Source organism: Typopeltis vanoorti, chromosome 5 (assembly GCF_054136105.1).
Source record: "Typopeltis vanoorti isolate ZY-2024b chromosome 5, IOZ_Tvanoo_1.0, whole genome shotgun sequence".
NCBI lineage: Eukaryota > Metazoa > Arthropoda > Arachnida > Uropygi > Thelyphonidae > Typopeltis > Typopeltis vanoorti.
In genome coordinates this window covers 43711590-43955382 of record NC_143553.1, presented here as the reverse complement: position 1 = coordinate 43955382, position 243793 = coordinate 43711590, and the positions used below count along the sequence as shown (strand labels likewise).

The following is a 243793-nucleotide window of genomic DNA, read 5'->3' as shown; positions in this document are numbered from 1 at the left end:
GTCATCCAAGAATAAATTGTTTTGCAACAAGAAATCTGCCACTATCAAATCTGATGAAAAAGCAGGGATTCTTCATGTTCACCTTGGTAGGACTAAGGCTATTCTGAAAGCTCACAGTGGTTCAACAAACTAGGCACTCAACTTCTGGTATACTCTATGGAGGAAAAGAATTCTCATACTAACTTTGTAATTTAATTCTTCCTTAAGAAAATAAAATATAGTAATCCCTTCAGGTTTCCCAGAATTTTGGGTTCTTAAAAATTCTGAATGCACTTGGTTAAGTGGTAAAATAGCAAAGCAACCCCAACGATTCTTCTAGAATTTAACTAGTTTGAATCATTGTCTTACAGGCAAATTGTACTATAAATTTATGAATGTCCAAAGGTCAGTTCAGTTCTGTTTCTATAATTTAAGAACTTATTTTCAATAAGGAAAGGATTTCTTACAATATGAGCTGTATAATTTTTCTAAGAAGCAAATATACAATTTAGATTTCAGATTTTAGATTGTACACTATCATCTTACTTATTGGAGTATGTTGGTGTTAAAGTGCTTTGGGAAAAAAGTACCAAGTTTGTTCCCAAAAGTAGGATTTCTTGATTATGTAACCCCTTAATGCATCCAAAGTATTTAAGTACGATAGGTTTACAACTTTCTATGGTTTATATTCACATATAAAAATAAACTCATTTGTTCTAATCAAGGGCCCATTTCTGCACTGGTGGCACTGTTGAGATTACTTGTTAAGTTTTTCACTTCCAAGGATCAGGACCAGTCTTGCAGGGGGGGGGAGGGGATATGACTACCAAGCAGAATTCTTTTATGTAAATCCTACATGCAAAAAACTGTAAACTTATGGTGCATTTAGTACTGCAGTGGGAGAAGGGTTAGATGATACAGAAACCTTGGTTTCAAGACCAAACATGGAACTTTTTTTCCAGCAAATGCAGTGTCCTCCAATTCATTGCCTAAAGTGCTTTTATTTTGTAGAAACTCTTTCATTGGTAATTTCGTAGAATTAAAAATGCCAAATTTCCAAAAACTTTTAATCATAACCATATAGCAGATCTGTTAAAATTTGAGCATAGATATTTGACTTCATTAAAAAATTATACATTCTTTTCAAATCTGCTAACAATGTCAGATAGTAAGAATAATGAAAAACAATATGTAGAGCTTATCTCTCTTTCAGAGTATAGTCCAGACCCGGCACAATCTGATTACTGATTAATCCACTTATTTTATCAATGGAGAGAAGAAGTTAAAACTCCAAGGACCAGAAGTCATATATATATATATATATATATACTGTAAAATTCGATGTAGCTTGGAATTTTACAAGTGCTTTACATAGACTTTTATAGAGGTCCCATCTCAAAAGATTGTGTTGTAAAAAATAACCTTTGTATAAAGAATGTATATAGTCCAATGGGAAATTTACCTGCTCAAATGTAGTAAACAAAGAATGTCCAAAATTAGTAACAACAAGAGTAAATGCTGTGTCACTGTAAACTGTATGTTATTGTTCTAACAAAGGAGCATGGGGAACCTTTGTTTAAAGCTCTGTGTATGCCAAACTTCAAGGTCATTCTTAAAAGGGTCAGCGCAGATCAGACACGGCTCCGCTGTCCAACAAATTGGATTTTGAAGTGTGCTTGAGATAACAAAGAAATGGTCAGCTTTAAGATCAGATCAGATCAAGGAGTCGTGCTGAATTCTTTGGGCGGGGGGGGGGGGTCTCAACCCTGCGTGAAAGGTCCTGGAGACAGAAATAAAAATGCGTTGAGGAGACATCGAGATTGGCAGTCGAAAATAGAGGACACGACTATACGGCTAGGGCACGTGAGAAGTCGGAGAGAGGCAGAGAAGAATGGGATGCCGGTACACTAGGCTGTCTAGATCTTGGACATTGCTGTGGAAATTACCGGAAGCTATACCCGAGGAGTGAACTTCAGCCCAGAGAAGAATGCAAGGCCATCTGAACAAGACTGCATAAGCTCCACACGTTGGACCCCTCGAGTCCCGGAAATAAGCGTTCCAAAACCCTGCCAACACCTTGATGAGACGACGGTGAAGCAAGATACTGTAGAAAGAAATCTAAGGCCCGAGACAGAAGAAAAGTCTGAGAACTCTGGAGCAAAACCTTGAATGAGTGCACGACCCAGATGACAGAGCCTATGTGAGTTTATTTCATTTTATGTTCTATGTTTCTTTTATGTAATCTAGGAGAAATAATTTAGATGAACTGATAAGATATAAGGTACTAGGAATAAGCAGTGTCTATAAGCAAACCTTTTGGTTTGTTAGTAATTGGAATACAATTGTGAGATGACTTGGCATGACAAGTTAATTTCTTTATGAATAGATTAGAATTGTTTTCTTTATAAGCAGAGAAGTAAAATGAATATTTATGCTGTGTAGTTTGTTTAGAATTGCAAAGGGAAGTTTTTAACGCTAAATTTTAACAGATAGGTTGAGAAAATGACCTCCCTATCATTTAATTGATGTACTTTTGTATTAGTGTAAATAAATGTGTTTTGATTATACGTCAACAGTGGCACCTGATCTTTTGATTTACAATGCACTGTTCCTAAATAAACTCGGACCTGAGAGCAAAAAACAAATACGGTATTAGAAGCATGAGATAAGTGCCTATGGACTATGACTGTTTATGCTATTTTAATTAAAGGAATTTATGCTAGAGAGAGAGATCAGCTGGCCGTATTACTGAGTCTTATGCCGAGAAAGGAATACTGGTAGGCAGTCTAAACAAACAAATTTTCCAGTACTCTTAGGCATATGACAAGTAGTGCGAAAGGTGGGTAAATATTGTATGAAAGAGTAAGTCACTAAGGAGACACAGGGTAGATAAAAAATTTACTAAAGATAGAGAATAAATAAGATATTACAAAGATTAAAGCAGAATAAAGCATAAAGATTAAAGATAGTAAATAACAATAGAGAATAATCAAGAGTTTACAATGGCGCAACAGCCGACAGAGTTTATAATAGATAAAAAGAGCCACATTTTACAATACAGCCTTTTTCCATGTATAAGACGAACCATACTTTTTCGAACCCAAAATTAAGAAATCAATATTTTAAGCATAAAACAGAACACGTTTGATATTTTTTTTTAAATATTCAAAGTATATTTAGTAATTAGTTAATTTTTTAAGATACATACAAAGATGCATTTCCTAGGCTAACTTGGTTCGTGTTCTCATGGCCATCTCTTTTCACCTCATGAAGTTAAAGCACCATTTTGCCTTTCCTATGAAATCACCAATGTTCATTTCTCATGCAAACCTTTTTGTGTCATATTGAATAAGCTTGATCGACACACGTATCCCACTCTGGTGCTGCTCCATAATCCAAGTCATAAGCCTCTGCTGCAAGTTTGGATATTTTGCTGGTTTTCCTCTTAAGGTCCTCTTCTTTTTTGGCATCTTGAGTAGTTGTTCTTCCTGTTTTCTCCACTGTCTAATCATACTCAGTGGGAGGAGGAGGTCCAAACTGTCTCTCTGAAACTTTATTTCCATGTTCTTTTGCATAATTGATGACTTTTAACTTGAATTTTGAAGAATATGACAATCGTTTTTTATTTTCGGTCATTTTTATGGTCTAGTACTCAAAATATTGTTAACGCATTAACTTACCCCGCTAACAAGTTGCAGATGTATGAATGCTTTCAAGAGTTTTGATTGGTTTATTCAGAAAGCCGTTAATGACGTCGATTGACAGAGTTAACAAAGACTAGTGATTGGCAGAAGCCAGTTTGCAGAGACAAGGTACCAGCAGTTTCACTTTTGCCATGGCAATTGCAGGTCTCTCAACTGGTTACTCCCTCCCTTATTTATGACTGGATGACTTGTATATAGAGGCTAATGACTTGACATTAATTGCCTTAGTATCCCACATAATGTAATGCACATATCCTTATGGACTGTGCATTACATTATGTAATGCACATTCGGGGAAGGGCCACTACCCAGGTCTGTTTCGACCTTTATTGAGGTCTCATCAGTAGGAGCCAGACCCAGAAGTGATACCAAGACTGAAGTAATACAGAAGTCACATTTCCATATACAATTAGTCAAAAGGTGTCACATCTTATTACAAAAATACTCTGGATTAGAGACAGATGTTGAAAGTTTTATTCACTTGGTTATAATATAAATTAAGGCAATGATGTAAGTCATTAGCCTCTATATACAAGTAGCCCAGTTCTGAAGTTATTTCATGTGCAAACTCTGTTTGGATAAAGGATGAAATTTGGCTAATTTCTCTCTTATTCGATATACATTTATTACAACTGGCTACCCACCATACCAGCTTTGCTTATCTGTTGTCTATTTCCAGATTTATCCTGCCTTCTTCACTAAAAACTGTACCTAAATATCTGAAATATTTTATTTGTTTTATAGGGTCTCCATTCAGAATGCAGCTCCTGCCTATTTTCATAGTTTTGGTCCTTGTATTGCTGATTTTCATGTCAAATTTGTTACAGCTGTTATTCAGTTTAGTTAGAGAATCCTGAAGAAACTAGCACTAGATGTCCTTAGGAGTACATCATCTCCAATTCTAAACCAGGGTGCCCAACAATATGCACCGTTGGTCTGCACATCTGATTTAACATCACACCATCTTCGTGTACCTACTTCAATTCTAACCTGACTGACAATTTAATACAGACTGCATATTGCTCTATATAATGTTCCATTCACCCCACATAATTGTAGTTTTTTGAAAAGATTTTCTCTGGGCATCTTGTCGTATGCCTTTTCCAAATCTACAAAACTAAGCACAGATTCTTGTCATATTCCCATGATTTCTGAACTATTTCTCATCATCATCAAATTCCTGACATGTACCCTTATGGGGATGTACAGGATATGATAGTACTACATGAAAAATTTACATCATTACTAACTTCCTATCTACAATTTTCCTCCGAATCAGTCTGTTACTCGTCAAGACTCCAACATTATCAGATCTTATATTTCTATCGTCTAAGGCCGTATTAATCCACCTATATCTTATCTTCCTCTGCGTCGTTTTCCTGCCAACATGGCAGAGAACACTTGTTTCGCTAATCTTTCCTCGCCCATTCTGTTTAAGTGACCATACCACCTGAGATTAGCTCTGGTAACGCATTCATGGATGATGACAATGTCACGTTCTTTCCTAATATCCTCGTTTTTAATACGATATTGCCATCTGTTCACGCCTCCTCTCACGACTCTCATATCTGCAGTCTCTAGTCTTTGGTCAAATGATTTACTTCTGACCCAGCTCTCAGATCCATAATTTAAAACTGGTTTGAACACTGTCTTGAATACAGCTAATTTAGTGTTCTGACTAATTTCTCTCTTATTCCATATGAATTTATTCAATCGACTTATTGCCTGAATATAACATTTTGTATTTATTGCTCAGAAAGACTAGTTTTTGTCTTTTTTGTTTCAGTCACCCCTATTATGTCAATCTGGTACTTATTCAATTCCTCAACTAGCTCCATTTCTTTGCCATTCAGGCTTCTTACATTGATGGTACCGATCTTTAACTCTGGTGATGTTGAGTTGGGGTGTGTTTTCAGATTTGTTGTAGTAGCTGACTTTTCACTGTTCGCCCTGGTTCGCTGGTGAAAACAACCGGGGCCTTGTTTAACTGGGTGATGCCCCAGCCGGCATTAAATTTTGTCATGTTGTACCATCATTTTGTATTTTGGTTTAACAAATAAGAATACAATTTGGTCGGCTAAATCCCGAATTGCCAGCCCATCCTCATTTGTTCAGTATCCAGGTATATGATACCCAACAGGGTGCACCACGAGAAGGTGAGGATTGGACATTAGGTCAGAAGCCCTGGTTGGTTCTCCGCATTCCTCTCAAGGCTATGTGGAAGTCTCCTCTCAGTTATACAGCTTTGATCCTTAAGCACCCCGAACTATTTGTCTTAAAGTGAAAATCTGATCTTGACATTCTCTATTTGGCCTGAACCCCGATTGTTCTTCTCCAAGTTTCTCTTCAACAATCTTTCTTTACCGCTTTTCAAGTTTGCTTGCATAAATCTTACCTTGAATGCTTAGTAGAGAAATTCCTCTGTAATTCTCACATTCAGTTTTATTCTCTTTTTTTTTTATAGATGGGTACTATGAGAGCTCTACTGCAATCATTGGGAATTCAACCTTCTGACCAAGGCCTCTGAATTATGCAATGTAGCCACTGCAAAACCTTTATACCTCCATACTTAAGTATTTCTAGTTGAATATAATCTACTCTAACTGCCTTTCCACATTTAAAGTTTTTTAGGGAATAGTTTTATTATCCCATATAAATTTATTCAGCTGATTCTTTATCCATACCAATTGTGTTACATGAAAATTAGCAATAAAAAAGAAAAGGACCATGAAAATAGGTAGGAACAAGAAAACCATCAGTTGCATCCTGAATGGGAAACCAATAGAACAAGTAAAACATTTTTGCTATTTAGAGGCACAATTTTTTAGTGAAGTTGGCAAATTAAGTATGGAAATAAACAACACAATGAGCAAAGTTGTTATGGTGCAGAATTATATGTTAAAAAAAAAAAGAAAAAGAAAAGAAAAAATTGCAAGTTTCTCAGAGCAAGAATGGAACTATTGAGTTTCAAGTATATAATATTCCTTAGAATAAAAAATAAATAAAAAAAACAAAAGGTGAGTTGATAATTCTTTTCAAATAATATATATACATTTTAAATATTAATGGAAATAATTTTTTTTTAAAACATGCATATTCACGAACTAAATATATATACACACACATTCCATAAAGTATTAACTTTGTGTAGTTCTAAGAACAATCTTTTCTAAGATTAAAAAAGATTCTATTGTATATATATTACATTTATACAGATATCTGTATACATTCAATGTGGCTCAATGAAGTATTATTTAAGTTTCTCATTAAAACTGATAAATTAGCTTATTATTAATCCTTACTATAGCAGCTTTTTAATAAGCTTTTAAAGCAAGAGACAGATTTTAAAGGCATAAATGTTTAACAAAATGGATATGAATTTACAAGAAATAAGAGTGCAAGAACCTCTTTTTTTTCCTTTATTAATATTTTAATGGTAAACATCACACACACACACACACACACACACACACACACACACACACACACACACACACACACACACACACACACACACACACACACGATGGCTACATTGAATTACAAATATATGTATTAAAAAAAATTCTAACCCTTAGCAAATTTTAATTGCAAGTGAATATAATCAAAATTCCAATGGAAATAGCCATACCATGCTCTTTTATTGTCTTCAAAGTTTGATATATAACTAATAATTTTCTCCTAAGTTGTGCAACTTATTAACAAAATAGTAGCATAGCATATCACATGCACTTTGACATTAATACATGTGGAATATTGCAATTTTTTTTCTTACCTAGGCTCAAAGTGTTCTTTTTGTTTTCAATTAGAGTAAAAACAATAATTTGAAAGGCAGACATTATTGAAATGAATGCAGCAAGATAACAAATTTTTTGTGTGATCATGAGAAATATTCCTGATTATTAGTGATTACAGAGTTTGGTAATGTACACTTCCAGGCAAATTTTTAATTTCAAGAAAATAAGTTACTGGATTAAAATTCACCACTCAATGATGTCAGTATAAGAAATTGCCTATATAAAAATGAACTCTTGGGAAGACCAACATATTACTTAAAAGCATGGTACAAATTAGTTCATAGTTTATTTTTCTTTTTTTTAATATATAAAAAGTGTATAAAGTCTGTGACAGAAATAATTCTTCAGCTTTTATCACAATACTTTATACTAGTTTTTTAGCTTGGAAGAAGCTCTTCAGGTGTTTCATTTGCCAAAAACCCATTAAAAGAAGAATTGCAGTTTGAACAATAGACCACCAAAGCACTCGTTGGTTTGTACTTTCGCTAGTTTGACGAAATCGCTCCTCTCGGTACTACAATAAAAAAAATTATCATGTTAAGTATATTTTATCTCATAAAAAACATTTAGAGGTCTACAGAAGACAAGTATTCTATTAAAACAGTACACAAAACAACTAACAAAATACAGTGCAATGCTGCAATCCATTTATTAACAGTCACAGTAGTGACTGTTATGCCAAGTCTTCAAGAGCTGAAGACTTGGCATAAATCTAGTACACTAATCTGTTTCAATCTAGGTGAATATTAATCTGCCAGATTTGAAGATGTTTTATTTATACAATAAATAAAACATCTTCAGCACTAATGAAGAGGCTTTAAAAAAAAGTCTCAAAAAGTGTTTTGATTCTCCACCTCCTGAGAAACTTCTACAAGTTGCACTGTTTAACTAATTTCATCCAAATCTGGAATCTAGTTGTTTTTTATGTTGCTTAAAGTTTCCCAAAGAAATGAAACCTGACTGAAATGGAGTCTTATGGCACTTGCAGACATCTCTTAAGGTTGCATTGTCGAACTGATTTTAACCACGTCTGAAGTAGCAGTTTAATTCATCCATAATGCTTAGCATAATATACACCCACAAGGATGTGCTTTATATTATGGGATACTAAGGAAATTAAAGTGAAGTCATTGGCCTCTATATACATGTCGCCTAGTTGTGAAGATACTTCATGCAAACTTTGTTTGCTTACACTTGATTAAAGATTAAACAAGAATATCATTGCTTGGCATCTTCAAATATTCATCAAGCCAAATGTTATTTGGCTTGATGAATATTTGTTCAAATGATACAGTTCTTGAAACTGAGCTCAGGGACCTCCACAACACCTTTTTAGCCAATGGCTACAGTCCATACAAAACAGATAAAATATTACATGCACTCCTATCTTTTCGACACACGGGATCACAGCAAAACTATCCATATCCCATATGTTCAAGGTACATCAGAAAAAAAAAATCTTCTCTGCAAATACGATCTCCATGACCACTTTCAAACCTTTCATTCAGCTAGCTACCTTCATCCATCCTCCTAAAAATCAACTTCATCCTCTTGCACACCCTGCAGCGTATAAAGTTCCTTGCATCTGCAGTTTAGCCTACCTTGGACAGACTGGTGGATCAGTTAATATCTACCTTGAAGAACACAAGCATTACATCTGCAATCATCTGTATGGCAAGTCAAGATTGGCAGGCCATGCTGTGGATGCTCCTTCACATAGAATTAGATGGAAGAAATCGATACTGCATTGAAGTCGTTATAGGCTAATGGACTATTTTTAGAATCTGCATCATGAAGCACTCTCCCAACATCAAAAAAGTATGACTCTATTAATTTGCAAAGATCTGGGAGACTGTCATTTGAGACCTGATAGCCTGACTTCTCCAAATTAATGTTATAGTTATCCAATCCCATAGAGGGCACACGTATGGACATTACTTCTGTTTCACTTACAATTTCAATTGTTTTCCACAATTGAAAAGTTATTTAGTTCAGTGCTGTGTGCCTGTCACAGTTATAATTGCACTCTGAAGATGTTGGGTAGAAAACCACCAAAATATTAGCAAATTTAATACATGTATTTTTTTCAATTCTCTCTCAGTGTTGTTTATATTGTGAAATGCTATTATGAATGATCAATAGACTAATGAATAGTATAAAGCACAAGCACGAAGGCAGTCAAACCAAGTAAAATCAGATAAAAAAGTATTAGGAGGCCAAAGAAAATCCCAAGGAAAGGGAAGCTTGGTGAAGAACAAATTGGATTCGAGCCAATAGAGGCTGTCAGGATGAGATTTTCACTTTACGACAAATAGTTAAGAAATCATGGGAATATAACAAAGATCTGTATTTAAATTTTATAGATCCTGAGCAGAAATCAGAGGCATATGAAAAGGTGTCAAGAGAAAAGTGATCCAAAAATAATCTCAGTGAATGCTGAAAGTAAGGCAGTTAGAGAAGTAGAAGAAATAACTAAATTACTAATTTCATTTCAAAGGTGTGTCATCCAGGAGAAGACAATGCAGTGAGTGATGTGATAAGGATTGATATAAGAGTAGATAAATGAAGATGTTTCAGATGTTAAGTCAATGTGAATACAGTCATGGAAATGGCTATCAGATCGTGTATTTACAGGAAGGTGCAAAGAGAAATGGCAGTGTTCCTAACTAGGGTGTTTAATTTAAATCTCAGCAATGGCAGAATTTCAAGGGAGTGAAGATATTCTGTTTATATCAATAAGGTAAATGAGTCTATAATCTGCTATATTTCGATGAGATATATAGCAAATTACGGATCCATTAATATATCAAGGAGTGGTGGTTAAGGTATTGTAAGGCTGGTTAGGTCAGGATCAAGGAATTGATGTATAGGAATATGATACGTGATGGGAATTGTCTTGTCTTAGTAATTTACTCACTTTCTACAATAAAGTGTTCAAATATGAAGTGATAAATTTTTCTTTATCCAACTAAGAGGCAGATAAAGGAAAAGGCCACAACATGATACTGCTAAACAACTTTTCAAAGATATTTGACAGAATGTTGCACTTTGTCCATCTTCAGATGGAAATAGACATGAAACTGGTGTGCTTAGTTCACCTATGGTGCTAATGTAATATGGTTTGCATTTACAATCTTTCATGAATGGAAGTCACATAAAGATATTTTCCCTGAAATCATTTCCGGTATCATTAACTACCAAACTGGCCTTGACATGTACAAGTCAAGTCAAGATTGAAATGAATGTGAAGTGCCCATTAAAACTGCAATGCCATTTATGTTCAATTGAAATAATATGGACACAAAGTTTAACACAATTGATATATTTCATCCACATGGTTGATTTGATAGAAAATATTCAGTTTTATTTATTTTTTTAAATGTAACTATCTCCCATGAAAGGTAAACCTATGTACATTAGTACTGTGACTGAGCTAAGGATTTTTTTTAATCACTATTTCTATTAATGTTCTTTATTTTGGATATTTTTAGTTATTTTTCACACAATCCAGAAAAACCCTGCTCTATATAAAAAACAGGGAACTCTCTCACAGCACTGCAGGATTCCAATAAATGTAGAGATAATTCATCATCATCATCATCATCAAATTCCTGCCATGTACCCTCAAGGGGTGTACAGGATATGACAGTACTACATGAAAAAATTACATCATTACTAATTTCCTATCTACAATTTTCCTCCAAATCAGTCTGTTACTTGTCAAGACTCCAACATTATCAGATCTTATATTTCTATCGTCTAAGGCACTTTGTACCGTATCAATCCACCTATATCTTGGTCTTCCTCTGGGTCGTTTTCCTGCCAACCTGGCAGAGAACACTTGTTTTGCTAATCTTTCCTCTCCCATTCTATTTAAGTGACCATACCATCTGAGATTAGTTCTGCTAACGCATTCCTGGATGCTGACAATGTCAAGTTCTTTCCTAATGTCCTCATTTTTAATATGATATTGCCATTGATGCCATCTGTTCACGCCTCTAATCTTTCTCAGGACTCTCATATCTGCGGTTTCTAGTCTTTGGTCAAGTGTTTTACTTCTGACCCAGCTCTCAGATCCATAAGTTAAAATTGGTTTGAACACAGTCTTGTATACAGCTAATTTAGTGTTCCGACTAATTTCTTTCTTATTCCATATGAATTTATTCAATTGACTTCCCACGATACCAGCTTTGCTGATTCTGTTGTCTATTTCTATATTTAGTTTACCATCTTCAGTAAAAATTGTGCCTAAGTAGCTGAAAAGTTTTACTTGTTCCACAGGTTCTCCATTCACAACACAGTTGACATTTTCAATGATTCTGCCTATTTTCATTGTCTTTGTCTTTTTATTGCTGACCTTCATACCATATCTATTACAACAGCTATTCAATTTAGTCAGAGAATCTTGCAGACTTGTAGCGGATTTATTTAGAAGTATAACATCATCCGCATAAAGCAAAGAGCTGACATTAACATCTCCAATTTTGATATCAGGTTTAATACCACATTCCTTCATAATGTGATCCATATAGATAATGAATAACAGAGGGGATAATGTACATCCTTGTCTCACACCAGATTTAACATTAAACCATCTTCCTGTACTTCCTTCAATTCTAACTGCTGACTCACAACTCAAATAAAGACTAAGTATTGCTTGATATAATGCCCCATTGACACCATATAACTGCAGCGTATTGAATAGCTTCTCTCTTGGCACCTTGTCATATGCCTTTTCCAAATCGACAAAACTTAAATACAGATCTTTGTTATATTCCCATGCTTTCTCGACTATTTGTCGTAAAGTGAAGATCTGATCCTGACAGCCTCTATTTGGCCTGAATCCAGCTTGTTCTTCACCAAGCTTTTCTTCCACAATTCTTCTCAACCGTTTCTCAAGTATACTTGCATAGATCTTGCCAGGAACACTCAGTAGGGAAATACCTCTGTAATTCTCACATTCAGTTTTATTTCCCTTTTTATATATGGGTACTATGAGAGCTCTACTCCAATCATCGGGAATTCGTCCCTCTGTCCAGGCTTTCTGAACTATGCAGTGCAGCCACTGTAAGACTCTTATACCACCATACTTCAGCATTTCTGGCCGAATATCATCTACTCCTGCTGCCTTTCCACATTTCAAGCCTTTGATGGCTTTTTCTACTTCAAGTATGGATATGTATTCCTGACTGCATGCCTGGTCAGTGTTTTTTATCACTGTGCTGTCATCACTGCTTGTTTCATTTAGCAGTTTTTCAAAGTAATTACTCCATACTTCAAGGATATCTTTTTCTCCTGTTTTCATTTCACCTTTATCATCTCTAATTCCTTTTACAGCACTCTTTCCTCCATTCCTAAGCGTCTTCAACAACCTCCAGAATATTTTGCCACCTTCTTGATATTTATTTTCTATATTCTTGCCAAAGTCCTCCCATGACTTTTGTTTAGCTAGTTTTACACACTGTTTAGCTTTCTTACATTTGTCTCTGTATTCTGTAAGAGTAAAAGCTGACTTATTTGCCAGGAACTTTTGATATGCTTTCTTCTTTTCCTTCACTGCCTCTTTAACTTCCTGTGTCCACCAGGGAGTTCTGATTTTTTTATCTTTGCACACAACCTCACCACATGCCTCTCTGGCAGAATCAATCAATGTTTCCTTCAGAGTTTACCACTGAATCTCCAAGGTTTGATTCCTGTTCTCAAACTCTTTCATTTTCTTTTCAATAATATTTCTGTATTTTAGTCTACAGTTTACATCTGAGAGCTGCTCAACTTTTATTCGCTTTAAAACTTTCTTACATGTTATTCTTTTCAATATGAAATTCAATTTTATCCTGCTCAAGACTAAATAGTGATCACTTCCAATTTCAAATCCTCTGTACACTCTGGTGTCCTGCACCAGGGAGAAAACATCACTATCAACAATAACATAGTCAATGAGACTTTTCTTATTCCTAGCCTCTTCTCTCCATGTGAATTTGTGCACATTTTTATGTTGGAACATGGTGTTAGTAATAACCAGTCCATGTCCTGAGCAGAAATCCAACAGATATTTGCCATTATTATTAGCTTTGCTCTTTTCTCCAAATTTTCCCAAAATATTTTTGTACGTCTCACAATCATTTCCTACTCTGCTATTTAGATCCCCAACAAGGACCAACTTTTCCTTTTTCATTGTGTCAGTTGCTTTTTCTAAAGCCTCAAAAAATTCCTCCACTTCTACCTTAGTAGAACCTTCTGTGGGACCATAGGCACAAATAAGTCTCATTGTCCAGTTCCCCATTCTCATATTTGCCCACATTACTCTACTTGAGACTGACTGCCATTCAAGAAGATTAGCCTCGTATTTTGTGTTGAATACTATGGCTACTCCTTCTATTCCTTGATTGTTATTGCCTGAATATAACATTTTGTATTTATTGCTCAGAAAGATCTCACCAGTTTTGGTCTTTTTTGTTTCAGTCACCCCTATTATGTCGATCTGGTACTTATCTAATTCCTCAGCTAGCTCCATTTCTTTGCCATTCAGGCTTCTTACGTTGATAGTACCGATCTTTAACTCTGGTGATGTTGAGTTGGGGTTTGTTTTCAGATTTGTTCCAGTAGCTGACTTTTCGCTGTTCGCCCTGGTTCCCTGGCGAAAACAACGGGGGCCTTGTTTAACCGGGCGACGCCCCAGCCGGCATGAAATTTTGTCATGTTGTACCATCATTCTATATTTTGGTTTAACCAATAAGAATACAATTTGGTCGGCTAAATCCCAAATTGCCAGCCCATCCTCGTTCGTTCAGTATCAAAGTAGATACCCAACAGGGTGCACCACGAGAAGGTGAGGATTGGACATTAGGTCAGAAGCCCTGGTCGGTTCTCCGCATTCCTTTAAAGGCTATGTGGAGGTCTCCTCTCAGTTATACAGCTTTGACCCTTAAGCACCCCGTAGAGATAATTTAGACTCTCAAATAAAAAGAGAATCATTATGGTTTTATTTTAATAACAGTAATACACAATGGAATGAAGAGGTGGCATCTGGGTGCAAAGAGAATGAATTTGAGTTTTTGAGAGACCTTAAGCAGTATGTAATAGTGGGCACAAGAGGATTAAGGATCTTGGATTTAATAATTTAATCAGAAGATATTGTAAATGGAGTATCAAATCTTCCTGTAAAAGAACAAAATTACATGAAAACCACAGTAATAAACTTTATTCAAAGTACAAATATTTTGTAATGAAAATAACAATACATCAGTGTATGGAAACAAGCAAATGAAAGAACAGAAATGCAAGGTACATACAAAAATCAGTTGCGGCATGCTAGAAATTAATATTAAAACTATTTTTGATATTTAAAATAAGAATCTCCCAACAATTTGGAAGGGGGAGAGAGAGAGAGAGAGAGAGAGTCATTCGGATTCAGGTAAGCTGATGTAAAAGGGTTTCAATACTTTCTTTGAAAAGGCATTCATGTTTAAATTGGAAAGGGTCCAAATACCATTGACTAAGGTGGCTTCTGGTCACTGGAATGTTGAGTTGAAGGCAGAGTTTTCATAAAATGGGGAGGGGAGGGAAAGAACAATAGGCTATCTCTGGAAGCTGTATAAGAAAGGTGAGAAGGGTGTAGGCAGGGTGGGTTAGGTTTTTTCACATGGAGTGGTATAGGTGATTTGAATGCATTTGAGAAGATTGTGCATGCATGAGTGAGTGATACTGGGACCTCTCATGATGAGTACTGACTATGGAGATCTGATAATAAAATAAATGAGACAGTGGTTTCACACCAGGTGATGAAATCATTTCTTTTCTAAAGACAATTACAAACATCCATGTCCAAACACAGGATTCAAACCCACAGCAGAGCAGATATGCTTACCACCTAGCCAGCAGGGCTGGTGATTATGCTAAATGAGAAGGGCAACAGCTAATAAAGATGGTGTAGAAAAGTTGCAAGCTGTTTATTATATTAATGAGATTGCACTACATGAAACTGACTACAGGACTACTGTACACAGATTTGAAGATTTTAGAGAGGTTGGTTAGGATTAGCATTCAAATAGGAGGTTGACAGACAATCTCTACTTTGCAATGAACAGTATGGGTTTACTAAGAGGTCATGTTTTAGCAACTTGCTCACATTATGTTACCACTGAGTTAGACAAGGGGAATGTATACACTATGATACTTTTGGATTTTGCTAAGCTTTTGACAGAATATAGCATGGAATACTGTTGCATAAATTTAAGAATATGGGATTGGATTATGAACTATTGACATGGATACATCTGCAAGATACAAGGTAACCAGTGGTGTGCCTCAAGGATCAGTCCTTGGTCTGTACATAAATAACATTAGGAAGGATTGACATGTGACATACAGCTATTTGTTGATTATGCAAAGATAGGAAGGGTAATCAAGAGTGGTGCTGATATGCAGTACTTGCAGAACAATTTGAATAAGCTGGAATTGTGGGTATGTGAAGTCATGCAATTTGGCATGATTATGTTCGAAAAAATTGATGAGGCTAGCTGGGGAACTTGAAGTTGCAGTAGACAGGAACTTGAAGTTCAAGGATCACATAGCAAAAATTGTGAACACAATCAGAGAATAATGGCAGTACTAAAACGAACTCTGACATGTAAAGATAAGAAGTAATTTTGCCTCTTTACAAGGACTTGATAAGACTTCACTTGGACTACTGCACAGAGGTCTGGTCTCCTGGTTTCTGTGGTGAATCTGATACAGTTGAGAGTGTGCAAAAGAGTGTCAAAAATGATATCAGGATTGTGGAATACAGATTATGAAGACAGATTGAGAGTTTGTTGGCCGCAGACACTAGCAAACAGGAGAAAAAAGTGTGATAGGATTGAGACTTACAAACTTCTGAAAGGATTATACAGAATTTCAGTAGATGGAATTTTTCATTTTATGGAGGGTGGAGAAAGGATGTGATGGCATCCATGGAAGTTGAGAATGCTGTCAAGGGAGTTAGGGCTAGATTTTTCTCTCCTAGAGTAGTTGTGTGAGCAAGTAGCATGAATGAATTCAAGAACAGGTATGACAACTGATGCAAATAGTATAGCCTCCCTCGATGAGTTCCTGACTCCCTGGACGTCTCTCTTAATAATAATAATAAATTGTTCAACACATGACTGGATGAGAGAGAATGGAGGGGGGGGGTCATACTCAGAGGTGTAAAGGTATAGTTAGCAAGGGTATAAGGACTAGATTTTTGGCAAGGAGGGTTGTGAATGAGTAGAATGGGTTGCTAGTGCTGTCAGCAAAATTATTTTTACTGACTGAATAAATTTTACTGACAGAGTAAAAATGACATCTTCCTAAAACAGCAATTTTAAGAAGATGTTACACATTTAGCTAATTTTATTGGTTCTAAATGTTACACATTTAGAACCAATAAAATTCATTATTTTCATATTCTGTGCATCTATTCACTGTATATACAATGCTTTGTTTCCAAACAATGAATGGTGAGTCTCTATAAAGAGGTATAATGGGCAATGCCATGATATGACACATTTAGCTAGCAATGAATAGTGAACCAATAAAATTCATTATTTTCATATTCTGTGCATCTATTCACTGTATATACAATGCTATGTTACCAAACAATGAATGGTGAGTCTCTATAAAGAGGTATAATGGGCAATGCCATGATATGATGCAGTTCATTCACAAGTGCAGCAAATGAAAAATAACACCTATACAAATACTTGACTTTTTGTATTAATGACATTAAAATTGAAAACAAATTACATATGTCAAGTGAGTTTTAAAAAAACAATTAATAGCAAAACAAGTAAATGATAATTAGGTAATGATATTAATTGGTCACTTCTTTCAAAATGTATTTATAGCACTGTACAGTTTTAACTTACCCTTTGATAATTCTGTTCTTTTGTGATCTGTTCCACTTGATCTAAAAGCTGTCTGACTCGGAGCTGCAGTTCAGTTAATTTCTCTTTCTGTGCAACGTTGCCATAATCAACTGCATGTTCTCCTACTTGAATATCAAGATGAACACGCTGCACAAATAAAAGAAAATATTTTATTTTTCCATGTTCAATATTCTTATCAAGAATATTCAAGAATTATCAAGAATAAAGGAATTTTTTTTTTCTAACCAGTCTTGATTCTAATCAAGACTGGTTAGAATAAAAAAATTATAATTAAGATTCTCCAGGCCAAGTTAATAGCTGATGAGTTTAGCAGAAGGTTGTTGCATAGAGCTTCTGGCATGTCACTAAGAGAAAATACCTGTATTATTATCTTTGTTAGTGATATGTGCTAGAATAAGATAACAAACATCATTATAACACAGAAGTTAAATATGGAGTACTAAAAAATGAGTTTGAACTTTCTTACAGCAGCTTGTGAAGCCATTAAACAATCTGCAAATTACAAGTAAATCAATACTGTGGCAAAGGCTATGAGGTAAATGCATCTTGTCTCCTTTTATGCCTAATACTATTTGATAAAATAGAATCAGGACTTGGACTCCTTGGAGATGGCACGTAGTAATAATAATAATAAAAGCCCATTACAGAATAGATTTAAGAATAAAGCACTCAAAAGTGACAAGCAGACTGGAAGAAAGATGCTGAAAAGTGGAGAAACATTACCTGAAGGATCAATGATATAGAGATGACTCAAGTGTCACAGAATTAGAAGACTCAGTAGAGAACACATAGTAAAGAGGGTGTGTATTGAAACAGATATTTTAAGGAAAGAGAGAGCCAGAAAAGATGTGAATTTAGACGAGTATCAAAAAATATTGTAAAGGATGGAAAGAAGGAATAAACAGCTTTGAATTTACTTTAAACACCCCTTTCATCTTTTACATTCATTTGTCACATGTTCCTTATTAATTCAGATGCTTCCTATATTTCACTTCCCTTAAAGTAAGGACTGGTTGGCCTAGGATTAGTATATCTGCTTTCCAACCAATACACAAAGAGTTCAAATCCTGCCATGGGCACAGATATTTGTGATCATTCTTAGGTGAGAGATGAATTTCACTGCCCTGTGTGAGACCACAGTTACACTTATGGGAGCCTGAAGTGGCATGTTTGGAATCTAAAGAAGGAATGTTTTAAAAAAAAAGGCACATAAATCTGTCACAGCATTTCCTCTTTACTATCCTTTCTCTACTAGAACCTTCTAATTCTACATCAAAGTCCACTACATACTGCTGTGCCTTCTTATCACCACATACTATAATAGTTTTCAACTTTTCACAAGATGCCCATGAAGAATCATCAACTTTCTAATCTACTGGTGAGCCACTTTTCCAATGTTTCATTCTTAATACTGTAATTTTTTGCAAAAGTGCAGAAAATTAGAATTAAAATTAGGGAGGGTACAAAGCTCTATTTATCATAGGCTTTGCCAATATATTTAGTAATAAAATGGAGTAATGCAATCTGAATGTACAGATCATCACTATATATTAAAAATAAAACCAATCAATAATATTCAGTTTAAATATTCATTAGCATATTTAAAATGAATGGAGATAATTCTTTATATGATTGCGACTTATAAAAGGAAAATAAACGGAAAGAAAAAAAAAGATGGCATAAGACTAGAACAAACCACTTAAGTAGAGAAAAGTTGACAATGGGGTAAGTGACTAAATGCAGACTTGAAAAAGGAAAAAAAAAAGTTATAAACCAAACCAAAACCATCATCTATACCACAGGTTCTTAAACATTTTTTTAACCATAGCCCCTTTTCATAAGATGAAATTATTAGTGAGTCTTGGCAGTAGTACTGGTTAAGTTAGCTTTTTACTTTTACACATACAGTTATATTTGATATTACATAATTAAATTTTATAGTTTACAAACATTGCATATACAAATAAAAATAAAAAATAAATTAGGAAAGGTAGAATGAAAGGTTGTAGTGTATAACAATTTCAATAGTTCTATAATAAATATTTAATTTACTCATGTTTGTCTTTATTTGCTTCAACCCCCAGAATCTTTTTCATGATGGCACCAGGTGTCGTGACCCACAGTTTAAATACTACTTATCTATACTTTGGTGTCGGAATGCCTTATGTAATTGTATTTCAGTTACTACAATCTTATGTATGAACAAATGTGTTTGTCACCATGCTCACCAAAATTCATTCTTGATTTATGCCATAAGTTCATTGTACAATCAACGAACTAAAGACAATCAATTTGGCCAGGGCTATGTCTGTTAGTTGTGCATTCTCCAGCAGTCTGTTCTGCAGAGGAATAAACAAATTTTCAGTAAGAAAACCTTGCCAATGCCATACAAGACTGGCGTTGGCAAGGTTTGGCAGAATGGTGCCTTTCTGCCAAGATGAATGGAATTTATTGCAGTTTGAGAAAAGATGACCATCAAAGTAATATCTTTGTTTATTTGCAGTTGTAAAAGCTACGACAAAACTCAGAAATTTGCAACTATCTCTAAGTAAAACACACATGATGAACAATGACATTTTTAACTGTGTGTATATATGAAGTGATGAAGTATTACAGAAGTAGCGAAATAGACTGATATCAGGATATGATGTAAGGGAATAAAGAAGAGCATTCTCGACATTGCCAAGCAATAATTGCTTCAAATGGCATCACTATAAGTTATTTGTCTCCAAACTGGGATGCAGACCTTGGTTCTATATTTAACAGAAGTCTCCCTTGTCATCAGTTCCAACTTTTAATATAAGCAGACATGTGGTATCAGAATGGGCTTGGTTCTGCCTATGATTCTAATAACAAATTATTCCAACTAACCCACCTCGAATGGAACTGAAAGGGTACAAAAATCTTGTTACTCAACAGGATGAAAATATCAGAAGCAATTACACTAGTATATATCAACTATGACCTCTCATGGAATGGTTGGCTTTTTTTTTTTTTTTTGTATCAATCTTTGGCTTTGTAGTTCTACATCTCGTCTTGCCCTGGGAGGTTGCTAAACATGAGGAGTTCTCATAGTCACTTTCCCTGATCAGAGGTAGTGGCTACCTTGGTTATGAATACATCTGATACTATTATCAGATCCGTTGCTCTCAAATCCTGAGACACCCAAAAAAAAAAGTAGTTCCAAAAAATCATTCCTTAATAACATAAATTTCATTTCCATTTCGCCATGTGCTATTTCTTCTTTAATCAGTGTCCCATAGCTGAACCCCTCCATAACAATTGTTTGGTCTGCACCCATTGTGTTAATCTTCTTTAATCAGTGTCCCATAGCTGAAGCCCTCCACAACAATTGTTTGGTCTGCACCCATTGTGTTAATCTGCTAATGCTAATGCCTCAGGTAGCAAGGGTGTCATCTGCCATGACACCCTTGCTACCTGAGGTTTACAGGGTGTCATGTACTGAAAAAAAATTTTGCCATCAATCCTAATCAACTGCTTTGATAACATTTCTATTATATCCCTCTTTCCTACCTATTAACTAAACTTCATAATCCACACCTTCAACTTATACCATCTTAGAACATTCCACAGACAAGTATCTATATGAATCCTTTCCACTATGAATCCAATATGAATCCTTTCCATTAGGGATGCACAGAATATTTGATTTTATCCAAATCAATAGAAATATTCAATATATTCGACTGGCTGAAGCAGAGAATTCCTACTTAATGTATTATAACAAGTGCAGCAAATCAGGAAAAAACTTCCCTTTCTCTTGTGAGAGACTACATATTGGCTCATGGCTCATTGCATTTGTTTTGGGTACATTTTTCTGGTGTATAGTTTATATTATGTCAGTTTATATGCAGTCTTAAAATATTAAAAAAGAACACAGTTTTGGCCATGAACAGCAAAAAGAGTTTGTAGAAATATAGGCCATTTTGACCATTCATCTGCATTGCTCAAAATTAAGTATTTTAACCAAATTTAATGACAGACATAAAATTAGTTCAAAATGCACCTGCTACACAATGAATACAAAATACATCTTTGTAATCAACAACAATTTAAAAATTTATTGGAGCCTTTTGAGGAAATGACCAAAACTGTGCATTCAAATGTTCTAATTTCAAAAGTGCTCCCAGCTGATACCATTCTGAGAATGTAGTTATTTACCGGACTGGTTAGTGTATCCGCTCTCCAGCCAAAAGGCTGCGGATTCAAATCCCACCATGGGCATGTATGTTTGTGATTGTCGGTGAAAGTACTAGTGGTGGTGGGAGGTAGATGGCATTGGTGTAGTTGGCGGATTGAGTGGCGAAGACAGAGTTGTAGAGTAAGCCCTCCTTCAATGAGTTTCTGGACACTCCACTTAATAATAATAATAACACTTCTTTTGATATAGGAACAATGGAAAAATTTCTCTGAAAAAAATTAGCAGAAGACTTGAATACTTTATTCAAAAATAAACATACTATTTCTTCAATATCAGATGCAAGATGGGGTGCTTGAGAGTTAAAGCTGGATAACTGGGAGGAGAACTCCACATCAACTTTTAAGGAATGCAGAGAACTGACCAGGGTTTCCAACTTAATGTCCGATCCTCACCTACTCATGGCGCACCCCATTAGCAGGTATCTACCTGAACACCAAGTGAATGAGGATGGGCTGGCAATTTGGGATTTAGCTCACCAAACTATACTCTTATGGAAATAAACTAAAATCCAAAATGATGGCACAATATAAAAGAATTTCATACCAGCTGGGGCATTATTCGATTAAAGAAAAAAAAACAATGTTTTTATTAGGGAACCAGGGCAAACAGCAAAAAGTCAATTATTGGAATAAATCCAAACTCAACATCAGTAGAGTTCAAGCCACTGCCATCAACATAAGAAGCATCAATGGAAAAGAAATGGAACTAGTAGAAGAATTAGATAAGTATACCAGATCGACATAATAACCATTACTGAAACAAAGAAAACAAACAGGTGAGATTTTTACAAATTGATTAGCAACTTTTTTCAGCGTGAACTTTCAAAATCAGACATTCTATTGAGAATTCACCACTTCTTCACGTAGTGAACCACTGAAGCAATGCTTCATTGATATTTGTAAGATCACACTTTCTAAATTTTTTGTTTGTTTCATTTATGTTTTCCAGTGGCAACACGTAAGCATCTTTATTCTTTTCAGTGTTGATGCTGTTGAAGAGGACAATGAAAGCTTTTTACACACTTTTGACATTTTTTGCACCAGGTTCTAATTCACAAATAATTCTGACTTTTTCATGAAATGACAGACACTTTCTTTTAGTAGACATGTTTCTGATGGAAGGGTTTGTTTTTAACCGATTTTACAGTCATGACAGGATCGGGGTAAAGTGGGGGGGAAGCACTTGGCACCAAAGAAGTAGGTAGTGGGGGGGGGGGTCCCTAAGGAGAAGATTAGGTCATAAACTGACTCATAATTCAATACAGGTGGTCATAAAAGCTAAGTTACTACTTTCAGAATTACCTGAGCAATTAAGAATGTTTGTGTAGTTACCAAAATTTTTATAGTATATCCATGTAGTATGCTCCTTATTAAAAGTGAGGGATTCTATAAGAATATGCATAAATTAAAATCATTATGGCTTTTTGCTCATTACAGCTGTGATCTCTTTATTCCCGTGCATGTTACATCATAGTTCGACTGTATTTTGTTATTTAAAGAAATAAGTAGTTTTTTTCTCCTTATTTTTTTTGCTGTATTCTTTTATTTTTAATAAACATTCCTTGTAAATGACTTATATTTATGGAAAGTAAAATTTTGCTATTTGTATTTTCACATTGTTGCATTAGATGAAGTATCATTACATTTTTTAATCTTTTTTCCATCTTTTATAAAATCAATTTTAATAAGTTTCTTTTTTTGTTGTTGTTGTTCAAAATATTTTTTGAAAAGTTTAATCTGCTTACGATACTTATGTGTTCTTCAAGATCCAAGTGATCCATTGAGCTATACTGTCCATTTCTGCAATATGCAAATATCAATTTCTAGTATTCCAGTTCTATTATCAGTGTAATATACATCTTCATAACTTATTTTACAATATTAAAAGTGCCAAGTGAATATATATGTATATATATAAAGTTTATTAACTGGCTTATATTTTCACTCGATTTCAAACCAACTTCTTCAGAGCACAAAACAGTGTGTTATAGTTTACACATAACAATGAGTAAGTGAAACAATTCAAATGTAACAGACAAAAGATTTAAAGTCCTAATTTGGCACTCTCTAATGTTGTAAATGAAGTATTACAGCTATTCAGGAGTTGACCTAAAGATAACAGCATCTCAAATTTTTGGCAAATTTTCCTAACCTGAACAACATATTTGTTCAGGTTAGGAGAATTCTTCATAGTTATGGCTGACTCTAAAATAATCTTTCTGACCTGTAACAACTTCTAAATAGCATATTAACTATGGCTTGAAGCTTATCCTTAGGAGAGCAGATTAGAGCTGCCAATTTAACATGTAGTTTAAATGTGGTGTGTAGGCCATGTTTTATTAGTACTTTGGCTATGCTTTCTGATGTAGGGGAATAGTGATGTTTTGTTCTTATGTTTTAGAGGAGGGAGAAGTAATGGGGGCTACAGTATTTTATCTATTTTGTATGAACTGTATCAAATGACCATGAAAGTATGGTGCAGATATTTAAGTTCTGTGGAAAGAGCTGTATCATTAGAACAAAATGCTCTGGCTCTATGTGCAAGTGTTTTTAGAATGCCACAGGTCACCTCTGTAACTGATCAATTTTGATTTGCTTTAAAGCTTTCTTACACATTCTTCTTTTCAATGTGAAATTTAATTTTATCCTGCTCAAAACTAAATTGTGATTACTTCCAATTTCAAATCCTCTATATACTCTTATTATCTGAAGCAGTAGAAAAACACTGCCATTAATAATAATACTCAATGACAATTTTGATTTATGTTAGATCATGAATGGGAAACTTTATTCACAAAAGAGTCACCCATACAGGATCTAACAGGATGTGCTTAACTGGATGAACATACTTGCCCTTCTAGCAGTCAAACTTAAAGTTATCAAGAAAACAATATCATGTTGACATGGAAAGAATAAGATAAAAGACAAAGTATTAAGTCTGAGGTTTTATGCAATCCAAAATGATGTAATAGAAATAATGTATTTTGAATATATGTGAAAACTTAATTGTTAGAATTAAAACTGTGCATGCAAGAAGGTTAACACACTGCCAATGAAAGGTCAAAGGTTGCAGAAATACCACAGCTATGACGCAACAACCAAGGCTGAAGAATTCGTGGAAGACGTTCGGGGGCAAGCGTTCCTGAAAATACAAGACTCCATAAGGTGGCAGAATGACGTCACCCAATCAGAACTAATAGGGAGGCTCCCATGGGCGAGATTCGAAGTCAAAAAGAGGGTGCTGAGAAATGAAATAAATATGGCAGCGTAGGTATGAATAGCCCCCCCCATCCCCGGTTTATTTCTCTGTTCCGGTTTTCTTATCGTGCTAAGACGGTGATGTCGAGTCTCTACGTTCCCGTAGCTGACTAGCGCAAGCCCCGGCAAGGCGATGCACCAGACAACGGCAGATCCAAATCGTGGGCCATCGGCGGGAGCAAGCCGATGTTAGATAGCAAAGACGAGTGTGACGATACGAATACGTTTCATGCACGTGAACCATGACACAATACGTTTCACTAAAACAACAGTGAAATTCCACTAGAAGCGACAGACGAAAAGGTCTCAAAGCGGACCGTGCGGTGTAGATAAGTACTGTGAATTTCTTATTACATTGTTTAGATATTTGTGAATGGAAGAAATTTAGATCCTTTCTGAAGGGAAGTGAACTTTGATGACTTAATATAGTCAGGGACACTCGAAAATCTCATTGGACTGTTTGTCTGAGAATCCTAGTATTGTGTGATTGCAGCAGTTATTGTAATGGAACTGATATTAGAACTTATATGAGCTTAGAACCCGAATAATGTTTAGTGCCAAATACGCACCAGATAATATGTGATAAATGTAGTATTTGCTTAAACGATTCTTTAATGTAACAATGATTTGTATATCTAAAGTGAGAGAGTTGTGCATGAAATTCTAAACAATTCTTTATCCTAGTACTGCCATTAACATCGTGCTTTTCTTTGTAATCTTTAGTTGTAAAATAAAAATGTTTTTTAATTTATGCATATGTGTGTCCTGAGCATGTTGACTTCACCACTCATAAAAATATCAAGCCTATGCATGTGGAGAATATCCAAAGAAAATTAAGAGTAAAAGGGCTACAACTGCAAAGCTAAGGTATCCACAGCTCCCTGATCTAATTTAATATTATTGGTGATACTTAATCTCTGTGAACTTTCCCTAGGATGAGATATTCTATCCTTAGACTTAGGCTGGTGCAGCAATTAATCAAACAAATTTGCCTGAGTTAAAAGGGGGACGTCTCACAAGAATCAAGTTAGTAAATAACCTTTGAGGCCCTATAGGGTGAATAAAATAGATAAATTACAGAAAGTGAAGATGTAATACTTATTTCTTACATCTTCTCTCCATGTGAATTTTGTATGCATTTTTATGTTGAAACAGGGTGTTAATAATAACAATTTGTGCATGTCCAAAAATTGTCTAGCAGGTACTTACCATTATTCTTACTTTTCTCCCTCAAAACATTTCTATATGTCTAGCAATTATTTCCAACTCTGCTGTTTAGATCTCCAACAGGGAGAAATTTTTCATTTCTTGTTGTGTCAGCTGTCTTCTTTAATGCCTTCTGTGATACCATAAGCAGAAATAAGTCTCACTGTCCAGTTCCCATTCTATTGCCTACATAACTCTACTTGATGCTGCTGAACAATCTCTTATATGAAGTGTGGCATCCATCTTGCACAAAGTTTTTTCATTTGCAATTCTTCATGCAAAATATATCCTACAGGTTCTTTTGAAATGCCTATAGTCTCAGCAATTTCACACATTTTAACTCGCCGGTCATCCAATACCATATGGTGCACTTGATCAATGATTTCTGGTGTTGTTACACTTTTTGGACGTCCTTCATGTGGATCATCTTCAAGTTGGTACAACCACACTTAAACTCAGCAGCCCATTTCTTAATTGTCAAAAACGAAGCAGAAGAGTGCCCATAAACTTTTATGAATTTTTAATGAATTTCTTTGAGGTGCTTAAGGGTCAAAGCTGTATAACTGAGAGGAGACCTCCACATAGCCTTTAAAGGAATGCGGAGAACCGACCAGGGCTTCTGACCCAATGTCCAATCCTCACCTTTTTGTGGTGCACCCTGTTGGGTATCTACTTGGATACTGAATGGATGAGGATGGGCTGGCAATTTGGGATTTAGCCGACCAAATTGTATTCTTATTGGTTAAACCAAAATATTGAATGATGGTACAACATGACAAAATTTCATGCCGGCTGGGGCGTCACCCGTTAAACAAGGCTCCCGTTGTTTTCGTCAGGGAACCAGGGCAAACAGCGAAAAGTCAGCTACTGGAACAAAAATGAAAATAAACCCCAACTCAACATCACCAGAGTTAAAGATCGGTACTATCAACGTAAGAAGCCTGAATGGCAAAGAAATGGAGCTAGCTGAGGAATTAGATAAGTACCAGATCGACATAATAGGGGTGACTGAAACAAAAAAGACAAAAACTGGTGATCTTTCTGAGCAATAAATACAAAATGTTATATTCAGGCAATGACAATCAAGGAAAAGAAGGAGTAGCCATAGTATTCAACACAAAATACGAGGCTAATCTTCTTGAATGGCAGTCAGTCTCAAGTAGAGTAATTTGGGCAAATATGAAAATGGGGAACTGGACAATGAGACTTATTTGTGCCTATGGTTCCACAGAAGGTTCTACTAAGGTAGAAGTGGAGGGTTTTTTTTTTGCTTTAGAAAAAGCAACTGACACAATGAAAAAGGAAAAGTTGGTCCTTGTTGGGGATCTAAATAGCAGAGTAGGAAATGATTGTGAGACATACAAAAATATTTTGGGAAAATTTGGAGAAAAGAGCAAAGCTAATAAAAATGGCAAATATCTGTTGGATTTCTGCTCAGGACATGGACTGGTTATTATTAACACCATGTTCCAACATAAAAATGTGCACAAATTCACATGGAGAGAAGAGGCTAGGAATAAGAAAAGTCTCATTGACTATGTTATTGTTGATAGTGATGTTTTCTCCCTGGTGCAGGACACCAGAGTGTACAGAGGATTTGAAATTGGAAGTGATCACTATTTAGTCTTGAGCAGGATAAAATTTAATTTCATATTGAAAAGAATAACATGTAAGAAAGTTTTAAAGCGAATAAAGTTGAGCAGCTCTCAGATGTGAGCTGTAGACTAAAATACACAAAGATTATTGAAGAAAAAATGAAAGAGTTTGAGAACATGAATCAAACCTTGGAGATTCAGTGGCAAACTCTGAAGAAAACATTGATTGATTCTGCAAGAGAGGTGTGGTGAGGTTGTCTGTAAGGATAAAAAAAAATCAGAACTCCCTGGTGGACACAGGAAGTTAAAGAGGCAGTGAAGGAAAAGAAGAAAGCATACCAAAAGTTCCTGTCAAATAAGTCAGCTTGTCCTCTTAGAGAATATAGAGACAAATGCAAGATTGCTAAGCACTGTGTAAAACTAGCTAAACAAAAGTCATGGGAGGACTGTGGCAAGAATATAGAAAATAAATATCAAGAAAGTGGCAAAATATTCTGGAGGTTGTTGAAGAAGCTTAAGAATGGAGGAAAGAGTGCTGTAAAAGGAATTAGAGATGATAAAGGTGACATGAAAACGGGAGAAAAGGATATCCTTGAAGTATGGAGTAATTACTTTGAAAAACTGCTAAATGAAACAAGCAGTGATGACAGCACAGTGGTAAAAAGCACTGACCAGGCATGCAGTCAGGAATACATATCCATACTTGAAGTAGAAAAAGCCACCAAAAGCTTGAAATGTGGAAAGGCAGCAGGAGTAGATGATATTCGACCAGAAATGCTGAAGTATGGTGGTATGAAAGTCTTACAGTGGCTGCACTGCATAGTTCAGAAAACCTGGACAGAGGGACGAATTTCCGATGATTGGAGTAGAGCTCTCATAGTACCCATATATAAAAAGGGAAATAAAACTGAATGTGAGAATTACAGAGGTATTTCCCTACTGAGTGTTTTCCTGGCAAGATCTATGCAAGTATACTTGAGAAACGGTTGAGAAGAATTGTGGAAGAAAATCTTGGTGAAGAACAAGCTGGATTCAGGCCAAATAGAGGCTGTCAGGATCAGATCTTCACTTTACGACAAATAGTCGAGAAAGCATGGGAATATAACAAAGATCTGTATTTTAGTTTTGTCGATCTGGAAAAGGCATATGACAAGGTGCCAAGAGAGAAGCTATTCAATACGCTGCAGTTATATGGTGTCAATGGGGCATTATATCAAGCAATACAGTCTTTATTTGAGTTGTAAGTCAGCTGTTAGAATTGAAGGAAGTACAGGAAGATGGTTTAATGTTAAATCTGGTGTGAGACAAGGATGTACATTATCCCCTCTGTTATTCATTATCTATATGGATCACATTATGAAGGAAAGTGGTATTAAACATGATATCAAAATTGGAGATGTTAATGTCAGTTCTTTGCTTTATGCGGATGATGTTATAGATCTAAATAAATCCGCTACAAGTCTGCAAGATTCTCTGACTAAATTGAATAGCTGTTGTAATAGATATGGTATGAAGGTCAGCAATAAAAAGACAAAGACAATGAAAATCGGCAGAATCATTAAAAATGTCAACTGTGTTGTGAATGTTTTACCTGTGGAACAAGTAAAACATTTCAGCTATTTAGGCACGATTTTTACTGAAGATGGTAAATTAAATATAGAAATAGACAACAGAATCAGCAAAGCTGGTATGGTGGGAAGTCAATTGAATAAATTCATATGGAATAAGAAAGAAATTAGTCAGAACACTAAATTAGCTGTATACAAGACAGTGTTCAAACCAGTTTTAACTTATGGATCTGAGAGCTGGGTCAGAAGTAAAACACTTGACCAAAGACTAGAGACCACAGATATGAGAGTCCTGAGAAAGATTATAGGCGTGAACAGATGGCATCAATGGCAATATCATATTAAAAATGAGGATATTAGGAAAGAACTTGACATTGTCAGCATCCAGGAATGCGTTAGCAGAGCTAATCTCAGGTGGTATGGTCACTTAAACAGAATGGGCGAGGAAAGATTAGCAAAACAAGTGTTCTCTGCTAGGTTGGCAGCAAAACGACCCAGAGGAAGACCATGATATAGGTGGATTGATTCGGTACAAAGTGCTTTAGACGATAGAAATATAAGATCTGATAATGTTGGAGTGTTGACAAGTAACAGACTGATTTGGAGGAAAATTGTAGATAGGAAATTAATAATGATGTAATTTTTTTCATGTAATACTATCATATCCTGTACACCACTTGAGGGCACATGGCAGGAATTTGATGATGATAATGATGAATTTCTTTTGGCGTTAAACCATCTTTTACAAAGAATTTTATAACTGCACGATACTCCATTTTATCGATTTCAAGGGATACAGACAACACTTTTGCTTCAGATAGCTGTATAAAACAAACTTCTTGATCGAATGACTTGCAATTTCACATGGATGCTTATGACAGATGTACCAACTTAGCAAAAAAAAAAAAAAAAAAAAAAAAAATTGCGGATAGTGTTGCCATCTAGCGTCGAGGCCGAGAACTTTTCAGACCACCCTTGTAATTAATCCACATAAATAGGATGCCAAGTCTGTCAACTGTATGTTGGTCCTTCAAAAATCTGTTTCAGCAGAACAAAGATAAGTACCAGAAGGGAAACTATCTCCTTTTATCAAGTTACACATTCGGTTAAAATCCTTTTCATAAAAAGTTCCTCTGAATATTTCAAGCCAAATCTATCCAAAAAACCCTCCATGCACACAAAGTTAAAATTATACAGAAAGCAGACAATATAGTCATAAAACTTTTACTTACCAACTGACTTCCACTAAACCATTTTGTAGAATTTGAATATAGGCAAATAACATGTTCTCCTGGTGTGTCAGAAGTAAATGTAAACTTGCCTTCTGAACTATATACCTTAGACAACATGATCTTGTCATCAGGATCTCTAATTTCCACGTGCATGCCAATGCCAGGACTTGAAGGCATGAATCCTCCAGTTTTAGGGTCATAGAGCTCACATTTATAATTTCCTTTGAAATAAACAAGTAATTAGGTGGCTTAATCTTCAACAAGTAAGATATATAACAATAATACATAAAAACCAGACAGTCTAAATTATAAGGAGACCTTACCACAATGTAAATTTCGTTTGACAAATATTATAAGACATTTAAATATTTTTTCCCATTATTGAATAATCAGAAATAATTATAAGTTTTAAGCAAATAATATGCGATAGGTTTAGTACATGAATTTTGTATGAAATTTCTCTTATTTTATTCTCCACTACACAAGAGCTACACAATTTTGGTCTGAGTGAATCTACCAGTTTTTATAATGAACTTTCTGTCCGACCATATACCCAAGAGGAGGGAGTCCCGCAAGGTTCAGCTTTAAGTGTCACACTTTTTGCAATCAAGGTTAATCTCCAGAACAACTTCCTCCAGCAGTAAAGTCATCCAGATAGAGGGCATTACTGCTGGAGGAAGTTGTTCTGGAGTTAACCTTGATTGCAAAAAGTGTGACACTTAAAGCTGAACATTGTGGGACTCCCTCCTCTTGGGTATATGGTCAGCCAGAAAGTTCCTCATAAAAACAGATAGATTCACTCAGACCAAAATTGTGTAGCTCTTTCAATATTCCAAATCGCCAAGTAGTGTCATATGCTTTTCTATATGTGTGTATATATATATATAAAAAATAAAGATCTGAATATTTCAACCCAAATCATGGTCCAAGATGCTCACATTTAGGAAGGCATCTCTAATGGCTCCAGCCAGACTAGATGATCATAGTAGAATGATATTTTTGTTAGCCAGATTGAATGCCAGAAAAAAAAGCTTCTTTCTCTCTAGAAACCATAAAAAAAAATGACAACACACACAGTGTGTGTGTGATGCACATGTTTATTTGTTTTCCAGAATTGTGAACAAGCAGCTGGTCATAGCAATTTGATGGTATTTATTTGGGAATTTCAGAGATTTTGGATCCTCTCCCTAGTTTAGGGAAAGGCAATAAATAACTGTCTTTTGCAAAATATACCCTCACAGATAATTCTGTTGTGAAAGTGCAGCAGTTGATCTATGGATGATGGCAACAGATGCCTTACCATCATGTAATGGATATTATCTGGTCCAACAATAGTTGGACAGTATTTAAAATAAACAGCTTTCATTTCCTCTTTAGTTGTATTCTTCAGTGCTCTTTGAGAAAAGAGAATTTGATGTTTTTCTGCTTTGTTTTGTGGGCAAGAGACTCGGGGAGGGGGGGGGGATAAGAGGACATTGCTGATGTTTCAGCAAAAGTCTCTCCAAAAGTGTTGGCAACTGCTCTTAGATCAGCAACTGTGCATCCACTGTATTCAACAATAGAGTGCTGGTGGAAGATATATATTTCATTTTTTTTCTCCAGACTTGTTTACCATTGGTTGTGTTTGGTATGGAAGATGTGCATGGGATCCAGAATTCCTTTTGACTCTGATGCCAGATGAGTCTTACTCGAGCACATTTGAAATCAACAAGGTTTGTTGTGTGATATTGTCAGAAAATATCTCAAGCTTTCTTCTGAACTTCTTTGGCTGCTATGCAACTGTCATTCCACCATGGTTTAGGGAAATGTGAAAACCAAATGGAGGATTTGTTAACTGTAGATATGGCTGCTTCTGTAATACAATGTCACACAATTCACTGCATTACTGATGATTAGGAGCTAATCATCACATAATCAAATTCTGCTAATGATGAGAAGGTGGGTCAGTCATCTTGCTCCATTTTCCATCATGATATCTGTGATGGAGTGAACGGTTAACCATGCAGAAACGTGGATATCATGAGAAAGTGATCACTCCCAAATAAGCTCTCATCAGTTTCTCACTTAAAGAGTGTGAAAAGAGAGACTGAGCAGATAGTTAAGTCAATGAATGCTCAGGTAAGCAAATGGAAGAAGGTGCTACTTTCTGTGTTTAGGATGGAGTGATTGTTGTTGTTGATAAATCCCCCATTAAAAGGGGGAAAATAACTGTAATATCACATCAAGGTCATCTTGAGAAATATCTGCAGCAGTATCACTGGCTTCCAATGCTGTGAGATTTTATTTTCATTAGTGATGGATTTTTTCTTTTTTGAAAATTGTGGATGACTAGTATCCGTCATTTCTTTTTCTGAAAAAATATCCAGACATTGTCAAATCCCACTCCCTATAGGACACTCGGTATACTGACTGTTTTTATCTTCCTGGGGGAAGGGAAGCAGAGATCCATGCTATCTGTTGACAGGTCATCTATCAAAGGGTCTAGAGCAGTGTTTCTCAAAGTGTGGTACGTGGACCCCGGGGGGGGGTCCACGAAAGTAATTGAGATCATAAAACGTTCCTATTGTATCACTGAATAAGGTACAAGACATCTGTACCTTATTCAACAAATAGTGCAATTAGAAACAACTGGGTAAAAATGGAACTAATGAATTACATGACCCCTCCCACATAAAATGCTGTATAGTAGACAATCAAAACCATATGGTGCACCAGCAACATATGGTTTTGTTTGAGTGAACGTGTTAAAACTAAGAAATATATAGTGAATGTGTTTCAGATATTATATAAGGAATTTGGTTGAAGAGAATTAGCATTTCAACTGAACTGTCGGCTTGCTTTTGTCAATTAGTAGCGCGATCTTTTGTTAATACCGCACCAATCATATGGACGTCTTCATGGCTGCTTTATCTCTACTGGCCTACCATTGCTGTCTGTTTCGAGTTCTGCTTTCACTAGCCATTTGTTGAAGGTCTGTTCATTAAATACGGTATTTTTTTTTAGCTTTCAAATTCTTAAGTATGGATCACTGGTTAAAGACTGGATTTTTAAAATGCGCAAAAGAGAGGAACATAGTAGATACAGGTAGCTGTCAGCAACAAGAAAATGTTCATATTGTATCTGGATCAAGTGAAATTGATAAGTGTGTGTCGTTTGACATCTCTAAAGAACCAACTAGGAAGAAGATGAGAAAACTTCGTAAGTACGATATAAATTACTTGAAATGTGGATTTTCATGGATGGGAAATTAAGAGGAACCTATTCCATTATGTGTAATTTGCAGTGAAACTTTAAAAAATGAAAGTACGAAACCATGTAATTTAAATCGCCATTCTGAATCGAAACAATGAATGCAAGGACAAACCTGTCGAATTTTTTCAAAATAAACTAAAAAATTTTAAAAATCTCAAAAAGTGATGTCGATCATGTCAAGAGGTGAAAACATGAAGGCTTTAGAAGCTTCATATCGTGTGTTGCTATTAATAGCAAAAAGTGGTACAGCAGAAACGATTGGTGAAACTTTGGTCAAGCTTGCAGCAAAAATAATAGCAGAAATTATGATCGGAGATCATGCAAAAAGATCTTTTGATAGGATTTGTCTTTCAAATAGTACCATTCATCGAAGAATCACTGAAATGGCTGAAAATATAAAACAAACATTGTTATCCGATATACGTAAGAGTCGTTATTATGCACTGCAGGTAGTGAATCCACCGACATTACAAATTTTGCAAATCTTCTAGTGTTCGTTAGGTACGAAAAAATCAAAAAATTCATGACGATGTTTTATATTGCCAACCCTTGCCAGAACATACAACAGGAGAAGATATATTCAACAACATAAATACCTTTATGCATCAAAACAAGCTTGATTGGAAAAGTTGTGTTGGAATAAGCACAGACGGAGCAAAATCCATGGTCGGATCTAAACAAGGGCTTGTTTCAAGGATTCAAGCTATTGCACCAAATGCAAAGTCGACACACTGCTGCATACACACGGAGGCTTTGGCTGCACATACGATGTCTACAGACCTAAGAAAAGTTCTTGATGAAGTTGTAAAAATCATAAATTATATTAAAGGCCATCCTCTAAATGCCAGACTTTTCTCTCAACTTTGCAAAGAAATGGGAAGCAACTATACACAACTTCTTTTCCATACCGATATTCGTTGGCTTTCTCATGGAAAAGTTCTTACTCGTTTATTTGAACTTTGGAATGAACTACAAGTTTTTCTTGATGAAAAGTTTGAATTGAAAAAAGTATTTACATAATTGGAAATGGTTCAGTCAATTAGCATACCTGGCAGATATATTTACTGTATTAAATAGTCTTAATTTATCTTTACAAGGCAAGGAAATTTCTATATTTCATGTCCAAGATAAAGTGAACACCACGTTGGCAAAAATGAAGGTATGGCAAAAGCAGGTTAGTAATGGAGAATTTGATGCGTTTCCATCACTTCATGAACTGCTCGCAAGTTCAAATGAACAAATTGATGATGATGTGAAAATTACTATCATGCAGCATTTAAAAAGCTTACAAATGAATCTAGAAAAGTATTTCCCTGAATTGGACATTAATATCGAGTGGATAAGATACCCTTTCAATAAAAACAAATTTATGCCAAAGGGTCTATCGTCAATAGAAGAAGAACAACTTTTAGAACTAGCTTCTGATGGTTTCCTAAAAAATAAATACAGTGAGAATACGTTATCATCATTTTGCTACAAATACAGAATGAATTTCCTAAATTAACAGATAAAGCTCTAAGGTTCATTTTTTTTATTTCCAAGTTCATATCTGTGCGAAGTTGGATTTTCGGCCCTTGTAGATATTAAGACGAAGAAGAGGAATTGCATTATAGATGTCGAACTGCATCTGAGATTGAAATTAACAACTATAGAGCCAAATTTTGCTGAAATTTTATCTCACCATAAGCAATTTCACTTCTCTCATTGATGATAAATTATTTCAAGTAAGTAAAACTTTATAGTATCTTTATAAAGTTTGTTCTATTAAAAATAAATCATATTTTTTGTTTACATGAACATATAAATTCAAAAAAAAAAAGATATTTAATTTTTTAATATTTTAAATTAATTTATTTTTAATTAATTAATTAGGGGTACTTGGTAATAATGAAAATTTAAGACGGGGTCCGCGGATATCTGAAGTATGAGAAACACTGGTCTAGAGGCATGTCTTGGATCCTCTGTGGTGCATGTTCAATTATTTTTTAATAAGAGGATTTTCATGCAGAAAGACCATTTTTGGTAGATCCTTCAGGAGTCCGCTTGATTTTTCTCTTTAATTCACTCTAAAGTAATAGTGAGCAAATATCTTTCAAGTGTTGTAGTTGTGAGAAGGCAGGACTGCCATATATATATCAACATCTTCACTGACACTTCCTTAACAGTAATGTTCTCGTTGTAAGTGGGTTTAGCAGATGTGGTATATTGCCTCTTTACCTCCTGATAGGCAATACAGTAAAACTCCGAAGTTAAGCGGTAGGTGAGACCAAAACAAAAAGCATGCAAGTCGAATTCGCATAACTTGGGGTATAATTTTGCATGTAATTTATATATACAAACACACAAAATATTAGTTAAGTGGGACCAAAGGTTTGCAAAAACACCTATTTTTTTAAGAAATACTGTATAATCATAATTGTAGTTTTTCGTACATAAAAAAAAAAGAAAGTTATTTCGATGTCGATGGTTTCATAAAATCTAATAGATTCGTCTGACGGCCAGGGCTGGATTTACCGACGGTGCAACACGTGCATTTGCACAGGGTGACAAGCTTTTGGGAGCAGCAAAATCGGCCTAAAGTATACGAAAAATAAATCATAAAAAAAGTCATTTATTTCTTCTCTGTTGAAACCAGACTTCAGGAAGTCATTAGTTAAATTTTTATATAATAAAACTTCATTGTACTGCATATTTTTTTAAAAAAATCATAATCATAATAATGTAGTATTATGTTGCGTTTAATATTGCACTGTCGGTGTTAATATCAGACGACGTGACTATAGTAGAACAACTATTTTGCATTTATTTCTGATTCCATTGTTGGCCGTGAGTTGACCTTGACTGAGGGTAAATCTCATTTAACCAATGAGACCAAACAATCAATGAGATAATTGGTTAAGAGTAAACCAGTTAAAGAAATAAGAATCAAAACACAAACACATAAATACAAACTGTATTTATGTATTTTGATAATACAGTTGTGCAGTGATTGTTAATAATACTTTTTGATACGGTTATTAGGATTTGGCTTTGAAAATAATTTTAACATTCCAATATGTCTGATAAAATTCAGTATAAATTTTTTTAATTCATACTGAAGAGATCCTTTGATTAAAAAAAAAAACTATCAGGCGCAGAACATCGCAAACGAAAATCGGAAAAAGAACTCGATATTCAGAAACAAAGCGGGGCTTTGCATAAATATCTAAAAGCAAAACTGAAACAGCTAATGTAGTACAAGAGAAAATAAGCGAAAGGACCGAAAACAAAAATTCTGAGCTCATGGCAAGTAGTACTTGCCAAGTACTTCTCATCCCAGTAATGTTGATATTAGTAGCAATTGATTTTAATTATCCATGCAGATGCACATTTTCAGAACAAAATTCCATCGTTAAAGTTAATTATCTCTCTCTTTCTGTAAAGAAACATAGTTTATAATAATTTTTCATTAACTTAAGAATTTTCATTAGCTAATGTTACTATTTAGAATTTATGATCAGGCATGTTGAAGCCTAGCTTAACTTCGTGGCTTTTAAGATGTCATTAAAAGAGTTTTTTTAGGGGAAAGGGGCGGCAAAATTCCTAGGGCCGGCACTGCTGATATCATAATCTCTTTTTCTTGTCACGCAAAATCTCTTCATAGCAAGCCAATGATTTTTTTATTCCTTGCCTTGTGGCTACAATTCGTTCCTCGTTAGAATCTATGCCCTCCAAAATCTGTAAACCTTTCTTAATTAACCTGAGACCTTCTGTTAATTTTGCAATTGTCATGTGCTTTTCTGGTAGAACTGGATCTGAGGTTTCAGTCTCTTCAGTAGTGCTTTGCTCACGCATCTCTATGAGCTCGTCAACTGTAAGCTTCTTGTTATGCGAGTCTAACAACTCACTGACATCTTCACTGTCGACTTCTAAATATAATTGCTTGGCAAGGTTGACAATTTCTTCTATTGCCTCAGCAACTTGATCAGTTTCTGGCAACATTTCCATTTCGCATTTAAAAATGGATGGACAAAGTTTTTTCCAGACACCATTCAAGGTTTTTTGGGAAATTTCACCCCAAGAATCTCCGATAATCCTTACAGCATCTAAAACATTAAACTGTTTCCAAAACTCTTTAACAGAGCTCATTTTGCCTCATAGCTTCAGACTTGCAAACGAACGCTGTGTGTAGTATGCTTTGAATGTTTTGATAACTCCTTGGTCCATCGGATGAAGTAAGCTGGTTGTATTTGGAGGCAAGAAAACAACTTTTACATGTGGATCAAAATCAATTAAAGTTGCAGGAGGGTTACCAGGTGCATTATCAATAATGAGCACAACTTTAAACGGAATTTTTTTAAACTGACAATAATCTTCAACTTCAGGTATGAAGTGGAGACCAAACCAGTCTTCAAACATACAAGCTGTCACCCAAGCTTTAGAATTTGACTTCCAAATCACTGGCAAGCCAGTTTTAGATTTTTTTTTCCAGAGCTCTTGGATTTTCGGAGCGCTAAATTAAGAGAGGTTTAAACTTGCTGCTTCTCGACCAAGCATTACTGTCAACCGGTCTTTGGAAGCCTTAAAGCCAGGAAACATTTTTTCTTCACGTGCGATGAAAGTTCTCTTAGGCATCTTTTTCAGAACAAGCTGGTCTCGTCTACGTTAAATATAGTTTGACTGCTATAGCTACCTTCCTCGATGATAGCCTTAAGTGTCTCAGGAAAAGAAGACAGCCTCTTTATCAGTGCTTGCAGCCTCTCCACTCTCTGTGATGCTGTGCCAGTTACAGCGATTCTTAAATCGGTTGAACCAACCATTACTGGCCACGAAAGTTGATTCTTCTTTGGCCACTTCTCCAGCTTCTACTTTTAGCCTCTCAAAAATCAGCTTGGCTACATATTGTTGTTTGATCAATTGGACAATTTTTTACTCTCACTTGATTATCACACCATAATTTAAGCATCGTTTCCCTCTCACCAATAATCCCATGATGTTTACGAATTATGCTTTAATTCAATGACTGGGCATTTTTCACAGCAGAGAGAATTCTTCTTTATCTTTTATGATTGTTCGTACTGTGGATTCCTGTAGATCGAACTTCTTTGCTAGCTCACAAACTTTCATTCGGCTTTCAAAATCCTTAATAATGTTGAGTTTTGTTTCCAAAGTCACAAAGGTTTTCTTTTCTTGCTAGCTGTAGAAGAATGGACTTGCTTCTTTTGGACAATATTATTAATTTTTATGTGATAAAATTTTTATCAAGAACATAACATTAAACAATCGCAAGGTTTGTAGACTATAAAAATCATGTATGAATGGAGACTGTGCAAAACATATCAGTGCTTGTTCACAGCACGTGCGACACTGCTGGCGAATGCGGCCAGCACTGGAAAGATACGACTAGTGGTGAGGCGTGAAGTGGGATGGGAATACATACATATAAGAAACCACGTAACTCCGGATTCATGTAAGTTGGGGTATTACTGTACATTGCTCATTTTTTAATTTTTATATCTCCTTTCACCTTTGATGTGCCCAATGTAGCAGTAAAGATTGCAATCTTTAGTGGTACATTGGGCACAGATGGCAGAGCAGCCATGACAGACAGTTTAAGAATAATCATATTTCTGGCATTTAAAGCAGCATATGTTGAATGCTGGATATAGAGCCTTAGAGGACAGCTGAGATAACCAGTTTTACCATGACAGATAGTGGTGGTTTTGGTTTACTGATGGGAATCAAATGCCCATCCCTACACATGAAAATTCTTATGGCTCTCACTCCTTGTTCCTGTTCCTTGAGTTCAGTGCAGATCTGATATGAAATTAAGGACGGTCCTCTCTGATATTATGTCTCTAGAAAAGTGTGAAGTTTTGTGTGTGCACGTGCATGTGTGTGGTAACGAGTAATTGGTACAAAGCCTCAGAATTCCACTCCAGTATATTAATGGAATTTCTGAACATACTGCTAAAGTTCTAAAACCTCCTAATATTTGCAGTATCCTTTCATCACCTAAAAACAAGTTTTCTCCACGCAGCCTTCCAGGTATCTACCAGATATGCAGTCATCTGTCTGGAAAAACAAATCTTATATCCAGTATCTCAAACCTGAGCAGTCTGGCCTAGTAGAATGTGCCATCTCAACTAAGGAGTGATGTGAAACCCCTTTCTACACCAAACAAACTTCGAACTTCAGTTATCCCATTGACAGGGAATATGATCATATCATTTTTGAAAATTATAGAGACAACTACCATGATTGAATAAAAACTTTAGTTTAATATAATTAAAATCTACATTCGATGTTTAGACCTTTATGTCAAGGTCATCTTCTAGAGCATACAACTATATACAGACAACAAGCTACACTACAATCAAACTGATTTGTTAAAGTTACTGACCAACAGCTACAACAATTGTTGGCCTGACCTCTGGTGGAAAAAATAAAAAATAAAAAAATAAAGATGTTTCTGCTCCTTTCACAAATGTCCCCATCAATGACACAATTCTCCTACTACAGAACAAATTTCCGCCCGACATTATGGCCCTCTTTGCCCATGTACTACAGTCCGGTTACTTTGTGTGGCAAAACAAATTTTACCTACAAAAAGAAGGTACAGCCATGGATTCACTACTATTCCCCCCAATCGCTAACTTCTACATGGAAACCTTTGAGCAAAGGGCTCTTGATTCTGCCACGCTAAGACCGACAGTCTTAGCATGGCAGAAGCATGCCAGATTCGCGATCTGGCTGCACAGGCGACAAATGTTAAACACATTCCTTAGCCACCTGAACAAACAACATGAACGCATACAATTTACCATCGAAATCGAAAATCAAAACTCGCTCTCGTTCCTAGACACACATCTTCCTTCAGGCAGTCTATCCTTCACAGTCTACCGAAAACCGACACACACGGGCCAATACATACATGCTAATTCATACCACTACCCATGACAAAAATATGGAGTCATTAACATCCTTAAAAACAGAGCTACAACAATTTGCTCTAACCAGCAAGCCCCGAAACGAGAACTAAAAATCATCAGCGACACATTCATAAATAATGGCATTAACAAAAATACTATTAATAAAATACTCCATAAAACAACAACAAAAACGAATCTAGATTACAGTAAAACCATAACCATCCCATACATTAAAGGGTTATCAGAAAAATAAACAGAATCCTACAACATTATAACCTCAATGCCCTTTCAACCACCCACTAAACTTAAAACCATATTCAACTCCTCTAAGGATCCTCTCCTCCCATTAGCACATCCCGGAGTCTATTGCATCCGTTGCACCTGTAACTTGCCGTACATTGGTGAAAAAAAAACAGGACGGACAATCCCTATATGTAAGAAAGAACACATTAGACACATTAAATATAACCATTATGGTGAAGCAGGCCTCTCAGATCACGCGCTCAACACCTTACACCAAATCAACTGGAAAAGTACCCTCTCTTTACACCATACAAAAACCTGGTATGAAAGAAAATTTAAGGAAGCCTGTGAAATCCTGATAAACCACCCAAATATCCATAACAAAGATGGCATGAAAATTCCAAAGATTTGGATGGCACACATTCAGCCTACCTAATATATGAGATCCAGCATAAGTCAGGACTCTAGCCAATCTTCAGCTAGTATTAGAAACCATTCCATACCAACTGGCTGGAATGTACATTTATAATCATGATGTTAATATATATATATATAGATAGATACATAAACTTGTTGCACCCAATGTATTTCTACAACCAAACAGATACCACTAATAATGACTCTAGCATTGATGTATATTTTTTTTTTCTTCCACCAGAGGTCAGGCCAACAATTGTTGTAGCAGTCGGTCAGTAACTTTAACAAACCAGTTTGATTGTAGTGTAGCTTGCTGTCTGTGTATAGTTGTATGCTCCAGAAGATGACCTTGACATAAAGGTCAAAATGTCAAATGTAGATTTTAGTTATATTAAACTAAAGTTTTTATTCAAACACGGTAGTTGTCTCCATAATTTTCAAAAATATATGATTATATCAGTTTTATGCACATTCCTGATTATTATCTTACTGTGTGTGTACTTTAATAATTGGGAATTAACTAACTACTGGCCATCTGTTGTCCTACTGATGATGTAATGGTGCTTTTTGAAACTGACAATTTTATTGTAATTTATTTTGTGTTCCACTGTTACTGTACTGAAGAGGCCTATGATACTTAGGCGAAAATTTTACAGTTAAGAAATTTATTTCATGTAATTTTAAGTTTCCATCTTTAATTTTTCAAAATATGTCAAGCTTGCTATCAAATAATTATCTTCCACATACTATTAATCTCTGACTTCCTTTTTGCTAGTCAAGTAAGAAAGTTGGCATCCTGTTCATAATATTGGATGCTATAATCAAACTAATATAAAGGATAAATAAAGAATGATCTCTCAAGATCAAGAAATTCTGATGTTATCGTTTACAAGAGAAAGTATGTCAGGGGATAATAAATTTATTTACTTTATAAAAATAAGTAAATCTGCTAATGCCTTTAATCCCAAAAGGCAGTATGTGGGGCTGTTTTTTAGCCATATCTAACTGCTGGAGAGTGGAGTGTCAGTCTCCACCTTTAAGCCAATATTTTGTCTTAGTCACCAAGGCATCTTCATGAGCACAAAGACATACTCTACCCATGCACACAGATCCACCTGTAGGAAAACAAAGACAGTGTAAAAGATGAGATCTTGAAATCCTAGCTGGTGCCTTCTATTGACAGTGATGGAATCTTGCTCATTCCAATGATGTTTTCAAAATGACTTTTCTGTATTTTGGAGATGAGGCAGTCATATTTGTTTTGGTTTGGAGAATTTGGTTGTGCTGTAGGAGATTCTAGAAAAAGATTTGCATTTGTTTCAAAATCTGGCAGTTGATCATTTTGAACCTTCAGCAGAATGATCAAATCCCATCACCATGCCCACAGAAGGTACCAGCTAGAACGTTAGGATCCTGCCTTTTTACATACATACTCTTTATAAAGAGTATGTATAAAGAGTATGTTAGGATCCTGCCTTTTTACATACTCTTTATTTGGCTGCATACATGAAGAATTCTAGAAGTCTACTATGCTTAAATGAATTGCTAAACTCACATGAAAAATAAAAAAAAAGTCTACCACTGAAGAACTTACTGAAATGGCCCAGCAAGAAACCATTGAAAAAGAAAATATTAATGAATATTCCATTCTTAATTTTACATTAAAAAGACTAAACAGAGGCTTTTGAAAAAAATTGACTCGTCAAATTGTTTAGAAAATGATCCAAATGTGAACAGTCATAACGACAGTCAAGATTACTTTCTTATACTAAAGAGCTTATCAAGAAAAGAAAAAGCTTCTTAGTTCAGAAGAAAGAAACTACATGTACCATAAGTTTCTACTTTAAGAAGTCCTAAACAGTAAATCCTGTGATATTTCACTTTTGCATAATTAATAAATGCATTTATCACATATCATATCATTATTTAAGTGCCATATTATAGTTTATTGGCAATTTCAGTGCAATGTCATAGCTCAAACTGTACTTCCAGGAATGTAACTTCATTCGTGACAGTGAGCTTAGACTTGATGTTTAAAGGAAAGGGTTCAATTTATAACTGCCTGCTTAACGATGGGTTTTCATGAACCAAATAGGTTGGAAAAGAGGAAGAGGGGATCTACTGCACTTATATCAAAAAACCAACTGCAGTGAATTGTATACTGTTGAATAAGCAGTGAAAGCCAAAGAAATTTCAAAAAGAACTACTATGGCTCCTTTCTTGATATTAGTAATTGATCCATTTAGAAGAACCAGTGTAAGCAAAAGATTATAAACAAATACACCTGAATTCTAAATACTGCATTTGGTTGTATGAGGCTTATCATAATTATTATTTAATACAATCAACTAATGTATATGGCAGAATGATTTTAAGGAATGCCGATGGAGGGAGGGTAACTGAATCAGTCGAAATAGTAGAATTACTAAGTGAACACTTTGCAAGAGTACATCATCCAGGTGGTGATATTGCAGGACTAATGGCTTATACGGGAACTGAGGTGAATGAAACGGAGGTGAATAGCATATTACAGAACCATAATATGAATACATCTGTGGGATTGGATGGTATACCAGCCAGAGTTTTATGTGAAGTGGCAAAGGAATTCAGTGCTCTTGACCAAATTGTTTAATCTAAGTCTTAGTTCTTGGTTAGTCCTTTGGGGGGGGGGGGATAGTTCCATTACATAACAGAAGCTTCAAGACTGATGTAGCAAATTACTGACTGATCATCAGGAGTCGTCAAAAGTATTGGAGAAGTTGGTCAAAAGCAAAATGCAGGAATGGATAGATGGAAATGGGATACTGTATGGGGGCATGGTTTTGTGAAGTGTAGGTCATGCCTTAATAACTTGCTCACGTTTTGTAATCCAGCTGAGTTAGATAAAGATAATGGGTTTACAGTGATACTGCTAGACTTTACAAAAGCCTTTGACAGGATACAACATGGAATTCTAATCATTAAACTGCAGCACGTGGGGATGGATATAGGGTTGGTGAAAGGGTATCAGAGAATAGTTTATTCAAATTCAAGAGTAGAGTCTAAAAGAAGGCCTGTGACTAAGGGCATGCTACAGGGTTCTGTTCTTGGACTGCTACTGTTTAATTTGTTCATTAATGATATAGGAAAGTATCTGAGAAGAACTGTTCAGTTATTTGCCGATGATGCAAAGTTGGGTAGAGCAATAAATAATAGAGATGATGTTGAAATTTTGCAGGATGATTCAGATAGATTGGCAAGACTGGGCAAAGGAGAATGGATATCCGTTTAATGTGGCAAAGTGTAAGGCTATGCATTTTGGGGTGAAAAGATTAAGCAGTATACCACAATGGTAGAACCATACTCCAGGAAACTGACGAATCCAGAGATGGATAGAGAGTTAAAGTTTAGGTGGCACATAGCAAAAGTGGCTGAAGCAGCTCTTCAGATCACTTAGCTACTGAAGAATACTTTGATGAGCAGAGACATTGTTCCTCTTTATGGAGCTTTGATAAAACCCCAGCTTGACTACTGTGTGCCAGGGTTTCTTGGTGATGGAGAGGAGGGTGAGTGACCAAGATGGTAGCAGGTCAATGGAATGAATCTTACAAGAACATGTTGAAGATTTGTGGGTTGTAGAAACTGGTTGATAGGCAGAAAAGGGGTGATATGATTGAGGGTTTTTTACAAGATTAATTCATAGGAAAGAGTGTAGTTAGCAAGAGTGTTAAACTAGGTTTTTTACTTGGAGAGGGCGAATGAGTGGGATAAGCGACCAGTCTGTTATGGGTGCCATGACTGTGAATGAGGTCAAAGCAAAGTATGATAGACACTGTGCAAATGCTGAATAGTTCTTGACATGATGTTTAGGGCCTCCCTTGATGAGTCTAAGGACTCCTTGGAGTTGCCCATAATAATAATAATAACTACTAGAATGAAAATACACTTCAAACGAAATACACATGAACAATTTTTCAATAAGTATGTGATAAATGTCGCCATAAAAGTTGAGCATTTATGACAAAACATGTGATACAGATTGTCATCAGGCATGATAGTTAGATCAATATTACAAACATTATTTACACTGCCACAGGAAAGAGTCAAGTGAAAGCAGAAAGGGCTCAGATTATTATTAACATTTGACCTCCATGGAGTCAGAGACTCATCGTGAAAGGTACACACTATTGCACACAGTGCAATAGTGTGTACCTTTCATCCAACTGTGCTTTAACCTGATTTAATTCATTTAACTAATTAAACTTTAACTAATTCATCCAACTGTGCTTTAACCTGATTCAATGTGTCTATACCCACAACACACACACTCAGGCAATGCATTCCACTCACCAACCATCTCCATGCAAAGAACCTACTCCTCACTTCTCTGCTCATACCCTCCTTATACAGTTTCCAGCGATGGCCTCTTGTTCTATCCCCTCTCCAATTCTATGAAAAATCTCTTCCATGTTGACCCCTAACTAGCTTGTATGTCTCAATCATATCCCCCCCCCCACACACACACAGTCTTTCTCCTATCTCCAACATATTCTTCATCACCATGAAACCCAACAACCAAATCTGTGCATAATAATCCTAAGGCCTGATCAAGGACTTATACAATGGCATCATAACTTCCCAATTTCTGCATGTCAGGGTCCTCCGCATCATTGCAATTATCCGATGTGACGTCTTCACAACTTGTGAACTGTAGCCCCTGAATTTCAGGTCCCTATCCACCATCACTCCTAGATATCTCATCTCCTCTACTTCCCCACCAAGTGTATACTTTGCATCCCATCATTGCTTACCAAATCTCAAAACCTTACACTTTGCAACATTGAACTGACAGTTCCACTTATCTGCCTATTCATGCAATCTATTCAAGTCCTCTTGTAAGGCCATAACATCTGCTTAACTCTGCATTGCTCTCCCCAGTTTTGCATCACCTGCATATCACTAGTTAAACCCATCCCAATATCATTAACATACAAACTGAACAACAATGGCCCCAAAATTGACCCCTGTGGCACACCACTACTGACCTTTCTCTTTTGGGATACCCCCCCCATACACAACTTTCTGATACTTATCCAACAGCCAGTCACTGATCCAACTCAAAAGTCTGTTATTCAATCCCACCAATCCCATTGGTTTCAATTAATTTAACAGTATGTCATATGCCAGCCTTTGCAAAATCAAGTACACCACTAAGTACATGCATTTCCCCTGTCCAAGGTATTTGTCACCTTGCTATAGTACATAATTAAGTTAGTGAAACATGATCTCCCCTTGACAAACCCATGCTAACCACAGAGAATACTGCTGTTATCAACCCATTTCTGTATCCTACTTCAAGCCAATCACTCCAGTATCTTCATCCCAGATATACAGACCAACCTATAATTTGAAGCTACAGCTTTATCACCACCTTTATGCAGTGGAACAATTTTACCCTCCTTCCACTCCTTGGCACCTGTGCTGTTGTAAGCTTTTATTAAACAGGCATACTAATGCTAATGCCAATTCCCTGGAATATTCCCTTAAGATGCATGGTGATATGTCATCAAATCCTATCGCCTTATTGACATCAAGGTTATTTATTTCCTCAAATACCTCTTGCTCATTCACAATTAAGTATCTTCTCCTATATCCTCTACACTTAATTTCCTCATGATTTCACCCTGATCAGAATGCAACACCCATATAAATTGATCACTGAATATCAACAATGTCTTCTGCAGCAGTTACCATTCTACCACTTTCATCCATTAACTTCATCTTACCATGATCATTCTTCCTTCTACTTGTCACATATCTGAAAAACTCTCTAGGGTTTTCTTTGCCTGATTTGCCAATTTCTTCTCATACTCTACTTTTGTTTTCCTTACTAACAGAATCACTCTCTTGGCTTGTTCTTTATACTTTTCATGTGACTGAATAATCAAGTACTTTCCACATATATCCTTTTCTCACTAAAGTCTGCATATGACTAGCCACAACAAAGGTGATTACTTCATGATCACTTTCACCAACTGAAGGAAAGGGTGAAACCCCTCTCACAATTACATCCTCTGATGAAACTATCAGATCTAGAACTCATGATCCTCACATGCCCTCCTGGAAAAAAGGAATGGATTCGTAGAGTGCGATAGAGAGATTTGATGATTCAGGATGTGCAGGAAAGAGGAGTGCTTCACTGGAGGAACAACAGTGTGGTGATAACAATGAAGCAAGGCAGGATAGTGAAGATTGGTACAAATGACTTAAGTAGTGTGAATCATGTAGTGAAAGATTTGGGACGGATTTTAAGGGCATACATAAAAAAAAGGGGTGGGGGGGGCATGTTGCCTTAGCATGGTAATGCAGAGTGGATGAGAAGAACAGCAATAATAAATGAGATGACAGTGAGGTGTAGGAAGAGTTTGAGAATACATGAATGCTCAGAGCGTATCTAATGACAGACAAGAGCAGTATGCAAGAGATGGATAGTATTTGAACAATATGAATTTAATTTTATCCTGCTCAAAACTAAATGATTACTTCCAATTTCAAATCTTCTGTATACTCTTGCCCAGAACAAATCGGAAAAATCAATATCAACCATAACATAGTCAACATGCGTTTTCTTATTTCTTGCATCTTCTCTCTGTAAATTTGTGCACATTTTTATTTTGGAACATGGTTAAGTCGGCCAGCCTGGTTAATCCACTCTCCAGCCTGCGGGTTCAAATCACGAACGCGGGCATGGATGTTCCTGATTGTCTGTGAAAATACAAGATGATGCCACCAATGGTATCATCTACACCAATCATGCCATTGGTGTAGATGATGAAAGTAATTAGTGGATTGAGTGATGGAGACAGAGAGCTGTGGAGTAGGTACCCTCCCTAAATGAGTCTTTGGACTCCCTGGAGGTGTCATGTAATAATAATAATAATAAGTAACTAGTTCACATCCAGAATGGAAATCTAGCAGGGACTACAGTTTATTTTATTTCAGAGCAGAATCTGTAGAGGATGATGATGTACTGGTATTTCTACATAAAAATGCCAGAATCAAGAATAAAGGAAATGAATCTGTGGCACTGATAGCATTGAACTGTCCAAAGACAGATATTATCAGCAAAGACTAGGTTGACAAAGAATGATGTGACAGGGATAGAAACTGATATGTGTGACATATTTTAGCAGGAAAGTGGAGCATGCAAGGGGGGGGGGGGGGGTTCTGGAAAGTTCTGATAAATACCTAGAACAAAATTATATTAAAGCAACTGATATAACCAGTGGTGAGCTATAAGGGGCTCGCATGAGCCCTTTGTTAAATTTTTCTCAAATTTGCGAGCCCCTTGTTCTTTTAGTTTAATAATCTTGTAGAACTAGAAATACCACCGTGGAATGTATACATGCTACTATAATTGCTACGTTAAATTCATATGGAGGGGTGCTTAAGGGTCAAAGCTGTATAACTGAGAGAAGACCTCCACATAGCCTTTAAAGGAATGCAGAGAACCGACCAGGGCTTCTGACCTAATGTCCAATCCTCACCTTCTCGTGGTGCACCCTGTTGGGTATCTACTTGGATACTGAACGGACGAGGATGGGCTGGCAATTTGGGATTTAGCCGACCAAATTGTATTCTTATTGGTTAAACCAAAATATAGAATGATGGTACAACATGACAAAATTTCATGCCAGCTGGGGCGTTGCCCGGTTAAACAAGACCCCCGTTGTTTTCGCCAGGGAACCAGGGCGAACAGCGAAAAGTCAGCTACTGGAACAAATCTGAAAATAAACCCCAACTCAACATCACCAGAGTTAAAGATCGGTACTATCAACGTAACAAGCCTGAATGGCAAAGAAATGGAGCTAGCTGAGGAATTAGATAAGTACCAGATCGACATAATACGGGTGACTGAAACAAAAAAGACAAAAACCGGTGAGATCTTTCTGAGCAATAAATACAAAATGTTATATTCAGGCAATGACAATCAAGGAAAAGAAGGAGTAGCCATAGTATTCAAAACAAAATACAAGGCTAATCTTCTTGAATGGCAGTCAGTCTCAAGTAGAGTAATGTGATCAAATATGACAATTGGGAACTGGAAAATGAGACTTATTTGTGCCTATGGTCCCACAGAAGGTTCTACTAAGGTAGAAGTGGAGGAATTTTTTGAAGCTTTAGAAAAAGCAACTGACACAATGAAAAATGAAAAGTTGGTCCTTGTTGGGGATCTAAATAGCAGAGTAGGAAATGATTGTGAGACATACAAAAATATTTTGGGAAAATTTGGAGAAAAGAGCAAAGCTAATAATAATGGCAAATATCTGTTCAAGACATGGACCGGTTATTACTAACACCATATTCCAACATAAAAATGTGCACAAATTCACATGGAGAGAAGAGGCTAGGAATAAGAAAAGTCTCATTGACTATGCTATTGTTGATAGTGAATTTTTCTCCCTGGTGCAGGACACCAGAGTGTACAGAGGATTTGAAATTGGAAGTGATCACTATTTAGTCTTGAGCAGGATAAAATTAAATTTCATATTGAAAAGAATAACATTTAAGAAAGTTTTAAAGCGAATAAAATTTGAGCAGCTCTCAGATGTGAGCTGTAGACAAAAATACACAAAGATTATTGAAGAAAAAATGAAAAGTTTGAGAACAGGAATCAAACCTTGGATATTCAGTGGCAAACTCTGAAGAAAACATTGATTCTGCCAGAGAGGCATGTGGTGAGGTTGTCTGTAAGGAGAAAAAAAAATCAGAACTCCCTGGTGGACACAGGAAGTTAAAGAGGCAGTGAAGGAAAAGAAGAAAGCATACCAAAAGTTCCTGTCAAATAAGTCAGCTTGTCCTCTTAGAGAATATAGAGACAAATGCAAGAATGCTAAGCACTGTGTAAAACTAGCTAAACAAAAGTCATGGGAGGACTTTGGCAAGAATATAGAAAATAAATATCAAGAAAGTGGCAAAATATTCTGGAGGTTGTTGAAGAAGCTTAAGAATGGAGGAAAGAGTGCTGTAAAAGGAATTAGAGATGATAAAGGTGACATGAAAACGGGAGAAAAGGATATCCTTGAAGTATGGAGTAATTACTTTGAAAAACTGCTAAATGAAACAAGCAGTGATGACAGCACAGTGGTAAAAAGCACTGACCAGGCATGCAGTCAGGAATACATATCCATACTTGAAGTAGAAAAAGCCACCAAAAGCTTGAAATGTGGAAAGGCAGCAGGAGTAGATGATATTCGACCAGAAATGCTGAAGTATGGTGGTATGAAAGTCTTACAGTGGCTGCACTGCATAGTTCAGAAAACCTGGACAGAGGGACGAATTTCCGATGATTGGAGTAGAGCTCTCATAGCACCCATATATAAAAAGGGAAATAAAACTGCATGAGAGAATTACAGAGGTGTTTCCCTACTGGGTGTTCCTGGCAAGATCTATGCAAGTATACTTGAGAAATGGTTGAGAAGAATTGTGGAAGAAAAGCTTGGTGAAGAACTTGAGAAATGGTTGAGAAGAATTGTGGAAGAAAAGCTTGGTGAAGAACAAGCTGGATACAGGCCAAATAGAGGCTGTCAAGATCAGATCTTCACTTTACGACAAATAGTCGAGAAAGCATGGGAATATAACAAAGATCTGTATTTAAGTTTTGTCGATCTGGAAAAGGCATATGACAAGGTGCCAAGAGAGAAGCTATTCAATACGCTGCAGTTATATGGTGTCAATGGGGCATTATATCAAGCAATACAGAGTCTTTATTTGAGTTGTAAGTCAGCAGTTAGAATTGAAGGAAGTACAGGAAGATGGTTTAATGTTAAATCTGGTGTGAGACAAGGATGTACATTATCCCCTCTGTTATTCATTATCTATATGGATCACATTATGAAGGAAAGTGGTATTAAACATGATATCAAAATTGGAGATGTTAATGTCAGCTCTTTGCTTTATGCGGATGATGTCATACTTCTAAATAAATCCGCTACAAGTCTGCAAGATTCTCTGACTAAATTGAATAGCTGTTGTAATAGATATGGTATGAAGGTCAGCAATAAAAAGACAAAGACAACGAAAATAGGCAGAATCACTGAAAATGCCAACTGTGTTGTGAATGGAGAACCTGTGGAACAACTAAAACATATCAGCTATTTAGGCACGATTTTTACTGAAGATGGTAAATTAAATATAGAAATAGACGACAGAATCAGCGAAGCTGGTATGGTGGGAAGTCAATTGAATAAATTCATATGGAATAAGAAAGAAATTAGTCGGAACACTAAATTAGCTGTATACAGGACAGTGTTCAAACCAGTTTTAACTTATGGATCTGAGAGCTGGGTCAGAAGTAAAACACTTGACCAAAGACTAGAGACCGCTGATATGAGAGTCCTGAGAAAGATTATAGGCATGAACAGATGGCATCAATGGCAGTATCATATTAAAAACGAGGATATTAGGAAAGAACTTGACATTGTCAGCATCCAGGAATGCGTTAGCAGAGCTAATCTCAGGTGGTATGGTCACTTAAACAGAATGGGCGAGGAAAGATTAGCAAAACAAGTGTTCTCTGCCAGGTTGGCAGCAAAACGACCCAGAGGAAGACCAAGATATAGGTGGATTGATATGGTACAAATGCTTTAGATGATAGAAATATAAGATCTGAAAATGTTGGAGTCTTGATAAGTAACAGACTGATTTGGAGGAAAATTGTAGATAGGAAATTAATAATGATGTAATTTTTTTCATGTATTACTATCATATTCTGTACACCCCTTGAGCGTACATGGCAGGAATTTGATGATGATGATGATGAATTCATATGGATTTTCTGATAACTATATAAAAAATCATTTCATTGCATTTTGTTCTGATGGAACTAGTATAATGTTAGAAAACAAAGCAGGTGTTGCAATCAAACTTCTACAAAAATTTTCCAACGTTGTGATTTGGCATTATGCTCATCGTTTACACTTAGCATTTGACGATTCGATAAAAAACATTAAAGAAATAAATCATTTTGAAATATTTATGGAATATTTATGGTAACATACATTTCTCAGTTTATAGAAAGAAGACTCATACAGGCCATTATATCCATGCGGAATCTCATCACCATCCCAGTCAAAAGGCAGGAACTATTAAAACACTGGTTCATCGGGCCCACTCCTTTTGTTCTACAGACGATCTTTTACAGAAAGAAATACGATATATAACTTCTTCCTTTCTATCTAATGGCTATAAGAATTGCTTCATTAAAAGAACTTTGAGTAGATTTAATATGTCTCCCTCTTCAAACACAGAGGAAATAACGCGCATTACCATCCCTTATATACAAGGCATCAGTGAACGTATAGCAAAAATTTTAAAACCACTGAATATTTTTGTTGCCTTTCGACCGTTTAGAAAAATCTCCACCTTTCTCGCTTCTCCAAAGGACAAGCTTCCACATCTTAATCATCCAGGTGTCTACCAGATTCCGTGCTCATGTGGATTATGTTATTTCGGACAAACGGGAAGATCTGCCTCCATTCGGCTAGAAGAACACCAATCTTATATTGAATACTTTTAAACCTGAAAAGTCTGGACTTGCAGAACATGCCATCTTCACTAGACACAGAGTTCATTGGAGAAAGACAAGAGTTCTTCACAAAAGTCAGTTTCTTATGGAACGCCTTTATAAAGAAGCATGTGAAATTCTACTTCATTCTCCTAACTTAAACAGATCCGACGGCTTACGTCTATCCCCTTTATGGGAGATAGTACTTTACAAATCAGCTAATCTTTCCTAACTTTTTATTGTATTAAATTTTTTTTTTTTTAGGAAAGTTATTGACCTTTTTAGTTATCTTACACCAGCTACTTAGGTGGCGCTTTTTGGAATTGTCAGTTAGTTTAATTTTTGTGCCTAATTGTACTGAAGATGCCTGTGACACACAGGCGAAAATTATACTATTAAATAATATTTCTACGTGAGTTTTTCCGTTATTTATTATGTATAGTTATGTCTACTCACGGTTTACCTCTTTTAAAAGGAATTATCATATCTGTCAGAAGCTCTACAAAGTTGTAATATAAGTATTATAAAGGCTAAGTTATGTTCTTTTTTTGCTCGACAATGCGAGCCCTTTGTTAAAATTTCCATAGCTCACCACTGGATATAACCACAAGAAAGAACATACCAGTAGCAGAGTTATGAAGATAACTTATGTTCTTATATTCTGTGCTTTCTTGTGGACATATCAGTTGCTTTAATATCATTTTTATTCTAGGTGTTTATCACAACTTTCCAGACCCACCTCATACATGGGATGCTGGAGTCTTATACAATGGTAAGTGATGATATGAGCCTTCTTGGGGTACAGAATAAAAGGGAAATGGCACTGCTGGCTTTGAGAGTATATGGTGTGAGGCAGAGATGGGCAAAATAGGATATTTTGTGGTGTTATGGGTCAGGAAATACACAAGATGTTTCAAAATTATGTATACATACTTTTTTAAAAAATTTATATTTTGAAACAATATGAATAATTTTAATATTTTGTATTTTAAAGCTAAAATAATCCTTTACATTAACAGATACCAACCAAAAGGATGGAAAACTCAGTTTTCTCCTGAATTTTCTGAACAACTGACAAGTCACAGAGGGAGTGCTTTTTGAATATCCTCTAAGGGCATTGGACCTTGCACCTCTGATTTTTTGTTTTTTTTGCAACAGGATACTTGAAAAATCAAGTTTACAGTTACAAACCATAAACATTCAAGAAAACACAGAGGGCAGTAGAACAAGAGGTAGAAAACATTTTTATCAGCCTTGTGCCTTACAGTTTGCAGAACAGCTAAAGAGACATGTTGCTCCTGTTGAAGTTGGACAGCTTGAGCATCTCTACTAAATTTGTTTTACTACAGAAAACCATGTTTTAGCTTTAAAATACAAAAAACATGCATATTTGAAGTGCACCATAAAGGTGAGTAATGAGTTAGAAATAGTTAGGGGTTTCAGTTTGTGAACCTATGTAATCAATTTCAAGATAAGGCTGAATGAATTAAGGTTGATGGATTGCATTTGAAGCTTTGGTGTTGGGCATTTAAAGAAGCTATTGTTTGCTGAGAAGATGCAGAATCAAGAAGTTGTATAGCTAATGATCAAAGAGTGACTGCAGCAGGATAAGGTGATGGAATGAATACAGGTGGGATTGAGATATATGAATGGCAGGATCAGGGAAATGGGAGTGGTCAGACAGAAGAAAAGCGTGTTAGAACAGCTAGAGCAGAGAATGTTGGTGAGATGGCCTCAAAGACAGAAGGATTGTTTAGTTTGTATACACATGTAAAGAATATTCAAAATAAGAGAGCTGAGTTTGTTGCATTGATTGAGTCAGTAATGCCTAAACATAACTGGTATAAGTGACACTTGGTTGTGTGATGATGTACTGTTTAAAATTGAAATAGAAAGCTGTAAGATTTTCCAGACAGATAAGAAAGTGAAAAGAGATGGGAGGGTAATGTTAATGATTGCAATGGAATTGTATCCACAAAGAGTAAAAGTTGAAATATATAGTTCATGTAAAAATTTTGAATCTATGTGGTGTGAAGTTGAAATTAACAGACTAGTACATCTAAGGAAAATGCTGTTAGGTCAGGGAATGTAGAGAATACTGAAGAATACTGACCATGAAATGTTTAGACAAATTAATTAGTGATGTAAAAATAATAATGGGAGACCTCAATTACAGGAATGTAGATTAGGAAGAGGAGGAGATAATGTAAGGAAACAGAGTATTTGTTGAATTTCTGAATGATAACTATCTGAAGCAGTGTGTGAGTGACACAACTAGAGGTTTTAGAATGTTGAATTTGATATGTTCATAAGATGCGGTTGTTAATAAGGTATTAACAATGCTACCAATTGGTGAGAGTGAACATGAAGAACTTATTTAAGAAGTGGTGAAACAAGAAAAGGTTACTAAAAAAAAAAGATATATGGGGAATTATAAGGTAGTTGATTATGGGAAGCTCTGTAGTCAACTAGCATTAATACACTGGGTACATGAATAGATGAACTGTACAGTAGAGGTTGACAGCGCATGGGAATTCATAAGCCAGTATCTGACATAAGCAATGTATAACTGCATTCCAAGAGTTAAGTGAAATGGATGAACAGTGAAATCAAATGAACCATGTTGAAAAAGAAAATGTTATGGAAGAGTACAAGATAGTAACATTCAGATGCATGAGAAGTATAAGTACAGGCTAGGAAGGTGACAAGAGTGGTAAATAAAGAAAAGAAAATAGAGGAAGAATGTAAAATAGTTAAAATTAACATCTACTAACGCAGTGATGTAAAAAAAATTGTATGTGAAGGCACATCTTATAACCCGCTTACTGCTAATCAAATTTTGACAGAAGGTTCGGCGATCACCAGTATTTTACTAACTAGTTGAGAGATAGAAAATATCATTAAGAGCCTAATTTTTTCTTTAAACTTAATTAAATGAAAAATAAATATAAGCAGAACAGTGCGATCTCTTACTAACCTACAACAAGAGTTTCATCTGGGATTTCTTCGATGAAACATTTTCTTTCTGTTTCTGAAATATGGAAATACAGTCCGCAAACATAAGAAATCATATAAAACCAACAAATCAACAAAGATATCCAAAACGAACACCAAGTAGCAAAGGGAACCATTTTAAATATATGCAAATAAATATACGATATTTTACGGAAAAAGACGCACTATCCACGTCACGTCCACTCGTTAAATAAACTAAACCATAAAATGCACAAGAACAAACTGTCGTGCCACCTAACAAATAAATTCCATTCGTCGTTAAAAATGATAAAATTACACATCTTTTAAATCAAATAGGTACGCTAAACTTCGTACTATAAACTTCAAAAGATGCTTAAAAAAATAATCAGTAATTTACGAAACTTGCACAGATTTCAGCATGAGACTCAGATAGCACTACTTGAAAAACATTAAGAGGGGGAGCAGAGAGACTCGCTTGACTCCGCTTTCTTTCTTCTTAATGTGATGTCTCCATAGGTAGCCTTCACACACCATTAACATCAGGAGAAAGATGAACCTTTTTGTTAATTATATCAGATATTTTTAGTCCATTTATTTGCGTTGTGGATAATTGAAGAGTGGACTGTCTCGGGGTAAAGGGTCGCTTCACCAAATGAACAAAGGAAAGTTATTATTATTATTATTATTATTATTTGACACCTCCAGGGAGTCCAAGGACTCATCGAGGGAGGACACCTGTTCTACAACTCCATCTCCACGTCATCTATCGCAGACCATCACCACTAGTATTTCCACAGACAATCACAAACATCCCTGCCCACGGCGGGATTCGAACCCACAGCCTTTTGGCTGGAGAGCGGTCACGCTATCCACACGGCCAGACAGGCCAGCAATTATTGCATCCGTCAAATTTTAAATCGAAAACAAAGCTTTTCACTTGCAACAAAAGGAGTTTACTTTCATTTTAATAAATGTTGCACACTTCCACTACTTTCATTCAGCCCATTAGGAGACTAATCATACACATTGCCACAAAGAGTGAATCACTCGCTACACCCTTCTAGAATCAGAAACAGAACTTTCTTTGCTTCTTAGAATACTTGGTTTAGGAGTCTTTTGTTGATAGTATGCGTTTTAAATGAGGTCATTTTCAGCTAAAAAAACTGGGACTTTTTGTATATTCAGGATCGTTGTCAGGGATATGCTCCCCTAGGCAAGCAGTATTTTGCCTCCCCTAAATTCAAGAAAATATGCAAAATTAAAACCAAACCAAAACAACAAAAAAAGAGCGGTGTCTTTATGTTTGAGATAGTTTTCTCGGTGTTGTTGCCTTCCTAACTTGCCGATCCTGGCCATTGACTTAGTTGCTTACTAGGTTTCGACGGCATATGTGTGTGTATGTTTGATTTAACAAATAATTAAAAATTTCCCAACGTTAAAATAATTAATATAAGAAAATATCAGGATTCCGGAATGTTGACTATGGAGAGAGATTGCAGGAGTGTGAATTTCAGAGTTTGGTGGATAGGATGGAAAGAGGCGATATGATAGAGACGTTTAAGTTAGTGAGGAGATCTCATCGGATTAATCCATATGTGATTATAAAAAGAGTAGAGAGCAACAGGAGAAGAACATGAGACCATCCCTGAAAGTTACGAAAATGTGTGATAAAGAAACGTATGAGGAGTAGTTTTTTTTTTTTTTACATGGATAATTGTGAGTGAATGGAACGCATTACTGGAAGGATTTTAAAATCAGCACGATAAATATGTTGTCAATTGAACGAACCTCCCACGATGAGTCTGCCGACACCATGAAGGTGTAATAATAATAATAATTTATCAAGCTAAAAATTCATTCGGAGTATTTACATATGCATAAGCACGGTTGTGCATACAATTATATATATACCTTATATAGTCACCGACAGCAGGAACTTTTATCTAAGCCTTTATCGACCGCTTCCCGTGTCAGTCGAATTCTGGCATGGGGAGACGGTTTTTTGTCGAGATAATCGACCATAGAAATCAGATTATTTCACGCTTGTCTTATTTCATAATATATCTGCTTATTACAGCTGAACCGTAAGTACGAATGCGTTAATACTGAGAGTGATGTTAATAAAAGAGAATGACAGAAGTAAATATGTGCATGGAATAAATAGTGCAGAAATAGATACACACATATTGCTGAGTGATATACTAAAGAATGTGAGAGAGGTTCAGGAACAAAAACAAGCATCAGTGGGAGTAAACGATGTCAAGTTAAGAAGAAGCAAAAAAGATGTTGTGCTGTATGGGAATTCTATAATTAAGGGTGTGAAGGATGGTAGAGTATTTAAAGCGTGTTACCCAGGGTCAAAGATTAAGGATATAACTAGGGCTGTGAAATTGCAGAAAGATAGAGTGAGTGAGATTATTGCAGTTATAGGGACGAATGATCTTCGTAGCGAAAGATTTTCTGTAAGACGGGATTTGAAGAATTTAATGATTGCAATGAATGCAAAGAGTGAGAGTGGAAAGATCATGAGTGTGCTACCACGATTTGATTGTGATGAAATGAACAGAAGAGCAATTATAGTAAATGGAATGGTGTCCAGATTGTGTAAAAGGTTTTGCAAAGAAATGAAACTGAATATTCATTTTATGAATGTCTGGGATGAGTTTGATAAAAGGAAGGAGTATTTTAAGAGAGATGGTTTGCACTTAAATGGATTAGGAGCTTGGCATTTAGAACATTTATTGATAAAGGACAGAGTAAAGGGTCATAAACAGGGAAATGGGATTTGCTAGGGAGGCAGGTGATAGAGTTAGCTGTAAATAGTACTAAGGTCATTAATCGTTGTGAAACTGGGATTAATTGTTCGCAGAATGTTAACAGTAGACAGAGTGGGGTAATTCGCACACAGGGATATTATGGGAGGAAGGGTGTATTGCAGTTTATGTATACCAATGCTCGAAGTATTAGGAATAAGTGTGAAGAATTTTTGTCATTACTGAGTACAACATGGCCAAAAATTATAGGAATTAGCGAAACTTGGTTAACCAAAAATGATATAGTTATTGGGATTGAATGTAAGGGGTACAGTATTTTCAGGCAGGACAGAGATGACAGAATGGGGGGAGGGGTTTTATTAATGATAGATGAAACATTAAAGCCAAAAAAGATAGAAGTACCTCACTGTGACAGGTATGTAGAGGGCAGTTCATTAGAGGCTGTTTGGTGTGAGATAGAGATTAACAAGGCGAAATTTGTAATTGGTTGTTGCTATAATCCAAGGGGAATAAGGGAGAATGTACATAGCATGTATTGGCAAATTAGCACGATGAGTAAAGGTCAAGTAATTATTATGGGGGATTTTAACTTTGGGGACATAGATTGGGGGAAGGAATGGTCACAAGGAACAACGGAAATGGAGTTTATACATTTGTTAAGAGATAATTACCTGAGACAGCATGTGATGGAAGGGACAAGAGATTCTAGAGTGTTAGATCTGGTCATAACATCGGAGAACATATCAATAAGTAATTTAGTTACAATGTCTCCACTTGGGGAAAGCGATCATGTGGTCTTGACCTGGGAGATTGAAAGACGTACTGAATATTCTAATAAGAATGGGTATATGTGGAATTACAAGGCTGGTGATTATGGCAAGCTGAGAAGTCAGCTTTCAGCTGTATTATGGCATGAGAAATTCAAGGGGAGAGATGTTGATGGTGCGTGGGAGATTCTCAAGGAGTATTTGAAGAAAGCTGTATCAGACTGTATTCCCAGAGTCAGAAGGAGAAATCAAGTAGGAGTAAAATGGATGACTAATACTATTAAACAAGAGTTGCAGATAAAGAAAAGGTTGTGGAAGACATATAAAGAAAAAGGTGATGAGCGTTCCAATGAGCAATATAAGGTACAGGCAAAGAGTGTAACCTGTATGGTAAGGAAAGCCAAAGCTAATTATGAGAGGAAACTAGCTGATGAATCCAAAAGAAACCCTAAAGAGTTCTTTCGCTATGTGGCTAGTAAAAGGAAGAATATCCATGGAAAGATTACTTTAAAAAGTGTTGATGGTAGGGAAATTACTGAAGCTAATCAAATAGTTGAGTTGCTTAGTGATCATTTCGCAAAAGTGTACCATCTTCGTAGTGATAGTGCAGTGTCAGATGTGCCATTGACAGATGAGAGTATAGAGATAGATGAAATTGAGGTGCTTAATATATTAAAGAACCTTAATGCTAACACTGCCATTGGGTTAGATGGCATATCGGCCCATGTGTTACGAGAATGTGCAAGAGAATTAGCAACTCCTCTAACCAGGATGTTTAATTTAAGCCTCAGTTCTGGTAAAGTGCCAATAGAGTGGAAAGAGGGGAAAATAGTTCCATTGCACAAGGGAGGCTCTAAGACTGATGTTGCAAATTATAGACCAATCAATATATCTGGAGTGGTGGTTAAGATTTTGGAGAAATTAGTTAAAATTAGAATTCAGGACTGGGTGGACAGCAATATGATACTTTATAAGGGGCAACATGGTTTTGTGAAAGGTAGGTCTTGCCTAAGTAATTTGCTTACGTTCTATAATAAAGTAACAGTGGAGTTGGATAAAGGAAATCCTTACTCAGTGATACTGCTTGACTTTGCAAAGGCTTTTGACAGGATTCCACATGGAACTCTGTTACATAAATTAGAGCAAATGGGTTTGGATCCGAAGATGGTGATTTGGATTAAAGGATGGCTGGCGCACAGATATCAAAGAGTGGTTTACGGAGGAGCTGAGTCCAGGAAAAGGCAAGTGACTAGTGGTGTACCTCAGGGCTCAGTTCTTGGTCCTCTATTGTTTAATTTGTACATCAATGATATTGGAAATACCTTGAATGGAAATATCCACTTGTTTGCTGATGATGCAAAATTGGGAAGAGCGATAATCAATTCAAATGATGTGGATATTTTACAGGATGACTTAAATAGGCTGACGCTATGGACTGAGGTAAATGGCTGTCAGTTCAACGTGGCTAAGTGTAAGGTGATGCACTTCGGGAGGATGACATCGCATGCTGTTTACTATATTAACGGAACTGAACTGCAGGAAGTTGATGAGATAAGAGACTTGGGAGTTATTGTGGACAGAGAACTTAAGTTTAAAGGGCATATTGCTAAGATTGCCAAAACATCACATCAAATTACATGGTTGTTGAGGAACACACTAACAAGCAGGGATAGGGAAGTTATTATTCCACTCTATAAGGCATTAATAAGGCCGCATTTGGACTATTGTGCACAGATCTGGTCGCCAGGATTTCTTGGTGATGCGGAAGTGGTAGAAAGGATTCAGAGGAGGGTTACAAAGATTGTTGCAGGTCTGTGGGATGTTCCCTATGAGGATAGATTGATGATCTGTGGGCTCCAAAAACTAGCTGATAGACGTAGGAGAGGAGATATGATAGAGGTATTTAAATTGTTAAAGGGATTTTACAGGATTGATACTGATGATATTCTTAAGACCAATGCAGGATGTGAGAGAACGAGGGGTCATCCCTGGAGATTGTGTAAGAGTGTGGTTAACAAGGGTGTTAGGACTAGATTTTTTACTTGGAGGGTTGTGAATGGGTGGAATGCTTTGCCAGAACTGGTTGTGAATGCTTCAACTGTGAATGAATTTAAGGAGAGGTATGACAGGTATTGTGTAAATAATGGTTAGTGTGTCAATGTCGGGTCTCCCGCGATGAGTCTTTTAACTCCATGGAGACACCGTTAAAATAATAATAATAATACTAATACTAATAATAATAATAATAATAATTTGTTCATAAACTTCCTATTTACTTCGCTGTATACATGTAAACATCCTTGGCATATATTCGTATTCCCATTCTGAATCCCCTACAGTTTTTTAAATAATTCAAACAAACTAGTGAAAATCTATCCTGATGAGATGTATGTGTGTGTCTCTATCTTTGTATCTTCCAAGAAGAACAATTGGCGTCTTGAGGTTGGGGAAGGGCTCATTGTTGACACTATGTCGTGTTGACGTTGCGCCTGTGCTATTTATTATCTACAATCAGGACGGCGTAACACGGTAAGCAGACAATGCGTTGCATCGGGACGCCTTCTTCAAGGGACGCTGAAGTGAGTAGAAAAATAAAATTTTATTTTAATATTTATTTTTATACATTTTAATATTAGCGTTTATTAAATGTGGATATTCACTAAATATATTGTGGCGAATACTGCGAGTTTTAATAACACTTAGCAAAAACTGCAAGTTGTTTTTCGCAAGTTTGGTAGAGGGCTGTCAGAAGCACTAAACGAGCCGGGCATTCCTCCGGGGCGTCATGTTACAGGGGCGGCTTCCATTATCGACTTTCGATACAAAATTAATAACGGAAAATTTGTATCGATATGTCTACTCACGGTATACCTCTTTTAAAACTTATTATCGACTTTCTTTTTTACATGCAGCGCATTCGTCAGTTAGGACGTGAGGCGCACACGTTTATTCAGGTTAACCTCTATTACGAAGTGACATTTGGGCATTTTTTGTGGAATAGACCTCACGCGTTGTTTGTAAATAAATCATCGAACTTTTGATTGCTGAACATAGTGAATGTATAGCTACTTCATACTGCAGTAAGTAGATTCCAAATCATACCTAAGCCTGTACAAATCCGCAAAAAATTTATGTTTTTCTTTAAGCATTTATTTTCATTTTTTAACATTTAATTTTTATGTCTTACCGAATTTTTTTTTTGAATAGATTTTTTTATTTCAGAATATCTCTAGGCATAATGGAGACGAAAAAATAATTATCCGGAGCTGCAAATAAAAAAATAAAAGCGGCAAAAGAACTTGAAAAAGATGTACAGAAAGGGCAGCTTACTAAATTTCTCAAAAAGTCTGAGAGTTTTTCCACGTATCTCTTAGAGAAATTAAAAGATTTAAATTTAGATATTAAAAAATTTGCGGAGAGAAGGATACATTTACGGAACGAACATGCGAGGAAAGAGGAAAACAGCGGCGTTCGGAAACACTGTCCCGTGTACTGCACGCACGCACGCACGCACGCATACACACACACAATTAAATTTGGTGATCGCGCTGATCCTGCTCAAATTAATACTGAAACATTGAATTTTTTAGCGCTATACAAGGAATTTATAATTTCTTTAGGACTCAATGATGGGATGGACTGAAAAAGTACACTAAAATTGCACTTAAAATTTTATCGGATACTAGATGGAGCTTAGATAAACACTGGAGAAGTTTTAGATTATTTTGTGGAAATTTATGATAATATTCAAGTTAACTACAATCGCACAAAATGTGAAGCAAAAACATTACTTTTGAAAATTAAAGGTTATGGATTTGGTGTTCACCTATAATCTGATATGACTTTTGTGCAGGATCAATGTAGTGAGTAAAATGCTTCAAAATCCAAACACAAATTTAAGTGAATCTATAAACGCCCTAAATAATCTAATCGACTTTACTGAAGAATTTAGATGGGATGAAGATTTTAATGCTATACTTGAATCGGCAAAAGGGTTAGATTTAGAAATGTCTCCTGAGTTCAAAAGCAATATATTATGCAGACGTAAGAAAAGATTGTTCTGTTATAAATGTTCGGATTAAGCGCCAGTTGATCCGCAATATACCTTTAAAAGTAGATTTTTTTCTTCCAGTTGTGGACACTATTATTAATTCTTTGAATGAAAGGTTTGATCCCTTGTCAAGTCACTTTAAAAGAATATTTGTGCCACAGAATTATATAATGGGATACAAATTCTAAAGGATATCATACAGGATAGTGACAGCTTACACCCACTGAAAATATTGCAAATAATTTAGATAGCATCTTTTTTAATTTAACAATTTCGCTTCGAATATTTTTGACACTTCCAGTTTCACTGGGAAGTGGCGAACGATTATTTTCAAGATTGAAGCTAATTAAGACATATCTGAGATCTAATATTTCACAAGATAGACTGGTTTGACTGTCAATGATAGCAATATCAGGTGATATCTGCGAGAAACTAGAAACAAGTGAAATTTTGTATCATTTGCTTCCATAAAAATCAAGAAAAGTAAACCTTTAAATAATTTAATTTTTCATAGATTTCTATTTCCATTAAAAATTAAATTATTCTTATCATTGTGCAATTTTTCTGGTTTGTACATCTCTAGTTATAATAGCTTATAGCCCAGTAATCGGCAAGCATATGTATTTGTAATTCTGTCTGCATTTTTTTATGTTTTGCGATTTTTGCTGTATTTTTGATATATGTATTTTTCAAAGTACACGACTTTACATAAAAATATGTGTTTTGAGCTTTCAACCTTTAAATTTTAACTACATTTTTTTAAAAAAAGTAAAGGACGCTCAAATTAAATTTGCACCTGGGCGCCAGAACCCATAGAGCCGGCACAGTCTACAATGGATTCTTATATCCAATGACATTAGACTTCGTTTGTCGAAGATGATGAAATTCTTCGTTTTTCAGATCACTGTCAAACATTTTAAGTTAGATGGCAGCACCAGTATTACTGTCTTTGCTATATAGTGGAAAATATGAAGTTTTTGGTGTTGCATTTCGTTTTTCAAGGAATAATTTTAAGTATTTTATGTTTGACAGGTAAGTTTAAATCATAAATTAGGAATAAAAAGTAAATTAAATTTGATTGTTGTGCATTTATTATACAAAAGCCTTACCTCTAACTTGTGTATGTTAGTATTTGTGTTCACAGTTTACAGTTCCACCCAATATATGTTTGGAGAGTTCTGTATCCGAATATACGTACTGGATTTTCTATGTCCAGAAATTTGTATTGCGGATAAGAATTCTGTTAACTCTTGGGAAATTTTTATGTGGTGTCAGGCAAGTTCCAGTCGTTTGCATTACTCTTCCGTATAAAATTAGTGGTCCGTTAACTATATAACAAGTTTTGGAGTTGAACGCGAATTCTATTATTATTGTTATTACTACCGCTACAAGAGACCACCAATGAGATATGGACTTGTCGAGCGAGGCTACATATCGCGCCCCGTTTTACGTTCTCTTGAACTCATTCACAGTGTCTGCATCCACTACCTCCAAAGGCAAGCCATTCCAATTACACACCACACTATGAGAGAGAAAATCTATCTCCCAACCTTTTTCTGCCTTATCTCCACCTTCCATAAAATTCCATCTACTGGTATCCTTGTATGACCCTTTGAGAAGTTCGTAGGGTCTCTCATATCACTGCTCTGGTTGGTTGCATTTCTAATTGCCCTACCTCTCCTTGCATTATGAGCAAATAGCTGTATGTCCTCTGTGTCATTAATGTAAACATTGAACAACAATGGACCAAGTACTGATCCTTGGGTACTTGGACTGTACCCATATCTGCAGCAGTTCTCCAAGGTGAACAGCCTCTAGTCAATAGAACAGTGTAGGTAAGGGAAGTCGGCAAGACAGATCATATAACCTTGGGACAAGATTGGCTCTGAGGACAGGACCGGTCTGGTTGGGGTACGAAGCATGAATGGCACTGCACCAGGACTGAGAGAAACTGTCTAGTGATGGAACAGTTGCACCCAGACCAGCATCGGTGCCTTTTCATGGAATGCCTCAGCTGCGCAGTGTGCCTGATGGCCCATCTGGCATGGACCAGGGGAATCCGACCGTCTAAAACAAAGTAATTTGCTTGAGAGGTGTTGCCTCCAATGTGTTTTCTGGCATAAATGTTTAAGTGAAAGAATATCAATCAAGTCTGCTGGTAATTGGTGGGAGTAAACATTACTCTCCTTGAGATAGATGTGGTGGATTGAGCCCTGGTTCCATCAGTTCTTAAGCCTGCATTTGAAAATCCTGTGGAAGACCAGGTCTGGGACGGCCTTAAGGGGACAATCGTACAGAGAATGCCGATGCTACTCTTTGAAACATGGAGTTGGTTGCCTGCCCTGGTCTACCTGTGTGCCCATCACAGGAAATTTTAAGACCAATGATGACGACATTGCTGTGTCTGGAAGAGGTGGGAGTGCCCTTAAAGAATCTCATTGTGCCTCTATGCATGCACACTGTAGGGAGATTCGTTTCTGACTCTCGGGGAATAATGTTCTCGTTGGATTTGGTTTGGTAGGCTTAATGGGATGAACCTGCAACTAATGAATTACTCTGTGAGATGAATCAAAATGTATACTTGAAGTTCCCAAATAAGGAGAGTCGGGAATATAGCTACTAGATGTAAGGTAGATTAAGTTAGACTTAAGGTGGTGCTTAAGTTAGGATAAGATGGGAATAAGAAGTCATGTATCAAGAGTAGCACTTGACATTCTTCTCTCTATGGTCATGCTAGGTGAGGCATTTGGCACATCTTGTAGCTGAGGCATTCCACGAGGCTTTCCACCAAACCAAATCCGAACCTAGTCTGAGCTCATCTGTTCCATCACTGGACAGTTTTGCCCACTTCGGACCCCAGCCCAGTCCTCAGAGCTAATCCTTGTCCTGAGGTTACAGATCCATCTTGCCGACTTCCTTTACCAACATTACTCCATCAACTAGAGGCTGTTCACCTTGGAGGCATGCTGCATTTGCACTTCATGGTACTTGACCGCACGAATGAAGACTTGGGTTCAAATCGACTAGAGGAACATTTTCTAAGCCTCTTTTCGACTGGTTCTCAAGTTAGTCGATCTCTGGCACGGGCAGGTGGGTTTTTTTGCTCCCAGAAACTTGGGTTTTTCACCCTTAAACTCAAGAAAATCGACCATCGAACCCATAGTATTTTCAGACATTAAAAATATTGTGTTAGGATTAGGGACTATGAGATGATGGCACTTGTTAGCCATCTCTTCACTGCAATTAACTTAGTGATAGCTTTGGGCGAGATATCTCTGATTGGCTGCCAGTGGAGAGTGAACTGCCCAATCAGTCTCCATAAGTTAAACAGCTCGCAAACTCCCTGTACGGGAATAAAAGGCGTTAGTTGATTATTTATTATTATTTTTATTTATAAGTGTCTTACCCATGGGGCCAGAAGCAGATATGTTATCTACATAGTAGCACAGCCAGATTAAAAGTTTGATATCAAAAGGCTTAACATAAAAATTGTCCCAAGAAGGGAGAAGAGGGAATACCCATCAAATACCAGTAATTTGTTTGTATTTTTTTTCCTTGCCAGGTAAAATAACTCGCATACATAGAGCCTGTGAAGGCTTTTGATTTGAACATTCAAATAATCCTTAAATAGAGAGATTATAGGTGGTTTTCTCTTTATTCACTTTAGTAATTACTGTTCTTCTGTTGTTCTGAATTTCTGTTAATGCTTCATTCTTGTGAGAGAAGTTGCTTTGATACCTGTTTTATTTTCTATATCCCATCTATATCCAGATTTCCAGACCATGGGACACTCATCACAGGATATATATAAAAAAAAAAATCAATATTTTTTTTTCAATATGGATATATCGATCATGTTCATGTGTTAATATAGCCTCATTTTGCAAGAGTTCATTTCTTGATGATGATGTTAAACTTCTGATTAGATAGATGATGGGAGCCACAAGAATATATCTTTTAGGGAAGATAGGTGTTTTTTAACAGAAAAATTCAATGACCTGTTTGGTAGATGTCAAATGAGACAGTCAAAAGTGAAAATCAAAAGGGAAAGTGATATCCTTTAAAGATGAATTTAATGTAATTGATGATGTAGAGCTTATGAAGAAACTTTTGGAGGTTATTTCCTGAACCAGTTCAGATGGCAAATATCTGAACTGACTGTTTCAGAGAAAAATCATCTACATACTGAATAAATATGAGGTTAAGGAAATATGGTGGCAAAAGATTTGTTTGTTCAGAATGAACTGTATAAAAATTATCGAGGTTTAGTGGGATTGGACTGCTCATAGCTATTCCTTCAACTTGTTGATAATGTTTTCCTGTGTAAATAAAATATCCAGATTGCATAGCAAATTCTGTAAGCTTAATTATATCAGAGGAAATGTTTTATTTTAAAAATTGAAAGATAAAAATTTGTTGGTATCATGATGTCACATCAAAGCTCCCCACCAAGTCATTTTGCATTAATTTGTCATTTTTGAAATAAATCTGAAGCATTCTATATGTAAAGAGGATAAGTTTATCAACTGATGAAATTGTAGAACTACAAGGCAGGTGATTATGATACACTTAGAAGGCAGCTTGAAACAGTACCATAGCATAAAGTTCTGCAAGGGAAGGATGTTCACAGTGCAGGGGGAGAAGATAGTTGAGGGGTATCTGGAGGAAGCAGTAGCATACTGTATACCCAAGATCAGGAGAGTAAATCGAATAGGGGTTAGATGAGTAGTATCATTAAGCATGAGCTGTAAACAAAGAAAATATTGTGGAGGGTATATAAAGAGAAAGGTGACCAGCTAACTCGTGAACAATACAAGGATCAGGTAAGAAAGGTGACCAGACTAGCTGAACAGGTGAAAGGAAATCCTAGAGTTTTTCATTCTGAGTAAGGATATATCAACCAAGTGAAGATATTATTATGGCAGAGGTGACAGGGGGTTAATGTGAGAACAGAGGTTGAAGTGGAGGTACATAGGATATTACTGAATCTAAAGGGATTGGATGGGATATCGACTCGCACTTTATGAGAACGTGCAGGGGAACTAGCAATGACTTTGACTAGGCGGTTTAATTTAAGTCTCAGCTCTGGCAGAGTCCCAAGAGGGTAGGAGGGCAAAATAATTCCTTTGCATAAAGAAGGATCTAAGTCTGTGGTGGTAAATTATAGACCAATTAGTATCTCAGAAGTGGTGGTAAAAGTACTGGAAAAGTTGGTCAAAAAAGAGAATTCAGGAACAGGTGGATAAGAATATGACACTCGATGAGGGACAGCATGTCTTTATGAAGGGTCAGTTATGCCTTAGTAATCTAACTTTTTATAATAGTGACAGATGAGTCGGATAAAGAGAATGGCTGCACTATGATAATCCTGGATTTTGCAAAGGTGTTTGACATGATACCACATGGAATCATGTGGTATCATGCAAAACTCTGTTATGCAAACTGCAACAAATGGGGATGGATATGAAATTGGTGATATGGATAAAAGGCTGGCTGATGGACAGATACCAAAAAGTAGTATATGTTCATCCACTATTTTATCCATATCACCAGTTCCAGAGAAGGCAGGTGACTAGTGATGTGCTGCAGGGCTCTGTGCTTGGACCACTGCTGTTTAATTTGTACATAAATGATACGGGAAATATTCAGTTGTTTGCTGATGAATCAAACTTGGATAAGGTAATAGTTAATCAAGGTGATGTAGAGAGCTTGCAGGATGATTTAAATAGGCTGATGGGCAAAACATAATGAATGTCAGTCTAATGTGGAAAAGTATCAAATTTTGCATTTTGAGATACAAAGATTACACACTGTGTACCACATCGAGGGAACTCTACTCCAAAAAAATTGAAGCCAGGGATCTGGAGATGGTAGTAGTAGAGAGCTGAAGTTTAGAAGGCATATTGTTAAAGTAGCCAGGATAGCCCACATGATTACTTGGTTATTGAAGAATACACTAACAAGCAGCGATAAGGGCGTTATCATTCCTCTTTATAAAGCTTCGATATGACCACATCTGGATTACTTTGCTCAGGTCTGGTCACCTGGGTTTCTTGGGGATGAGGCAGTGGTGGAGAGGATCCACAGGTGAGTTACCAAGATGGTGAGTAGTCTGTGGAATGCTCCCTTTGAGGATAGATTGAGTCAGTTATGAGTGCTTTGTCTGTTAATGGTTTCAAGGAGGCATGATAGATAGTGTGGATAGTTTGCATCTCCCATGATTAGTCTTAGGACTCTATGGAGGTTTCTGTGCATTAATAATAATAAATTAATTTTGGCAAGCATTTAGTAAATATTTACTAACAATAAGATGTAAAGGAATACCACTCTTGTTAACCTCATGCAGTATTAATTCTTAGCGGTCTTCCAAGAAAACTTTGGAGTTTGGTTATGGTTTCTTTATCAAAAGAAACTGTAACCAAATGTAATTAATCCTTTTATTATTGTTATTTTATATTTTATTATACTGGGTATCTCCATGAAGTTTGGAGTCTCATCATTGGAGACCCACACTAACTTTTATATACACAAAACCTATCATACCTCTCCTTAAACTCATTCACTCTCAGGGCACTTACAAAATACTTGTAATCCATTCCACTTACTCACCACTTTCCATTAAAAAAAAAATAGTTCACACACTCTTATTAATCACATTTATGTAATTACCAGTGGTGATCCCTAGTTCTCTCTATTTGTGATGTGTTGAATAATTTCCATTGTGTCAATTTTAAAAAATCCTTTTAATATCTTATAGGTTTCTATCATGTCTCCTCTTTTTTTTTTTTTGCCTATCAACTAAAGTTTGCAATCCATGCACCTTTCTATACCTTCAGTTTGATCACTTGTCTCTGAATCCTGCCCAACCTCCTGATCACAGTAGTAAAGATGTAACTGAATCATAGCTTTATAAAGAGAATAATAACTTCCTTTTCTTGTTAACATGTTTTTCAACATTGAAGTACTCCTTTGAGCTATTTTAACTTTTGCAATATTTCCTTGGAGCTCCAACTCTGTCTACTATTACCCCCAAGTTCCCAACCTCATCAGTTTCCTGTAATCTATCACCATCACTGTGATACACAGTATATCAACTAAAGTTTGCAACCCATGCACCTTCTATACCTTCAGCTTGATCACTTGTTTCTGAATCCTGCCCACCTCCTGTGACTAATGGTGTGCCGCAGGGTTCTGTTCTTCGACCACTACTTTTCAATTTGTTCATTAACGATATAGGAAAGGATCTGAGAGGAAGTGTTCGTTTGTTTGCTGATGATGCAAAGTTGGGTAGAGCAATAGTGAGTGCACAGGATATCAAAATTTTGCAAGATGATTTGGATAGTTTGGAGGACTGGGCTAAGGAGAATGGATGTCAATTTAATGTGGCAAAGTGTAAGGTTATGCATTTTGGGGTGAAAAGATTAGCAGCAGTATATATCACATTCGTGGAACCGTACTCCAGGAGATTGACGAAGCCAAGGATTTGGGAGTGTTGGTGGATAGAGAGTCGAAGTTTAGGGGGCACATCGCAAAAGTGGCTAAATCAGCTCATCAAATCACTTGGTTGCTGAAAAATACTTGAACAAGCAGAGATAAACAGGTTATTGTTCCTCTGTATCGAGCCTTGATAAGACCCCATCTAGACTATTGTGCCCACATTTGGGCACCAGGATTTCTTCTTGATGGGAAGGAGGTGGAGAGGATCCAGAGACGAGTGACCAAGATGATAGCAGGTCTATGGAATGAACCTTATGAGAACAGGTTGAAGATTTGTGGGTTGCAAAAATTGGTTGATAGGCAGAGGAGAGGTGATATGATTGAGACATTCAAATTACTGAAGGGTTTCTATAAGATTAATTCAGAAGATATTTTTGAGAATAGGACTGGTGACGGGAGGACTAGGGGCCATACATGGAAGCTGGGCAAGAGCGTAGTTTGCAAGGTTGTTAGAGCTAGGTTTTTTACTTGGAGAGTGGTGCATGAGTGGAATAAGGTGCCATGACTGTGAATGAGTTCAAGGCGAGGTATGATAGATACTGTGTGAATGTCGAATAGTTGTTTTTGACATGATGTTAGGGTCTCCCTCGATGAGTCTAAGGACTCCTTGGAGTTGCCCATAATAATAATGTTTACAACCTGAAGTGCATATCCTTATATTTTGCATTATCCTTATTAGCAAACAACTGAATATCCCCCCCACCCTCTTTTCCTTTATCATTAATATACAAATTTAACAAGGCAGATTTACTGCTTTCACTTTAAATGATTTTTTGAACTGATTGGAATTATCTTTATTGCTCGTCTTTAGCCCTCTGTTTTCTGATGAAACGAGTATAAAGCTATAGAAATATCAGTTGTAAAGTTTTGTATTAACTTTTTTTCCCCCTTCAATGTGTTTGAATGAAATTTGTTAAATCATTTATGATAGCATTACACGGAAATTATTATTATTTTATTATTGTTATTATTCAGGCCTCCATGAAGTCAAAAGATTCATCGCGGGAGGTCCTTCCTAGGAAATACAAAGTCTATCAAGACTCATCATGGGAGGTCCCTCTTAGGAAACACAAAGTCTATCATACCACTCCTTAAACTCATTGACCGTTCTCGCTCTCACCACTCTACCAGGCAATGCATTCCATGGTTCAGCCACCCTCCATGCAAAGAAACCACTTCTCACCCTCTTGCTCACAGTTTTCTTTCCTAACTTCCAGGGAAGGCCCCTTGTCATCACTCCTTCACGCTGTTCAACCAAGCAAAAGAACTCCCCAGTGTCAACCCTGTAACCACCTCTTAACAGCTTAAAAGTCTCAATCTTATCACCTCTCCTTCTTCTATCTGCCAAACTCTGCAGTTCACATTCCCTCAGCCGATCCTCATAACCATCTTTGTTATCTGCCTTTGTACCCTTTCCACAGTTAATTTATCCCCTTCAAATCCTGGGGACCAAATCTGTGAACAATAGTCTAAGTGTGGTCTGATCAGAGTCTTATACAGTGGAATGATACTCTTTTATCTCTGCTGATCAGTGTCCTTCTCATTATTGCAACAATCCTCTATGTTACCTTCACCACCCTTGCAATATGTCCCCTAAATTTCAGGTTTCTATCAGTCATCAACCCCAGATCTCTTGTCTCCCCTACTTCCTCCAGTATAGCTCCTCCAATAGAGTATGCAGCATCCCATTGATGTGTCCCAAACCTCAAGACCTTACATTTTATTGCATTAAACTGACATCCCCATTCATTTGGCCATTTGTCTAGCTTATTCAAATCCTCTTAATAGTGCAGATGTGGCAGGGCTACCACATCTGCACTATTACTAATAACCCTTCCCAGATTCACATCATCCGCAAACAACTGACTATCCCCTTGCAATCCACTGACAATGTCATTGATATAAAGGTTAAACAGTATAGATCCCAGTACTGAGCCCTGTGGGACCCCACTTGTAACCCTCTGCCTCCTTGAAGCTGCCCCACCATACACAACTCTCTGATACCTTCCAGACAGCCAATCCTGAATCCAGTTGATGACCAACTGACATCCAGACCCATGTGCTGCAACTTAAATATCAGCTTATCATGTGGCACCCTGTCAAATGCCTTCTCTAAATCCAAGAAAATGGCAGTATATGCCTTTCCCTCATCTACTGCTCTTGTAACTTTATTATAAAAGGCTAGCATATTACTAAAACAAGAGCGCCTCTTCACAAATCCATGTTGACTCTCACAGATAACATTAACCTCATCTACCCAGTGCTGTATACGGTCCCTCACTAATTTCTCCAAGATCTTAACTACTAATGACACACAAACTGGCCTATAATTAGGCACTTCCAGGCTGCTACCACCCTTATGTAATGGCACTATCTTACCTTCCTTCCATTCCCTGGGCACCTTTCCCTTGGCTAGACTTTCATTGAAAGGCCAGGTCAAAGGAGCTGTCGGTTCTTTAGCTCATTCTCAAAACTCGTGGTGAAATACCATCCAGTCCCACAGCTTTACTGACATTCAGAGTACTCAACATCTGGAACGCACTCTTCTCCTGCACCTCTAAACCTCGAACCTGCCCTATTCCTCTAGTATACTAATCCCTCGATTAATGCACCCCCGATTAGTGTGTCATTTTTTTCGATACCCAAATTCGATTAGCGCACCTATACACATATTAAAAATAAATGTTACAGATTTTAAAAATTTTCTATCTATACATTTTTATGGCTAACTATTTTAAAAAATCACTCACCAGAATGAAATAATTTAGTTACCGATTTAAAACATTTTACAAAGTTATTTTTAATGGCATACTACACTACTTCTGTGTACACTATCTATACAGTACTATGTTCCAAATTTTTACCACCAAAATTTATGTCGTCTGCTATAGTATGCCCACAGATTCAAGACTCTTCGACACTTCTGCGCATGTCATAAAAAGGAGAATCCATTCCAATAATAGGTAATCAATCCCTCTTCTGGGATAAGTTGTTTATTATTACACATCGGATTATTAACTTCTCTTTTATGATCATTGTAGTTTTTAAAGTGGTAACTATTTTGCTTGTATAACAGATGGGAAATTTTATCTATGAAGTACGTGATTTCGCGTGTTGGCGACCAATTCGTACGTTCTTCATTCTCCCCTTCAACGATAACGTCCAAGAGTTAATTAAATCTCATTCTGAAGAATTGAGCGATTCCAACCTGCTAAATTTAGATGCACAGCTGGAAGATTCCGAAGAATATGAAGAAAATTTAACCACTGATAGTCATCCAAAAGAGATTTCACAGAAACAATTTGAAAATATTTTTTGCACAATCGAAGTGTTTAAGCAGCAATGCTTAGAGGCTGACCCTGATGAAGAGAGAAGCAATAAAATTTGTAGAGGAGTAGAAGAGGCAATAGGGCCATACTATCAGTTGTATGAAAAAAGAAACAAAATGCTTGCCAAACTGCTTTAGCTCAATTCTTTGTTAAGAAGTAGAATAATAAAATTTATATTCTGAATATGTTTTATTGTCTTTCAGCTTCATGGTTTTCCTTTAACTAGGCCCGGAGACATGCCTTAATTCTTTTATAAAAAAATTAAGGTTCAAAAAAGAAATTTGAGGAAAGAATTATACTTTTTCCCATTGGTTATTATATTCGATTAATGCACCTGTTTTTAAGAACGCATTAGGCGCACTAATCGAGGGATTGCTGTATTAAAATTTAGCTTCAAAACAGGGTTGAACCATAGCATAAATTTAGTTTTGCCAAAATGTACATTAAAGAATACAACACTTCAATGTGCTATATCTTTATCACTTCATTGAAGTGATATAGTGTGCCATCACTATATCACTTCAATGTGTAATTCACTAAGGCTATATCAGGAATCTGAGTCTTCAATGTTGGTGATTGTGGAGATTAATTGAGACAATGTAGATTGTAGAGTTGAGTGGATAAGTGATAAATCAGTAGAGATATTTATGTCAGTGAAGTGATTTTACAAGAGGCAATGTACAGAAGGATGTGAAAAATTGCCTTTTCTCATTGGAGAGTGGTGAGTGGAATGTGTTGAAAATGCTGTGTGTGAAATGAGTTTAAAGGCAATATATTTACTGGTTGAGTGAAATTTCCCTAGATGAGTTTGTTGGCTTCATAAAGGTTTATTAATAATAATAATTTATTACAAGAAAGTTGCTTTGAAAGAAAACCTTGTTAACTTATAAAGAAAATGAAAACTTGGTTTTACTTTTTTTTTTTTTTTTAAAGTTAATTCTATGTGAATTTTTAATATTCTGTTTTCCCTTAGGGTTATCACAAGAACAAAATAAGCAAGTAACGTGGTGTACAGTTAGCCATTCAGAACAACGAAAATGTCAAGATTTTTCCCTAGCAATAAAAAAAAGCGGAAGTTTCAAATTTCATTTATTATGCAAACAAGCAGCAGATAAAGATCATTGTATGAGTTATCTAGATACAGGCAGAGCAGATCTTGTTACCTTAGATCCAGGTGAAGTTTATGTTGCTGGACGGCATAATAGTCTGGTACCTATTATGGCAGAAAGATATGGTGAAGGTATGCAAAGTAATAATAATTTAAAAGTTTATTAATCTTATATTTTGTTATTCTTTGATTTTTTTAGAAAGTTTATAAATTGCTCTATGAAATGTGTTCTTCCCATCTCTTGGGAAATGAATGGATTTCTATTTTTATTGTTCCATTTTGACTAAATTTATATGTTGTAAAAAAATGAATGACTGATAATTCACGTGAATTATTAAATCCTTGTGAAAAGCGATTTTAAGAGAAGAGAATATCATAATATTGCATATATTGAAAGTTATTAGTACCTTGATATTCACATTTCAGATCATTCGGTATCTTAATTGATATATCATCTTCATTTCCTAATATTTTTATTTTTTAATTTGACACCTCCAAGGAGTCCAAAGACTCATCGAGGGAGGGCACCTGCTCTTCAACTCTCCATCTTTACCACTCAATCCACCAACTGACCGTAACTACACCAACACCATCTACTACCGACTACTACTACTACTAGTATTTCCACAGACAATCACAAACATCCATGCCCACGGCGGGATTCGAACCCACAGCCTTTTGGCTGGAGAGCGGATATGCTAACCACTTAGCCAGCCAGGCTGGCAGTATGTATCGTCAAGAGGAAATAGATCAACATAGTTAAGTTTCATTATGACTAGCTTCTGTTTAGGTTTTTCTTCCAAATTAATTTTTAGATTTGTTAGGTCTTCATCATTATTCAGATGTTACATTTCTGTTTTCTAAAGCACTATTAACTGCATCCATGTACTTATATCGTGGTCTGTTTGTAAGTCTTGTCCTCTCTTTCTTCTATCAGACACACTAGTATCTCAGATTAGCTCTGATCGACATTCTTGAATTCTGTTCTGTGATGTCCAGTTCCTTAATAATATTTTCATTTTTAATATGATCAAGCTATTGATGCCGTACATTTGTTTTTAATTTTCTTTAAAACTAATATCTGTAATCTATAGTATTTGATTAAATGTTCTTTTGCTAAACCCAACTTTCAGATTTGGGTATTTGTAATGTAATGTCCCTCATCTTTTCTTGGTGTTTCCTATATATCCATCTTGATACTGAATGAAAATGCTTATCACTCAAAAATAAGCTAAGAAAATTTTTGAAAGCAAAGGAAGAACAAGCTTGGATTAAGCTAATCAGAAGCTGTCAAAAAAAAAAAAAAATATATATATATATATATATATATATATATATTTTTTTTTTTTTTTTTAAATTTATGACAGATAAATGAGAAATTATGGGAATAATAAAAAATATCTGAATTTCAATTTTATAGATCTGGAAAAAATTCATTGTAGGATGTAACAAAGAGCTGTTCAATATGCTTCAGTTATATGATGGAAATAGGACATTATGCAAAACACCATATAGCGTAATTTATAAGTCAGCAATTAGAATTGAAGGATGGACAGGATGTTGGTTTAGTGCCAAATTAGGTGGTTATGTGCTATCTTATCTTCATTGCTATTCATTATGTATATGAGTATAATATAAAGGAAAGTGATATTATAGTTTGCCCACCATTTATAGATCCCTTCTTGGCTTGGTGCCAAGAATAGTCAATTCATGCTGAAGGGGAGAAAGAAATGAAGGATGTACGAATTGGTTGCCAACATGCGAAATCACGTGCTTTCTTGTCTGTCGCTGTACTAGTACTAGCTTGATTTTTGTTGTTCCTTTTTTGCATTTTTTTTTATTATTAATTTGTATGATGGATCCAGTACAGTCAACAAATTCTATTGTTACACGTAGCTCTTGCAAAAGAATATTGAATAATGTGCTGACATTCTGCGAAAAAGAATCGTCAGAAGGCTGTCTTCTTGTTCCCCCTCTCTCAAGTCATAAAACGTGCAAGTGCAATTGTGGGCGTATCGGGGGTCGACTGTTAAAAGAATTCGTAGGGAATCAAAAGGTGAAGGTAAGCCAAAATTTAAATCTTCTAAAAAAAGCGCAAGAGAAAGAAAACCATCGAAACCGTAGCTTTAAATGATTTTGATGTAGACGTTATAAGAAGAACTATTCACGAATTTTACATGGTCGAGAAAAGAGTGCCAACTGTTCCGAAATTGATTCCTGTGCTTAAAGAAAAAAATAATTTTCTTGGAAAAGAGAAACTTTAAGGAAAATACTTCATGAAATCGGATTTTGTTTTAAAAAGACCCAGAAAACTTATCATGGAGCGAAGTGACATTATTTTATGTAGAACGCAGTATTTGAGAGCAATAAGACGTTTCAGGGAGGAGAAAAGACCGATTGTATATCTAGATGAAACTTGGATTGATAGTAATTTAACTTATGGAAAATGTTAGCAGTCTAAAGAAGAATATGTAGTGCTACAAACCGGAAATGCCTCGCGGCGCATAATAATTTTGTGTGCGGGTGGAGAAATGGGTTTTTTAGCTAATTCCAACTTACTATACAAAGCCAATTCAACTATTGGAGATTACCATAGGCAAATGAATTCTACGATCTTCGAAAAGTGGGCAGAAGAAAAACTGATTCCAAACCTTTCTAAAAATGCTGTTGTTATAATTAATAATGCTTCATATCACTCTATTCGATTGAACAAAGTTCCAAATTGGTCTAATAAGACGCAAGTTCTTATGGATTGGCTCTCTGCAAATAACATTTCTCATTCCTCAGATATGCGAAAAATTGAATTGCTTAATTTTGTCAAAAGAAACTCTCCCACAACTAAACTATTTAAATTCGACACGATGCTCAAAGAGCATGGATTTCTAGCTTTGAGGCTACCACCAAATCATTGCGATATTAATACTATTGAGTATGTTTGGGCAGAAGTGAAAAGTTTCATTCGCCATCGCAATGTAACTGGGGATATTGACATGTCGAAACTTTTTAAGCTTTCAGAACAGGCGATTGAAAGTATTACAGTTCAAAGTGGGGAAAATATTGCTCTCATGTCACCTCATTGGAAAATATATATTGGGATAGAGACGGAATTATCGAAGAATTGTGCGAACCTTTGGGGATCAGTTTAAGTGAAAGTGATGGCGATTCGGATACCGATTCAGATGACTCTGAAGATTAAAAGAATTTGACAATGGTATTTTTTTTGCATGCTATTGAGAGTCACAACAAGTCATAAATAATTAATCAGTTTAGGACATTAAAGTGTCTCAGTTCTCTCAACTGTAAGTTTAGAATATCTAAGTTCATTTGAAATGTTTTCTGTTTTTCTGTATAATTATTTTTATTTTATAGAAAACTTTCTTAAAAATAAACTTAGTTAAATTTTTGTTTTATGCTATACCTTTTTTAATATTATTAACACTCTACATACATTTTTCCAACTGTTATACAAGCTAAATTGTTACACTTTAAAAACAGCAATGTTCGTAAAAGAAAAGCTAAATTTTCCTACCTGTAATAATAAACAAACTCAGTTTGTTTATTATTACATCCCTATTATCGGAATGGATTCTCCTTTTTCTGACATGCGCAGAAGTGTCGAGGGACCTCTAATCGGTGGGCGAACTATATCGAATAGTTTGTTCTATAAAATTGTCTGAAGCAAAAGTGTATCCCTTGAAACAGATAAAACTGAGTATTGTGCAGTTATAAAATTCTTTGTAAAAGAAGATTTAACGCCAAAAGAAATTCATAAAAGTTTATAGGCACTCTTCTCCTTCGTTTTTGACAATTAAGAAAATGGGCTGCCGAGTTGAAACATGGCCGTACCAGCCTTCAAGATGATCCCACATGAAGGATGTTAAAAAAGTGTAACAACAACAGAAACCATTGATTAAGCATGATATGATATTGGATGACCGGCGAGTCAAAGTGCATGAAATTGCTGAGACTATAGCCATTTCAAAAGAAGATGTAGAATCTATTTTACATAAAGAATTGCAAATGAAAAAGTTCTACACAAGATAGGTGCCGTTTGCTCACAGCAGATAAAATGCACTTGCATTTTTGTTCTGCTGACCAGTGCAGATCAAAAGCGCAAGTGCATGAAAATCTCTGAACAGTGGTTGGAACGTTTTAACAAGAATAAAACTGATTTTGTGCATCAAATTATTACTATGGATGAGACTTGGATTCACAATTACACACTAGAATCCAAACAGAACAGAAGACAGAAGCTGGTTGTTCAGCACCAAAGAAGAAAAAGTCAATTCCATCGGCAGGAAAGGTCATGGCATCGGTGTTTTGGGATGCTAAAGGCATTTTGTTTATTAATTATCTTCAAAAGGGTAAAACAATAACCGGGGAATATTATTCCGATCTTTTAACCAGACTAGACGAAAAAATTTGTGAGAAAAGACCTGGTTTGCAGAAGAAAAAAATCATCTTTCATCAGGACAATGCACCTACCCACAAAATTGTTTTGGCAATGGGAAAATTAAGGGATCTGCACTATGAATTGTTGGAACATCCATCCTATTCCCCAGATTTGGCTCGCTCTGACTTCAATCTCTTCCCAAAACTAAAACTCTTCTTCACTGGTCAGTGTTTTTCTTTGAATCAAGAGGTGATTGCAGCTGTAGAGGGGTATTTTGTAGATCTTACTGAGAACCACTACAGGGAAGGGATAATGGTGCTGGAACATCGTTGGAATAAATGTATTAGTCTTAAGGGAGATTATGTTGACAAATAAAAATAATTTGGAAATTATAATTCGTTTTTTCATTGTTACGCAGAGAACTTTTCAGACCATCCTCTTAATTTAAAAAATAAAAAAATATATTTTTTTTATTTTATTTAATTTAATTTTATTTATTTATTTTTTTTTTCTTGGGGATGCTTAAGGGTCAAAGCTATATAACTGAGAGGAGACCTCCACATTGCCTTTAAAGGAATGCAGAGAACCGACCAGGGGCTATTGACCTAATGTCCACTCCTCACCTTCTCGTGGTGCACCCTGTTGGGATCTACCTGGATACTGAAAAAACAAGGATGGGCTGGCAATTTTGGATTTAGCTCACCAAATTCTATTCTTATTGGCTTAAACCAAAATATGAAATGATGGTAAAACATGACAGAATTTCATGCAGGCTGGGGTGTCACCCGGTTAAACAAGGCCTCTGTTGTTTTCACCAAAGAAACCAGGGTGAACAGCGAAAAGTCAGCTGCTGGAACAAATCTGAAACACACCCCAACTCAACATCACCACAGTTAAAGATCAGTACTATCAACATAAGAAATCTGAATGGCAAAGAAATAGAGTTAGCTGAGGAATTAGATAAGTACCAGATCGACATAATAGGGGTGACTGAAACAAAAAAGACAAAAACTGGTGAGATCTTTTTGAGCAATAAATACAAAATGTTATATTCAGGTAATGACAATCAAGGAAAAGAAGGAGAAGCCATAGTATTCAACACTAAATACGAGGCTCATCTTCTTGAATGGCAGGCAGTCTCAAGTAGAGTGATGTTGGCAAATATCAGAATGGGGAACTGGACAATGAGACTTATTTGTGCCTATGGTCCCACAGAAGGTTCTACTAAGGTAGAAGAGTGGAAGAATTCTTTCATGCTTTAGAGAAAGCAACTGACAAAATGAAAAAGGAAAAGTTGGTCCTTGTTGGGGACCTAAATAGCAGAGTAGGAAATGATCGTCAACATACAAAAATGTTTTGGGAAAAATTTGGAGAAAAGAGGAAAGCTAATAATAATGGCAAATACCTGTTGGTTTTCTGCTCAGGACATGGACTGGTTATAACTAGCACCATGTGCCAACATAAAAATGTGCACAAATTCACATGGAGGGAAGATGCAAGGAATAAGAAAAGTCTCATTGTCTATGTTATTGTTGATAGTAATGTTTTCTTCCTGGTGCAGGACACCAGAGTGTACAGAGGATTTGAAATTGGAAGTGATCACTATTTAGTCTTGAGCAGGATAAAATTGAATTTCATATTTAAAAGAATAACATGTAAGAAAGTTTTAAAGCGAATAAAACTTGAGCAGCTCTCAGATGTGAACTGTAGACTAAAATACACAAAGATTATTGAAGAAAAAATGAGAGTTTGAGAACAGCAACCAAACCATGGAGATTCAATGGCAAGCCTTGAAGAAAACACTGATTGATTCAGCCAGAGAGGCATGTGGTGAGGTTGTCTGTAAGGATAGAAAAATTAGAACTCCATGTGGACACAGGAAGTTAAAGAGGCAGTGAAGGAAAAGAAGAATGCATATCAAACGTTCCTGGCAAATAAGTCAGCTTGTGCTCTTGGAGAATACAGAGACAAATGTAAGAAAGCTAAACAATGTGTAAAACTAGCTAAACAAAAGTCATGGGAGGACTTTGGAAAGAACATAGAGAATAAATATCAAGAAGGTGGCAAGATATTCTGGAGGTTGTTGAAGAAGCTTAGGAATGGAGGAAAGAGGGCTGTAAAAGGAGTTAGAGATGATAAAGGTGACATGAAAATGGGAGAAAAAGATATCCTTGAAGTATGGAGTAATTACTTTGAAAATGTGCTAAATGAAACAAGCAGTGATAGCACAGTGGTAAAAAACACCCCACAGGCATACAGTCAGGAATACATATCCATATTTGAAGTAGAAAAAGCCATCAAAGGCTTGAAATGTGGAAAGGCAGCAGGAGTAGATGATATTCAATCAGAAATGCTGAAGTATGGTGGTATAAAAGTCTTACAGTGGCTGCACTGCATAGTTCAGAAGGCGTGGACAGAGGGGAAAATTCTTGATGATTGGAGTAGAGCTCTCATAGTACCCATATATAAAAAGGGAAATAAAACTGAATGTGAGAATTACAGAGGCATTTCATTACTGAGTGTTCCTGGTAAGATATATGCAAGTATACTTGAGAAACGGTTGAGAAGAATTGTGGAAGAAAAGCTTGGTGAGGAACAAGCTGGATTCAGGCCAAATAGAGGCTGTCAGAATCAGATCTTCACTTCACGACAAATAGTTGAGAAAGCATGGGAATATAACAAAGATTTATACTTAAGATTTGTCGATCTGGAAAAGGCATATGACAAGGTGCCAAGAGAGAAGCTATTCCATATGCTACAGTTATATGGTGTCAATGGGGCATTGTATCAATCTTTATTTGAGTTGTAAGTCAGCAGTTAGAATTGAAGGAAGTACAGGAAGATGGTTTAATGTTAAATCTGGTGTGAGACAAGGATGTACATTACCCCCTCTGTTATTCATTATCTATATGGATCACATTATGAAGGAAAGTGGTATTAAACATGATATCAGAATTGGAGATGTTAATGTCAGCTCTTTGCTTGATGCAGATGATGTTATACTTCTAAATAAATCTGCTACAAGTCTGCAAGATTCCCTGACTAAATTGAATAACTGTTGTAATAGATATGGTATATAGTTCAGCATTAAAAAGACAAAAACAATGAAAATAGGCAGAATCGTTGAAAATGTCAACTGTGTTTTGAACGGACAACCTGTGGAACAAGTAAAACATTTCAGCTACTTAGGCATGATTTTTAGTGAAGATGGTAAATTAAATATAGAAATAGACAACAGAATCAACAAAGCTGGTATGGTAGGAAGTCAATTGAATAAATTCATATGGAATAAAAGAGAAATTAGTCAGAACACTAAATTAGCTGTATACATGACAGTGTTCAAACGAGTCTTAACTTATGGATTTGAGAGCTGGGTCAGAAGTAAAACACTTGACCAAAGACTAGAGTCTGCAGATATGAGAGTCCTGAGAAAGATTAGAGGCGTGAACAGATGGCATCAATGGCAATATCATATTAAAAACGAGAATATTAGGAAAGAACTTGACATTGTCAGCATCCAGGAATGGTCAGTTAAATAGATTGGGCGAGGAAAGATTAGCAAAACAAGTGTTCTCTGCAAGGTTGGCAGGAACACGACCCAGAGGAAGACCAAGATATAGGTTGATCCTACGGTACAAAGTGCCTTAGACAATAGATATATAAGATCTGATAATGTTGGAGTTTTGGCAAGTAACAGACTGACTTGGAGGAAAATTGTAGATAGGAAGTTAGTAATGATGTAAATTTTTACATGTAGTACTATCATATCCTGTACACCCCCCCCCCCCCTGAGGGTGCATGGCAGGAATTTTATTATGATAATGATGATATATTTTTTATTAAAAAAGGATTTGTAAGCAGGTTACAGTGTTATGCCAAATAGTTCCATGGATTTGATATTGAAGCATGATAATAACGCTACTGTGTTTGGAGGAGCCAATGCATTTGATCCATAACAACAGGGACAGGTGAAAAATTGGCTACATACTAATTAAGAAGACACTAACATCTGAACTATAAATATCAGATCACTGTAAAATGATAGAAAGCACTGAGTGCTTAAAAAGAGCTAAAACACTTGTAGTGTTTTAGCTCTTGAATGTGACTGAAATTTCAGAGACACATTTGACAGATGAAGGTATTGCAGATCTAAGCAAAACAAGAATGTACTACTCTGGAAGAAGAGATCAACAGCACAGAGAAGGAGCTGCAATTGTAATCCAAAAACATCTCATAAATATCACTGATACAAGACCCATCTCTTCAAGAATCCTATCTATCAGATTTAAAGTAAAGAATATTTACATTAAAAGTGTCATTTATGCACCAGACCTTCCCATGAAGAAATGGAAGATACATAATTTTTAGAACTGAAGGAAGAAATGGATGATACAAACATGAGATATCCTGATAATCCCCAGAGATTTTAATGCAAAAGTTGCATTATTTTAAATTATGTACATATTATGGTAAAATTTGTAATAGGAGAAATAAAGGAGAGGAAAAATGCTACTAAATTTCTGTAAATTAAATAGCTTACTTATCACCAACACAATGTTTTATTATTATTAAGAAAGACCTCCAGGGAGTCAGAAACTCATCGAGGGAGGCCACATACTACACATACAGCTATGATACTTATTCTTGAATTCATTCACACTGCTTGCACTCACAACATCCAATGGCAATCCATTCCAATCATGCACCACCCTCTGAGAGAAAAAACTAGCCCTCACCCCTTCTCAACGGCCTTCATTCTCAGCTTCCAAGGATGCCTTCTTGTCCTTTCCTCACCCTCCATAAATTAAAAAATTCCATCAATTGAAATCCTGTATGATCCTTTCAGAAGTTTTTAAGTCTCAATCATATCACCCCTCTTTCTCCTGTTTGCTAGTGTCTGCAGCTACAAATTCTCAATCTGTCTTCATAATCAGTATTCCACAATCCTGATATCATTTTTAATACTCTCCTTTGCACTCTCTCCAATATACCAGAATCACAAAGGAAACCAGCAGGAGACCAGACCTATGCATAGTCCAAGTGAAGTCTTATCAAGGCCTTGTAAAGAGGCAAAATGACATCCTTATCTTTACATGTGCATGTTTCAGCATTGTAATTATCTTTTGAGTTGTATTTGCAATCTTTGCTACATGGCCCCTGAACTTCAACTTCCTTCTACTGACACTCCATGATCCCTAGCCTCATCAGTTTCTTCTAGCATAATCTCACCAATATAATACGACATTGGATATCTAATCATGCCGAAGTGAATGACTTTACATTTACTCACATTGAACTGACACCCATTTTCCCATGCCCATGATTCCAACATATTCAAATCATTCTGCAAGTACTGAATATCAGCAGCACTCCTGATTACCCTACCTATCTTTGCATTATCAGCAAATAGTTGTATGTTATTTGTCAAATCCTTCCCAGTATCATTAATGTACAGATTGAATAACAGGGAACAAGCACTGATCCTTGTGGTACACCACTTTCTGATATCTGTCAGTCAGCTGTCCTCTTATCCATGCTAACATTCTATAACCCAAAACCATTTTCTCAAATTTATGCAACAGTCTTCCATGCTGTATTCTGTCAAAAACTTTAGCAAAATCCAAAAGTATCATGGTGTATCCATTCTCCTTGTATAGTTCAATGGTAACATTATAGAATGTGAACAAGTTGCTAAAACATGACCTTCTCTTAGTAAACCCATGTTGTTCATTGCAAAGTAGAGATTCGCTGTCAACCCATTTCTGAACGCAAGCCTAACCAAATTTTTCCAAAATCTTCACCAATACTAATTGGTCAACAGTTGGATACATCGGTCTTTGCACCACCCTTGTGCAATGGAATTACCATACATTCCTTCCATTCCTGAGGAATCTTCCCTGTTCTGAGACTCATATTAAACAGCCTGGTCAAAGGAATAGCCAGTTTCAGGTGAACACTCTTTTAGCACACATGCTCCCATCAGTCCCTATTGCTGAATTCTTATTCAATTTGTGCAACAGCTCTAATGCCTATGGGAAAGCCATAAATATACATGGGATTCATCCAATGGAGATATCAAAAACTGCATTAATTAATAAAAGATAAAAAAAACTGAATTCAAAATGTAAAAACCCTCATGAAAATGGATATGGATACAAACTATGAATTCCTAGCTAAAATAAACATATTTGCTAAGAAAATAGTCACCAAAGGAAATAACAGACATCAAGGCATTTAAAAACTCAGCATACAAGCATTAATATGGAAAACTGATTACAGAGAAACTCAGAGCTATAAGAGAAGAAGACAGAAGAAATTGCTGGAATTGAGATAAAGAATAATTGTTGGACACAGCAACAAGGATTTTTGGTTATCCTAAAAACATTAACAATGAATCAATTACCAAGACATTTTGGTACTAGTTCAAAAAAAAAAAAAAACACCCCTGAAAACAGAATCTCTTATAATTTACCCAAGAAACAGATAGACAGAAAATGCAGAGAAAGAAAGATCCGGTGGCTGAATGCAAAGATGCATTTGAAAAAATTACACCAGAACTTTGTACAAAACAATCAACCAAAAATTGCAAAAATCTATACTACTTTCCTTTATCCTATCATAGATAAGGCAACAGGAAACCCAGAAATAGAAACAATCTGCATGAAACACTTTTTGCAATTATTCAAAAATAATAGTATCTTCCATCAGACCCATTATTTGACATAAAACAAACAGAAGCCAAACCAAAAATTCTAGGAAAAGAAATTATCATGGCAATATTATGAATGAAGAATATAAAGGCACCTAAATGGCATCCCAGAAGAATTGTGGGAGGAAGGAGAAGAGACTATACAATATTTGAATTATTTATACAACCTAATTTTGGAAAAAGAGGAACTTCCCAAAGACTGGAGAATCAGTAAATTGTCCCAACACATAAAAAAGGAGATAAAAGAAAATGCTTCAACTACAGACCCATATCCTTGCTAAGCCATGCTCATAAGATATTTATCAGAATCATTCAAAACAGAATAAAAAATATAAAAAAAAGAGTATTGAGAAGTAATGGAAGAACAAATAGGATTCAGAAATGGAAGAGGAACCAGTAATGCAATCTTTGTTCTAAAGAGACTTTGAAAAACAAAAGTCTTTTTGTATATTTTACAGACAAGGAAGACTGATTCACTAGACAGAAACCATATAATGGAAATACTGCAAAAAAAGGACAAACTACATTTAACAATATAATCAGAAAGTGCTATGGAGACAAACAGACAATTGTAAAATTCAGGAATATTGAAATAAATCAAATTTTAACCTAGAGGGGAGTCATGAAGAATTATCCCCCGCCACTTGTTCAACCTGTTCCTTGGAGAGAGAGGGAATTGTAGAATCCTTGGAGAGTTGCCTGGGAGTAACTATCAACAGAAGAAACATCTATTTAAAATATACAGATAATATTATTTTGATAGACAATCTAGAGAATCTACAATCAATGAATCTATAAGCAATAAATACAACTTGGAGATAAATCTTGATAAGACAAAAATTATGGTAATAGGCAAGTGACAATATGTCAGTGTTACAATAAAATTAATCACTGAAGACCTACATTACATGAAACTATATATTCTATTAGTTTTCTCTTACATGTGTGAAGCTGTTATTTAAAGCATTATACTATGAAAACTGTCAAGCACAGAATAAGTCTAGGATGCTTAGCAATGAATAAGTTACACGTAATATGGAGAAACACAAAAATAGCCACAGATTAAAGATAAAACTCGGTGATCTTCCTATGGTGCTGTGTGGAGCAGAAAACTGAATCACAGACAAAAAAGATTAAAAGGTTTCTGAATCAAAGGTAAGAAGAATCAATGGCACAAAGTGAACTGAAAAAAAGACAAATGATAAAGTAAGAGAAGAGATGGGCTAAACATATAATATCTCAAATATACTAACACAAAAGACAGCTAATGTGGTTTGGATGCATAGCCAGGATGTGCCAAGAAGTCCTACCATACTTCCTTGTTTCTGGATGGGTTATAGGTGACTGAGGCAAAGAAAGATTGAGAAGAAGATAGCATGAAGCTGTGAAGACCTGATCAGGATTGACCTCATTCCAACAGATGGTAAGGCTGGCAGAGGACAGAATGCAATGGAATAAAGAATTAATTGAACAATGAACTCATACTGAATGGATGGAATGACTGAATAAGTATATACTAAAATATATCCTTATAATGCATAAATCAATCTGCTGGTTGAGGTATTGCCAAGTAGCACATAGAAACTGCTATTTTTTAAAAAAACGTAAGAGAAGAGATAGGTTCAGAGAAGAGTTCAGCATACACTTCACAATGTGAAGTGTGTGCTAAACAATCAGTAGATGTGGAAACCAGATATCTTCAGTTGAAAAATGGTTGAGCTCTACCAATACCACAACAGAAATAACTGGTTTAGTGAGATGAAGACTGTAAAATAGGTGATGTTCTTTTAAATATTCAAGGTATATGATGATTTAACAGGAACATACAGGCCAGTGAAAAGGTCGGAATGGTTATAGAATTAACATAAAAATAAACTTCATGAATGGGAGGCAATTTTAAGTAAAGTGACACATACAATTTAAAAATATTTATTTTTATAATCTTACTGAAGGTACTAGTAGGAAAGAAGTAGAGTAATTTTTGTGAGTCATCATAAAAGGCAAATGAAATAAGCTGGCAGTCGGAGAAGAAATTGCATCTCAGACCTACAGAAATATTCTGGTAACCTTTGGAGAAAAGTAACAATAGTAAAAATTGCATTTACTTGCTCTAGAGATAATCATCACAATGTGAAGTGTGTGCTGCATAGTCACTTCATACTTTGTAAAAATGTAAATAAATTCAAATATAGAGGTGGGGGGGGTAGAGAGCAAAGAAGAAAAGTACTGTTGCTTATATTATTATTAATAGTGATATCTTCTGATTGGTTTCACATATAAGGGCACATTGGAAATTTGAAATAGAAAGTGATCACCACAGAAATGATTACACAGTCCAACACAATTTTTGCTGACTTTTATATGAGACTTGTTTTTTACTAATTTGGGTGCGCTGATTTCAAATATCAAACCCATTTTTCTCTATCATGTCAGGTTTTTTCCTCTATGGCATTTTCTTTTTGCTAATTTGTAAGTTTTTGATAGTTTTAAGGAGGCAGTACTATTTAGAGGATCAAAAATATCGATTTTTTTAATATTATTTTCTGAAAGTATGTACTTTTAAAAAATCTATTCCTAACTTTTTATCAAGAAATTCGAAAAATTCCTGAAGATATAGCCTATTATTCAAAGCGGTGCACAGATCAGAATTGTAGCGCTCACCGCTCTCGCTTGTTAGTAAACGAATAAATGCATAAGAACCTGCAACGGACGTACTAGCACTTTGAATGCGAGGGAGGCCGATAATTAGATACATAACTACTTAACAATATTCATTAAAAATTACAATATTTATAAAAAAATAACAATTTTACTTACACGAGTTTTAGGGAATAAATTTTTGTTTGTAGCAATTTCTGCTGTGTGTTCTGTTTTGGCAATCCCTTTGAATACTCCAACAGTAGTCGGACATCATGTGAGAATCCCATCTTCCTTGGTACCGATCTTCCATAGTTTTTAAGTCTTGATGAAATCTTTCGCCTTGTTCATCGCTTACAGCACCTAAATTCTCAGGAAATCTATCAAGATGACTGTGTAGGAAATGAAGCTTTATGCTCATGTTGCAACCTAGGCGCTGGAAATTTTCAAGCATTGTTTCCACTAGATCTTTGTAATTGCACGGTTTTTTGTTTCCAAGAAAATTATTCGCAACCATCGTAAATGAAGTCCAGGCCTCTTTCTCAATTTCATTCATAGAGTTGGTGAAATTTGGGTCTCTCATTAAAGTTCTAATTTGCGGTCCATCAAATACACTGGCTTTAATTTTTTCATAACTAAGTCGTGGAAATTTTTCACATATGTATTGGAAACAGTCACCTTGTAAATCTAAAGCTTTAACATACTGTTTCATAAGACCTAGTTTGATGTGGAGAGGTGGAAAAATGATTTTTTCTATGTCGATTAAAGGTTGATTTATAACATTCTGTTTCCAAGATTTAAGGATATTCTAAGAGGCCAATGTTTCTGACTCCAGTGTTGGTTTCTAGCTCTACTATCCCAGAAGCATAGAAAACACGTAAACTTTGTATATCATCTTTGAAAGCCAAGTAAAAAGTTCACCATTTTAAGATCTACACAGATGATCCAGTTATGGTCTGTATATTTTAATAACTTCAGAGCCTTTTTAATGTCCTCATATGTTTCCTTTAAGTGGACTGAATAGCCAATAGGAATTGAGCCATATACATTCCCATTGTGTAGTAAGACACACTTGAGACTTCTGCTTGAACTGTTGATAAATAAACGCCACTCATTTGGATGATATTGTACAACACTCATTTCAGTTAGTAAACCTGACACTTTCTTACAGTAAACAAACCCACACTCGTGTTTAAAATATCGTACAAGATTACTTTCCCTGCTACGATAAAAAGTTATCTTCGTATCTTGCTCGAGTAAGTTTTTTCATTTAATCTTGAAGCTAACAATTCCGATGATTCCTTTGATAGGCCCAAATCTCTTACTAAGTCATTCAATTCCGCTTGAGTAAAACGTTGCGGTCCAGAACTAGAAATTAAATTTTCATTGTCTAAATCAACATCCGGGTCTTGCTCCTCAAGAACATTATTATTATTATTGTTCCGGGAAACTCCAAGGAGTCGACAGACTCATCGAGGGAGGCCCTAACATGTCAAGAACAACTATTCAACATTCACACTGTATCTATCATACCTTGCCTTGAACTCATTCACGGTCGTAGCACCCACAACAGACTCTGGAAGCTTATTCCACTCATTTACCACTCTCCAAGTAAAGAACCTAGCTCTAACACCCTTGTCAACCACGTTCTTGCCCAGCTTCCATGCATGGCCCCTAGTCCTCCCACCACCAGTCATATTTTCAAAAATATCTTCTGGATCAATCTTATAAAAACCCTTCAGTAATTTGAATGTCTCAATCATATCACCCCTCCTTTGCCTATCGTCCAATTTCTGCAACCCACAAATCTTCAACCTATTCTCATAAGGTTCATTCCACAGACCTGCTATCATCTTGGTCACTCGTCTCTGGACCCTCTCCACTTCCTCCCCATCACAAAGAAACCCCGGTGCCCATAACTGGGCACAGAAGTCCAGATGGGGTCTTATCAAGGCTCGATACAGAGGAACAACAACTTGTTCGTCTCTGCATGTTAAAGTATTTTTCAGAAGCCAAGTGATTTGGTGAGCTGTTTTAGTTACTTTTGCAATGTGCCCCCTAAACTTCAATTCCCTATCCACCAACACTCCCAAATCCCTGGCCTCATCAATCTCCTGGAGTATGGTTCCACCAATGCGATATACTGCTGCTATTCTTTTCACCCCAAAGTGCATAACCTTACACTTTGCCACATTAAATTGACATCCATTTTTCCTAGCCCAGTCCTCCAAACTATCCAAATCATCCTGTAAAATTTTGACATCCTGTGCACTCACAATTGCTCTACCCAACTTTGCATCATCAGTAAACAAGTGAACACTTCCTCTCAGATCCTTTCCAATATCATTGATGAACAAATTGAAAAGCAGTGGTCCAAGAACAGAGCCCTGTGGCACTCCACTAGTCACAAGACGTCTTTTAGACTCCACTCCTGAATAAACCACTCTTTGATATCTCTCCTTCAACCACCCTCTTATCCATCTCACCAACCCTATATCTATACCCATCTGCTCCAGTTTACTGATTAGGGTTCCATGTGGTATCCTATCAAAGGCCTTGGCAAGGTCCAGTAGTATCACTGTAAACCCATTACCCCTATCCAGTTCAGCCGTCACTGTGTTATAAAACGTGAGCAAGTTACTGAGGCATGATCTACCCTTCACAAAACCATGTTGTCCCCCATACAATATCCCATTTTCATCTATCCAATCCTGTATTCTTTTCTTGACTAATTTCTCTAAGACCTTGACAATGATTCCTGATATGCTGATCGGTCGGTAATTTACAACAGCAGTCTTGGAACCACCTTTATGCAGTGGAACTATTTTCCCCTCTTTCCACCCGCTCGGGACTAACCCAGACCCGAGACTCAAATTAAACAAAATGGTCAAGGGTACTGACAATTCTTTAGCTGCTTCTCGTACAACACAAGCTGGTATACCATCCAATCCCACAGATGTATTGACATTGAGGTTATGCAATAGACTACTCACCTCCACTTCATTAACCACAATTCCCGTATAATCTACTGGTTTATTCGTTTCTGCAATGTCACCACCTGGATGATATACTTTTGCAAAGTGCTCACTCAGTAACTCAACTATCTCAACTGATTCAGTTACCTCCCTACCATCGGCATTCTTTAAAATCAATCTGCCATGTACATTTTTCCTTTTACTTGCTACATATCTAAAAAACTGTTTAGGATTCTCTTTAGCCTGCATGGCCAATGTTCTTTCGTAATCCTTTTTTGCTTTTCTTACCACACTCGTCACCCTTCTGGCCTGCGCTTTATACCGTTCATGTGCCTGCCGGTCACCCTTCTCCTTAAATTCCCTCCATAGTTGTTTCTTTTTTTGCAACTCAAGCTTAATGGTGTTATTCATCCATTTAACCCCTACTTGATTTATTATTCGGACTCTAGGTATACAGTCAGCCATTGCTTCATGCAAGCACTTCTTAACTACCTCCCATGCACTATCAACTTCTAGTCCTTGCAGTTGTACATGCCATGGCACTGAACCAATCAAACTCCTAAGCTTATCATACTTTCCAGCCCGATAATTCCACATGTACCCTGTCTTAATTGAAAATTCTACACCTTTAGCCACCTCCCAAGTTAAGACCCTATGATCACTCTCACCGATTGGTGGCAATGTGGTCATATTTGTTACAGCCAAATCCTCAGATGTAATTACTAGGTCAAGCACTCTCTGACCCCTAGTATTTTCCATTACATGCTGTCGCAGATAGTTATCCCTTAATAACCGCATAAAATCCAGTTCCTTCCTCCCGTGTGTCCTCTCCTCACTCCAATTAATGCGACCATAGTTGAAATCTCCCATAATAATCACCCTCCTTCCACCCATTTCTTCTATTTGCTTGTGCATACTGTCACCACCATCTTTTCCATCACCTGGTCTATAGCAGCACCCAATTGTATATTTAGTTCTGCTAGCCACAATCTCACACCAAATGGCCTCAAATATGCTCTTTTCTCTATCCTGCAATTCAACTTCTATTCTCCTTGGCTGCAGTTCATCAGCTATCATCAACAATACTCCTCCCCCCATTTTATTCTCTCTGTCATTCCTGAACACACTATACCCATCACATTCAATCCCACTAGTTATATCATCTACAGTCAGCCATGTTTCACTAATACCTATAACCTGTGGTCTGGAAGTGCCAACCATGGCCAAAAACTCTTCCTTCTTGTTACTAATACTCCTAGTATTAGTGTACATGAATTTAAGACCCCCATTAGCCCCAACCCTACCTTGATGCCTTATATTAACTATCCCACTCAGATTTGTTGTCCTTATTTGCTCTGGCATGTTATATTCATTCTTACATTCAACTGCCTCCATAAGGACTGTATCTCTACTCCCCCCCCTTTAACAAATCTAGTTTTCCTGAATTTGCACATCCACTACATTCAGCAACACTTTCTCAAGTCTTCTTACACCGTAACCATTCAAATGCAAGCCATCCATCTTATATAGATCCTTTCGCCCATCAAACTCACTCCACACATCCACAAATTCCACACCACGCGTCATACATAACCCACGCATAAAGTCATTTGCAATTATGGCCCTCCTTTTAAACATTTCACTGTCATACCGTGGCAAAAGACTAATCATTCTAACTCTCTCACTCTTTTCTTTTGCTACCTCAAACAATTCATTGAGGTCTGGCATATTCCGATCATGCTCGTTCTCAAGTAAAGGAAGTCCTTTATAAATTGGCACGGCTATTTCATTGGAATGAGCAACTGCCCGAATTGCTAAGTCGAGATTTGGATGCACAATTTTTTTCTTATTCTTCTTGTTATAACCAGAAGTCTGAACTAAACAAAAATAGCAATTATCTACGTGATTTTTCGGTTCACGCCAAATCATTGGAATGCCAAAAGCTAATTTTTGGCGTTTTCCCTTGCTCCACTGTGGTAAATTTTCTACACATGACTTACACACTTTATTTGGAGCCCATGACTTGTCCTGATCTGCAAGTTTTACGTCAAAGTATGCAAAGTACACTTTCTTAACAAAATCAGTGATATTTGTCCTTTGACTGGGAACAGTAAAGCTGCCACAAATGTAGCAGAAGGAATCTACACTATTGACACATTTTTAAGTAGTAGACATGATGTATTTTCTTCACTGCCGACTAACATGCAATTAACAAGACAAAAAAAAACCAGAGACTTTATTGAAACGCTATAAGCGCTCTCATCATACTTTCACGATCGATTAACGATTGACTGATTTCGATCGTTCTTTGTCCGTTATGACGCATATAGCATTCATTTATTTTAGGAAGCTGTCATCGCCTACTTTTCATCACCTAAATGTATTAGGTCGGTTATCAGCCTCTCTCGCATTCAAAGCGCCAGCACGTCCCATTGCAGGTTCTTATGTATTTATTCGTTTACTAACAAGCGAGAGCTGTGAGCGCTACGATTCTGATCTGCGCACCGCTTTGAATAATAGGCTATATCTTCGGGAATTTTTCGAATTTCTTGATAAAAAGTTAGGAACAGATTTTTAAAAGTACATACTTTCAGAAAATAATATTAAAAAATCGATTTTTTTTGATCCTCTAAATAGTACTGCCTCCTTAAAACTATCAAAAACTTACAAATTAGCAAAAAGAAAATGTCATAGAGGAAAAAACCTGACTTGACAGAGAAAAATGGGTTTGATATTTGAAATCAGCACACCCAAATTAGTAAAAAAAAACAAGTGTCAGATCATAATCAGCAGAAAAAAATTTTTTTTTGTTGGCCAGTGTTATCGTAGTATTTATACACATGATATCAGAATTCCATATATTCAGCTCAGCTCTTTACTTTATGCACATAATCTTATACCCCTAAATGAATCCAATACATGGCTTCATGCTTTTAACCAAACTTGACTGTTGTAACAATTTGGTATAAAAATCAGCAAGAAAAAGATGGAAACTCTGAAAGTGTAACATTTCAGCTATTTTGACGCAATTTTTAGTTAAGATGGCAAATTAAATTTGGAAATAGATAATAGAATAAGGAAAGTAGATATGGTTGGGAGCCAGTTTAATAAATTTATATGGACGAGAGAAATAGCCAAAGGAGTTAAACTTTGTTAAAAGCAATTTTAACATGTGGATATGAGATTTGGGTTAAATCAAAAATAAAAAACTTTATAGTCAAAGGTTAGAGACTGCAGATGTTAAGTCTTAAAAAATTAGTGGATAAACAGATAACATCAGTGGTAGAAGCTTATTAAAAATGAAGATATTAATAAGGAACTTTACATTAGCCTTCAAGAATATGTGGGCTGAGCTAATATAAGGTGGGTATTGTCATTTAAATTGTATTGGAGAGGAAAGGTTACAATCATATGTTTGATGGCAGGAAAAAGATGCAAAGGATGATCAAAATCTAGGTGGATTGATGCAGTTGAAAGTGCCTTAGTCCAAAATGCAAGATATGACATTATTGAGACCTGAAAAATAACAGATTAATTTGGAAGAAAATTGTTGGTAGGAAGCTAATATACAGTGACGTCCATTATGGTGAACACCACTATAATGAAATGAGGTGCTATAATGAACTACATGAGAGTCTCATAAAAACTAGTGCTATTTTAAGCTATTTTGTAATTGACTTTTTCATTGAATCAAATCAACTGTAAAGATGGAAGAAAACAACAATATTTTGTTACCTATAGCAAAACGAAGTAAATAATCATAATAATAATAATTAAGGGGCAAAAGAATAAATCACAGGAAACTCTCATGCACTAGTATAGTTTTTGATTACTACAATTTTGTGATGCACATTGCTATTTGAAAAGAAAGGAAAAGCTAATAAATAGGCAATATTTGAAATCCAAGACAACAAGACACCATTGTAGAGATAAAGTTTAAAAAAAAAAAAAAGCCTAATTGACATCAGTAAACAAAGGAAACAGAATGCAAAGAAAATGGCAGAAAATTTTACATTGATAACACAACAGTCTTTTGTATTATGTTGTGTTGTACATTGACAATAATACAAAAGATTGGCAGGAACTATACATTAAACAGACAAAACAACAACATGAAAATAGTACAAATGAAAACAGTAATAGTGGGAAACATAAGAACTAGTTAATCTCCAAGGCATTTTGTTCTGTAGATTATAATATTTGTATATTTTCATATTTTAGTCTACTGTTCTCCCCTGAAAGCTACTCAACTTTGATTCTTTTTAAAACTCTTGCATATTTTCCTTTTCAGTTATGAAGTTCATTTTTTCTTACTCAAAAACTAAATGGTGAGCACTTCGTATCCTCTGCATGTTCTGGATGACTACAAAGTTAATTTAGAGAAGTCAGGCTATCAGGTCCCAAAATGACAGTCTCCTTGATCTTTGGCAAATTGATGTAACTATTCTTTTGGAGGTCAGGAGAGTGCTCAGCCAATGCTGATTTTAAAAGTAATCTCTCAGACCTATAAGGATTTCTATGTAATAAAGATGTTTTCTTCCATCTGATCCCCTGTGAAGGAGCATCGGCGCATGGTCTGCCAATCCCAACCTGCCACATGGATGATTGTGGATGCAATTTTTGTGTTCTCTAAGGCTACTTATATATAAAGGCTAATGACTTCACATCAACTGCCTAAGTATCCCATAATACAATGCACGCATCCTTACAGACATGTATAATGCTATGCATTAAGGGAAGGACCACTATTCAGACTGGTTTCGACCTTTATGGTATAATAAGGCAATTGATGCGAAGTCATTAGCCGCTATATACAAGTAGCTCAGTCATGAAGTTACTTCACACGCAATAAATAACCTTTATTCATCCTTTATCCGTGTGGTTGCACATGGATAAAGGATGAAACCAAGAATATAATTTCTTGGTATCTTTAATTTATAGTATAACCAAGTGAAAAAACTTTCAACATCCATCTCTAATCCAGAGTATTTTAGTTATAAGATGTGACACCTTTTGTCTACTTGTATATGAAAATATGACTTCTGCATTACTTCAGCCATAGTATCACTTCTTGGTCTGGTTCCAACTGATGAGAAAGCATATTATATGTCCATAAAGATGTGTACATTGTATTATGGGATACTAAGGCAATTGATGAAGTCATTAGCTTCTATATATATATACAGGTAGCCTGGTCGTGAAGTTAGTTACACTTGGATAAAGGGTGAAACCAAGAATATAATTTCTTGGCATCTTTAATTTATAGTATAACAAAGTGAAAAAACTTTCAACAAATCATCTCTCCATTAATCATATGTGCATTGCATTATGGGATACTAAGACAACTGATTTGAAGTCATTAGCCTGTATATACAAGTAGCCTGGTCTTGAAGTTGCTTACACTTGAATAAAGGATGAAACCAAGAATATAATTTCTTGGCATCTTTAATTTATAGTATATCCAAGTGAGAACTTTCAACAAATCGTTTCTCCAGTCATTTGAGCTCACGTGTCTCTTATGAGGGGGGGGTCTGCTTAAACGTGCAATTTCTTTCTGCTAGCAACCCATCATCCACATTATTTTCAACCACTTCCTTCAAACTCTCATTCTTATTTTGTACACTATCATTCACTGCTTCCACTACATTCTCCATAACACTTTGCCAATCCTGCCTTATATCCATAGTATTAATCACTTCATTCTTTTGCTCCTGGCATGATTCACATAACAGAAATACACAAAAAATTTCCATAATGAAGGAATCAGACAAGGTGATTCTTTAAGTCCATGTTTATTCAACATAATTATGAATAAAATAAAAACAGAAATTGAATGGAATAAAAAAGAAATATATAAAAAAAAAATTTAAATCCCTATAATTCGTAACCTCAGTCTTATCCCACGTTTGTGAAGTGGAATAATTTTTCCCACTTTCCGTTTCTTTGGGACTTGCTCTTTGAATGACTCATGTTAAACCAGTACACCAAAGTTGCCATTAATTTCATACAGCATTCCCTCAAGACATGTGACAATATTCTGTCAAATCCTATTGCCTTATTAACATCAGTTTTACTTAATTTCTCATATACTTCCTGTCATTCACCATCAGTCCCTTCTCCACCACACCCTCTGTGCTCTAGATCTCCTGATGTTGCCTTCATGGGGATGAAATTCAGTGATAAACTGATCATTGAATACTTCAATTATATCCTCCACATTGGTTACCAATCTGCCAGTGTCATCAACTGGCATCCTCCTCCCATAGTCATTTTTACTTCTACTTGCCACATATCAAAAGAACTTGCTACGATTTTTCTTAGCTTGATTGGCTAATTTCTTCTCCTACTACACTTTTGCTGTTTTTACCAACCGACTCACCTTCCTGGCCTGCACTTTGTACTCTTCATACAACTGATCATTTCCAACATTCATTTTGTGTTGTCTCCACAGTACCTTCTTTTCCAGATTTCACACTTAATCTCTTCATTCATCCATTTTACTCCTACTTTGTTTAGCCTTTTCACCTTTGGAATACACTCAGACATTGCTTCTATTAAATAGCTTTTAATTAATGTCCACCTAGTGTCTTTCTCTTTCCCACTAAACTTCTCTTTCCATGCTAGCTTTCAGTTGTCTCTTAAACTTTCCCAAATCACCAGCATTGTAGTTCTATATATATCCCTTATTTAGAAGTCCTCATATGACTAGCCACACCCCAGCTAATCACACTTAATGGTCACTTTTACCAACTAAGAGAAGATTAGAACACCCCCATTCACAATCATATCCTCTGATGATATAACCAGATCTAAAACTCATAACCCTGTGCCCTCTGTTACATACTGACTAAGATTGTTGTCCCTTGCAAACTCGTTAAATCTGTTCTTCTTATTCCCTGATGCAACTGAGTCGCACAGTTCTTCATCTTCTTCAAAACACTGAGATGGGTGCCATTGCTTCATATGGAAGAACAAGAGGTAGTCACTGAGCATGAGGTTGGGGTTGTAAGCTGGGCGGTTGAAAGGTTCCCACCCAAACTTCTGAATTTGCTAAATTGCTCGTCTGAGTTTCTTCACCATTTCACAATATGCATCAACATTAATTGTTGTTTCTCGCTGAAGAAAATTGATAAGCATGACCTCTATTTGATCCCAGAAGACAGTGGCCTCCTTTTTTTGATCAACAGAGCCTGTTTGAATTTTTTGCTTTTGGAAATGATTGTTGTCATTGTTGAATGGCACCACTGCATTGATAGTTGCTTTAATTCAATGTTTGGGTACAAAATACAAAAAAAAAAAAAAAAAAACATCAGTCAGCATTTTTGGGACCCATCTGGAACAAAATTTCTTTTATCCCAGATTTTCGGTTGTTATTTCATGAATAACTAAGTGTGAAACTTCTAGTAATTGAAAAGAAAATTCCGTAATTGTGAGACAACGATTCTCACGCATTTTCGTGAGAATGGGAAAGCATAAAAGTGCAGGAAACTGGTAGAAAAGAGATAATATTGTATGGGGATTTGATTTTAACAGGTACACTTACTGAGAAAGGGACAAAAGAATGTTTTCTAGGTGCAAAGATAAAAGATGTTATTGAAGCTTTAAGAAGCTTGCAGAAGAAAGAAGCAAACAAATTGTTTTGACAGGCACAAATGATTTCAAAAGCAATAAATATGCAATGAGAGAAGATATAAGAGAATTGTTGGAAGAAGCAAAAATGAAGAGTAAGAAAATAAACATTGTTGGTGAGTCTGCTGCCTTGGTATAATAGGATTGAATTGAGAATAAGGCCCATGATTACTAATGAGTCAATGAGAACATTGTACAGGAGGAATGGTGTGCAATTTATAGATATGGGGAGTGAATTTGATGGACGTAAGGACCTGTATATGTCTGATGGACTGCACTAAAATGGTTTTGGAGTTGGATGCTTGGAGAAGGTGTTGTTCAGTGAGAAGTTGGAAGTGCAAAATCAGAAAAACTAGATATAAGGAGGGGTGAAGCAAACAAGCATATATCTAGCTGCCCCTAAGATAGATAAGTATGAGTGCAGGAATAAGTGTGAAGAGCTAGGTGCAGTTTGCCAGGGCAAGTAATGACAACGATGGATCCAAGGGGATGTTGAAATGCATATACATGAATGCCCAAAGTATCAGAAGTAAAGGAGAGGATTTTTTAGTATTGGTCAGCTCAACTTGCCCAAAAATTATTGGTATTAGTGAGACCCGGATAGAATAGTGAGACAGGGATAGAAAAGATACAAGATGATAGCTGAAGAACTTCAACCAACGAAAATTAAGGAAGATTGTAGATTCAATGGAAATAGTTTCATTTGAGGCTCTCTGGTGTGAGATAGAGCCCAATAGGACAATCATTCATTTTAAAAATTTTATGGAATTTACAACCGTTTAAAAAAAAAAAAAAAAAAAAAAAAAAAAAAAAAAAAAATTATTATCCAGACGTTTCGATCTTCACATCAAGATCATCATCTGGAATGTACATAAATATACTGACAAGCTGAGTTACATCATTAACTGTAAGCTAGAGAAACAATGATTTGATCACATGTTATTCTGCTGGTGTGACCTCTGGTGGAAAAATAAAATAAAATAAAAAATAAATTTTTACATCAAGCTAAATTCTATTTTTACAATGACAGGAATAAACATTCTTTTAAATGGTTTTCTTTCAGAAACAATTGGTGTCCTATTTTTAGTATTACAATTCTTATTTTTGATTTACAATATTGGATTTTCTACAGTCCTGTTTATAGTTGTTCTTGGTGAGGAAGGTCGAATATATACCTTCCATATGTTTGGGATTTTTAAACCATCATTGTTGTTTAGATTGGGGTAGTTGCTGATAATCTCACAGGCTTCCTTGAATTTCCGTTCATACCATGTTCTAGTGTGATGTATGTAGACAGCTGGTGGTTTTCCAGTCAATTCTGTGTAAGGTATTCCACAGGGTATGATCAGAAAGACCAGCTTCACCATAATTATTATATTTAATGTGTCGTTTATGTTCTTTTTGTCTAATAGGAATAGTGCATCCTGTTTCTCCTATATATGGTATGTTGCAAGTACAATAAATCTGGTATACTCCAGGGTGAGCTAGTGGAGGGAGTGGATCTTTGGATGAGTTGAGTAAGCTTTTTAATTTTGCAGGAGGTTTAAAGGTGGCTTTGAGGTTGTACTTTTGTAGTACTCTGTTTATTTTGTCTGATATTCCTTTAATGTAGGGAATGGTTATAGTTGTTTTACTGTAGTCTGGTTTGTCTTTGTTTTTTATTGTGGTTTTGTAGAGAATTTTGTTTATAGTGTTTTGGCTGTATCCATTTTTTTGTAAGTTATTACTGATAATTTTAAATTCGTCTTTCAGTGCCTGTTCACTGGAACAAATCGTCTGAGCTCTGTTTTTTAGCGTGTGATGACATCTAGTTTTTGTGTTGGGTGGTGGTAGGAGTTTATGTGTATATATTGTCCCGTATGTGTCGGTTTTCGGTAAACAGTGAAGGAAAGATTGCCCGAGGGAAGCCGTTTGACAAGTATATCTAGAAATGGAAGTGTGCTGTGTTTTTCAATTTCAATTGTGAACTGTATGTTTGTGTTGTTTGTTTAGGTGGCTAAGGAATGTGTCTAATGTCTGGCGGCCATGGGACCAGATCGCGAAAACAACATCGCGATATTTTGCCTTTATATAATTTGGTAAAATAGTTTTTCCATTGTTCTCTTTTCTACGACTGGTGTATTTATGTATTCACAAATTTCTTTTAATAAATTTAGTTTAATCCTTTATCCAAGTGTAAGCAAACAAAGTTTGCGCCTGAAGTATCTTCAGGACTGAAACAACTTGTGGTAAAGGTGGACCAAGCCCTCATCAATGCTTGTCTTAGTATCTCCCATAATGTAAAGCACATCTCCTTATGGGAGAAGCTAAGACATGTAGTGATGAGAGCTTAGTCCACCTTTACCATGAGTTGCCTCAGTCCTGAAGATACTTCAGGTGCAAACTTTGTTTGATTACACTTGGATAAAGGATTAAACTAAATTTATTATAGCCTAACCAAGTAGGGAAAAAAAACTTCCAACAAATTTCTTTTCTTTTTGATTTTGGATCACTTTCCATACTTATTTCTGTAATAAGCATGGAAAGTCATGTTCCAGTTGTTTAGTATAATGATACCAATATTTTTACTTTATCAGTCTTATTTTGTTTATTTAATTACTTATTCTTTTATACTCTTTATATTTGACTGCATTAGTCTTAACTTGCAAATGTTTATTAAATGCAGTTTCTAGGTTTCTGATAGTGCTAGATTTCTTCAGTATATAGAGAGGCCATGTTGTTTTCTTGCTTGTTTCTGTCCCAGTTCTTCATTTGCTGCTTGTTTAATGTTCATTTAAAATTTTTTTCAATGAAAATCAATATCTTTCTCATTACTGATAAAATTTTCTTGAAATATCTTGTAATAATTCCACTGTAAATTTATTTCCATGTATTTTTTTAGTTTGATTTTCACTGTTTTTTAATAGTTTCTTGGGGTTCAAAATTTTCCTGTTGGTAGTTGTCCATGATCACTTTTAATGATCATGATATCCAGTATTTTGTCTGATTTTATTATTAGTGCTGTTATTAATCCCAGATCCCCATGGAATCAAAAGACTCATCATGGGAGGTGCACACTATCATGCAGAGCTCATCAAATCATGCCTTGAACTCACAGTGTTCACATTCACCACATTCTCAAACAATGCATTTCACTCACCAGCCACTTTCCATGCAAAAAACCTTAACCTCACTCCTTTGCTCATGCCCTCCTTATACAGTTGACAGGGATGGTGTGTTGTTCTACCACGCCCATCCCATTCTGTGAAAAATTTCTTCTACATTGACTTGCTAACCACCTGACCAACTTATGTCTTAATCATATTTTTTCTTCTATCCATAACGCTTTGCAATTTGCATTCCCTCAGTCTGCCTTCGTACTCGACATTATAGAGATCAGTTAAAACCTTGGTAAATCCTCTCTGGATCCTTTCTGAAATATCCTCATCACCATGAAAACCAGGTAACCAAATCTTTGTACAATAATCCATATGAGACCATACAAAGCCTTGAATGGTAGAACCATAACCTCTTTATTTCTGCATGTTGAGGTCCTCCACTGCATTGCCATAAACTGATGTATGATGATTTCACAATATGTTCAGTGTACTTTGCATTCCATCATTACTTGCCAAATTTCAGAACCTTACACTTATTGAACTGACTGTTCTGTTTATCAGCTCACTTATACAATCTCTTCAAGTCTTATGCAGCTGTAACATCTGCTTGACTCCTCATTATTCTCACTAATTTTGCATCATCTTCAAACAGTTGCATATCTCTAATTAAACCCTTCCTAATATCATTAATAAACAAGTTGAACAACAACACTCCCAAAACAGACCCCTCCTGCAGCACAGTACCAGTGACGTTCTTCTTTTGGGATACTGCACCCCCATATACAACTTGCTGATACCTGTCTGACAGCTGGTCACCTGTGCAACTCATTAGTCTGTTATCCAGTCCCATCTGTTTCAACTTAGTTACCAGTTTGTTATGCAGTCTATTAAAAGCCTTTGCAAAATCCAAGTACACCACTGTATATGTATCTCCCCTGTTTAATGCATTTGTCACCTTGTTATAGTACATAAGCAAATTTGTAAAACATGACTTCCCCTTAACACACCCATCCTGATCACATAGAATACTGCTGTTATCAGTCCATTTCTGTATCTTCGCTCTCACTCATCTCTCTCTCTCTCTCTCTCTCTCTCTCTCTCTCTCTCTCTCCCTCCCTCTCCCTCTCCCCCCTTTCCAATACCTTAACACAACTCCAGACATAGAGATTAGCTTATAATTTGTAGCCACAGCCTTATTGCCACCTTTGTGCAATGGAATTTTATCTTATTGTCGAAAATTTTTCAATCAGTTGTGAATTAAATTAAAGATGCCAAGAAGTTATATTCTTGTTTAATCCTTTATCCAAGTGTAAGCCAACAGTTTGTGTGAGGTATCTTCATGACTAGGCTACTTGTATACATTGGCTAGTGATTTCACATTAATTGTGTTAGTATCCCATAATGCAAAGCACACATCTTTTCAGATGTGTATAATAATATGCATTATGGGACCTCAATAAAAGTTGAAATTGGTGCTGGTAGTGGATCTTCCCATAATGCATAGCATTATACACACCCCCTAAAGGATGTGTGCTTTGCATTATTGATACTAACACAATTAATGTGAAGCTGGGGTGCAAAAGTAGACTAACCTCCTAGTGGTGTACCCTGGGCAATGTCATTTTCACGGCGAAATAGTCTACAATATCTGACAGTCAGACAATCCCATGGGAGTAAAAATTAGAACACAGGCCGGCAGATATTTAGATTCGGAGAAATTTGAGTGTTTTTTATGTGACAGTCGGAGGAAAATTAATAGTATATTCCGAAAAAGGAATCGCGGAACTACGAAGTTTAAAGTGGAATAAGTATTGGTAAATAAAAGAAAATATTGCTATAGTCGTTTTAAAAGGAATATTCGAGGAAACGCTAATTAGAAGATTAGTAGTAGATTCCGAACAGGGAATCGTAGAACTGCGAATTTTTTAAAGTGGAAGAGTTAAGACTGTTAATAAGCATTAGTGAGTAAAAGAAGAAATTGCTATTTACGTTCTTAAGGAACGTTAGAGAAAACTCTGATTAGGAAGTTTCATGTCTTAAGGACACCGAATATAACTATTATTTCTGCTAAAAAGAGACAGGAAGAATTAATGTGTGCTACATAAGTGATGAGAAAGGATCCTGTGAAAATGAAGAATAAAGTCATATATCTTCAGAAAAGGGCCTTGACGGAGAAAGAAACTGACTATGAACATTTTGTCATTGTGAAAACAAAGTGTTTGGTCTAGTCTTAAGTGTAAGTTTATTTTTAAAAGGCCTTGGATCCAATTAAATTTGTAGTTAGTTATGTAATATTGTTTGAAGTGTATATATATATATATATATTGTTTTTGTTTTATTAACTGTTCATTTTGGTCTTGAGTTAGTGATTTTTGGATTCTGGACGAAATAGCAAAAAAGAGGTCACTGCACCAATCGTGAATCCTTGTGCATATATAGGTACACTTGGAAATAAAAAAAAATCATTGTTGAACAGAGATCATCTCTATATACAGGATTAAATAAAATAAAAAATCCTACAGTTAAACAATCGTGCAGCCGGTAGGATTAATGTTATGATAATATCCTCTATATGAACATCTCCAAATATTAACAGGAGCACCTTTATGTCTGCAGTCTGGACTCAAGAATACAATCCAGATCTGGGTTTGGTTTCCAAGAGTATTTAACGGTAAACCATCAAAGGTTCACCGTTAATACTCTTGAAAAATCCTAAAAAGAAAATCCTGTAGGACTTCTCTCATAGTCAACATTGACCTGTTAATCATCAAAGTGGGGCTGCAAGTACCACTGACCTCCTCTTTTCCTCACCCTCGTTGGAATGCCTTTGCTGAAGATCTCCATAAATGTCTCAGTTGGATACCACCCACAGCAAGGAACTACAGCAGATTTGTAAAAGCTGTCATTACACTCGTCAAAAGATATATCCCAAGAGGTTTTAGGAAAGGGTATATTCTGGGATGAATTTTTGGATGGTGGAGAACAAGAAATCACCGATGAATTATTGCATAGCCTCAATGATGCTCGTCGACTCAAGTGGACAGACTGTTGAATCTGGATTTTAAGCACTCTAGCCGTAGAGCATGGGGGAGTCTGCTATGAAAACTGGGCGAAGTTTCACCGATAGGGCACCAGGAAGCCAAAGTATATCCTAATCAAGTTACAAATCGAATATTATCATTTTCAAGAGCACTCCAGAATAATAGCCATGATACTCGAGTTAAAAGAGATCTTGATAAATTAAAAGAGATGTCGTCATCATCATCATCATACGTATCAAAGATTTAGGCCTAGTATGGCCTGTTCCGGCCTTAGAAGTCATCGTTTAAGAGGACGTCCTGGTTTTCTTTTTCCTAATGGCTTGTACTTTAAGGCTCGTTTTGGTAATCTTTCTGTTTTCATTCTTTGAACGTGTTCCATCCATCTATGTTTATATTTTTTAATTTTTTCAATTACTGGTTCTTGGTTTAATTCTTTCATAATATCTTCGTTTCTTTTGTGATCAAATAGGGTATACTTTCAGGTTTTTCTCATAAACTTCATTTCTGCTGTTGTTAATCTTTGTTTGTCTTTTTGTTTTATTGTCCAGATTTCGCTTCCATATATTAAGACCGGTAGGGGCTAATTTATTGTATACTTTTAGCCTGGTTTGTTTTTGAACTAGGTTTGGTTTAAATATAGAGTTAATTACTCCTGTTATTTTTAAATATTTTGCAATTTTTATGTTTATATCTTTTTCATTTTCATAAGTGATCATACATCCTAGGTAGTTAAATGAATTCACCTGTTCTAAGATCTTGTTATCTAATACTATTTTAGTTCTTGCTGGATCTTGTCCTTTAAAGGCCATAGTTTTTGATTTTTCCGTTAATATTATCATACCATAATCTTTGGATATCTCATTTAGATTTAAAATAGCTTTCTGTAAGTTATCTTCAGAATTTGTAATTATTATTTGGTCGTCTGCAAAGAGGAGAGTATTTAAGTTAACTGTAGGTGAAAGTTTAATTCCTTGATGTAAATTTTTACTCCATTTTATTATTTCATTTAAGTAGATATTAAAAAGAGTTAAGGGGTGCTTAAGGGTCAAAGCTGTATAACTGAGAGGAGACCTCCACATAGCCTTTAAAGGAATGCAGAGAACCGACCAGGGCTTCTGACCTAATGTCCAATCCTCACCTTCTCGTGGTGCACCCTGTTGGGTATCTACTTTGATACTGAACGAACGAGGATGGGCTGGCAATTTGGGATTTAGCCGACCAAATTGTATTCTTATTGGTTAAACCAAAATAAAAAATGATGGTACAACATGACAAAATTTCATGCCGGCTGGGGCGTCGCCCGGTTAAACAAGGCCCCTGTTGTTTTCGCCAGGGAACCAGGGCGAACAGCGAAAAGTCAGCTACTGGAACAAATCTGAAAACAAACCCCAACTCAACATCACCAGAGGTAAAGATCGGTACTATCAACGTAAGAAGCCTGAATGGCAAAGAAATGGAGCTAGCTGAGGAATTAGATAAGTACCAGATCGACATAATAGGGGTGACTGAAACAAAAAAGACCAAAACTGGTGAGATCTTTCTGAGCAATAAATACAAAATGTTATATTCAGGCAATAACAATCAAGGAAAAGAAGGAGTAGCCATAGTATTCAACACAAAATAAGAGGCTAATTTTCTTGAATGGCAGTCAGTCTCAAGTAGAGTAATGTGGGCAAATATGAGAATGGGGAACTGGACAATGAGACTTATTTGTGCCTATGGTCCCACAGAAGGTTCTACTAAGGTAGAAGTGGAGGAATTTTTTGAGGCTTTAGAAAAAGCAACTGACACAATGAAAAATGAAAAGTTGGTCCTTGTTGGGGATCTAAATAGTAGAGTAGGAAATGATTGTGAGACATACAAAAATATTTTGGGAAAATTTGGAGAAAAGAGCAAAGCTAATAATAATGGCAAATATCTGTTGGATTTCTGCTCAGGACATGGACTGGTTATTACTAACACCATGTTCCAACATAAAAATGTGCACAAATTCACATGGAGAGAAGAGGCTAGGAATAAGAAAAGTCTCATTGACTATGTTATTGTTGATAGTGATGTTTTCTCCCTGGTGCAGGACACCAGAGTGTACAGAGGATTTGAAATTGGAATTGATCACTATTTAGTCTTGAGCAGGAAAAATTGAATTTCATATTGAAAAGAATAACATGTAAGAAAGTTTTAAAGCGAATAAAAGTTGAGCAGCTCTCAGATGTAAACTGTAGACTAAAATACAGAAATATTATTGAAAAGAAAATGAAAGAGTTTGAGAACAGGAATCAAACCTTGGAGATTCAGTGGCAAACTCTGAAGGAAACATTGATTGATTCTGCCAGAGAGGCATGTGGTGAGGTTGTGTGCAAAGATAAAAAAATCAGAACTCCCTGGTGGACACAGGAAGTTAAAGAGGCAGTGAAGGAAAAGAAGAAAGCATATCAAAAGTTCCTGGCAAATAAGTCAGCTTTGTCTCTTACAGAATACAGAGACAAATGTAAGAAAGCTAAACAGTGTGTAAAACTAGCTAAACAAAAGTCATGGGAGGACTTTGGCAAGAATATAGAAAATAAATTTCAAGAAGGTGGCAAAATATTCTGGAGGTTGTTGAAGAAGCTTAGGAATGGAGGAAAGAGTGCTGTAAAAGGAATTAGAGATGATAAAGGTGAAATGAAAACAGGAGAAAAAGATATCCTTGAAGTATGGAGTAATTACTTTGAAAAACTGCTAAATGAAACAAGCAGTGATGACAGCACAGTGATAAAAAACACTGACCAGGCATGCAGTCAGGAATACATATCCATACTTGAAGTAGAAAAAGCCATCAAAGGCTTGAAATGTGGAAAGGCAGCAGGAGTAGATGATATTCGACCAGAAATGCTGAAGTATGGTGGTATAAGAGTCTTACAGTGGCTGCACTGCATAGTTCAGAAAGCCTGGACAGAGGGACGAATTCCCGATGATTGGAGTAGAGTTCTCATAGTACCCATATATAAAAAGGGAAATAAAACAATGTGAGAATTACAGAGGTATTTCCCTACTGAGTGTTCCTGGCAAGATCTATGCAAGTATACTTGAGAAACGGTTGAGAAGAATTGTGGAAGAAAAGCTTGGTGAAGAACAAGCTGGATTCAGGCCAAATAGAGGCTGTCAGGATCAGATCTTCACTTTACGACAAATAGTCGAGAAACCATGGGAATATAACAAAGATCTGTATTTAAGTTTTGTCGATTTGGAAAAGGAATATGACAAGGTGCCAAGAGAGAAGCTATTCAATACGCTGCAGTTATATGGTGTCAATGGGGCATTATATCAAGCAATACTTGGTCTTTATTTGAGTTGTGAGTCAGCAGTTAGAATTGAAGGAAGTACAGGAAGATGGTTTAATGTTAAATCTGGTGTGAGACAAGGATGTACATTATCCCCTCTGTTATTCATTATCTATATGGATCACATTATGAAGGAATGTGGTATTAAACCTGATATCAAAATTGGAGATGTTAATGCCAGCTCTTTGCTTTATGCGGATGATGTTATACTTCTAAATAAATCCGCTACAAGTCTGCAAGATTCTCTGACTAAATTGAATAGCTGTTGTAATAGATATGGTATGAAGGTCAGCAATAAAAAGACAAAGACAATGAAAATAGGCAGAATCTTTGAAAATGTCAACTGTGTTGTGAATGGAGAACCTGTGGAACAAGTAAAACATTTCAGCTACTGAGGCACAATTTTTACTGAAGATGGTAAACTAAATATAGAAATAGACAACAGAATCAGCAAAGCTGGTATCGTGGGAAGTCAATTGAATAAATTCATATGGAATAAGAAAGAAATTAGTCGGAACACTAAATTAGTTGTATACAAGACTGTGTTCAAACCAATTTTAACTTATGGATCTGAGAGCTGGGTCAGAAGTAAAACACTTGACCAAAGACTAGAGACCGCAGATATGAGAGTCCTGAGAAAGATTAGAGGCGTGAACAGATGGCATCAATGGCAATATCATATTAAAAATGAGGATATTAGGAAAGAACTTGACATTGTCAGCATCCAGGAATGCGTTAGCAGAGCTAATCTCAGATGGTATGGTCACTTAAATAGAATGGGAGAGGAAAGATTAGCAAAACAAGTGTTCTCTGCCAGGTTGGCAGGAAAACGACCAGAGGAAGACCAAGATATAGGTGGATTGATATGGTACAAAGTGCCTTAGACGAAAGAAATATAAGATCTGATAATGTTGGAGTCTTGACAAGTAACAGACTGATTTGGAGGAAAATTGTAGATAGGAAGTTAGTAATGATGTAATTTTTTCATGTAGTACTGTCATATCCTGTACACCCCTTGAGGGTACATGGCAGAAATTTGATGATGATGATGATGATAAAAAGAGTTGCTGAGAGGGGACATCCCTGTCGGACCCCTTGGTTTATCTCTTTTGTATATGATAGCTCATGATTTAATCTTATTTGTATTTGATTATTTTCATATATACTTGTGACAGCTTTTAGGATGTTATTTGGTATTTGTCTTTCTTTTAATATGTTAAATAATATGTTTCTTTTAACTTTGTCAAATGCTTTTTCAAAGTCAATAAATGCAATATGTTTCTAAATTATATTCTCTTCTTTTCTCTATTATTAATTTTAGGCAGAAGGCTCAGTCTGTACATGATCGTCCTTTTCTAAATCCATTTTGTTCCTCTAAGATAAAGTTTTCGGAATATTTCATTAGTTTGTTATTTAAGATTCTGCTGTATATTTTGTAATGTATGAATTTAGTATACTGATAACTCTATAGTTTTTAGGGTCATCTCTATTACCTTTCTTAAAGATAGGAATCACAATTGCTTTTTTCCATTCTATTGGGGGGATACCAGTTGAGTAAATTTTATTTAAAAATAATAAGAGTCTTCCTTTGAATCTTGTTCCTGCATATTTATATAGTTCTGAACCTAGCTTATCTTTTCCAGGTGATTTCCCGTTTCTTGTTCCTTTCAGGCTGATTTCTAATTCTTCTTTAGTTATTTCCTTTTCATTTTCGTTAATTGTTTGCTAGTTGTCTTTTTTAAAATATTTGTCTGTCCACAGTTCTGTGTAGTAATTTAGAAATTCTTCTAATTTCAATTCAGTGTTTAATTTTATGTTTTCTTTGGTATCTGCATTTAGATGTTTCAAAATCTTATATACATTGGGTCTTATTTTATATAAATCATGTTCTAAATTAGAAACAAATTTATTCCATGATTCTGTCTTTTTCTGACTTCTGTTTTAGCTATGGCTCTTATTGTTATATATTCTATTTCATCTTTTAATCTTTTACTGCTTAACCATTTGTGATAGGCTTCTTTTTTCTTTTTGATTATTTCTTTGATTGTATCATCCCAGATCTTCAGTTTTTTTCTTTTATTGAATTTTTTGGTCTTTCCTAAGCTTTCATTTGCTGCTGCATTTAGTATCGTTTTTATATTAAGCCATTCTATTTCTATTTCTTCATTTTGTTTTATTTTATCTAGATACTGGTTAATTCTTTGTTCATATAGCCATTGTACATTTGTGTCATTCAATAGTCTAGTTTTATAAACAAATGTTTCAATTTTTCTTTCTGTTCTTGTTACTTATAGCCATTTAGGTGGTAATCTTAATTTTATTTTAACAAGGAAGTGGTCACTGCTTATTTCATATCCTCTGTGAACTCCTAACATCTAGTGAAAATTTTGATGTCTTTTCATTTAATATGAAGTAATCTAATATTGATTTCCATCCTCTTGCTGCCCAAGTATATTTATGTATTTTCACTATATTATTTCAGGAAATTACAACGTACTAGGATATACATTAAAATAAATTTTAATATATTTCTATATTTCGGCAACATCACGCTGCCATTTTCAAGAACTTAGGTACAAGATACGTGCACGCAGGCACAGCACAAACAATAAATGAGTAAGAAGAATGAAGCTATTATTTCTCCTAAAGTCCTGATGGTGCCCTCTAGCGGGCAATGTTGGTATTCTTGGGCGATTGGGCTGGAGGTCTTCTGATGAAGGTTTCCCAAATTTGAGGAAGTCTCATGCAGCCAAATTTGTTGAGGTTTGGTTCATTTCTTAGGGCTGAAGCTGATTCTATGAAAAGCCTTTCATATCTGTATTTGCTACGGTGTATTATCCTGGCTTTTTTCCACCGTATTCTATGGCAGGTATCCAGAGCATGGTCAGCAAGACCAGAGTGGCTATATTGGTGAAACCGGATGTAGTCCTTGTGTTCTGAAATTCTGATATTTGCTGTCCTGCCTGTTTGGCCGAAGTAGGACAGCTTACAGCTGCAAGGGACCTGGTACACCCCAGGTAGGTCTAGGGGGGGAGGTTGGTCTTTTGTTGAGTGGATAACGGATGCCAATTTTTTATATGGTTTGTAACAAGAAGTTAAGTTATGTTTTTTTAGGATTTTTGTGATTTTTTCTGAGGTGCCTCGGATGTAAGGTATGGTGATGGATTTAGAGTAATCTTTGTTGTGAGAGGGGGCGGTTGTGGTTTACTGGTTTTAATATTTTTTGTATTTTTTTGGGGGGGTAGCCATTAGCTGAGAACGTGTTGAGGATGTGGTTTCATTCTGTGGTTAGGGCATTGTCATTTGAGCAGATAAGTTTAGCCCTGTTGTGTAGTGTCTTAATGACTCCATATTGTTGTGAGGGGGGGGGGATTGTTGGTGAATGTATCTGCCTGTATGGGTGGGTTTTCTATATACTGAGAAAACCAAGGTTCCATCAGGCTGGCGGGTGACCAGTGTGTCTAAGAACGGAATACAGTTGTTTTTTTCCTCTTCCAGGGTGAATTTGATTCTGGGGTGTTGGTTGTTTAAGAGTGTTAAGAAGGAGAGGAGTGCATCGGAGCCATGTGGCCAAATAGCGAATACATCATCTACATAGCGAAGCCAAATGGTTGGTTTTTGTGGGGCAGAGTTCAAGGTTTGCTATTCAAATGTCTCCATATAAAAGTTGGCCAAGGGTGGGGAGAGTGGAGAACCCATGGCTGTCCCCTCTATTTGTTTGTAGAATTTTCCTTGCCAAACAAAGTAGCCTGAGTTCATTGTGAACTGAAATAGGTCTGTGATATCGGGAGGAAATTTAGCTTGGATTAGTCTAAGGATTCTTTGAGAGGGACATTCGTAAATAAGGAGGAGACATCAAAACTGACCATTATGTCAGTGTGTTTGAGTGTAAGGTTTTCTATGCTGGCTTTGAAGTGGGCTGAGTTTTTTTATGTATGAAGGTGTGTTGCCAGTATAGTGGAGCTTTGGCCAAATGTTTAGCTAGTTTGTATGTGGGGGAATCAATGCCATCCACTATGGGACGTAATGGCACATTTTCCTTGTGAATTTTTGGGAGTCCATAAATATGGGGGGGGGGGTATGGAGTTACATGGTTTTAGTTTGGTGGTGATTTCCACAGGCCAAGAAGTGACCTTCTTAAGGAGCCTGTGGAGTTTTCTAATTTGTGAGTTGGTGGGATTGTATTCGATAGGGAGGTAAGTGGCACGATCTAACAATAGAGATTTCAGTTTACCTGTGTAATCTTTTTGGTTCAGCAATACTGTGGCATTCCCTTTGTCAGCTTTGGTGATTATTATTTTCTTGTTTTTCTTTAATTCTAATAGAGATTTAATTTCTTTACTGGGCATGTTGGTTTTAGGTGGTTTGGCTTTAGTCAGAACACAAGCTACATCCAGTCTAATATCGTTGGCGATGTGGCTTGGGAGGTGTCGGATCCCGCGTTCAATCCGTATCATGATATCCTCAGCGGTATTCTTTTGGGTGCAATGGCGAAGTTATGGCCACATGCGAGGGCATCGAGTGCTTCGGGTTTCACACTTAGTGACGACAGATTCACTACCATATTGGTAGGAAGTTGCGGAAAACTAACTGTGTGAAATTCAAGCACCGTTTCTCTTCGCAAGTGTTCTCTGCCAGGTTGGCAGCAAAATGACCCAGAGGAAGACCATGATATAGGTGGATTGATACGGTACAAAGTGCCTTAGACGATAGAAATATAAGATCTGATAATGTTGGATTCTTGACAAGTAACAGACTGATTTGGAGGAAAATTGAAGATAGGAAGTTAGTAATGATATAATTTTTTCATGTAGTACTATCATATCCTGTACACCCTTTGTGGGTACATGGCAGGAATTTGATGAGTATGATTGCCAACGTGCGAGATACCATATCCAGGAAATTTGGATATGCAAATGATTGGGCTCTGGCAACAAGTAGTGGCTCAATAGAAACTACAGAGACAACACTGACGGCTGATCTGGACTTCCTTGGTAGATATTTCAGGAATTGGCTCCTTCTACCGAATACCAACAAGTCTGAGACCTGCTGCTTCTACCTTAATAACAAACTTACCAATAGAGAACTTCAGGTTTACCTTAATGGACAACTTCTTTGCCACAATAATACTCCAAAAGTACTTGGGAATAACTCTTGAAAGATCTCTGACATTTAAGAAACACCTCACGAAGACATCGGCTAAAATCAAGACTCTCAACAATATAATTCAGCCAGAACATCTTGGGATGCTTCTGCAATGACGCTTAGATGCTCAGCTCTCGGTCTTGTATTTTCCATCACTGAATATGGAGCTCTAGTGTGGATTAACAGCACGCATACAACCATTTGGTTGGCAAACAGCTCAATAATACTTTGCATCTTATTTCAGGGACAATGAAGGGTACTCCTATAGAATGGCTCCCTATTTTAAGCCATATTCCTCCTCCACCGTTAAGAAGAGTCAACGCCTTATGCAGGGAGTATAGAAAGATCCAGGAAAACCCTTATCTTCCAGTGCATAGAGATGCTTCAAATTTAATAAATAGATTGAAATCGAGATATCCTCCTGTTAGAGGATAATTTTGACATCAATCAAGAGTGGAGACACCAATGGGGGGTGTTTGCAGATCCGGGTCTGGATCTGCAAATCTGGACCTTCCCTGCATTGAAGAACAACCACCTAGATGTGACTTTTCCCGTAAAACTTGGATTACTCTAAATCAGCTAAGGACTAACCACGGTCAATGTGCAGACTTTTTTTTACAAGTGCAAATTTGTTCCCCACAATGTGACTGGAAGCGAGAAGCAGACCATCTGCCATATTTGCCAAGAATGCTCATTGAGAGCATACAAAGGAGAGGAACACGATTTCCTAGTTCCAACACTTGCGACTATTGACTGGATTAATAACTTATATATAAACTTGTAATATCTGACTGATAGAAGAATCTTAATTTTCATATTTGTAATTTTTCTACTGGTGTTTTGTATATTTAATGTGTTTGTACTATAAACATATATTTAGAGAGGTTGAGTTTAGATTTTTTATACATATTGTTATAACTGTCACTGACACTGTATATGTTTCTTTTTCCTGTGATGTAATAGCCATACGATAAATAAAATGTGAAGTCTCCATATACAGGTAACTTAGTCACGAAGGTAGTTCATATGCAAACTTTGTTTGCTTACACTTAGATAAAGGATTAAACAAGACCATAATTTTACCTTCTTTCCACTCTCTTGGGACCTGTGCTGTTGTTAGGCTCTTATTATACCTACCAGCTCCCTGGCACATTCTCTTAAGATACAGTGATATGTCACAAAACCCTATTGACTTCAAGCTTACTTAATTCCTCCTGCTCACTCAAAAGTGAGCTATCCTCTCCTATTTCCTTTACACTTCAGCTTCTCGTGATGTCACACTAATGAGAATGAAACATCCTTATGAATTGTGCACCAAATACCTCTGTCTTTTGCAGCAGCCATCAATCTTCCATCTTTGTCCATCAGCATCATTTACCATGATCATTGTTCCTTCTACGTGCTGCACATTGGAAAAACCCCTGAGGTCACCAGGAAGGCAACCTGAGTCACTTTGCTAGCCTACTTTTTATACTTCCCATGCAACTGATTGTTACTATTATTTATCTTGTGCTGCCTCCAACAGTACCTTCTTCCAGATTTCATGCTTTGACTGTTCTATTTGTTATTAAAAAATCTATAGAAGACATTTTTCCTCTGTTCTTTTGTGCTGATTCTTGTGATTAAAGAAAGATTTATGTATCCTAAATTTGTTGTTATCTGAACAAAACTGACATTTGAATTTTCGGTTGTTTCATACTGACATGTTCCTGGCATTACATTGTTTCCAGTCCTTGCATTTTAAGTCTTCTACCATTATTATTATTATTTCATCTGATAATACATATATATTTACAGGTTTTCTGTAGTATTTCATAAAATTCTTCAGTTTTTTGTTTTTAGCTTTCCTTCTTCATAGCTAGGCACTGATTATATTTAGTTTTATTTTGCAATTTTTTTATTCTCAATATTTTTTCAGATACATATTCCCATTCTTTTATTTCATTTTGAAAATTTTTAAGTATTATTTCTATATCTGCTTTAGCTTTTTGTTTCTCTATTCTACTGAAAGATAGGTGATATTTATTTAATTTATACATTCCTTTACCTTTCCTTTTTGTTTCTCATATGCAAGCTTATTTTTATATTTTTTATCTAGTTCTTGAATTAATTCTTGTTCTTGATTTAAGTAAGTAATGTTCCATCTTCCACTCCTCACTATCTTCCATTGTTCTTTATTGATCAAATCCATCTATACAGTCCAGCTACATTTTGTACTGTTTCTTTGAGTGCTTAGTTTTTGTATCATACAAGCAGGTTGCACCTACTTACTGATTCTCCCTGCTTTAGCCAGGCATGTTGATTTGGTTTTCATACTTAGGGTGGCCCTTCTAGTAGTTTACACTACCAGCATACATCGCCCATTCACTCAATAACCACATTTGAAGTAGCAGATAGGATTGAGAGAGGGGGAAAAAAAAAAACAATTCATAAAAATTAGTTAGGTTTTTAGTTCCCCTTCACACGTGTACACTTCTGACACTCTTGCCTTCCAAAAGTTGTAAACATATAGCACCTGGTCTGGTAAAGGTTAGATAATTCAAGAACTTTGTTCTAGAGACTAACAGCCATTTCAGGTCTACAGTAAGCTGTGTGGATTTAAAAGTTCCAAGGAAATATCAAGTCATCTCTCTCTCATAAGTTTCCATGATACTTGATTGGCAGTGTGTAATGAATCTAGTTATCAGTTTTGACATTTGATGTCTGCCTGATTTAGGGTAATTTTCTAAAGTATATTCTTCCATTTTTATTTTGTTAGTCCATCTTTTGACATTGCTAATAGCAATAATTTCTGATAAAGCTTTTTTTTCTTCCTTTATTTCATTAAGAAATCAGTGGTGAACTATTGCTGCATGTATACATCACAGGTTGGTTATTCTTAAAAATCTGCAAAATAATAGTAACGATAATTTTATATTTGTTGAAATACAAAAGTTTTCAAACTTTTATAAAATATTGAGAATGCAAGGAGAAAGAAGTAGGCATTACTTTTCATCCTAATCCTCTGGTATTTGGTTTCTTTACGTGATAAATACTTTAATGCATTCCAAAAGAAATTCTGAGGTACTGTACCTTGAAAAACATTTTTGTGCTCTCTCTCTCTCTCTCTCTCTCTCTCTCTCTCTCTCTATATATATATATATATATATATATATATATATATATATATAGAGAATATAGGGTGTCCCAAACATGCAAGATTTAAATTTAGCGCCATTTGTGCGGTAAAGTGTTGCCAATGAGAAAAAAAAGACAGCGTGACAGCTGACAGTTCAGGGTTATTAAAAATGGAGCGCTACACGAAAGAACAATGCATTTTCATTGTTGAGCAATATTTTAAAAATAATGAAGGTTTGGCAGCTACAGTTCGCAATTTTCGTACAAACTATGGTCGGAATAGTGATTTAGCTTCATCAACTGTGAGAAGATTAATTAAAAAATTCAAGGAAACTGGATCAATTAGTGATCTTATACTCTGGCCGTCCTTCAACAAATCATTCAACAGAAAACATCGAAGCAGTTCGTGAGAGTGTTGCTGAGAGTCCAGGAACATCAATTCAGCACCGTGGTCTTGAATTGGGCATTTCGAGAAGCTCTCTACAGCGTATTCTCATGAAAGATTTGCATCTTTATGCTTACAAAGTTCAATTGACTCAAGAACTGAAGCCTACTGACCACACACAGAGAATAGAGTTCGTTGAATGGATTATGGAACAACAACAAGTGGATGCTTATTTTTCGAACAAAATCATCTTCAGCGATGCGGCTCATTTTCATCTTGATGGCTTCATTAATCGACAAAATTGTCGTATTTGGGGTTCAGAAAATCCACGAGTAATTGTTGAGAAACAAATGCATCCACAGCGTGTCACTGTTTGGTGCAGATTTGGGGCTGGAGGCATCATCGGTCCATTCTTCTTCGAAAATGTGGCTGGTAAGGCAATAACAGTTAATGGTACTTGCTATCGCAACATGATAATCCATTTTTTTGTGCCTAAATTGCAAAATATGGATGTGGACGACATGTGGTTTCAACAAGACGGTGCCACATGCTATACAGCCCGAGAAACAATTCAGTTACTGCACGAGTCATTTCCTGGTCATGTAATTTCCCGTTTTGGTGATCAGAATTGGCTGCCCAGATCATGTGACTTAACACTGTTGGACTTTTTTCTTTAGGGTTTTTTGAAGTCTAAGGTTTATGCCAATAAGCCCATGACCACCCACGCCTTGAAGGAGGAAATTGAGCGCTGTATCAACGAAATTCAGCCACATTTATGCAAAACGGTCATGGAAAATTTCGACAAAAGAGTGCGTATGTTCCAGCAAAGCCGTGGAGGACATTTATCCGATATGCTATTCCATGCATAACCCTATACTGTATACTTTATGAATGAATAAGAAATTACAATTTTTAATTAAAAACCTGTGTTTTCTATCAAAATTACTTCTTGCATGAATTTTGGGACACCCTGTGTGTGTGTGTGTGTGTGTGTGTGTGTGTGTGTGTGTGTGTGTGTGTGTGTGTGCATGCATGCATGCTTGGGGGGGCTCCCCCCCGTCACCTATGGTGCCTAACATCCCCAAGTTCCGGGATGTTAAGCCGGTAAGACAAAAAATGTGACATAAAAACGTTTCAAATTTCGGCTTATCTTTTTATATATATATATAGAGTAGATATATATTACACATCATCTGGTCTCTTCAGACCAGATGATGTGTAATTTATTAAATTAAAATTGTACCAAAACTTTTGATACATAATACATCTTAATTTGCAATAATGTGTGTGTGTGTGTATATATATATATATATTTTTTTATTTTGATAGAAAAATCAAGCGGTTATTATACGGTTGCGGTTATAAAAGCATCATCTCATATTGGATCTCTTGATGAGCTAATTGGTAAAAAGGCTTGCTTTCCTGGAGTTGGACAAATGGCAGGATGGGTAATTCCCATGTCGACCTTAGTATCGAAAGAAACACTAGATGTTAGGGATTGTAACAATTTAATTAAATCAGCAGCTGGATTTTTTGGATCTAGTTGTGCACCAAATTCACTGATTGATAAGTATAATCCAACAGGTGAGTTGAAATACCTTCAGGAGATTTTAAATTGTTTTATTATTATTATCTATGCATTTCTGGAGTGGAGTCTGAAAACTCATTGTAGAATTCCCAAACTAACTAACTATTATTCATATAGTGCTTATCATACCTCTCCTTAAATGCTTTCACTTAACAAGCACTCTCAACCACCTCAGGTAATCCATTCCACTCATTCTTCATTCTCCAGATGAGAAAAACTAGTTTCAACTAATATGCTTCTCCATAATCTTCAAGAATGCCTTCTTCTCATATACTGTAAGTTTTCTTCTCATGTATCCTATAAGAACTCCCATAATAACTTTTGTTACTACCTTGAAGGTCGAAACTGGTCTGAGTAATGGCTCTTCCTATAATGCATCATTATATATGCGCCTTGCATTATGGTCTACTAAAGCAATTGATGTGAAGTCATTAGCCTCTATATACAAGTAGCCCAGTTGTGAAGTGACTTCACATGCAAATTTTGTTTGCTTACACTTGAATAAAGGATGAAACCAAGAATATAGAGCAAGCAAACTAAAAAAAAAAAAAAAAATACTAAGAAAAATTATAGAAGAGAAACATGGAGAAGAACAAGCAGAGTTCAGGCAAAAATAGAGTTGTTAGGATCAGATTTTTTACTTTAACAGTTAAGAAATATAAGAAAGAGCTATAGTTAAGTTTGTAGATCTGAAAAAGTATATAATAAGTACAAAAGAAAAGTTCAAAACATGTATGGTGTAAATGGGACATTGTACAGAAAGAACAATATATAACGATCTTTACTTAATTTTTAAATCTTCAAGCTGGATTCAAAGTTAGTATAGGAAGATAGTTTGATATAAAATCATGGTGTAAGGCATAAATGCATGCTATTCTACAGTTATTAGTTATCTATGTGGATCACATTATGAAAGAAAGTGACATTAAACCTGATATCAAAATTGGAAATATTAAACTAAGCTCCTAGTTTAATATTTCTATTAAACTAAGTAATGTTTATGCAGATGATGTTATATTCCTAAATAAATCTACATCTTCTGGAATCTTTAACTAAATATAATAACTAATATAACAGGTTTGGTATGAAAATCAGAAATAAAAAGACATGGGAATATGCATTAATCTGGAAAACATCAATTGCATCCTGAATAAAGAATCTGTAATGTAGAATAATGTTAATCACTGCAGTTTTTAGGTATAGTTTTTAGTGAAGTTACAAATTAAATTTGTAAATGGATAACAAAATAAATAAATCTACTATGATGGGAAGCCAGTTGAATAAATTTATATGTAATAAGAGAGAAGTAGTCAAAACACTAAACTAGACAGTGTTTAAACTGATTTCAACTTGTGGATCTGAAAGTTAGGTTTGAAATGGAATGATTGATGAAAGACTAGAGACCACAGGCATGAGTGCACTGAGAAAATTAGTGAACAGGTGGCATCATTGTTAGAATCATATGGAAAATGCTGAATATTAGGAAGAAATTTGACAATTTTAGCATACAAGCATGTGTGATTAGAGCTAATCTAAGATGGTGTGGTCACTAAAGCATAATGAGAGTAGAAAGTCTAACATAATATATGTTGCTGCCAAGATTGTAGGAAAAGAGACTAAGGGGATGACAAAGTTCTTGGTGAATTGATGCTGTGGCATGTAAAACTGCATGGGGCTGGATGTTGATAGTGCACGGGAAGTGGTAAAGGAGTATTGAGGGAGGTAATGGCAGACTGCATACCTAGAGTCAGAAGAGTAAATCAAGTGGGAGTTAAATAGATGAATATCATCATCAAGCTGGAGCTGCAAAAAAAGAAACAATTATGGAGGGAATTTAAGGAGAAAGGTGACTTGCAGGCACATGAAAAGTACAAGGCATAGAAGGGTAACTAGTGTGGTAAGAAAGGCAAAAGCAGATTATGAAAGGAATTAGCAATGCAGACTAAAGAGAATCCAAACAGTTCTTTCAATATGCTGCGCTGCAAGTAAAAGAAAGAATGTATATGGCAGAATGATTTTAAGGAATGCTGATGTTTGGGAGGTAACTGAATCAGTCAAAATAGTAGAATTACTAAGTGAACACTTTGCAAGAGTATATCATCCAGGTGGTGATATTGCAAGAATGAGAGAGAGCCAAAGGCTCATACAGGAACTGAAGTAAATGAAATGGAGGTGCAAAACATATTACAGAACCTTAATATGAATGTAGCTGTGGGATTGGATGGTATACCAGCTTGAGTTTTACGTTTTACACCAGGGCGAACAGGCCTTTTGTAAGCAAACAAAATTTGTGTATGAACTAGCTTCACAACTAGACTACTTGTATATAGTGGCTGCTCACTTCATATTAATAGTGTATCCCATAATCCACAGAACACTCCTTTTTGGACATACATGCAATACCCCCACTTATGTAAATTCAAAGTTAAGTAAATTATTCAGAAATGGCTCTGACAAAAATTTTACTTACCGCTCATATGATATTCACATGCCACCTAAAAGCAGTCACCTGCAAGGATGTGTGTGTGCCTTTCTTACTATTGACATGAATGTGCTATGTATTTGTATTCATACACTTTCATAATTTTTAATGTGTGTGTGTGTGTGCGTGCACTGGGATGGAATATAGTTATGGAAAAAGGAACAGAAGTGGAAAAGGTGAATCCATGTGTAAATTATAAAGAAAAACAACTTATCTGATAAAATTAAAAAAAAAAAAAAAAATATATATATATGTGTGTGTGTTACCGCTAAAGTGCAGAAATCAGTTATTCTACAGATTATCTAGGTATTGTGCAGATTAACTAGGGTGATCCGTTAAAGTGCCGAAAATTGTTTCATTTCTCAAATTACCTAGGTAATCTGCAAATTACCTAGATAATCTGCACATTATCTACTAGGCACTCGTTGAAGTGAAAATAAGATCTTTGCTGGAACAACAGCAACGTTTCTGTACGCTTAAATTAACATAATGCTATTTATTTATTTTTCGATATCTAATGAATCAAGTTAATACAATCAACAAATTAGTTGATAGAATCAATCAATTAAAAAACTATAATACAAAGAATCAAAGTTTAAAATATTATTACAATTACAGAAATGAATTTGCAAAACATATGACACTGGCGAAACCAAACTAAAAGTGGAGGGAGGGGGGGGGGGGGGAAGGAGTAGCGAAAGGAAATGAGAGAAACAAACTTTTGAGCTTTAACGATACGGAAGCCATTACTGTGCACATTAACTAGGTAAAATGCGGAAAACTCTTGATTCCGCACGTTAACGGAGCAAATCAGTTAATCTGCAGATTAGCTAGGTAATGTGCACATTAACGGCTTTCAAGCTTTAGCGGTAACATATATATCATCATCATCAAATTCCTGCCATGTACCCTCAAGGGGTGTACAGGATATGATAGTACTACATGAAAAAAATTACATCATTACTAACTTCCTATCTACAATTTTCCTCCAAATCAGTCCGTTACTTGTCAAGACTCCAACATTATCAGATCTTATATTTCTATCGTCTAAGGCACTTTGTACCATATCAATCCACCTATATCTTGGTCTTCCACTGGGTTGTACTGTTGCCAACCTGACAGAGAACACTTGCTTTGCTACTCTTTCCTCGCCCATTCTGTTTAAGTGACCATACCACCTGAGATTAGCTCTGCTAACGCATTCCTGGATGCTGACAATGTCAAGTTCTTTCCTAATATCCTCGTTTTTAATATGATATTGCCATTGATGCCATCTGTTCATGCCTCTAATCTTTCTCAGGACTCTCATATCTGTGGTCTCTAGTCTTTGGTCAAGTGTTTTACTTCTGACCCAGCTCTCCGATCCATAAGTTAAAACTGGTTTGAACACTGTCTTGTATACAGCTAATTTAGTGTTACGACTAATTTCTCTCTTATTCCATATGAATTTATTCAATTGACTTCCCACCATACCAGCTTTGCTGATTCTGTTGTCTATTTCTATATTTAATTTACCATCTTCAGTAAAAATTGTGCCTAAATAGCTGAAATGTTTTACTTGTTCCACAGGTTCTCCATTCACAACACAGTTGACATTTTCAATGATTCTGCCTATTTTCATTGTCTTTGTCTTTTTATTGCTGTCCTTCATACCATATCTATTACAACAACTATTCAATTTAGTCAGAGAATCTTGCAGACTTGTAGCGGATTTATTTGGAAGTACAATATCATCCGCATAAAGCAAAGAGCTGACATTAACATCTCCAATTTTGATATGTTTAATACCACTTTCCTTCATAATGTGATCCATATAGATAATGAATAACAGAGGGGATAATGTACATCCTTGTCTCACACCAGATTTAACATTAAACCATCTTCCTGTACTTCCTTCAATGCTAACTGCTGATTTACAACTCAAATAAAGACTAAGTATTGCTTGATATAATGCCCCATTGACACCATATAACTGCAGCGTATTGAATAGCTTCTCTCTTGGCACCTTGTCATATGCCTTTTCCAAATCGACAAAACTCAAATACAGATCTTTGTTATATTCCCATGCTTTCTCGACTATTTGTCGTAAAGTGAAGATCTTATCCTGACAGCCTCTATTTGGCCTGAATCCAGCTTGTTCTTCACCAAGCTTTTCTTCCACAATTCTTCTCAACCGTTTCTCAAGTATACTTGCATAGATCTTGCGAGGAACACTCAGTAGGGAAATACCTCTGTAATTCTCACATTCAGTTTTATTTCCCTTTTTATATATGGGTACTATGAGAGCTCTACTCCAATCATCGGGAATTCGTCCCTCTGTCCAGGTTTTCTGAACTATGCAGTGCAGCCACTGTAAGACTTTCATACCACCATACTTCAGCATTTCTGGTCGAATATCATCTACTCCTGCTGCCTTTCATGGCTTTTTCTACTTCCAGTATGGATATGTATTCCTGACTGCATGCCTGGTCAGTGTTTTTTAAAACTGTGCTGTCATCACTGCTTGTTTCATTTAGCAGTTTTTCAAAGTAATTACTTCATACTTCAAGGATATCTTTTTCTCTCCCGTTTTCATGTCACCTTTATCATCTCTAACTCCTTTTACAGAACTCTTTCCTCCATTCCTAAGCTTCTTCAACAACCTCCAGAATATTTTGCCACCTTCTTGATATTTATTTTCTATATTCTTGCCAAAGTCCTCCCATGACTTTTGTTTAGCTAGTTTTACACAGTGTTTAGCATTCTTGCATTTGTCTCTATATTCTCTAAGAGCACAAGCCGACTTATTTGACAGGAACTTTTGATATGCTTTCTTCTTTCCCTTCACTGCCTCTTTAACTTCCTGTGTCCACCAGGGAGTTCTGATTTTTTTATCCTTGCACACAACCTCACCACATGCCTCTCTTGCAGAATCAATCAATGTTTTCTTCAGAGTTTGCCACTGAATCTCCAAGGTTTGATTCCTGTTCTCAAACTCTTTCATTTTTTCTTCAATAATCTTTGTGTATTTTAGTCTACAGTTCACATCTAAGAGCTGCTCAAGTTTTATTCGCTTTAAAACTTTCTTACATGTTATTCTTTTGAATATGAAATTCAATTTTATCCTGCTCAAGACTAAATAGTGATCACTTCCAATTTCAAATCCTCTGTACACTCTGGTGTCCTGCACCAGGGAGAAAACATCACTATCAACAATAACATAGTCAATGAGACTTTTCTTATTCCTAGCCTCTTCTCTCCATGTGAATTTGTGCACATTTTTATGTTGGAACATGGTGTTAGTAATAACCAGTCCATGTCCTGAGCAGAAATCCCACAGATATTTGCCATTTTTATTAGCTTTGCTCTTTTCTCCAAATTTTCCCAAAATATTTTTGTATGTCTCACAATCATTTCCTACTCTGCTATTTAGATCCCCAACAAGGACCAACTTTTCCTTTTTCATTGTGTCAGTTGCTTTCTCTAGAGCCTCAAAAAATTCTTCCACTTCTACCTTAGTAGAGCCTTCTGTGGGACCATAGGCACAAATAAGTCTCTTTGTGCAGTTCCCAATTCTCATATTTGATCACATTACTCTACTTGAGACTGACTGCCATTCAAGAAAATTAGTCTCGTATTTTGTGTTGAATACTATGGCTACTCCTTCTTTTCCTTGATTGTCATTACCTGAATATAACATTTTGTATTTATTGCTCAGAAAGATCTAACCAGTTTTGGTCTTTTTTGTTTCAGTCACCCCTATTATGTCGATCTGGTACTTATCTAATTCCTCAGCTAGCTCCATTTCTTTGCCATTCAGGCTTCTTACATTGATAGTACCGATCTCTAACTCTGGTGATGTTGAGTTGGGGTTTGTTTTCAGATTTGTTCCAGTAGCTGACTTTTCGCTGTTCGCCCTGGTTCCCTGGCAAAAACAACGGGGGCCTTGTTTAACCGGGCGATGCCCCAGCCGGCATGAAATTTTGTCATGTTGTACCATCATTTTTTATTTTGTTTAACCAATAAGAATACAATTTGGTCGGCTAAATCCCAAATTGCCAGCCCATCCTCGTTCGTTCAGTATCCAAGTAGATACCCAACAGAGTGCACCACGAGAAGGTGAGGATTGGACATTAGGTCAGAAGCCCTGGTCAGTTCTCCGCATTCCTTTAAAGGCTATGTGGAGGTCTCCTCTCAGTTATACAGCTTTGACCCTTCAGCACACACACACACACACACACACACACACACACACACACACACACACACACACACACACACACACACACGTGGAAAACTTTGTTTTTCTTACTTGGGAAAACGATTAACACCAAGTATAAACTTTTTGGTATCTTTAACACACATATATCTGATATGTCTTGGCATGACATCAAGTTTTTGAAGTTGATTTGCAAGTGTTAGAAATGAGTTCATTTGTTATACGCAACACACTTTTAAACATGGTGGTTCCATAATGTTATGCTTTTTCATGATGCTAATTTCACATTTCCAGAACTCCTGTAAATTTTTAACATGAAATATGAAGGTGATCAAAGCAATTAGAAGATAAATTCTAATACCTCATGGTCTTTAAAGTTCAAAGAGAAATAGATGATGATTTTAGCCTGTTATCGAGAACTTTATGAAGAGAAGAAAGCAACCACTGTTCAGTCATCTATTAGTAATTCCATGTGAATGGTTGTATGACAAAACTAAACTGTTTTCTTATCCTATTTATAATTTATTATATTATTTTGCATTTAAAATTATTTGCTAAAAATCTAATTTGTGTGTACATCCTGTAAATGAAACTAATAGCAGTGACTTTTAACACATGCTACTGCACTACCACCTATATACGCTAAACATGTAAAGCAGTAGGTGTGATTAATGGGTGAGGGGGGTCTAATCCAACATATGCAAAATTCGAGATACATAAAGCTTGCAGAATGTAACTCTTATGTTACTGTCTGTATATATATTGCTATGCATTATGGGAAAGATCACTACCCAGATTGGTTTCAACCTTTATGGAGGTGAAAAAGTAAAGAGGTGTTCATCATAGGCCTATGGTGGTTAGTATAGGAATGCAGTCTCATGAATTGGAACTGACCCAGGGAGATACTGAGGTTGAATCAATGCAGAAGTCATATATTTTCCATATACAAGTATGAAAATGATGTATCGCCTATTATTAAATTACTCTGGATCAAAGTTAGTTTTAGAGTTTTTTCACTTGATTACAAAGTAAATTGTATTTAACAAGAAATTACATTCTTGCTTATTCTTTAACCAAGTATAAGCAAAGTTTTGCTTGCATTGTTAATATGCAATGTATCATTTTACTATTTGTGTATGGAAATCACATGACTTCTGCATTGATTCAACTTCAGTATCTTCTTCTATCTAGATGAGATCTCCAATTGGTTGAAACTGGTCTGATTAGTGATGATTTCCATAATGTGAAGCAGTGTACACATCCAAAAAAAAAAGGGAGGTATTGTGCATTATGGAATACTGAGGCAATCTTTATGAACATAACAGCCTTTATATTTAAGCCCTTGTTGAGAAGATTCTTTACTCAAGTGTTGCTTTTGCTTACACCTGGGTAAAGGATTAAACAAGAATTTACTTTTCTTGTCAAATGCAATAGAGTGATCCCTTGCTTTTTGTGGTACCTCACTTTGAGGTTTGAATCATTTGCAGAAGCCCTGCCACCTACATGTCTGTTTGGGATCAGGCTTTCATAAGTCATGTCTAGTCTGGCTCCTGTGTACACTGTGCTAGCTGTGTGCACTTCACGTGTGTTGTCTTTTATGAGCACTTAGCAATGGGACCTAAACTTGACATCTTTTGTGAAATCAACAGAAGAAAAAAGTACTTTTAGATAAGATTAATGATCTGAAATCATTTGCGGTCATTGAGAAGATATGTGGCATTAATGAGTCTACAGTGCAAGAGTGTTTGGATGGAAAACAATATAAAAGGAATTAACAATCAATTGAACAATTTTAAGAGAAACAGCAAAATCTCTTTATAACCATTGTCACAAGGAACAAGGTAGAAAAGGATCATCTTCAGAAAGATGAGCTTATCAAAGTTCAACTGAAAAAGAAGAGGAAACGAATGTGAAGTAATTAATGCTAGGGTCTTTTGCAGATCTATTTAAAGCACAAAATCCATGAATTAGATCCTTCAATGGAAAGGAGTACAAAAATTGCTCAAGTATTGGAACCAGCATTTACGCCATACACAATGCCGTAAAACGTAACAAAAGAAAAAAGAAGCTCCCTGTAACACTTTTTTTTTTTTTTTTGAAAAAAAAAATCCTTAGTATTAAATAAGATGTGTTGTTCGTTTGGGTAAGATAAATTTATTTATTTTTCATTAGTTTTGATTTAAATGCGTTGATCAATTTAATAATAAAAAATCATTTTATTGATTTCTCGTATTTTTATTTTATTAGCATTTACAAGGAAATTTTGTGTACATTTATTTATTTATTTTTTTTTAAAAAAGGAAAATCTTTGCTACATCTATTTGAGATTAGGTAACTGAGTTGAAAATCCTTATATATATAAAAGGGGCCTTATATAATTAAAAAAAAAGAGGTTGTTATATAGGTTTTTCTCTCATTTTAGAACAAGACTTAAGTCATTGCTACTTTTGAGCACAGGATAACGAGAAGTTCTTCAACAGTTTTTATTTTTAGGTTTATTTTTTCTATTTATAAACTGATTCATTGACAGCTCTGCTCCACTTACCTTTGATTTTCCCATCCAGTGAGGTCATCTGAATTATTCAATGAAGAATCGTACAAACTTTCATAAAAGCCTCCATATGTATGCATTTCAGATTCAAGCTACCTTTCCTCATTTCATGTTTCTTGCTGGCTCCTCAATTAATAATTTTTCATAGTAATTCTTCCAATGTCTAAAATATCCTTATCTTCAGTTTTATATATCACCTTAAAGGTTCTTTTTGTGGTACTTTTTCTTCCATTTCTAAGTTTTCTTAATAGTTTTTGGAAACATTTTGCCACTTTCCAGATATTCTTTTTTATCTTCTTCTCAACACTTTGCATCACTTCTGTTTATTACTTTTTATGAATAGGTTAACTTTTCTACATGTTTCTCTATTCTGTAACAGACTCATTTGTTAGCCAGGCACTTTATTTTTTATATTTTCTTCTTTACTGCCTTTAATGAGTAAACCAGTTCATTGTTTACCATTCAGGCTATAAAGTTTGATTTTTTTCTCTTTTCAGACCACTTCTCTCCATAATATTTGTATAATTTAGTGTAAAGTGCATGCACATCTCAATTCTGTTGAACAACTTAATTTTTATTATTTCAGGCTAGAGACTGGGTTCACTTAGCAATTAGTGCTAGATAACTGGGAGGAGACTCCACATACCACACACATGTGGAGTCCAAATTTTAAGGAATCCAAAGAACCAACTGGGGACTTCTGATTTAATGTCCATTTCTCATGTTGCACACTGTTGTAGGTTTCTACCTGGATGCCGAATGATTGAGGGTGGACTGCCCATTGGAGATTTAGCCAAACAAATTGTATTCTTATTGGCTTAAACCAAGACAAAATGATAGTACAGCATAATGCAGTTTTTTCATGCAGCTTGGGCATTCTTCGGTTAAATGAGTCCCCCCCCCCCCTCCAGCTGTTTTTCTCAGGGAACTAGGATCGACACTGAAAAGAAAATACTGGAACAAACTCTGACTACTATCAGCAGAATTCAAGATAGGCAGAAGAATTAAAGAATGTTGCTATAATTGCTATTATTGAAACAAACAGAAAAGCAGGTGAGATTCTTCTAAATATTAGATGCAAGATACTTGGAAAATAGTGATCAGGGAAATAATAACAATAGTGAACAGGAAAAGGAATTTTTAAGTCATTGGAGAAGGCAGCTGTCATAAACAGAAGGAACAGGTGATCCTTGTTCTGAAGAGCAGAGTAGGGAATGAATATCAGAAATACAGAGACATTTTGAGAAAATTTGCAGAAATTAGGAAAGCTGATAATAGTGATGAGCACATGCTGGATTTCTGTTCACGACTTAAAGTAACATTATTAACACAGTGTTTCAACATAAATATGTGCATAAATTCATATGAAGAATAGACTCAAGAATTAAGAAATCATAGTCATTGACTGTGTTATTGTTGAAAGCACTATCTTTATGCTAGGTCAGGACACCAGAGTATATAGGAAATTTTAAATAGGTAGTGATCACTATTTAGTTTCAAGCAGGATAAAACTGAGTCTCATATTGAACAGAAAAACCTGTAAGAACATTTTTAAAAAAATCAAAAAGTGGAGCAGCTTTCAGAAGTGAACTGTAAACTCAAACATACAGATGTTATTGGAGAAAAAAAAAGCCAGAAAACTGTAATCAAAACTTAAACTCATTAGCAGAATCTGAAGAAAATATTGATTGACTTAGTCAGAGAGGCATGTGTAAGAAGAAAGCTTATTGCAAGTTCCTAGCATATAATTCACATGTTCTCTTAGAGAATACAGAACAAAAATATTAAAAAAAAGCAAAATAATGGATAAAAAGAGTGAAACAAAAATCATGAGAAGCCCTGATAAGAACAGAAGATAAACATCAAGAAGATGGAAATGTTCTGGAGGCTATTGAAAAAACTTAGGAATGGAGGATCCAATGATAAAGAAAATATGAAAAGTGAATGATATTCTAGATGTCTGGAGTAATTACTTTGAAAGATTGTTAAATGAAATAAGCATAGACAGAGGAGTACATATTAGTAATTGAGATTAAAAAAAAAAAAAAAAAAAAACAATGCAGAAAGATTGCTGGAGTAGATATTATTATGTGACACCTCCAAATAGTCTAGGACCTACTGTGGAAGGGCTAATGACCCACTGTGTACATTACCTAATTCTTCATCTACACACCACTATTGATTATTTACTGTCCACTAATAGTTTTTTATTTGTAAATTGTGTTCTCTGGCCAGTTTGGCAGTGTGCATGATGAAAAATCCAAGTTTCAGTGTGTGTGGGGGGGGGGATACCTCTGAATGAGATCAGCTAAATCAGTTGAAAAAAGCCCATATAAAGATTACTCTTATCAGCTACACCATTCCAGTTAAAGGGTGCAATGGTGTAGCTCTTCCATCATGCTAGGAGGCATTTAATTTGACCAGAAATGCTTACATAAGGAGGTATAAATTTTATAGTAGATGCAATACATAATTCAAAGGCCTGGTCATTACAGATGACTGGAGTAGAGCTCTCAACAGTATGCATCTATAAAAAGAGAAATAAAACTGAATGATTGGTTGTCAAGGAACTTCCCTATCGAGTGTTCCAGGTGAGATTTTTGCAAGCCTACTTAAGAAGAGGATTAGAAAAATTTGGAAGAGAAACTTGGAGAACAAGTTGGGTTAAGGTTTTCATTTTAAAATGTATATTTGAGAAAACATAGAAACATAGCAAGAGCCTATATTTAAGTTTTGTAGATCTGGAAAATGCATATGAGTATGAAGAGAAAACCTGTTCAAAACACTATAATTATATGGTATAAATGGGACATTATATCAAGAAATAAATTAGCAACTAGAATTGAAGGTTGTACAGAAAAATGGTATGTTGTATATTATTTATTTGTATGATGATATAACGGCCATGAGGCCCCTTTTACCAGGAAGTACGGCACCATCTCAATCCCCCCAAATTTTATCCAGGCTCGGGACTGGCATAGCTGACGAATCAGGCCTATGGCTGGGTCTTAAGTATTCCTGACTGTAATCAGTGTGTTCATGGGGTCGGTTTGCCTGCTTGCGGGAGGAAAAACCCCAGGTAAACTGGGGAGAAAAACCCTGCTGTCCACACTCTAGACCGGCTAACTTGGCTATGTCTGAGAAAGATTCTTAAGCTCCTCAATTCGGCGACGAGAATCAAACCCAGGACACTCCTTTCCCAGTCATATGGTTGCGAAGTGCATAACCACTAGGCTAACCGTGTAGACAGTTTGTTGTATAGTTAATGTAAGACAGCAGTGTACAGTATTTCCACATGGATCGCATTATAAAAGAAAGTGACATTAAACCAGATATCAGAATTTGGAGATATTTAACTTAGGTCTGTACTTAATGCAAATGATGTTATACTCTTAAATAAATCCATTTTAAGTTTACAAGATTCCTTAACTAAATTAAATAAATGTCATGATAAATTTGCTATGAAATTCAGCAATAAAATGACAGATTATAATGGGCAGAAAAATTGAAAACATTACCTGAATCCTCAATGGAGAACTTACAGAAAACAAGTCAAATATCAGGTATTTATGTGTGTAAATTTTTTTGAGAAAATGGCAAATTAAATATGGAAATAGACAACAGAATTAACAAAGTTGTTATGATGGAGAGTTAAATGCATAAATTTATATGAATAAGAGAGAAATTAATCAAAATACTAAACCAGCAATATAAGCAAAGTTAGAAATTTAAAAAAAAAAAAAAAAAAAAAAAAAAAAAAACCTTGATCAAAGACTAGACCCTAAAAATTATAGGGACTGAACAGTATGCCATCAATTGTGAATCATATTATTATGATTCACAATTGTAAATCATATTATTATTATATCACACCTCCAAGGAGTCCAAAGCCTCATCAAGGGAGGGCACCTACTCCACAACTCTCCATCCCCACCACTCACATCCACAAACTACGGTGAACCGCATCATCTGCACCAATGCCATCTGCTGCCCAACACTACCATCACTAGTATTTTCACAGACAATTGCAAACATCCATGCCCATGATGGGATTTGGCTGGAGAGCAGATATGCTAACAACTTGGCCAACTAGGCCGGAAATTAAAAATGAAGATATTCTAAACTTGATAATATGAGCATTAAGAAATATGTGAGCAGGGCTAATCTTAGGTGGTATATTCACTTAAACAGAAGGGGGGGGAGAGAGGAAAAGCTTGGAAAACGGCTATTTTGATTCCAGAAAGAAAGATCAAGAAAATGATTAAGGTCTAGGTCAATTGAAGTGCTTTAAAGACTGAAATAAAAGATCGGACAATTTTGGAGTCCTAACAGATAACAGACTAATTTACAGGACAATTGTCAATGGAAAGATCGTATCATCCTGTATGCCTCTTGGTGATTGAAAAACAATCCATATTTGGATTGTTTTTCAAACCTTTATATACACCCTTCTATATTTCGCCCACCGTTTGTAGGTCTCTCCTTGGCATTTTGCCAAGAATAGTCGATTCATGCTGAAGGGGAGAAAGATATGAAGGATGTACGAATTGGTCGCCAACATACGAAATCACATGCCTTCTTGTCTGTCGCTGTACTAGTACTAGCTTGATTTTTGTTGTCGGTTTTTTGCATTATTTTTTTATTATTAATTTGTATGATGGATCCAGTACAGTCAACAAGTTCTGTTGTTAAATGTTTCAGTAGCTCTTGCAAAAGAATATTGAATAACGTGCTGGTATTCTGCAAAAAAGAATCGTCAGAAAGCCGTCTCCTTGTTCCCCTTTCTCAAGTCATAAACCTTGCAAGTGCAATTGCGGGCGTATCGGGGTCTACTGTTAAAAGAATTCGTAAGGAATCAAAAGGTGAATGTAAGCCAAAATTTAAATCTCCTAAAAAAAAAGCACAAGAGAAAGAAAACCATCAAAACTGTAGCTTTGAATGATTTTGATGTACACGTTATAAGAACTATTCACGAATTTTACGTGGTCGAGAAAAGAGTGCCAACTGTTCCAAAACTGATTTCTGTGCTTAAAGAAAAAATTAATTTTCTTGGAAAAGAGAAACTTTAAGGAAAATACTTCATGAAATCGGATTTTGTTTTAAAAAGTCCCAGAATAAAAGGAAACTTATCATGGAGCGAAGTGACATTGTTTTATCTAGAACGCATTATTTGAGAGCATTAAGATGTTTCAGGGAGGAGAAAAGAACGATTGTTATCTAGATGAAACTTGGATTGATAGTAATTTAACTTATGGAAAATGTTGGCAGTCTAAAGAAGAATGTGGAGCGCTACAAACCGGAAATGCCTCATGGCGCATAATAATTTTGTGTGCGGGTGGAGAAATAAGTTTTTTCCGAATTCAAACTTACTATACAAAGCCAATTCAACTACTGGAGATTACCATGGGCAAATAAATTCTACGATCTTCGAAAAGTGGGCAGAAGAAAAACTGATTCCAAACCTTCCTAAAAATGCTGTTGTTATAATTAATAATGCTTCATATCACTCTGTTCGATTTAACAAAGTTCCAAATTGGTCTAATAAGACGCAAGTTCTTATGGATTGGCTCTCTGCAAATAACATTTCTCATTCCCCAGATATGCGAAAAATTGAATTGCTTAATTTGGTCAAAAGAAACTCGCCCACAACTAAACTATTTAAATTCGGCACGATGCTCAAAGAGCATGGATTTCTAACTTTGAGGTTACCACCATATCATTGCGATATTAATGCTATTGAGTATGTTCGGGCAGAAGTGAAAAGTTTCATTCGCCATCACAACGTAACTGGGGATATTGACATGTCTGAAACTTTTTAAGCTTTCAGAACAAGCGATTGAAAGTATTACAGTTCAAAACTGGGGAAAATATTGCTCTCATGTCACTTCATAAAAAAATATGTATTGGGACAGTGACGGAATTATCGAAGAATTATGCAAACCTTTGATGATCAGTTTAAGTGATGGCGATTCGGATACCAATTCAGATGACTCTGAAGATTAAAAGGATTTGATAATGGTATTTTTTTCCAACATTTTTTTTTGCATGGGTTTGTTAAAAGAGTGACAACAAGTCAAAAATAATTAATCGGTTTAGGACATTAAAGTGTCTCAGTTCTCTCAACTGTAAGTTTAGAATATCTAAGTTCATTTGAAAAAATTTCTGTTTTTCTGTATAATTATTTTTATTTTATAGAAAACTTTCTTAAAATTAAACTTAGTTAAATTTTTGTTTTATGCTACATCTTTTTTAATTTTGTTAATACTCTACGTACATTTTTCCAACTGTTATACAAGCAAAATAGTTACACTTTAAAAACAGCATTGTTTGTAAAAGAAAAGCTAAATTTTCTGACCTGTAATAATAAGCAAACTCATCCCAGAAGACAGATTGATTACCCTGTTATCGGAATGGATTCTCCTTTTTCTGACATGCACAGAACCGTCGAGGGATCTCTAATCGGTGGGCGAACTATAGAATGACTTGCAATTTCACATGGGTGCCTATAACAGATGTACCAACTTAGAGGGAAAAAAATCTTGCCGATAGTGCTGCCATCTGTGGTCAAAGCCGAGAACTTTTCAGACCACTCTTGTAATAATACTATGTATCTTCAGTTATTCCTTTGCCTTATTTTATGTATAGCATCACACAGCTCTTACTGTTTTAAATACTTCATTGTTTGTGTTCTGCTTGGTATTCAACTACCTGATCCAACTAATGATGACCTGCAATTTTCAAGTTGAAATATGACTTAAAAAAAATTTTTTTTTTTTCCTTTGTATTGTGTTGATTTATGAGTCATAACTTATGGCACAAGTATCGCTAAATAAACAATATCAGCCATGTGTTTTGCGCACACTCATTTGCTCTATATCAGTTGATAGAAAGGATAAATATGGGCAATATAGTAGCATTCTCATTGCCTACTTTGAACATTCAGGACAACATCATATCCATTCTTTAAAAAAAGAAGTGAAGAATATTCGTGAGTGCTTTCAACTGCAAGTAAACTAGTATTCTTAAATGGAATTGTAAGGGGGGGTTTTCTTTCCTGCAAAATAGATAAACTATCTAGGTAGCATATGTAATTAACAAACATAATTTTTCTCCTTCATTTCCTTTATTTAGATTACTGCACTTGAAGATTAGATACACTACCATGCAAAATAGATGTGAATTACAGCAGATTATATGACAAAATGGCATGCAGACTTGTTTATTTAATTTACTATTTTCCCTTGAAAGTCATCATTTGAGGCATGATAACGTAACATAACATCTAAATTTTATTCATGTTATACAATTGACTTGCATCTGCAAATGCATTATAGCAATTTTGCACTGCTAATAGTGAATTACTAAAAATAACGTCCTGATCAGATCAATGCTCATAGCTATGGTATTATTTTTAGCTTGATTTTGCAAGCAGTGTCATTTATAAATTCAGCATGGAAAACTGCATTTATTAGCAGCAACACATCAAAATTCATTCTGCAAAGTGTTTCATTAGCTGAATACGTGCACTTTATTCTTTACTTAATCTAGCTAATACCTTATGAAAACAACCAATATCAATCACGGTCACCTTGCATCTGTTCCAAGTAAACAATTCAACTCTGAGTATTAAAAGGCAAAAATTTTATGAAAATTTAAAACCAGAACATAAGGCTAAATAATCACATAAGATTTTATTTGGTACATTTAGCATCCTTTATCAAATGAACTGAATTAAGCAGCTATTTACAATTTGAATGATCAACAATTCAGATTATTTCAATCACAGTAACTGTTCTTTTGAACTTTCTGAGTTAATTTAAGAGCAAGGAAAACCAAAGTTTAGTAGTTCATAATTTTAATATGTGCAATTGAAATCCTCTGACCCTTTCAGAAATTTTTAAGTCTCAATGATATCACCCCTGCTCAAACTCTGTTTACTAGTGTCTGCAGTCTACAAATTCTCAATCTGTCTTCATAATTAGTATTCCACAATCCTGATACCATTTTAAACACACTCCTTTGTACTCTCTCTCCTGTATCAGAATCACAACGGAAATCAGACTTGCATGCAGTAGTCCAAGTGAGATCTTATCAAGGCCTTTTAAAGAGGCAATATATGTGTGTGTATACACACACACTGCTTGGAAAAAAGACAACGGACACCCCCCCCCCCCCTTGGGAAAATTGCATTATGCCACATAATGAGTCGCATGTTTGTAGCCAATATAAATTGGAGGAATATGATGCTCCCAAGTTAGTGCAACTGTGTCCGGGTGAAATGGCTATGAGAAGGGAACTGACAGAGCTTGAAAGAGGTGTTGTGATAGGATGTCATGTTGTAGGCAAATCTTTGACATGGACCATCCCTATGTCAACAGTCAGTGATATCATACTTAGATGTGCAGGGAGGCAAGTGCTACCTGCAGTGATGATTCACCACACTCACTAAACTTGACTGTAGGGTGCTACGAAGGATAACCTGCAAAAACTGCCATTCGTCGACTGACATTGAATGTGGGGGTTCCAGGCATCAATTTGAACATAAATCTGAATAAAAGCGTTCAGAACTGAGGCTAACGATATGGAGCTTTCCACGGTAGGACCACAACATACAAGCCCAACATGCAGCCTCTTCTTCAGTTGTGCAGAGAGCATGTACAGTGGGATGTTGAAGCTTGGAAAGCTGTGTTATTGAGCAACGAATCATGCTACACCCTCTTCTGAGCAGATGGACAGGTGTGGCAGATGCCCAGTGAATGTCTCTTACCGGAGTGTGTAACCCCAGCTATGAAATTTGGAGGTCACAGTTGATGATATTGTTTTGTTTTTCTTGATGGAACATTGGACCTCTGTTTGTGTTGCCATGAAAATTGAACTCCCAGAAGTATCTGATCATTTCTGGACAATGCAATACTTCCTATGCTTTTTACTTTGTGGCATTTCTATAGAACTGATCATTGTCTCTTACAGCAAGACAATGCACCGTGCCATAAGGCTGGTGCTGTAACTGCATGGTTTGTGGACGTGAACATCACCACACTTGACTGGCCTCCACAGAGCCCTAATCATCTCCACTTTATTCAACATCTGTGGAATGAACTGAAGCATTGGGTCAGTCAAGGGACGTCTGTCCCTCCCTCAACAGGTCATGACCTCATTACATGTATACAGGAAGAATGGTCCAAAATTCTCATTGATCACTATTGTATACTTATGCAAAGTATACCCTGTAGAATTGCTACAGTCATCTCAGGAAGAGGAGGCCCTACGTCTTATTAAGTTTGGCACCATGGCTGTTTGTTCCTCACACTATGGTGTCTGTTGACTTCTTTCCAAGCAGTGTATATATATTTATATATATACATAAACTCCATGGTCATCCAATGATACTAACGTACCAGAAGTTTACAACCTGTAAGTGGGAGTCATGTTCAGAAAATGCAAGACTGAGAGCAACTAACTGTAGCTAAAGTTTTAGAAATTTTCCTAAAAATGCAAAGTATTTCGTGTCTGGGTAACAAATAGTATATGAAAGAATGCTGAAGGAGGGATAAAGTTGACTTTAGAACCATTCTATTAGTTCATGTGCCTCTGTAGCACAATAACGAAGATGGTGTGGCATTGGCCCATTGGCTGAAAAGACCTCAATATGAATTAGATCTGGGATGCAAGGACCTTTTTATAAGAGCTTTTCAAGTCTTCACAATTCATCTTTGTGAATTAGATTGGCTCATGCAAAATTTGCATCGATTTTCATCTCAGAATATCCACCATGGTCATAAGAATGCAATTACATACTCAGAGTAGCTAAAGCTGTAGTTCTACATCAAATTCTTAGTGTAGTAAAAAGTTGTGTTTGGTTAGAAAGCAAATTATACTAGATAAGAAATTATATTCTTGTTTTAATCTTTTGCCCAAGCATAAGCAAACAAATTTGTAGGTGAATTATCTTCACAACTTTTCTGCTTGTATAATAGAAGCTATTGTCACATCAATCACCTCATAATTTCATAATGGACAGAAAATTTCCTTTTGGATATATATATATATATATATATATATATATATATATTGCTGTACATTAAGAGAAGGGTCACCACTGAGACTGGTTTTATCAGTCTCATCAGTGGGTTCTAGAAACATGAAGATACTGGAAGCTTAATCAAAGCAGAAGTCTTATATTTTCCATATGCAAGAGTAAAATTAATGCTGGGGGATGGGTCTTATTGCATAAAGCAGTATAACACATCGTAAAGGAAGTATACCCTGCATTACAGGAGACAGAAATTCATGTTCAGTCAGCAGCCTCTATATAGAATAGAAGTAGCCTAATTTATAAACTGCTGGTGTGTTTTACTGAATTGAATTAACAGTGCCCAGTTTGGTAGTCCATATATTAATTCACATTAATAATAATAGAAGAAATGTGGTTTTTATTCATTAGTACTCCACTACTTTCATTTTGAATGAAAGATGAATTAAAACGAATGTGCAGAAATCTACTAATTATATGTAACTTATTATTTTTTTATGTATAAATAGACACACACACATGTAATATTATAAGACATCTAAAGCTTTCCATTTAATATGTTTACTAAGGTACACAACAGAATATTCACAATATTCTGTTTCTTTGTTTCTTCTCCTCCTTCCCCATGCAAACTTTTTTTATTATGTGTATGTATATATACAGTGGTACCTCGACTTACATACTTAATTCGTTCCTGACCGTGGTTCATATCTCGAAATCCAATTTTCCATTATATCTTATGGGAAAAAATCAATTAATCCATTCCCAGATTCAAGAATTTAAAAAAAAAATCCAAAAAAAATAAAAAAACTATTCACAACTAAATGAAGAAAATGCAAAGAAATGGAGGAGTGAGGAGGAGCATTTTTACACTATAAATATGCAATTTGTATACCATTGCATATTGATTTTTATTTATGAAATCTTTGGTCTTATATGATTAGTATGAAAATCATCTTCCATTAAATTATTTAAAAAAATAAATTTTCTTGTGGCTGGTTTTGTGGTTCAGGAGTTTTCGATTTTTGTAATCAGTTGCTTCTTTTTGTCTCTTAGGTGAGGGAGGTTTAAAAAACCTATCCAACGTTGACTGAATCTGTTGTTTTCTTAACACCCTTCTAAAGTGATTAATGACATTGTCATTCAAGATATTGGTGGCTCTAGAAACACCTTGATTTGGATGCTACTTGTTAACCAATTCTTGCAATTCACCCCAGTGCTGCAAGATTTTTTTTTACGTTGTTGGAATTGCTCCCTTTTTGTTGCTGTCTTCTTCGGTCCCTGAAGACCTTGCTTTTCCTCCTCATCCCTTTCTTTTCCCTGCTCTCTTCTTAACTCCTATAGCTCTTCAGTGGTCAGCTGAATGTTATGCTTGTCTACCAGCTCCTTTATGTCTGCTTCATCAACTTTCAAATGCATGGTCTTGCCCAGGGAGATAACTGTATCTACAATGTCAGTTTCGCTTTCAGGTCCTTTCATTGCAGTTCTTCGGACACAGTCAGGCCATAACTTTTTCAGGCTGATTTTAGAGTTCTCACAGAAACATCTTCCCATGCCTGACTAATAAGATGCAAACAATGAGGAATATTGAAATAATTCTTCCAGAATTGCCTGAGGGTTAATTCTGTGTCGGTGATAACTTTGAAACATCTTTGGAAAAGAGCTTTGGTATAAAGCTTTTTGAAGTTGGAAATAACATATTGATCTATTGGTTGTAAGAGTGGTGTGGTATTATGAGGCAAGAACTTAATTTTGATGAAATTAAACTCTTCATCCAAATCTTCTTGCAGCAGTGGTGGATGTGCTGGAAGAAGATTATAAGAAGAACTTTCTCAGGTAGACCCTTTTCTTGTAGATACCATTGTACTGTGGGAGCAAAGACCTCTGTCATCCACTCACAGAAGAATTGCCTGGTTACCTAGGCTCTGCTGTTACCTCTCCACATAATGCTGAGTTTGTGCCTGTTAACTTTCTGCTTTTTAAAGACTAGGATTTTCAGAGTGGTAAACCAACAGAGGTTTTATCTTCACGTCACCACTGGCATTGGCACAAAAAAGCAAAGTTAGTCTGTCTTTCATTAGCTTGTGTCCTGGCAATGCCATTTCCTTCTTAGTGATGAACATTCTTTTAGGCATTTTCTTCCAGAAAAGCCCAGTTTCATTGCAATTGAAAACCAGTTCTGACTCCATCAGTTTCTGAAATTCCTTCATGAAACTTTCAGTGGCTTCTTTGTCAGCACACTAGCACCTTCTTCATGTCTAACAATACTATGGATACCAGTTCTGTTCTTGAATTTCTCAAACTATCCTTTGCTAGTGGACGGCAAGTTCTGTGAAAGATCTTTGTAAATAGTTTGAGCTTGTAACCAGATCATGTTTTGAATACACTATTTCCTTTCAGTTGCATGTCATTAATCCAGATGAGTAGTGAAGTTTCCATGTCTTCCATAACTTTATTTCTTTAAGATGACATGATAGATACTCCTTTGGCCACATCCAGTTCCTTATAAAAATCTGCTTTCTTGACGATTGTAGCCATCATGGATTTGGACAAGTCATACTGCTTGCACAGATCACTTTGAATGACTCCTTTCTCTCATATTTTTCCACAATCTCTTTCTTAATTTCTATTGTGATTTCATTCTTCTCTTCTTTCTTAGTTTTCTTTGGTCCCATGTTGAAAATAATATGCTGATCAGTGAAATGACACTTATCTGGTAGGTTATTCAGAAAATAAATGTGAAGCTACAATAAAACACGTCACTTATAAAAAGAAACGCATACAGTTGTACACATAATAAATACAAACCTAAAAAAATCTTCACAAAGTGTATTGTTTGTTTACCAAATACCGAAATAGATACACAAAAAAGCAAACACATGCAGCGTTTGTCGTATTTCAGATAAATACTATGTAGTAACAACAATTGTTACACCAGAGACGGTTCAGCACATCCATATATGCTGGTGCTGTGCTCTGCATTAAGCCTGTTTCTAGTACTAAGCAGTGTCTTAGCTGGGGGGGGGGGGGAGAAGCAGTCTGCCCCAGGCGGCACTTTTTTGGGGGTTTCACGTGAGGCACAATTTTATTTGTCAACGATTCTTTTATTTATGTTAACTTAGTAATTTTTATTACTTAATTAATAATTAGTTTTTAACAACTATACTTACAACTAAAATAAATAAAATATAAATATAACAAAACTGTTACATTTCCCTATAATACTATAATTCAAATTCTTGAAAATAAAATGTGTGGCATGGCGATTGCTTGCTTTATTGTTTATTGCTGATACAATGGCCGCTGCGTCTCAGCAGCGGGCACCGCACAGTCAGTACACATTTGCGAAAACTTTTTTTTTTTTCTTCTCTAATTTTGCGTATAACTAAGGCCATCGACAGGATTTTAGGGTCCCAGTAATAATAATATCTCTGTGGTTCCCTATTATATTGGGGTTTTTGCTTAACCCTTTTGATGTGTTTATGCAGTGTATAAAAATGAACAAACATGATTCCTTTTTTACCCTAAAAATGCTAAAATGCCTAATTCATTATTAGTTTTTTCTAATCTGTTACGCATTTATATCATTTGGCTCGTTATCGAAACCATTGAAAAAATATTTATTATATTCTTATATATGGTTAGTCTAGAGCAGGGGGTGGACAAACGTGGCACGGCAACGACTTTTTTCCGGCATGCAACTCAGGGCTCATCTTAAAAAAAAATAATTAAATAAAAAAATACATTTCAAACATCTTTGCTGGCTTGTATATTTTAACTTAATATAATACAATTTTATTAAGTACAGCGATACCAAATAAAAATGCAATAAATAAGCAAAGCCTACCATGTTTTAGTAATTATAAGTAATAAGAAAATAAGAAACAAACATCCTATTTCCAAGCTATCTATCTCCCTGATATACTGATGTATCAGTTTCGTCCTGTTTAATTGTTGCATCATTCATCCGGCATCCAGACGTGGCATGACTCCTTGACCATCATTTGATATATCTTTTCATGTTTTGTAAAGAATGTATCCGTTTTCTAAAGTGTGTATATATGTAGATTTGGATTTTATTAAATCATAAGTCATTAAAATATGGATTGGAAGTATTTATTGTCAATTAATATGTTTAACTTATTAGTTATAAAAGCAAATTTCCTTTATATTGCCCCCTAAACTTACCGTATTTACTCGCATATAATTCACACTTTTTTTTCCCCAAAAAAATTGTGTGAGATATATGTGGGGATTTTTGGAAACTAAAGTTTTCGGTTTTTTTTTTTTTGTAAAATCCACACATATATCTCTCACCACGATTGGAATTACTATTTCCTGCTTAGAGAGCAGTTTTCTTGTGTGCATCCTACCCAAATAGCCATCTTCTTTCCCATTATTTCAAGCAAAAATTACCAATAATTTACAAGACTTGAGATACTTGATGAACAGACAGCTGTGGTACTAGGCCAGTAAAAATATAGCAGCTATGAAGACGTGCATATGATTGGTGCGGTATTAACAAACGATCTCGCGAGTAAAAGATAAAAACCAGCACACAATTTTTGAATTGAAATGCTAATTCTCTTCAACCAAATTCAATATCTGAAAGTGCCATAACAATATTCACTATATATTTCTTAGCTTTACCACGTTCATGAATTTTAACACTTTCTGTTGATTTTTATTGTTGCTTTGCATTTGAACTGGGAGAACAGACTCCCACACATCTAGTTTTTAGTGTTTGGCAGTGCAGCATATGGTTTTGCTCGATCTAAATAGCATAGTTTCTGTGTGAAGGGACATGTAATTCATTAGTTAGTGCCATTTTTATCCTAACTGTCTCTAATTGCACTATTTGTTGAGAAATATATTACACAGACTGCAAATGTCTGTACCTTATTCAGTGATACAATAAAACGACCTGCTTTTACTTGTGTCTGCAGTCACTATTGGCTACTGAGGAGGGTGCGTGGTTTGCTATGGGAAGCAAGTCACTATCGCCCTGACGTGAACGTGATTAAACTTTTTTTTTTTTCCTGTGCGAGGTATACGTGAAACTTTTCAATTTTTTTTTCACAGAGTAAAATCAGGGGTGTGAGTTATATTCCAGTAAATATAGTAAGTTATTTTATATGATTATGTGAAATGTATTATCAATATTCAGGATTATGAAGTGTTATCTGCACCTGATTAGATTGCATGGGTACCCTTCTCTTTCATTTGCATGTGTGTGTGTAGGTCTGCTTATAATTGTACTAATTTTTGGTTTGCTTAAACTTGGCTGGTATATGCAGAGAGTGATTATGATGAGATAGAGTCCAAATTATAATTTTTGTCAGTGTCTATATGTCTCTGTCCACATTTTTACACCCCATAATCTGATTTTCATTAAAATTAAATTAAACACTGTATGAATAAAGCAATTATTTAATTGCTTTCTTATATATATTTATTTATTTATTTGCTTCCTGATCTTTACAGATTGAGCAGAATGTAACAACCACCAGCAAAGAAACATAGACATTTCAAATGAAAAGGATATTGGATTTAAAGAATACTGGACTGAAAAATGTGGCTTGATTAAGAAAGATAATAAAGCATTATGCATTTTATGTTCCGAATCAGTTGTTTGTAAGACTGTAAAGAGACATTTTGTAATTGTTCATAAGAAATTAAGTAACAAAAGTGATCAAGAACAAATAGAATTAATTTTGCATGAACTGAGCAAGACAAAAAAATAGTCCGATACTTTGATGAAATTTATTTCAGGTAGGCCTAGTTGCAACTTAGTTGCTGCTAGTTTTGAGGTTTCAAAAGTTATTGCCCAATGTGGAACACCACTCAGTGATGTGGTGTATATTAGGGAAGCATGGCTAGAATGTGCTCCATTCCTTTTTGACAATCTTTCAGAAAAGGTAAAAATTATTCAGTGCATTAAAGAATTGTCTGAGTAGAAAAACAATTGAGGATAGAATACTTAAGTTGGAAAGGAATACAGCAGAGCAATTAACCAAAGATTTAGCTTCATGTAAGTTCTTTTCTATTTGTGTTGATGAGAGCACAGACATTACATCATCAGATAGGCTGGCAATCTTTGCTTGATTTTGTAGGGATGACGAAGTATGCAAACAGATGAATAACCTTGACACTACCTGAGTGTACGTGGGGTTGAAATATGTAAAGCAGTTAGGAACGAATTATCTATTTGGCAAATTGGTATTTCAAAAGTGGTATCCATCACAACAGATGGTGCGCCAAGCATAATTGGTAAGGAAGCAGAATTTGTAAATCTGTTTGCAAAACATGTTGGTCATCCACTAATAGATTTTCATTGCATCCTACACGAGGAGAATTTATGTGCAAATGCTGGCCTAAAGGAACTTCAAGAAGTGATGCAAATAGTAACCAAGGATGTTAATTACATTTCTGCACTTGCTTTGAATAAAAGACAATTTTAGAATCTATTGAATGAAGTGGATTTGGTGTACAAAGGACTAATAATGTACAACAATGTTCATTGGCTTAGTAGAGGTCTTGTTCAGAAACGATTTGTTGAATGCCTGGATAAGATAAATCTCTTTTTGACTAATCAGCAAATTTCTTATAACGAAATGTATGGCATCGTGTGGGTTTGTAAACTGATGTTTATTACAGATTTTTGCGAACATTTAAATAATTTGAACCTCAAATTACAGGACACAAAAACATCTTCAAATAGACTTGCAGATGTTTTCGTGGAAGATTTTGAAATGCAGTTGATCGATTTTCAAAGTAGCTCTATTTGGAACCAGAAATTTGTTGACTTAAAAGTTGACTTGGAAAATATTGAAAAGGATCAATTAGAGACGGAAGTAACAGAGAGAAAAGTGTGGAAAATGGGGTACTAAGAACTTGGAACACTATTCCCAAAACTTTTGTATGTTTAAAAACCCTTGCAACAGCATTAATATCAATTTTTGCATCTACATATTCTTGTGAATCATTGTTCTCAGTGATGAACTTTGTTAAGTCTTGTAACAGGAGTAGCCTTACAGATGAAACTAGTAGCTCATGCATATTTCTAAAGGTTACAAAATATAAACCTGATATAAATTCATTGTCATTAGTGATGCAGCAGAAGTCTCATTGATGCTAAATAAATAAGATATCCACTATTTTTCTTTCTCTAGTTTTGATTTGATGTTTTCTGCTAAAAATGGTAAAGATTAACTTCTGTTTAATATATTATGTAGGTAAAATAACAGTTTATTTTGTTTGTAATTTTTATGTATTACTCGTAAGGGATTAAGAAGTAATACAATTATATCTTTAATTTTATTTTCTTTTATTGTGTTTTAGTCAAGTAAAACGATTATTATTATTACGGGCAACTCCAAGGAGTCCTTAGACTCATCGAGGGAGATTATGAGATTGTGAACTGCAATATATTGGGAAAACTTGAAAAACTTATGTCTGATTGATCTTTATAAAAAAAAAAACTCATAATTATTGTTTACTCTTTTGCTGATGTTAAAAATTGCTTCTTTAAATTGTATGGCTTTATATGGCAACTGGAATTACACTTAAATGCAAATAAAAAATATTCACACTATCAACAGGGTAGAAGGACTTTTAAGTAAAAATTCCATCACTAATTTTTACATTCATTCAATCTTTACAATAATCACTCTTAAAACATTCTTTGATTTTACCATTTTAGTGTGATTTTTGATTATTTGAAAGGGTCTTCTCAATACTTAAAAGACACCAAATAATGTTCCCAAAATTTCGGTTGGCACGTGAGAAAATTTTGTATCAAAGATTTGGTGATTTTGGCATGCACAAGTTGCCCACCCCTGGTCTAGAGTCTAGATTTAAACAAATCTATCGTACTGCTGTACGTTCGGGAGTTTACAGAGATCAGGGAGCTTCGGTGAAAACGCCAGAAAGTCTTGCCAGTGGTGATGGTGACTAAGCCTCAGATTTCAGAAATGCTATGTCTTTTTGACTTTTTTGTAGTATTTTTGATGTGTATTGAGAAGTGTGGCAAACTCAGGGACTACCCCGGCTTGCAAAAGCTCTAGCTACGCTACTGGTACTAGGGGAAAAAGTTAAAGTATAATGTAAAACAGGCTTTAGTTCAGTTGAAAAGAAAAGCATAACAGTTCATATCTCGAGTCTAGTTCATATCTAGAGGTCAAAATGGAATATGAAAAAAGTTTGTATCTTGAAAAGTTCTTACGTTGAGCCGGTCGTAAGTCGAGGTATCACTGTGTGTATATTATATATATATATATATATATATATATATATATATGCAATATCTACCAATAATTGTCCGGACACCCCTGTTATTTGAAGTTATGGAACATTCCAGGTTTGTTAATAACATAAAAATCAGTGTACAGATAGTGGGAAGCAGTATTTTATCGTAGCAGTTGAATATAGGTGGTATGGCAACATGACATGAACTTCGAGAGAGGTGTAATCGTGGGATGTCACATTGATTGCATATCCATATGTGGTATCACTGTGCCATTGCTGCTCAACTGGAGTATCCAAAATCAACAGTTGGTGATGTGATCAATAAATGGAGACGTTCTGGCATCATTACTGCAGGAAAACACCCAGGGCAGCTGTTGAAAATGACCGACAGGGACAATAGAATGTTAAAATGGGTGGCATGCAAAAACTGACTACAATCAGCACAGACTTCCATGATGAGTTCCAGAGCTCTAGTATCACCATGGTGAGCACTAATACTGTACAAAAAGGACTCCATTGGCTGGGTTTCCATGGAAGAGCAGCAGCACACAAGCCGAACATCACAACAACAACAAAGGCGACTTGTCTGGCCTGGTGCAAAGAGCATGTGAACTGAACAATTGACCAGTGGAAAATGGTACTCTGAAGCGATGAATCATTGTTCACCTGTTTCCAGTCTGATGGCAGGGTGTGGAGGTTGCCTGGTGAATGCTTGTTACCATAATGTGTTGTACCCACAGTAAAGTTTGGTGGCAGAGGAGTAATGGTGTGGGGGTGCATTCAGCTGGTTTGGAGTGGGACCACTGGTCGTCGTTTGTGGTTCCACGAAGACAGCTCAGTACCGTGCCTCTAATGTGGAGTTTTTATGGAAGCTACCTTTGTTACTATCAAGACAACAATGCACCATGACACAAAACTGCAGTTGTTATGGAATGGTATGAAGAGATAGATGTTAAATAATTGCCCCATTGAATGCCTGTGGGACAAAATGGAGCTGTGATTCAGGTCCAGAGCAGCACGTCCTTCATCTGTCACTGAACTCGGTGCTGCTTTGATGGAGGAATGGAGGCAAATTCCGCCTGATGTCTGCTGCATATTGGTGGAAAGCCTCCCTCAAAGGTTGCAGGAAGTGAACAAAGCCAGAGGTGGACATACCCAATATTTGGGTTCACTTGCTGGTATCAATTGTAAATTGCTAAAGCATCTGGACAATTATTTGTAGATAGTGTATATTCTCTTCACATAAGGTTGGAACCATGAAGCACCATAATATGTTGGCTGGTCTAAGGACTAAATGTTCAGGTCTCTTCTTGCCTTCAGTAAGCAGCGTAGACATCTCTATTTGAATACTTTCATGAAGATGAATTCCACAGTGGGATTTGAACCCAGCGACCTATTGGCAGAAAATCAGAGATACTGTCCTGACTTGTTTATACTTTTGTTTTGAACATACCGTATATCACCAAAACACACATGCATTGCATTAAAAAAGATGCCAAGTTAAAAATGCATCTTTTTAATGCAGTAAGCATGGCCTAGTGAAAATGGCTAGGCTGTCCAAAGAAAGACTTATAAAAGTTCTAGTTTCCAACCAGAGGAGGAACTTTTTCTAAGCCTTCCCTTGGCTATTTCGGGAATTATTCAATCTCTGACATGAGCAAGGATGGTTTTGTCCTGCAACTCTAAAAATGGAGCATAGAACTCGCACTATTTCTCTAATATAATACATACATACATACATACATCTTCAAGGCCCACCTTTCCTAATTGGGTTGTGGGGGCAACAGCTGCAAGAGGAACTTCCAATGGTCACGATCCTCTGCCACCCAGCTCGGGTGTTCTGGTGGGATTCTCAAACATGTCCACCCAAGGTTTTGGATATAATCTATCCAGCGAGTCCTTGGCCTTCCACGTAGCCTCCCACCCTCTGGCTTGGCAAAGAGGGCCTTCTGAGGGAGCCTCTATTGTGGCATTCTGACCAGGTGCCCGTACCAACGTAACTGTGATCTCTCAACACAGAAGTAGTGGTTGAGTATTGAGGGTTTCCCGAATTGCAGAGCTTCTGACTCTGTCGAGTCTTGTCATCCCTGCAACCCCTCAAAGGAACCTCATTTCAGCCGCTTGGATTCGTGTCCGCATTCTTTCAGTCCTTATCCAACTCTCAGGACCATAGGTGAGGATGGGGACATAGACTGTATTGAAGACAGCCAGCTTTGCCTTCTGGCTTAACTCCCGCTTCAATACTACTGAACGGCCAAGCTCCCACAATATTGAACTTGCTAAGCCAATTCGAGTATCTAGCTCTACGTCCCATTTTCCATCATTCATGAATATGGACCCAAGGTATTTAAACTTCTCCACCTGCCTCATTGGGACTCCACTTACATGTAGAGCGCACTGGGATGGTTGTCTTGAGACCACAAATGTTTCAGTTTTGGCCACACTGATCTTCATTCTGACATCTGCACATAAAGCTACAAACCTATCCAGGGTCTGCTGGAGGTCATCTGTGGAAGAGCTAAGCAGAAGTAGGTCATCTGCAAAAAGCAGAAGTCCAATGCTATATCTTCCGATTCTGACACACTCACTGCCTCGGCTGTGCCTATCAATCCAGTCCATAAATATTATGAAAAGGAGGGGTGACAGAACGCACCCTTGGCGGAGGCCAACGGAGACTGTGAAAGGTTCAGACTTTGTGTTGTTTACCCTGACACAAAACTCTGGGCATTCATACAGGGACTTGATGGCAGCTAATAGTTGACCATCCACTCCATACTCATGTACTACTTGCCAAAGCTTATCCCGAGGAACCCGGTCATATGCCTTCTCCAAGTCCACAAAACATGTGTAGACATTCTTGGCATATCCCAAGATTTCTCAAAGACTTTCCTCAAAGTGAAGATTTGGTCAGTTGTGCTTCTACCAGGACGAAAGCCACATTGTTCTTCCTGGAACTTTGACTCAACTATGCTCCTGCACAGTCTTTCCAAGCATAGGTGCTTGGAAAGACTGTGCAGGAGCATAGTTGTATACACTTTCCCAGGCAGGCTGAGCAGAGAGATGCCACGATAGTTACTGCTGCAATCCTTCTGGTCTCCCTTCTTGAAGACTGGTATTATTATGCCTGTCTGCCATTGCTTTGGTGCTCGCCCAGATATCCAAGCAGCCTGACACACACTCGATTCAGCCAGAGAACACCATCTCGATTTAAGGCTTTTAGCATTTCGGGCCAAATTTCATCATCGCCAGCAGCCTTGCCTGATTTTAGCGATTTTATTGCTAAATGGACCTCTTCTGCTGTGAGACTAGTCATTGCCCCGATCTGCACCTCTTGGATGTCCACAACTGCTGGGCCAACCGGGTTAAGAAGGCTCTCAAAGTATTCCCTCCATCCGTGGAGGATATCCTTCTCGGTTGTTAAAAGTGCGCCATCAGAGGCCTTAATTGCCCTTGCTGTGCACGATTTCCTCCCTCGAAGGCGGCGGATAGTCTGCCAGAATACTTTGTTTGCATAGGATGAGTCTAATCTTTCTCCAAAGGATTCCTAAGCCTTCTGCTTTGCTGTCTTTACTGCCTTAGCAGTAAAGACAGCAAAGCAGCTTTTCGTGCCTCAGCATACCGCAAACGCATCTCAGGTGACCTGACCCTTAGCCATGTTAGGTAGAACTCCTTTTTTGCCCGGACAGTTTTTTGGACTTCTTGGTTCCACCAAGGTGTCCTTTTCGCACTGCCTGTTGCCACGTTGAGCCGCTTTCTGCCACAGCATGAGAGGTGCAGAGGCATTGACAGCTGTTCTGAACAGCTTCCACTCCTCCTCAACATCTGCAGTATGCTTGGGAATCTCTTTGAACCTGGAGGAAATGTCATCTGCAAAATTCTTCCTCACAGCCTCATTTTCCAATGCCTCCCATTTCATGCGGTATAGCTGCTTAGGCTTACCAGCGTTGATGGTAGCATCTGGTTTCTGAAGCCGTAGCGTGCACACAACAAGGACGGTCAGTTGACAGTTCTGCCCCTCTTCTCACATGAACGTCCAACACTGAGGAAAATAGGTCTGCTTAGACTATAAAGAAGTCAATCAGAGACCTTTGTTCTAGTGTATTTTATGGACTTCTCGGTGCTGGAAGAAGGTATTCATTATGGACAAGCTGTTAGTACATCAGAAGTCCAATAATTTCAACCCATTCGTGTTAAGGTCAGGGGCGCCGTTCCTCCCAACCACACCCCTCCATGTCTGGTCATCTGTTCCAACATGTGCATTGAAGTCACCGATTAGCAGGACTGATTCCATGTCTGCCACCCTGTCAAAAGCAGCATCCACTTCCTCTAGGAAGGCAGAGTATTCTGACTCCAGATTAGGTGCATAGGCTTGCACCACAGCCAAATCATGGGTTTTTCATCTGAAGCCTTAACACACGCACCCATCCCCCCAATGGGATCTACTCGGCAACACAGTCTGACAGCTGGGGGCTTTTGAGTATCCCCACAGAGGAGTTGGAACTGGTCGAAGAAGCCAAGCGCTCGACAATGTCTGCTCATTGTCGGGGGCACACCAGAGTAGTAGAGCTTCCGCCCCTTATCCAGGTCGATAGTTCCAGAGCCTCTCCTCTTGGTCGAAGAAAGCCCAACTAAGTCTAGCCGGTAGCACTTGGCTTCCTCGACCAGTTCCAACTCCTTCCCTGTCAGAGAGATGTTCCAGTTGCCTAAAGCATAGTCTGGTGCCATTGTCATTGCCATTTCTGTCCTTTTGCAGAACCATTTCTTTGCGCTGCCCCTAAACACCTCCCCAAATGGGTAGAGGGCCCATTGATGGAGTTTCCTCCAGCAGAGTGGTGTCTAAGGGAGATATAATAATATAATATAATATCTCTAATATAATATTATATATTATATTAGACCACAAGATGGCAGTAACTGCCCATACTCATCTCTCCAGATGTCTATTAAAATCATTGATTGCTCTTTCAGCCAGCTATCTTTGATAGGTCAGTGGTGGAGATGCAGCCATCTCCACCACTGCCTCAGTATTCAAAAGTTTTGGCTAAAATGGTTTCATTTATTCCATTTGGGGAATAAAAGATGTTAGTTAGTGGAAAACTCCTGATATTACTATTATGAATTTAATGATCTGGAAAAATTTCATGATTGTCTATATGTTTGAGTTCTGTATAATTTAGCATCAGCATATTTAGATAATTGAATTTAGGGACTTTGGAAAATTATTACTAATTTGTGCCAACCTCAATTTTTTTTTTTTCTTTCACTGCTGAAACTTTTTTTAATCACTTGTTAATTTTTGATATTTATACTATTATTTTCTTGGGCATCTTTATAGAGTTAAAGACTCATTAGGTGTGGGAACTATTGAATCATTGTTCACCAATACCTATTATAAGTTTTTTTTTTTTTTTTTTTTAAATTCCTTCACTCGATCCCTACACTTCTTGCATCATAAAACAGAAACTTTTATCCAAGTGGCAGTCCTCATAGAATAGAGAAATCAATAATAAGCTTTATCAAATAAACCTCAAATTAAATTGTGGGAGTCTAGTATGCAAGGTCTGTACAGAAGTTCTTGCTTGGCATTCAATGATCATGTAGAGCTTTCGATTCTGCATATGGAATATTAAGAGGTGGAAGTTTAGGGTTATGAATTTTAGCATCTTCAAAGCATGCTGTATTTTTTGCCTTATAAGATGCACTTTTTTGTACCTAAAATTTATCTGAAAATTAGGATGCATCCTACAAGCTGAATGCATCTAATAAACTGGTGCATCTTATACACCAATGTGTTTTTTATGTATGCACAGTTACGGTGCATCATCACTTGTTGGTAATGCATGATCAGCTTGAATAGTCATGATCTTTAACAGTCACGCATTTAGTAATCAGTACATTATTATATTTAATTTTGTTATAACCCATGGATTGAAGCACAGACATAGCTATAAAATTGTGTTTAAGTGTAGTGTGATTGAGTAAGCAGAAAAAAAAAAAAATAATGGCAATAGGGCAGCATAGCGGCACTTTGGGCCTCCGCCTACACGAAAAACGGTGCATACTTAGAGAAAACAAGAGCAGCAATTTATAGAAGCATCATCATAGGTATCAAGGATTTAGGCCTAGTATGGCCTGTTCCGGCCTTAGAAGTCATCGTTTAAGAGGACGTCCTGGTTTTCTTTTTCCTAATGGCTTGTACTTTAAGGCTTGTTTTGGTAATCTTTCTGTTTTCATTCTTTGAACGTGTTCCATCCATCTATGTTTATATTTTTTAATTTTTTCAATTACTGGTTCTTGGTTTAATTCTTTCATAATATCTTCGTTTCTTTTGTGATCAAATAGGGTATACTTTGCAGTTTTTCTCATAAACTTCATTTCTGCTGTTGTTAATCTTTGTTTGTCTTTTTGTTTTATTGTCCAGATTTCGCTTCCATACATTAAGACCGGTAGGGCTAATGTATTGTATACTTTTAGCCTGGTTTTTTTTTGAACTAGGTTTGGTTTAAATATAGAGTTAATTACTCCTGTTATTTTTAAATATTTTGTAATTTTTATGTTTATATCTTTTTCATTTTCATAAGTGATCATGCATCCTAGGTAGTTAAATGAATTCACCTGTTCTAAGATCGTGTTATCTAATACTATTTTAGTTCTTGCTGGATCTTGTCCTTTAAAGGCCATAGTTTTTGATTTTTCTGTTGATATTATCATACCATAATCTTTGGATATCTCATTTAGATTTAAAATAGCTTTCTGTAAGTTATCTTCAGAATTTGTAATTATTATTTGGTCGTCTGCAAAGAGGAGAGTATTTAAGTTAACTGTAGGTGAAAGTTTAATTCCTTGATGTAAATTTTTACTCCATTTTATTATTATTTCATTTAAGTAGATATTAAAAAGAGTTGCTGAGAGGGGGACATCCCTGTCGGACCCCTTGGTTTATCTCTCTTGTATATGATAGCTCATGATTTAATCTTATTTGTATTTGATTATTTTCATATTTACTTGTGACAGCTTTTAGGATATTATTTGGTATTTGTCTTTCTTTTAATATGTTAAATAATGTTTCTTTTAACTTTGTCAAATGCTTTTTCAAAGTCAATAAATGCAATATGTGTTTCTAAATTATATTCTCTTCTTTTCTCTGTTATTAATTTTAGGCAGAAGGCTTGGTCTATACATGATCGTCCTTTTCTAAATCCATTTTGTACCTCTAGAATAAAGTTTTCGGAATATTTCATTAGTTTGTTATTTAAGATTCTGCTGTATATTTTGTAACATGAATTTAGTATACTGATACCTCTATAGTTTTTAGGGTCATCTCTATTACCTTTCTTAAAGATAGGAATCACAATTGCTTTTTTCCATTCTATTGGGGGGATACCAGTTGAGTAAATTTTATTTAAAAATAATAAGAGTCTTCCTTTGAATCTTGTTCCTGCATATTTATATAGTTCTGAACCTAGCTTATCTTTTTTAGAAGAATTTATAGAAGCAAATTTTAAAAACAAAAAAACAGCAAAATTGCCAGAAATTAAAAATAAATTAAAACTTGGATAATGGATCAAAGAAGATTGGGTTGTTGTATATATATCTATAAAAATGATTATTCAACAAACAAAATTATTGGCAACAGAAAGAAATATCGTTTTTTTGTAGGGTCGGCATCATGGTGCTTTTGATATATGAAGAGAAATTATTTAATTTCTCTTCATATATTAAATTAAATAATTATTTAATTTTTTTTAATTTCTGTATTACACTGAAGATTTGCTCATTGCGTGAATCAAAATATTTGTAGTTAATCTATTTTAATTAAATAATCTTTTAACTGTGTCTACATATGATTTATACAGAATGTTTATTTAATTTGTAAGATGCATTTTTTCTCATTTCTAGGGGATAATCCACAGTATATGTGTGATTTGTGTGCTGGAAAAAAAGGTAACCGTTGTTCCGGTAGTGACCCGTATGCTAATTTTGATGGAGCTTTTCAGTGTTTAGTTGCAGCTGGTGATATTGCATTTCTGAAACATACTACTGTTGAAGAAATGGTTTCACGAACTTGGTATCATGGACCTAACAAGGATCAGTTTAAGCTGTTATGCCCAACTGGAATTACTGTTAATGTAGATAATTATAGAAATTGCAATTGGGGTTTTGTTCCTGCACATGCAGTGGTTACTACATCTGCCAATTTGCCAGAAATGAGACGAATGTATCAAGCCTTTTTAACAGTAAGTTTAATATTCATTGAGCAAGATTTATTACTATAACAACGGCTCTTTTACTTATAGTAACACTTGGAAACTGGAATTATGCTTTTAATTATTAGGTATATTATGTACTTTATAATTTTGAGTAGATCCCACTCTCCAGTCAAACAAATAGTTTTGCACTCCTTTTTTTTGCTTAATTTGAAATTCAGTTTAATCTGTAATTGGAATATGCATCTTCAGTTATCCAAACTAAAGTCTGCATGATTCCTTCTATGAGAAAGCAGTACATATGCACTTAATGGATCTGAAATTTTGTGTCTGAGAGTGCTAATCCCTTTTTGTCACGATCTGCTATCACTCAACAGCAGTTTCTTACCACATCTGATGCTTTCTTGCTCAGTTTACTACTTTTTATGTTCTCTAATTTCCATAACCACTGTTACCTTATGGATTATTTATCTCTGAAAGTTTATTTACAGACTAATTACTCAAACGATAAGATTGTATCTTCTTTGGAGACTTCTCATAATCAGGGCTTAGCATTTCACTCACCTGTGGTGAGTGAACTGCCATAGACTGGGCAAAATGTTTTATTTAATTAAAAAAACAACTTTCTGAACAAAATGTTTTTTAACTTGAAGAAAACACAGAAGAATGTGCATAATAATATAGTGGTTACTACATCTGCCAATTTGCCAGAAATGAGACGAATGTATCAAGCCTTTTTAACAGTAAGTTTAATATTCATTGAGCAAGATTTATTACTATAACAACGGCTCTTTTACTTATAGTAACACTTGGAAACTGGAATTATGCTTTTAATTATTAGGTATATTATGTACTTTATAATTTTGAGTAGATCCCACTCTCCAGTCAAACAAATAGTTTTGCACTCCTTTTTTTTGCTTAATTTGAAATTCAGTTTAATCTGTAATTGGAATATGCATCTTCAGTTATCCAAACTAAAGTCTGCATGATTCCTTCTATGAGAAAGCAGTACATATGCACTTAATGGATCTGAAATTTTGTGTCTGAGAGTGCTAATCCCTTTTTGTCACGATCTGCTATCACTCAACAGTTTCTTACCACATCTGATGCTTTCTTGCTCAGTTTACTACTTTTTATGTTCTCTAATTTCCATAACCACTGTTACCTTATGGATTATTTATCTCTGAAAGTTTATTTACAGACTAATTACTCAAACGATAAGATTGTATCTTCTTTGGAGACTTCTCATAATCAGGGCTTAGCATTTCACTCACCTGTGGTGAGTGAACTGCCATAGACTGGGCAAAATGTTTTATTTAATTAAAAAAACAACTTTCTGAACAAAATGTTTTTTAACTTGAAGAAAACACAGAAGAATGTGCATAATATATATAGAGATATTCTAGTAACAAATTATATTTGCCAAAAAAATTTTTTTGTTTTTACTCTTTTTCCTGTTGTTATTATATATTGACTTCTTTTTATTAGATGGTTCTTACACAAAGGAAATGTTCTCCAAACAATGATGCAATACCATTAATCGTTTCATGGAACTCCTATCGACTTATTGGGACATATCATTTAAAATTAGGGAGAGGAATACTTTTTTTTTTTTTTTTCATGGCGAGTAAGATTTTGCATAATTTGTTGAGCTGTATTCATAATTCAAAATAACTCTCCATCTCTATCTTCAGAGATCAAGCAGGAAAATGTGGAAGTATTTAACATTAGTAATGATGTCCATCGACCAAACCAGAATACAAAATAATCCTCTGTATTTTTTAAATGCTATTGACCTTCTTTTAACTACCAAATTCCTTCCAAATGTACTGCAGATGTCAGCATATGATCTTGCCCATGTTTCTTTTTCTACAGATTGGCCATCACCAGTGTAATCCCATATCCTTTGACACCTCACTTGTACCAGTCCAGTCTTCAACTATCTGCTCCATACAAAATCCCCCCCCCTCTCCCCCAAGCCCAGTACTCTCCAGGTTCTGATTGTACAACCAGCATGCCAAAGTAGTCCATGGTAAAAATTCAGCATAACTCAAATAAACCAAGTCAAAACCCTAGCTTTTTACTCATCCTTTATTACAGCCTATAATACCTGTTAAATTATATATATAAAAAAAGTTTGTGGTCATATGTAGAAAACGTGCCTTTTGCACAAATGGCAGGTCAAACCCTGTGGTCTCTTGCTTTGTGTTGATGACTTTGCACTTTCAAATAATCAATGTTATAAACATTGATATGCTTACCATTCTCTAGTGTGGATGAGAATAATCTAGTGAAGTTCATTGCTACCAAAACTTGTTAGAAAAAAATCTCACTTCACTGTGCTTGCTTTTGATAATATTTAGTTCTCCACTCAAGATCAAATTCTCTTCTTTGGGCTGGCTTATCCCTTTAGGCTTTCCTTAGCACAAACAGATAATATCTGTAGCATCTTTGGGATCTAGAATAAAAAAGCTATATGCTCTTCTTTTTGAGACTGTTGTTCTCATTTGCACAATTTAACACTTCAAAAAATTCCAAATCTGCTTAATATATGACTCCTCTCACACAGACATCCCTAAATCACTTTATCATAGTCCTTGTTCTCTATTCTCTTTTCTCTAAATATGTCAAAATAGGAAAAGCTGCAGGTCAACATCCTTACACAATTCAGCTTCACATTTATTGAACCAACTTCTCATTATTTGCTTTCATTCCACCTACCTCTATTCTTTGGAACAGCATTTCTACTACTGTTCCCAATACTGCAGCATCAAGAAATGTGATCAATCAAGAAACATTAAGTGATACCTTCTTTCTCTCTCACCACTTGTCTCCACACACAAGCTTGTTATAAGTTTAGTGATCTTTTGTGTTGTGTGTGTGGGATTGATATATGTGTGTGTGTATGTGTTGTTGTCTTGTCCTAATATATATATATATATATATATATGTATGTGTGTGTGTGTGGGATTGATATATGTGTGTGTGTATGTGTTGTTGTCTTGTCCTAATATATATATATATTCTTTGGCCATTTGCTTCAATTAATATGTCCCTATGGGTCATGGAGCAGGGCCTCCGAGTGATGTTACTGGCACTTTTCATCTGTTTGTTCTTTGGTCTAATTTTTTTTTTGCTCCAGGAGAGTACCACTATTACTGGTATCCAACACCTTTACCTGTTTATGTTGTGATATAATCCATGGACATCTATAGAGGGGAAATCCTGATAAGCTTATACTGATTTGAACTCTTCTTTGGCAAGATGTCATCCTGGATGACCTTGCTTGGATCAGTCATTTAGTGGACTTTCCATCAACTTTCAGTAGGTCTCATTCCTCTTATTCCAGGGACAGGGTTGAAGGTTTGCTATTGAGTAGCTGAGATAGCCGTAGCATTCCACTTTAGAGTGCATTCATTGCTTGCCAGATAGTAGTGGGCAGCCACTTGTGGTTCTGTAGTGGGTGAGGAACTCTAGTGCTGAATTCTCTCTCTTTCTCTTTTTTTTTTTGAGAAGTCCCAAGGGTGGGTAGGATCCCCAAAATTCTTAAAAAACTTCATTCAGGAGGCAGTTTGAAACATCTTCTAAGAAACAACCACAGCAGCTCCTTCATGCAAGATTAATTAGGGGAAATATTAATTATGGTGCTCCTTCCTCCCATACACAGAACTTCAAATATTTTGAAAAAAGTGATATCTTTGGCACCTTCCTAGTGTTCTTAAGGATATTGCTCTGAATTGAAAGATCAAGGCTTGACATTCATAACAAGAATTCTCATTTGTAGGGATGATATCCCAGTACTGATCAGGAATATTATCTTGTTTGACACCCCAAAATCCAAATAAAAGCAAGATATTATAACTGCCTTGTCAAGCCCCACATTCCAAACCCTTTTTGCAACTTTTAAGTGTCAAAAGTACAGCCATGCTCAGACTGCTGCTCCCCCCCCCCTGCCATATGGAACCATGAAAATAAAGATTTCAGAAGCCAAATATACAAATGCACTAACTGCAAAGGGGATCATTCACCCTATATCTCAGCATGCCAAAGGTAGGAGGATGAGAAAAAGTTTCAAAAGATCAAGACAGAGAAAAATGTAACCACATTAGGATGCAAAGAGGAGCATAGCACAACAACATGTAGTGGAAATCTTCTCATGTTGAGAAGATAACAGTAAAAAATATATATATATTTAAGGGAACATCAATTTGCATGACTCTCCCGCCTTCTCATAATTACATCATCCCTGAACAGTATGATTTACTTGCAATATGCAGAAAAAAGCATGAATATTGCCTCACTTCAGAAAATACACTAAAACTTATTCCACTGCATTAAAACTTGCTGGTTAAACAAAATTCATAATAGTGCTTCATGGTATACATAGAAATAAAAATATAATTAATTTACTGAGCTTACTAACATTTTGCTGGTTTTTCCCAAGCTTCTTCAGAGCACACTCTGGCAAACACATGGCATGCAACTAAATCATTGTAAAAACAATTCAAATTGTAACAGAAAAGGAACTGATGTCCTGACATGGCATCCTCTGTGGACCAGATAACCATAAAGTTAATTGGGGAGAAATCAGACTATCTGTTCTAAGAATGACTGCCTTCGAGATCTCATGATCATCAAATTCCTGACATGTACCCTCAAGGGGTGTACAGGATATGATAGTACTACATGAAAAATTTACATCATTATTAACTTCCTATTTACAGTTTTCCTCCAAATCAATCTGTTGCCTGTTAAGACTCCAACATTCTCAGATTTTATATTTCTATCTTCTAAGGCACTTTTTACCATATCAATCCACCTATATCTTAGTCTTCCTCTGGGTCTCTTTCCTGCCAACCTGGCAGAGAACACTTGTTTTGCTAATCTTTCCTCTCCTATTCTGTTTAAGTGGCCATACCACCTGAGATCAGTTCTGCTAACACATTCCTGGTTGCTAACAATGTCAAGTTCTTTCCTAATATCTTCTTTTAATATGATATTGCCATTGAATCTATACATGTCTCTATTAGGCCTGAATTCAGCTTGTTCTTCACCAAGTTTTCCCTGCACAATCCTTCTCAACCATTTCTCAAGGATAAATGCATAAATCTTACCAATCATCCCGAATTCGTCTCTTTGTCCAGGCCTTCTGAACTATGCAGTGCAGCTACTGTAAGACTTTTATACCTCCATACTTGAACATTTCTGGTCAAATATCATCTACTCCAGCTGCCTTTCCACGTTTCAGGCTTTTGATGGCTTTTTTTTAATTCAAGAAGGGATATGTATTCCTGATTGCATGCCTGTTGAGTGTTTTTTAGCACTGTGCTGTCACTGCTTGTTTCATTTAGCAATTTTTCGAAGTAATTACTCCATACTTCAAAGATATCTTTTTATCCAGTTTTCATGTCACCTTTATCATCTCTAACTCCTTTTACAGCACTCTTTCCTCCATTCCTAAGCTTCTTCAACAACCTCCAGAATATCTTGCCATTTATTGATATTTATTTTCTATATTCTTGCAAAGTACTCCCATGACTTTTGTTTAGTTAGTTTTACACAATCTTTTGCTTTCTTACATTTATGTTTGTCTCTGTATTCTCTAAGAGCACAAGCTGACTTATTTGCCAGGAACTTTCAATATGTTTTCTTCTTTTCCTTCACTGCCTCTTTAACTTCCTTTCTCCACCATTGGGTTCTGATTTTTCTATCCTTGTAGACAACCTCACTACATGCCTCTCTGGCTGAATCAATCAATGTTTTCTTCAGGTCTTGCCACTGAATCTCCAAGGTTTGGATCTTGTTCACAAACTCATTCATTTTTTCTTGAATGATGTTTGTGTATTTTAGTCTACAGTTCACATCTGAGAGCTGCTCAACTTTTATTTGCTTTAAAACTTCCTTACATGTTTTTCTTTTCAATATGAAATTCAATTTTATCCTGCTCAACACTAAATGGTGATCAATTTCAGATCCTCTGTACACTCTAGTGTCCTGCACTAGATCTCAGATCTTTGGCTAATTAATGCAGCCTTACTTGTTGAAGTTGGGAGAGTACTTCATAGCCATTGTTGATTCTAAAAATAGTCTCTTAGATCTGTAGCAACATCGTATGTAATATTGATGTCTTCTTCCATTTAATCCTATGTAAAGGAGTATCTAGAGCATTGTCTGCCACTCCAGACAATGATCTACCAGTCTGTTCAAAGTAGGCTAAAGTGTAAGCATGAAGGAAGTTCATACACTCTAGGATGTGCAAAAAGAAGTAGAAGTTGATCTTTAAGAGAATGGATGAAGGTAGCTAGCTGAATGAGTGGTCTGAAAAGAGATCTATATATCAAAAAAGAGAGCTCAGGCTATCTTTTCTGATATATACTCTGAATATAAGGGATGGGAATAATTTTGCTGTGATCTTGCATGTTGGTTGCAGGAGGGAAGATGCATGCAGTATTTTTTCTTTTATAGGGGTTGTATCCATTAGTTAAAAAGTGTTGCAAAAGTGCCTGAGCTCAGTTTCAAGAGCTGTTTCTTTGAACAAATAACCTGGCCTAGTGTGTAAGTGTTTCAAGAATGCCATGCTGTTGGGAAGGATGGTGGGGTGATTGCTTATGTAAATACTTTCCTGTATGAGTAGGTTTTCTGTAAATAGAAAAGGATGACAAGCCATTAGGTATTCATGTCACAAGTATGCCTAGAAAGGGGAGACATTGTTATTTTCCTTTCATTTTTTTTTTTTGTAATGTTTATTTTAGGATGTTGGCTGTTAAGATGTACTAAAAATGTCTAGGCCATGAGGCCAGTTAGCAAATGCATCAACATAGCGCAACGAAATTATTGGATTAAGCATAACTGTGATGAGTGCATGGATTTCAAAAGGTTCCATATGGAAATTAGTAGTGAGAGGAAAGAAGGAACTCATTGCAGTCCCATCCAGCTGTGTACATTTTTCTTTCTTTTAAGAAATAACCAGATTAAATGGTGAATCTGAATAATTCATATATGTCAGAGGGAAAATATGATTTAACAATGTCAAGGATTTCTGTCAAAAATATATTAGCGAATGTCAAATCAAACCATAATGTCAGAATCTGTCAGGGTTAGACTTTTTTTATAAATATTTTAAAGTGAAGTGAATTGTTAGTGATTGAGGATGCGAGTTGCCTCTAAGGGGGTAGTGCTTTTAATAAATGCTTGTCCAGTGTATAGATGGGGCTGTCTATGCTGCCAGCTGTTGGACAAGAGGAAGGCTAGCTAAGATCAATGCCACTGTCATTGCATTATAGGAAGAGTTTTCTGAAATCCTAAATCCAGAACTGGTCTATTGTGTATACCATCTTTGAGCATGCTGCTACTACAGTTGTTACAGTTATAATTTGTGCTCTGAGGATGTTGAGTAGAAAATCAACAAATTCAATAAATTATATATTTTTTGAACTGCTTTTGTGGATAACAAATGATGCCTATGCACCTCAGAGAATTAAAGACTTACCTCAAAACCCACTGCTGGAGAGGATGGATACTTCTGTCTCTCCAGAGGAAAATAAAACCATAAAAATTCCCACTGACCTGTATAGAGTTAAATTTTATGATGTCTTGGAACAAACGGCATGTATAATCAGTGATAGTCTTGGGCCAGCTATCTCTGATTGGTTACCAGTGGAGATTGCACTGTCCACCCCAGTCTCCAAAAGTTAGATAGGGCTAAAATGGCCTCGCTTACTTCCTATATGGGAATTTTTATTTATTCATGTGGGATTCTCCCCATTCCTCGACCACCCCTTAAGACTGGTTGAGCCCCTCCTAGTGATGGATTAAGTATGTCTTTTTTGAATGTAGATCCGTGTGTTTTTACAGGCCAGCTTGCCTGTTCTGAGGGAGGAAAAACTCGAGTTTCCGGGTGACAAAACCTTCCACTTCCATATGAGACCAGCTAACTCACCTTTAGTCAAAAGAGACCAGATAAAGTTTCCTCATGTCACTGACAGGAATTGAACCCAGGTCGTTACCATCATCTGTAAGGACAGGATAGAGGGTAGACCTGCCTCTATCCTGTCCTTACAGATGATGTAACATTTGCCATCCCTATGCTTAGAAAGATCGCACCTGTTTTTGTTTTCTTTGTTTTAGTCACAGCTATTATGGTGATCTGGTACTTATCCAATTCTTCTGCTAGTCCCACTTCTTTTCTAATGAAACTTTTCATGTCGATAGCACCAATATTAAATTCTGCTGATGATGAGTTCAGATGTTTTCTGGGATTTGTTCCAGTAGCTAACTTTTTTTGCTGTTTGTCCTGGTTCTCTGATGCTAACTGGGGCCAAGTTTAACTGGGCAATTCTCCAGCCAGCATGAAATTCTTTAATACTGTAACCATCATTTTGCGTTATCATTTAAGCCAATAAGAATACAATTTGGTTGGGCAAATACCTCACTGGGTGCACAACAAGAAGGTGAGGTGCACCCTGTGAGGGATCTACATGAGGTATTTACACCATATAATGTAACTATGTGGTGTGAACGGAGCATTATATATATGTGTGTGTGTGTGTGTGTGTGTGTGTGTGTGTGTGTGTGTGTGTGTGTGTGTGTATATCAAACAATAAATTAAAGATGCCAAGAAATTATTTTCTTGATTTCATCCTTTAAGCAAACAAAGTTTGTGTGTGAAGTCACTTCACGACTATCTACCTATATGTAAAGGATAATGACTTCACATTAATTGCCTTAGCATTTATAGTATAACTTAATTTATAATATAACCAAGTGAAAAAACTTTCAACAGTTGTCTCTAATCCAGAGTATTTCAGTAATAAAGTGTGATACCTTTTGGCTACTAGTATATGGAAATATGACTTCTGCATTACTTCAACTTTGGTATCACTTCTGGTTCTAGCTTGCACTGATGAGACCTCAATAAAGGTTGCAACTCGCCTGGGTAGTGGCCCTTCTCATAATGCTTAGTATTATACATGTGCGCAAGGATATGTGCTTTATCAACACTAATATCGAGGCACCCATATTTGCCTCTCAGCAGGGCTTGTTATTACTATGCACTGCATCTACTTACCACATGGTGCAGATGTATCCTGGTGACCTCATGTTGCAATTGTCACCCTGATACTTGGAATGTCGGATTTAAATGGCCTACAGCACTTTGAGCTATCGCACATGCTAACATCAGAGAAAAAGTTTGTAGAGCATGTTTTTATTAATATGGTGCAAAAAAAAAGTATTGAACTTTGACACCCCTACCCTCTTCAGTACATGCACTGCGAGATATGCCATTCAACTGCATGCACATTAATAGAAGAGCACATGTAGAGTCTGCACCATTACATTTAGCTGTAGCAATGGTGTTGACGTTTGAAGAAAAGACATTTGTTGAGCATTATTTTCATTCATACAGAGTTGGTAGAGCAAATGGTCCAAACCTACAATGTTTGTGAGCAGTTTGTTCATCGTTTCCATAAGTGTGCTCCAAGCAAGGTGATAGTGTCATCATTGTCATAATCGAGAGGTTCAACGTACCTGGAGTGTTCTGCTGCAATGCAAAGGGCATTCGAGGAGACCATGAACTGTTAACACAAATGACAATTCTGGGCATGTGCTGGAGCAAGTATTAAAATCTCCAAAATGCAGTCAAAGCTGAACAGCATTAAAACTTGGGATACCAAGGCAGTCACTACAGGGACTAGGTACCTTTTCATGTGTCATTCAGGTTGGTCTGTATTTAACAGCAACAGATTATGCTGTATGGTTGGGAATACTGTGCATGCATGCTGGCCAGTGTCTATCAAGATCCGCCCTTCCTCCATAATGTCTGGTTCTTGGACGAAGTGCATTTCCATCTAAGCGGTCATGTAAACAGACGAATCTACAGGATTCTAGGTTTCTCGAGACCTGATTTTGTCTAAACCTCTTCACAATGAGGTCACCATGTAAAACTCGATGTAGCTCACAAATACCAAAGCGCTTTACATCGATTTTTACAGAGGTCAAGTCTCATGAGATTGTTACAAAAATTACCTTGTATGTCTCTATATATTTTAAATTATATTAATATATAATTTAAATTATATTAAATTTTTGTTAATGCTGTAACAAAAATTTCTAGAATGTAAAAAACAAAGGCAATGCTTTGCTACCGGAACTTTGTATAATAGCTCTATGTAAGAGCATAAGAAAGTTGTTTACGATTTAAGTGCATGAGAAAGCTGTTTGAGAGCTCTGCGTATAAACACCTTCAAAGTCAGCGTCTAAGAGATCGGCAACGTTCACACAAGTTTCCGCTACCCGACAAGATAGGATTAAAGTAGTTAATCTGTTAAGGGTCGGTCTTAACAGAAGATCAAAGAGTCGTGTCAAATTCTTCAGGGGTTATACAACCTTTCGTGAAAGGTCCCAGAGAATGTGAAATAAAAAGGGACTGAGCCAAACATCGTGGTCGGCAGAGAACCAGGGAGTCGGCAGTTAGAGTTATCGGAGTTGGCAGTTTAAGGCAGAAATATGAGCAGTTAGAGGTAGAAGTTCCGGAAGCAGGATCCAGAGGACCGGATGTTACGGCGAACCCACGCCAGAGGAGAAGAATGGGAATGACGGGAGAACAGCTGATGTAAATACCCGAGGCAGTGTCGGTCGGATATCATTTTGCCGCAGGAAGTCAATCGAAGCCAAAAGTCGCAGAGCGATCTTCAAGCCCGTATGCTGAAACCTTTTGCCTGTACTTTCCGAGTACTGGAAAATTACCGTCCAAAGCCCGACGAAACGCCCCTTGAAGCAAGAATCTCCAGACGGAAGCCTAAGGCCCGAGATGAAAGGAAAAAGCATAGTGACTTTAGTGCAGGACCTTTGGATGAGTGTGTGACAAAGAGCCTCTGTAAGTTAGTTCCATCTTTTGTTATACATTCCTTTTGTAATCTAGGAGATACATTATAGATGGACTGATAAGAAATAGTATTAAGAAGTGACTATAAGAGAGCCCTCTGATTTGTTATTAATTGGAATGTAATTTGTGAGATAACTTGGCATAGCTAGCTAACCTCTTTGTGAGTAAATTAGTTTCAATAATTTGATTTAATAAGCAGAGAAGTAATTGAGTAATTATATTGTATAGTTATTTAGTATCGAAAATGGAAAGTTATGCTAAAAGTCTAACGGATAGGTAGAGAGAGTACCCTCCCTATCGCTTAATTAATGTACTTTGTTATTAATGTAAATAAATGTGTTTTAATTAGATGTAATAGAGTGCTGCCTGATCTTTTATTTTACAATGCCCTGTTCCTAAATAAACTTGGATCTGTGCATGGGAAACAACTAAGGCATTAAAAGTGTAGTTTAAGTACTTGAGAACCACGACTGTTTATGTAAACTTTATTGAAGGAATGTATGCTAGTGAGAGAGAGAGAGAGAGAGAGAGATCTACCGAACGTATTACTAAGTCTTATGTCAATATAGAAATACTGATGGCACAGTCTTAACAAATAAGTTTTCCAGTGTTCATAGGCATACGACTAGTATATGCGAAAGGTGGATAAACATAGTACGCAATAGAATAAGTAAGAAAGGTTACGAAAGCAAAAGTGCACTGCTATAAAGAATACAGAAGATATTACAATACAGTGATACCCCGAAGTTCCACAGTAGGTGGGACCAACGAAAAGCGCTTAAGTCGAATTCCCGTAACTCAGGGTATAATTTTGCTTGTAATTTATATATACAGATATACAATTGGGACCAAAGGTTTACAAAAACACCTATATTTTTTAAGAAATATACAATAATCATAATTGTAGTTTTTCGTACATAAAAAAAGAAAGTTATTTCGATGTCGATGGTTTCAGAAAATCTAGATTCGTCTGACGGCATAATGTCTTTTTCTTGTCATGCAAAATTTCTTCATAGCAAGCCAGTGATTTTTTTTATTCCTTGCCTTGTGGCTACAATTCGTTCCTTGTTAGAATCTATGTCCTCCAAAATCTGTAAACCTTTCTTAATTAAGCTGAGACCTTCTGTTAATTTTGCAATTGTCATGTGCTTTTCTGGTAAAACTGGATCCGAGGTTTCGGTCTCTTCAGTAGCGCTTTGCTTACGCATCTCTGTGAGCTCGTCGATTGTAAGCTCCTTGTTATGTGAGTCTAACAGCTCGCTGACATATTCACTGTCGACTTCTAAATATAATTGTCTGGAAAAGTTGACAACTTCTTTTATTGCCTCAGCAACTTGATCAGTTTCTGGCAACATTTCCTTTTCTCATTTAAAAATGGATGGACAAAGTTTTTTCCAGACACCATTCAAGGTTTTTTGGGAAATTTCACCCAAGAATCTCCGATAATCCTTACAGCATCTAAAACGTTAAACTGTTTCCAAAACTCTTTAACAGACTTCATTTTGCCTCATAGCTTCATTCAGACTTGCAAACGAACGCTGTGTGTAGTATGCTTTGAATGTTTTGATAACTCCTTGGTCCATCGGTTGAAGTAAGCTGGTTGTATTTGGAGGCAAGAAAACAACTTTTACACATGGATCAAAATCAATTAAAGTTGCAGGAAGGTTACCAGGTGCATTATCAATAATGAGCATAACTTTAAACGGAATTTTTTTAAACTGGCAATAACGTTCAACTTCAGGTATGAAGTGGTGACCAAACCAGTCTTCAAAAATAGAAGCTGTCACCCAAGCTTTAGAATTTGACTTCCAAATCACTGGCAAGCCAGCTTTAGATTTTTTTTTTTCAGAGCTCTTGGATTTTCGGAGCGATAAATTAAAGAGGTTTTAACTTGCAATCACCAGATGCATTTCCACCAAGCATTACTGTCAACCGGTCTTTGGAAGCCTTAAAGCCAGGAAACGTTTTTTTCTTCACGTACGATGAAAGTTCTCTTGGGCATCTTTTCCAGAACAAGCTGGTCTCGTCTACATTAAATATGGTTTGACTGCTATAGCTTCCTTCCTCGATGATAGCCTTAAATGTCTCTGGAAAAGCAGACGAAGCCTCTTTATCAGCGCTTGCTGCCTCTCCACTCTCTGCGATGCTGTGCCATGTACAGCGATTTTTAAATCGGTTGAACCAACCATTAGTGGCCATGAAATTTTCTTCTCTGGCCGCTTCTCCAGCTTCTACTTTTAGCCTCTCAAAAATCGGCTTGGCTTGGCTACATATCGTCGTTGGATTAACTAGGCAATTTTTTACTCTCACTTGATTATCACACCATAATTTAAGCATTGTTTCCATCTCATCAATAATCCCATGAAGTTTACGAATTATGCTTGAATTCAATGATTGGGCATTTTTCACAGCAGCGAGAATTCTTTCTTTATCTTTCATGATTGTTCTTACTGTGGATTCCTGTAGATCGAACTTCTTTGATAGCTCACAAATTTTCATTCCGCCTTCAAAATCCTTAATAATGTTGAGTTTTGTTTCCAAAGTTAATTTTTCTTTTCTTGCTAGCTGTAGAAGAATCGGACTTGCTTCTTTTGAACAACATTATTATTTTTTATGTGATTTTGTAGACTATAAAAATTGTGTATGAATGGAGACTGCGCGAAACATGTTAGTGCTTGTTCACAGCATGTGTGACACTGGCGAATGCGGCCGGCGTGGAAAGATAAGACTAGTGGTGAGGCGTGACGGGAATACGTATGTGTAAGAAACTGCGTAACTCCGGATTCACACAAGTTGGGGTATTACTGTATAGGCAAAAAAAAAACAACAGCATTTCATTACAATATCAAATAGCATCATAACGTTACAACCACATGGTGTACAGTTTCTGGCCATGCCGTAATTAGGCCCTACTTTGTTGAAGAGTGTGACCTTGAATAGTGACTGCTACATTGAGAATGTGTTGGTTCCATTCACCCAGGATTTGCATAGGATGTATTGTGCAGAAAACATTCCATTTCGTGCACAGGTATTCCAACAGGACTGGCAACCAGTCACACATCATGTGGTTCTAGAGCCTATTTATCAGAACACTTCCCTGGGAGGCTCATTTCAAGGTTTACAGAATTCCCATATCCTTCACATTCTTCTGATCTCACATCACTTGATGCCTTCAGTTTGGGTATGTTGAAGGAATGGGTATTCCACCATGACCCACATTCAAACCTTGATGAACTAACGGATAAAATTACACGATGTGTCCAGCAGATGTTCCAACCCTTGTTCTCCGAGATGAGAGAGAACCTTTGCGTGCACTACAAAACCTGTCTTCAAAGACAAAGTGCCCATTTCGAGCATGTAATCTACTGTCATCAATGCTTTATTCGACTAGGATTGTGAATGTACATATCATTGTGTGTAAACATATATCACTGTAGTTATTCGGTATGTTTTTTTTTTTTTGCACTATATTATTATTAGACTTCAGGGAGTCAAGGACTCATCGAGGAAGGTCATATTATACTCATTCTTGCTAGATGCACTCATTATATGCTCAAAAACAATAATCTGTTTCTCTTAAACACAGGAAGTAATACCTTTTTTCCATATGCTTACCTAAACATTCACTGCCATAGAACTGTCTTTTCACTTTAAACTTCTTGTTGTTTAAATGGGAAAATGATAACTTTTTACTTTTTTATATATATATATATATATCTAATCCACACACAAAAGGCCACAAGACCTATAGCACATTAGTGCCGTGTGTGGGCAAGAAGAATAGAAGAAAGGAGGAATCTGTTAACATTTTGCTCGAACAGCTGAGGGTTGTAGTCTATGGGGAAGGCAGGGAGGTAGAGATTATTCCAAAGGGCAGAAATAGATGGAATGGAAGAGGAGGCAGTGAAGTTGGTTTGGTAAGTTTCAAGATGGACTTTAAAAGGATGTTGGTTAGCAGTGGCTCTTGTTTTAATGATTTTGGAAGAGTGGAGGAATAATAGTGGCCAATTTAGCAGAGCACTGTTTATGAAAGAATCTGTAGAAAGGTACATGGCAGAAACTGAACATAAGAGAGGGATTGAAGTGGATCTGTTAGAGAGGGATCATTAATTAGTTAGATTGTCTTCTTCTGGATAGAATTGAGCAATCTTAGAGCACTACTTCAGATGTGGGAGCAATATTCCATAGCTGGGAAGATTTGGACTTTGTATAGAGTTAGCGTGAAGTAGTATCTTGTGCAAAAAAAGTACACCAAGTTTTTTGGTGGCTGCAAAAGCTACATTTGAAATGTGGTTGTGTCAGGAAATATTGAAGGTGCAGGTCAGTCCAAGAAAAGAAATCTAATCATGCTTGGATATCTCAGTATTATGGGGGGGGGGGATGCAAGCTCTTTCTTGTGAGAGATCAGACAGGAGTGAGCTTTGGTGGCATTGAAGTTTACCAGGTTCAGGTTGTCCTTGCTCCAATGGGATATATAGCTTGGAGATCTGAGTTCAAGTCACTGGTTATGGTAGATCTTGAGGATTTTAATACTTGAGCACTACAAGGTTTGTTGAACTAATATGGGAGTGATCATTTTCCCATAATATCCACTCTCTTACATGGGCAACTATGTCCTCCATTACAGATATTATAATGGAAAATAGAGCAAGTAGACTGACTCAGCTGGTCCTCCTATCAGCGATGCAATGAATCACATTAGAGCATATAATAGAAGTTGTCACAGTTGTAATACCTCAAACATTTAGTCAGTTTCTACTTTTCCCTAAACAGTGATGGAATGTTGAATACCCAGGAGTCAAGAAAGAACAAAGCTCTGGGCATGTCCCACAACAGGAAATCCAATTACTTTTAAATAAACTTGGGCTCAAGCACTCCTGCGATATCAAGGGGTCATAGAAAATAGTTGCATCATATCATTGACCACCTTTCAACCTGGGACTCGCAAATAGGCTCAGGTTTTTGCCACAGAAAACAGTTTGCATGCATTTTTGTTGCAAATGTAGTCTTCATCCTGACCTTCATCTATTAGAGATGCTGTTCTTAAATATTAAAAAAAAAAACCTTGTCTTCCAAGTTCGAGTGGAAACCATCTCTTTCAGTCTTTCCTCAAAGAGGAGGAAGTTCTACAATGGTAAATTTTAAGTGCCCCACTATTTGCATACAAACTAGACTCAATAATAGAACTTCCTACTGCTGTATGCAGTGTCTCCAATGTAGATAACCACCATCTTTTGTCATTCCTGCAATATTGAGGGTCATAGAAGACAGTATATTGACCACTTTTCAACCTACAAATGGGTTCAAGTTTTCACTACAGTAGATGGTTAGCATGCACTTTTGCTACAAATTTAGTCTTCATCCTGATTAGGACCAATGATAATCCCAGTTGCAACAGAGATGAAATTCTTGGGACCGATATATGATAAAAAAAAAAAAAACTAACATTCCTGCTTCACATCATTTATCAGATTAGTACTAGAGAGCAGTGAACATCCTTTGTGCCCTGTCTTCCACTTCCTGGGGCATAGACTGATGGTTTTCACTACCTTTCTACTGAGCACTTCTGATCAAAACTCAGCTATGGGTCCCAAGTATATGTTTCTGCCAGAGAGAAACAATGTGCTCTGATGTTTGAATCCTGTCCACTATCGAGAAGTTATAATTGTATCTGCAGCATTTCGAACATCACCTGTCTCAACTATCTGGTGAGATGCAAACTACTATCCTGTTTTTGATGACAACTTTTTTGCAGTATGCAAGAAGAATAAAATCCCAGCCAGATCATCTGATGCAGACAAGCACTTCTTGCTCATGTTGGGAAAACTTATATAACATACTTCATACTACTATATGCCCTTTGAATTGCATATAAAATAATTAAAACAGGCTCTGTACATTACTGTAGACAATATTGCATGAATTCCTCTAAACAATTGCTTCCCAAAGCAAGATCTCTGGTCCTGTACCAATCCTTCAAAGAAAATTACCATTCCTGAGAAAATATAAAAATTCACATGTGACATGTGAGCTATCAGTAGAGAAAATCAAGCTATAAACAATAAAAAATTGAAAGAAAATGACAGAAATGTGTAATTATTGTTCACATTTAACTATATAAACATATGCATAGCAAATATAGGTAACTCTTGTTATACATGATTTCATTATCTGCATTTTCACATATACGTGGTTTCATTATTGCAGTGCATGATGACTATTGCTGTTTCCTCTACAAAGTGTAGAAGCTTCCACACATGTGCCTTGTTTCCTACCCCCTTCCCATCCACTGTGTTCACTGCCTCAGTGTTCATTTTGTGTGTCTGCTGCGTTATTGGTCTATGTGGTATTTAACTTTATCTGTAAATAACTTTTGCGCCCTTTGAGCAAGATTTCTGACAAGAGACAAACAAAGGAAACTAAGAGTGAAAAGAAGAATGTGAATTAAGACGAAGTGAAGAAAAAGCCTAGGAAATCCACTTCTTCAGAGGTGAAGTTGGAAGACCTGAATCAGTTTGATAGAGGTGAATGTAGTATTGACATTCAAAGGGCCACTACACTGAGTGATTCTACAGCGATAATAGCTTGATATAATGCTGAAGAGCGTGTGATCATCCACGATTAGTAACAAAATCTTGATGTCATGCAGTTGAAAAAATGGAAAGGATGCTTGCTATATGGATCTAGCATCAGAACCAGCAGAACATGCCCTTGTCTGGGGTGGTCATATGAGAGAAGGAGAAAAATTTGTACGATTTCACAAAAGATGAAGAGCAACCAACACCTTTTGCTGCAAGTTTTGGGTGGCTCGACCACTATAAGAGTCACTACGCATTTCACAATCTCAACATGACTGTAGAGGCTGCAACTGCAGATCGTGTTACCCCTTGAAGAATTTCATGAATTTTTCTTCAAAGCAAAGATAGCAGAAAGAGGTTATAAGAAGTTGAAAGCTGCAAGTCGGGTTTCCATTGAGAGATTCTTGATAAAGTAGCCCTCAGCCTTCTACAAGTCTTCAAATTCTTCATGGCAGATAAAGAAGATGTAATTATGGATGTATTAATCATGAAAATGAACTACTTTAATAGTTATTATTTGTTTTACGAGTACTGCATATTTTATTTGCCTTAATATGTATGGAAAAATAGGTGCATTTTTGATTAAATTAATCTTGAAAGATATCTTGCTTGCTTGGGAAGGTAATGTCTATTATCCCATGTTAAGCCTCCCTTTTTATGTGTTTTCGATATACATGCCAGTTCTTGAGAACGCAACCACACGTATAACGAGAATTACCTATAAACATTTGGTTTTGGATGCCATTACTTAACAATATCAGATACCAGTAAAAAAAAAATCACATTTTTACTAATAAGTTGTCATCATCAAATTCCTGACATGTACCCTAAAGGGATGTAAAGGATATTATAATAATGCTACATGAAAATGTTATATCATTTAATCTGTTATCTGCCAAGACCCTAATTTTTTTTTTTTCTTTTTATATTGATTCTACACAAAAGACATGTAAGCACATCAGTGTCATGTGCCGAGTTTAGATGAGGACTGAGATAGAAGTTTATTGATGCTGTTTATGATGAGCTGCAGGTTATAGTTCTTTGGGAATACTTCATGGGGAAGGCTGTTCCAGAGGATGGAATAAAGAGGAAGAAGAGAAGCAGGTTCAGTGCATTTGTAGTTGCATAGTAAAGAGATGCTGGGCAGCTGCTGCTTTTTTTTGTATTAACAAGTGCAAAAGAAAGTGGAAGAATTAATGGTTGCCAATTAACTGGGGACAGTGACATTGAAGTACCTGTAGATTAGACAGTGCAGAACGACTGTATCTGTGATTGGAGTGAATCCGTAAGGGATCTATGAGCCTAATTTGTCGCCTTTGGACAGCATCAAGGATTTTATGGAAAGTTTTAGGTGCGCCATCCTAAACATGTGAGCAGTATTCTAAGCATGGGCAGATTTGTATATAGTTAAGAGATTGTTGAGTGTAAAGTAGTCTCTTGAATAAAGAGAATGCTTGATTTCTTTGATGCTGAGGAGGCTATTGATGAGATGCAATGTATTTATGAGTAACCTGATATTAGCTCTGCTAACACATTCCTGAATGCTTTTAAGTTCTTTCCTAATATCCTCATTTTTAAGCTGATTCTATCATTGATGCCATCTATTCAGTCCCCTAATCTTTCTCCAAACTGTCCTAGCCATGGTTGTCAGTCTTTGATCAAGTATTTTATTTCTAACCCAGTTCTCAGACCTATAATATAAAATTGGTTTGAACATTGTCTTGTGTACAGCTAGTTTAGTGTTTTGACTAATTTCTCTCTTATTCATATACATTTACTCACTTGACTTCTTAGTATACCAGTTTTGCTAAATCTGCTATTTCCAGTAATTTGTTATGTTCGCTAAAAGTTGTGCTAAAATAGCTGAAATGTTTTTCTTGTTCTATAGTTGATACCATTCAGGACAGTTGACATTTTCAATGTTTCTGCCTATTTTCATTATCTTAGGCAACAATAAAAAGACTATCATAGTCTTTTTATTGTTGATTTTCATGCCAAATTTATTACAACAGTTATTCAGTTTAGTCAGGGAATTTTGCAGACTTATACTTTAGAAGTATAACATCATCTGCAGAAAGTAAAGAGCTCAGATTAGCATCTCCCATTTTGATATTAGCTAATACCACTTTCCTTCATGATATAATCTATATAGATGATGAATAACGTACATCCTTATCCTTATAGTAAACAACATGGTGGTGAGGTGAAGGGCACTTGTAAACAAGTCAGCAGTGACTTGTTTACAAGCAGTGCCATGAAAACATCTTTGGAAAGTTCAGTAAATTCTTCTCTCAAGTCCATATTACAGAAATAAAAAAAAAACTAATAAGTTTTTTTAGAAAATATTTTTATCCTTAAAACTATTGAACACAGTTCTGTGGTATTAACCATTTCTCTTATACAAAAGAAAGTGGAAACATACACATATAAAACAAAATGGTGCAGTTGACTGACAGGATAAATTATAATTTCAGTCTTAATTTTAAGATACCGAGTGAAACAAATTAAGAAACTTTTCCTTTTTGTTCCTTTTTTTAATTTTTTTTTTTTTTTTTTTTGGTGTTACTTAATTATGACCACTGATCAGGAGAATAGTATGTGTATGTCAGGAATGATGAATTCTCTAAACATAATCATTTACCTTTTTTTTTTTTTTTTAAGAAAAAGGTAAGTCCTTTTTCAAAAAAATAAAATGTCACAATCAGATAGTTTTAGATGGGCCGTAAGTAACAAAACTAACATTTCTAATTATTACAAGAAATACTGCATTTTTCTACTATACGTTTTTGGAAATGTTTAACTACATGATAATAATAAAAAGGTCATCCTTTCCTTTTTATTTAATTATTTTATCAAATTTTGCTGCCATTAAAAAATTAATGAAAGATAACTGGATATCGCTAGATACTAGATATCCTGCAGTGTCACTATGCAAACATTTTATTTGCATAAAATTCGCACATAAGTTACTCTATTGTCAATAATTTTGTCTAGTTTTCTTTGATCATTTTCTTGATTTGGTTTGATACAATTTAGGCCTAAGCAGTAGTTAGCCCTTACTGCAGCTGATTATCCTTATTTTCATTTTAATTCATTAGTTCATTTTCTAATTCATATTTGTTTTCACTTGGGTTTAATGTGCTTTTTTATGAAGTTTTTATAAATTATAATGAACTTCCGTTTTGGCCTTCTGAATATTCTGAATTCAACACTTGTATAATCAAAAATACTCCAAATACATTCCATATAACCAGATTTCAGACAAATCACCTGGTACAATTTATAATAGTACCATCTGTAAATTACAAAAAAATTAAAATGCCACTGTATAGTGTTTTAAAATAAATAAAACTGTGAAACTGAATATTAAAGTTTGGTTAAAATGTAGGAGTCGTAAGTAAACAAATATTCTAATTTTTAGTGGAACCTGTGGCATAGCAAATTAAATAATAAAGTAACACATAAAAACCACAGTGATATCTTTAATTAGTAAAAGGACATATTTCGTACTAAAATTAATAGTACACATCTTCAGTGTCTGTAACAGTAATAGGAATGGAATACAGGCAAAACATTCGGTGGATCACATATTAAAATACAATTGTTACCACGTGCTAGGAAATAATAGAAATAACAAATTTAATCTATTAAGATAAATGGTTTTTTACATAAGATAAAAGTCACCCAGATCTTTGAGAGAGACATAGTCATTTCTATTTAAATTTGGTCGGTGTAAAATAGTTTCACAACTTTCTTTGAATAAGCATTCATATTTGAATCTGCATCTATGGAGGAGAACTGCTTTATTCCACTGGACTCTGTGAGTAGAGTCAATACTGTGCTGCACCAGACCAGACTTCAGAGGTTTGTTATAATTAATATAATATTGATGTTCTTTTATTCTTTTTTCCAAAGAACGGCCAGTTTGTCCAAAATAATAGACATCACATTCGCAAGGAATTCGGTAAACGTCAGCCAAAGATAGAGAAGACAGTTTATCCTTTGTAGATGGTAATAAAGAAGAAATTTTGTTGATAGGAATATAAAGGGTGTCCCAAAATTCAAGCAAGATTTAAATTTAGCACCATTTGTTCAGTAAAGTGTTGCCAACAAGAAAAAAAAGACAGTGTGACAGCTGACAGTTCAGGGTTATTAAAAATGGAGCGCTACACGAAAGAACAATGCATTTTCATTGTTGAGCAATATTTTAAAAATAATGAAGGGTTTGGCAGCTACAGTTCGCAATTTTCATACAAAATATGGTCGGAATAGTGATTTAACTTCATCAACTGTGAGAAGATTAATTAAAAAATCCAAGGAAACTGGATCAATTAGTGATCTTATACATTCTGGCCGTCCTTCAACAAGTCGTTCAACAGAAAACATCGAAGCAGTTTGTGAGAGTGTTGCTGAGAGTCCAGGAACATCAATTTGGCACCGTGGTCTTGAATTGGGCATTTCGAGAAGCTCTCTACAGCGTATTCTCATGAAAGATTTGCATTTTTATGCTTACAAAGTTCAATTGACTCAAGAACTGAAGCCTACTGACCACACACACAGAGAAGAGAGTTCATTGAATGGATTATGGAACAACAAGTGGATGCTTATTTTTCGAACAAAATCATCTTCAGCGATGAGGCTCGTTTTCATCCTGATGGCTTCGTTAAGCGACAAAATTGTCGCATTTGAGGTTCAGAAAATCCACGAGTGATTGTTGAGAAACAAATGCATCCACAACGTGTCACTGTTTGGTGCGGATTTGGGGCTGGAGGCATCATTGGTCCATTCTTCTTTGAAAATGTGGCTGGTAAGGCAATAACACTTAATGGTGCTCACTATCGCGACATGATAATTTAGTTTTTTGTGCCTAAATTGCAAGATATGGATGTGGACGACAAGTGGTTTCAACAAGACGGTGCCACATGCCATACAGCCCAAGAAACAATTCAATTACTGCATAAGTCATTTCTTGGTCGTGTAATTTCCCGTTTTGGTGATCAGAATTGGCTGCCCAGATCATATGACTTAACGGCATTGGACTTTTTTCTTTGGGGTTTTTTGAAGTCTAAGGTTTATGCCAACAAGCCCACGACCACCCATGCCTTGAAGGAGGAAATTGAGCGCTGTATCAATGAAATTCAGCCACATTTATGCAAAACGGTCATGGAAAATTTCGACAAAAGAGTCCGTATGTGCCAGCAAAGCCGTGGAGGCCATTTACCCGATATGCTATTCCATGCATAACCCTATACTGTATACTTTATGAATCAATAAGAAATTACAATTTTTAATTAAAAACATGTGTTTTCTATCAAAATTACTTCTTGCGTGAATTTTGGGACACCCTGTATAAGTATTAATAATACTTATATATTCCTATTCCTTATATTTCATACTAAAATATATAATATATTTTAGTACGAAATATCTGTCCTTTTACTTATTAAAGATACCACTGTGGTTTTTACATGTTACTTTATTATTTAAACAAATATTCCTTTTGAATAGTATTGATTATTACTATATTATTTATTACTTTTAATATAGAATTTTTTTTATTTTTTTACAGAAAGCATCTGATTTATTTGGTCATCAAGCAGACATGAGTAGAAACATGGGTTGGAATTGGAGAAATACTATGAATTCATCATATTCAAATCAATCAGTATATAATCGCAATACTCAATTTGTTTCAGGCAAGGATGTATTCGACTTAAATAATTTGGAGGAGAGCACCTTTCAGTTATTTGGCAAGAGTGAACGTTATGGCACATATGCCAATCTTCTGTTTCAAGATACAACTACTGCATTAGTACCTATAGATGCTTATCAGCAAACATTTACTGGATACTTGGGTCTGTATACTAATCAAGGATATTTATATAAATTCCATTTTTATTAATTGAGTCAGTATGCAAATAGCAAAATGAAATTACATATCTGTAATAAGTATGAAATGTGATGCAAGTTAGCAGTGATCATGCTGCACTGGTATCGGAACAGACAGGATATTTAAAATTAATGCCTTTGAAACCTGGAGTTTGTGTATGTGTTTGTGTGTGTTGTCTTTTTAAGGTTTACCTTATGCTATGTCAAACAGATGCTCTTAAGTTATTGCTCTATAAATAATTATCCAGGGTGTCTTTGAAATATGTTTTGTAGTCTCATAAGTTTATTCTACTCTTATTAAATATTTTGTGACGAAACATATTTTCTTAAGAGCCTCCGTAGCTCAGTCAGTATAGACGAAACTTTTTGGTTGGAAAAACCTGGGTTCAATTCCTGTCATGTCACTGACAGGAATCGAACTTTTTATCTGGTCTCTTTCGACTAAAGGTGAGTTAGCCGGTCTCATACAAAGGTAGGGTTTCTTTTTTTCACCTGGCAAATCAGGTTTTTCATCCCCCCAGAACAGGTAAACTGGCCCTGTGAGTGAGTACATGGTTCTACATACATACATGGGACACACTGGGAGGCATAGGGCTAACCACCTTATCCTCAATACAGTAGCAGTTAAATGCAGAAAAGTCCTCGACACTGCAAGATAAAAGAGGAGGGAAGGAATAAAAAAGGTGATTATTCATGCATTTTCTTTAGTGAATCTTCTATAATCTTCATTAGTTTTATCAGATAGGTATTCAAATTTACATTCAGTACTTTAATGAACCCTGACTGTTTTAACCCGGATGATTTTACTACACAGCTTAGAAATTTCATATTTGATTGTGCTTCTCTATGTATGTTTTTAAGTCCTGAGGCCTTTTTTCCTATCGTCAGTATTTTAAATCTACCTATGGTAGACAACTTTGGATTTTAACTTTGTAAATCTGTAAAATGTGTAAGAGTGACAATGTTATGTAACTGTGTTAATGATGGAAATGAGCATTATCATGGAAATTTTTGAGAAGAGAACAATTTTGTGCTTGTCCAGTTTGGACTTACCAAGCAAGTGCAAAGATGTCTGCATGAAGACAGTAGATAAGGACTGAGATCTGCAAGTTGTCCAACTGTGTTATGCAGATTACAGACAAAAGTATACAAAAAAAGCATGCAGGTAGCTGATGTCAGTACAAATGCTAGGGGGTATCAGAAACAAAGGGGTGGGGTTTGTTGCCTTGGTCAGTACATTGGACATTGGAAACTCGGATTGTAGGCATTAGTGAGACCTGGCTATTGGAAGCAGACATACGAACTGGTATCGAGTGTAGAGGGTACAGTATTTTGGAAAGATAGACAGGGTGGAAGAGGAGGGTATGTGCTGTTAATGATATTGTTATAACTACATTCTGTTTTTTATATTACACTGCTTTGTCTTTGTTTTCTTTATTTAATATTCGGGAATGGATGTAAATGGTCGACTGCCTTAACTATATCCTATTTCCCACGTTTTATAGTCTAACAAATTTATTTGTTTTACGGCTGCACCAGTTAGACTATATATTGAGCAGAGTTTCAGGGAGAATAATCAACTCTTGAGAAATGTTTAAGGGAAAACATGGAATGTTAAGCAACACATTCATTTTCTTTGTGTAAATCTCAGTTTCAGAGATGCCTGTCACCTGATTGGTTCACTTAATTTAACAATGTCTTCAGGAATTAGGTTTCTAATTTTGTCATAGAGTGACTAAGACATTACTGAGACCTGTGCCCTGTATCCAACAGAATCTCACAAGGCATATTCTCAATCAGATTGTTAATAATTGGTGGATTTTTATATAGATAGAGTATTCATAGATATTATATCTTAATATTAATCCTACATAGAGAATGATCTCTGTTTCTAACAATTATTTTTTTAATTCTGAGTGTACCTATATATTTTTTATATGCACAAGGGTTCGCTCCAATTGGTGCAATGATCTTAACTCTTTCTTTCAGAATCCAAATAATCACCGACTCAAGACCAAAATACAAAATAAGCACATTTAATAAATCAAAAACAATATATATACACTTCAAACAACTTTACATAACTAACTACAAATTAATTGGATCCAAGGCCTTTTAAAAATAAACTTACACTTAAGACTAGACTAAACACTTTGTTTGCACAATCACAAAATGTTCATAGCCAGTTTCTTTCTCTGTCAAGGCCCTTTTCAATAGATATGACTCTATTCTTCATTTTTACAGGATCCTTTCTCATCACTTACGTAGCACACATTAATTCTTCCGAACTTAATTCCATCTCTTTTCTTCAGTAGAAATAATAGTCAGATCCGGCGTCCTTAATACAGATGAAACTTCCTAATCAGAGTTTCTCGAACATTCCTTTAGAACGTAAATAACAAATTCTTCTTTTATTCACTAAATGCTTATTGACAGTCTTAACTCTTCCAATAAAAAAAAAAAAAAAAACTTACAGTTCTACGATTCCCTTTTCGGAATTTACTATACTTTCAATTAGTGTTTCCTCCAATATTCCGTTTAAAACACATATAGCAATATTTTCCTTTTATTCATCAATACTTATTCAACTTTGAAACTTAATAGTTCCGCAATTCCTTTTTCGGAATATACTATTAATTTTCTTCCGACTGTCACTTAAAAAAACTTAAGTTCCTCTGAACCTAAAAATATTCATCAATACTTATTCAACTTTGAAACTTAATAGTTCCGCGATTCCTTTTTCGGAATATACTATTAATTTTCTTCCGACTGTCACTTAAAAAAACTTAAGTTCCTCTGAACCTAAAAAATCCGCCGGCCTGTATTCTAAATTCCTTCCGAACGTTATCTTGTTTACAACCGTTACCCAGATACCGAACGCTTTCTTGTCAGCTGTCAATCTTTCATCAAAGTTCTCGGCAAGCATGCGCACTCCATGAAAGTGGCAAGCGAGAAAGTTAGGCATTAATAATGGTTGACACGCTGTCTCCATTAGCAATAAGAGAATGTCCTCATAAAACACAAAACTTTATATTTCAAACCATAATAAATTTGTTTAAAGTAATACAACTATTCAAATCTGTTAAGTACATTAGATTTTTAACTTCTTTACTTATCACTTTTGACAAAACAATTTCCATAATGGGCACATCGCAAGTGCCGACAATGTGTGTTATGAAAACAAAAATAATTTTAACATAAACAATACGTAAAAATATTCAGAATTTTAATTATGATTATTTTTACAAGATCTTGTATGACTGTTAAAGGCCTTTTATGTGCTATTTCAGCAGTACTGAGTTGACTACACTAGTTGCAATTAAATCTGCTAGTTTGATTATTTGGTAAGTCACTATTTACTAACACAATATTTGAGTCATACTTTCTTTCCTTATAATCTAACCTTTTTCATGTATAACAATACCTATTTGATCACAAAAGAAACGAAGATATTATGAAAGAATTAAACCAAGAACCAGTAATTGAAAAAATTAAAAAATATAAACATAGATGGATGGAACACATTCAAAGAATGAAAACAGAAAGATTACCAAAACAAGCCTTAAAGTACAAGCCATTAGGAAAAAGAAAACCAGGACGTCCTCTTAAACGATTCAACGATGACTTCTAAGGCCGGAACAGGCCATACTAGGCCTAAATCCTTGATACGTATGATGATGATGACAATACTTATTTATATACCTATTTTGTTACAGTTGCGGCATTTAGGCAGAACTCTTTCCCTACTCATAGTTTCACTAGATGATTTATTCGATGCATTGCAAGAGTTATTTCCTTTGAGCTCTTCTAACATTTTGATTAGTCTCTGTTGTCCTTTTAGTATCGGTTTTTGTTGTTTCTCTACTTCTTTCTTAATGTATTCCTTTAGTGATTCTATCTCTAGAAAATTTGCTGACTTAGTTTTTCATCTAGACTCTTAATATTTTTTCTTGTATGCCACCTCTTTCAATTCATACTTCAAACCTAGTCTGAATTGATGGAATATAGACCATTATAGGTGTGACCGTTCATCTTTTGAGACACTTAACTTATTGGCTATGCATAATAATCTATTGTAGAAATTGTAATAAGGTTTCTTTATTTTCCTGAAAGCATTCATGCAATTTCCATAAATTCGAACTTACATCTCTTACTTTAGAATATTCTGCTATTAATGTACTTCTAAATTTAGCATAATCTGTCATATCTTGCAAGATAGGCAAAGTATTTAAGAATGTCTTAGCCCTGCCCATTAATTTATTTCTAAGAATTATCAGTAAGTGAAAATCCGACCATTTTCCTATCTCTAAGTTTTTCCGCAACATTGAAATAAGATTCTAGATTTTTATGATCTTCTCCTGAAAACATCGGAATTACATGGTTCGGATTTAGAGTTCTAAAGACTGTCTTCTATTATATTAGTATCTATCAAAGTATCACAATCTTTCTGTATCCGTAATTACTTACACCACAAACCTTTCGCACAATACACTGATGCTGATGTCAAAACTATCCCAATCCAATATTAATTTTATTCTTGTTTTTTTGGACTTTATTCTTGTCATTCGTGGACTTTATCCTGTTGACAAATCACTCTGTATAACAAATGTGCCATTTGTTATACAGGGTGATTCAAAAAGATAGACTCAGTTTTGTAAGTCTATATATTAAACATTGAACTAATCACAAATATGATGTAAAGTATATTTGATTATACTCACAATAAAGTTTATAGATGTTCAAAGTGCCCCCCCCTCCAGCCATTGAAAAGTTTGTTGAATTCATCTCACGTTCTCCTCCGATACACATGGTCTGCCCAAACTTTTTCCCTTACACAGACAGCCTGTTTACTTAAATTGATAATTCTAACGACAAATGCTCTTCCTCGTTGGAGGTTTAATGTTGAAACGACAACGAAATGCATGTTGCACCACAGTCGCAGACTCAGTTTTAATCAGCTCACAAACGTAAAAAATTTTGTGATGCATAGTAGTCATTTTGCTCGCAACTGACGCTGCTGTGCACTAGGCAAGTGCTCTAGCGGTAGTATTTCAAACTTTAGGCCCCCCCTCTTTCAAATGTTACGTAGATCATTCACATACAATGTATAGTTCAGGAAATATAGCCATACGAAATTTAGTCCGTCCTTTTGAATCATCCTGTATTTATGTTATGTTTTTCTATTACCCTTGCTTTGTCTTTGTTTTCTTTATGTATAATTCGTGAATGATCATAAATGGTCAGCTGCCACCATCTCTATTTTTCAGACTTTATATTCTAACAAATTTATTTGTTTTACGACTGCTCCAGTTAGAATATATATTGAGTGCTGGATTATAAGATTTTAAACCAAAGACAAAGCAGGCATTGTTAAACCACAATGTAAAATAATGGTACAGCATGAAGAATTTCATGCCGGCTGGGCATCGCCTGGTTAAACAAGGTCCCCCCCCCCCCATTGTTTTTACCAGGGAACTAGGGTGAACAACAAAAATTCAGCTACTGGAACATATCCTGAAATACATCCCAAATCAACATCACCAGAGTTCAAGATTGGTACTATCAACATACGAAGCCTGAATGGCAAAGAAATGGAAGTATACTTGAGAAACAATTGAGAAGGATTGTGGAAGGGAAGCTTGGTGAAGAACAAGCTGGATTCAAGCCAAATAGAGGCTGTCAGGATAAGATTTTTACTTCACAAGAAATAGTTGAGAAATCATGGGAATATAACAAAGATCTGTATTTAAGTTTTGTAGACCTGCAAAAGGCATATGACATGGCGAAATGAGAAAAGCTATTAAAAATGCTACAGTTATATTGTGTCAATTGGACATTATATCAAGCAATCCTAAGTCTTTATTTAAGTTTTAAGTTAGAATTGAAGGAAGTATAGGAAGATGGTTTTATGTTAAATCTCCTGTCAGACAAGGATGTACATTATCTACATGGATCACATTATAAAGAAAAGTCATATGAAACCTGATATCAAAATTAATGATGTTGATCTCAGCTCTTTACTTTTTGCAGATGATGTTATACTTTGAAATAAATCCAATACAAGTCTGCAAGATTCCCTGACTAAATTGAATGACCGTTGTAATTAAATTCGTATGAAGAAGACAATACAATGAGAATAGACAGAAACATTGAAAATATCAACTGTATCGTGAATGGAGAACCTATAGAACAAGTAAAACATTTTAGCTACTTAGGCACAATTTTAAGTGAAAATGGTAAATTAAAAATGGAAGTAGACTATAGAATCAACAAAGCCTGTATGGTAGGAAGTCAACTGAATAAATTTATATGGAATAGGAGAGAAATTAGTCAAAACACTAAATTAGCTGTATACAAGACAGTGTTAAAACCAAATTTAATGTATGGATCAGAGAGCTGGGTTAGAAATAAAACACTTGACCAAATACTGAACACTAAATTAGCTGTATATCAAGACAGTTGTATATCAAAAACTTGCAATTTCACATGGTTGCTTATGACAGATGTACCAACTTAGAAAAAAAAAATCTTGCTGATAGTGTGAGCATCTATGGTCTAGGCTGAGAACTTTTCCGACCACCCTCGTAGTTAATTCTGTATAAATAGTATACCAAGTCTGTCAACTATGTGTTATTCCTTCACCAATTTGTTTCAGCAGAACAAATATAAGTACCAGAAGGGAAACTATTTCCTTCCCCTTTACCTTAGATTTTCCCACACACCTGTAACTCTTAAGACTTCCTGTGTCACTAATATGCTATCTTGTAAAAAGCAAAAAGTTCAATGCATGCTCAACAGAAATATTGGAGAAATGGTATAAATAAACTACAGCTCTTTCTATATAACACTGAGTACATACACAGTAACTAGAAAAATTAAATGATCTGTGGGTATCTTGTTCTGGATGTTATTATAAAACAACTTGTAACACAAATACAGAAATAAACGAGATAGAATGCAATAGTGACCAGAAGTCTAAATTATGAATCTTCTGTTTTATGGCATATTTTAAATTATGGATTTATGGGTGTTTTAAATTATTCTTTATATATATTTTATAATACATTAACTTAAAGAAAACCTTTAAGCTCTGAATCTATTTTCAATAAAATCAGCATTATAAACAATTTAATTTTGTTTTTATCTGAAATTATAATGAAATACAGAGTGTCCAAAAAACAACTCTGGTTTCTAACTTAAGTTTTTTCTATTTGGACCACCATACAATGGTGTTTTGGGCATTTTTGTGAAGCAACAATATTCAATTGTTGTTGAGATGTTTACCCAATAGCAGTGCCTATAGATGCTGACAAACTAGATAGCTGTGCAGATGTGCTGTGCTGCAGTAATGACATCGCCACATGAGAAAGCATAGTGTGTGTGTGTGTGTGTGTGTGTGTGTGTGTGTGTGTGTGTGTGTTATGATTCGCAGAAATGAAGTCAGTGACACTGTCCAACATAAGTTCAGGCAGGAATATGGTAGGAATGCTCTGAGTGACAAAAGCATCCAAGGTGTGGAATGAATTCGACTGTCTTTTCAGCATAGCCTGAAACATTCAGTTCATAGTGCGAGTTGTCACTTAAACCTTCCTAAAAGTACAATGCATGACATTTACAAGTGATTGAAACTTCGTGCTTATAAACTGCAACTTGTTCATCACATGTATGAACAAGCTGCAGTCTTTGTTGCCTATCAGCAGGCTGATAGGCAACAAAGAGTTCAGTTTTTGACTACCATGTTAGACCTCATTGCTGAACATGACAACTACTTCCAGAGCATTTTATTTTCTGATGAGGCAGCATTTCATGTGCATCATCAGGAAATCCACAAGAACTTGTGGAGTTCATCTGTAACAGTCCAAAAGTCATTGTCTGGTGCGATATCATGGATGATCACATTGTTGGGTCATTTTTTTTTTCTACGAGGAAACAATTATGAGTGTGGCATACCTGGATATGTTAGATAATTTTGTGTTTCAACAGATTCAGAATGTGGGGAATCTCATTTTCCAATAGGATGGGGGCCCTGCCACATTATGCAGCAGTTGTGCAGACTGTGCTCAACAACTGATTTCCAGGAAAATGGATAGGCAGAGGGGGTCCCATTGCTTGGCCTGATGTGATTCCAATGGATTTCTTCTTTTGGGGCTGTGTGGAAGACATTGTGTATCAAGGAAAAAATCCAGTCCCTTGCCCACCTGTGTCATAGAATAACAGCAACCATAGAAGCAATTCCTATGGATATGTGTACCCAAGTGTAGTCTTAGGTAGAATTCTGGCTTGATGTCTGTATGGCTGTAATGGTGCACACATTGAGTTACACTAAGAGGTAATCAAACTTTTGACATTGTACTTTGATAATATATGCTACCTACATTTCTGCTTCAAAATGTCATCATCATCAAATTCCTGCCATGTAACCTCAACAGGTGTACAGGATATGACAGTACTACATGAAAAAATTACATCATTACTAACTTCCTATCTACAATTTTCCTCCAAATCAGTCTGTTACTTGTCAAGACTCCAACATTATCAGATCTTATATTTCTATCGTCTAAAGCACTTTGTACCGTATCAATCCACCTATATCTTGGTCTTCCTCTGGGTCGTTTTCCTGCCAACCTGGCAGAGAACACTTGTTTTGCTAATCTTTCCTCTCCCATTCTATTTAAGTGACCATACCATCTGAGATTAGCTCTGCTAACGCATTCCTGGATGCTGACAATGTCAAGTTCTTTCCTAATATCCTCATTTTTAATATGATATTGCCATTGATGCCATCTGTTCACGTCTTTCTCAGGACTCTCATATCTGCGGTCTCTAGTCTTTGGTCAAGTGTTTTACTTCTGACCCAGCTCTCAGATCCATAAGTTACAATTGGTTTGAACACAGTCTTGTATACAGCTAATTTAGTGTTCCGACTAATTTCTTTCTTATTCCATATGAATTTATTCAATTGACTTCCCACGATACCAGCTTTGCTGATTCTGTTGTCTATTTCTATATTTAGATTACCATCTTCAGTAAAAATTGTGCCTAAGTAGCTGAAATGTTTTACTTGTTCCACAGGTTCTCCATTCACAACACAGTTGACATTTTCAATGATTCTGCCTATTTTCATTGTCTTTGTCTTTTTATTGCTGACCTTCATACCATATCTATTACAACAGCTATTCAATTTAGTCAGAAAATCTTGCAGACTTGTAGCGGATTTATTTAGAAGTATAACATCATCCGCATAAAGCAAAGAGCTGGCATTAACATCTCCAATTTTGATATCAGGTTTAATACCACATTCCTTCATAATGTGATCCATATAGATAATGAATAACAGAGGGGATAATGTACATCCTTGTCTCACACCAGATTTAACATTAAACCATCTTCCTGTACTTCCTTCAATTCTAACTGCTGACTCACAACTCAAATAAAGACTAAGTATTGCTTGATATAATGCCCCATTGACACCATATAACTGCAGCGTATTGAATAGCTTCTCTCTTGGCACCTTGTCATATGCCTTTTCCAAATCGACAAAACTTAAATACAGATCTTTGTTATATTCCCATGCTTTCTTGACTATTTGTCGTAAAGTGAAGATCTGATCCTGACAGCCTCTATTTGGCCTGAATCCAGCTTGTTCTTCACCAAGCTTTTCTTCCACAATTCTTCTCAACCGTTTCTCAAGTATACTTGCATTGATCTTGCCAGGAACACTCAGTAGGGAAATACCTCTGTAATCCTCACATTCAGTTTTATTTCCCTTTTTATATATGGGTACTATGAGAGCTCTACTCCAATCATCGGGAATTCGTCCCTCTGTCCAGGCTTTCTGAACTATGCAGTGCAGCCACTGTAAGACTCTTATACCACCATACTTCAGCATTTCTGGTCGAATATCATCTACTCCTGCTGCCTTTCCACATTTCAAGCCTTTGATGGCTTTTTCTACTTCAAGTATGGATATGTATTCCTGACTGCATGCCTGGTCAGTGTTTTTTATCACTGTGCTGTCATCACTGCTTGTTTCATTTAGCAGTTTTTCAAAGTAATTACTCCATACTTCAAGGATATCTTTTTCTCCTGTTTTCATTTCACCTTTATCATCTCTAATTCCTTTTACAGCACTCTTTCCTCCATTCCTAAGCTTCTTCAACAACCTCCAGAAGATTTTGCCACCTTCTTGATATTTATTTTCTATATTCTTGCCAAAGTCCTCCCATGACTTTTGTTTAGCTAGTTTTACACACTGTTTAGCTTTCTTACATTTGTCTCTGTATTCTGTAAGAGTAAAAGCTGACTTATTTGCCAGGAACTTTCTTCTTTTCCTTCACTGCCTCTTTAACTTCCTGTGTCCACCAGGGAGTTCTGATTTTTTTATCTTTGCACACAACCTCACCACATGCCTCTCTGGCAGAATCAATCAATGTTTCCTTCAGAGTTTGCCACTGAATCTCCAAGGTTTGATTCCTGTTCTCAAACTCTTTCATTTTCTTTTCAATAATATTTCTGTATTTTAGTCTACAGTTTACATCTGAGAGCTGCTCAACTTTTATTCGCTTTAAAACTTTCTTACATGTTATTCTTTTCAATATGAAATTCAATTTTATCCTGCTCAAGACTAAATAGTGATCACTTCCAATTTCAAATCCTCTGTACACTCTGGTGTCCTGCACCAGGGAGAAAACATCACTATCAACAATAACATAGTCAATGAGACTTTTCTTATTCCTAGCCTCTTCTCTCCATGTGAATTTGTGCACATTTTTATGTTGGAACATGGTGTTAGTAATAACCAGTCCATGTCCTGAGCAGAAATCCAACAGATATTTGCCATTATTATTAGCTTTGCTCTTTTCTCCGAATTTTCCCAAAATATTTTTGTATGTCTCACAATCATTTCCTACTCTACTATTTAGATCCCCAACAAGGACCAACTTTTCCTTTTTCATTGTGTCAGTTGCTTTTTCTAAAGCCTCAAAAAATTCCTCCACTTCTACCTTAGTCGAACCTTCTGTAGAATCTTCTACCTTAGTAGAATCTTCTACCTTAGTAGAACCTTCTGTGGGACCATAGGCACAAATAAGTCTCATTGTCCAGTTCCCCATTCTCATATTTGCCCACATTACTCTACTTGAGACTGACTGCCATTCAAGAAGATTAGCTTCGTATTTTGTGTTGAATACTATGGCTACTCCTTCTTTTCCTTGATTGTTATTGCCTGAATATAACATTTTGTATTTATTGCTCAGAAAGATCTCACCAGTTTTGGTCTTTTTTGTTTCAGTCACCCCTATTATGTCGATCTGGTACTTATCTAATTCCTCAGCTAGCTCCATTTCTTTGCCATTCAGGCTTCGTACGTTGATAGTACCGATCTTTAACTCTGGTGATGTTGAGTTGGGGTTTGTTTTCAGATTTGTTCCAGTAGCTGACTTTTCGCTGTTTGCCCTGGTTCCCTGGCGAAAACAACGGGGGGGCCTTGTTTAACCGGGCGACGCCCCAGCCGGCATGAAATTTTGTCATGTTGTACCATCATTTTTTATTTTGGTTTAACCAATAAGAATACAATTTGGTCGGCTAAATCCCAAATTGCCAGCCCATCCTCGTTCGTTCAGTATCAAAGTAGATACCCAACAGGGTGCACCACGAGAAGGTGAGGATTGCACATTAGGACAGAAGCCCTGGTCGGTTCTCCGCATTCCTTTAAAGGCTATGTGGAGGTCTCCTCTCAGTTATACAGCTTTGACCCTTAAGCACCCCGCTTCAAAATGTCATAAAATAAATTTCATTGAAAATCCTGGAGGTCTTTTTCGGACACCCTGTATAGTCAGCTCTCTCTCACTTTAACATATTAATGAAAATGCATTAAGAGTTGACAGCATGTAACTAAAATGCACAAGACCACATATTCGAAATTACTGTCAAAGTAGTGTTTCTTAATTCATAAGCATATTGCACTGAATAAATAAAAATTTTATATTTTTCTTATAAACAAGGTGATGCCCAAAATTATCTCAACAAACTCCAGAAATGTCCGGTTCCACCTGCAAAACTCTGTGTGGTTTCAGAACAAGAAATGAAAAAGTGTCAAAAAATGAAGGTAAAAGCTAAAGTTTAAACGATTTAATTATTAAGTTTAAAGTCAAAAACTTATTAATTTTACATTTAAGGAAATTATTTAATAGGCATTCAGAAATTCAAATGTTAGAAAATAGTTTCTAAAATATATATTCTTTGATGTTTTTATTTTATTTTTTTATTTGTTTTACTTTCAGCTCTGTACTTTTCAATATTATTACTATTATATTACTTTTCAATACAAAGATATTGAGTCAGGGGTTTTAATTTGGACCTTTGACATTATTTAATCTTTGCGTTTCTGTAGCTCACCCAGCTATTAGATATTTACTTGACTGAGCAAATAAGTGTTTGACAAACTGAGACTTATTTCTCTCATTTTGTCTACTTATTCTGCTTTGAGGCCAGATTTTTTTGTCTCATTTGGCTGAAACTGAATATACTCTGATTATGACTGGAGAGCATAATCAGAAATCATAGTGGCTAGAGAATCATAGAACCTTTGACTAGAAAAACCTAGGTTCAGATCTATAATGCTAGAAATGTGGAATCATTTATAACAGTCTTTTCACCTGAATGTTAAAGGGCTCACATGGAGATGGCAAGGTTTTCTTCCTAGAAACTTTTTTATCCTACAAAACAGGGAAGCCAGCAAGAGAACATGTGTAATTAAGAGACAAAATATATTTGTCTCATATCCTTATTCTGCTTTGAGACCAATATGTTATGTCAGACAAAATGTAGGTGGATTGATGCAATTAGAAATGCTTTAGAAGACAAAATCTAAGATCTAATAATACTGGATTCTTGTTAATAAGCTTATATGTTGGTAATATATGACTGTTAAATTATTTGAGGAAATTATAATGTATACTAAGCATTAATTGAAAGAAAACTTTAATCAATACTTCCTGTATTTCGGCAATGTTACATTGTCATCTTCATGGGACCATAAAACTATGATACGTGCATGCATGCATGCACTAACAACGAGCAAATGAGGCCAAAGAGATTAACTAACGTTGTTCCTAGAGTCCTAAATGTGCCCCCTAGTGGGCTTAATTGGGTTGTCTTGGCTGTTGGGCTGATGTTCTCATGATGCAAGCTTCCTAAATTTCCACCAAAGACCAGCCACTTCCCCTAGACCTGCCTGGAGTATACCAGGTCCCTTGCAGCTGTAAACTATCCTACTATGGCCAAACAGGCAGGACAGCTAATATCAGGATATCTGAACACAAAGACTATATCCGGTTTCACCAATATAGCAATTCTGGCCTTGCAGACTATGCTCTGGATACCCACCACCAGAATACAATGGAAGAAAGCCATTTTACTACACCGCAGCAAATATAAATAGGAAAGATTGTTCATGAAATCAGCCTCAGATCTAAAAAAAACTTTCCAAACCTCAACAAATTTGGGTGCATGAGACTTCCCGAAGTTTGGGAAGCTTGCATCATGAGAACATCAGCCCAACAGCCAAGACAACCCAATTTAGCTTGCTTAGGGGCATCTTTAGGACTCTGGGAATGTTAGTTATTCTCTTAGGCCTCATTTGCTCGTTGTTAGTGGTGCCAGTCTGCACGTATCATAGTTTTTATGTTCCCATGAAGATGGCAATGTAACATAGCATAGCCAAAATATAGGAAGTATTGATTGAAGTTTTCTTTTAATTAATATTTAGTATACATTGTAATTTCCTGACAAATAGACTATTGTGGAAAATTGTCGATAGGAAGTTAGTAATGATATAAACTTATGATATAAAAGTATTGTGATGTCCTGTTCAGGGTACATACTAGGAGTTTGATGATGTGAATGCCCACTAAGTTAAGAATCACTCAGTTTGTACAAGCTCACCCCCCCCCCCCTCCGATGCACACGTTTTGCTTATCAAAACAGGATCTCTGGGCTTGTGTTTCTTTCCTTCTCCCATAAGCTTGTGATGTGATGTGATATTCTTAAAGGAAGCATTAAAGCTACGCAAGGTACCTTTATACTTGGTACAATATACTTTATGCAGAGTACCTTTATACTTGCCCATTCAAATGTGCACCTGTCAAGTAGTTCCAAGGCTAGCTGCTAGATTGCACACCTTAACCTGATAATAACAGATCAGATAGTTACCTAATCAGTTTGCAGATAATCATGCTGTGATCTACTTTATACCAAGAGTTGATTATTCAGGTGTAGTGGTGTTTTCACATTGTCAAGGTATTACTATAACTAAGAGGTTGTGTCTGTGACATGTTTATGAATTATTGTGTATAATAGCAATAATCATAGTGCCCTTCTAGACAACTGTATTGAAAAATGCCATCTCTAATTTTAATGTTTTATTTAATGATAAAACATGAAAAATGTGTGTTTTTCTCCTTCCAAATGCAATACAGTATTATTTTTCTGTTTTTTTTATTCACTCTGTGTACATTGAACATTTTGTTCATTTATGTGTTATGTTTTTATTCTCCCTTCCCTTATTTTTAATAGGTCTCTAATTTAGATTCAAACTTTGTTTTAGCTATTTCTCATTCCTTTTCTAGTCAGTTGTTTAATAACCAATCTTTTACACTTTTTGATTATATTTTTGTATTAGGCATGTTAATTTTATCATTCATAGCTTATTACTAGTATATTATTTTATTATCATGATTGTCATCATAGTTCAAATTCTGTGTTTGTTGAGTGCAGTGTAAGGCATAAGACAGTTCAGCATTCATGCTAGGCTGTGTCTCAAGCCTTACATTGCACTAATAGTCTGAGATATGTTATAGAATGAACATGTGAAATAGAGCTTTCTGTTTTTTCATTATTTACTGCCATAGCAATTATTTGCCCTATTCTTAGTTTTCTTCTTCTCCATGTCCTCAGTATTTTCTTCCAATCTAGCTTCCTTTGGTTTCTAAACTTTGCATATATTCCTTTTTCATTTGGCTCATGTTTCATTCTAAGATTTCATTATATAATGGAATATGGAGACTGAAATAGGCAGCCAGCCTATTTCATACTCCATCTTTGCACCCAGATAAAACATGCATTCTCCATAGAAATTTTTTTTTTCACTTGTTCGTTGTAATCTATCAAAAGATTTTGCAAAATCTAAGTATATTACTGTGTATCCCTCTCCTCTGTTCAAGGAAACCATCACCTTATTATAATCAGTAAGTAGATTACTAAAACATGACCTCCCTTTAGCAAATCCATACTGTCCATAAAAGATAATACCATTGTTGTCAACCCACTTCTGGATCCTGGTTCTCACCAGCTTCACCACAACACCTGACACACAGATAGGCCTATAATTTGACGCCTGAGTTCTATCACCTCACTTATGAAGCGGCACAGCACAATCTTGCCTTCCTTCCATTCCTTTGGAACTCAACCCAGTGCAAGATTCATATTTAAAAAATGTCAAGGCAGATGTCAACTCCCTGGCACATTCCTTCAGAATATGTAGTGATATATTATCAAGATCCACAGCCTTATTAACATCAAATTTGCTCAATTCCCCATACACCTCTCGCTCCAACTGCTCTGAATCTCTTCATGATATCACATTCACAGAAATGAAAGACCTTTATGAACTGCTCATTAAGTATCTCCACTGTTGCTTAAGGCTCAAAGCTGTATAACTGGGAGGAGACCTCCACATTGCCTTTAAAGGAATGCGGAGAACCGACCAGGGCTTCTGACCTAATGTCCATTCCTCACCTTCTCATGGTGCACCCTGTTGGGTATCTACCTGGATACTGAACGAACGAGGATGGGCTGACAATTTGGGATTTAGCCAACCAAATTGTATTCTTATTGGCTTAAAACAAAATACAAAATGATGGTATAACATGACAAAATTTCATGCTGGCTGGGGCGTTGCCCGGTTAAACAAGGCTCCCATTGTTTTTGCCAAGGAACTAGGGCGAACAGTGAAAAGTCAGCTACTGGAACAAACCCTAAAACACACCCCAAATCAACATCACCAGAGTTGTAGATCGGTACTATCAACATAAGAAACCTGAATGGCAAACAAATGGAGCTAGCTGAGGAATTAGATAAGTACCAGATCGACATAATAGGGGTGGTGACTGAAACAAAAAAGATAAAAACTGGTAAAATCTTTTAGAGCAATAAATACAAAATATTATATTCAGGCAATGACAATCAAGGAAAAGAAGGAGTAGCCATAGTATTTAACACAAAATATGAGGCTAATCTTCTTGAATGGCAGGCATTCTCAAGTAGAGTGATATGGGCAAATATCAGAATGGGAAACTGCACAAAGAGACTTATTTGTGCCTATGGTCCCACAGAAGGCTCTACTAAGGTAGAAGTGGAAGAATTTTTTGAGGCTCTAGAGAAAGCTACTGACACAATGAAAAAGGAAAAGTTGGTCCTTGTTGGGGATCTGACAATCACTTCCTACTCTGCTATCTAAATAGCAGAGTAGGAAGTGATTGTCAGACATTCAAAAATATTTTGGGAAAATTTGGAGAAAAGAGCAAAGCTAATAATAATGGCAAATACCTGTTGGATTTCTGCTCAGGACATGGACTGGTTATTACTAACACCATATTCCAACATAAAAATGTGCACAAATTCACATGGAGAGAAGAGGCTAGGAATAAGAAAAGTCTCATTGACTATGTTATTGTTGATAGTGATGTTTTCTCCCTGGTGCAGGACACCAGAGTGTACAGAGGATTTGAAATTGGAATTGATCACTATTTAGTCTTGAGCAGGATAAAATTGAATTTCATATTCAAAAGAATAACATGTAAGAATGTGAAGATGGTAAATTAAATATGGAAATAGACAACAGAATCAACAAAGCTGGTATGGTAGGAAGTCAATTGAATAAATTCATATGGAATAAGAGAGAAATTAGTAGTAACACTAAATTAGCTGTATACAAGACAGTGTTCAAACCAGTTTTAACTTATGGATCTGAGAGCTGGGCAGAAGTAAAACACTTGACCAAAGACTAGAGACTGCAGATATGAGAGTCCTGAGGAAGATTAGTGGCATGAACAGATGGCATCAATGGCAATATCATATTAAAAACGGGAATATTAGGAAAGAACTTGACATGGTCAGCATCCAGGAATGCATTAGCAGAGCTAATCTCAGGTGGTATGGCCACTTAAACAGAATGGATGAGGAAAGATTAACAAGACAAGTGTTCTCTGCCAGGTTGGCAGGAAAACGACCCAGAGGAAGACCAAGATATAGGTGGATTGATACAGTACAAAGTGCCTTAGACAATAGAAATATAAGATCTGATAATGTTAGAGTCTTGACAAGTAACCGACTGATTTGGAGGAAAATTGTAGATAGGAGGTTAGTAAAGATGTAAATTTTTCATGTAGTACTATCATATCCTGTACACCCCTTGAGGATACATGGCAGGAATTTGATGATGACTATATCTTCCGCAGTAGTTGTTCTTATACCATTTTCTCCAATCAATGTCATCTTTCCATAATCTCTTTTTTTGCTGGCTACATATTGAAAGAACTCCCTAGGATTCTTTTTAGCTTCATAGCTAACTTCTGTTCACACTTTACTTTTGCTACCCTTATCAACCAAGTCACCCTCTTTGCCTGGTCGTCTTTGTAATCCTCGTAGAATTGGTTATTACCACTTCTCTTATGCTGCCTCCATAATGCCTTTTTTCTCTGTATCGCATGCTTAATCTCTTCATTCATCCATTTCACACCTACCTTATTTAACCTTCTGACCCTTGGAATACATTTAGAACATTTCTTCTACTCGATAGTTCTTGAATATCCCCCAAGCTGCATTGATCTCTTTTCCAGCTAACTCCTCATTCCATGCTACACCTGTAAGCTATCTCCTGAGCTCTTCATAATCACCAGCCTTGTAGTTCCACATATACTCTTTTCTCACAGAGGTCCTCACACTGCTGGCAACCATTCATGTAATCACTTTAAGGTCACTCTCACCAAGTGGAGGTGATTTGACACTTCATTTATAATTATCCTCTGATGAGATGATCACATCCAAGACTCCCAATCCTCGTATACCCTCTGTTACATACTGTCTGAGGTGGTTGTCCCTCAGAAACTCAAAAAAACTCATTTTCTTTACTTCCAGTTGCTATCTAATCATCCCAGTCTGTATTGTCATAGTTAAAACACCCCTAATAATCACCCTTTTCTTATTTGCTTGGCTAATTTGATTATACATTTCATAGCCACTACCATCCACATTACCAGGTCTATAACAGCATCCAGCTAAGTATTTCATTCTATTCACCTCTATCTCACACCATACTTCCTCAAAACTACTGGTTTTACTACCTTTCCTATCACATTATTCTCTTTTATCCATTTCAACAACCTCCTGATATCCAATCTGACATGGACATAACTCCTCTCCTCCATCAATAGCACTTCACCCCCTCCCTTTCTATCCTTATGAAACACAGCATACCCTTCTATCTCTATTCTTTCTGTCAGGATGTCATCCTCATCCAACCATGTCTAACTTATTCCAACAAAGTTTGGGTGAACAGACTGAATTAATGCAACCATTTCATTTGCCTTGTTTTCTTACACTTCTAGCATTTGTATACAAACACAACAAGGATCTATAGCTAGTTCCACTGACACCACTTATTTGATGCGACTTCTCCATGCTTAATTTGAGCCATTTATTTTTCTCCTTATTCATCTTCAAACTTTCTTCAGATCCAACTGTTTTCCCTTGATCCCAGGTCATCCCCTTCCTTTTTTGTTTACACATGCATTCACATCCTCTTGGATCATCTACCTTTCTCATGCTGTGTTCCTCTGTCCACCTGAGCCTCCCTATTTCCCTGTCTGTCTTGTGCACCTGTTCTCTATACTTATGCCATTCACTTCTTCATTCACAATCATCTCTTCAGTCTCTCCTGTCTCTGCACTTACTTCTCTCCCTTCCAGCAGCAGTCTCTCCAAGCGACTCACACCAAAGCCACTCAAATGCAGTCCATCACTCCTATACAGTTCATTTTTCCTTAAAACTCATTCTACACATTAACAAACTGCACTCCTTTCTCCTCACACATTTCTGCTAACATATCATTCATACCTGGTCAACATGCTTACTACCTTTCCTATCACATTATTCTCTTTTATCCATTTCAACAACCTCCTGATATCCAATCTGACGTGTTCTTTTTTTGCAGCCAAGTCATTTGTACCTATTACAACTATCTACTTTTTTTGCTTGCTTACTTCTCATATCTAATGCCTCAATCACTCTACTCATTTTACCTCCAGTAAAACATACTTTATGCATCCTCTCATCCAGTACATCTTTAATAATTGAATCACCATACGCCACTCGCAGGTCCTTTGTTATCTCTTTTATACCAACATTATTTGTTTTCATCATTTTTGATGAAAACAAATTCTCTTCATACATATTTCGAATTCTCTTAACTTCATTCTGCATCCATTTCATCTCTTGCCTCATCTTAACCAACTGATCTTTTGAATCTTGCATCACGTTTTCGCTGTCATTAATTTTTTTCGAACTTTCGAACCTTGCATCACGCTTTTGTTCTCATTCATTCTTTCGAATTTTTGAACTTTCAAACCTTGCATCGCACTTTCACTCTCATTCATCCTCCTGAATTTTTTCGAACCTTGTGTCATACACTTGTTCGCAGTCAATGCTGCTCACCACCTTATCTTTAACTGCACTTTGTTTTGTAACTTCTGCCATATTCGCATCACTTTCGTCTTCCTTACCATCGATTGTTCTCAGATCACTCATTCTCTTTTTCAAAACTTTTTTAACATGTTTCGCTGCTCTTTTACACCGTCCTTTTCTGTCAGACGAGCACTCATCCTCCTTGCGGCATTCTTGCTACTAACACTTTTAGTTATCATCATATTAGCACTCATCAAATCCTCATTCAGCTCACACTTTGCACACACCCTCCTTCCAACCACCTTAAAATATCCACAATTTATCTATATAATCAAATGAGTACATATAGCACATCTCACATTTTATGAAACAACTGAAATTGAATTCCTGCATGGACAAAGCATCTGCCATCTTTCCTTCGCCAGTTACTATACTGAACTCTAATTTCCAAGAATTTGTAAATAAACTTATACAAAAAATCCCACATACTAATAACATAGTAAGCACACAACTTTTATAGCAACTCTTACTCATGTACACATATACTATTAATTATTTCAATAAACTCATCTCAATCAGGAGTCCTCTTTACACATTGCCACTTCTCGTGACTCCTCTCTTTAGTTAAGTGCATTCTCTTCTCTCTTTTTTAATATTACTGCTCTGCATCTCAGTTTTATTATTTAATTAAATCTTTTTTTTTTATATTTATATTTTTAATGCTCGTCTTCCTTACCATCGATTGTTCTCAGATCACTCATTCTCTTTTTCAAAACTTTTTTAACATGTTTCGCTGCTCTTTTACACCGTCCTTTTCTGTCAGACGAGCACTCATCCTCCTTGCGGCATTCTTGCTACTAACACTTTTAGTTATCATCATATTAGCACTCATCAAATCCTCATTCAGCTCACACTTTGCACACACCCTCCTTCCAACCACCTTAAAATATCCACAATTTATCTATATAATCAAATGAGTACATATAGCACATCTCACATTTTATGAAACAACTGAAATTGAATTCCTGCATGGACAAAGCATCTGCCATCTTTCCTTCGCCAGTTACTATACTGAACTCTAATTTCCAAGAATTTGTAAATAAACTTATACAAAAAATCCCACATACTAATAACATAGTAAGCACACAACTTTTATAGCAACTCTTACTCATGTACACATATACTATTAATTATTTCAATAAACTCATCTCAATCAGGAGTCCTCTTTACACATTGCCACTTCTCGTGACTCCTCTCTTTAGTTAAGTGCATTCTCTTCTCTCTTTTTTAATATTACTGCTCTGCATCTCAGTTTTATTATTTAATTAAATCTTTTTTTTTTATATTTATATTTTTAATGCTCGGCTTCCTTACCATCGATTGTTCTCAGATCACTCATTCTCTTTTTCAAAACTTTTTTAACATGTTTCGCTGCTCTTTTACACCGTCCTTTTCTGTCAGACGAGCACTCATCCTCCTTGCGGCATTCTTGCTACTAACACTTTTAGTTATCATCATATTAGCACTCATCAAATCCTCATTCAGCTCACACTTTGCACACACCCTCCTTCCAACCACCTTAAAATATCCACAATTTATCTATATAATCAAATGAGTACATATAGCACATCTCACATTTTATGAAACAACTGAAATTGAATTCCTGCATGGACAAAGCATCTGCCATCTTTCCTTCGCCAGTTACTATACTGAACTCTAATTTCCAAGAATTTGTAAATAAACTTATACAAAAAATCCCACATACTAATAACATAGTAAGCACACAACTTTTATAGCAACTCTTACTCATGTACACATATACTATTAATTATTTCAATAAACTCATCTCAATCAGGAGTCCTCTTTACACATTGCCACTTCTCGTGACTCCTCTCTTTAGTTAAGTGCATTCTCTTCTCTCTTTTTTAATATTACTGCTCTGCATCTCAGTTTTATTATTTAATTAAATCTTTTTTTTTTATATTTATATTTTTAATGCATTTCATTTATTCATGTTTAATCAATTTAATCATGCTTCAATTTTAGTGTTCTGTTCATACAATATTCATATTTCTGACATAAGAGTACCATCAGCATTCATTAAAGTTATTCTTTAATTTTTCTTTTACTTGGACAATTGAAGCATGAAAAGAAACTGCACAGCCAGTTTCTTTTCATGATTAATTTAGCTTTCCATACAATACTCGTATAACTTTTCTGGCCACGCATTTATATATTTCATAACTCCTCTCACTCTTATTCTCATTCAAGAGGACCAGAATTTTCACTTGGAAAGTAGTTAATAAGTGGAATGGGTTTGCCAGGGTTAGTTGCAAGTGCTTTGTCTCTGTTACCGAGTTCAAGGAGAGATACAATAGATATTATGTGGATAGTTTGGGTCACCAATGATTAGTTTCCAGACTCCATAGGAGGGTAACCATTCAATAATAATAATAACATGCTATTTCATTAATAGAATGAACTTTAAATGTGTAGATTCATATAAAAGATTATCTACATTATGTCTAGTGCAAGATAGTAAGTACAACTCAAATACAGTTAGTTACTGACTTTGTGTATTGCTATAATGTAATTATTATTATTATTACATGCAGCTATGAATTACATTTTCCCAGAACTTAGAAATGGAAATGTAGACAATGCTATCAAGATTAGTCTTTTTATGAGGTTGTGCTGTTCTTCATGATGTAGGCTTTCGTGTTTGAAATTGTGCTTATGTGATATTTGTTTTATTCCACTTCACTCTGTGTGGAGGGTGTTTATAGGATGATATTACAGGTTTGATGCAACAGATTCATAAGTTTGCTGCACCTGATTTGTCAGCTTTCACAATCCAGATGTAATTCATCAATATAAAAGGGATGGTATTCTCATGAATTCAGTCACTAACTGTACCGATTTGGTAACTCTGAGCTGTAATATGTCAAGGGAGAATATTTGAAAAGGAAATGTTATCTGCAAGTTGCCTATAGGGAAGGAGATAAAAAAAAAGTTTTCCTAGTAATTTGTAGTGATGTGTTTGAGAGTAATTGTTTCTGATTACTTATTTTGCTTTCTTGATCCAGACACTTGCTTTAACTAAAAACTGAAATAATTCTTTAAAAAGAAAGCATTCATCACTATTCCACTCCTAATTACTTTCAAGCCTTAGTTCTGCACTACCTGTGCAAGGTATGCCAAAAAAAAACTTCTATTTCATGCTGAGGATTTTGTCACTACAGCTCTCAACAGCTGCAATAAAGAAATTTAACTTTGAAGTGGTTAAGTGCATAAAACTTACCTTTGCTCGGATGTAATTTCTGTTTTCTTTTCTCCTGCCCCTCCGATATCTGATACCATCTTGACATCATCCAAAAATAATGTTATCCTATGACAGCTATAAAAGGATCATTCTATCTATTTTGCAGGTGGGCAACTTTCCTGCACTCATAAAAAGACCAACTTATTCCCTTTGTGCCATCCAGGAGATTTTTATTGTTCCTTGCTCTTGTAGTCTTTTCTGTTATGAATAGGACAGAAGATGAGGAAGTGTAAGAATAACATAATTATATAAGAAACTAGAAGTTAAACAAATGTTGTTGAAATAGCTATCATTTCAACAGGCTGTGGTTCATTTCTGCTGTGATATGTTTGTGAATGTAGGAGCAGATGATTTTCTTTTCCAAGCATGCTTACTTTAAAGTAGCAGTAAATGTTATGTTTGTTAGAATGGTTTCCTGTTTATCTAACACTTCACCCACCCATGCAGGAATGTCTAAGTTTATAGCTTTTTTTTGTGGATGAGAGGTACGTTAAAAAAATGAAGACACAAGGATTGTATAAACTGAGTCCATGTAATGCACTGCATACTTGCTTTTCATTGTTATTGTATTCTGTCTGATTTGAAAGCATTACAGTTTTAGTTTGAGCCAAAGATTGCCATGAAACATGGGTGAAAGTTATGATTTCAGTAATATACTGTGACTGAATTGTTCCATTTAAATTATTATCAATAATTTTTTAAAATCAATGCGGACATGCTGCAACAGCTAACGAATTATTCTACTAAAGTTACACAGTAGACACAATTGAAAAACTTATTTAATTAAGATAGCTTATTTACAAATATTTCTATTCAAACATCATGGATCAGTGTAATACAATTGGAAATTAAACAACATTGAAGGTACATGGAGAATGGAATCTCTCCTTATATGTGGTTGCAAAATAGCCATATTAATACTGAATATAAGCATCAAATGAAATGTGTGTGCATGGGATTTAAAAAAAAAAAAAAAACAGTAATAATAATAATAATAATAATCTGGGAAATTATTATTAAGAACTATGCTGCTCATATATAAACTTTTTATCACATGCTTATATGTCTCATTTGTTTTAAATCTCAAGCACATATTCTCTCTCTCTCTCTTCATTTGACCTTAATAGTATCAATTTTTACTTCGCTGTCTTGCAATTACATATAAAGACAGGGATTCCATTCTCCATATACCTTCGTTGTTTAATTTTTAATTTCCAACTGTATTATTGGAGGCTTGAAGTGGCATGAAAAACTTCCCTGTTTAATCTCTAGAGCAGGGTTTCCAAGTGTAAAAAAAAAAAAAAAATAATAATAATAATAAAAATTAATGAAAATAGGGGTAAAAAAAAATCCTTAGACTCATGGTACTAATGTACTATAGGTTGAAAACTTTTGTGAGTGAGAATTATATATCTAATAAAATAAAATAATACTGATGATCTCTGATACATGAATCGAAATATTTGTAGCTAATCTATCTTAATTAAATAATTTTTTCAACTGTGTCTACACCTAACTTTAGTAGAATAATGAATATTTAACGGTTATTCCTTAATCAGTGTAGCACTTAATGAAAAACATTATTAAAAATAGTAGTGTCTTGAAACAAAAGCAGGCTGCTTTAATGTGGTCAGTGAGTTGATTGAGTTAGTACCAATGAAAGAATACATGCTAAATGCTTTCTTTATGAAAGTATGTATGTTTTGTTTGTCATAATAGTGTTGATTAATAATCAATGATCTAAAATAATATTTTCATTGCACACAGACTGCATTTCGAGCACAGATGCTGAAGCCAGAATTAATTTGTGTTAAAGGCCACAGTCAAATCAATTGTATGCAAATGATAAAAGAGGGATTAGCAGATTTGGTTGTATTGGATGCTGCAGATATTTATAGAGCTGGATAGTAAGTTTGTTTATATTATGCACTTTTTAATATTATTACATGAGAACTTTTATAGCTCGCACTTTTAACATGTTAACTGCTACGTTTTCTCACTTATTGGAACACAACAGTTTTCAAAAGTCTGTGCCATCTATATATGATATCTAATAGATACCTGATCTTATATAACTAAATATTGAAACGTAAGCAGATGACATAATAATAAAAATTATAGAGTAATGGAATGATAAATCTGTTAGTTAAAAATTACTCAGTATTTGTAGAATTTTTGGCTAGGTTTCCTAGTCATTGTCAATACAGTTGAAAAGAGATAAACACAATAAAAACAACATTTAAATTATTATTATTACTCATGACACCTCCAAGGAGTCTGAAGACTCAGCGTGGGGGGGGACAATAAAATTATCAAAACAATGTTTGGATAATTTTAGTCTCCCATTATGATTACTCGTTTCATACCCATCTTTATTTGGTGATGCATTTCTTCATCACTAGCAACTGATCACAACAGTGGACTGTGACTAGTATTGTAGTCATAGGTTTCAACTGTAACTGGATTTGAGTCATCCAATATCATTAACACTTCACCTCCTCCTCTCCTATTTATCCTTCCTAAAAATACTGTACACTTTACTAGTATGTCTGCCTCTTTTAGCCAGGTCAACAAACTGGACTCCTTTATTTCTTATATTCTTAGCATTCATGTACAGGTACGAGGGTGGTCTGAAAAGTTCTCGGCCTTGACCATAGATGGCAACACTATCGACAAGATTTTTTTTTTTTTTTTTCTAAGTTAGTGCAGCTGTGTTAAGCATCCATGTGAAATTGCAAGTCATTCTATCAAGTAGTTTGCTTTATAAAAAGTGTTCTCTGTATCCCTTGAAATGGATAAAATTGAGTATCGTGTGGTTATAAAATTCTTTGTAAAAGGTTTAACACCAAAAGAAATTCGTTCAAAGTTTATAAAAGTTTATGGGCGCTCTTCTCCTTCATTTTTGACAATTAAGAAATGGGCTGCAGAGTTTAAATGTGGCCATACCAGTCTGGAAGATGATCCACGTGAAGGACGTCCAAAAAGTGTAACAATACCAGAAATCATTCATCAAGTGCACGGTATGGTATTGAATGACCAGCGAGTCAAAGTGCGTGAAATTGCTGAGACTATAGCCATTTCAAAAGAACGTGTAGGATATATTTTGCATGAAGAATTGCAAATGAGAAAGCTTTGTGCAAGATGGGTGCCACGGTTTCTCACAGCAGATCAAAAATGCACTCACATGAAAATCTCTGAACAGTGCTTTGAGCATTTTAACAAGAATAAAACTGATTTTGTGCGTCCATGTATTACTATGGATGAGACTTGGATTCACCATCACACACTAGAATCCAAACAGCAGTCAAAACAGTGGACAGAAGCCGGTTGTTCAGCGCCAAAGAAGACAAAGTCGGTTCCATCAGCAGAAAAGGTCATGGCATTGATGTTTTGGAATGCTAAAGGCATTTTGTTTATTAATTATCTTGAAAAGGGTAAAAAAAATTATCTTTCATCAGGACAGTGCACCTGCCCACAAAGATGTTTTGGCAATGGAAAAATTAAGGGATCTTCACTTTGAATTGTTGGAACATCCACCCTATTCCCCAGATTTGGCTCCCTCTGACTTTTATCTCTTCCCAAAACTAAAATGCTTCCTTGCTGGTCAGTGAATCAAGAGGTGATTGCAGCTGTAGAGGGGTATTTTGCAGATCTTACTGAGAACCACTGAGGGATGAGATAATGACACTGGAGCATTGCTGGAATAAATGTATTAGTCTTAAGGGAGATTATGTTGAAAAATAAAAATAATTTTGAAATTATAAATTTGTTTTTTCATTGTTAGGCATAGAACTTTTCAGACCACCCTCGTATAATATGTTACTTGCATGCCTTTTGTATAATCTTGTCTGTAGCCTGTGTGACGTAGTTGGACATCTTGCAGATGTCTGCTCTTATCTAGTTCCTTATTTATGTAGACATCCTTGCACATGGTTGATAGATTCCAAACTGGATGAAAACAAAATCATTCTCTTCCCTTCTTAATCATTTCCATAACATTGTCACTCTTATGCACAGATTCTCCATTCTGCTCATTATATTTTAGTTTTCCTGACTCTGTGTTATGTCTCATACCAATTAATAGTTTTTTCAGACTCCTGATACCAAATGCATTCAAGTGTAGGCTGTCCCTCTTATGCAATCCATTCTTTCTTCAAATCCACTTCACACATCCAAAAACTCTCATCCATTCCTTCTATGCATTGAATAATTTATCATCATAGCCCTTCTTAAATGATAGAAATATTAATTTCTATCATATCTAGGTAATCTACTTATTCTTTTCACTGTTCACTTTCACTTCTTCTAACAACCATTTTATTTTGATTTCAATTTTGCCAAAGAATTTGACAGTACTGATAGAGAAACATTATGGATAATTTTTAGAAGCTATTAAATTCCTGACAAATATGTCAAAAATAATAAAAGAAATGTATAAAGGGAGCAAAAGTTGTGTTATTACACAGCAAACAACATTAAAATGGTTTGAGAGATAAGGACTTGTATGATGTCTGGTGTACTGTTTAACATAGTAATTGATTGCATTATGAGAAACGTTACAGGTGTAAGAAGAGGAATTAAATGGAATCCGGTTTCATAACTGGAAGATTTAGATTATGCAGATGACATAGTTTTGGTATCATCAAAATACACTAATATACAAACAAAATCAGAAGCACTGTATATAAAAAGCAGAAAATGTTGGTCTTAAAATAAATATGATTAAAAGAAAAGAATTTTTATTTTTAGAGGTACCTGTGGCATAGTATAATTATTAAAGGAACACGTAAGACCACAGTAATAACTTCTAGTTAATAAGGTACAGAGATTTCATACTAAAACTAATAGTACATCTTCAGTGTTACAAACATTTATAGGAATGGAATACAAGTAATGAACATTCGGTGGATCATCTATTAAAATACATAGTTGTCGTGCACTAGGAAATAATAGAAAATAATAATTAATTAATATTTAAGATAATGGGTAGCCCTCTGTCTCCACCTTTGGCTAACTATTTTTTGAAACAATTCGAAGACACTATGTTTTCATCCATTCATCCTCAACCATCTCTTTGGTATCGTTTTGTCAATGATGTTTTTGGCATTTGGTCACATACTGAAGATGAACTTTCCACTTCTCTACAACAGATAAATAGCCTTCACCTTCATATCCAATTCACCATAGAAAAAGAAAATTCTGGTACTTTACCATTTTTGAACATCCTCCTTACTCGAACTTCTTCTGGTACCTTATCTACAAGCGTCTTTTGAAAGTCCACATTTACTGGCAGATACATTCATAAAAAGTCTGCACACCACACATCTCAAAAATTTGGCATTCTTAAATCTTTAATTAATAGAGCACATAAAGTTTGCTTTTCTCCCGAAATCTTACAACAAGAACTTTCAATTATTAAAAAGTTAATGGAATTGAATAATTACCACCCTAATCAAATCCAACAGATAATTGAATCTTATGTTTCAATACCTAAGGTTTCTTCAACAGTCCGCAGAGTTCCAATCCCCCTACATTCCAGGAATCTCAGAATCTATAGGTAGAATTTTAAAAAAGTACTAATTGATTCCCACGTATATTACTATCAACAAAATTTCTTCCTTATTACCTTCTACAAAAGATAAACTGTCATCTCTATCTTTGGCTCATGTTTACCAAATACCATGTGAATGCGATGTTTCCTATTTACAAACTGGCTGTTCTGTGGAAAAAAGAATTAAAGAACATCAATATTATATTGAATACAAACCTCAGAAGTCTGGTCTAGCACAACACAGTATTAACACTACCCATAATATCCAGTGGGATAAAGCTGTTCTCCTCCATAGATGCAGGTTCAAATATGAACTCCTTTTTAAAGAAAGTTGTGAAGCTATTTTACACCGACCGAATTTCAATCGAAATGATTGTCTTTCTCTCTCTCGAAGATCTGGGAGAGTTTTATTTTATGTAATCATTAAAAAAAACCAATTATCTTAAATATTAATTATTTTCTAGCGCCCGACAACTATGTATTTTAATAGGTGATCCACCGAATGTTAGTTACTTGTATTCCATTCCTATAACTGTTTGTAACACTGAAGATGTACTATTAGTTTTAGTATGAAATATCTGTACCTTATTAATTAAAAGTTATTACTGTGGTCTTACGTGTTCCTTTAATAACAAAAGATTTAACTTGAATAGCAAATGCTGCAAAGAAATAAAATTCAATCAACATGCACTAGAAGTTAAGAATTTTATATACAGTACTTGAGCTAATGTTGATACTGAAAGTCGAACCGACAGGGATAATGCAGTGATTGACAAAAGCAAAATCTACTTTCAGAAAATTGAATAATGTATGGAAATCATCCAAATATATAATAAAACTAAAATAAAGATCTTCATTTGCAATGTTAAGGATAAGGATTATAGGGATCAAAGACATGGAAATTGACCAAAAAATAGAAAACAAAATTAAATAATTTTCAAGCAAAACATTTGTGTAAACTATTAAAAACATTTTGGCCCCAACAAATGATCTTGTAACTATGGATTATATAAACTGATTGAGCAGAAAAGTATTACCGGGGGGGGGATTGGAAATGGATTGGACATGTGCTGAGGCCAGAGAGAAAGATTCCAACAGTAATTGAAAATCCTTACATGATGAAATTTTCTGGATTTGGATTCGTCACTTCAGAATACATTAGAATTGCCTAAATTTTAATTTGTTGACTGGTGTTATTGAAGTTAACAAAAAAGCACATTAGATTTACATTTAAATTAAATTAAAACCAATTCTGATTTCAGAATTGGGGATATTCAACTTACTAAAGTAATAAAATAAATAATAGAATAAGGAGATTGCGTATGGAGAGCCAGTTGAATAAATTTATATGCAATGAGAGAGAAATTTAGCAAAAAACACCTAGCAGTATTCGGTTTTCACTTATGGATTCTAAGAGTTAAAGACTAGAGACATCAAACATAAGTGGAGAAAATTTACTGGCAATAACAAGGAATAACAAAATTTGCTGTCATGCTTCTAAATGTTTCATAAAACAAGCTGTAAGTTATAGCTACATCATCAAAATGCAGATATAACTAGTTTTTTTTTTTTTTTGCGGATACACAGTAATTTTGCATACTGGCACCTTTGATGTGATATACAGATGTAGAACATTTAGAATGAAATGCATAATATTTAATAGTTATGATTTAAATTTTAATGTTCATTTTGAAGTATTCCAATCACAACTCCTTCCCCTTCCTACCTGCCACAACTGCTCACAGTAACTGAATTATTAATATCTGCTTTTATCTAATTTTGTATTTCATGCTTTTCACATTTCGGTATCTGAAGTCTCCCACAACAAGTTTCTCGACTCCATGAAGGTTTAATAATAGTGAAAAATATCTTACTTCACTTAAATCTTACTCTTACTTATTTACTTTACTATTTCTTTGCAATTTCTTTATTCCAACTACTTTCTTTTCTTTGTGGGTCCCAGCATTCGGTTGTTTAGGAAATATCAATCAATTAAAATTATTGTAACTTTTACAAATGTATTAACTGTTATTGTCTGTATTTAAAAAGTTTCATATTTATGTCATGAAAGTGGGATATGAAGGTTAATGTAATTTTCTGTACTTAAAAAAAAAAAAAAAAAAAAAGGAAGGAAGGAAGCATGAAATTATTTTTCTGCATTTCTGTTTCATCTTTATCAATGGCCCTAACAAGCACTTAAGTGCTCACGACCTTTCCAACTATACTTGGACTTCGCAACTCGAGGATAAGGCAGTTAGCCTCATGCCTCATGGTGTATCTTATGTCTGTAGGTGCATGGGCCAGTTTCCCTATTCGGGAGATAAAAAAAAAAACGAGTTTCCGGGTGAACTCCCCCTACATCCATATGAGACTGGGTAATTCACCTTTCGTTAAAAGAGACTAGATAAATGTTCCTCACATCACTGATAGTATCAGACTCAGGTCTGACCAAATGGCTTTGTCTATATCAATTGAGCTATTGAGGCTCAATGCATGTCTGTTTATTTATACAAAATCTTTTTCTTTGAAAATGCCTAACAACATTATTTTATTACTTTGCTATTTTATAATAAAATAATATTATTAGTGCTACTAGGAAAATTTCTCATCTCTGACACAGCTCTGAAATTTTAAAAGACAAGGTTTCACTATTGGTAAACTATATTCCTATTTACTGAAGTTGGTCTTATAGTAGACAAATTTCAAAAACTAGTTACATTAGCAAGCCTGCTTGGCCAAGTGGTTAGTGTATCCACTCTCCAGCCAAAAGGCTGCGGGTTCGGATCCCACCACAGGCATGGATGTTTGTGATTGTCTCTGAAAATACTAGTGGTGGTGGGCGGTAGATGGCGTTGGTGATGAAGGTAGTTGCAGTTCGTTGTAGTTGGTGGATTGTGAGTGGTGGAGACGGAGTGTTGTAGAGTAGGTGCCCTCCCTCGATGAGTCTTTGGACTCCCTAGAGGTGTCATGTAATAATAATAATAAGGCAGGATTGTGTTATGCAGAAGATTTTAAAAAGATAAAAAATCTCATAGGATGATTTATCCTGCTATTTAGAAGAAGTGTTTGGAATATAATTATATGAGCTTATACAGAGTGGTCCATAAGGCAAGGAAGAACATTCTGTAGAAAGGGCCCATCTTTGTGAAGCCGAAAATCGAAAGCATTTATGTGATGTGGTTTTTCAAGTGATTAAAAAAATCTTGTGATGTTAAAAAAAACCTGTACATTTGCTTCACAAAGACGGGCCCTTTCTGTGGCATGTTCAAAAAGCTTTTTTTTTTTTTAGTGAAACAATTTACTTTTCTACTGCATCACATTTTTGCCTGATAAAAACTGAGATTTCATGCAAAACAAAATTCATTCAAATATTATGAGATAACACCAGCATCTTCTGTTGTGGATTACTCTGTACATTTTCTGAAAATTGTGTGTTCTAATAGTAATTGCTTTTCTTTCTTTTCCATTAGAAATGATATTTACTAATTGCAATAATAGTTTTACTTTTATTTGCTCTTCCTGAATGAATGGATATAATATAATATTATATTATTATTATGTAAATATTATTATCACTCTGTTGTTATTATAGAATACAATTTACATTATGATTACACAGTAAGTTTTCTGGTATAAATTGACATGTACATGAAGAGTTCCTTTATCCCACTTTTAGTAAAATATTACTGCTACTAATAATAATTAATATTAAAAATAAATGATATTTTCGATGTTCTGTATTCTGAAGATAGCCACATTTCTTGTTTTTCCTTTCAAGTAATGTAAACCTTGAAATTTGGTGTGTCCTTCAAGGACAAACAGTGGGAACTCTTTCAAGTATTACTTTTAAATATTCTAGTTGTGGAAAACTAAGGATTTCACAGTCAACAATATTATGTTATTGTTGATAGTGATGTTTTCTTCCTGGTGCAGGACACCAGAGTGTACAGGGGATTTGAAGTGATCACTATTTAGTCTTGAGCAGGATAAAATTGAATTTCATTTTGAAAAGAATAACATGTAAGAAAGTTTTAAAGCGAATAAAAGTTGAGCAGCTCTCAGATGTGAACTGTAGACTAAAATACACAAATATTATTCAAGAAAAAATGAAAGAGTTTGAGAACAGGAACCAAACCTTGGAGAAAACATTGATTGATTTAGCAAGTGAGGCATGTGGTGAGGTTGTTTGCAAGGATAGAAAAATCAGAACTCCATGGTGGACACAGGAAGTTAAAGAGACAGTGAAGGAAAAGAAGAAGGCATATCAAAAATTCCTGGCAAATAAGTCAGCTTGTTCTCTTGGAGAATACAGAGACAAATGTAAGAAAGCTAAACACTGTAAAACTAGCTAAACAAAAGTCATGGAAGGACTTTGGCAAGAAACATAGAAAATAAATATCAAAAAGGTAGCAAAATATTCTGGAGGTTGTTGAAGAAGCTTAGGAATGGAGGAAAGAGTGCTGTAAAAGAAGTTAGAGATGATAAAGTGACATGAAAACGGGAGAAAAAGATATCCTTGAAGTATGGAGTAATTACTTTGAAAATGTGCTAAATGAAACAAGCAGTGATGATAGCACAGTGGTAAAAAAACACTGACCAGGCATGCAGTCAGGAATACATATCTATACTTGAAGTAGAAAAAGCCATCAAAGGCTTGAAATGTGGAAAGGCAGCAGGAGTAGATGATATTCGACCAGAAATGCTGAAGTATGGTGGTATAAAAGTCTTACAGTGGCTACACTGCATAGTTCAGAATGCCTGGACAGAGAGACGAATTCCAGACGATTGGAGTAGAGCTCTTATAGTACCCATATATAAAAAGGGAAATAAAACGAATCAAGCGAAATGGTTGAGAAGAATTGTGGAAGAAAAGCTTGGTGAAGAACAAGCTGGATTCATGCGAGATAGAGGTTGTCAGGATCAGATCTTCACTTTACGACAAATAGTCGAGAAATCATGGGAATATAACAAAGATCTGTATTTAAGTTTTGTAGCTCTGGAAAAGGCATATGACAAGGTGCCAAGAGAGAAGCTATTCAATACGCTACAGTTATATGGTGTCAATGGGGCATTATATCAAGCAATACTTAGTCTTTATTTGAGTTGTAAGTCAGAGTTAGAATTGAAGGAAGTACAGGAAGATGGGTTAATGTTAAATCTGGTGTGAGACAAGGATGTACATTATCCCCTCTGTTATTCATAATCTATATGGATCACATTATGAACGAAAGTGGTATTAAACATGATATCAAAATTGGAGATGTTAATGTCAGCCCTTTGCTTTATGCAGACGATGTTATACTTCTAAATAAATCCACTACAAATCTGCAAGATTCTCTGACTAAATTGAATAACTGTTGTAACGGATATGGTATGAAGGTCAGCAATAAAAAGACAATGAAAATAGGTAGAATCATTGAAAATGTCAACTGTGTTGTGAATGGAGAACATGTTGAACAAGGAAAACATTTCGGCTACTTAGGTACGATTTTTAGTGAAGATGGTAAATTAAATATGAAAATAGACAACAGAATCAACAAAGCTGGTACAGTAGGAAGTCAATTGAATAAATTCATATGGAATAAGAGAGAAATTAATTGCAACACTAAATCAGCTGTATACAAGACAGTGTTCAAACCAGTTTTAACTTATGGATCTGAGAGCTGGGTCAGAAGTAAAACACTTGACCAACGACTAGAGACTGCAGATATGAGAGTCCTGAGAAAGATTAGAGGCATGAATAGATGGCATCAATGGCATTATCATATTAAAAACGAGAATATCAGGAAAGAACTTGACATTGTCAGCATCCAGGAATGCGTTAGCAGAGCTAATCTCAGGTGGTATGGTCACATAAACAGATTGGGCAAGGAAAGATTAGCAAAACAAGTTTTCCTGCCAAGTTGGCAGGAAAACGACCCAGAGGAAGACCAAGATATAGGTGAATTGATACGTTACAAAGTGCCTTAGACGATAGAAATATAAGATCTGGTAATGTTGGAGTCTTGACAAATAACAGACTGATTTGGAGGAAAATTGTAGATAGGAAGTTAGTAATGATGTAAGTTTTTCATCTAGTACTATCATATTCTGTACACCCCTTGTGGGTACGTTGCAGGAATTTGATGATGATGATGACATAATTTTTGTGTGCCAGTTTTTTTAATGCTGTGGGTGGTAAAGCTTTGGCAAAAGTGGTATGAGTTACCAGCTCTCAACCTTAGAAGTTTGGAAGCCTGTTTTGCTGCTTGCTGAAGAAGGAGCATAAGCTTGTAGCAATGCTTTTGCAATTTCTACTCTGTAATCTAGATATCTTATGGTATTTTTTCTTGTGCAGGAGGAAATTTCTAGTTTAAACTAAATGATAAAGTCCAACATATATCCAAACACTTGTAACATTTTTATGTTGATTCCTCATTACAGAGTAAAATAATAGCTGCTGATTACACCTGTCCACTCCGTCCATACTGTCGATGTATGCACATACCACAATGGGTTTGTCTTTCTTGAAACCATGCTTCCAAATGGATTCCGTTGATAAATTTTGCATGGAAGACAATGAAAGCATCTTTTTTTTTTTTTCAATGTAGTGCAAAGACTTTCCCTCACTGATAAGCTTGCAAAAACAAATAAAATGTATTGTTGTCTAAGCGATTAGACACAGAAAATAATATTTTAAAAAATAAACGAAAATTAGGGAACTCTCCGATCAGTAGTAAAATGCAAAATATTAATATTACTTTATACGGAATCACAGTATTATAAAAAAAAAGTTAAATAAAATCTAATTAAATAAATAATACAGAAAGAAACTATTTGAGAAAGATTTTCTAAAATTTGCATTCGTTTTTCATGTAGGTTTATCATTACAATATTATTTCAGTTTTTTTGCGATGAATTTCCCCTGCAAAGAATATTCTACACAATGAATTTTATGGCAAACGGTTTTCTTGCAACAAATTGTCATGTGTATTGGGGAGTGAGCATCACCAATCAAGAGGATGGTGAAAAATCATCTAGATCAAACATAAGCATGTTGTCTATCTTGAGATAAATAGATATTAAAAAAATACAAAATAATATGAAAGTGATTTTGGTTGACAGGCATAAGATTAATTTCCTTACCATTCAGATTATAATAAATAATATTCTTTCTGATTTTTTTTTTTTTTTTCTGTTGATTAATGATATCAGTAAAGGCAGTAAATATCCCAGTGGGTGTCACAGTTGGACATGAGCACCATTTTTTGTCTCCATTTTCAGATTCCTAAGACAAGGGCATTATGATATGAACAGAAATTACACATTTATGCATCCTAATAGGTTAGTGGATGTGCTGTACAATTATTCTTCAACTTTGTATATGTGTGTACATAGTTAAATTCTTTAATCTTTCTTATAATTAAAAAAAAAACAATCTATTTTTCTAATATGAACAATAAAAAAAAAAGGCTACTTGGCTTTACAAAGTAAACAACTGTCAACTTACCTGTGCAATAATTTTTCTTTTTTTGATATATGGGTTATTTATTGAGAATTGTCTTTATGTATGTAAATTCTGAGTGCTACTATGTTGCACAGTTTTATTTATCTTCTGGCTTGAGATAACTAATACTGACTATATCATCATCTAATAACAGTGTCAGTTACTACTATTTTAAAAATTAAAACTACTTTTCTTTCTCTGTTTTGACAGTAAATATGGTCTTATCCCAATCATAGCTGAACAGTATAATCTGGATGATCCAAGCTATTATGTTGTGGCAGTTGCAAGTCAGCCTGATAAAGATACAGATCTTTTATATCTCAAAGGTAAAACTTTTATGTATTCTATCTATCCTATCCCTCTCGTCCATCCTGGGACGGGTTGAGTTCCCTCCTAATGAGGGGGTTACTGGCGCAGTGATGCAGCTGGTTCGCCACTCCTCTGCTACATTACCCTAAGGGTAATGTTCATGACTGTAATCCGCATGTGTTCACGGGGCCTGTTTGCGGGATGAAAAACTCTGCTATCCACACCCAAGACCGGCTAACTTGGCTATGGCTGAGGAAGATCCTTAAACTTCTCACATCATCAACGGGAATCGAACCTAGGACACTCCTTCCCCAGGTATATGGTTGCGAAGCGCATAGCCACTATGGGGAGTGAGCTAACCGCACGGACACTTTTGTATAAGCAAATGCATATTTCAAATTTTTACATATTTTTAGTAGTTAGTGCATATTCTAGGAATGTTTTCCTTTTGTGTATACTTATTCTTTGAAGGCTGTTTTTAGAAAATGCAGTCTTTTTTTAATTGAGGTATATAATGAATTAAACATCTCTGTTTAATTCATTATATACCTCATTTTTAGTTCATCCTCTTTGGTTTCAGACATTTACAGAAGAAACGGATTGCCCCATTCCATTTAATTTGTCACTTAGCATTCATTTCTTATTTGTTTGTGAGCAGATCTGGTTCTCAGACAAATGATGCCATAGCATTAAGCATCTCCAGTGCCCTCTCTAATATCTCAAATTCTTTTTCTCATCAATTAATGAATGAATAATTTTAGATCTTTAAGTCGGTAGCATTTAAATTGTGAAGTTGAGCAAGATATGCTGATCCTGGCATCCCAAAGCTACACACTCCAGTGACCAGTTACCTGCCCAAAATCTAGCAATGGTGTGATATTTAATACAATAAGTTTCAGGATTGTTTTGTGTTTGAATCCTTCAGGACGTTTTTGTTCTGTGCTGATTCTGTCCGTTACACATGTAAGGCTAATGGAGTTATACCCAAATACGATACATGAGTTACGTAACACATTGACTTGATTAAGATACTTCTAAAAGTCCCAGGTGATAAAGAAAATTTTTTATTGCATTGGTGAAATTTTTTGACACTGTTACTGACAAACAGATATGATTGTCCTTCAGATGTATCTGCTTGTGGATTTGGTAGTTGATTAGACAACATCCATAATGTTGATGGGTAACCTAGCACACTCATCTTATCTTCTTGATCTTGGTGAAAACTTCAGTTGTTAATAAAGAAGGTAATGTTCCTCAAATTTTTAGTTAACTATTGGAAAAATATTACTCAAAATTGCTGCTTAAGCTTATAATTATGCATACTGCATAATAATAATTGAGTACTATTACTGAGGAAATATTCTGTATTAAGAAAGAGCAGGAAAAGTATTTGAGAACACTTTACTTTCATTAATTCCAGTTTGACATACATGATTTTATCTGTTAACTGTTTAGGAGGAGGAAAAAGGACTGTTTCATATCATATATGTATATATATATATATGTGTATATATATATATATATATATTTATGAAAAAATTTAATGACCAGAACCAAGATTTAAGTAAAAAGGTTTTAATATAAAAACACTACTAGTTTCAGCCTGTAACAGCCTTCTTCAGGTGACATTATAAAAGAAATAAAAAAACACTAAACATTGAAGGTTAAAAGACTATGAACAACATAGATAGTCTCTATACATAATTAGCATGAAAATGTTGTAGTTGTATTTGAAGCTGTTCTTTCGTTTGTTGCATTGTTGGGAGAGTGCATGCTTGCAGCCTCATGTGAACGCCAGTACATGATTACAGCTGAATGACTATCTGGGAGGTTGTAGCTCAAGTTGTTATTTAGATGAACAGGATTGAAGATGATTTCTCTAGATTCTACGATTTTTCTCTCTAGTTCGTCACTGCAACAGAAGATGTTAGTAGATTTTTCCCAGCAGACTTTGTGACTTTGGTTTTCATCATTAGGATTAGCCGAGAAAAGGATATGGCTTGATAATGCACTTGCTCGCTGTCTCTTGTAAGTAATGTCCCTCATGTGTTCTTCCATACGCAATTCGACAGATTTGTCTGTCTGCCCAAAATAAGGAATATCACAATCACACAATATTTTATATACACCAGGGTATTTGAGTTGATGATGACAAGGTTTTGGGTGGCTAATTAAGAAACGGATCTTTGGAAGTGGAGTGAACAATGTTCTGATATTGTATTTTCTTAGAACTTTTGCTAATTTATGTGAAACAATACTCATGTAAGGAATAGATATATTGCCTTTGAATCTATTTGTTTCTTCTGAGTGATGTCTAGGAGGATTAAGAAGGAATTTTTCAATGATTTTCTTGGAATATCCATTAACTTCGAAAGAAGTTTTCAGATGGTTTATTTCTGTAAGAAGTTCATTTGGGTCATCAAGAAGAGAACGGGCTCTATGTCCCAATGTGGAAATTATTCCAAGCTTATGAGGAGGGAAATGATGGGACTGACTGTGCAGATATCTGTTGGTATGTGTGGGCTTTCTATATATCGATATTTTGAGTTTACCAGAATTTATTTTGGGCAGACAGACAAATCTGTTGAATTGCGTATGGAAGAACACACGAGGGGCATTACTTACAAGGGGCAGCGAGTGAGTGCATTATCAAGTCATATCCTTTTCTCGGCTAATCCTAATGATGAAAACCAAAGTCACAAAGTCTGCTGGGAAAAATCTACTAACATCTTCCGTTGCAGTGACGAACTAGAGAGAAAAATCGTGGAATCTAGAGAAATCATCTTCAATCCTGTTCATCTAAATAACAACTTGAGCTACAACCTCCCAGATACTCATTCTGCTGTAATTATGTACTGGCATTCACGTGAGGCTGCAAGCACGCACTCTCCCAACAATGCAACAAATGAAAGAACTGCTTCAAATACAACTACAACATTTGCATGCTAATTATGTATAGAGACTATCTATGTTGTTCATAGTCTTTTAACCTTCAATGTTTAGTGTTTTTTATTTCTTTTATAATGTCACCTGAAGAAGGCTGTTACAAGCCGAAACTAGTAGCGTTTTTATATTAAAACCATCATCATCATCAAATTCCTGCCATTTACCCTCAAGGGGTGTACAGGATATGATAGTACTACATGAAAAAATTACATCATTATTAATTTCCTATCTACAATTTTCCTCCAAATCAGTCTGTTACTTGTCAAGACTCCAACATTATCAGATCTTATATTTCTATCGTCTAAAGCACTTTGTACAGTATCAATCCACCTATATCTTGGTCTTCCTCTAGGTCGTTTCGCTGCCAACCTGGCAGAGAACACTTGTTTTGCTAATCTTTCCTCGCCCATTCTGTTTAAGTGACCATACCACCTGAGATTAGCTCTGCTAACACATTCCTGGATGCTGACAATGTCAAGTTCTTTCCTAATATCTTTGTTTTTAATATGATATTGCCATTGATGCCATCTGTTCACGCCTATAATCTTTCTCAGGACTCTCATATCTGTGGTCTCTAGTCTTTGGTCAAGTGTTTTACTTCTGACCCAGCTCTCAGATAAATAAGTTAAAACTGGTTTGAACACTGTCTTGTACACAGCTAATTTAGTGTTCCGACTAATTTCTCTCTTATTCCATATGAATTTATTCAATTGACTTCCCACCATACCAGCTTTGCTTATTCTGTTGTCTATTTCTATATTTAATTTACCATCTTCAGTAAAAATCGTGCCTAAATAGCTGAAATGTTTTACTTGTTCCACAGGTTCTCCATTCACAACACAGTTGACATTTTCAATGATTCTGCCTATTTTCATTGTCTTTGTCTTTTTATTGCTGACCTTCATACCATATCTATTACAACAGCTATTCAATTTAGTCAGAGAATCTTGCAGACTTGTAGCAGATTTATTTAGAAGTATAACATCATCTGCATAAAGCAAAGAGCTGACATTAACATCTCCAATTATGATATCCTGTTTAATACCACTTTCCTTCATAATGTGATCCATATAGATAATGAATAACAGAGGGGATAATGTACATCCTTGTCTCACACCAGATTTAACATTAAACCATCTTCCTGTACTTCCTTCAATTCTAGCTGCTGACTTACAACTCAAATAAAGACTCCGTATTGCTTGATATAATGCCCCATTGACACCATATAACTGCAGCATATTGAATAGCTTCTCTCTTGGCACCTTGTCATATGCCTTTTCCAGATCGACAAAACTTAAATACAGATCTTTGTTATATTCCTATGCTTTCTCGACTATTTGTCGTAAAGTGAAGATCTGATCCTGACAGCCTCTATTTGGCCTGAATCCAGCTTGTTCTTCACCAAGCTTTTCTTCCACAATTCTTCTCAACCGTTTCTCAAGTATACTTGCATAGATCTTGCGAGGAACACTCAGTAGGGAAATACCTCTGTAATTCTCACATGCAGTTTTATTTCCCTTTTTATATATGGGTACTATGAGAGCTCTACTCCAGTCATCGGGAATTCGTCCCTCTGTCCAGGCTTTCTGAACTATGCAGTGCAGCCACTATAGGACTCTTATACCACCATACTTCAGCATTTCTGGTCGAATATCATCTACTCCTGCTGCCTTTCCACATTTCAAGCCTTTGATTGCTTTTTCTACTTCAAGTATGGATATGTATTTCTGACTGCATGCTTGGTCAGTGTTTTTTACCACTGTGCTGTCATCACTGCTTGTTTCATTTAGCAGTTTTTCAAAGTAATTACTCCATACTTCAAGGATATCTTTTTCTCCCGTTTTCATGTCACCTTTATCATCTCTAATTCCTTTTACAGCACTCTTTCCTCCATTCTTAAGCTTCTTCAACAACCTCCAGAATATTTTGCCACCTTCTTGATATTTATTTTCTATATTCTTGCCAAAGTCCTCCCATGACTTTTGTTTAGCTAGTTTTACACAGTGTTTAGCATTCTTGCATTTGTCTCTATATTCTCTAAGAGCACAAGCTGACTTATTTGACAGGAACTTTTGATATGCTTTCTTCTTTTCCTTCACTGCCTCTTTAACTTCCTGTGTCCACCAGGGAGTTCTGATATTTTTATCCTTACAGATAACCTCACCACATGCCTCTCTGGCAGAATCAATCAATGTTTTCTTCAGTTTGCCACTGAATCTCCAAAGTTTGATTCCTGTTTTCAAACTCTTTCATTTTTCCTTCAATAATCTTTGTGTATTTTAGCCTACAGTTCACATCTGAGAGCTGCTCAACTTTTATTCGCTTTATAACTTTCTTACATGTTCTTCTTTTCAATATGAAATTCAATTTTATCCTGCTCAAGACTAAATAGTGATCACTACCAATTTCAAATCCTCTGTACACTCTGGTGTCCTGCACCAGGGAGAAAACATCACTATCAACAATAACATAGTCAATGAGACTTTTCTTATTCCTAGCCTCTTCTCTCCATGTGAATTTGTGCACATTTTTATGTTGGAACATGGTGTTAGTAATAACCAGTCCATGTCCTGAGCAGAAATCCAACAGATATTTGCCATTATTATTAGCTTTGCTCTTTTCTCCAAATTTTCCCAAAATATTTTTGTATGTCTCACACTTATTTCCTACTCTGCTATTTAGATCCCCAACAAGGACCAACTTTTCATTTTTCATTGTGTCAGTTGCTTTTTCTAAAGCCTCAAAAAATTCCTCCACTTCTACCTTAGTAGAATCTTCTGTGGGACCATAGGCACAAATAAGTCTCATTTATTAATAAGTCTCATATATTAAAACCTTTTTACTTAGATCTCAGTTCTAGTCATTCAATTTTTTCATAAAACTCTTTATGTTAACCGAGTTAATGATCATTCTGTCACATATATATGTGTGTGTGTGTGTGTGTGTAATATATTTAGGAAGAAAATATTTCTCAGAAAATATACATGTTGTATGATATAAAAATTTGCATTTCTACCATCTTTTTAGTTTTTTTTTTTTTTTAATTATTTTAGTTGTTTTTTTATGATGTGGAGACATGAACATGTTTATTAATGTTCCAAGGACATTTACGTGAAAATAAGCATATGTTTATAAGTAACCAATATCCCATCCTTTTTTTTTTTTAAAAAAGTGAAAACATATGATGAACTTATTTCATTATTTTAGGCATGTGTGATCTCTTCCAATTTTTTTGAATTGGAATACCAAAAAAAAAAACATTTTATGGCATTAGTTTATGAAAACTACTGCTTTCCGATAACTGAGACCAACAGAATCACATGATGATGTATGTAATAACAATAATGTGAGTAACATCACATCACCCTTTCAATCAAAGTGTGATTGGAAAGGTGATGTATTAACTTCTTGTGTGAATGCTATGTTTTTATTGTTGTTGTTGTTATTTTTTTCCTCTGTGATTTTTGATTTTTCTTAGTGGCATGTCCGGTAATATGTTTATTTTATTGATTTTGTTGTTTGTGATCAGAATTTGTTAACTTTCATTACAAATGTGATGTTTTTGTGGAGGGGAGTTAATATTGCCAAAGTCTCTGACAAGTATGGATCTTCATTATTGATTCTTCATTTGCATTTAGTCTTCGTGCTATTATTCTGAGTACTTGATCTGTTGCTGTAAATTGAACATTTGACCACCAATTCTGGATTGAACAATTTTAGTCATCTACAAGAATCATCTTCCAGATCCTCTTTACCCTCTTGAAAAATGCTTTAAACCCTCACAATATTTGTGCTCTAGATTCATAACATTTCATGTGTTTTTACTTGTTACAATATTGATATTGACATGTTTCCCCATTGTTGGCTTTCTAACAGCACAATAATATGTAATGTAGAAAGCTTGTTCATGCAGGTAACAGAATTCTGTTTTTGTTTAAGGGAACTGCCAAGGTTGTGTTTAAGTATGTCTTAGTATCCGCTTGCAGAATGATATCATACTGCGTATTTTTATTTTATTGCAGTCTTATTACTTTTATACCTATTATATATTCTCATTTGTATGAAATCTAGAGATTTTTTTTTGTAGTTATATCAGGTCATTCCAAAAGTAATGTCATTTTTTATACTGTACTTGTTTAAACGTGTCTCTTGTTGTCTAAACATGAATTTTTAAAGCTTTGAGTACCACTAAGCTGAGGTGGCCTCTTTCTAAGGAATTCCACCTTGCAAGAACATCATACATAAGTTGTTGTTTAAATAACCCTTTATTACCATGGAGGTCACGGAAGAGCACATAAGGCATGTCATGCTTTATGAGTTCAAAAAAGGCAGCGATGCTGCTGACAATGTAAAAAATGTGCAAGAAGTGTATGACAATAATGTTTTGAATGTGGGAAATTGCCAGCAATGGTTCCAAAAATTTTTACAAGGGGATTTTAGCTTGAAAGGCTCCGCCTCGCTCTGAGTGCCCTGTCTCTCTTGATAATGATATGCTAGAAGCTGCTATTACAAGAAATGTTAATGCAACTGTTGAAGATTTAGCATAAGATCTTAATTCATCATCATCGACCATCCATCACCACTTGCAAGAACTTGGAATAGTGTCTAAGCTTGGCAAGTGGGTTCCTCACGAACTGACGAATAACAATCGAAGAAAGCACATCAACATCTGCACTGCTCTTCATTCTCAAGAGATTCAATCTGTGTTTTTGAGTCTTGTAGTCACCAGTGATGACAAGTGGATACTTTACAAGAATATTAAGTGCTGAAGGCAGTAGGTTCATTCATGGGAACAGGCTAAACCTCAGCCAAAACAAGACCTTCACCCTCAGAAGGTTTTGTTAAGCATTTGGTGGGATATGGCTGGTATTATACACTTTGAGTTCTTGCCACAAAATCAAACAATCACAGCTGAAGTATATATATAATGTGAACAACTTGATTGATTGAAAGAAAAGAAGTGTTCTCTGGTCATTCGAAAAGGTGTTGTTTTTCACCATGAAATGCGCTCCCTCATAATGCAAGAATCACCTGTACCAAGATTGAGGAACTCGGCTGGGAAAAGCTTCCATATTTATCTTCCACATTCTCCTCATCTTGCACTTTCAGATTACCACTTATTTCGAAGTTTGCAACATTTCGTTAATAAAAAAACAACATGATACATTAGAGGCACCTGAAATTGAGCCTATGCGACTTCTTTGCCTCCAAAATTCTATAGAAATGGCATTATGAAGCTTTCACAACATTGGAAAAGCATTATTGATTCAAATAAAGAATATATGCTTCATTAAATTAGCAAGTGATTTATCTTTTATATCCTTTCAAAACTTAACACTAAAAACGACATTACTTACTTTTGGGATGACCTGATATATAATATTTTCCTTGTGTAGTAACCTCCATGGTGTAATGTATGATGTGCTTTGGTTGGCTTGAGTTTTGAGTCCCATCTGGGATGCAAGAAACATTTATAAGGACTTTCCATCTGAAGGCAGGTTAGACAGTCCCATGTGGAGATCACAGGAAATTTCCTTCTATAAATGTGGGATTTTCCTTTTAAAAACAGACAAACCAGTTAGAGGATGCATACATTTGGCAGGTGTAGACTAACTGCTCTGGTATGCCATTAATTGAGAATCTTTATGAAGACTACAACCATGGGTCCAGTGCCCGTAGGTGTCTGCTGCCATCTTGATATGATTCTTCCACTGCATTCTATTTTGTGCAAGATGACTCAGTTTGTGTATAGAGTTTCTGCACCATTTGATGATGTCATCGCCCCATTCTCTGTTTGGTCTTCCTCTTTTGTTCTTTCCTTCAATCATTTCAAACAGCAACGTTTTTAATTTTCTCTCATCATTCATTCTACATATATGGCCAAATAGACGTGGTTTCCTTTTGATTATTTTCTGGATCAGGTTTTCTTTTGGTTGTATTCGTCTGTAGATTTCCTCATTGTTCACTTTCTGTATCCAGCTTATTCTCAAGATCTTTCTATAGCACTTCCTCTCAAATGCCAATGTCCTCCTTTCAGATTCTCTCAGGAGTACCCAGCCTCACATCCATAGAGCATGCTGCTGAAGATACAGGTTTCTACAATGCACAGTTTAGTTTGCATCTTTATAGCTCGCTCTTTCATATTTTGTCCATGGCTTTTAAAATAGTTGTTGCTCTGGCTATTCTAATTTTTATCTCTTTTTTTTGGGTCCAATTCATGCGTCATGTGGCATCAAAGATATGTGAAGTGTTCCACATTTTCCAGTTGAAATCTATCTATCGTAACTCTGTTCAGTAACTCTTGTTGTCCGAATATCATCGTTTAGTTTTTTCAAAGTTGACATTTAGTCCATATCTTTTTCCTTCTGTGTATAGTGTTTGCAATGTCTGTTCCAGCCTTGCTGTGTCTTCTTCAATCAGGACGATGTCATCTGCAAAGCAGAGGTGGTTTATTCTCATGCCATTTATTGAAATGCCTCCACCTTCTTCTTTAATCTTATCTAGTGTTCTTCCCAGATGTGTGAGATGATTGGTGATATTGGGTCCCCTTGACTTGTGGCAAACCAATCTCCAGTCTCGCCTGCTATTCTGATTTTTGCTTGTGCTTGGCTGTTTATATCTTTCAGCAGGCGGATCAATTTATTGTCCACACCATAGGATTCCAAGACAGCCCATGTTATATTTTGGTCAATATATTCAAATGCTTTTTGGAAGTCTACAAAGTAGCAATATATCTTTTTGTTCTTTCTTCGAGCTTTCTCTGCTATTAGTGTTAGTGCGAGTATTTGTTGCACTGTACTTCGATCTTGTCGAAACCCGGCTTGCTCATCCGGACGATGTGCCTCCATATGCCCCTTCAGGCGTTCTGTTAGTATTTTCATCAGCACTTTGCCAAGATGACTCATTAAATAATAACTTTAATTAAAATAAACTTGGTTTGGCATTTCATCCTTCATATCAAAGTCATCACATGGTACAGTTGTACATGAATTAACTTTACACAATATAACTCGTTATAGTAGGTTACAGAATAACTGATTTAGCCATCTATAGACTCCAGGCCAGATTCTGGAGGGGAGGGGTTGACGTAAATGAAATTGATTACAACTGGCTAAGAGATGAAATTCAGTACCTAAAGTAATGTTATTTCCAGGGACTTGACAACCTTTATTGGTGAAGAGCTTGTTGTAACCTAAAGTTCTAGAGAATAAAACATTTGCTAGCCTAATTTTAATTTCATCGAGCACTCGTTAGAACACTGTAATAAACAATAAATGATCATAGAGAATCATAAAGAAAGTAATTTTATAATGGTATTCTTCTATTATAAATTAATGACATCATTTATTATCACGATACAGTAAAACCCCGAAGTTATGTGGTAAGTGGGACCAACAAAAAGCGCATAAGAGGAATTCGCGTAAAACTTGGGGTATAATTTTGCATGTAATTTATGTATACAAACATATGATTGGGACCAAATGTTTACAAAAACACCTATATTTTTTAAGAAATATAATCATAATTGTAGTTTTTCGTACATAAAAAAAAGAAAGTTATTTCGATGTTGATGGTTTCATAAAATCTAATATATTCGTCTGACGGCATAATGTCTTTTTCTTGTCACGCAAAATTTCTTCATAGCAAGCTAATAATTTTTTTATTGCTTGCCTTGTGGCTACGATTCATTCCTCGTTAGAATCTATGTCCTAGAAAATCTTTAAACCTTTCTTTTATGATTGTTCTTACTGTGGATTCCTGTAGATAGAACTTCTTTGCTAGCTCAGAAATTTTCATTCTGCCTTCAAAATCCTTAATAATGTTGAGTTTTGTTTCCAAAGTCAATGTTTTTCTTTTCTTGCTAGCTGTAGAAGAATCGGGCTTGCTTCTTTTGGATGACATTATTATTATTTATGTGATAAAATTTTTATCAAGAACATAACATTAAACAATCGCATGGTTTGTAGACTATAAAAATCGTGTATGAATGGAGACTGCGCGAAACACGTCAGTGCTTATTCACAGCATGTGCGACACTGGCGAATGCGGCCGGCGCCTGAAAGATACGACTAGTGATGAGGTGTGAAGCAGGACGGGAATATGTACATATAAGAAACCGTGTAACTCCGGATTCGCGTAAGTCGGGGTATGACTGTAGTTGAACTTAGAGCTGTTTGTCGCATAGGTGCTATAGATATTATTTGTTTTGCATTTAAAATTTTCATAAAGATTAAATATAAAATTTCATCACACCTAAGCGCAAAGAATTATTTGTCATCATCATCAAATTCCTGACATATACCCTCAAGGGGGGGGGTGTACAGGATATGATAGTACTACATGAAAAATTTAAGTCATTACCAACTTCCTATCTACAATTTTCTCCAAATCAGTCTGTTATCTGTCAAAACTCCAATATTATCAGGTCTTATATTTCTGTCTTCATCATCAAATTCCTGACATGTACCCTCAAAGGGTGTACAGGATATGATAGTACTACATGAAAAATTTACATCATTACTAACTTCTTATCTACAATTTTGCTCCAAATCAGTCTGTTACTTGTCAAGACTCCAACATTATCAGATCTTATATTTCTATTGTCTAAGGCACTTTGTACCGTATCAATCCACCTATATCTTGGTCTTCCTCTGGGTCGTGTTCCTGCCAACCTTGCAGAGAACACTAGTTTTGCCTAATCTTTCCTTGCCCAATCTGTTTATGTGACCATACCACCTGAGATTAGCTCTGGTAAAGCATTCCTTGATGCTGACAATGTCTAGTTCTTTCCTAATATCCTCATTTTTAATATGATATTGCCATCGAAGCCATCTGTTCACGCCTGTAATCTTTCTCAGGACTCGCATATCTGCAGTCTCTAGTCTTTGGTCGTTTTACTTCTGACGCAGCTCTCAGATCCATAAGTTAAAATTGGTTTGAACACTGTCTTGTATACAGCTAATTTAGTGTTCTGACTAATTTCTATCTTATTACATATGAATTTATTCAATTGACTTCCTACCATAACAGCTTTGTTGATTCTGTTGTCTATTTCCATATTTAATTTACCATCTTCACTAAAAATCGTGCCTAAGTAGCTGAAATGCTTTCCTTGTTCCACAGATTCTCCGTTCACAACACGGTTGACATTTTCAACGATCCTGCTTATTTTCATTGTCTTTGTCTTTTTATTGCTGACCTTCATACCATATCTATTACAACAGTTATTCAATTTATTCAGGGAATCTTGCAGACTTGTAGCAGATTTATTTAGAAGTATAACATCGTCCGCATAAAGCAAAGAGCTCACATTAACCTCTCCAATTCTGATATCATGTTTAATACCACTTTCCTTCATAATGTGATCCATATAGATAATGAATAACAGAGGGGATAATGTACATCCTTGTCTCACACCAGATTTAACATTAAACCATTTTCCTGTACTTCTTTCAATTCTAACTGCTGACTTGCAATTCAAATAAAGACTAAGTATTGCTTGATATAATGCCCCATTGACACCATATAACTGTAGGTATGGAATAGCTTCTCTCTTGGCACCTTGTCATATGCCTTTTCCAGATCGATAAAACTTAAATACAGATCTTTGTTATATTCCCATGCTTTCTCAGCTATTTGTCGTAAAGTGAAGATCTGATCCTGACAGCCTCTATTTGGCCTGAATCCAGCCTGTTCTTCACCAAGCTTTTCTTCCACAATTCTTCTCAACCGTTTCTCAAGTATACTGGCATAAATCTTGCCAGGAACACTCAGTAGGGAAATACCACTGTGATTCTCACATTCAGTTTTATTTCCCTTTTTATATATGGGTACTATGAGAGCTATACTCCAATCATCTGTAATCCGTCTCTCTGTCCAGGTCTTATGACTATGCAGTGCAGCCACTGTAAGACTTTTTTACCTCCATACTTGAGCATTTCTTATCGAATATCATCTACTCCTGCTTCCTTTCCACATTACATTTCAGGCTTTTGATGGCTTTTCTACTTCAAGTATGGATATGTATTCCTGCCTGCATGCCTGATCAGTGTTTTTTTATTACTGTGATGTTATCACTGCTTGTTTCATTTAGCAATTTTTCGAAATAATTACTCCATACTTCAAGGATATCTTTTTTCTCCCGTTTTCATGTCACCTTTATCATCTCTAACTCCTTTTACAGCACTCTTTCCTCCATTCCTAAGCTTCTTCAAAAACCTCCAGAATATTTTGCCACCTTCTTGATATTTATTTTCTATATTCTTGCCAAAGTCCTCCCATGACTTTTGTTTAGTCAGTTTTACACAGTGTTTAGCTTTCTTACATTTGTCTCCGTATTCTCTTAGAGCACAAGCGGACTTATTTGCCAGGAACTTTTGATATGTTTCTTCTTTTCCTTCGCTGCCTCTTTAACTTCCTGTTTCCACCATGGAGTTCTGATTTTTCTATCCTTGCAGACAACCTCACCACATGCCTCTCTTGCTAAATCAATCAGTGTTCTCTTCAGGGCTTACCACTGAATCTCCAAGGTTTGGTTCCTGTTCTCAAACTCTTTCATTTTTTCTTGAATAATATTTGTGTATTTTAGTCTACAGTTCACATCTGAGAGCTGCCCAACTTTTATTTGTTTTAAAACTTTCTTATATGTTCTTCTTTTCAATATGAAATTCAATTTTATCCTGCTTAAGACTAAATGGTGATCACTTCCAATTTCAAATCCTCTGTACACGCTGGTGTCCTGTACCAAAGAGAAAACATCACTATCAACAATAACATAGTCAATGAGACTTTTCTTATTCCTTGTCTCTTCCCTCCATGTGAATTAGTGCACATTTTTATATTGGAACATTATGTTAGTAATAACCAGTCCTTGTCCTGATCAGAAATCCCACAGGTGTTTGCCATTATTATTAGCTTCGCTCTTTTCTTCAAATTTTCCCAAAATATTTTTGTATGTCTGACAGTCATTTCCTACTCTGCTATTTAGATCCCCAACAAGGACCAACTTTTCCTTTTTCAATGTGTCAGCTGCTTTCTTTAAAGCCTCAAAAAATTCCTCCACTTCTACCTTAGTAGAACTTCTGTGGGACCATAGGCACAAACAAGTCTTGTTGTCCAGTTTCCTGTTCTCATATTTGTCCACATCACTGTTCTTGAGACTGCCTGCCATTCAAGAAGATTAGCCTCGTATTTAGTGTTTAATACTATGGCAATTCTTCTTTTCCTTAATTGTCATTGCCTGAATATAACATTTTGTATTTATTGCTCAGAAAGATCTCACCAGTTTTTGTGTTTTTTGTTTTATCATCCCTATTATGTCAATCTGGTACTTATGCAATTCGTTAGCTCAATTTCTTTGTCATTCAGGCTTCTTATGTTCTTGATAGTACCGATCTGGAACTCTGGTGATGTGAGTTTGGGGTGGGTTTTAGGATTTGTTCCAGTAGCTGACTTTTTGCTGCTTGCCCTGGTTCCCTGGCAAAAACAACAAGAATTATTCTTATCTGTTATAACTGTTTACACATAATTTAAAATTGTTCATTGTTAAATTTTCGGTTGTCAGTTTTACATAAAGTTTTGTTTGAATTGTTATAATATCTCTGACATACAGTATTCAAAGATCTCTGTTAAATGGTGGAACTATTTGTAAAAATCCATCAAGCATGCTAAAAGTTATAACACAGTTCACGAGATTTCCTGTATATGGAATGCTTAGACATATAATTTTGTTTTTTCCTAATTTGGTCATGTTAATGGCCCTGATTGGAACTAAAATAAATTATGTTACAAAGCAATAGATGTGAAGTCAACATCTATATACAAGTAGCTTAGTAGTCATGATGATACTTTGTGTGTAAACCTTTTTGCTTACACTTGAATAAAGGAACAATAATATAATTTCTTCTCAAGTATAATTCACTTTATAACCAAATTGGGGAAAGAAAAAAAAAAAAAAAAAACTCGACAACTATCTCTGATGCAGATTATTTTAATAGTACACCTTTTTACCGTTACCATACTTGTATATGGAAAATATATTATGTCTGCATTTCTAATCACACTTCCTAGATATTTAAATGTCTTTACTTGATTCAATTTTCCCCCATTTATTCTTATATCCATATTTGCCTCTTTCCTTGCTACTTTCATTATCTTTGGTATCTTCTTCGGTCTGGCTTCCACTAGGAATTTTAGCAAAGATAAGTACTTAGTTTTTTTATATTGAATTTTATTTTACTGGTGCCAGTGGTGGTGGTGCTATACACATACACATTAACACAAGGTTATTTAAATAAGTATTATTAAGATTGCTGGCAGTGTAACTATTATCTGCACTATGGGATTTCCATAATGGCCAGAATTTGCTCAACTGCAGCATCTCTGGTGTTTTTAGAATTGTTTCTATGTTGCAGACTTTTTTTTATAACTAAATTATTTTATTTTATTTTTTTTACCAAGATAATGACACCGATTCTTCCAAGGAATTGGTATCATTATCTTGGTAAATGCTAGTAATTGAAATTCCAGGATGTGGAGAGAACAAGATAAGTGAGAAAAGTTTTAAAAGAGATCATTGAGGCTAGTAAAATTTACTTCTTCACACCATACGATGGTAGAAAATATTTAGTTGTGGTTCTTAAGTATTCTGCAAATGAGCAGGTTCTTCTCTTAGTAGCAAAAACTTTCCTTCCACTCTCTTCTGTTCAGAGCCTTCTCTTTGAAGGTTGTGTACCTGTCTCCATTTAGCATGTCATCTAGCATTGTTTTCCTTACTCTTCCTCTGGGTCTTTTTCCTTCGATGGCATCTCTGATTATTCCATTTCCTCTCAGAATATGTCCAATCCAGTTTCTCTTTCTTCTTTTTATCCTCTTTAACAGACTTTTTCCTTCTTCTACTCTTTTTAAGACCTCTTCATTAGTTATTTTATCTGTCCATTTGATTTTTTTCTATTCTTCTCCAAATCCATATCTGCAAGCTTTCCAAAATCTTAATTTCTTCTTTCTTTAATGTCCAAGTTTCAGCTGCATAGAGGGCAACACTCCACACATAACATTTTATTAGTCTTTTCTTTAGGTTTCTGCCCATTTTACTTCTGAATAAATTCCATTTTCTATTAAATGCATCTCTTCCCATCGCTATTCTTCCTTTTATGTCACTTTTACATCTTCCATCACTACTAATCACACTTCCTAGATATTTAAATGTCTTTACTTGATTCAATTTTTCCCCATTTATTCTGATATCCATATTTGTCTCTTTCCTTCTACTTTCATTATCTTTGTTTTTCTTATGTTAATTTTCATTCCATAATTGATACAGGACTCTAGTAATCTGTTCAACAGCTGTTGTAGTCCTGTTTCAGTATTTGATAATAATGCCTTGTCATCTGCATATCGTATTGCAAATATCTGTCTACCTCCAATCTTTATTCCTTCTTCTGAATTCTCCAGTGCTTCTTTTAACATTGCTTCGGAATACATGTTAAACAAAATTGGTGACAGAGAACAGCCTTGTCTTACTCCTGGCCAATGATACCTAGTTCTGTCTGTACCGTATATGTCTCTCACCATGGCAGTTTGTCCCATGTATAGTGAAATAATTAGCCTTCTGTCTTTCCAATCTATACCAATCTTTTCCATTGGTTGTGGTTAAAGATACAGAAACCAGGGAGAACTAGTCAGAACAATAAAAATAGAGAGATTTCCAATTGAATATATAGAAGACAATGATGAAATCCTTATCCAGATATTTTTTAAAATGGAGTAAAATAAGTGACATAAAAAAATGGGATCTTCGCTTGAGATACCAACTTTTTTTTTTTGTGTGGTCACTTTCACAATGGATCTGAAGATGCCTGTACAATTTTGTCAATATCGGTACAACTCAAGTTATGGTGAACTATCTAAACTAACGTGTGTGTGTATAGCACCACCACTAGCACCAGTAAAATAAAATTCAGTATAAATTCAGCTTGCATTGTAGTTCATAACATCAGTTAGTCAGCAACTTCCTCTCAAGGTTAAATGTTACAACTGTGCAGAGATCGGACATATCACCAATCAGTGTCCTAAACTTTGCTGGAAATTGAAAATTCTGAATATTGTATTACTACCTATTCCTTTAGAACATTTGCCAAAAGAGTGGAAGAATCTATTAGAATGGAATATACATCAGAGGCAAGTAAAGATGAGTTCCAGTTCAGTTTAGCAAAGAGTGCACTTTCAAACAAACAATACTCAATAAAATCACAAAAAAGTGTGTGACAACATCAACCAGAAATTAGCTCAAAGATTCCAGATCATCATGAGCCACTTTCCTTAAATACAGATGGAACATTGCTAGTTAAAATTAATAATCAGTTTAGTATGGCAACTGAACAGATAGAAGACCAAATGCAAACAAACAAATTCCTTACACAATGAGAAATCAGAGAAGAAGAAACAGAAAAGCAGAAATAACTTAGCATCCAGACAAGCTTGTCAAAAAGGAAAGGCAAATTAATTAAAACAAAAATTGAGGATAAACAGAATAAAAAAAAGTTTAACTTAAAAAAAAAAAAAAAATCAACAAACTGACATTTCCAGTTGAATTCTAAAAGGGATATTTTGACAACTCGAGTTTATGGACTCTGAGGAACTGATAAAGGGAAAAAGAAGGATACAATTAAAGAAAAAAAGAATAAAGTTCACTGATGAAAAGTTCTCTCAGTGTGATTACTATCTACCTGGAAAAGAATTTACATGAAGCAGATTACACAAATTGAAGACCTAATCAAATTCATCCAAAATCTAGAGGTGAAAGGTTTACCAGTTACACTTCACTAATCATATCATCTCCCTTTTGTGCCTCATTGAATGCATTGGGGATTCCACATTCTAGTTAGATGAGCTGTGCCTTTTTTATGCCATAATTTCAGGTTGTTGTTTCTCCAAGAAACATACTTCTGCAGATATAAAGGTACAAAAACCTTAAAAGACAGATACACCCCTTCTGTCTTATTGAAGCACTGGAAGGTCTGACAGGGCTGAAGTAAGGGTTCTTATTCTTGCTCACTGCCTTGGGATCATTCTATAATATCGAAAGGGATTCAGAAGGGTGAGTCTTGATAATAGACTGAAAATACCATGAATGTGTAATACAGTTTACAAATGTGTATGCTCCATCCAGTTGAGCAATTAGATGATTCTTCTAAGCATTGCAGCCATACTTATATATTGTCTACTACATCATAGCATGGAGGGAACTGCATTGAAAATCATACATTAGACAAAATAGGAGAAGACCCCAGAAGTGGAAAAGTAGGATATGCACAGTAAAAAAAAAGTATGCCTTGATGATCTCCAGGCTTACACTTGCATGAATCAAGGCATTGGTTCCCATCTTGATTGAATTTATATCTTTTCTTCTTCTTTCATTATAAAAAGAGCAATTCAGATGAATCATCTTGCTATCGGCGTCATATCATAATTCAATCCTACTTAAGTTATACTGCATAGAACAAGTAGAGATCAGCTCTGGACCATGGAGAAGTCTACCAAATTTCCCATTCCTGGGACTAGTTAAAATTCAAAGAAGCAGCAAAACAGAATATGATTGAATGGGGAAAGGAACTTGTTTTCCTCAAAAGGAAAAAATTGAGAGACCTATATAAAGAGAGGCTAATTCATAGGCAACCAATATAGTAGTATAGAATGCTGTAACATCATTAGAAACAATAACAGAGAAGTGGAAAGGCAGAAACATGTGGAGGAAAGAAATTTTAAAATAAAAATACAGCAGCACTTGGTAGATAGCCCTTTGGCTGTATTCTTCAATAGACAGTTCATCAAATTCTTACAAGAAAGGACTACCACCAACATCTGTGCAGATGGTGAAGACAATAGTACTGTGGGAAACTAACTCCTGGAACATAAATGCCTTTCCTGTTCACATCCAAGATGGGCTCGACAGATCCATTACATCAGCTTCATTTACTTTATAGACTTAAGTCTATAAAGAATGTCGGACAATCCCCAGTACCCCTAATGGAAGGACAGAATCTTACCATAAGGCCTTTTAATTTTTTACTTCTTTAATTCTTTCTCTCTACAGGTCATACTAAGTGAATTTATAGCAAGCCATACTGTCCTCATTCCAAAACACCATAGAGATCATATCATATCTTAACAGCTTGAGGTCTATTTCTCTATATGCTACTAACTACAAAATATTTTTTTTGCATTATCAACAACAGGCTCAAAGTAGGAATGGGAAACATAATCAAGAACACAGAGGTGTATGGAGTTCTAGGCCAAGCAGTAGAATTTAATGTTTTTGCTATATTATCTACTAGTTAATGTGAAAAAGCAACCATCTCTTGATGAACCTCGCTCAAGCATGTGATAATATCCATTGTCTCTTTCTGTTCCACATCTTCCAGCAAATTGGAGTAGACAGATGTCCGTTATCCTTTAATGCCATCCGTCATTAAAGAAGCCTGTGTCAATACAACTATCCGATTCCTAGTCAATGGGTTCCTATCAGACCTGGTCAAAATTCAAAAAGGAGTCAAGCAAAGTTTCCCACTTAGTCCTTGCTATTTGCATTGGTTCTTGAACCTTATTTGCTGGAAGTTGATAATTTATATGCTCTGTGAGGGATAACAGCTCCCTGAACTATGAAGGAAAATAAAATATTAACATATGTTGACAATGCAGCAGGCACTTGATTCGGTATATATCTTTTTTGATATTTTGGAAAAATACAGCAAAATCAGTGGCTGCCAATACTGGCAATAACAAATTAAAAGTTTTTGGAAGATGGGATCTCAGAGGCATTCTCTTTGGATTAACTCCTAAGAGAGGACCTCTCACTATACTTGAAATCCCTTCTCCATCTGTCCAATATTACCAGTTCCAGAACTTATACACAAAAATGTTAAAAAAACTGGAAAATTGGGTTACTTTCCTTTTCACCTAAAGCCATAGTACTTTATAATCTTCCCTGCTCAACTATACATAATAAACTTCTGTAATGTTACAAACATCATAAAAGCTGAAGAAAAGCAATTATATAGTAAACCTGTGCAATTTTTTTAGTCCAGCCAATACCAGGAAGTTGGAATTTCTTCAACTCAAAGAAGCATGAAGGTTTAAGGGGCTTCCACTATTAAAATTCTAGTGTTTAATCAGTTATAATTAAATTATTACAATGGCCCAAAAGCTGAGATTGTTCCTGAATAGTACAGCATCTTTAACATCTCCCACCCCAAACTTCCTGAGTACTAATAATGGCACACTGTTTAATAACTTGCTGACATTCCAAGGATACCTTAACAGGAAGAATCTTGCTTGGAAAATTGTATATGGTCGACTTCCAGTAAATGCCATCAAATGGGAGGCACTTTCACATTGGAGGTGTGGGCATATCCATGCATATACATGCATATGCCCAACAATGAAGCCAACAAGGGAACAATTTTGAATGCGCAGACGTCAACATTGAAATATATATACACTAATTTTCCGTGTTGTTTACAGTTATTTCCTCGATGTTTTTACTGGTTATTTCTTTTTTAATGTGCACATGAGGAAGGCTGATACAAGCTGAAACTAGTTGTGTAGTACTAATAAACTTTGTTTCAGTTCTAATCATTCAATCTTTTTATAAAAATTTACAACTACTGAGAATCAATCTTCATACATATAAAACTTGAAATCAGTTTGAATTACATTTGAGATGTTAGATATCATCAAGACACTTCACAAATGCTTGTTTTACAAATAAAATTCTACTGAAAAAGTGTCTGCACGGTTAGCCTAGTGGCTTTGTGCTTCGCAACCATATGCCTGGGGAAGGAGTGTGCTGTGTTCGATTCCCGTTGCCGACGTGAGGAGCTTAAGGATCTTCCTTAGCCATAGCCAAGTTAGCTGGTCTTGGGCGTGGACAGCAGGGTTTTTTCTCCCAGTTTATCTGGGGTTTTTCATCCCGCAAGTAGGGGCAAACTGGCCCCGTGAACACACACGGATCTAGCCATAAATATTAACTCCCCATGATGGGGCTCAACTCGCCCCAATAGGGATGGGGGAGAAAAGGGAGGAAACTCCATATGAAAAGAAAAAAAAGAAAAAAGTTGCAACAAACATGCTGTATAAACTTTGTAAAAATGCAATTGCCTGACATGGACACAATACATATAAGCTAAAGATAGTTCCCGCCTACATTTTGCATATGTGCTGACACTACCCTGTGCAAATCTGTTAACAGACATAGCACACTGTACAGATTAGATTAATTGGGTTTCTTGGAAATCAAACTACTCAGCCATACATGCTATTAAGCATAACACATAAGGAGAAAATGAGATGAGTGCACATATGTGCATGAGGAGCATCCTTTTTTTGATTCCTATTTGGCCTCTTTAGAATTAAGTTTATAAGATGCTATGTCTTAAGTGCTGTAAATGTCAAGAAACAAAAGGACAGACAGCGACCTGTACAACAATATATTAATCAACATTTATCTATAACAGTTAGTTTACAAACTAAATCATAAATAGTATACTTATTGATTTCATTTGTCCTTATTCTAGACTCAATAGCATGTCAGCCAAATAATTTACTTTAAATAAACCTAATGGTTTATGGTTTAAATATCATGTATATAATTTATAATTTTCAAATGCACACTAAAAGAATTTCTAGTTGCTTATGAGCTGAATTTTTGAACATTTGCACACATACAAATTCAGTGAGATCTACAGTGTACCATTTCAGATTTCACGAATGATAATGAATATTCATATTCCAAGAAATTATTCCTAACATCAGCACTTGCTATCAAACAAATAATTATTTGTACCTTTGATATGTATTTATGCATAACATAAATAGTAACAGCATCTTCACAACCAACCCACAGAATTATCTCCACAGTCAAAAATCTTATCAACAAGAGAGAAAACTTTTAAGTTTTTGTTCTCATACATTGATTTTTGTCTTCATAAATTCATGTATGTTATCTTTCTAAACTGCCTATCATGAACAAAAAACATGACTAAATTATTCATCTTGTCTATTTATTCATATCCCCACTGGAAATGATTAAATATATGCAGAATAGACAGAGAAATGTCTTATTAATTTTAAGCAGTTATCTTTTCTAAGTTTATCACTTGAAGAATAAATACAATAAGCCACACAGTATCCAGCCACTCATTAGCAACTTAATATTTGGTTCTGACTCCAAACACATCTCTCCCACTGGTTTGCAGTAGTGACTAATCACGCTGTATATTTAGATTATGAGTCAAAGCAAAATACCAAGTTGCTAAAGATCTAGCCAGATATTAGATGTTTTACTTTGTCATATTTCATTGATGATTTGCAATATGAAACTCTTTGTGTCCTCATCGCCACTAAAACTGGTCAGAGTCATTTTATGAACATATAGCAACACATTTTGTCTTGGGGAAAGTGGTGCAATTTATTTTTTGTTATATCTGTTATATTCTGTCCAACACATTCTATATCATACAGCTGTTTTTAACTCCATTTCTGTTTCAGTTCACTGCTGAAATAGTTCCACTGGAAGTTTTGTCATTGAGAACTTTACTTAGCTTTTGCACTAGTGTGATTTGATAGCAGGAAACAAGTGGTAAGAGTGAAGTATGCGAATTGAATATGTTAGAAAATTTGGTGAATGTTATTGAATAAGTAGTTTTTTACAGACATTACCAAGATACACAATAAAAGTTCTTCAGTTACTCTGTAATATTCAAAGGCCTAAAGTTAACAAAATATACAATGAAATGCTTTAGTCCTAATATCTAAGCTAAAGGTATCTGAGTATTTTATGTCTCTTGGTTGAATGTGCTCTCTCTCAGGCCATTTTTATACTTATTATTGTTTATAGTAACAGATGAGACATATTAGAAGTATTACTGATATATTCAAAATTGTATATGTCTCTTTATATTAATAATCTTTGTATGTCATTTTTTTAGAAATGTATCTAACATTATTTTTTATAATTTTAGGAAAGCGATCATGCCATACAGGAATAGGAATGGCAGCTGGTTGGGTGATTCCGATGAGTTTTCTCCTTTCTAATGAAAGAATGCGCTCTTATGGCTGTGATTCAGCACGAGCTGGCGCAGAATTTTTTCAGAAAAGTTGTGCACCAGGTGCATTATCAAGGGAGCATATAGTTGGTGACTGGGGATATGGAAATCTTTGTGACCTCTGTCATGGAACTAGTTTTAGTTTTTGTAGCAGAGATTCATCAGAACCATTCTATGGACATACAGGAGCACTTCGTTGTCTTGTGGAAGGTGGTGGTGAAATTGCATTTGTTAAACATACAACTATATTGGAAAATACTGCTGGTAAAAATACACAGTGGTGGGCAAGACCAATGATGCCTGATGATTTTGAATTATTATGTCGTGATGGTACAAGGGCTATGTACGACCAATACGAAAAATGTAATCTTGGACGTGTTTCAGCTAATGCAATAGTTACTAATGGTCACAAACCAAATTATATTATACATACTTACATAGACTTATTTTTATATGCACAGCAGTATTATGGTTCAAAATACAGTGAAGATTTCACTTTTAAAATGTTTGTTTCTGAAGAGGGATTCAGTGATCTTATCTTTCAGGATGCTACACAACAACTCAAAGCTGTTCCTCCCAAAAAACGCAGTTATCAGCGTTACCTAAGCTATGATTTTATTCAAGCAGTGAAAATGGTAGATTGTACTGCTGGTTCAAAGAGTCTCAAGTCCTGCATTTCAGTCATATTAATGTATGTTTTTATATCGATGCAGTATTTCTTATAGGGTTTTTCATTATCATGTACAGCATAATCAAAATTACAATGCCACAGAATGCATGAGTGTGTCTTTGCATTTATTATTATTATTTTTTTATTAAAGATATTATCTAGTTTCATGAATGAAAAAAAAAAAGAATTTAACTAGCTTGTTTAGCTGGTTATTTATAATGTGCCTTGTGAATGTTCTCCGATTTTTAGATTGTTATAATATCATCATGTTTGTTTAGTTAACCTCTGTTTAATTCCTTAGATATTTTCTCTCTTTCTTGGCATGTATGTGTGTATCATAATTTTTACTGCATCTTTTCAGATGTATAGATTGTGATAGTCTCATTCATAATCATTTCTCTTTTAGTGAAATCTCATTAATTCTGTTAATATTCTATATTAATATACACTTAGTGTGTGATCTTAAAGAGTTTTAGTGTATATCTCTTAACTTATTCTTCAGCCCTTGATTCTTCTCAGATTTATAGATTGTGATATCTCTTTTAGTAAAGTTGGTTGCTAATAATATACTGTAAATATTTTATATAATGTGTGTAACATCAAAAGGTTTTCCTTTTGATATGATTCTTTTCATATATAACAAAATTATTTTGATCATCATGGAGATGTTAGTTCTAAATTTTGTTAGGTAGCAATCAAGTTTTGATAATGGTAATACCTAAAATGTATATGTAATTTTATATTTCATGATTGTGTGTGCAAAAAGAGATTTGTTTTCTCAACCCTTGGAGTTAAAGAAGCATACGTATACAGTATACATACATATTTATACATAGTATATGTACTTATATGATATTTGGCCTTTCAGACTTCTTATGTTGGTGATAGGGCACGCTTTCACTTTTGATTGTGGGCTAATATAGTTTCACTTTTCATGTGAAATTAATAACTGTATATATTCACTATGTGATATGATTCATTTTGAAATGAATTATGTTATAAGTTTGCCAAATTTAATCTTAATTTTTGGATTTTGAATTGTTTGCTTATTTTTATCTTTATTCTGTATATTTTATTTTGCAGTGTTTGCTAACCCAAATTACACTGTGTACTGGCAAAGTTATATAGTTATTATATACCTTATACTTTTCATGGGTCCAAAGACTAGTAGTATTTGGAAATCTAAATTACACACTGGTCTAAGCTATTCACCTAAATCACCATATAAAAATTTGAAAAAAGGTACAATAATTATGGAAACTTAAAAATCATTTTCTGGTGAATGTCCTCAAGGTTTGTACCAGGTATTATAACACTAATTTTTTTATCATCAGTTTACTTTCAGATTGGTCTATTATTTGTCAGGTTATGATTAGATTAAGAGATTCAATCAACTCTCGCATTTCAGTCTTCTAAAGCAGCTAGCTGTAATGACCCATGTATATTGATCATATCAGCTAGGCATTATTGAATCTAAAATGTCAAGCTCGTTTCTAATTTCTTAATTTTTAATATACTTGGCCATCTACTAACCTGTATTTTTTTTTAACTTTGTCCACAAAGTTAAATGTCCACAGTTTTTTTCTCTGTTGATTTATTAGGCCAAAATTTTATTGTATGGTTTCTTGCTTTCATGACTCCTTTTCCTTAACCACCATAGAGATCTTATTTTTTTTTACCCTTGTAGGTAGCTTTATGTCATATGGTTGACTTTACACCTCAGTCCACAGTTTGATGCGCAGGTTTCCTGGTATGTGTAATGGCTATCGAAGAATCTATATTGCTCATAATTAATAACTCAGGAAACTTCTGGAGTGGGCTCTTAATAGATTTCTGTTATTTTGGAGAGGATTGCATTTCCATATAAGAATCATAGGTTGATGGATGATATAGATTTTTCATCTTTTTTGAAACGTGTTGTGTATTTAGCACATGTTTTGAGAATGACTGGATGAATATCATGTGGATCAAATGATTTTTTGACATCCAGGTTACCTAAGCTTTTTCTTAATATCTTGCCTGTGGAAAATGACAGAGGCATCGAGTCTGAAATATCAAATAACTTAAGAGATTTTCCTTGGTCAGACAGCTAGGTTTATCTTTTGGAAATTGTTGCAGAACAATCAGGATGTAGAAGGGTAGGAAGCAAATGCAAATTAGCTTCCTTCCTACTGCATTGTTCACAATTATTTAACATTGTTTTTATAGTTGGTGAAAGTAATTATATAAATATAGTTACTGTATTCCATTTCAGTAGTAGAAAGGAACTATTCAGATAGGTAACTTTTTGGAAAGTGGGAGAAGAGAAACCATAGTTGGTATCTTAAGAACTCTTAACTGAAATACATATCAAAGGTTGTCAAACTTTATTCTTCTTCCCTTTAGATATTAGGCCTAGTGGACTGTTATGGAGCTATCTTTAGCCCTTCTTAGCCATACCTGTCCCGAGGATAAGGTGGCTAGCCCTATGCCTCCCGGTGTGTCCTATGTCTGTAGCTGCGTGTGTTCACGGGGCTAGTTTGCCTGCTTGCAGGAGGAAAAACCCCAGATAAACTGGGGAGAAAAACTCTGCTATCCACTCCTAAGACCGGCTAACTTGGCTATGTCTGAGAAAGATCCTTAAGCTCCTCACGTTGGCGACAGAAATCGAACTCAGGGCACTCCTTTCCCAGGCATATGGTTGTGAAGCGCATAGTCACTCGGCTAACTGTGAATACAACAGATTCACAGGCTAACCGTGAATCTGTTGTACTTAGCCATGGACCAATAGCAAACAATACAATGCGGCCCACTAAATCACTAGTGTCACTTCGTTGAGTGCTTTGTTCTTTAAATGATTTATGCAAAAACTTTTCTGTTGGGAGGGGGGGGGGATCCATTGCATTTCCATTTATTTCTATGACAAGTTAATATTCTATAGGTGATGGTATAGGCAGTCACACCTACAAACTTACAAAGCAGTTGGCAAAGCTGCTTCATGTAACCTGCATGTACCGTAAATTTTGTTAATTCAGATATGGATAATTTGAATAATTCAGACTTCCTGTCAGAATTACTTTGAATGATTCTGCCAGGAAAGGGAAACTGTTAAATGGAGTCTGATTTATGTGTGTGGCGGGATGACGTGACTTTATTAACTGCTGTGTATATTTGTAGGTGTGATGACTGTCTATACCATAGGTTCCCAAAGTGGGTGGTACCGCCCCCCAGTGGGTGCTGAAGCCTTCTGGGGGGGGGGGGGGGATATAGTGGGATCAGAAGCATTTGGGGGCGTTCAGGTGGTCTAGGGGTCAGTGGCTCTTTATAGAAGAAATCAATAATATATATTTAAAAATTAATTATTTTCGTGATTTTGCGATTAGATAATCATTTAAAATTTAAATATTGCATTTTAATTCATCTTATGCCCGTCTTACACGATCAATTTTTTTATCAATTTTCTATTTCAATTATTTAATCATTTGAAAATTTACCATGTCAGATAGAAATAGATGTCAATTTTCTATGTCAATGAGAAAATAGAGCATGTATATATAATAGGTTATGTTTACAGTAGCAAATATATTCGTTATATTTCATTTCAAAATATATATAAAATGTATAAAACCACTTTTCTAATTGATTTGTACAAAAATAAACCCAATTTTATATAATTTAATATTACGAGTAAAAACGTGGAAAACTGTTATAATGGGGGGGGGGGGGTTACAAAATTTATGTCTTGCAAAGTGGGCGGTGGGCCCGAAAAAGTTTGTGAACCTATGGTCTATACTATCAGCTATAGGATATGTGCAATATGACATTTGGGATTTTTTTGGGATATTTAACATGAAAAAGGTCTTAGCTTATGAATCATTTCTTTGAACCAAGGCATTTTTTTTTTTTTTTTTTTTTTTCAGAGTTGGTGGGATCTTGATGTATAAACTGATAAGTAAAATCATCTTTGAGAATGTTCTGCTTTTTTTTTTTCTCATAATGACAGCAGCTTATCATATTTAGTTATGTAATCTTATTGTTATATAAATTTTTTTAAGGTAGTTATTTTTTGGAATTTTGTTTTTGGACAGTTTGGATTTAGTCAGTTTCAATGAGTATTGTTGTCTAGATTAGGAAGTAACTTGTATGTTTCATATTTGATAATCATGATAATTTCTAATTTGGGTACTTGTCTAAATGTAATAACATGGCCTTGATTTGCAGCATCTTCTCAGTTGTTGAAGATAAAGTCACAGTAATATGATCTTGATTAAGTTATGTTTGGTGCATTGTTGGGAATTTCTAATTTTTTTCAAGTGATGTCTTAAAATTTAAACTGATGCAGGATGGACTACATTTAAAGACCCTGCCTGTAACTTGTCCCACTGTCAACAGAGAAAGAGAGACAGGAGAGAGAGAGAGATCTGTTAACTTTTGCCTTGGAAAATGCAAGAAATAGATTCACTGCTGTCATTTGCTGCAATGGAAGGTCTTCCTAACCTTAACAAGTATGGCTTTGTTTCATTTACTACCATCGTTTCAAGGCAGTAGCCACAATGAAAAATTTCCCCAACACAGAGTTCTAGCTGCATTAATTTACCAAAAATATTGGATAAATTTCAAGGAAAAAGTATAATATTAAGACCAACAGTTGTAAACTTCTTTTTATACAACAGTAGAGGGCACTGAATTAGGATTTCAACTCTTTTTAACTCTTATAATTTGAATTGTTTCCCATGTTAATAGTGTGACTGAATATCGTAAGTTGTTTTTGCTTTGACAGTGCTGGTTTGAAATGTTAATAGTGTGACTGAATATCGTAAGTTGTTTTTGCTTTGACAGTGCTGGTTTGAAATGCAGTGAAATATCAGATTCACATCGATGTTCATTGCAGTTATCGTCTGAGTTGTATTTGTAACTTTTGCTCTGTGACCTTTGAATGCCAACTCTCTCTCGACCATAACTCCAATATCCCTAGTCTCCTCGCTTTCTCCAAGCATAATCCCACTAGTATAATATGCCATTGGAAATCTCATTACACTAAAGTGTATAACTCTACATTTACTAACATTGATTATAGATTGAACAGCCATCAGCTACTTGCTCATCTAAATCAATAGATCATATTCCAATCCTATATCCTCCAATTTATCCAACCCAGCCTTAACATTATAAAATAGAGAAATTGCTCAGTAATACCCTCCTTTTAGTAAACCATGCTATTCTTTGCAAAGTATAGCTTGTCT

The 243793-nt window shown here is 35.6% G+C and overlaps 2 protein-coding genes across 2 annotated transcripts; one reads left to right on the top strand and one right to left on the bottom strand.

Annotated features, from left to right (window-relative positions):
• Window positions 1-7293: 7293 nt before the first annotated feature.
• Window positions 7294-56041, bottom strand: LOC150106346 (transmembrane emp24 domain-containing protein eca-like). The gene is made up of 4 exons (XM_090392386.1): window positions 55814-56041; window positions 30469-30689; window positions 17368-17514; window positions 7294-7994 (listed from the first exon to the last, which is right to left on the bottom strand). Exons 1-4 carry the CDS (start codon window positions 55965-55967, stop codon window positions 7845-7847), a joined length of 672 nt encoding a protein of 223 aa, XP_090248512.1. The 5' UTR covers window positions 55968-56041; the 3' UTR covers window positions 7294-7844.
• An 8330-nt stretch (window positions 56042-64371) lies between these two features.
• Tsf2 (transferrin 2) lies at window positions 64372-239155 on the top strand. Its single transcript, XM_090392385.1, has 9 exons — window positions 64372-64436; window positions 75204-75470; window positions 119117-119371; window positions 154786-155123; window positions 178126-178411; window positions 190448-190551; window positions 203275-203414; window positions 214755-214870; window positions 237818-239155. Exons 1-9 carry the CDS (start codon window positions 64373-64375, stop codon window positions 238624-238626), a joined length of 2379 nt encoding a protein of 792 aa, XP_090248511.1. The 5' UTR covers window position 64372; the 3' UTR covers window positions 238627-239155.
• Window positions 239156-243793: the final 4638 nt, after the last annotated feature.

Excerpts from the sequence above, each read along its gene's own strand:
- Tsf2 (XM_090392385.1), top strand. The coding sequence starts at position 64,373 with ATGAAGTTTTTGGTGTTGCATTTCGTTTTTCAAGGAATAATTTTAAGT. Across the intron at positions 119,372-154,785 it reads TGATAAGTATAATCCAACAG|GGGATAATCCACAGTATATG; the intron begins GTGAGTTGAAAT and ends TCTCATTTCTAG. Across the intron at positions 190,552-203,274 it reads AAAAGTGTCAAAAAATGAAG|ACTGCATTTCGAGCACAGAT; the intron begins GTAAAAGCTAAA and ends CATTGCACACAG.
- LOC150106346 (XM_090392386.1), bottom strand. The coding sequence starts at position 55,967 with ATGGTTCCCTTTGCTACTTGGTGTTCGTTTTGGATATCTTTGTTGATT. Across the intron at positions 17,515-30,468 it reads GGTTTAGTGGAAGTCAGTTG|CGTGTTCATCTTGATATTCA; the intron begins GTAAGTAAAAGT and ends TTATTTGTGCAG. Across the intron at positions 7,995-17,367 it reads AAGAACAGAATTATCAAAGG|TACCGAGAGGAGCGATTTCG; the intron begins GTAAGTTAAAAC and ends TTTTTATTGTAG.